Source organism: Xiphophorus hellerii, chromosome 5, assembly GCF_003331165.1.
Source record: "Xiphophorus hellerii strain 12219 chromosome 5, Xiphophorus_hellerii-4.1, whole genome shotgun sequence".
NCBI classification, from domain to species: Eukaryota; Metazoa; Chordata; class Actinopteri; order Cyprinodontiformes; family Poeciliidae; genus Xiphophorus; species Xiphophorus hellerii.
Window position 1 is genome coordinate 10,800,583 of NC_045676.1, and position 256,173 is coordinate 11,056,755.

Genomic DNA, 256,173 nt, shown 5'->3' on the forward strand with positions numbered 1-256,173 from the left:
GAGGTTTCCACCACTGAGATCAAGATACCGATAAGATTAAGTGGGAGTGAGCTACAGCAGGTAGTTCAGATAGTTTCCATTGTCAGTATATTTTCTTTGAAGCTTTTGAAGTCCTATCCAACAACATGATTGCTGTAAACTTCCTGACAGGGCTATAGCAACAGATCCAACACGGTAGTTTAACATTACCGCCTCGTAAACAAAACATGTAGAACTATTGGCTTTAAATAATTGCATTTTTGATGCATTTGTTCAGAGCTGACTAATAAATTATAACCATGATAAACTCCATTAAAACTCTCATTTTAAAACAGCACCTCTCTAAGCAGAAGATTCCCAAAGAAGACAAGTAAGAAATGTATTGAAACTACTGCTGCCGTCTAACATGGTGGTAAAAAAAAATAAAAATAGCAATGTCCTCTTGTAAGCTTGACATATAACTGAAAGTAAGTGCTAATTAATTATGATTAACTTTATCTGCTATGTCTGTATAAAATGCTGCTATATTCTATGACTGCAAACATGTCAATAGCCATTCGAGGACCTTGATATTTATCTGTATCGTGTAGATCTATGTTCAAAGTCTCTTAATCACCTTTTCTTCTGAATTCTGATGCCTATTTGCATCTTTAGTAGCTTGTCTTCACCTCCTAGATCCCTAAGTATATAAAGATGCTACCATGTGATTAGATGACTCACCTTTGTGTTGACAAGCAGTTGAATGGATGTAGCTAATAAAATAACCCGCGAGTGTGTAAAGTCTTAAATTAATTCTCTCCCAGATATGTCTGTTCCCCACGTATATATTCCACTGACTGATGAATAGAGCTCTAAAACATAAAAACTGTGATATCTGGAGCTTCTTCAGACAGCCACGATTTGCCCAAGGTGTTTCCCAACTTTTCAACATTGCATAAATTCTCACAGTGATGTGATGAGTTAATGACATTTATTCAGAGAATCTGTCATGAATGCCACAGACGTTAATCCTATAAACAACTCTTGTCTTTGATCTTGTCAGTTTAAAATGACATTTGAGAAAACCTGTAGTTGCACAGAGAAAATGCCTTGTGACCAGAAACAAACGATTTCAGCTTAGCCAGCACTGACCAGTAACTGGATGGTCGAAAACTCAAAATCTGTTTCTGATCAATGAATGCACCATACCTAATAGCTGCCAGGTCACATTAACAAAAATACAAGTTTTATGACAAGAAGCAGACTCTCCTTGATATGTATCTTGCAGTATCAGGGAGATACCCACTTGGAAAGGGCATGAGATCGCTCTAAGGATGCACCCATAAGGCCTCCTGATTAAATACCCAAAAACCTTAGCATTCAGATAAACACTGAATGCTAATTATGCTAATTGTTGACAACAAATAGCTCAACAGGTCTATTTCAGATCACTAAGTCTCTGTTTTAAATGAATAAAACCAAGTAATACAGTGACTAAGTGACGGCTTCTGCTCTTAATAATGAATAATTAAAGACCATTTACCCCAGCAAGAATAGACAAACAATCTTGAGTACTCTTAGTTATAGTTCTCAAGAAGAAATCATAAATGGGCTAAAACAGCTTTTGTTAACAAGATAAAGATGGAAAGTGCATAATTTGGTGTTGAATGGAAGTCAAACTCAGGCAGGAGGCAGGCGGGTTCATGATGAGATGTTTATAAAACAAATAAAATCACTACTTACAACTACAGAGTGGAAACCAGCAGTGGCAAAGAGACAACATGACCAGTATGGTAGAAAACCAGAAAAAATAAAGTTTCCTGGAGCGAGAAATGGGTGAGTTTAACTGCAGATGGGCAGGAAGCAAAAGTGAGGAGGCTGAGGGAAAACTTATTGAAAAAAACTAAATGCACAGGGAAAACACAAGTCAGTGAACCATCTAACAAGACGCACAACAAACATGATAAAAATATTAAGAATAACACTAAATGCAAATTCAAAGTGTAAATGGATCATGACAGGAAAAGGTAAATGGACCAAATGTGCTGTTGTGAGTGCTAAAGTAAAGCTGGCTAAAAACAACAACAACAATGGCTGTGCTGACAGGAGTGATTGAAAGCGCCCAAAGGACAGACGGGGAAATGCCGTACTTTCCATACGTTATCTGGCTTTGGAAACACGTGTGTATGCACATGGTCTCCAGAGGGTCACCAAGCTCATTATGTCAATGAGAAAATGTCCAAGCATTGCCGGTGAGGATAGCAAAATAAACTGCACAGCTTTCCTACGGAGGGTCTCAGGAGGGTGCATATGTTTTTGTACTACATAGTCATCAGGGAAATAAAGGGAGTCTAAGGAGCAGCTAAAGGCCACTTTGTATCCCAGTCACACATATAACTGCATCCAGGGCCCAATTAAAGGTTAAAACCCCTGAATTCACACAGATAAATATCCCTAGACAATAACACCGTTCAGGTGTGCGGCTGTTAGGAAACGTACTAACATAAAAGTCTGATAGTGTTTCATTATGTGGATTTACAGTCTATAAAATGGATGAATTTATATGCCAGTCAGTTTGACTCCAAGTTGGCTCCACCGTAAAGTGAAAAATTTGACAAAGTGACCCATTTTGCTTTTTTTATGATCACCTACATGGGAGGAACCCCCTGCAGCTAGTTCCAGATGGGATGTGTGTACACAGCTTACAACTTGCTTTATGACTACAGATCCTACTAAGCAAAGTTCATTGTGAGATAATTGCACAGAAATATGAAGGGAAAGCTAAATCTTAGGGGGAATCCACGAGTATGAGGTCATAGGTTATTAAGAGTCAGCCAAACTGAAGTATTGCCTCTCAAACATAAACAAATCTCTCCCCTAATAAGGGTTTATATAATTAGCACAGTTTAGTTTTTATTCTTTCAAAGCAACTTCCATTATTTCCTAAGGACAAGGAGGCATGAAAGAGCTGGAGCTTTTTACTTGTCTCCAGTCATAACATCACTTATTTGTCTTCACATATCAGTGGTCTTAATCTCCCTAAACTAAAGCCAAGAAACAGACAGGACACAACATGAAATCAGTTTGCTTTTTTTTTTTTGGATTGAATGGGAGACTTCTATTTTGAGTCATCTGACCTACAAATAATAGAAAAGCGAATGATGAATGAACAAAAGTGAAAACCTTTCTCTCAACATAATAAAAATCTTTAACAAGTTTGGACAAGTCGAGGATGCAAATATGGGGCAGTTATTCAAACAAGATGTTAAGCCATTTTGAACGGTAATTTCAAAGTAATTCTGCATTTCAACGTAACATTTAAGTATCTCTACAGAATCTTTTAAAAGTAGTTTACATTTTGTCATGCTACAACCACAAATCTTGATGCATTTTATTGAGATTCTTGATGATAAACCAACAAAGAGCAGTTTGTGACAGTGAAGTAAAAGAAACATGACACTTAGTTTCTCACATTTTTTCTAAACAAAAATTTTGATGGTATTGTATGCAATTGTTTTAAGCACCCCTTTACTCTGATGTCACTAAATAAAATCCTGCAAAACCAATTTGCTTCAGAAAACAGAAAAAAACAGTGCAGTAATCAGGGAAGTAGCCAAGAAGCCCATGGTAACTATAGATAAACAGCAGAGATTCACATCTATTGACCAGACAAATATTAGTTTTTCTCCTCACAAATATGAATAAAAATAAAATGTAATAAAATAAAAACTATGACTCCTTTTAAGACAATTCTATTGCATTGGATTGCCATGTACAACTCAAATGAAGTACACACCATTATTAATTTTACCAAATGTGAAAAAATAATGTTTTAAAAAAGTTAGGGGTAGTGAATACTTTTGTTTGGAAGGCACTGTGGAAAGTGAATGGAGTAGTTTCATTTTCACTTCATTTTATGCTTTAAATTATTCACTCAATAATATGAGGGAATACATTATTCAGTCATTTGTTACATATTTTATTATGCAACAACTAAAAGAAATCATGAATGAAAAGGGGTAGAAAGAGGAATAAACTTGTATTATCTGCCCTCGATTCACAAAATATGTTAGTCAGCTCAGAAGTAGTGAAATAATGAACTGAGACCACAAACCTTTTTCCTCACATTGGCAAAACATTTAACAGGTTTAGACAAGTCAAAGCTGCTGCTATGTAAATAACATATGTCACCAGTGTAAATATTCTTAAGAAAGTTAATTTCAAAGTACTACTGTAGTGTGTCTGAACACAAAATCTGTTTATGTGTCTTCTTATCTACTGATTCTTTAATTAAAAAATTGTCTCCACCAAAATAAGCGTCACAGGATGGTAAATCTCTTTCCCAATGAAGTGAAATGAATGCTGCTTTGTAAGTAACTAATATTTGGTACGTGTCAAATGTGGTTGTTTATGTGTAAGTAAGAAATTATATTTCCACATTCAAACTCTCTTTTTGTCTTTTTCCACTTTCACTTTTCCCTCAAACAAGCTTGACTCGAAACTATTCTGGCTTTGATGCCTTTGCACATTTCTCACCCAGTTAGCTGCTTACATTTATGGTGTCAAGTTTTAAAAAACACAGACGATGTAGCTCATATAAGTGGTTCTTAATAATAAAATTGCAAAAGAAGATATAATTGTAAGAATTTTGTAATAATCAAATTAAAAAATGATCTTCACTTTGCCACAGGCACATATCTGTTATGACTGATGAATCATAATTATAACCGTTTGCATTGACAAGCTTCATCATTCTGCACTTTGAGGCAAGACGTGGCAGATAGTCAGAGTTGAAAGTCATATCTTTGGTTTTTGCAGGTTTGTTGTTAAAGAAACTTACAAGAAGGATAAAAGCTCAAATCTGCCATAACTCACTCTGAGTACCTTTTCCTCACCAATAATATTAAAACTGCTATAAATTATTTGACATGTGTGATAAAAATGAATATAGCATCTCAGTAATTACAGTGCCTTGTTTATGTAGAGTGCCATCTTGTCACATTACGAACACAAATTTCTATGTATTTTAATATTGACCAATTTAATATCTTATATAAATGTGAAGAGGACGCTCATGGAAACCTTGTTTAACAAATCAAAATCTTCATATTCACCCTATTTTAATCAGACATGCCTAAGCAAAATCCTGTGGTATCAATAGTGTTCAAAAGTCACTTAGTAAAATCGAAACAGTCCATAATTGTGGAATGGACTGCAATCCATGTTCTGTGAAGCGCTCAGAGGCTGTTAAATAGGATTAGTGAAGAAATAGCATCATGAAGGCAAAGAAAATAACAAAATAAAACAAAACACAGAAACAGGTCAGGGTGAAGGTGTGGAAAAGTGTAACGCAGGGTGTGGATATAAAACATTATTTCTGGTTTCTTAGGAACTATAGTTTAATCCATCACCTAATAATAAAAATAACGTGGCACAACTGCAAACGTACAAAAGCCATGGGAATAGCAGGAGTGTTCAAAGAAGTAAAGACACCTTTGAAAGAGAGCTCTAAAAAGTCTTGTCAAAAGTTTTTTTTTGTTTTCCTTTACATGTCATGTGGAGGCACAACAGCAGGTAGATAAAGTTCAGATTAAAACTAAACTTTTGGTACAAACAAAGAAGAGTATGTGTAGATGAAAACTATCATTCTGATCTCTGTGGGTAGCACAGTAGGGGCAGCATAATGCTGAGGGGATGTGGGAACAGACAGACAGACAGATAAACAGACAGGCAACCTGGGACAAATAATCCAGATATGCAGCCTGACCTTCACTGGAATGGCTCAGACCAAAGAATAAATATGTCTTAAAATAGAGATGGTGAGGTCAGGAAATAAATTTCACGAAGAATCCGTAATGATTTTAAAATTGATGTTGCCAGATTCTATCCATTCAATCAGAATAAGCATAAGCTATTTTGCAAACAAATGTTTGTAAGATTCTGAGTGTTTATATGTGTTTACAGCTGTGACATGCCCCCAAAAACTTGCAGGAAAAGTTGATTCTACCAAGTATTGTATCAAATACAAATACAAGTTTTCCTTTCACTTATCAATTAACACTGCTCGGTTTAATACAATAAAATGAAATTGAACATTTCAAATGCCTCAATTTCCTGTTTTGACAGTGGTGCAGTAGCGCTCTCTGCTGTCAGAAAAGCGCTTCACAGCAGAAAGCGACGGCTTGGCTCCCCTCTTTTCCTATTGGTTGATTTTGGCCATATGACCAAAACAGCGTCATGGCGGCGGCCGTTGCAGCCAGGTCGAGCATGGGACTGACTTTGAGGTTCTCCAGAGTTATCCCGGACTGTCGGTCATGTCCTTTGTACAGATTCAAGGGCTGCGTCGACAACACCGCCGGCTCTCAGAGGAGGGGGTCGTTTGATAGTCTCCGGACGATAAATCGGCATTTACAGACCAGTATATGTGAGTGGTGTAGCTTGCTAGCAGTGTTTAGCATAAATTTTAGGGTGCATTCGTGAAGATAAACTGTTTGTTTATAAAACATCTAATAAATAGTAACCTGTCTTATGAATACTGCGTTGTTGATAATGCCTGCAAAGTTTGGCTTGCAATTTATATGTCATTGTTTAAAAGCTCTTGTGTAACTTTTTCCCAGTTGGAGTTGTTATGAGACTTATGCAACATCTGTGCAACAAGTTGTAGATTCCCCTCTTTGTATTTCTTTGATATGAAACAGTTACGAGATTCCTGAAGTTACTGTTTCTCTTTCCAAAGGTCTCTCCCAAGCTGAAGAGGGCAGCTCCAACGCAGAAGACCCAGATGATGTGTAAGTTCAAAGGACTTTTATTGTGGAGTTATAACAACTATTAACCGGGACTAATCAATAATAAAGATAAAACTCCCCACTAAAACGTTGAAAATATTCTATTTTGAACTGGATAAATTCTGTTTTTTGAATTATGTACTTTAGTTCACAGTTTATCAAAGACAAGATACTTTACATTTTCAGACACTGACTGTTATCTGCAAATGCTCCATTGTTTCAGCGATAACCGTCAACATTTTAGATAAGCATTATCAGTATTTGTGTGGACATGATAAAATTTTAAAAAGTCTTATGATAAATATTGTTTTCCGTTTATAGGGGTTATGGAAACCTATGCTCTACACCAGTGTTTCTCAACCTTTTTCGGGTCAGCACCTCCCTATCCATTATGCAGGTCCCATACCGCCCCCCATCAAAGAATTTGTAGGCTACTTTGCACTGAATATTATTTTATTATTAATATTACTATCACTGTTGTTGATGTTGTGTTTTTTATGGTTGTTTCTGGAGTTATCGTCAAAAATAATTTTCCAGAGAACAAAAGAGCAATGCGAATAGAAATTTTTTTTTACAGGCATCTAAGAAAAATGCAATGAACATTCAACTTCAGATTGGTAGACCTAACAGCAGCCAATCATAGTGGAAAAAAATATTCTTGTTCTGTGCCATTTTCTAGTTGCTAAATATTACACAAAATGACCAGTTAACAGATGTACAACAATGCCAGTTTAAACTTTGAACTATTTGCAAAAAGACTGAGCTCTGCAACATTAAAACATGGCTATAACTCCAGCTATGTCAATCATAACTCTTCTTCTCTCCAATGTTTCTGTGAGTTTCTGGTGGTGCAGCTCTGTGCTGCCTTCAGGAGAATGGGACATCAGAGTATCATCCATAAAATTTCACCCACATGGCATTTACTGTGTAAACCACAGCTTTCAGTGGAAAAACAAAAGTTCCAGATCCTTTTAATGCCATACAAATATGGGACAGGAACATGGATTATATCTTTATAGAGGCCTGTCTATTGATTTATAGATTAATAGTTTGTTGCTCCATTCTATGTCACGGTTCTCCTGTTTCAGAGCAACGTGCGCGTCGTCTTTTTTTTCTTTTTTTTTCCCCATAAGGCTCGGAGCAGTCGGGAAGTGCGTATCGATGGAGAAAAGCAGACTGACGTAAACCTTTTAGCTCCGGTATTCTGATGATTAAAATTCAAAAGTGCTGTAGTACTACTGTTTCATACCAGATCACTTAGAGAACCAACGTTAACTCTATAAAATGAACGCTCTCTATCGAGGTATCACCCATGAAGGGCTTTCTTTATTTAAATGGGTTCATTTTTCTGAGGGATACACAGTGAGGGTATCGTGACATGTTTATAAGAGCAATTTTCTGTTGTCCTGTCATGGAAGCCTGCAGCATCCAGACGAACATTAAAACACTTTTTAATATAAGTTGCTGCTTTGACATGATCACAACACTGCCAAAATATATGTACAAAAATTCTCAATAAAACATAAAATATTTGAAAACCAGACACCAGACTAGTGAATAACAGCAACGTCATCAGCCGGTGTAACGCTGAACTGATGCGGTGAAGCTATCAGTAGCAGGAGCATGGAGCTACAAACACTGAAGAGAAGGAGAGCTGCCATCGATACAGTTGCAGCCAAGCTTGTTTTAATGTTACACATTAAAACATGTGTAAGCAAGCAAGTTGCTCAGTCTAAACTGGTATTGTTGTGCATTTAAGGTGTAAAGTTTACCTCCAAGCCATCCCCCCCCCCCAAAAAGAATCCCAGCACCCCCATTTTGTAAATATTTCCGCCAGCGCCCCCTGCCATCCACTGAACCAGTACCGTCTCCGTTGACAAACGCTACCCTAAACATTTACCCTGCAAAAGTATTCACATCATTTCATGTCATAAAGTAATGCAAATTACAGTAATTTGGAAGTGAAAGGCAGTGATGTATGGTTTTCCATCCATCCATCCATTTTCTTACATCGTTATCCCACTGGGGTTGGGTTGCATATCTCCAGCTTTCAACAGCGAGAGGCGGGGTACACCCTGGACAGGTCGCCAGTCCATCACAGGTGTATGGTTTTCCTTTATTCATTATTTTTTAAACAAAAAAGTCAGCTGATATCCAAAATTAAAACTTATAGCAACTAATTGTCTTCTGGCTCTCCAGAGCCACATAAAGACAGTTACAAAGTCGGCCTTCTATCACCTGAAGAACATTTCCAGGATTAAAGGACTAATGTCTCAGCAAGATCTAGAGAAACTCATCCATGCGTTCATCTTCAGTCGTATTGATTATTCCAACAGCGTCTTCACAGGTCTGTCCAACAAATCAATCAAACAGCTGCAGCTGATCCAGAACGCTGCTGCTCGCGTTCTCACTAAAACCAGGAAGATAGAGCACATAACACCAGTTTTAAAGTCCCTACACTGGCTCCCTGTAGCTCAAAGAATAGACTTTAAAATACTGTTGTTAGTTTATAAATCACTGAACGGCTTAGCACCACAATACATTAAAGATCTGCTGTTGTTGTATCAACCCTCCAGACCTCTCAGGTCTTCCGGTTCTGGTCTGCTCTGGATCCCCAGAACCAGAACCAAACGAGGAGAAGCAGCTTTCAGCATCTATGCACCACACATTTGGAACAAACTTCCAGAAAACTGTAAAACAGCTGAAACACTGACTTCTTTTAAATCTCAACTAAAAACCCACCTGTTTAGAATTGTATTTGAAATGTAATCAATTACAAATTTACTGATGGAACTTGACTTAATGCTGTGTTTTGATTATTGATTCTATGTTGCATTGTGTTTCTGTGTTTGTAATGATGTAAAGCACTTTGAAATGCCTTGCTGCTGAAATGTGCTATACAAATAAAATTTGATTGATTGATTGAAGACAATGTCTACAAAGTTTGGCTTGCAGATCAGTTTTAGACCAAAGCTGAACTGTTCGCCCTTCATGCAAAATGCTATATGTGGTGGAAAACCAAAAACGCACCTTGTCCTGAATGCACTGCGCCCCACCTTAAAACATGATGATGCGATGCAAGGACAGGGAGGCAAGTCAAAAATATTGGGAAGAGAGAGCTAGAGCTAAAAGTTGGTGAAATACCAAAAATACCTGCAGCAAAAGTTCTGAGTTTTGCCTAACATTGGGCTGGATACAAATTACACTTCCACAAACATCACAGTTATGCATTTCTACGTGTTTCGCATATGAATACTTTTGCAAGGCACTGAGTTGAAAAGTATACTTAAAATCTGTTTTTTGTTTATTATTGTTATCCTTTCTAACCTCCAGGGTCAACGTAGTGTATATTGACCGCTCTGGCGAAAGAATCCCAGTTAAGGCCAAAGTTGGGGATAACGTCCTGTATTTGGCTCATAAACATGGAATTGACCTTGAAGGTGAGGGTGGATGCATCTTAACTAATGTATGATGCTGGAATAATTGGAACTTATGTTTTCCTGTAGGAGCCTGTGAGGCATCGCTGGCCTGCTCAACATGCCACGTCTATGTGAACTCTGCCCATCTCGACAAACTTCCAGAACCTGAAGAGAGGTACGTGTGCAGCTGAATCTTTCCTGTATGCTCTGGATCTCGGTAAAAGTTGACACATGTTTCCGTCCCCAGGGAGGATGACATGCTCGACATGGCACCCATGCTTCAGGAGAATTCCCGCCTGGGATGTCAGATCATTCTCACCCCGGATCTTGACGGCATTGAGCTCACTTTGCCCAAAGTCACCAGGAACTTCTATGTGGACGGCCATGTTCCCAAACCTCATTGAGCAGAGAAGCAAAGGAGGAAAAGTGGGGACTGAATAAAGAAAGAGGGTGGTGCTATGAGCCAAACACTGTGTCCTGGTTGAGCAATGGAGGTGACTGAAGAGATGGAACAGCTAGGATGCACAAGGATAGTGTTATCCACAGCAGCTCTGAGAGCGTCTTACTGACATTTCCAGTTGTTTATGCAATGTCAGGACAGATTTTAGATGAGATTGAGTCCGACACTAAGAAAATCTGGTGATCTCAAAGGTTACATGCAAAAGAAACTGTGGTGGTTCGACTGATGATGTATTTATTGAAGTAAAAGGTTCTCTGACCATTTTAAGATTTCATTCAATGTTACAGACTGCTCACTACTCCAATGTCAGTTTAAGACAGAGCAGAGTCAGTGTCTTTGCTGGTGAACAGCACATTCCTTGTTACAGCTTACATACGCACAAATATTACAAATGATTATTTTTCTGACCAGTCTCTTCTGATCTTAATTGTCACACTTTCTACTATGCATTATACTTCCTTTTATGTACCATAGTCATTTGTATATGTTACTGTGTTTTATTAAATTGGCCATAAGTCACACATAGAAGGGTTTCATTGCTATTTGGCTATCAAGGCTGACAGAAAAGCCATGTAAGTGTACTTGATGTTTGAATTCCAGAATGATGCCGATACTTAATGCTCATTCGTTTAAACATTTCAAAACATGCAGATGCATTGGATTTGAGTATAATATATAGATATATATATAAAGTATAAAATAAATTAGTTGATAAATTTCAGGTGTGCCAAGATGGATAACATTGTGGGAGTTTACTCAAGTCTACTGTAATTGTCCAACATGCGCACAAATGGGATTTTTTTTTTTTTTTTTTTTTGTTAAAATGTTCAGACTGTGCAATAAAATCCGCTCAGAAACTCATTTGTAAGCAGTGCATTGTTTGAATACATGCTTAATAAGAAAATCATCCGTCTGCCTAAAAAAAACTAGTTTAATCCAAGGCTAACAAGCGGCCATTGCTCACCCTGCAACTACGCCTGTTTTCAATGCAGCGTCACTTAAAGCAATAGAGCCTATCCCCGATCAGCATTTTTATACTGTGCAGGTGCAACCTATTAACCCAAAAACACCTGTGTGGCCTCAGGCTGACCCCAAACCCAACTCATAGCTAACTGCTTAATCGGGTTGCGTTCCAAACAAATTCATTAACTTACATTTCTCAACATTTTAAAGGGATTTATGTGATCCACGGTGAGTTTTAAAAAAAGCGATTAGCTAGTATTCGAACTCATTGTTCAATGTTAGCTGTTTGGTGCTGCTTGTGAGTTTTGTTGTGGGAAATATTCGTGCAAACGTCCTTCTGACACCTGTCCAACGTCAGTTGAATTCATATCGTATTATGTCAAGTCGTCAGATCTAAAAGTTTTAATTCGCAGTCTGATCCACCAGAAAATGGGATTTGTGCCTTGAACGTGTTTGATTCCATGACAACGGCCAGTCTATTGATGTGAGCTGCCGAGCTTACGCGCTCGCGAGAGTCTACTTCAGATGGCCGCGAAAAGCCTTCGACGTTCTAGAACGCAGAAAGTGCAACCTTTTCGTTCTAGAACGAATTTAAACGAGACCAACGATTCCAATAATGGTTACATTCTTTCCGGTGAGTTAAAAAAAAGTTACATTTTATTAACTGAGATCAAATTTTAGGACGTAATTCATGTGTTTGCTTTTTTTTTTTAAATAACAATTCTTCTTAGCACATCTAAGCTGTTTATAGGCGATGTATTTACTCAAAATGTTGTGAACTCCAGAGTTTATGTTGTCCGCTGTCAAACGTCAAATGGAAACAAGAACCCCAATTATGTGTAAAAGCCTTGAGTTGACCTTTTTAGGTTGATAGAAACTTAAAATCTTTACTCGGCTCAAAACTCTGAACGCGCAATCTGAGCTCGTATCAGAATTTCCGCGTTTTCTTGTATAGTTGTCGTTTCATAATATGATTTTGTATCTATCTATCTATCTATCTGACAAGAATCAGCATAGTAATTTGTGGAAGAAATTATGGATTAAAACTTTTTTTAAAATGGGCAACTACAGGTGCTGCTGGTATCATGCTACTGTGTGTTGTGATAGTTGTGCAGTACACTGGACATCATTGGATGTGAGTGTTGCGTGTAAATGTAATGGATTATATAGAAAAGAAAAAGTTTTTTATGCTTTTGCAGAACATCAATGTATATAGATATCTTGCAGAAGACTGTATGTAGATTTTGTGGAATGTGTAGAAAGTTTTTTTAGAAAACCTAGAATGTTTAATTGTGACAGAGGACGAATTATATGAATATATATATATATATATATATATATATATATATATATATATATATATTTATAAAGTAGGAAGTATGTGGATTCCATACAAAAGAAAAAAGTACATGGCATTAGTCACATCAGTTGCTTCTTAAAATGGATTTTCCAGTATAGAGCTGAGGTTAAGCACAGAATGACAGCGCAAATTATATAATCTATAGTTCAGCTGACAGCCACTTTCTAGAAATAGACTGGGTTAGACTCAGAGTAGGCCAGCTGTAGCTTTTATTGAAAGCTGTATCAATTCAATTGGTATGTGATGCCCTTAATTTATCTGCTTGTTTTGATCATTTTGCAGACAGTGGCTTAGCATGAGCACAGCACCAAGGACAGAAGCTGCATTTACCCTGGACAACCAAGGCAAAGCAGAACACAATGATTCACATTCGGCCCTCTATTACCTCTTTCATGAAGTTTCCAAGCTTGCAACACCAATCCACAAAAGTTTGTTTGACACAAATCCTGCTTCCAAAAAACCTAGTGAGGCATCAGTTGGTAATAATTGCATAACTGAAAAGGAAGAGCGAGCCACTTCCAACCCTTCAGAGGATCCGTCAGGAGGAAAAGACGGGGATGAACATTTATTCCAATCCTCTTGCAGTTCTCACCGACACAGTTTGTGTTGCATGATACCAAACAGCCCCTGGAAAGTGCTGAGTCTAATCAACCTGCACTGTGATAGGCTACGTCATGATAAAGATGCTGAGGAGGCGGGCCTCAGTTTAGGATCATCTTCAAGAGTCAGTCACTTGAATGCGAAATTTGCAACTGCATCGCCAGTCACAACAAAGAGGGGAAATACAGAAGACAGTCTTGAGAGCACTTCAGGGCTGTCACTTCAACTCTGTGAGAGACAGAAATCTCCAGCATCTGTGGTGGATTTGAAAATGGGTAGCTCTGAAGAGGTTGTAGAAGATTCTGGTGAGGGTTGTAGCCTGCAGATACATTCTGCTGAGAAAACATCTGCTCATGCTGTAGCTTTGTGTGAATGCAGCTCAGCAGTAACTTTGCAGTCTCTGCAAAGTTACAGGGAGAAGCCAAGTGTTGGCAAACAGCAATCATTGATCCAGGAGTGCAAGAGGGTCTGGTTTCTTACTGAAAAGGATCATTTGAATGTATTGTTTCCTGAAAATGCTTTGCAGCAAGCACAAACCTCCAGTGTATGTTCTACTGCCCAGAGTACTTTCAGTTCAACCTATATGGAGTGCACAGATGTGCCACAACCAGTGCTAACACTAGACCACAATGCAAATGTTACTTTATCTACAGAGAAACCATGTAACACCCAGCTACCTCCTACCAGTGCAGGTCTGGTCTCACTGCAATCGGGACAATATGATCAATTTTCAGCATCTAAAACTGAATGCTGTCATGTTCCCCAGGAAGAAAGCCACCCTGTAGCTGACTATTCAACAGTCTCTAGCTGTAGCTTGTCATATGCAACAGATATTTGGAAGGTGAGCAATGATGAAAAAGATCAGCTTTCTACCAACAAATGTAGAACCAAGACCCGACGGAAACAGCCTCACCCCTCTCGCAGCGCTGATAGTCAGGACCCAGACTTCCAGGGTGTAACTTTCAGGATAGACACAGAGCTGGATGACAACAGGCAACAGTGTCGGCTTCTCATTACTTCAAAGTACAGGTGGAAATGGCTTCGGCGCATTTTAATGATAACATTTTTGAAGTGTTTTAATTTGAGATGATTGACAGTCTGCAACACGTGTGTCTGTCACAGCAAGGAGCCCTGCAAAAGTGTGAGGAAACCAAAGCTGAGGACACGGGCATTGCAGAAAACCAGAAGTTCAGATGAGGAGACTGACCACACAACTAATATCAATAGTAAGTAAAACATGAAATACAAAACGCTTTGTAATAATATTTACTATTATTGGAGATCCCTAATAATCCACTGACCAGGCTTATACTGGCTCAAGCCAATCTACACTAGGTCTACCAATTTTGATTGTAATCTGTTTAGTAGTTTAACACATGCAAATTAAACCACATTAAAATTGCTTTTATCTAACCGATTAATTTGGCATTTAAAAAAAACAAAATTGCTGTAGGTTATGTGGAAGTTGTGATAGTTTTGAAGAGTATTCCAATATATCAATCAATCAAATTTTATTTGTATAGCACATTTCAGCAGCAAGGCATTTCAAAGTTCTTTACATCATATCAAACACAGAAATACAAAGTCATCAAGTGGGGGGTTCTTGCTTTTGCATCCATAAAAGGTTTACCGGTTACACTCCTACTGTGTTACATGGAACGAAATACCTATTGGTATTTTTATTCCCACTCACGCTCACAATCACTCAGTTTAAAACGACGTAAACAGCCATTCAAAGGGCTTCCGGTACGAGGCTCCGTACACCTCTTTCACGGAATTTCGAGCAGGGACTCCGTCGTCCCTCATGGATTTTTGTGCAATTCTATGGTATCTGTTAGTGTCTAGAATTTACAGGGTTTCTGTTACACGCAATGACCCTAAAACATTATAAGCAAGAAGAACATATCAAATAGCTTCATTTTTACTGAACCTAAAATCTAAGTGCTGCATTTAATGTATAAAAAAACAAAACATCCATGTCTTAGGCAGACATACCAGTTTAATACTAAAGTATCAAATGTTGTCTGGTGGCAAAATTTTAAAAAGTAATATGTGGAATGTCAATTTCTCCACTAGGGGGCACGACTAGACCACCATCTTATACCATTAGTCTGAGTAAAACTTCTGGGATTATTGGTAAAAATAGAATCCTGACTAAAATGACTTGCACTAATGAATACTCATAAAAAACATGAGTCCAAATTGTTTGTAATTGTCTGTAACCATGTAATGCTTGTATGAATCATAATCTATCATATGCAGCATACGTTGAGTGAAAAGAATTTTAGATTTTCTCTCAAATGATCCTTTCATTTCATATGTTGGTCAGCACACTTTTCCGTCTTTTGGAGGGCGAAATTCAAAATGCATTTACAAATTAATTTCAAACTCTTTTATCCATAATTTATATTTTACTAGCATTTATTTTAGGACTTCACAGTCTTTAAGTTCGTAGTTGTATGAATGCTTTCATGACAGAGTTAACTTATTGGTCATTAATGAGACAAAGAAATCCCAAAATGTTCAGTGGTATTACATGTATTACTTTACTTTACTTTACTTTTTGAGACTAATGCTTGATGATGATCATTTTTTTACTTCTGTAATACAAAACTGATGCAGCTGTAATTCTGTGTTATCAGAAGGAAAAGTCTGTGCATCCTGCTACACAAGGAAGACCCCCATGTGGAGGGATGCAGAGGATGGGACTCCTCTCTGTAATGCTTGTGGCATAAGGTAGATCTAAAGTCTTAAAAACCCTTTCAGCTTACTGTAATTTCTAATGTTTTTTTTTGAGTTCTTCAAATAATTTTCTCCTCTTAATATCAAGGCTAATCATGGATATTTTGAATGAATGTGCATCTTGTAAGACAGATATACTTTGTGGAAGGGCTGTAAATAAGTCTGTAATCTAAACAGTAACATTTTTTTTTGTCCTTTTTGTTGAAGGTATAAGAAATACCGAGTCCGCTGTGTCAAATGTTGGCATATTCCCCGGAAAGAGGGCAACTCCAGCTCGCTCTGCATCAGGTGTGGAAATTTGGTGAAACTCACCTCAGCTCAGCGGAAACATTCTTCTTAGGCTGCACACACATGTCGGTTTTTTATGTTTATTCTCGGTAAAGCTAGGAAAGAACGAGGTCAGAGCTGCTTCTTTTACAGTTGTTTACAGTTAAGCGCAGGTAACGATGCAAAAAAAAAAAAAGTTTGAAAAGAGTTGTAAAATGCTTTACAATTGTTGTCAGAGCATAAAGTGAAGAATTGATGCCAGTTTGTGCATCTTTATTTGTATGCATCAAGTGTGATGGTGTTTAGACAGTGTTTTGTGTGTGTAAATAGAAACATTTACTTATATGGAGATTGAAACTTTTGTGGACAAGCTGTAACTCATGTAGTCTCAAAAACAGGATGCTGAAAGATTGCTGAAACGTATTGCAGAAAGTTTACCTTTATTACTGCTGATATCTCTTGTCATTTAACTTTGTTTTTCTGTGTAATGACTATTAGTTATGCCTGGTGGCTCCAGTAATTAATGGTAATATTTGCTGATATTAACTTCAAAAACAATTTATTGCCTCTGACCCTGACAGTGACTCTGTTTGCTAAACCCAGTGGGTAAACATGCACAAGTTACATTTTATTTTGTCTTGTCATATTTGTCGGTTGCACTTGTTGGCAAAATACATTTTGAAGGCTGAAGTGGTGCACTTTCTGTTGCCTCTGAGAAAAAAAACAAGCAGTTATTTTGTGTGGTTGCGTGTGCTTTGGTCTGTAGTAAATTCAAAAAGAAATATCTGATATGTTTTCCACTTCTTTCATGTGTGTAAATAAAATCTGTACAGCTGACATAAATCCACTGTGATAATTACAGGGATTACAGCATAAAATAATGGTTTTAGAGAGGTGCACAGATTACATTGGAGGTAACAAATTCTCCATAATGAGGCTTCCCACAGTTTCCCCCAGCCGTCCAAGTGGGTGGCCTCAAACAAATTGATACAACGCAGCTATTATATCAAAATGGATTACGTCTTCAACGGTTTCCTCTCTCACCATGTGCCAAAACATTTAGGAAGGAGAAACACTGGTGGAAATGAGCACCGTGTAAGCCAAGAACATAAAACAAACAGCAGCTTCATAAATTTCACGTGTCCTCTCAGATTTCCTAGAAAAAACATTTTGAAACTCACCTGTTACCATCAGTTAAATGGAACGGTAAATGCAAGTTATAACAAACACACTAATGAAGGACAGGTTTGTCTATGCATGTTATTTTCAAAGGCAAACTTTTGATTTGAATTAATGCCAAATGGGACTTGAGTGATCATCTTTACATTGCCTTGCAAGAGTATTCTGTCCCCTTAAACTTTTTTCACATTTTGCTACACGATATACAAAAACGTCTATGTTCTCTGGGGTTTTTTGTGTTAGACCGCTGAAAAGTGCGATGTGCATTTGTATTCAACTTCCTGCATTAAACGTTAAATAAAATTCAATGCAACCCATTGCACTGATCAGATGAGACCAAAGCTGAACATTTTGCTTTAAGTACAAAAAGCTATGTGTGCTGAAAAAGCCACACAATTAAACAATTGAAACATAGCAAATGTATAACAAAAACATTTATTACACCAGTATTAAATGCTGCCAAATGGGACTTGAGTGATCGGTGTTCAATAAGTTCAATCCAAGTCTATGGAACAGTCACAAAATGTCACCAAAATCACTCTGTCCCTCTAAAATCTTTCAGAAAATCTTAAACTGTATAGAATCATTGTTTGCTGAATATTGTGATATACAGTACAGACCAAAAGTTTGGACACACCTTTTAATTCAATGAGTTTCCTTTATTTTCATGACTATTGACATTGTAGATTCACACTGAAGGCATCAAAACTATTTACACATGTAAACACATGTGGAAATATGCACTAAACAAAAAAGTGTAAAACAACTGAAAATACCCCTTATATTCTAGTTTCTTCAAAGTAGCAACCTTTTGCTGTGATTACTGCTTTGCACACTCTGCATTTTCTTAATGAGCTTCAAGAGGTAGTCACCTGAAATGGTTTTCACTTCATAGGTGTGCCCTGTCAGGTAAAAAGTGGGATTTCTTGCCTTATAAATAGTCATGAAAATAAAGAAAACCTATTGAATTAGAAAGGTGTGTCCAAACCTTTGGTCTGTACTGTATATCATATCGTGAGCAGAGTATCGCGCATCGTATTGTATCATGAGATTAATGTATCGCTACAGCCTTACTCCACGCCGTACTGGATACGGAGGTGCCAGCATTATGCTGTGGGAATTGTTTTTATCAGGTTCCAATTAGTTTGTTTAAGTGGATGGGCAGATGGATAAAACTATATACAGGTGACTCCTGGATGAAAACCTGACAATTAAAAAAAATGGGGATAAGTTTAATCTGATTAAGGCTAGAAATGAGGCCAGCTGAGCTCTCCTCGCATTGATCTGATGAAACTTTGTATAGAACATGCAAGAAATGTAATATCTATGCGGTGAGCTGGTAGAGACGTACTCTGAGACTTAAAGTCGTAAGTCTTGTGAGATCCTTTTATTGTTAAAATAAAAATAACCAAAGTCTAACAAAGAACACTGAAAAAGCTGTAAAAGCATTGCTGTGAACAATTATGTTTAAGTTGGACATCTTAATGTGTTCAAAAGATTGTTCTATTTCTATGCAAAAGTTTAGCAGCAGTGGATTGTAAACTTGGACATGTTATAGTTAATATTTTGCTGGCAAATAGATGGCGCTTTGTCTGATGTTAGCATTTTGGGTTGAGTCTGCAGGGGGCAAAGGAGGAGGATGTTTAGAGTGGGAGGCTGCACTTAGATGCAGTCAGATGGTTTACGTTTTTGTTAATGAAAAGGGAGCAGGGGGTCCTTCCCATTAGACAGGCTCTGATTTCCCCTGTTGGGGCAGTAGTCTCTCCATTGGGTACCCTCTGGACCATGACGCTGGATCCCAGACCCATGGATGAGACGGACATTGACGTGGAGGGTCAGAGCGACTGTGAAGACACGGAGTTTTCTGTGTTCAGTGAGAAATCCGCGTCCTCTGCTGCTGCTGTCCCCAGACAGGACGGTCAGAGCAGGAGATCCGCCTCTAAGCCTCCGTTCTCTTACATCGCTCTCATCACCATGGCGATCCTCCAGAGTCCGAAGAAGAGGCTGACCCTCAGTGAGATCTGTCACTTCATCCTTCAGCGCTTCGCCTATTATCGGGAGAGGTTCCCGGCGTGGCAGAACTCCATCCGCCACAACCTCTCGTTAAATGACTGCTTCGTGAAAATGCCACGGGAGCCCGGGAATCCTGGCAAGGGGAACTACTGGACGCTGGATCCCATGTCGGCCGACATGTTCGCAAACGGGAGCTTTCTTCGCAGGAGGAAACGCTTCAAGCGGCAGCAGTTGTTTCTGGGAGCGCTCAAGGAGCACAGGGCGCAGGAGCGACGCAGCCCGGCTGCGGCGTCGCCGTTTGGCTCCGGACTCCACTGTCCCGATTCAAGCCTCCAGGCGGGCTCGGGAGGCCGGCTACGACTTCAAGTTTGTCCCAGGGTGCCACCTCCGGGCTGCATGATCCCAGCGCTCTCCTCGCTCCTCTCCAGAAATCCTCTGCTCATGTTTGAACACTGGAACTCAGGATTCCCAGCAATACCTCCAAATCTTGTCCTTCCTTCCGCCTCGCTACACGGATTACCGTCCTATCCAGCTACTCAGATGCCAGTTTCCCCCTTGAAAGTTTCGCCCTGTTTGATCTAAAATATTGCATTGATTTGAACTGCAAACATCCAGACGCCATAACGGTACATATGTTTCTCAGTCCAACAGGCCGTGTTTATAAATATGACTGTCTCACATTTAGTGCTGGTTTAAATAAATCTGTTTAATTATAAACTAATAGTGTCAGTTTGAATTAATCAAACAATTATAATTTATGCAATTTTTTTTTCAATTGTGAAAATATTTAAGAAAAACTGAGATAAAAAAGCAATAAATAACCAAATAATGAGCAGACAGTAATATTCAGGCATAACATTTATTAATCAAAGAGACGCAGAGAGACGCATGAAGGAAAATAATTTAGGGGAAAAACATGCGACACATTACATTTACATCGGACTACGGTAACTATATAAAGAACTGCTTTTTGCTGCAATTTTAACTACAAGTTGAATTTATTTTTGGATAAATGTTTGTGTCATGTTTGGAAAAAGGCCCAGATTTAAATGTAAAGAAGTGGTGAATATCACAGATGAAATCATCGGTAGGTAATATCAAATTTTCGAACGACACTGATTATTGCATGCTTGATTGCTTAAAGTGTGGAAACAGACTCTGTATCAAAAATTATACCAAACTGATAAATGCACGAAAGGCTATAGGATTTAATGCGACTTTAGAGTTAGGTTGATCCATTCCATATTTTAATGCATTTGCCTTAAACCTAAGTAATGTTTACTATTCTTACACTTGAAATGGGTTTACATTAAATATAGAGGAAAATGTTTATAAAATCAAACCGAAAAACACTTTTTGTTTTATTTATCCTAGCTTGATACAAACCAGCTCCTTGTCCTGTTTGCTGTGCTGCAAGCGAGAGTTTATTCAAGCGGAATTGTAGAGGAAGGCAATGTCTAAAATATCTATCTCTAATTGATTCTTCTGAAATATTTACACATGACTGTTTTTGTGTTTTGTTTTAAGCTCTGAGCCAGATATTGAAGGTAGGATGTGCGAATTACATGAGTGTAAATGGGAGGATGGACATCTGCAGCTAAACATTGTTGCTCTATCGGTTTCACTTGCAAAAAAGAAAAAAAAAATTGCTGGAAATATTACGAACTCTTCCAAAGTTAGACATACAAGTAAAAAAAATTGCTGTGGATATTTAGAATTTTATTAAATGACATCTTGTCTTATTGTCCTGTTTTAAGAGGCATTAAGGTCCCCGAACGGCTTTTAGCATGACCTGTCAAAATCCACGTAAGTCCATAATGTTTTATACCCCTGGTAAATTTGGATTCATTATTTGTTTAATTTTATTTTATATTTACTTTGATTAAGATGTTTGTTTCCGATAGGGAATGAGGCAGACGTTTTTCAAAAAAATAGAACATTTATGAAATGAGTACTGATTTAAATTCAAATAAGAAATGTAATTTATTTATTTATTTTGAATGGCACGTCAAAAAATATTTCTACCCTTCTCAGTAATCAATGGAAACGTTTTTGTTGTCCTGACACTTTTTTATTTTTATTTTTTGTCTTCACTGGTATTTCGATTATTTATGTTTGGTGATGAACTTCACAGATTTTGAGGTCGGAGTCCTCCATGCAGTCATCCTAATCTTTGGCTCCCTGCACATATTCTGTGTCAGATTCATGTCAAAGCTCTTGCTGGGCCACTTCAAAACCTTAATATAACCCTCATTCAGAAAAAAACAAAAAAACTTTGATTAAATAAAAAAATCCTTTAAACCTAAACTAGAACTTTTGTAACAGACCCAAAGAGAAAAGCACATAAAATGAAGGAACATGTTTATGCTTTGTTTTCAAATTGTTTATTAAAAATCTGAAAACAGGGATGTGAATTTGTCAGGGCTGGAAGCAAAGTCATTAATGACATCATTGTAAGAGATGTCATGGCCAACTGTGTGGTTGGTGCTAATAAGTACAAGGCCACTGAGTCGCTCCTGTACCAATGGTGAACTTGGGTAAATTTTGATCAGTTTCAGCTTGGAAAAACTCCGTCCTGCTGAAGCAATTGTTAGATGCAGGCTTTTATGAGTATGCCAAAGATTTGGGAACAACCCGGGAATTGTAATTATGTGGCAGCAGCCAACAGTAAAATAACATTAACCTATTGTTTGTGTACCAACTATAAAAATAATTTTTTATATATATATATATATATGGCTTTGGTATATGCATTGTCCTCCTTTCATTCTTTTACCTCTAAATTCAATCTAGCATTAGCTATATTAAAAGTATCAAATATCTTCAGAAGTAATCTAATAAGTAAATAGAGTTTATCTGTGGGTAATTTAATCCCTGCTCTGTTGAGGTTTGTTCGAGAACATTAGTCAACAAACAACTACATGAAAATCAAGAATCACAGCAGGGAGAAAGTTATGGGGAGTAACATGAAAATTGATGTTCAGAGTTCATATAGTTGCTCAAAGCTGGTGGAGAAATTCACCAAAAATGATAAAAATTGCAACAGAAAATGGTTCAGCAAACTGATTAAATCACGGAACTAGATGCCACATTTTCAGACCTTGGTTGTCAAAATGTTTCATGTGTCAGAACAAATGACAACGGTACAGTCCCACAGCATTATGGTACCACAACCATGCTCTGAGAGTCTAAGTTTGATTTTTCAAAAATATGTCTTTTCATTGTGACTAAAATTTTCAGTCTTTCTCCAGGACACACTTAGCTCGTTCATGCAGTCAAATCTCAGGAACTTCCTTCTTGGTGGGCATCCGGTAAGTCCACGCTGATAAAAAAATTTGGTTCTCTGTGGACGGTGTCATTGTCATTTCAAAGTTCATGACAGGAATTCAAATGTAACCCAAACACCAAAGCCTAGAAAAGCAGCTGTTTTAGAGATGATCCAAACACTTATTGGTCATCACAGTTTGAACCTTGTCAAAGTTCCTCAGATATTCATGGTACAGCAGCACAGATGAAACAAAACAACTTTAAAACATATTACAGGACACCTTGGTTTTCCCAGGGCTAACAAGAAAATTCAGTTTGTAATTTGACATAATTTATGTCTAATGAAGAGGAATTCAGTGCCACTTTAATGCCTCAGTGTCAGCAAACTAAAATATTAATCATTTAAGCATAAATCTAGCAATAATAATAATTAAAAAAATTAGCTGCAAAATACCACAGAGAACATAGAATGTATGTAATGACAACAAGGCACATCTTTAGCCCCACAATAATGGAGACTGGATCGTTGTTCCAGAGGAAAATACTTACTTCGCAATGTAAACCATCATCTGGTGTCATTTCGTTGTATATTGTGGTCTTGACAGATAAATTATAAACACATGTTCAGTAACTGTCATCAAAAATCCGCAGGTTTATGTAGAGAATAAAAACACACTAAAACACTATCCCAGTTGCCTCTCATGTTCTCCCATTTAGATTGTTATGCTGCATTGCTAATAGCCCTAAATTACTTTGCCCTTCAAAAACACAGATTGTCTGTCATCTGTGGGATCCATAAACAGCACCCTGCTAACTATTTCCATGCAGGGATGCAAGACTGCCAGTCAGAAATGCAGAACACTTTCTGGGCGTATTTCACTGATAATAACACATCTAATATATAATACAAGCTAAAGACAGGAGGCCAATTTTTCCAGCTGCATTGTCTTTCGCAGATGTTGGCTTCCTCTGGAAGTCCTGGAAGGATCCAGCTCTAGCTTCCAGTCACCTTATTCATTTTCAGTGAAAAGATTTTTACAGGCTGAAGAAGAACATGTACTCTGTGGATAGTAATACAGGGCAGCATGGTGAATAAGTGCAACATCAGAAGTCTTAACCTGTGGGAGTCTCTGCTGAATTAATTTAGAAACATTCAAAAGCAGGTGATTTCGTAAAATGAAGTAAACCTTTATTTCCTGTCTATTAAATCAGACCAAACCTGACCTGTTTTAGATCAGTTAGGGTAGCCAGAATAATGGAATATATGTGTGATGTTCAATCCAAAACATTGACTTTTTTGTCCTTCAGCCACTTTTTATTAATGACCCTGATTGGGGTCATTGTCTGTTTGGAAGAGCCATTTGTGTTGAAGCTTTACCTTTATGAGATGTTGCTTTAATAATTATCACGATGCTCTGTCCTTGTGATGTCTATTTAGGACACCAGACCCTCCTGTTGCATAATCTTTCAATAAATTTTACATCAAAACAGGTTTATCTAAGGGCCACATAAAAAGCTCTGGAGGGCCAGATTTGGCCCCCAGGCCTTCAGTTTGTCACGTGTGTTAAGCACTTTGTATTTTCAAGAAAAATCTTCAACAGCTCAATGAAAGTTTTATTGACTAAAAATTAGAAATTGCAAATAATTTTGACTCAGGAATTTAATGCACTTTTTAAATTTCAGTTATGCTAAGGAAACATAATCAAAAAGATTACAGAAGTAAATAAACATAACAAAAAAGATTACACTATATTTTGTCAATGTCAGAAAAGTATTAAGAATTAATGTTAAAGATGTTAATGTTGGAAATACACCTCATGCTCAATACAAGCTACAAGAAAAAACATTTCATGTAGACATTTGTTTCATGTAAACTGAAATCATATCATTTATCATTTGACTTTGTTCATTTCTCATTAAAGATTTTTGGTCAACCTTTCATAAATGGTCCAATTGGCAAAACTGAGTTATAGGATTTTCATTTGATTAGGCAAAGCAAGCAATTATTTCACTCCCCATAGTGGGTTGCTGCAATGTGGAGGTGTGACTTTCTTCTGCATCTCCCTCCATTTCACTTAAGCTGAAAATTTTTAAAGCAATCTGCTCAGTTTCCTCTTCCTTCCCACATTCAAACAAACACGCAAACCAACCATCACCAAGGTAAGCCAGGTCAGAGTAACCACTGGGGCCCCTGTAAAGGATCCAGGGTTCACTCCATGCATTTGGATTGGATGGGGATTTGTTCAGAAACACACCCAAGTCAAATCGTTTTCTTTTATGGCTTGGGTGTGTGTATAAAAGCCAGTGAGTTGTATCGCCTGCTGCTGCCAAGTCTTTGTTTTGGGCTGGGAAGGAGACCACGCTTCCCTGACAGCCAGAACCTGTTTCCACAAGCTTTTTGTCACTGTGTATTGCAAACATTTGTCCTTTACTGTCACTGGAAGCTTCCACCCGATGCCCTTCGCTACTGCGGGCATTGCAATAGATGAACCTACCATTTGCATCACAAACCTCAGCCATTTGACACTCTATTGATTGTCCTTCAAACAAAGTGCCAAACTGCCAGTTTACACCAGAATCGTCACTATACATGGAGACAGCGCGCGGGACAGGCTTAAGGGGTTTTACACCGACATAAGCATAAGCTGGAATCATCAGTCTACCACTCTCTGTTTGAAGACCATGACCTGGCCCGGTTGCAAAGGTCACCCAGTCACTACGCAAACGTTCAGTCAGATCAGTCAGTCCACTCCAGGTTTCTCCAAGATCATCACTCGTGACGTAGCAGAGCCGGGTTTTGTTGCAGTAATTGCCAATTTGCCACCATTCTGTGCAGTTTCCTTCTACGCAGATGAAAAACAAGAAGAGCTTGCCGTTTGTCCTGTCGTATACTGGACAGGGATTCATGGTGCGGTAACCATCAATGTGCGCTTCTTCCACATCTTTCTGCTCAGTCCACTGCAAAACAGGATATTCAGAGTAAGATACAGTGTGCTTGACAGAAAAAAAAAAGTAAAATGATGCGGCAATTAAACAGTTAACTGGAGGGGGAAATACCTCGACTGTAACTCTGTTGGTTTCCCTCTGGAGCGATCCCTTTTTCATAGCCAGCTTCTCCGCCATATGATCGGCTTTTTCTGTTCTCCGCTCAGCAAAGGCCAGAAGAGTTTCTCCCACCGACAAAAGAGCAGGAATCCTGTAAACTTTAGGTTTACAGGACGATTGTGGAGTATTATGTAACGTGTCCATTGCTGGAAAGTTAAGGATGCAGCTCTGAGACTGTTTGTACCGAGTAGTGACGTGTCGGTCTTCTTCGTCCTACCTTTTATTGGCGGTTGGCAAGAAACGTTTGGTACTGCCGCCACCTACTGGTTCTGGATGACCTCTCTGTATCTGTATATCTTCGTCTGTCTGTCTTTATATACACACATACTGTAACTACTATATATAATCACATTTTATGGAACAATTTATTTTTCTTTAAAAATCGAATGATTTGTATATTTGCTACCTCAGTTCCAATTCAATTTCTAACGTTATCCTTAATATTTTTAAACTTCCTTCTTTGTCACTCCTTCATATTTGGCATTCTGATATAACATGCTTTGTTGTTAAATAGGTCAGTGATCACATTTATGCTTCTGTATTTTAAAAAGCGCATATTTAAGTAATGTTTGTCCAAATCTAAATATTATTCATATATCCTCTTTTCTTGTTTCTTCTTCCAGTCCTTATTTCTCCTACTTAAAAAACATCTTCTTTTTCTTTCTTTATTCCACTTTTCTTGCCATTATTTCACCACTTTTTGTTTGAAAATACTCTTTTCCTCGGATTTGCTCGGCTTAACTATGAAGCTAATGGAAATTTAAATCGTCTTTTTTGCCATCTTATCTGCCTTCTCATTTCCTTTTACTCCAACATGCTGGTAACCACTCAAATGTTGCTGTTAAATATTCTGTACTTAAAATAATGAAAGGAATATTTCCAGTAAAATGTCTGGTCTACTAATCTGAATGATTATATTTTAATGCAGAACTTGAATCTGAACAAATTATTGCTTATAATGGTTTTATGTCTTCTTATTTCATAGCCAACAATACTGCCAAAATCTCACCTTTGTGCAACAGTGATTCGTTTCTCTATTTTTAAGTTAAATTATAGTACAACGCATGCTATTACTACTGTAGATTTGAACATATTAATAGTAATTGTTTAAATATAATTCTACTGAATGATGACCTATAATGTGATTTATCTTTTTTTCTTTTCCATTAATGTCATATACACTACTGCTTCTGGTAAAATCCTGGGTGGTATAACTGTTATGGGTGTTGTTTGGCTAATTTCTAAACTATTCATTTGAAGTTCTTTTATTTTTCTTCTTAACCATCCATCCAAAACTCCTCATTTCTTTTTTTTTTTTCTGTTTCCCAGCATTGATTTAAAATTTCCCATGTTGGATGAGTCATAGCATCGCCTTGTAAATTTAACCAGTAATTTGTTTCTGATTGTGTTCTTCTATAATGGTCCTCCCTGGCTTTTCTAAAGCACAAACTAATTTCCCTTTGATCCTTTGCTGGGGGACTTTCTCTTTGTTTTGAGTTTTGGCCAGTTCAATCGCCAAACAAATCCTTCCAAACATAGTGATAACACCCTGGGAAATGAATGGTCTAAAAATGATTAAAATCCAAAAATGATCACGATACGCTTGTCACGATCATCATGGTCATCATTAGCTTGATCATGATGAATGCACACTTGTAACAAATGAGCACTCTTTGGCATATCACAATAATATTGTATATAATTTTTATGAAGACTAGGACACATCAAAATTATTTTTAAGTTCTTTGCACCAGTTGTATTAGCTGGAAAATAATGAACAAATTCCCAAAGATTTGTTTTAGCAGCCTACCATGAGCGCCTAATCAGTACCATGCATGGACCGCTACCAGTGGTGGTTACTCAAGGAATCATATCCTGGGCAAACCCCTCCTTCTGTCAGCCCCCAACCAATTAAAATGCAAACAATTATCAGTTTGTTTGTTTGTTTTTATTTTTTAATTTTTTTCAGAAGAAAGCGGATAACCTACTCTCCTAGTTTTCCAGCAAGCAAGGGAAATTTATTCCACTGCACATGCATACAAGTAGTAGCAAACTTGTTCAGCTTTGCTAACTGATAAAATAAGATAAGATCTTGACCGCCTTACCCCTTTCCAATGCTGCCCTGGGCAACTGCCCACATAACCCATATCAAAAACCACCGCTGATTGTTGTCATGCAGCAGATATCATAAGTTACACTGTTTCCCTCCCCTCTATCCTTTTTTCTTCTTGTTTTCCTTCCTCCAATCCATTGCTTTGTATCCACTTCTGTTTCTAATACTCTTATACATGACAGGTGCCTGAGAGAAAAGCCAGGGAAAAGAGAGGAAGGGCGTTCATCATAAGTCATTACTTAGCTCTGGGCTGACCGTTTCAGTAAACATCTATTTTAACTGGAGAATTGACTTATGAGCTTTAAAGTTCTTAAAACTGCGTTCTTATCAGACCAGGGCTAAAATAAAACAGGTAGATTTATGTTTTTATTGATACTCACTTCTTTTACTGTGCCAAGAACATTTTAGAGGGCAACATCATATTTTAGGGATGGGACTGATCCAATTTGATGAGGGTGTCAGAACTGAAATGGACACCATGTGTAACGGAGTATTAGGTGTAGGCATCTGGATCCGTTCACCAACACAGACCCCATCCAAAAACCTAACTGGGGAGTGAACTTAATGACACAATGTTTTTACCTCCTTAATAACATGCTTAGAAAGGAAAACAACTACTACTACACAAACCAATAAAAACCATGAATTTAAAAGTAAATAACATTAAGTGATGTACTGTATATGCTTACATTGATCAGCTGAATGAATGAACTCACTGTCAGGGTTTTACAGTGCACCACATTAGAGGGAGGGCAAGCAGTTAGGAAAGTGAGAGAGCGATGACTTGCTTGTTTTGTACTGTTGTGTTGACAACCCTCCCTTCTGGTTTGGACCACCCTGCTCGCCGCTCAGCTCTCAATAAAACAAGCTCTCCTTCACCCTCGCTTGTTCCTTTCTCAAGTCATTTGTGAGTTCTTTGACTTTTGTTTTTTTTTTCTTCTTTTCAAGTGACCTCCCGCTTTGTTGGTTCATTCTGACAACACACATTACACTGGTTTTAGTTCATGAAGGGTTGAAGACTTGTGGAAAGTCATGTCATTATAACCCCTGGCTGAGCATTATTGTGGATAACAGGCTGGAAACATTATCTTGCAATGTCACTATTAGTGAAGCAATGAAGAAACTTTATCTAGTACCTGAACTGCAGCTAATGATGCTCTGAAGAGCAGCTGTGTAGTAATCCTGAGGCGGGATAGATTATGTGATGAGTTCTGAATTGTTATATAAAACCGCAAAACATAATAATAAAAATAGCTAAAAAAAAAACTTTTTTAGAAGTTTTGAAGCAGATGTATAAAACTTCACAACTTCCTTTATGATAAAAATATCTGTGCATCTTCAACCTAAAAACTGACCAGTTGCACAATATACAGAAGACTGCTGATGGCTTTACATGATGCTTTATTTTTTGGGGGGGGGTTGGGGGATGCATTTAACTACCTATTGCTTCTAAATCAATCTGTCTAAGCTGAAGACGATCCTAATGTAAGTCTGAGAGAAAAAGTTTGAGAGAAATTAAAAGAGAAGGAAGAAATTAAAGTATAAGAACGGGTAAATCAATGTTGTACACACAACGAGCATTACGATTCTCTTCTGGTTCTGGCTTTAGAGATTTCTGGAGACCTTCCAGTTTTGATTCAGATCAAGGTGACACACTTAAAGACAGTTAATGCTGATGCTAAGCTTCAAAGAAATGTAAGAAAGTACATGGTGTAAATAAAAACATTTCATTTGACTGGGCACAACTTTCTGGTTCTGGTACTGAGTGTGTCAGAAGTCACAGAACTTGGTTTCCCTGACAACCAGCTGCTTCTGGAGGAGGAGTCATCATAAAAACTGATCAACGAATCAGAAGGAAACTTTGGGAAACCTCAGAGCAATAAGAAATATTCTCCTCTGTCAACAAACTATTCTTGTAGATCAGTTATTTTTTTATCCCTGGGATGTTTTTACATCCATGATTTTTGTGGTGGAAATTTTACTCTGTGCAAAATAAATCGCTACAGTAAATAGTATAACACCCCCAACTTTAATGACACAGTGAGTTTCCAGATTGCTTTTACACACATGTGTAAAGAGGGTGCGTGACTTTGTGGGTGTGTTCAGAAAACTGTTAAAAGGCTGTGTGAAGCTTGAATTGTTTATAGCAACACCCATAGTACTGATGTACTGTTCTCTTTGCTGCAGAGAGCAATAAAGCTCAGGACTCAGAAGAACTGCCTCAACTGTCTTTGTTAAAACGTTTTCCATTTCAGTTTTGCAAACATCAACAAAAATTCACCTCAGAGTTTAACACTAATCAATGTTTAAAGGTAACCCGTCTCAATATATGAAAGTTCTAACATAAATTGTCAGGCAATAAAACTTCAATATGTGTGTGTAAAGTTTCAAGGTCATACACTTTCTCATACAGTTTTTTCTGTGTTCCTCACTTTGACAGCACGTTGTAAACTTAAAAAAATAGTGACATGAAAGGAGTAAAGAACAAAATACAGTACATCTGAAGCTTAAAGATGCTATCTTTAGCAGAGGAGTAAATACTATATGATATCTATCAGACTGTGTCATCTTTGGTTATTTATTTTTTTTCACCAGTAGAATTTGGGAACACGTTGTGTCTTTATAGGAAAACTCATAGAGATACCGCAAGAAGCTTACAAAGATATGGCCAACAACTATAAGAAGGTCTGTAATGCCAATGAAGATTTTCCACAGATTATTCAAGAGAGTGTAAATCTTTTCTGAAACTGTTTTTTAGGTGGAATTGTTTTTTGTTTTGTTTTGAATCAATGGTTATATATTTTTTACTATCTTTTGAGAGTCGTTTGTCTCATATCAGAAACAGTCTTCTAGACCGAATAAAAATTCTGCAAGAAAGGTTGGAAATCAATCTGCAACAAATTTAACAATTATTCCAACATGAAACAAAGTTAACTGAAAACAAATGGCAGAACAAACTGTGATGCATACCAGGCCACATTTAGAAACCTGGCTCTCTCTGCTGTCCAGTTTCTGTGCTCAGGCGAAACCTGTATGTGTGTGTGAGGGAGAGCGAAAGAGAATGTGTGTTTGTTATTTTTAAGAGTATTCTGTTTAAAACATCTGAAGAGGCACTAAACAGATTTTTTTTTTTTTGTGAAAGGAAAAAGCCTCGGCGCAGCTGTGCTGAACTGTAATCCTCCAGACGTCCGGAGAGACACCACAAAGGACGGCTGAGTGGCGACCACATGATGCTGGGATTCACTTCAAATATCTGATGATGTGAAACAAGACAGATGCATGGACACATGTGGAAAAGGCCGGATTCTTCACGAGGGTCTCAGCTTACACAAAGGAAAAGCTGGAAATACATCTGACCAGGAGAAGCAATAGAGCGATCCAAAACAAAAGCCTTGGAAGAAAACATTGAGTTTTTTGTAGAGAAGTTTTGTTGGAGGTCTTATAAAATGAGAATATATAAGCAATATTCAGAAAACATAAACACATCACACTGTTTTGAGCTGTTCCTTATTTCCTCCCATAGGTCTTGGATGCATAGAGTACCCACGTTAGACACACATCACTTATATGATGACAGATATTTAACACAGATGTACTCATGCTGGAGCAAAAGCCAACTCAGGGCCACGCTCATGCATCAAATCCATAGGTTTCACTGTAGCCAGAAATCTGAACAATTACACCAGACAACCTTGAATTTTAGAGCGATCCTTGCTCTACGTATGTCTGCTAGTATTTTATTGGCCTTTACAATGAGTAAGAAGGACACGTTTGACAGCTCAACTTTGAAAGAACAACAGTTATTACAGAGTCAGGTGGGATAAAACTTTGCAGCGGCCAGTGTGCAGAGAATCAGTGAAAAGAGTTTCTCTAGTTCCAGCTAATGTAGCGTGCCAACAGAGCGTACGGGGACTGAATCGTCAGTTATTTGTATTTGTCTTTCCAGGGCTGCTGGTTTAACTTAATACCTCGTTATGTGAGCAGGCTCTGAGGTCAGCAGAGCCAGTGGGCAGAAGGGAAACAAATAAAGGCCCAGCATGCACAGGAAAAAGGTTTAATACAAACAGAGCTCACACAAACATAAACTTTCCTGCTTTATTTAGTGGTCTATAGCAAAAAAAACCTCATAAATACTCCTTTTTTTTCTGTCATTTAAGAGGGTAATTTTAACATCGTGTGGTGCAACTAGCCACATCTTTTTCCTGTTAAATTTTATTAATTTGGCCTTTTCTTTCATCGTGAATTTATTGGACTTCAGAAAGAGCTTAGCCATTGTTAACTGTGTAAACAGCTGCAAACCACACACAGACACCACACTGCAGAGAAAAGAAACAGGCGAGTCAGACAGAGAAAAAAACACGGAGCTCGCCAAAATGTACAAAATCATTGCAAAATAATTCATAACTTTTGAACTTTTACATATTTTATTATGCTACATCATATTTTACCATATTTTTCTTTGCTTAAGATTTTTTACAAACGTAAATCTGAAAAATATGGCACGCATTTGGATTTATCCCTTGTTACTCTGATACTCCTGAATTAAATCTAGTTCTAGCAGTTGTCTCTTTAAAGGTTATCTAACTTGTATGTAATCCTAGTATAAATCCAACTGTTCTATGAAGGTTTGTTAGAGAAGATTAGTGAACCAACAGCATCAGAAATTTAATGTAGTTAAGTGACCAGTGGACTCAATCCAACTGTCACAAGACTGGAAAATGATGTTCAAAGACCCTTTTTATCCATTCATAGGTGTCTAAAGATTTTTTGATATTTTAAAGGAAAACTATACACATAAAAAAGCAGATCTCTCTTTTCTCTTAATACAAACGATAAAAATGAATTCACTGACTGGTCTACAATGAGGTTTTGGTTCTGTAAATACGTCCAGTTTCATTATGTCATCTCAACAGCCTCCTAAAACACACACAGTTGCAGGAGGTGGTGGTAATCTGTGGTTTATAGTGCAGCATGGCCGCCTGCACAGGTTCCTCCAGCAGAACAGGAGAGAACAGAACAAGTGTTTGTGGATGTACAGGGTGCGAGTGATGTATATGACCCGACGACAGACAAACAGGAAGCAACACTCTCTTAATATTCATAGGGAATCGCAGAGAAGGAGAGCAACAATGCATGCTGTTGTTAGAGACAAATCATGTTTTATTCTCTTCTCCTTATTCTGCAAACCAGCTCTGTTTGCAGAACTGCCCACCAGCACATCTGGTGGGCAGATGTTTATCTCTACTCTGTCCCTTATTTTCTCTCCATCGTTCCTTTGTGTTCCTCTGGGCAGGCCTGGTGTTAATCTTTCTCTCCTCCACCTGGCCGAGACCACCCACGCTCAGAGCAGCACGCAGCGGCCCACCAGCAGAGAGTGTATGTGTTTGAGGGTGTGTGCAGCACAACTTTGGGCAAACAAAGGGAGACCTGTACTTACATTCACACAGAAGCAACTGTAACATGAAGATTTCTAAAAAATATGAAGCACACAATTAATGCATTTTGCATGGATTCTGATTGATGTTGACATTATGTTTTGTGCCTTTCAGTGAAACTCAAAATGTCTGCATTCTGCATAGATTTAAAGAAATTCAACTGCAGTCCAACAAAAGATGTAGACATCATGAAAATGAATGGAAAAAACCCCCAACATATCAGATAAATCATCAAAAGATGAAGAAACACGTAGACAAAATAGTATTTCTGAAAAATGCAATGAAGTGGGATGAATGATTGTCTTCTCTTTGACTTTTTTGCCATCTGGTGGAGGGACAATGAAAGTACACAAAGCGGCAGTAAGTCTTTGGTTTTACCTTCCTGCAAGTAATAAAATGGTTACGATTGATTTGAAGAACCACACGAGGGCAACAATGTGTAAGAGATGCACTTTTTTCCTTTCTGACCTGTGAGCTTGAAATAAAAGTGAGCAAACTCACAAAACAGTAATAATCATGTTTTAGGATTTTAAAAAATGGTTTTCTTAAATGCCAAGCATTTAGAGGTACATCTCTAAAAATGATACTTTCCCATATTATTTAGAATCATTGCACATTAAGTAAAAATATTTAAAGTCTTCACTTCTTGTAATTTGAAAGATTATGACATACGGGTAATGAAAACACAAAATTCAGGTTCTCAGAAAATTAGAATATTACGAAAAAGTTACGTATTGGAAACACATTGTGTCCCACATATTTATTTATTTATTTATTTATTTATTTAATTATTTTTTGTTTTTGGTATTGGTTTGCAGCCTCAGTATTATTATTGTTTGTTCTTGTCTGGCCACTCTTCTGAAATCTTTCCATGAGGCACTCCTAGGTTTATGCTGCAGTCATACTTTACAATGAATATTATTTTTTTCCCCGTTATTATACAATATCAACATTTTGTTTTGTTCTATCTGCTATTTCCTTTGCGTCTTCTCCCATAGAAACTCTGTGTCTGACTACAAACTGATTTGAAAATCAGCTCTTCATTTTGTCTCCATGACGACAGCTTTGTCGTGCTTCTCATACTTGGAATACAATTCTGAGTAACATAAGGAACCTTTCACTTCTCATTTCATTTTAAAATCATCTTAAAAACTGGCTCTTGGAAAGCCAAAAATGACAACATTGATTATATGCAAATATGTCTGGATTTTAAGGTTGTTTTTTGCATTTCTTATTCCATAGAGATATTTTGTGGTTTTTGTTCTTGTACTTCTTATGTGCTTTAACATCAACCTGCCAATCTCACTGGAGACGGAAATTGGATATCTGGCTATAATCTTGCGTATTTGCATGTTAATATTCATTAACATGCATTGTTCCAGTTTTTAAAAATAAACTTGAACATATAAATTATATGAAAGGACACACAAAACCTACTCTCTTTTTGTTTCCACATGCATACCTATAATGATGTCATTTTCTAGAAGTCTGTAAGTGTTTCCTGTCCACATATAGTAAACACAAAAAGTAGACCATGCCGGAGCAAAATGCACTGTTCCCTCTTCAATAAATAACTAAGCACAAACAGGAACCAGTTTATTATGAATTAGCAGTGTAAAATGAGGGGCATGTGGAAAAGTGATGCAGTGTTTCCTATTATTGCAGGATGGAGGCTGACAACAGGGCCAAGCCTTGCTGGCCGCACTGTGAACACACCAGTGGAATTTGGACGGCTGCAGTGCTGATGATGAGAAATATGAGAGAGGAAGACACAATATGCTGTTGTTCCAAAAAACACACACACACACACACGCTTCATGCTTAGTGATGATCACAAGCCCATGCGCTCCCCCACATGCACTGGAACAGCAAAGAGCATGTTTGGTGCTCCTGCGTGGAGAATCAAACACACTCAGAAAGGCTATTGTCAGCGCTCGTGTCGTATGAAAATATTTGTGATTGCGCTGCCAAAAAGTGGAAGTGAATGTGAGGTTGTTTTAAGTGCTATCGTCAAGTTCTGCACGTAATGACGCTTCGGAGTCAAAGGTCATCCAGTGAGTCAGAGCTTCATACCACTCAACTCCTGCTCATCTCTGCTAAGCTAACTCTCTGCACTGACCTAGTATCACAGTGTGACACAACCTCTTTAAGTCTGAAACATGGGCACAACCAATTTATCATATGATAAATTGAAATGATAAATCCACATGTTAGCCCCATGACATAATAAATTGGTTGGGTTTTTTGCTGAAAAGTGTTGAAGAAGTAACAAAAAAACCCTGAAATACAAATCGAAAAAGGGCAATTGTTGTAAATGGTTAACACTGAACAAGATTGTTCTAAATTGTGTTAATCCAGGGCGCTGGGTAGCTCAGTTGGCAGAGCGTGACCACCATATGCAGAGACTGCAAACCAATTGTCAATTCCCAGCCTCAGGTCATTTGCTGTATGTCTTCCTCTCTCCCTTCTCCCAAATTCCTGTCCATTTATTTTAAAATAAAGCCACCATCAGCGAATGTGAATGGCTGCTTTTTGTGTAAAGTGCTTTGGAGTCCTCAGACTTAATAAAGCTCTATACAAATGCAGACCATTGATCACCTAAGCTGATTAGAATATACTACTGCAACAATATTCTCCTGGGGAAAAAAACCTATTTAATTTTATTATATACTTATGCAAAGTAAAAATAAAAGACTCACCAACTTCCATTAATAAAGCTGGACATTTATTGGTCATATGGGTAAAAAAAAATATCTATCTGAAATAAATAAATAAATAAATAAATAAATAAATAAAATTTCATTAAAAAACGTTCTATTTTTCCATAATCTCAGGATCTGTAAGGCATTCTCTTAATTATGCAAAATTATTCTCATGAAGGGGAACATTATTACACTGCTACATACTGAGCAGCTCATGATAATAGGGTGTTCTGCTCATTTTTCTGGCTCATGTTGCTGGGGAAAGTACAATATGTGTGTAATCAAGGAAACTATTGATTGAGGCCATTATGCTCTGATTAGCTCACTTTCCAGCTGAATGAGTCTATTCCCAGAAAAGAGACAATAAAGGAGCCGTTTGTCCCACCTCCCCATGTGTCTACACTCTTCCTTACCTCTTTGTTTCTCGCAGTGCTCTTACTCCTGATGCTTTAATTGATTCAAAGTGTGTGAGGAGATGCTGTGCTTTCACACCTGTGGTTTTGAGAGATATGTCCTGTTTTGAAAAGATCTCACCAAATCTAGCCTGTTGCCCTACTCCTGGATTTGGCCTCAACTCCCTCCCCACCTCCAACCCGCTCTCTGCCAAACCAGGAAGTGTGCACAGGAAACAGCTGTCCCTCACATCCGCCTGTCAGCCCCAGGCCAGGTGCATCCTGGGAAAAGAGCAATGTGTGAGCTTGGACATGCAGTTGACGCTGTAAGAGGTGCCGTTACTGTAATCAGGGTTACCATGAACTTTATACACACAGCGGATAAAAATAAGCCTCCTTGATGGTCATGTTACTGAGTCTTTATTGGGTAATTAAGTCTTCAGAGGATTTCCCACAATTTTGCAGAAGATCAGTCCAGGTCCAGGTCATTTTGTGTTTCATCTGTTCAAGATTCAGATGTGGCAGCTTCATCATATTTATAAGTCATTTCTCAGATTACAGGGAAACTCCACTGACCTTGAGCAGTTTCTAGTTATATGGGCTGTTTTATGTGCATGTTATTTCTTTAAACCTGTCGGACAGGAGAAAAAAACCCCATGAAAAACGTCAAGTGAGAAGTGAATGGCTAGATGTATGGAGTTTAACTGAATGGTAATCCAATTATAGTGGACCCCTCTCCATATTTGCAGGGCTCCTGGACCACAGTCACCCACAAATAGTTATACTGCAAAAACGCAAAATTATAGAGTATTTTTGGTCCAGTTTGTAAGACAAAACTCACTTACAAGAAACCTTTTAGCAAGATATAGGAGTTTCTTTTAAGTCAATAATTCTTTAATATTTTATAAAGTGCCAGTTCCACTGGCAGATTATTTCACTTATAATATGTGAAAAATGTCTTGTTTTAAGTGAAATAATCTGCCACTAGCACTTAAACCCCTACTGAATGCTTAAGGCGAATCTGCCCTGGCCTGCTGTTGTTGATGGTTAACTACACATTAATGGATTTATGTTGTCAAGGCTGACAGCATAACAACATAAAGAAAGCCAACCTCTGCCTACTGTCTGTACTGTCGCTGGATGGCTACAGTCATGAAAAATAACACAACCAACATCTGTCGCAGCCCAGGAGGAAAGCAAGCGTCTGCCCCGGCCAATGCTCGCAACATTGTTTGTCACTTTCTCTATGAAATTCACTGCGAATATTGCCTCAAACAATTAGGTTCCAGCGATCCCTATCGTCAAGCACACAATAGTGTTTACATGACATGGAGGAAATGTGGCCATGGAGACCACTTTAGGGAGTGTGTGTGTATTATTCTCTCTCGCATGTGCATGTCCTCACTTTATAATCATTTACTTTGTCAGACTCCAAGCATACAATGAAATGTCTAAAATTAGACTGTATACCATGACACTGCCATTTCAGGATCCAAAACATTGCTTTCTTTGTGTTCAGGTACATTTACAGTAAACCTAAATCTGTCAGGGGTATGAATAATTTTGGGTTTAGATGTTTACTTAGATACAGTACAGTGCGAAAAGCCAGTTATTTTTTAAAGCAATGATTCCCTTGTGAAGGGTGTCAATCAAATCAAACTCCCCACTGTGCAAGTCATGACATTTGTGTATGGAAATTCACTTTATATATAGATGTAATATAAATTAAATATTTAGAGAAATTAGGTTTCTCTATGAGGGAATTTATTTATTTATTTGAATTATTTAAATAACTTACCTATTCAATGTTATTCTGATTTATGAAGTTGTACCTGTACAGCAGCAATTCAGAACAAATATCACCTCAAATGCAGTTGATATATAATATCAGTTGGTAAAATGCTCTTATCTAAATAAGTCTAGCTGATTGCATTGACTTTTTGACTTTTCAGTGTAAAACTCATTAATGAATAGTGCACTGACTCCATCCACTCCTTGTTAAGCTTTTCCTAATTTTTCCTTCCACTCAATTTTCAAAGATTATTCTTGGATACAGCACTCTGAACAACCAGCCTCTTTAGCAATGACCTTTGTCCGAATCCTGATGGGTGTCAATGACAAGAGAGAAAAGAATATTTATCTTTTGTCACAATATTGGGTTGATCTGTTTTTAGTTGTAGAGAACAAATACGTTTTCACATATTAACAGGTTTGCTTGGACAGAATTTTCTCTTAAAAATTTTAAATTATATTAAATTCTAAATATCTGCAAGGAGCTATTTGAGTTAACTGAAGTTGTTTATGTATGGCACTAAATTTGTGTGGCAACCCAAATTCTTACTGTGTCTTGTTGTGTTTTGCTTTTCCATGATACATTACTGCAAGAGTTGGTACAGGATACAGCGTTATTTAGCTCTATCCTGCTTTATTTATTATCATTCCAATGGAAACAAAACACCAACGGTCACCATTTGTGAGATTGCAAGATCCTTTTAAAGTCTTACTTGTAATATAGCTTAAAAAGCTCCACTGCAAAGTTTCCCTACGTGTAGTTCAGGATCAATCTAATAGGAGCTTAATTTGTTATAAGCTTCATGCAGAGAGAAAAGCTAAACTAGGATAGGTCTACTTTTTTCTACTTTTGTGGAATCCTTGTTCGACTACTGAATCAGTTTCAGTTCTGCTTCACAGGCCTAAGAGGTTCTGAAGAAATCTTATTAAAGAATAATTTTCTGGGTTATTTTTGTGGCTTTTTTGGTCAGGAAATGTACTATTCTCCTTCATATTTATCCTTCCTCCAGCAAACTTAGATCTTTCTCCTCTCTTTGTTTCACTGCTCCTTCTGCTCGCCTCAGTAGCATGGGGAGTAACTCTGGAGTTTTTTACCTCCACACGTTCATCATCGCATCGATTATCTGCCTCTGTTCGAATCCAAACTCAAAATTAGTCCGTTTAAGATTGTTTACTCACTTTCACTTTCACAGGATAAATATGAAGGAGTACTGTTTAAACTTGTGTTTGAAATTCTGCTTGATCTGGACAGTGTCTTTAGAAACCTTCGACTACATGTTCAACTACCTTATTCTTACTTTTTAAAAAATATGTCTTGAGATTGGACATCAAAAGGTATGAAATTATCCAGAAATGCAAGCTGCTTGTTCTTCTTAGCTTAGAATAAACAATTTCAAAACAGTCATGAGAAAACATGCTCCATTTTTGAAAGTTTACTTTTTGTTCTCTTAAATTCAGCTTCAGTTTGAGTTGTCTGTTAATAAACTTTACAGCGTTCTTCATAAATGCCCACAGACACACACACACGCACACCCCCACGCACACACCCATACTTATGTTAAGGTGACTGGAAGGAGGGCGTAGCAGCATCGCTCTGAGATTACAACAATCCTCTCTTGATTTCTTCCTCACTCAAGGGAAAAGCGGAAGCTGTCTGTTATCGTTTGTTTCTATTATTGTTCTCTGTTTGCAGTCTGAGCATTCAAGCTGGGCCTTAATGAGCAACTCAACATTTCTCCTTGTGTTTGTTGTAGAGAAACCTGAGACTGCCCGAGAAGAGGGGAATCCCAAGTTGCAAACTGATTAGCTTTTACAAGGTTTCGTTAGTACTTGAAAGAAGAATTAGCAAATTTCTTGAATATCTAGTAGTTAAAATTTAGTTGGTCACTTTTTGCCATTTCTAGCTCATGACATTTTGTTTTAACCTTTAGATTTGGTAGTATTGAGGCAAAATTTAAAAACTACAAACCTCACTGTGAAACAACCAGCGACCCAGAAACATGAGCAACAGCTTTGTCTTTAACAAATTAGTTATGTATATTTTCAGTTTTACCAGTCCAATACTTCACAGGGAGTACTGGGCAGGAAGTCTAATCCCCAAGGATTTGTTTTTGTCCCTCGGGGAGCTTTTTATATGTTACAGGCAAATTCTTGTTGCATCTGCAGGCGCATCAGTGCCACTAAAACGTTTTTCTTTTCAAATGGATTGATCAACCAGAACCACAGCTGTTGGACGCACAAAAGTGTAACAGCCAGTAAAGACACTGTCTACACTCTAATTCAGACACAGTCACCATTGTTTATAATGATGATGATGATGATGATGGCAAAGATGTCAACAATGACAAAAGATAAAAAGAAGAAAACAATGATGTTGATGATGATGAGGGTTCTGAGGGATTTATTGCTCTTTAAACTGTGCTCATTCCCATGACCTTCAAGGTCAGGTAACTGTAAAGGCACTATAATGTTTGTGCTCAATGTGTCTGAGAAGGAAATGACTGGGGGAACGTGAAAGCAGCATTGACCCTGAGGGTGGCGGCGAGCGACAGATTGGGAAGGGGAGAACTGGAACGGGTCGGCACCGAGGAGAGAGGTTCTGGGATAGATCGGAGGAAGGAAGTTCAGAGCTGTCGGCACGGAAAGTTACTGTGATGATGATTCAAGTATTGGTCATTAGTGATACGGGTGTGTGGTCTGATGTCATAGAAACACCAAGGCACCAAAAAAGAAACACCAGTGAACACCAGTGTTCATGTAAACCAGTTGTAAATATAGGATTTTGCCTTTAACAGGTATTTTTTTCAGGATTTATTTAATATAAGTAATGCTTATATTAAGTAAATGTGCCATATTTGGGTATATTTGTCCCAATTCAATGGAGCTCAACTTGACATTTAATCTGTAGGTCAATCGCCTTGCAAATAATTAACATCTATTTTTTTTCAGTCTGTTGTGTTATATCCATAACCTTCAATGTATTTAATTTGGCTGTGTACAAAGTACACTGCACTATTTGGACAACAACCATCCACAAATAGCTAAAATCCATCAGTACCTGAGCCCTCCTGTAAAAACATTTACAACTTCCCATTTTAATAGTTCAGACTCCAAATATACCTTAATATGCATTAATACACACAGTAGAAACCGACTAAACACCACAGCAGAAGCTGATCTATTTTATAAGGAAGAATAACACAAAGGTTAAATCTCTGGATGCAGTAGAGGATAACCCCAATGGCTCAAAGCCACATTTTTGTAAAAAGAAAAAAGTAATAAATAAATAAAATCCTTTTCTCCATTTGATTTATTTTAACTAGCATTTGGTTTCTGATTTGAAATGAATATGTATAATTATTTCACAACAAAAAGTTTTCCCCTAAAGAATAGCCTTCAGAATAAATAAGAGATATGTTGCATTTTGGTCTTGTTCACACATCCAGATGAACTTTTCATAACTATTTTCCCAAGTTTGAATGTTTCGAACATTACAGTCTCTATTTACTATAATGTGATGTCAGTGCAATGGCACATACAGCACATGCTTGAACAGCCCAACTCCTTCCAAAGTCTGGGACTGACCAGTCCAGCACCGTGTTTGTGTGCATACATGCATGTAGGCGTGCTTGTGCATGGGTAGGTGTGTGTGTGTGTGTGTGGGCGTGTGTGGGTGTGTGTGTGTGTGCACTGGTGTTGGGGGTGGGGGGTACAGGAGGAGTGGTGGTTCCTTATCTGTAGACCACAGGCAGCTTTTGAGGCTCTTATCAGCAGCCACCACATTGTACTAGCACATCCTCTTGTCCAGCAGGGAGCGGAAAACTCTCCTTGCAACATGGCTCCCTTTCTCTCCCCCCTCTCCTCGCTCTCCCACCTCTCCTTTGCCAGTACCAGAACTCTGGCAACCAACTAAATTATTGTGTCTTTTTGGCGAAGAAGTGGGATTGGGATAGACAGAACGGCGAAAGACAGATAGGTGAGGGTGACACAGGGACAGAAAGTGGGGGAAGGAGAGACCAGAGCTGTCAATCTTCATGCTTTGAATTCATCTTTGTCAAAAAAAAATTATTTATGCTTCAGCTGAGACCTCAGGTTAAGTCTGTTTCTCTTCAGCTGTTACTTTACAACATTAACACTTGTATATCATTTATAGTTCTGAAGGGGATTCACATCAGTAGGAAGGCATTTTTGAGTAATGTCAGACAGTTTGGCTCCAGTTCTGACTTCAGACACTGACAGGCGGACGCTGACAGGATTGCATGGAGTGCGGCTGAGCAGCGGGAGGAGGGAGACGGCGTTTAAGTGCTGCGCACATTCAACATGCTCCTTCACAGATCATTTCGACTCTGACGGATTTTGCATGACAGGCAGACGAGGAACCACACACCATGTGTCAGTGAGTAATCACATTGCTTTGGCTACCTTTTACATTTTAGATTTGTAGTCAGAATTGAAATAGTCTGCAGTTTGAAATATTAAGTTGTGTTCAGCGCACCATATGGTGCAAGTGGGACATTCAAAAAGACTTCCAGTGAAATATTGTTCCAATGAAAATATTTTTGGTTTATAAGAGAATTTCTGTTGTTAAAAAGATCTTGACTTTTTTTCTTAAAAAATATTTTTTTTTATTTAAAAGTTGCATTGTTTTTAATTTTTTCCCTAAGCATCATTCCAAAATTAATATTTATTATAGACAATAAACAAATGTTAATAATAAAAATTTAAAAAAGAAAGTAAAAGAAAAATATACAACACTAAAAAGAAGAATTAATTTTAATAGTGTTCTGCTGAGTTGCAATACAAAACAAGCTAAATGATGAGAGCAACTCGGTCTCGACTATTTACAGTCAAGGGAGATTATTATCAGAGCTCTGTATGTGCAGCTTCCATCAAGCTCGTTTTAACTAATATATTTTTTGCATGATGTTTAAATTTAACGGCGCTGTAAAGAGATTTCATTTGAATTCACTTGCAGGAGTCGTCCCTAGACAACTCAGAGAAAGACGGAACTGTTCAGAACTAAAGTCACGATGACCAGAAAAGACAAAACAGGAACAATTGCTATTGCAAAACCTGAACATTAGAAGTATTTTGCACTGCAGGGGTGGAGTGGAAGGAATGACTGTTTCTCCTTATAGTAGAACAACTATTTTCCTCAGTATTCAGCAAAAAAAAAAACTTCACCACAATCAACGCTGCAGCATGATAGGAAAAACAAAGTGATTTCGAAGACAGTTTTAGTAACAGCAAAGAAAGAACTGACCTTTCAAGCATATGAATAGTGCATCTTAACGTTTTTTTAATTCTTTCTTTTGTTTGGCAGATTCTTTGATACCAGTCCAATCTTCAAGGATCTGGGCCATTTCGAATCCTTCCAGAGATTTTGAGTCACATCCTCAGACAACACACACACACACACGCACACCCGCTACAGACAACTGAACAGACTTAAGAAAAGCAGTCACTGGGGATTTGTTGAGAACATAAACTTTGCCACTCAGGATGTACTGTAAGAAAATTGCAGACACGCACATTAAATTTAGATCAAACTCTGCTGTACGTCTTCGCCGGATCCAGTTGTAAAGGCTCGAGTCCTTCGTTCAGCACTGTGAGGACTGCAATGCATTTGTTACCTCCGAGTGACCAGGAAGTCATCAGTCACAAGAAGCTACAACATCTAAGACACAAAAGAGCATCTTGCTGACATTGGAACACAAATCAGATCGGATGGGCTTCAGGTTGATTAGAGGAAACGCTACCTTTAACAGATTAACAAAACCTGAAAAAAATCAGAGGAATTAGAGTTAGAACAAGAAGTCACCTTTACAGACTCTTATTGATGAACATGAAACAATTAGTTTATCTCAAATGTGATGAAGAGGCACACTTTCTGAAAGAAGAACAAGGTTGATAAGCGATTCTTTATTCCAAAGACATTAGCACCATGATGGAAAAACTGAAACACTCTGCTCCACCTGCCTCCCCACCTGACCTCCTTCGTCCCACCTCCTCTTCCTCTCCCTCGTCTTCTACTTCTTCACAGTCCTCTGTATCCGTGGAGCTGCACAGTCCTTCAACGTCCTCGGATCCCACCAGAAGCCCAAAACCCATAAATAAAGCTGAACTAAAAGAACATATGAACATCTCTACTCCAGCCGCGATTCGATCTCCCATCATCCTAACAACAGTGTTAACCAGTCACCAAACAGGTGCATACGAACCACCTGAGTCTGCTGTCAGGGAGACGGAGCAAGATGACGAGATGGGAAAACTTGAGGGATCAAAAACCATTGCCTCTAATGCTCCTGCATCCACAGACGGCTCCCCGACTCTTTCTTCCCCACCGCCACTCCTCCCTGCTCCAGCCAAGACATCTCCGTGCCCCCTTCCGCCTGCAACTTCCACCTCAGCTGTCCCCTCATCATCCTCACTGTCTCCTCTTCCTCCACACATTCCAGTCATCAGCCTTGGTCACAGCAAGCCCCCTCTGCCTCTCCCCAACACCCCTTTGACTGCCCTCCACCCAATTCCCAGCCTCATCCACGGACCCCGCAGGGACATTCGGCGCAGCCAGCAGACCTGTTTGACCATGATCAGTCCTGGAGCATCAGGATTATCTGGAAGTCCTGGAGGCCCTTCCGCTGGTCCTTCTGGGCCCCTCCTGGCTCAGCAGTATCTCCCTACACACCCGTTCCTCACCAGGTGAGATTTGACTTTTGCATTTATGTACTGTATGTCACTCCCAACTTTTTTTTTGCCTCATTATCACCTCAGATTCAGCACATTGTACATCAGAGTTGGTCTTCCACTTCCAGAGAGTTCAACATCAGTCCAATTAGACAGAGATAGTCTGGACGGAATGATTCTAGCATAAAAACATTTAAAATATTATTGCTTTCATCATCACAGCATGATCAATTAATCAATCAAATTTACTTGTGAAGCAGTTATCGGTGTATTTCAACGTGCATAAAAACATCATCACCACATCATATAGTCGACAGTTATGAAAAAGAGTAACACACATTTACCAGGTGGGTTGTTAGTTTTACAAAAACTCAATGTCTCTGAGACCAACACCTCGTTCCACAGTAGGATGGGGTGTTCAGGTCAATGTGCAGTATTAGTTTTCCGATACACACACACACATGCATACCATTTTTTGCATGTTGGCCGAAAAATTCTATTTTGGTCTCATCAAGCAGAACACGTTCTTCCACACGTTTGTTGCCTCCCCTGCATGGCTTTCTTTCAACAATGGCTTTATTCTTTCCACTTCCCCATAAAGAGCCGATTTGTAGAGTGCATGACTGACAGCAGCCTGATGGATTAAATAGAGCTCCGAGAGACGTTCAAGTCTGGAATATTGTTTTATAACTGAACGCCACTTTAAAAGCTCTCAACAACTTCAACTTGTCTGCTCTGTTTCTTCATCGTGGTGCTGTAATAATCTTCAACAAACCTCCGATGCCTTCTCAGAACAGCTGGATTCACACTAACAGTAATTTTAAAACAGGTGGCCTCACTAATTCACTTACTCTACTTCAGTTAGGAGTATCAGAGTGATGGAAGCTCAGCGCAAATCTGCACATTTTCCAGATTCTTATTAAAAAGTAGGAAAAATACATGCATCACTTTTGCCACTTTTCTATTTTCTCTACTTTTGCAAGCTGTACTACCTTTAAAACAAGTTCCAGGTGTTTCATCTGAAATTATTTAGATGCTTAAGAAGGTAATAACATTTCAAAGTGATAATATATTTTGTGTTTATCTCTTTTGTCTACTACAAATTGTATAGCAAATTAGCCTCTTTCTGATAATCTGGTAAGATTATCAGAAAGTACACAAATGAATGATAGAGCCAGGATGTTTTAATACAGATAAATCAAACCTGAAACTCTGAAAGCTGCTACAACTTGTAAATTATGCATTTATAAATACACCTTCAATAATAACACACAAAAAGACAATTTAGAAAGACTGCCAACACAACATTACGAACCCTAGTTGAGAGTAACTTCCTGAGATGTAAGCTTTGATGATAAACACGCTCAGTAACAATGCCAAGTTTCTGTTCTACATAAAACTCAAACTCCTGGGATTTCACAGTTTCCCGCTGTGATTGATAGGAGCCTGAACTGCACAGAGAAAAGGCAGCACAGCACATCTCTTCAACTTGTACTGGGGCAGCTGTTTGGTCATTCTCGCGAAGTCTTCAGTTTACAAGCTCTCCTGTTACGTTAGTTTCTGTTCCACAATGGACGATTTCCTCAATTTTGCTGCCGACAAAGTAAGAAAGTAGATTATTTTTCACTGTGGACTATTCTGTGCCTGTCCTAATTAGTATGGGAATAAGGCAGTTGCCACTCTTTTTATTAGTTTAAATAGTTGAACATGCAGAAGAAAAATCATGGATTAATAAATGCCATCAAAATAATTAAACCCTCATTAATGCCTCTTCACTAAACTCTCTCTTTATGTAGCAGCATCTAAAATTATAGGTGGTGGGAAATCCCAAGTGTTGATTTTTTTCTTTTTACCTCTGCTGCATATAATTTATGTTGCTTATTGTTTAATGTGTGTTTTAATTTCTTAGTTCCTACCTGGGACCCTCAGGGGGAAGCTATGGTGTCAACAACAACATCCGCATTAAGAGGAGGCCCTCCTCTCATTTTGAGATGGAGATCAACGAATGTGAGTTTCAGTAAAGATTTGGAAATAGTTATTTGCATTTTTTCAGAAATTACTTCCACTGCACATATGTGAGAACCTGGTCCTTAAGTTACAAAGGAAATGAAATATAATATCCTTTTAATATTAATCCTGTTGAATATCTACAGAAAGTGACTTTAGTTAAAGATACTTTTTAATATCCATGATTTCAAAGTATCTTAAGCTTCAACTTAAATGGAAAAAAATGTGTATGGTGCATGAAAAATTGAAGAAGAAGGAAGGCTTCATTTGATCTAGTTTTACAACCTAATCTAATCTTTTGCTTTTAGTTTAAATATTGCAGTAATAATATCAGAAAATGCTCTGCATTTCTTATTATTGAAGTGAAAATAAAATAGTGATAAGCATGGAGAAATGCTCATTTACAGTCATATTCAATAAATTAGAATATGCGTTCATTTGTTAAGTTAAACTAGTTTCTCAAAATAACTTTTAAGCAAGTATTCACATTCACATTTCTGTTGTTTTCAGTATCAGAAAGCAAGCGCCTTAATTTGTAAAGGAAAAAACAAACAAAAAAAAAAACAGTAATGTTACCTCAATATTAGTAAGTGCATGAATGATGCATGTATCATTAAGTCCTGGACTTAAATATAAGACTTATATTCTGATGAATAACTCAGTTAGGAAAGCATTGGATAATTAATGGAAAGACTTAAAATTTGAGGGTGTTTTCTTGTACTACTCAATACCAGTTAAAAAAAGTATAAAAGTATTTTTAAACATAAAACACTTTGACAGCAAGTAGTTACAAATTTAGCTTATGAATGATTTAGCAGTTATGTAGACAAAAATATAAAGAATGCTTTTCAGTATTTCCTGCATTTGAAGCACTAACTGCTAGAAAATTGCACAATTATGAGATTTTTAGTCTGAATCTAAAGAAAACTGGATTTTAAATGCATTGTTTTTTTCTTTTATCTATGGTTATCATTAGCAAAAATATTTGTGGAGTCACTACAATTTGGTCAAACTGCATTAGCACAGAAATCTACCATTTATTTGGAGTGGGAAATTTAACAAGCAGGACACACAAACTCATTGTGCTTTTAACATTTTGGTTGTTCATTGTGCCTGTTAATGAATAATAACCAACGCATGCAATGTCTTGTTAACTAATGTGGCCTTTATGTGTTTCTGCCAGGCCCTCCTCAGAAACTTGCCCGCCGGGTGTTCACCAACAGTCGCGAGCGCTGGCGGCAGCAGAACGTGAACGGCGCTTTTTCTGAGCTCAGAAAACTGATTCCCACGCACCCGCCCGACAAGAAGCTCAGCAAGAACGAAATCCTGCGTCTGGCCGTGAAGTACATCAACTTCCTGGTCACACTGCTCAACGACCAGGCTCAGGACAAGAGCAGGAACTCCGCTGAGGACCGAGCAGAGGACGACAGCAGGGCTGCTGGGTTGGACGGTAACAGTCAGAGGACTCTGTTTCAGAGGGACACATCGCCCGCAGCAGCCCGTCCCGCTGCTGTGGCGTCAGCCCACAGAGACTCAGCTGACTCAGTCATTGCATTGATGAACTCTCCAGCAACGTCCAGCTGCTATGGAGACACGGACAGTGAGGAGAGCTTTGGGGCTAAGACCTCTTTGGTAACGCATGACATTCTGGGAAAAGTTAAAGGTCAGATTAGGATGGTTGCTGCTACAAATGATGAGCTGTGACTTTAAAAGAAGTATAGAAAGGAAAATACAACATGTAACAAACCAGGAGCTGCCAAGAATAATAGAATTTGCTTCCCTTTGATTATCCAGTTTTTGAAAATCTGCTTCTAAGTAGTGTGAATAAAATGTCCATATTGGTGGTATTTCATACTTTTAATAGCCTGTGTTTTTGTGCAAACATTGATTTTGAAGTGTTGAGCATGAAATAAACCTTTGCTTAGCGGAAAGTTTAGCCATGAAATTTAACAGAACAATCAAAATATATTGCAACCCAATAATGTGGAGCAAGCTATAGTTCACTGCAAAAGTAAACATATCCCTATTTCATATAGCATCGCATTCAAACCATGAACACCAGTGTGTTTTATGGGGAGTCATTACAAATCAACAAGAAGCAGTGCATAACTGAGAAGTTGAAGAAACATAGCACGTGGTTTCAAAACGTTTTTGTCATAAAATTTTCAAAAGTGTAGCATAATATTTGCATTCAGACTCTTTATCTCTCATATCCTTGAATAAAATACAGTCCAATGTTCTGCCTTCAGAAGTCAACATGAATGCAACTGTTACTCAGATGTTTGTTAGTGAACAAACAGCATCATGAAGACCCAGGAATACAGCAAACGTGTCAAGGAGAAAGTTGTGGAGAAGTAAAGCACCTTGAACACACACATGACAAAACATGGTGGTGTCACCATCACGCTGTGGGGATTTTTTTTTTTTTTCCTTCAGCAGGGACCTGGTTAGAGTTGATGGGAAGATAAATTCAGCTAAACAACTTAATCCTAGAAGAAAACTTATTAGAGGCTGTAAAAGATTCCCGACTGGGGCTGAGCCTGCAGTAAAAGATAGTTAAAGAAACTACTTTCTCACAAAGGATGCATAGATTGCATGCTACATTTTTCAGAATGTTTTATTCATAGAATACTTTGAAAATCATTATTCCTCCTCTTCACAAGTGCAATACTTTGCAATGTTCTACCTTAGGATGCTACATTAAAATGCATGGACAGTTGAGGCTGTGAAAATGTTAGAATACTTTTGCAAGGAACTGCCACCTTACATCAAGAAATGGCAACATAGATTCCAGTAACTTCTTGCCTCTTTCGGAATTAATTTATTTTGAGAAAATATGGCAAACATGGCTTTAACTCTCAAAAATGTCTTGCATAAATGTATTTTGTTCCCGTCTGAATCTTAGATGTTTACGTGTACAGTTACAATCTTCATCGCACCAGCAGAAAAGCTCATGGCATGCCTCACAATTTGCTATGTTAATGTTCCTCCTGTCCTTGTTGCAAAGAAGCGGGTCCATGGTTCCACCCTGAAGTTGTGACACACTTCTACCAGACAATAATAAAGTGTGTTTTACTCTGCTGTTCCTTATTTGACATCCTCTTATTGCTCTCCGAAGACGACTCACAGTCAGCACTATTTCTCAACACATCCAAATGTTTTTGCTGTGCTCAGTTCAAGGAACATTCGGCCTCCAAATAAAAAAAAGTTCCGTAAACCGAAATCTCGGTGAGATTTGACTGCTAAAAGCAACAACTGTTTGATTAAATGACATATAGATTTTCTTTTTTAACACAGGCAATGTGTCCTTGTGTTTCTAAGTTTATTGTAACATATGAACACCATCAAGATTTAATTGCAATTTTCAGAAAACACGCATAAAGCTTTCTGCTCCACGGGTGCTTTCGCACAGCAGGCTCATAGATTTATGAGAGCGGCAGTTTTGGCTGTGCGGTTGAGGTTGAAAAAGGTCAGGATGGATGTGGGATGTGGTTAAAGATGGGGTTCAGCAAGGAGGAGGAAAGCGAAAAGCTGCGGGCCGAGGTTCAGCTGTGGCTCTATCAAGTGGCCAGGAAAAGGGCTACAGTTAGTGCTGTCTCATTGATGGCCAACAAGCTTCCTGAAGGAGGGGGTGGTGGTTGCGTGCGAGTGTGTGTTCGATGAGAGGTTTTCGGGCATGAGGGGCAGTGATCACTGAATGAGAGAAAGGTAGGCCCACATAAAAAAAAAAACCACCAGGATGCTCTGGGAAACCCTGTGCAGCCAGTTTCAGGATCACACAACAGGAAGGGCAGCTTTCACAACACTGCTACGGCTGCATCTGTCCGCTCTTCTGTGCCAAGTTGCTCCGTCTCCACCCTGCTTTTTTCAGATGCTACAGAAGGGGGCTGCAATCTCAGACCCACTCACACAATTTGTATGAGTTTAAAGGCTTATCAACATGCAAAACAAAGCAATTTTAAGATTAGATTTATGTGCCGTAACGAGTTGAACTCACGCATACTGGCTTAATTTAATAACTATAAAAGATGCCAACAGGATCTTTGCAAGTTCAACAACTTGCATTTGTTGAATTTATTTCACTTATGTTATCTTCTTAGCTTGAAACCTTAAGGGATAAGTTCAAGGTTTTTTAAAGCAAGGTTCAGTTTAAAGGTTACAAGCAGTTAACATTATACCTGCAGTAGCAAATTCACTTGATGTCTTCATTTAACATAAATCCAGAATACCTGATCCCAGAGGGCAAAGTTAATGGATAATTTGAGAGACCAAGAAGACATAACATCTTAAAAACTATTTTATTCCTCAAACTTCACAATGGTTTATGCAAACACTGTTTTATGAACCTTTAAGCTGTTTGCATTAGGTGTTTTTTGTTTGTGTTTGTTTTTCTACATAGAAGCTTTCAATTATTTACATGAGAAATGGAGACTCATTATGATGTGTCATTATCAGTATTCACATTTCACACCTCCTCTCCTGCCTCAACTTTTTCCAAATTGCTTCTGGCCTCTTTCTCAATAACCACTTATAGCAAACATGACAATAGTTCAAAAGTTCACAAGACAGAATTGATCAGAATCTATTTGGTGTTTTTGAGACTTGACATCTTTCTAGGACAGTAAAAATCCACTTTGGTCTCTGCCTCTTTCAGCAAAAGACCAAAGCTTTAGGTCCAACTGAACTGGATTTATAGTAAACAAAAGATATCAAGAGAGTTATCTGCTCCTTGTAGGATATTATAACTGCCTTTAAACTTTTTCAAAAATCCCGAGCTGTCCCTTTTGACAGGTGGTGTGTTAACCCTCTCTCCTCCTGAAACAGGGTAGGATCAAGCAGGGTCACACATGCCAGCCTGGGACTCAGAGATAATGTTTTTTGCCCCCACCCCCTCTCCTCCATGCCAGACAAATTCTGCACCTCTTGCCTCATTTCATCTGCCAAGCACCGACTAACCTGCCAGTTATTTTTTGGTAGCACAGGCAGGACTGCGGCATGCAAAAGAGGACGCCACTTTTTGGATATTGCGTAAACAAAATAGCCGCTTCGGGGTATTAGAATGACACAGCGGAAAGCTTCTAACATTTTTGTGATAAAACTGACCATCATTGACACATATTTCACACGTTTAATGACATACTAAACTGGTGAAAAGAATACATTTCCTGACACTATGCAAAGGCCCTGTCATGTTTGCAAAGCATGCATTCTGTTCAGACACTGAAGATTAGAGCTGCCATTCTAAAACACCTCAAATGCTAAAATCCTCTATTTTTGTTTTTAATGTGTGTGCATGTGTGTGTGTGTGGGTGTGGGCGTGCGTAGGGATAAGGCCCATATTTCCAGCAAAAACTATTTTGTGACACGTGATTTCTCCTTATGGGACCCAAAACCCAGGTCCTATGAGAAGAAGCGCTGTTTTTAGGTTAGGGGGTAGGTTTAGGACTCGTGTGAATTGAGTTTAGGTTAGATTTAGGGTTATCCGTGTACTGGTAATGGTTAGGTTTAGGGTAAAGGTCAGTGTACCGGGACTACTGAATGTTTGGTTAAAGGACGGTGCATTGCATTTCTATATTCAAGTTACAAATATGAAAAATAAATGGAAAATCCAAATGCCATGACTTTCAAGTCATAAATGGCTCCCAGAGGTTTATCAGATGGTCATAGTTGCAATAATACATTGTTATTATTTTTATTAGTGGTGTAGGAACCACCAGTGGTGCTTGCACCACAGATTGAGAACCACAGCATCAATGCACCAAGAATGTCTTTTTCTTTTTTAAGTATGACAGTAGAAATTACCGTACTTTTCCTGTATATTTGGCCTCTGAAGAAAAGGTACAAATTTTGTAAATAATTATAAGATTTTTATTTTGCTCACAAAAATAAAAAAAAAAGTTTTCTATTTCTGTCAAGATCAAAATTAGATACTTATTTTCAACAACAAGTCATTTTAGGTAAACTTAATTTTAAATGAATGTGTGATTTTTTTTTTATGTACACAAAAATCTGAATATCAATCTACTTTAATTACCAAAATGCACAGATTTCACTATGTACAAATATTGGGACAAAGCTGTACAAAAATATAATAAGAGAATAAGCATAGATGCCAGAAAAATCGTTGAAGCAATTTTTCATAAGATGATGATCCCAATGGATAATTTTCCATTGTTGTAAATTTAGCATGAGTAGTCCAGTCCTTTATTCTGTTTTCTTGAGTTTTGTGCCATCGATGCTGTTGTCCACTGATATCTGACTGTTTCTTGTTCCATCTGATGTGTTTTTCTTGCTGAACTTGCGCCGGACCACCTCACTAACTCCAGATCCAGCAGCTGTCCCGACAACCCCACCAATCACGCCTGCCAAAATCACACCAAAAACCAGACCCAGGATTGCACCAATGATGACCGTCTTCGGCACCTGTTTGGCAGCATTTCCCATTTCTCCCCAGACTGAGCTCTCTTTCACCATTTTGGCCCTTGATTTGACTTCAGAACCCATCTTCCCCCATACGGGACTCTGTGCCACCAGTTTAACTCCAGTTTTGGCACCAGAACCCATCTTCCCCCACATGGGGCTCTTAGCCAGTTTCTTTGCTCCGGTTCCGAGCCCAGCTCCGACATGCTTTGAGCCACTGGCGACCAGTTTGGCCCCTGAACCCATTTTTTCCCACATTGGACTTGCAGTCACAGCTTTTGCCCCAGATCCCACCCACTCAGAACCATCCACAAACTTCTGGGGAACCCTTTTACGCACAGCTTTGGATATTTGACCTGCAGTAGCTCCCATCTTTTCCCACACAGAACTGTCCACCACTATCTTTTGGAAGTTTTGGGCACCACTGCCAACATTTCCCCACACTGGACTATCCTTCACCTGTTTCGCCCCCTGTCCTACCCATGCTGAGCTGTTTGCCAACAGTTTGGGTAACATCTTCCCACTGGACTCCATTTTCTCCATTATAGAACGGAGGAGTGTGGGTGACATGGTCGAAGGAGTAAAAGTCGGAAGGCTGTCTATGCTTGTGTTGCTTACACTCATCTCTGCCTCATCCCTTGTGTTCCCAATCTCATCCTCTGTTATCTCCTCATTTATTTGTGCCAGAGGCTGCCTCATGGTGCTGAGCTGCCCAGCTTGTAGTGCTGTCTCTTGCTTTATGCCCTTTCTTTCCCTCACTATCTCCAGCTGTCTCTGCCTCACTCGGTCCTCCACCTCTTGAAAAGCAGGACTAGAGTAACACTGTCCTCCAGCTTCCTTCACCGTCTGCTCCACCTTCTCTAACAGCTCTGCCACGTTCTTTTTCTGCCTCCAACCTTGTCCCTTCTCCATCACGTGAAACCTGTCTGTGCACTTTTCCACCAGCTTTACCAAATCCCCCCTCTGGCTGGCGATGTATTCCTCCACGCTCTTGCCTCCTGCTTTGCCGCTTTCCCTCAGTCGATCTGCATATGTAAAGAGGACCACAGTGTGCTTCTGCACTGCCTCTGGGCCAAAAACCTTCGCAAGTGCCGAGAGGGCCTGCAGCTCGGTCTTTGCCGGCTGGTCCAGTGGGACGCACAAAAGGAAGGCGTGAGGACCGGGGCTGGACAGAGCAATGCATGAGGAGATCTGAGCTCTTACTTCATCTGGAGTCTGTTCCGAGTTGAACCAATCAGGTGTGTCCACCACTGACACCTGCAGGTGAGAAAAACTGAATCAGTTTGGAAGTTGGAGGGATATTTTTATGGAATCACATCCAGAAAATGCACACGCAAACTTGACTCTCCTGGTTGTAATCACTAACCCTTTTTCCGTCAACCATTGCCTTCTTCTTCTCGCACTTCTGAGTGGCTGCTGTGAAGCTCCCTGAATTGGACTCAAACATTGCCTGTCCCAGGATGGTGTTGCCAGCTGCGCTCTTCCCTGACCCGGATAGACCGAGCAAGACCAGACGAACCTCAGGGGTGGATGACGCCAGAGACGGAGACGAAGGAGGTGTCGAGGACTGGGATATGGGTGAAGGAGAGGCGGCGAAGGTTTGTGTGGAGTATGAGGAGAAGGAGAAAACAGGCGAATGAGGAGGCGAGACGGGCGATGGATCAGGGGAATTCTCTTCAAAGCTGTTGATTCTGTGATGAACTGAAAATCAAATTACAGAGAAACGAAGGACATTAACAATTATGGTAAAAACAATTTCATTTACTGTGATTCAGATGTAATAGAACTATAAAAATGTTTGTGAAAACAACTCGTAAAGTAAGACATCAGTGGTACATTTTAATATTATCCAACAAAAAATTTAAAATCATTGGGCATCTGCTTATTGTGTATCCTTGGAAATATATTGCTATTAAAACATTTCTTGAAATCTACAACATACATAAGAGATCATCACTGATTGACTGCTGTAATTTATTGCTCCAATAAAATTCAAAATTGTTCAAAGTACAGTGTAAAATAGGCCACCACACCACCCACTATTAAATAGATATACAGTACGAAAACACTGCTATAACATAGGAATGTTTTTATGTATTTTGTCTCATTACAACTACAAAACAGGACAAAACAAATGATTGGAGTCTGATTTGTTTTGTCAGAATATGGGAAATTCCCATATTCATTTGCAAAAATATTATAAAATAATATAAAAGTAATTTCCTTCAGTTCAGGGACATAAATGTTCTGATAAAACACATTTAAGATTCTGCTTTGAAACATGACACACTTTAAATAGGTTCAATGGGTGTGAATACTTTTCCACCACTTTAAGCAACAGTTGTCAGACTTACAAGTGGAGATCAATTTAGGCTTTGATTTGGCCTCTGAGATCTGTGAGAGTTTGGCTCCATCTACAGGGGAGAAACAGGAAGAGCTGGAATTATTTCACCACATATTTTACCAAAGCCAATGGAAGGATTTCTCTGGGTAAATTTACTGCACAAAACAGAATGAAAAACAGACAAGTTTGATACTTATCTGTGTAAAAATAAAACATTTTAGCCTACTATGCTGAAACAAGGTGTCACATTGGGTAAAAATCTTTTATAGCACCTACCTGCATTCAGTCTGAAACTGGGTGTCCTGGTAAACTGCGTGTCTTCTTGTGGCTCTGAGTGTGAGGGCTGCTCAGGTGCTGGAGATGAACAAAGCCCACTAGAAACTTGAGTCTCATCTACTCGTCCTTCTACTTCGTCTTTGTATTCTCTTTTCCTCTCCACAGTGCTGATAGCTTCCTCTCCTCTGCCGGAGACGCCCGTGTCTGGGTCGCTCTTCACCACCACAGGCTTTTTCTTCTCCTCCTTCTGAGCTTTGAAACTTTCCATCAGCTCTCGCTTTCGCTCCAGTACCCGTTTCTCCAGCTCCCTCTCTTGGGCTGTTTTCATGTAAAATACCCCGCTTCTTTGGACCATGTCATCGATCTGTTGATGAATAGAATGGCAGCTGCTTACTGTTGAAGTTATTCTCATGCATTTTGACAACTTTTTTGGCACTATTGCCTTTGGGGCGACAGCAAAGGCCTCAGGGTTGGAAATCGAACCAAGGCCAGCTGTGACCATAGTCTCAGTATGAATACCCCTTTAACCACATTTTTAAAAATGTTTTAACGTTATCTATATATTCAGTGTTCCGTTAAAATTTCTAAATAACACCGGACTTCCAATCTTCACAAGTAGACAAAATACTTTTTTTCTTGTACACAAAATGTTGTTTAATCTGTATTTGTGATGTTATCTTGGTGTTTGAACACACAAACACAAAAAAGCACATTGCTTTGTTTGCTCAAAGCAGCACAACAAAAATCTCAAATCTTACTGGTTTGTCAACTTGCAACTGGAACACACTGAACTCTCATGTGATATCATCCTTCACAGATCCAAGCTTAGCTTGGGAGACAACTCCAATGCTGCATCACGCAAGTCCTTACAAAGAAGCAAATGTTCTGTTCCTTAGCTCCATGACAACATTTAACCGGAAAACAAATATATTCATTAACTGGAGTCATCTACAGGAATACCTGTAGATCACCTAACCAGACCTGATTGCATTTGGATCCTAGTTTCAGTATTGAACAATGCAAAATGAAACAGCACGCATTCCAGGCAGCTGACTGTGTGACAGTGATACAACGACAGAATGCCTGAGCAGTCTCTGCACTAACTATTAGCTAATTATTTTCTGATTCATCTGCTCACCTTCTCCAGCAGTTCCTGAACCTGCTGTTTGTCTTGTCGCTGGCGGTTGTTAAAGACGTGGTACCTCCCTCCGCAGCGATCGATGACCTGCCTCAGGCCTGGGTCTTCTCTCTGCAGGTACTCCTGTGGATGAATTAGGCCTGAATGAATTGTGACCTGCAATGCTTTGCATTTCTTCTTAATTGGTGTAAAATGAAACCACTTAAAGGTGTGGAAATATTTAATGAATGCATGAGGGGTAGAAGGAGGAAGTAAGTTAGCACAGAAAACAAAGAAGAAACGAGGAAGTGCTAGTGGGAGTATCTTAATGAGTTATTGATCACCTTTTTAATTTTTTTTACATGCCTAGATTTAATTTTCTTTTACCTCTGCCGATTTCCCCATCAAATAGTCTCCACATGTCAGTAACACCAGAGTATGATCCAGCACTTCAGTCCCAAACAACTTTTCCAGCTCTGCTGGAACTCTACCCTCTATCTGCAGATAAAAAAAGGGAATGTTTACCAACTACATAGTCTTCGACTGTGCATTGCCCTAATTGGTGTAAGGCAATTGTTACAGGTGATCTTAACTGGTCATCAACATTTTGAATTAAGAAATAAAAATTAATTTTGAAACAGCGGCAGACCTCAGTGAACTGGCAAACGGGCACCAGCAGAAGAACAGCGTGTGGACCCGGTGCTACCAGGGTCATGGCCCGCTCGGTTTCCTTTTTGATGTCGTCATCTATGTTGGATCCGACCCAGTACCATCTTGGCGCCTCCACAATGGTCACGCTCCTGCCCTCAGTGACGCCCTGCCGCTGTGCGCAGATCCTGGAGGAGTCGGAATTGCTGGGAGAGAGCTGGCCGAGGATGGTGTCCCCTGACGACGTCTTCCCGCACCCGATGTTCCCCAAGAGAAGAAGCCGTAGGTCTGAGGCCGAGGACCCATTGAAGCCTTCTCTCAAGTATTCACTCATGTCTAATGTAAAGGATATAGAGTGGTAGGTCAAATGAGCAACGTTTATTTACAATTCAATGATTTTATAGAACCCACATTCACAACAAAACATTTCTTACTGCTTGAATATTTCCCTCAATTTGTTTCAAGCACTACCAATTTGTGGAACTGTTAGTGGATTGGAATTGTTCATTTAAAATCTGTTCTAAAGACATTTCCATATTTCTCACATTTAGAGGGATGGTGTTTGGCTCATTGTAAGAGGAAGTAGTGAAGTGTTAGACCCCACAGTAGGATCATACATGAAAAACAATTAGCTTAGTCAAAATATGGTGATAGGAGATTAAATTAATGTTGAGTTAAACTGAGGGATGTTTAGCTTTCTGGTGACATTTCAGGACAAATCTAAAATGCACAGTGACCAATCCCATACTACCTGAGTAAATATCACTACACCTTGACCACCACCAGTGGGAAAGGCGGGTAAAATGTCTTGCTCAATTGGATGCAACAACTGAGATGAAAGAAGGGGTTTTGAAATGGCAGCCCACCAACTACAGGAAGAACGCCTCTCTCCTGAGCCACCGTCACCCCCAAATGTTTAGTTGTTCCTTTATCTGCAAATCCATAAGTGACCTAAGTGACAAGATAGTGAAAGCCGTTGCTCCAATAGGCTGAAGCCACAACCTGTTTGATGTCAAGGTATTCGATAAGCCACACCTGGCCAGTCCAGTCCAGCTACATTCTGCTCTGACTTTGACATTACATTTAGCCTAGCATGCAGATACTAAACATCTACAAATGTTAAAGTACACACAGACTACAAAACACTGATGGTGACATTATTACACTGTGCACTGGTGTTACAATTCATGAACAAACTAGTAGTTCATTTAGTTTTTATTTTGAGTATACTTATGTGAATTTCACTATGTTTTAATTATCTGTATCTTTTAATTACAGTTTTGTTAATTGTAAGCCAGTATGCCTCTTAAATAAAGGTTAAATTTTTTTTTAAAAAGCATACAAGTAAACCTTGACCCTTATGTAACAACTATTATCGTTTCTTTTCTAAGAAATGCTGACAGAACCCAAATTTTCTCTGGCCACAATACATTCTCAGAAACAAAAAATTTATATGGCCCAGAAACTTATGCTCCACATAAATCAGTCTTTAGCTGCTAAGGCTTCAACAGTGCATTAAAAACTTTTATTTCCTTAGAACACATGCATGTAAAAGAAAAAGAAAAAACAATGATCTTACTCATGTATTTGATGTCTGCAAAGCTTCATTCACACAAAGGTTTCACTTTCTTCAGTCGTTCCTAAATGAAGATTCCCGTCCAGTTAGCTTCAGCGCTTGTCGCTTCCCAGCAGTCTACTAAAAGCTGCCAGCTCAGGTGAGGTGCTCTCTGCGGGCAAGTTTACCATCTCACCACTCCCAGCTGTGACCACGCATGCACAAACACAATTATTTGTGTATTTTTGTGCACAACAGGTTTCTATGTCTGCAGGGCGGAGAGCATTCCAGCTTGGGGCGGAGAGATGCTATAACCTGCTACACATGTGAATCACTAAGTTTTATCTGCCGCACCCACGAAGAAGCAGAACTGCTGGTGTCTGTCAGAGAACATCTCCTTCAGGGTTTTATTGTTACCATGGAGAATAAACTGTAAGCTGTGAGAAAATATTCTGTTTCCATGCATGGGTTGGTGTGAGGACACGTCAGAAACCAGACAAGTTTACAGCACATGGACACAGTGGTTCAAACATAACCTTCTGCTTGTTTTCATCAGAAAGGAAGTAATGGAAAAGTACTTTGCATTTTTGTTTTACATATTTCATCTAAAATGCTTCAGGTACAAGTTTACAAACGTACTGCTTTCAGTAGCCTCTAGTATTTTTGGTGCGACAAAGACTTTACAGTTGTTCAATGAATCATGTTGAATGACATGCAGACCAAAATGAACTTAAAAGTTCATTTTAAATGAAAAAAATAAAGTTAGTCCAACAAGAAGAAATTTAGTAACCTCCAAAATCTAGCCACTGTTAATGTTCAAAAAGTCTTTAAAAAAGTCTTTTAAAAAGCTGCAGTAGTGTAATCACAGAATTTAAAAAAAAAAATCAAAAATTTAGTCTACACTTGAGTAGCTCAAAAAGAGTTATCCATTTCTTCCAATGAAGAAATAAATGTTCAATATTTTGAGTGTAAGGTTATGCCTCAAGAATAATTTAAGAATTCATACCCATCTTTACTGGTGTGCTAACAAATATGGCTGGCTGTATGTCCTAGTTTAAAAGAGTCTTGTTGGAAATTCTCAAAATGTTTACTCACACCTGGTCCAATTTTAAAGATCCCAATTATGTGTCAGATAATTTGCATATTGTTTGGATAACATTTTATTTTATTTACACATTATCCACAACGATTCAATAAATTAATTTTAATCATAAGAATAGGGTGGGTTAATTTCTAAACCTGAACCAGGATATGAACTCAGCACATCCTTTTCCCAGTGAAACAGGATCTCCTTGTGACTTCTCAAATGGAAAACACCTACACCACTTCATGCCCAGACAAATCATTTAGTCACACAACAAAAACAATGCAATAAATGTTGATACTAAACCTAAATAACTGCATTAATACATTTCAAAATAAATAAAAAAAATACACATCTATCCATGGATCATCTTGGTGAAGAATGGATTGAGTCTTCCACCTTCATCTAAAGCCCAGGCATCATATAAGCAACATTTTCCAGAGTGGAGCCCTAAAAGGGAAAAGCAAGTTAGAAACAGGAAATTTCCCCTCAATTTATAATAACATTTTCCTTTACATGAACATACACAGTGCAAAGCATTTGGTGTGAGCGTGCTGCCCTGCTCACCAGTGTGTGCTCTGTGCAGCTAGTCAGCTCAGGTATCTGTGTTGTGAGGCACATTAGAGGAGCCAGAGCACACAGCAAAGAGTCCAAGAACAGAGAGAGGCTGCCAGACATGCACACACGTTTCTGCAGAGACACACAAAGTCTGATATGACTCCTGCAGGGCATGAATATGTTGGAGCAATGCACTAGCTATTCCACTTCATTTTTTTGTACTTGTTCAGCCCTGAAAATGTAGAGACATGTTTTACTGCCTGCCAAACTCAGGCTCTTCAAAGTCTCTTTAGAAAGATTGGATTAATTCTGTATTGTGCTTTTTTTTTTTAATCAACTGGTGTCTAAAAGAAAAATAGTTTATTAAAATTACTTACATTAATTGCACACCACTTTTAAAACAAATAAATTTATAGTGGTGAAACGTTCCAGATGTTTAAAAAACACACAACACAATTCTGGTCTTTGTTACTAAATTCTAATAAACCATATATTTCACCTAAAAAAAGACTCGCTGACTCAGAACCTGAACATGTGCACGCAACATTTTTTTTTTTTTTTGCTGAACAGTTTAAAATTCCTGTTTTAGTTTCCAAATACATCAGTTTGTGGTTTTAACATAACATGTGACAAACCTTAGGGGTAAACGTCTACAAAGCACTGTATTTCTTTACAAAAACATTTTTTGATCTACCTACATTAGTCTCTTCAAGATGGCTGCCAATGAGAGACATGGACTCTCCCAGGAGGTGGAGGTGTGCTGCAGCGCTGACTGGACAGTGGTCAGAGCAACAGGGACAGTTGCTTGAAGAACCAAAGGGAGCGCATGCATCAGCTACGAAGCTGCATAACTCAGGACCAGCAGTGGCTCTGACTGGCGAAGGGACCTGCAGGTCAGCGCTGTTCATAACTGGAGGGAACGACATGCTGACATCTCTGTCTGCCATTTCCTGGTGGTTGTCAAGACACAACAATCCCACAGAGGGATTTGAATGTTTCTGTCAGAAACATAGTTGGATATGCATCTGCGGGAGGTGAAATGACGAAGTATTTGTTGCTGCAAAAAAATACATGAATACCTGAGCAACAGCACCCTCTACTGTGCAGCTTGAATGCAGCAAGTTGTCTTGAAAATTCTAAAAAATAAATAAATAAAAAATAAAAAATCACCGTTTAAGGATTTCATTTGAAAAGGTTTATTTTTTTTGTAAAGTGACAATACTATCAGCAGGCAGTTTCATGGATCAGTCCATTTTCAAAGTTTTCCTGGTCTCTAACTGGAATCAAACATTAGATTCTGTTCTAATTTGAAATCATTTGATCTAATTTTCTTACAGTGTGTGTTCTCACCTCCGGATCCTCCATCATCCATTTATCTTCAGACATGTAGGCTAATTGCATAGGGAAAGCACAAGAGGACTCCATCCAGTGAGGTTCAGACTCTGTTCCAATGTTATCTGGAATTGTAGCAATTTCACAACCCACAAAAACTCACATTTCACAACACATTTTGAAAACACAGGATATGAAAGACTTATGTAATCATATTTAATATTCTTATTATCTCATTAAAGATCTAATCCCAAACATTTAAACACTGTTGAAACACAACAGTGAGTCCTTACCAGCATGTTGGGTTCTCTCAGTTGGGGAACCAATTAGTTCCTGAAAAAGATAAGTATTTTTTTTTTAAAGATAATGTTAAGGATGATTAATAAATCTCAGTTTTTCAGAAAAACTCAACATTCTAACAGACAATGCTGCCATCATACAATAGTATTTACAATAATCTATTAAATAGACAAGATCACTGGAAAACATTCAGTCTGTTGACATGAAAAAAAGATGATTTCTCAGATACACACATTAGAAAATGTATAATCAAGTGTTTTTAAAAAGCTGCTCAAAGGGGACCACTTCCAGTCTAGTGGTGACACACTGATACCAAAAGTTTCTGAAATTTCATTTTGTTGTTGTCATGTTTACGACGGGACTGAGTGACATGCATTCAAAAATAGAAATAAAGAATTTAGTAGATGAAGCAACAGAGCATGAGAAATGTCAAGCCGTGTTTATAATTTATTACTGTACATTATATTGTTGGTTATTAATAACTTTAAAATATCCCTTTGATAAGTCATCTCTGACCTTCACATTTCCAGAAAACTCTTTGCTCTTTAGGACAAAAACTCTTCCCGCTGCTTTTGTCATCACTTCTACCACGGCGACTTGCCAGGTGACTGTAAGAAACCTGATCACTTAATGAAACTTTCCATAAGTTTATTTATCCATCCTTTTCTGTGTCACTCATTCCCTCCAGTGGAGTTGATATAATCAAAAGGCATTTAGGTTATAAATGGAAAACATAAGTAGCCAGCACTCTACAGCATTTTGAAAACCTAAGGTTCAGCATGATTCTGTCTGGTATTCCTTTAATTTATTTAGATTTTGGTCATACTGACACACCAATTCCTATTTTGTCTGTTCATTATAGGAAATGTCACAAAATAAATAAGTAATAAAATCACCTTATGAGGGTTACATTCCTTAGCATTCAGGTTTGCTTGTTCCAGGCTGTTCAGTTCCATGAGAAAATCCACCTTCTGCTCCTCTTTTGGGTTTACAGAGTCCTTGCAGTCAAGCCCAGAGATAACCAGAGCTACTAATCCCTGAGCAACATGCCATTGAGCTCTGCAGAGGCCTAAGAAGCAATTCATTTGAAACAGGTGTGTTGGAGAAGAGACACATCTAAAGGTAGCAGGATATGAGAACTGGATTTGGGCACCACCAGGTTAGACCGTTGTTGTTTTTTTTATCATTGGTTCTTTGGATGCTATTCTCTATGTCAGAAAAAAAAGGTGTGCTGCAACACACCTGATTCTGATGGTTTCCGATCATCAGAATCATTTCATTTCAAGCTGATCAGAAAATTTTGATTATGGCTATTTAAATTAAGTGCACTAAAGACAAAAGTCACAAGCAAGTAGAGGCTTTCCTGTCTCTTTTATTGTTGTACCAGCTGAATCTGTGCCAGAGTTCAAAGGTTATTCAAATGTTTTCTATTAAAAGACCCGCATGTTTAACCAGAGTAAGCTGACATGCTGTGTGACACTCACAGTGGGTAAATGATTTAACTTTATCCTGATGACTTTCACTTTGATTTGACCTGACTGAGTGGTAAGACTGCTACAGGTAACAGGTCAAACAAACATGTTACCCAGCAAATTATGATACAAACAAGCGATTTAAGAACATTTTTGATCGAGTACTTGCTTTATTTTCACAATGAAAACAATGTTCTGCTTCATTTAGCCATTAGATTGTCGCAACATTTATTAATAAATAAAAGAAACGCGGCGGACTAGTGGTCCTGTCAGACCATCTGACGTTGTTATGAGACGTACAAGTTAGTGCAAACTCTGAAGTGGAAAAATACTCTTTATTGATTTTATAACTTAAAGCTCACGACTTTAATGACCTCACAAATCTGGCTCGCGCACACTGGAACCCAGGGGTGAACCTCAGGTCTTCACGTAGACACTAACAACAGCTGTTTCATGTTTACTCCGTGCTCCGCCTCCTCTAAAATGCTGAGTCACGTTTCAGTCTGGAGTGATGTTTCATGATTTATAATAAACATGACCACTGGGTGTCGCTGTATACGACGGAATGCTTACATAACTAAGGTTGTTGAAAATCTCGCTTGCACTTATCAAAAAGGACATTCATTTGAAAAAGCCATAGGATTTCTTGAAATATGATTAAACTATATAATTAATATAATAAAGTGACACTGATACTGAAGCTCTGGTTTTTGGAAAAGTTTCTCTCTGCTGGCTGCATATTCTACCGTTAAAGACCAGGAAGTAGGGTAAATCTGCAGTCTTTCAAAAAGCAATTTCCATATGACCTGTCAGTTTCTCAATCCAAATGACACAGAGATTCAGAATACTTTGTTCTAGCATAAGCATATTCTGTTTAAACAGCAGTCTAACCTTTGATGGTGCAATTTATTCGCTCAGCAGGTGATGTCTATCATAAAGTCAAGCTTTTACTGACTCAGACTCCTCGCTAAGGTCAAAGGTCATCTGCCTGTCAATGAATTTGGAAGAAGTAATCCATGTTTTTATACAGCTGGATTCCTTATACTGTGATGTTGATCAGTCACTATATTAACAGCTAGCATAGCACTAACTGTGTTACAAATGTGTGCAGATCTTAATCTATGTTCTGCTAATATCAGTAAGAGCACTATTAAAAATTTTAACTTAAAACACAACTTAAATTTATGGTAAATGGAAACGCAGCTAGTGTGCCCACATATACACTTACACCTCAATCCACTGGCTTACACTGCTAATGAAGAGTAATTTCCAATGTTGCTGTTTGTTTTTCAAACTTTTAACAAACTGACACTTAAATATTTTGCTGAACTGCTGGATCTTTATATTCCACCCAGGACAATTAGGTCTGCTGGAAGTTCCTAAACAAGGCAACTGAGGTTTTGGGGTGGCTGCTTCAAGAAGTGCCTGCAGAGGCAAATTAGATATGCCACAAAGATTGAGATCTTTCTATCTGTCTTTTGTAAAGACAGCGTTTCTCTTTTTGGAATGGTAAACTTCCACAATGCAACTTTGGCCTTTTTAAGTCATTCATAGATCATCAGTTCTCCCTAAAAAGAGGTGATGTGAGACACAATATCAGGGATTTTTCAGTTCCTTCACAACTTGTATCATAACCCTTTAATTTTTACAAGAGATTCAGCCTAAACTATGTAGTTTATTCATTTATTTTCTAATGTATCTGTGTTGTGTTCAATTGTGTGTTACATAAAATGAAATTTATTGGGATTCGATAAAGAAATGACATTTACACTTAACCGTGTTGGATTTTTGTAAGCCGATTATGAGGTTGTGACTAGTTTTGTCAACTAAAACTTGTTGCGGTGGTGGCTGCTCATCTTCCCACTCAAATTAAAGCTACGAATTAACATGTGATTTGTGCTTGTATGACATTAGAGTCTGAACTTTTCCTCTCATGGCGATCTCAGAAATATTCAGTGTCATGCTTAGCACTGGCTCCTCCTCTGATTCAACTTTGGGAACTAAATTTGCCCTGTCATGTTTTGCACTCGGCCCGCCCTAGGCTTTGTTCTCCAGGGAATTGCCAAAAAATCCTCACTCATGCTATGTCCCATGCTCCCTCCCTCTGCAGTTTTCCAAGCCTACTTGTGAAAACAGCTGTATCATGGTTTGTCTCGACCCCTCCCACTGCTTCTGCTGAAGTTGTCATTTTATGTTAAGCAGACGGTTTGTGACTCAGAGTTCCTGTTTTCATTGAGGCAAAGGGGGAGGGAGGTGGAGACAAGCAGCTTGTATAAAAGAAGGAGAAGAACTAAAGCTCTCAAACTGAGCAAGAGAGCAAGATAGAGAGCTGCAGCTCCATCTGAAGGACTTAATCACAGCTGGTAAGTAAATCACAATTCAAATATCAGAACCTTTGCTGATGTTTAGATTTTCTAAATCTTCTCAGTGTTGGGATATTGTGTGCAAAATGATACATTTTTCATAAACATATTTTCTGACAGGTTTAGCATATTTAGGAGCACAATGGAAACAGAAAAGAGGACTCAGAAATCAGCAGAGCAGACCGTAACCAGGTTAGATTGAGCCACTGTTATTTCCTTCATACCTCTAAAACTTTGTTTTGGACTTTTTTTTCATTGTCCAGATATGACTGATTTTCTTTAATATCCTGAAAACCAACGTTGTTGTTTTCTCTCACACAGAGATCTGTCAGAACAAATCAAAGAGGTGACCAAGGAGAGTCATGTCAGAGCAGAAAACACAGAACTGATGCTGAGCTTCCAGCGGGGGCAAGTTACACTTCAACAATATAAGGTAATGACAAACTCTACAGCAAGACGGCTGAGATAAATAAAATTTTGGTTGGATTCCAGCGGGTTAACCAAATGCACTTCTCTGCCTCCTCCATAGCTCCTCCTGTGCTCCCTGTATGAGATCTACCGGGCGTTGGAGGAAGAGATGGACAGAAACTCCAACCATCCCGCTGTTGCACCCATTTACTTTCCCGCTGAACTGGCCCGGCTCAAGTCCATCGAGAAGGACCTGGAGTTCTTCTACGGACCGGACTGGAGGGAGAAGATTGTCGTCCCTGCCGCCACTCAGAGATATAGCCACAGACTCAGACAAGTAGGTTTTCTACATTCCACATGCAAAGGAGAAGGAGAAGAGCATATCTTAAGGCCCAATATAACTTGATATGTTAAGTTTTGGCATAGACAAAAAGAAACTAATGTTTCATAAATTTCTCATTTTTACACAGAATGCATGAAATGTATTTTGCGAGATCCGATATATAAGTTTTTGAGAAAAGACAAGCAGGTCACAGAAATGCTTGTATCACAAAGGATACATTTGGCGAGAGAGAGGTAACACGCTTTATTCTTGTATATATTTTAGATTGGCAAAGAAAACCCTGAGTTCTTGGTTGCTCACGCTTACACGCGATACCTGGGAGACCTGTCTGGAGGGCAGGTGCTTGGCCGAATTGCCCAGAAGTCCATGGGGTTGAAAAGCGCCGGTGGTCTGTCTTTCTTTGCCTTCCCTGGCGTTTCCAGCCCCAACCTGTTCAAGCAGCTCTATCGCAGCCGGATGAACAGCGTGGAGCTGACGGAGGAGGAGAGGAACGGCGTGCTGGAGGAGGCAGTGAGGGCCTTCGAGTTGAACATCCAGGTGAGGAGGGGGCGGTGGATGGGCACTGGAATCACCTGCCAGGTGCCAGGCAGCTGAGCAAACAAGATTAGCCTGAGTTAATCTTGTTGCTTGTTCACTCACAAGCAGCTGATGTTCTCTCACTTGGTTTACAGGTGTTTGATGGCTTACAGAAGATGCTACGTGTGCCGGGAAATCTGCAACAGCAAAGCTCAACAAACTCCAAAGCAGTTCACAGTAACACACTCCAGATCCCAGGAACCATTTCACCAATGCTGAGGATGATACTGGGACTCTTTGTGGCTCTGGCTGCTGTCGTGGGACTCTATGCATTATAGAGACAGTTTGAAAAAAATGTTTTCCTGATCTGAAGATCCTTCTGTAAATAACTGATAACAATTCCAAGTAAATTTTTGAGCTTTTAACAAACTAGATTTATACTGTATTTGTTTACATTGTGTACTGACTCAATTTGTACTATTTTCCCTATCACACTGATGCACTGAATGCATTAAATGTGCAATACTGAAAAAATACTGTATATCTGCCACCTTTTTTAATAAAATCTGTTGTAAAAAGAGAAAAAAAATGCTTCTTTATCCTACAGTTCTTTCATTATTATCTTTTCATGGATATGACCGTGTGAATGTTGAGCCCCCACAGCTGGATGTTGTCCCTGATAGCTCCTGTTTATGTTTATGTGGCCTATTGGCTCTGTTGGTGTTTTTCAGATTGAGTACAAACAGTCTGTGGAGATAAAAGAGGTTAAAAAAAAAGATTCTTTGCAAGGCAGATGATGATGCTGTTTATCATGGTTCCCTACAGATATAGATTCAAAGTTATTTTCATATCAATGAATTAATCAAATCTGAGACTATGGTCTTGTGCCCTAAGTGGAGGAGATTTATCTTGGGACTTCTTTCACAGACGGGGAAAAATGGAGCAGGAAATTGATAGGGGCGATCAATCTCCTATCAAGATTGACTATCAATCTAGTCAATCTTTCATGGACAAGAGAGAACTGAGCTAAAAGGCAAAGGTCTTGATTTACAGGTCGAGCTAAGTTCCTATATGGTCACACAAGCTTTGGGTAGTGACTGAGAGAAGGAGATTGGAGCTACAAGCGGCCTAAGTTTTCTTCCTCAGTGTCTCTAAAAGATAGGATGAGAATTTATAGGAAGAACTTTAAAGCAAAAAAATAAATAAAAATCTTCCTGATCATCTGGATTCTGCTGACATTGTGTTCAATCGTTCACTTACGTCCAGCTAGTAGCATAAGCTGTCATCTTTGAGGACATGCCAAATATCAAATACTGTCAGCTAAAGATTGAATTTCAAGCCTTGAAAAAAACAGCTTGATTATTTTCTTTTATATAGACATACTTTCATTTAGTGAGGACTTGATATTTTGTCATTTGTTCTTATGTGCCTTCAGTTATGGTTTTGTTTTAGGCCCTGCTCCACATGTGTCTATTCCTTGTGCACAAGTGTGCTATGTGTACTCTAGTAGCTTCTGTACATTATTTTGTGTTTTGTTCTTTTTTGAGGATTTTCAATTATGGCTGAAAATACTCAAAACCAATGAACACAACTCATCACCTCAAAAGATTCAGAATATACTTTTATTGTGACTTATCAGTTCTCACATTTTTTTTTTTTTTGCACTTTTTGCATACATTATAAATTAAAACAGATACAGACTCTTGGTGTTTGTCACCAGCAGCTTCTTCAAACACACCTGTGACACACAGTGCTGGTATGAGTTTCCTCCTGGAGGAAAACTAAAGAACGACAAAGTAAAAGTCCAAACTGATTGTACTTCACAGAACTTGGCTTACATCAACCTTTAGAAAAGGCACGTCGAGTGCACAGTAAATCAGAAATGTCCTCGTACTCAAATCTCTCAACAGTTCAAATCATGCTTTACATTCAGTCAGTCTACATCCCTTCCTACTGCTTCACCAGTTCTTCCAACACAACACAAAGTCAGTCTCACATTACGTGTCAGACATCAAAAGGCGAAAACATTTTGCGCTCCTAAACTCAGAAACTTTGGAAATTTGTAAGTTGCTAAACGAAGTTCAGAACCACACAACAAAAAAACAAAACAAAAAGAAAGACAGGAAGTCATAAGTCACACTTCCTAGACGTGCCCGTCTCAGACAACCGTTACCTAAAACACTTAAAACAGAAATTAAAACACATTTTTATATGGAACCCACAAGCTACAGACTTTAAGATTAGAAGCTCAATAAGGCGTTAAGGAGGCCTGAACAGGAAGTTGTGATTCTGTAAATGTTTCTGATGGTAAACATGTATAGAATCTGGAAGAACTGGATTTTAATTCAATTCAAAAGCAAAAGGGAGAATTCATAAGGAGGAAGCACTCAACAACTAACGCTTGCAAAATAAAAGACAATCAATTCTTGAATCATGTGAATGACTGAACTGATAACATCTAAAAAGAGAGAAGTCCTGACAACTTTAATTTAGTTGCGGAAACTAACGTGAATTGTGTGAACGTGTTTCTGCAACATCCCAGAATATGGATTCTCTATAAGAAAATCATCTTTTCACTTTGTGTTTTCATTGTCAACTTAACCAAACACTGATTCTCACATGACTCAGATAAATCGCTCTGTCTGAAATAACGGACATTACGCCAAAGAGGAAGTAAACAGCTGATTATTTAAAAACGAAAATCATTGCATTTTGTAATTTTTTAGCTCATCTGACTTGATTTGGCACATTATCCTCCTGTGAAAATAGAACATTTCTTCAAACACAAACATGTGTGTAACTGTTCTTGATGTGTGTCTTCATCCCCAGAGATCCTAGAAATACCTGCGCAGGGCCACACCCTGCTACCTGTTTAATAGCGAGGGTAAAAATGGTGCCGTTCCTTCTGGACAGGATCGGGAGCAGCCACCAAGCTGGGCTCAGTTGGTTTCATATGTAGACAGCAGGGCGGCGTCCACGGGCTCCATACAGGAGGGGCAGGTGAAGGAGCGCATCAGCCAGGGGTCGATGCAGTCCAGGTGGTAGATGTGAAGGCAAGGCAAGAACCGAATGGGATCACCATATTCAAAATCCATCATGCAGATCACACACCTGAGGAAGAGAGAAGCAGCGTTTCAGCAAACAACATCATGCAAAAGAATTCATTCCTGTAAAACTTTTTCACGTTTTATTTCTTTACAAGACAATCTTGGCTGTAACAGTATTTTTATTTGGATTTTAGGTGATAGGCTAGTACAAAGTAGTGCATAGCAGTGAAGAGGAAGGAAAATGACTCAGTTTTCCAACATTTTTATATATATATAAAAAAAAAAATCTGGAAAACCTACTATGCATTTATTTAGCCCTTCTGAATGAAGCCTTTTCGATTTAATAACAGTTGTAAAATTTTTATCTATGCCAGCTTTATTCATCTAGAAACTGAACTTTTTACCCATTCTTCTTTACAATGTAACACTCTTCCTTTCAGGCCTGCCCGTTTAGGTGGAGAGCCATGTTTTAGTACGTGCAATATTGCCATAGTCTTTCCGTTTATGGAAGATAGATTAAGCAGAGCTTTGTGACTCATTCAAAGCTCGGGATATTGTTTCAGAAATTAATTATGCTTTACAATTTCCCCACAACTTTCTCCTGACATTTCGCCTGTGTTCCTTGATGTTGTTTGTTCACTTATGTTCTGTAACAAACCTGAACATCTGGATGTACACTAAGGTTTAACTACACACAGCTGGTCTCAATTGATTAAATATAATTTCCCTTCTCCTCCTATTCAAATCTTTTCTTTTGTTGGCCTATCACATAAATCTGGAAGGCAACACAATGGATTCTGTGGTTATGCTCAAACTAAATGTTAAAAAACATCAACAACAAAAATTATTGCAGATGAAAACTTCCGCAAGGTACAGAAAATAAAAGGTGTTTTAAAATAAAGTTTTGTGATGAGGTCAATATTTAGGACTTACTCTTTTACTTTCTTCTCCGAGGCGTCAGAGCCAGGGTTGAAGATACCTGTGGGAAGATGCTGGATGAGTCCGATACGCTGAGCGATGCGGATCTGTTCCTCCTCGGTCAACTGGTTGGCCAGACGACTCTCGCCTGGCGTAGGATGGAAGACTGGCACAGGCGGGGTGTGCTGCTACAAACAACAGATCACAAAACACAGCCCATGTCATCTTCAAAAGCATTTGTTTCACACAAATTCGACCACAAATCTAGTTTTTCTTCTACACTGCTTAAATGTTTTGCTGCCCATGGGATTTCTGCTCATACAGCTTGCTTTTTGTAAAATCTTCACTGTAAGTACTCATGCTAACTGGAGAATTGCTTTACATGTTGAACCAGCTGATTGTTCTTATCAAAAACCAAATAATACCTGGCTTAAGACAACAAATCTAACAATCAATCAACAATCTGCAAGTTAAGCAGGAGAGATTGAAAATGTAGGACAAAAAAAACAAACAAACCCCGAAACAAAATGAAGTACACATGGGGAATGTTAGATTCAAGGCAAACAAAAACAGATGAGAATGAAAAGCTGGCAGTGACACAGTGGGAACATCAGGAATGTAGTATTTTATGTTTTACTGAAACATGGCTGCAGGGAGATATTCCAGACACTGAAGTCTATTTATCTGACTGTGAAATTAACTGGCAGACGAGACTTTTATTCAAAAATATTGAGATACATGCACTACATAAAAGGTCAACTTTTTTTTCTCACTATCTGACATTAAATGAAACAAAACCTTCCCTGTCTTGAACCATTTAAGATTCAAGATACATTACACCCAACTGCTAAATGCCAGAAGAATGAGAGAGAGGGAATTTTGGGTATTCAGAAATGTACAGTGCATTCAGAAATACTTCTCAGTGCTTCACTTTCTCCACATTTTTGCATTTGTCATAATGAGGTATTTGTGTTTAGAGGTATGTTTGGGGTATCCTTAAACAAGACTCTACCAATAGTTTATTGGAGTTTTAGCTAATTTCTCTTGACATGAAAATGTAAAAAAAAATATAACATCTACAATAGCTGCGAGAATCACGCAACCTAATTTAAGCTAGCCCCAAAAAACTTTAAGAGAGCCCTCTCTGAAGCAAAGAGATTAGAGAAACTATAACATTTAGGGAACATTTCCTGAGCATTAACTTTAGGTTACCATACGGGAAGATTCAGGTAAGATTATTGCTTATTACCTACCTGTCAAGAAATTATTTTTCTTTTTTTATATTCTCTGGAAACAATGAAGAGTATTGCACATCAGCTCCTTTTCAAACTTCCTTTTATTTCCACAATTTAATTACAGTTTTTTTTTTGTTTATTTTTCATAAAGCACCAAAATACAACAAATGTCATGTTGAGGTATTTTACAAATAGATCCAGTTCCAATTGTTTTTACATAGAGTCCAGTTCGGACAACAGAACTCAATTCTCAAATCAATTCATTTTAAACCAACAGAATCACATGCTTGATGTCAAAGTGTAAACCTCCCATTAGTCTGAGCCAAACTTTTAGGGCTTTAGAAATCAATCGAACAAATTAATGATCTGCCTTTATCACACTTCTACAAGCTATATCTTTTATACCTTAAGAGATTTCAAACAACTACCTATTCATGGGATGGATTTAAAGATGGCATTTTAGTCATAAAACAATTAAGTGACGTCAATCCGCGGGCTGGGCGTAAAGTAGACAACCAAGTTGCTTACCTGATAGGGCGGCGGGGGCTCTCCTGGCAGACTGCCCCCCTCGGAATCGTTCAGCAGCGAAAGGTCATCCCCACCTTGTGAAAACAAGCAGTTCCCCATTGACCTAAAACCACCATGAGAGAGAAGACACTTCTTTCTGTGGGCAGAACTCAGCAGAGAACCTGAGCCTCAAAAAGCAACCTGAGCAGTACCCGGACGGTAACTTAGCTCGAAGCTGCTAGCCGCAAAAAGGAGGCGGCAGGAGACAAGAGTTCAGACAAATCACCGCAAACGCGGATTGATACGGGTTCTCTTATTCCAAGCAGCTGACACAGATGTTAACTGTGTTTGACAAGGAGACGGGTCTGCGTCCAGCTGTTTGCTGTATTTACAACAGGCAGCAAGCCGGAAATGTCGTCACGAGGAAGCTGGCCAATACTACACTTCCGACCTGCAGTGCAAAATAAAAGTCTGAAGAATGCACAGCAGCTTAAAGGTGCAGAATAAAAACGACTTCCACACTTTTTGCAACACACTCCACATTTCATGAAGTTTTAGGGCGGAAAAAGTAGTTTGCTCATTCATATGATACAACAAAATAAACAACAAAAACATAAAGAAATATATTTTTTATAAAAGATCCAGTTAGCTGTATTCTGTGCATTACGTCATAAGATAGTATTAACCCGAGCATTTGAGCTGTGATGTCTTGTCCCCATTCTCCCAAATTTATTTAAATCAAAACAGAAATAGGCAAACAATAAGTTGAAGTTAAAGCAGAGGAAGTTGTGCAAAAAAGGACGCAACCTGAATAAACCATAAACAAAAATACCAGCGGCTTAAATTGTAAAAGAAATATATATACAACATTTAAAATGTGGCGACTTTATGCCCAAAGGCGGTGCTGGTGTTTATGTCACAAGCACATAAACTCAACCACACTGATGTTATGAGTGATGACCTGCTTTACAGGAAGTCGTAAAAGTGGGCGAGGCTTGTTTGGGTTCTTAGCTTTCCGAAGATGAAAAGAGATCGTCGATAAAACACGTAGGGCTTACTGTGCATAAAAATCAAGAAGAAGAGGATAAAATACGAGTAGGAGACGCACCAAACGTTTTTTACCAACCGCCGTTAAAAATCAAGAAGCACAAAGAGATGGTAAGTAGAGCAAGACGCGATACCGTTCAGCATAGCTCGGAACAGGTTTTTACCGTTTTAGGGTATTTTAATTAAAACAGTTAATTTGCGTGGCAACAGAAAACACGAGAGAAGCGTTTAAGGACTGGTCTATGCAGCTGGGTGTGTGCGGTTCTCTGTTTAGTTTCCTAACAGTTCATCCACACAGGACTTTCTCCAGTTCTAACATGGCCTTAACTGTCTTTTCTGTAGTTTTCCTGTCATGTGTTTTCCCTTTTCTTTGGCAAAACACTAAAGTAAAGGACACGCCACTTTGGGGAGATTTTCACATAGATTGTAAAGCACTTTAGTTGAACATGTTCATCCTTACGTGTTCGAGTCGCAGTTTAAAATGAGGATGCACTACCTCTATAAAAGCCCTCAGAGCTCCTTTTCTTCTTTTGTCCTTAGGAAGTTATAAACCTGAATTGGACAAAATAAGAATCAGCAGGTCAGACCAACTTGGCTTTATCTAATTTTAATGTGTGCATATTCAGACAACCAAGTCGTGCCTACCCCCACCCCCGCCTCCGCCTCCATCTTGTGAGACCAAGCCACCTAGAGGCTGTTCTCCACCGCGTCCTCAATATGCCGCAGTGCCTTTTATATGTGATTCAAGGCATCCAGTCCAAGAGACAGGCGATCAGGGAGACAATTCACATAACGTCCAGGTAAGCAAGCGCCTTCTCATCATTCTGGAGTTACAATGACCGGAGATATCTAAGATATGTCTTGATAAAATCTCAGCTGAGCCAGAACACTAGTGCTCCACCCCAGCACACAGACAACAGCACACCTCCACCTCCACATGGAGAGGAGGACACAGAGACCGACGGGGGGGAAGAAGCAACACCCAGTCCAGGAAACTGACCCCCCACCCCAGGCGTATGAGAACCCCCAGGTGTGTCATCATGAATAAGTTTCTGTTTTTACGGTAGAACTCTTTTGGCAGCAAGAAAGATAGTATCTCTACAGGTGCATCTGATTAATGAAATATGAAAATATGCAGAGTAATTCATTTTAGGTGTTTGTTTTCATTCATTTTGATGTTTATGCTAATAAAACCCCCAAAATTATGATTTCTTTTCTTAAGATCAATGAAAACGGGTTGTAATACAGAAAAATATTTCAGTATATTAGTTGGTCTGGGCTCGTTTTTCATTATTTACTGCATCAGTGCAGTGTGGCAGAGGTCATCAGGCTTCAGATAGTCCGCGTTGTTGGATCTGGTGACTGAAGGGTTTAGGTCAGTGCAGAACTGTCAAAACATGGTCATTACAGCAGGTGTTGGTACTGTCAGCTGAATCCCCATAAAGCTTCTCAGCAGAGGGAATCATGAGGCGCTATAAGATTTCCCACTAAGCTGACTTTGGCTATAATAAAGCACAGTGAACCAACATAAGGAGATGAAATGTCTCCCCACTTCCTCACTGGAAAACTCACCCTGGACTTTAAGGAATGTTGACCTTCTGCTCAACTTTTCCTGCAGACTATGGGAGCTTGATTCCCAAATGAAATCTAAACTTTATTTTGGCGCACTGAACCACATATAAGTAGATAGATAGATAGCATTTATTGTCATTGAACAGGATTCAACGAAATTTCTATTGCAGTAAGATGTGTCTGTCATTCACTTGTGGCTTAAAATTTTAATTTCAGTTAACAGAAGTCCTCAAAAGGCTGGTTCTGGCAGAATAAATTGATAAAACCACCTATGACTTTTAAGATACTAGCTTTCTCTACATTCAGTGAGAACTTCTTAAAATGAAACAATACTAAGCCTCTATTGTTATTGATGTAATTTGGTGCTGTGCAAATAAAATCTGATTTGATCTGACTATTATATCAATATAATATTTAAGCACACAACTGATGTGTTGAAGTTCTATTTGTGTGGCTCTCTAGTCTAGAGGGCCACACAAATGGCTGACGTATCAAACATGACTTAAAACGAGGAAGAGCAGATCTGTGTGGAGTGACTCCTGAAGCAGTCAGTCTTAGTTCACACCTTGTGAATCTCCCCAAACTCTTGAATAACCTTTGCTTTACAGTCAACTCAAAGTTGAATATCTTTCAGTCACATTTTTTCCTTCCACTGAATCTCCTGTGATTAATGAGCTTTTTTTTTTTTTAGCAATGACATTTTGTGGATAATGTGACTGTCTTGCCACATCAGCTGTCAAGTCATCAGACTTCCTCATAATTGTGTTATTATTCTAATTTTCAGTTTGGGTTTTGTTCAATTAGCTGTAACCTGTAATTATAAGTAAACACTTGAACTAAATCAGAATATATTGAATCTATGCGAGTTTCTTTTTTAAAATTCTATTACTTCCATAAATAAACATTTGTTGATTTTTATAATTTATTGAAATGCATTAATGCAATGTCAATTTTCACATCCCCAGCCTTCTGAGACCCCAAATCCTGAAGGAAATGTCAGTATGATGGATGAAGATGATGACATTCAGCATTCAAGAAGTGCTTAAGTTGTGTTCAGAATATATACTGTGTTCAGTTGAAATGATTATGCCCATAGGGACAAATTAGAGGAATTGTTTTCCTATTTTTAGACTGTCTAAATATTGGGCTACAGTAAAACCGACACTGTTTTTACTCTGTTCATAGCAGATCTTTTCTTTTTAAGATGTTTTCTTATCCCACAGATAATTAACTGTGGGATAACTGTGCAATGTAGAAGTAAATTTGGGCACACTCGATAACCTTGAAGCACATGATTAGTCAGAGACATCTTGCTACGGCACAATGAGCTGTCAGTTTTCTTCTACTTTTCCTTCACTTGCAGTTCCACAGGGGGACAGTTGGCTCAATTCATTTTGTGGACATAATACCATTGAGAGCTGTGCATACATTTTTTTTTTTTTGTGATTCTTTTGCTACACGGAGGTATGAGAAAATGAACTCTGTCTATCCCTTTGTGTTTTAGACATGAGATGAAGACTGACACACAGCTTCAAGCATTACTTATTTGGGCATTCTGAAAGTGGAACCTTAAAATTTCATTATTTCATTAAAGAAATGCCTCTGGAAAGTTTTCAAACAGGTGACCAGACAGGGAACACTGATAATTTTGGTTTGGAAAACCAAACCAAATTTTTCTGGCTTTTACCAAAAGGTCAAAGCCAGAATAGAATTGTGGGAGTTTTATGTATGTTACCATATATAGGGAGTGAGTGGTGTCAAATGAAGGACAGATAGACAAGGATGCATAACGCAAACTCTGAAGTTTGGTTTCTCCTCTGTTAAATTCATACTAGTCAAAAGTTTTTTTTTTAAAAAAGGCCTGTTTTCCAAGTGAGAGTTGCACAACTTCAGCTTCCACACTTTAAGCTATTTAAAAAGTAAAATTACAAAAGGAATGTCATTCATTGCTTTCAATCTAATTAAATTGAAAGGCTGGTAATTATGGTAGAGTATTTATTTATTAAAAATGCACTAAGTTCTAATGAAAATTACCTGTGTAACAGCAAACTATTATGTCAAGTCAGAAGATAAAGCTTTAAGTTTTGAGGCATGGTAAATGGATCTTGATGCTGGATTATAATAAACAAGAGGCTAGATAATAAATAATAGATCACCAAAGAAAAGAGTGTCAGAGTTGTGTAATACCAGATTTAAAGTGAATTGTTATTTTGTTTTTGCAGTGGGTAGTTACTTCTCAGATTGAAATTCATGCTGTTGGTTTATTTTTATGTTAAAACATCTGCTTAGCTCATATTTCCATACTTTAACACACCATGTGTAATGCTGGTTGGCTTTGTTTTGTATTTTTACATGATAACTATGTCTCACTTTGAGAATTTTTGTTGTTTTAGTTTGTTGATATATTTTTATTCAATATGTACCTTTAGGATTTATTTTTTTCCACTGTCACTTGTGGAAAAAAATATGCATGCATGCATAGGATGGGATAATGTATTGAAGTAAATAATCGATACTTTCCTTTAATTTTCTTTGAATTGGACTGAGTAGAAATGTAACTTCTATTACTTGAGTTTCTCTAAAACAATATTTGTTGAGAAATGACAGTATATGAATAAACTGAATTAAATTTTAGACTATGTTTTTTGTCATCAAAACATTTCTTTATATCTTAAACTCAAACTTTTTTGTTATAATTTAGTGTTTCAGGACAAATTGATGATCCATAAGTGAGAATGCTAAAGATTCAAGTGTTGTTGGAGGTATGCGTGGCTTTACATTCACAGTATATTTTCACAGTGGAACTAGTAATATCTCACAAGTAAAATAATACCTCTATTGATTTGACAGGGAAAACAAAAAAGTGAAATTGCTTTACAGAATTAAGAGAGGAGTCAGAAACATAAGGACCAAGTAGTGTTCGACAATGAGAGTTAAAATTAAGTTGGAGAAAATAATGTAAATCCTCTTAAATCTAGCATGTACTGTATGAAATCCTAATCTAGATTAACTGAGTTTTAGCAGCAGCAGGTTCTAAACTGATTTGATTTATCAAACAAAAACTGAAGTTTAAGAAAAACCTTTGTACGGTAGGATTTAAGAGGGAAAGCAGCTGCCAGATGCTGGTGTTTAAAGCCTCTATAAAAACAGAAGTATGCTGGTCGGGAGCGCACATGTTTCTTTCAGCACAACGCCAAGGAAGAAGGTCACCAGTAGTTTAGAGATGCAACTGTTGCCATCCCTTAATCTGGGAAGGGTTACACGACCATTTCCAAACTAAAGACAAAAACGTTAGTGGAAAAAAATAATACAACTGCCAGTATTTGTTGGAGTGGACATCCAAGATAGTAATGCTGAGGGAATTTGTAAAAGCTACAAATTGGACTACACAGGCATCAGTAAGCATGTTAAATACTAAAGTTCATGTCAGCAGAAGAAAAAATTGAAGAAGCATGTCAATTTGAAAGGGTTTCAATTGGATCGCCTAATTTCTATGAAAATATGTTAGCATGCTGAACCGGAATAAATAACAAGACTTCTGGAAGAATGTCCTTATGACAGATTAGAGCAAAGAACAAATATTTATGACACACAGCACTATGTTTAAAGAAATCCTAAAACAGTATATCAGCAATTACAGTACATCTCATATTAACTTACAAGCACAAGGGTGGAGAGATGATGATTGGCCAACAATCTAATCCCAGATTAAGGGATGGATGTAGGACCTGAGCACATTGCAGTCATTGAGTGAAGATTTCTAGAGTTAAATGTGGTGGATTCTTTTCATCACTTAAAGCAGAAATCACTGAACAAAAAGGTTAAAGTTGTTGTGAAGATCCATTCAAAGTCCAAAATGTCACCCTGATTTAAAGAGCTGTGCGGAAAGGAAAATCTGAAAACATCAATGAACAATGAAAAATCCTCTATAACAGTGTAAAGTGCCGACAGTCATAAAGAAAAGCACCACTTCAAGTCGTTGCGGTCCAGATTTGCTTTACACGTTTCTGAATCACAGGGTGTATTTTTATTTAATTTTTTTCCATTTTGGTCCCATTTTTGTTTAGCAAAGAAAAATGTATGAGTCTTACACATGTTGTTGCCATTTGTGTTGAATTTTTGTGAAAGTGTAAGTTCTATCAATTTAGTTTTTCTATGGGCAGATTCGGTATAGTTACTGTAAGTTAGTTTGGAACCAAAGTATGTATTTGGAATTGTTAAAATTACTTTGGTAACTTTTAAACCCTGGTGGAGAGGCCTTTTGTTTGTCAAATGATTTTTTTGACTTTAATATCATGCCCTTCAAAGCCTCAAAACCAAAATTATTTACACTTTTTGAACTTGTAAGATCAGATTGTTAACTTTTGTTTTCATCTAAGTTGTAAGAGATTTTTTGTTATTGTTCTATTTTTTTGCTAGAAATAACCTACAATCATTACAATCAAGTTGGAAGTGCGTTCAAGTTGGAAATGCCTTCAACCACCTATTCCACACATGGCCTTCCTTGAAATAATTTTGGTTTTGGAGCTTAGAAGGCCATGACAGTACAACTTCACAACCAAGATAATTTTTACATGTCCAGATACGTAATAACCCCAACAACTGAAAGAGGGTGTACCATCTGTTTCTCGTGTCTGTGGTTCAATAGGAATAAATGGGGAAAAAATGCTTGAATCCCAGAGATTACCCTTTTATATTCAGTTCCACTCCATCTTGAGGCATCAGGAAGAAAGACATGACACAGCAGGGTGGTACAGTCAAGAACATCCTTTTTATTCAATCAGGTACTGCTCTTCTCAAACTGTGTTTTTCTTCTTATGGAAAAGAAACTGTAATTAACACATGCATTTCACCTAGAGCTCTGGGGGTGTTCTTACAAAGAAGTGGGGCTGCACTGAGGATACTAACAGGGGTGCAGAAGAGCTGGGGATCAAGGGATCAGGGGTAAGGGGGGCACTGGAGATGGGGGTGGAGGGCTGCCTATTTCACCAGTAACCATACACATTAAGAAGATCAGAAGACCAAAATAAACAACAAAACAAAGAGACGGAGCAGTCCGGCATGAGGTGGGCAGAGGTGAAACGGGGAGGGACTTCCTGAATCCTCTCAAAGCAGAGAGATCAGGTTCTTGGTGGCGTCTTTAGCGATCTGGTTGTTGCGTGGTAGGTGGCTAATACTGCTGAGGGTTTCACAGTGTGGAACCTGCCGTAAACAACGATACCTTTCTTTGAAAAGTTTGGTTAGAATTGATATGAGATTTTAACCAAGGAAATAAAACCACCCCTTTCAGCCTCATGTGGGACATTTCCGGTTATAAGGTGCTTGTAGCTTTAATTTTACAGGTCGAAGCTTCCTCATAGGAAGCCTAAATGACAGCATACCCTGATAGCAAATATGAAAAAGAATTCCTAATTAAAAGGGAACAAAAAGGGGGTACAGAACAAAGCCATAATATAAATAGCCAAAAGAAAAGATCAAACTCTTATCCTAGCCTGAGCAGCCCCTTACCAACCTCGCCATAGCAGTTCATTCAGCCCCATCGACCCCATCAATCTTCTTTGTAAGCCTCTCTCTTCTCTTGCACACACTCCCTTAAACTCTGCCGTACCTCCTGAACCCACCTAAGGACACCCCCAACAGCCCATCAGTGTAATTTGTTCACTTACATTAGCTGCTGAATGGAGAAGCTGAAGAAGATGGGTATGGTAATACAATGTGAAGCATACAGACAAGAATAACATGTGAGCTAACTGCATTCTGCTCAGACAAAAAGTTCCTCTGCAAATATTTTTTTCTCGTTTTTTTTTTTTTTCTTCTATTTTTACCCTCGCCACAGCGGAGAGGGCGGGACAGAGCGCGCGCGAGAGAGACGGAGAGTGACGGACACAGTTACAGACTACTCCAGTGCCTAAGCGAAAACAGACAGTGGAGACAGAAGAAAAGAAAACAAAAGCAAGAGTTGAACAAGAACAAGTTTGTTTTTTTTTTTTGCCTATTTGAATTTTTTTTTTCATCATTTATCAATAAAAAGTAAAGAACTAATTCACACCAGTTTTCTTTTGTACTTTACAAAGGCGCATATCTATATATATATTATAAACATATAGATACACAGCTTTGAAAATTAAGTAAGGATAAAGGGGAGGAACATTGAAGAGGGGATTCATTTTACAGCCAGAGGAAGGAGCTTTCCCTGAGCGCTGATTGGGCAGCAACCTTTTGCTGCCTTGTGACACTCAGGGGCAATCTGCAACCTAAAGCCATTTCCAAAAAACAAAACAAAAAAAGGGGCATTTTGAATTACAAAATGGAGTCTGTGAACAAAAGGCACTTTCAAGGGACAACCTTTACAGCTGGGAAACTATACACTACGGCACAAGCACTATAAGAGTCATCATTTACAAAGGAGGGAGTGGAAAGGAAGGGGGAGAGGCTCACCTTGCTGACTGCTATATAAATGGCTCAGACCTCTTATTTCTGCCTGATTAGATGCTATTATGCCCCCTTTCTCATTATGTTTTCTGTACAGACGTTCAGTATCCACATCAGCACCAGAACTCCAATTCCAACTCTGGATTCACAAAAAGGTTGAAAAAAATGAGGATTATGGATGTGAAGCATCAGGAGGAAGAGAATAATTTCAGCTGTTTATGCCAATGTTTTGTGTGGAAAAAAAAGAAAAAGAATGAAACTGGGAGGGTTGTTTCGCTTTTGCTGGTGAGTTTCAGGCAGTGCATGGCTAAGTTTTCTGTTTAGGGTTTGCTTCTTTCGAAAGGTTGAACCAGAATGCCTTTTGTGTCACAACCTTAAGGAACAGGAACCTCTCCCCATACTAGATACAAAGAGAAGAATACAAAGAGAGAGGAATAATGCTGCTTCCTAAATGGTCTGTTATTTTTGTTCATTTATAATAGTTCTGAAAAGGAATCTGGATTTATAGTGTTAAAGCACCAGTTTTCATTTGATAGATTCTGTTTTGAAGCTGTGTAGATTATTTTTTTTCCTTCAGCCCTCCCACATTTTTATAAACAAATGATTACACATAAAACATTTTTAAAAAAGAGACAAAAGAAATAAAAACAAATACCCCCAACTTACAAAGACTAGGATTTTTCATGGCCCTCTAGTTTAGAGTCCTGGAGCTTACGGACTTGAAACAAATACAATTTTTTTTTTCTCTTTTCTCGTAGCTTTCTTAAAAATCTCTAACAGACAAACACAATGATCTACCCAATGCATTGCACGTGGCTCAATCGACACATTATTTTCAATAATAATACTTTCCATCAAAAACAAACACTTTTCTTCAAACCTACGGTCGATTCTTTTTTTTTAACATGATCATCTAGGTATTATAATGCAGATGGCGATGGTGTGTGTCGTTTTGATTCGAAACAGCAAGGCGATCTTACTGAAACGGATTGTGTGTGGGGGGGTAAGAGTTCAGAAAATAACTAGACTGCCAACAAGCTTGAGGAGTAAAAGTGGAAAAGAAGCATTCATCATAAATATATATGTATATTATCTCTCTGTCTTTATAAGAAATAAAAAAAAAAATGGTTGCAGTCCTCTATGAACATCCGTCCTGGGCCAAAGATTTCCACATGCACCAACACCAACATTCCCTGTAGCCTTAGCTTATATACGGGAATAGAACCTGAAGTCAAGTTAATTACTAATTGCATGGAGGGAATACAGAGGCACTTCCATATATTGTCGTAGACTTGCTGTACATAGAGCTAATGTTTCTATAGAGACCCAGTCCTCTCACAGCCCAGTTTACTATCCCTGCAAAACAGAACCAATAGCCCGGCAGTCCAGTTATTTTGTGAGGTCAGCTTTTGTGAGTTGGATTGTGTCATGATGAAAATAACAGCGATTCTAATGTGAACATTTACATAAAAATAGTTCAAATTAAAAAGACAACCTTTAAATGAATGAAAAACCATTAACAAAGGCGGTTTGGAGAACCAAGTTTAAAAGGCTTCCCTTTTATTCAGGTTGCCGGTGGTTTTAGTGTGCATTTTGTATATGGGTGTGTATACGTGTGTGTGGGGGGGTGGGCAGGGGTGTGTATGTTTTCTGGATGTCCATGTGACTGGGATACAGCATGAAGCAATGCAAGGGATGCATGTGATGAGCTGTTGCCACTGTGCTGTCTATTTGTGAGAAGTTTGAGAAACTGCTGCTAAAGTCTGAATTTCCTACTTATTGAATAACTGCAAACTACAGAAACGCATGATGGCATGACATGCAAGAGAAGGTGCAAAACAATCCAGGTGATACAAACCCAAAACCAAATCTGAAAGAAATTGCAAGAAAAACAAAATTAAAGCTAATAAACTGAAGCTGATGCTGTGCGCGCACTGCTGTTGAGGGATAATAGGGTGATTGTATGCATGCTTGTGACTGAGAATGTGTCATGTTTAGGGGCCAAGACGTTAACACAGCTTCATCCCTACGGTGACAGTCAACCTCAGTCCTCTCCTCCAATCACTCATCTGACCACTGATGTGCAACATGATTCATCCCTTATTAAAAATGAATTAATAGTGCATAGGTGAGGGGACGAAAGAGCACATGTAGAGTTAGTGTTATGACTGTCTGTCGTGTGTTCACTTTCTTGCACTCGCCTCATGGCTTTCACTTCTCCTACTAGCAGGACGCCCTGATTCTTCGACAGGTAAACAAAGACCAGCCACTTAGTGCATATATGTCACACCATCAGATGGTGTCACCATGATTGGCCAATCGGAAATGAAAGGGGCTCAGGGCTGAGTGAGTGGAGCGGCAGAGTGTGCTGACACAGAGGTATGAGGCTGTGGTTAACTCTTGAGCTCCAGCTGTGATGGCGGTATGTGGGGCAGTGGGTGGAAAGTGGGACCGTGACGCTGGGGGAGAGATGTGCAGAATAAAATTCACGGATATGCACGTATGAAATGTGGGTAGTGATCTTTTCAACTTGCACATCTGACTCCGCCATTTGTCGTTACGCTCATTTTTGTTTGGATCTCCCAGCCAATGCATGGAGTTTCATTGTGGAGACAACAAAATGTAAAAGAAATATATAATATATGTATATAAAAGAAAGATAAACAAATGTTAAATTGGTCATTTGTCAGGTTTTTACATTGTGTTTCCTTTCTGCCATTTCAAAGTGTTTGTGAGACAGTTCCTCCTCTTCCCTGCATTCTGAGTCTGTCCGTTCAATCTCATTGGAGCCTCCTCCATGAAAAGGGAACAAACAGTCCTATTCGAATCGTGTTGGAGTGGGAGTCCTCTTGGGGCGCTGTGGGTTTTTTCCATTTTCTGTAGTAGTACTTTCAATAGTGTTTGGCGAGAAAGACCTTTTTAGTGTCAGCAGTTTGTTCTTTACCAGAGGTGATGCGTTTTTGTTTTTCAGATTTCCAATTTTCATGACACACATTTAGCTGTTGCTTCAGAGAGGCCTTGTCAGAGGAACCAGGACTGTGAAGAAAAAACAAACAAACAGAAAACATGTTTTGCTTAAGATTTTACACTTTTAAGATTCTCGGGGCATTCGTATTTAAAATCAATTAACCCAAGTCAATCATTACAAGCAGCATGCAGAGAAAAGCATGGCAAGGTGTGAAAAGTTATTCATTTTGAACAGAGAACATTTCACATATATACATGAGCTTAAATACAATATAAATTAAAAGTAAAGTGAAAAATGTTAAATTCACAAAACCTCAGTGGAAATCATTGTTACAGTATTCATTTTTAACTAGATCATAAGCGAAGGAAGATAAGAAAAATCTAAAGAACAAAAATTTTGTTCAACAATAACACATTTTGTTTTTAGTTATTTCTAATGTATATATATATTTTTTTACCACTTAGTCACCTTTCTGATTGTGTAAAATGTAATGTGAACATATGCATAAACATGAATATTTTTGAAACATATACAGTCATACCAAGTAAAATTCAATATGCCTTGCAATGAAGCTTGTTTGTAAGATTAAAAGTATTTTTTGAAACTGATAACCTTTAAGTAGCTACTAAACATACTTTTCATTAAGTACCCCCGTCAGTATTAGATGTTTTTGTTTTGTTTAATTTTTTGTTGTCATTTGTAAGACAAAAGTCAACATAATTAACAAAAATAAAGACTTGTAGTCTTTTTAATCTATAAAATATGTTCCACTAAATGACTTGAGGTACTGAGATAAATAAACATTTTTATAATATTAAAATGTATTGAACATTATTGTATTTAAAATTGAATGTTGAATTTTATTACTGGTGCTTTGTTTATATACCTTACCTTAAAAGCAAGTAAAAGTATTTTAGGATCAAACTCTTGGCAGCATTAATACACAGCAGGATTTTCTATCCAACTGGTTCCAGGACTACACTGAACTGAACACTGGCAATCAAAAATGCTATGCTTGTCATCTCGAAAACTCCTAAACTCCTGATTTAGTTTTTAATCTACCTAATTCCAGATAAAACATTACCAAAAGGTCAGATTGGCATTGAAATAACACAAGCTCTTCTTCTCTGCTGTAAATGTTTGGCTGACATCAGCTTACACACAGTTATAAGTGGATTAAAGCCTGACATGGCAGGTCTATTGACAAACAGCATGTTGTTTAAAAACTACTTAAATTTATCTTAATAAGTAATTTGTTTTTCAGAGATTTACACATAAATAGTGTGATTTGTATAGTTAAGTCATCACTCTGAACTATGATTGTCTACAGAAATCACAATGTAACAGGAGAACGGTCAAACACTTACTGGAGGACATTTTAAGAGATTGGTGTGTTATTTAAAAGAACCAGTTAAGAAGTCAGTACAACACAGGCTCAGTTTATCATGGGAACCGCTTTGGTGAAAAAACCCCAAGTAGGTGTTTTTGTGAAATAGATAAAGCATATTTAGAACCATATATCTGAATTATCCATCAACCACTAGAGGGCGACCCTCTACTCCTTTTGCAACATTAGTCGAGCTCCGCTGTCCCATTTAATACAAAGTTGTTTTCAATTTTATACCTTCCTCTCACAGGTTATGTCACATGGCTTACTTTTTAAAATAAAACAGTTGTGCTTTCACAAAGTTAGCAGTACTTGTGTCGCTATTTAGTTTTCCACTTCACCAGCGAAGGACTGTAGCGTCTCTATCGTTTGCTACCAGTTTACATGTAAGGTGATCTTACTACTATGTGTGTGCACTGTGGGTCAGAGTACTCTCAGGCTACAAGGTAAAGCTTCTGTGAGCAGCTAGTCCAGAGATCGGGTTTCTCAGTCTGATAAGATGGCAGAGTAGAGGCTTTGGCACAGGCCGAGCGCTTCTGGCAGCTTGTGACATTCCACAGACTTCAGCTTAAAGAGAGCAGCTACTCACTGCACCTTCAACAGCAAACTCTCTGTTGTCTCCTCCACATACATAAGTAAACCTTAAGAAAATATCAATCCTCTCAAACTTCTTCATCCCCAACACATCTGTCTGATCATGGTGTCTGTAGATAACACCTCCTTCTGCTGGCTCCACCAAGCTTTTTCCTTTCCTCTCTCTCTTACTTCAACTCACTCAATGTAATCCTTGGCAATGGAAAGAGACCCCCCTGCAACACCCCCCCCCCCCCCCCCTCTTTCAAGTCCAAGTTCAACTGCCTATGACATCATGTCTGGTTGCTGCTGGCAACCAGACAGCCGGGACGTGACTGTGGAGTGCAGCGAGCTTCAACTAACTCCTTCTCATTTCAACTGTCCCGTTCTTTCTTGTTTTTCATCCAGGCTTCCATATCTTCCCTTCCCTTTTCCTGCATAGCTGACGCCTGGCCACCAGAGAGCTCCTCAGACCAGCTTTTGTCTGCTCATTACTCTGACAACAGTGGGAAGGCTCTCTCCTTCTGTCTTGGCTAGTTGGCTTGCAGACCTCAAGGCGGGCTGGCAGGGCCATCGTCTGAAGCTCGCCATATGCCAGAGAACAGCAGGACAGGCAGAGACCTCTGCTACTCACACAAGCTGAGGCTGGAGCTGACCTACAAGGCTCAGCTAACTGAGAGCTGATGCTATCAGTGCCTACGTTGTTACTGTGCATAGCAGAAATCTAAAAGAAATGGCTTAAGTGCAAATGTTTTAATGATTTTTTATTGATAAGAGAAAACTAGCATGCTAGGGAGAAGTAAGTTCTTTATTGTAGGGCATGTGGGGCAGGATTTTTGGCTCAGGACTAAAGTGTATGTGCATACACGTTAAATCACGTTTGGACCGTGTTTGGATGTCCCCTAAGTGCCAAAGCTGCATCTGTGGAAGAGTGGTGCAGGTGGGGGGTTTGGGAAGCAGAAGGAGCTCATGGGGAACGTGGACAGATCATGCACCAGGGGGAGGTGGGGGCGTGCCGACCAGAAACGCAGATCGTTTCCATGTGTGTGTAGGGAGGACGGGAGAGCTGAGTTGGCTGCAGGCAGGTGCGGTTAGCCCCTAATGAGAAAAGTTGTGTTGGTGATGGAGGAGGCCCAAGACACTGCAGCCCAGTGGCAGAGCATAGCCAAAGCTGAAACCACAATGTAGTGCACTGCTGGCCTCACACGCTGCACTAACACACACTGTGGGACCTTGTAGAGATAAATCAACACTGCTGGAGCTAAAACGAACTGGCATTGCTTATTCTCACTGTGGGGAATCTACTGTGGTACAGGCACTGTAAACCAATACTGAAACTGAAGGCCTTGATACATGGGCAACACTCAATGTAGCAGAGAAAGTTTGGAGAGAAGGAAAAGAGTTTTTCAGCAGAAACAGAACGGAAAAAGATGGTAAAAAGCTAAAAAGTTAACCCTCAAAGTGCCACAGTTTAGATTTCAGAAAACCTGTGGCAAATATCATAACTAATTATCAACTTTAGCAGGCTGCTAAAACAGATCAACTGATTAACTATTGCCTTTATATCATGGCCTTCATTCTAAAGAACATGCCTCTTTAATCAGAGCCTGCCACTTGAAAAGGTGCATCTTTAAACGGCAAAGTGCAAAGTCGGGCTTATAGTGGGTGATGAGCGAAGAGGAAGAAAAAGACACAAACAAAGAGGGAGGAGGAGGCGGTGGATATGTGGATGTTTAGTAAATGAGGGAGGCTGGCAGGGTACCTGAGTCTGCTGGGGGATATTCAGAAAGTTGTCCCGTGTTCCGATGCCGACAAACCGGTTGGGAGCTGTGGAGCCTGGCGTGGAGTATGCTACAAACAGAGAGATACAAGTGTGTACATGCTTTTACACACACGCATACACACTCAGCCTGTAATAGAGTCTGATGCTCTCATCATTGTTTCCTTTAAGATTGAATATAGCGATAATTAACCTGCTAAGGGTGTGACTGTATATTTCTGTCAAATGAGTTTCTTGAAAAACTCATTAAGAGGGAAAAATGCTGATTCCTTATTGGATAGTAGTTATTTGTCCACATTGTTGGCAGGTTCCTTATAATATATATAAACCCACCATTTAATTGTTTTGAAGGAGGGGCAAACAGTCTGCAAACAGACACTTCTCAGCAGCCCCCTGGCCTCCATTAGAAGCCACTGGGTTTTCAGAAAACCAGTGAGAAAATAGTGTGGACGTCACATGGAGGAACACTACTCATTGATATTTATAACTAATTCACAGTTAATAGAATAAGGGCTGGATGGGGAGAGGGTTGGGGGTGAGGGTACCACTCAGTTAAGCCACAGGACCAAATTTAGGGCAGTTGTGCTAACAGGACTCCAACATGGTGGCTGAGAGGAACCTTTGCTGTGTTTGATCTGAACGAGTAGAGGGGATGGGGATGCGTAGGGGTGACAGTGACAGGACTGGAAACTGATGCATGTGTGAGCGTTACCATATGCATCTGTATGCATGTTTACATGTGCTTTATGATTATTATTAAGATATACAGACAAAAAATTAAAGGGAAAGAAAAACTTTACAGTGATAACAGTCATCAGGATGAGGAAAAAAAAAATGACGAAACATCTCCGTATTTATTTATATAGAAGTTAATATAAATAAATAGGTCTGACAGGTTAATCTGAGACTGTAGGAAGAAGCTGAAATGTAAGGAAGAGAAGAAAAAGAAGGAAAAAGGAGCCCCGGTTGCTCTGTCCAGCGCCCCCTCCTGGTGTGCCTCTCCCATGACCCGACTCTCGCACCGCACCTGTTTGGGATGGAACCAACCAGAGCCTCACCGCTCTCAGATCACACTCCTCTTACGCACTCCCCCAGCATAGCACTAATTAAACAGGTTTGATTAGATTTTCCTCTTCATGTTTACAGACAATCCTTCTTCTTGCAATGATGTGACTTTCTTGTCTAGTTTGTTCCCAATTTTTAATTGTTATGAGATTTGTGTGAAAATGGCGAGGGGATTGCTTTTGTGAAGTGGGGCATGGAGTCTTTTTGGAGTCGACGCCAACTGCCCTAATTTTGTTCCCTTAAAAATGAAAAAGAGAAAAATAAAGGAAAAATGAAACAAAGAAAGGAAAATATGAGCAAATATATATATACACAAAAAAGAAAGGAAGAAAGCAAAAAAGAAATGAGACGAGGGTAGATTGTATTGCAGATGTCAGAGGGACATGCAAAGGCTGCTTTGATCAAAGGCTTGGAGCAAGAGAGGAAATAAGCTCTGCTCTCCTTTTGCAAACTACCAAACATATCTAAAAGAAAGGAGAGAAACTACACTGCCTCTTGTGGAGCAAAGAGGAAATCTAACACCAGAGAGAAAAAGAGGGAGAGAAAAGGTGGAGGAAGGAAGCAGAACTGGTTTGCAAAGACATGGAGAGAGAAAAGACGACTGACTTTCAAAGCGTGGAGGAGTGAGCCCCTTTCAGACATGAACTGCTTTCATTAAACTGGACGGCATCTGTGCTCCCTATACAACCATTTCTGACATGCTCCTAATCAGGCTGTCTAATTTAGCATTTTGGGTGCTAAAGATGGGGCAGACATGGAATGATTAAAACACTATCCCTAGTGGGGTAAAAAAAAAAAGACTGATTTTTACTAGCTCATAAAGCTAAATTTCATTTCTGTTAGAGGACTCTGTCTCTTAGAAACAAAAGGCAAGTTATTTTCATTTTGAATATTAACCTTTTTTAGCTGCTACTGTTTATTGCTGCTATAGTTTAGTTTCTGCAGTGCACATGACATTCTAATAGGCATGTCTATGGCAAAACAACATGTATTTATTTGAATGAAAGTCCCAAATCTAGTAGGCCTTCAGTGTTACATCTACATATGAATAGATATATATATGTACAGTTTGTGCACAAAGTATCTATGTCCATCACTGTTTAGATTATCTGTTATTAAAACCATGAGGTAAGAATAACATGAATGTGACCTGAATGTATGAATACATGAATTATGCCTTTTAACAGCTTGATGAAGGCATTAATGCAACAAACTCATGTCTGAAAAGGGCTGCAGAGAAGCGTGACAGAGGATCTCTGGTTTGGCAAAGGCGTGGGCTTCTGACCTGACAATATCACTGGTTGCTTGTACACTAAGGTAGTGTACATTTGATAAGAGGAAGGCAAGCAAATCTGTAAGTTTCCTGGGGGCTGCTGGGTGTTTGAGCAGACTGCAACCTAATGGAAAACTCAAACCGCTAAAACTAACCACTGCCAGGGTAGCCATAATAGAGGTTCCAGATATTTCATACATTTATTAAAGAATTACAAAAATAAATGGCACAAAGTGATACCACACATAATGCTAAACTTCTATGATGGCTGCACTTGTTTGGGTCCAACAAACTTCATGTTCTAGGATGACTACAGAATAAATTTACTGCAAATTTTGGTTTGGACAGGCTAGTATTTTTGGGGAAGACTGGGCATCTTTTGTGGAGGGGAGTGGGGAGTGACTTACACGGCGATGCGGGTGAGCTGAGTCCACCGTCAGTGGGCGTGCTGATGGTTTTAGAGTCGGGCATAGGGAGGGGCACAGGGCGCGCCACCGGGGGTGGCGGGGGCAGCAGGAAGGAGCCCGGCATTTTGCTCTGGCCACCTCCATTTGGCTGCAGATGGACCATACAGATAGGATGAGGAGGGCACACCCCAAGAATATACAGTGGACAGGGAGCCTTACACACTCACACACACACACACAGTCTCTTGCGAAAAAGTTTCTTTCGATTGTTTTTTCACATTCTGTTGTATTTAAACCACAAATTTCAATGAATTTTGTTAAAATTTGATGTGATGGAAGAACACAAAGCAGTACACAAGCCTGAAGGAAAATTCTACGTGGTTTTCCAAAATTTTCTTCAAATAAAAATCTTAAAAGTATGATGTTTATTTATTCCTTTTACTCTGATATCCTTAAATAAACCTAATCTAATATATAAACGGAGCCAATCTGTGTTATTTAATGTAGTAAATATAGCTGTTCTGTGAAGGTCCCAGAGGCCTAAACAATAGATTGGTTTGGATCAAAAGCATTTTAATAAGTTACAATGGCCAAGTCAAAGTACAAAAGTAAATCCAATTGAGATTTTTTTAATAAGACTTTAAAATGACTCATCACAAATACCAATTTGATTGAACTTGAGAGATTTAGCAAGTACAATTGGCAAAAAAATAAATAAAAAAATACTTTCAATGCTGGTAGAAACATACCTCAAAAAACTTGCAACTGTAAGTATAGTGAAAGGCTGTCCTAAAAGTATAAAAAAGTAGAAAATATTGACTTGGGGTGTTTCTATAAATGCACAACACACTTACTAGATTGCATTGAAAATTAAAAACCATGTCTAATTTTTCTAATAGTCATGCTCTTCATTGTGTTCTTGGTCTATCACATAAATCCCATTTAAATGTTTAGAAGATTTGTGGTTTGAGACAAAATGTGAAAAAGTGCAAGAGCACAAAAAGGCACTGTAAAAATACCATTAAGTTGTTGAAAGTGATTGAAATACATATACAGGATTAAGTTTTATAAATTATCAAAGTGATGGACATAATCTCACACACGGGGAAGAAAGACAGATGGTATGATTAATTTAAGGATAGTGATGGATTGTTAGGAGAAGTTATAGTGAAATGTAGGAGTTGGAAATTATATAAAAAAGGAAAATCAGCACTGTGTGCAAAGGATGTCTATCTGGATGGGTGTCTGTGCCTTCAGTACATGTAAGTTACAGATAAAATGATACATAATTTTTAGTTTGAAAACCAATGAGAATAAATGTTTAAAGATAAAAAAAACAAGGCTTGATAAGTCAATATGAAATTCAAAAGGTCAAGTTTACAGTAAAGGTTTACAGTACAACTCTGCGCTTGTGTCAGAGCATATAGAACTTTCCCTCAAGGGTCAAAAAGTTAACCGTCTTGACAAAAAAGCTGGGCATGTTGGGCTAGCAGAGGTACCATAAACAGATTTGTGTATGCAACCCTAAAACAGCTCCCTATGAGCCTCCGGGAGCTTTGGCATTTAGTTTATACCTCGTTCCAAATAAACACTTACCCGAATGTTGTGTTTCAGTAGATCGGCACAGAGGGTAGCTCTCAGATATCTAATGCCAAATTGCTTTGTTCCATTTATATTACTTGATCCCCTACCAGGCATTAAGCAACAAAATCATCATACGTTGCCAAATAGATTGTGACAGGTGTGTATCTTGAGAGAACACTGTTTTAGTACAAAACAGTAAAATTGTAAAAAAAAAAAAAAAAAAAGTCATATGATCAGAAATATTTGTTCCTGGAGTGCGCCTCTATACTTAAAGGTCACATTTGGGTTCAGTCCATGGATAATTATTTCTACAAACAGTACAAATCTTAATGCTGCTACAAATCCTCAGCTGGCTTGCCCCAAGTTTGAAGCCCTGCTGCTCTACAGCTGACCAAATGCCAGTTGCCAGTTCTGGCCAAAACCTCTATTTGCACATCTGATAAACAAGATCTCTTTCAGACCAACTGCAGAATATATAGAATGTACTGAATCTTAGAGTCAAAGGTGATTTGGATCTCTCTCCTATTTTTTGTGGTACTACACTGCTCAAAATGTTCCTTTAATTCAGTAATTTGTGATTTAAATCAGTTTCCTTTGCGTGAGTTTTCATCACAAACTACGATGCTACATAGCACAGCATTCCACAGTCGGCCCTCCATCCTTTATGGATTAGAGAAAAAAAAATCACTTACCTGTGCACTGGGCTGTCCTGTGCCATCCGTGCACACAAACTGCACAAAATCCTTAAGTGGGTCCTGGTGATGGTAGCGTATGGTAGGATGGGTGAAGTATGGGCTGGACTGCTGGATGATAGAGGAGGAAGGGAAGTGCAGGGCTGAAGCTGAGGCACGAGGGCTCCCTAAGAAAAAAAGACCATATAAAGCAAAACAGAGAAAAGAGGAGGAAAAGAAAAGTAAGGAGAGGATACCAAATCAGATTTTTTTCATTAGAAACAAAACAAAGATAAGATACTCAACAATTCAGCCATTTACATTAGCATCCAGTGTGTCAATATTTAGGACAGACATATGTCCTAAATAGAGAAGCACTGGTCTAAATTTTGGGAATGATTTCTTATTTTTGTACATCTTGAACCTAGCAATTTTAACAAATTTCCATTTCTTTTGAAGAACTAAAATAAGAAGAGCATTCAAAACATTTTTTCCAACCTTATTGGTGGTTAGTAATTGTTTCTCTTAGGAGCAATGATGAGGTCACGCCATGGGTTAAAGAGCAGTCACTTTCTAACAGGGTTTTATTAGTCGTCTATAACAGGAAAATGATTATAGAGTTCACACTTTAAAATGTCTTTAGCATCTTATATAAGCACTTAGTGTCTTAAGCTTGACTCAATGTGTATTCCCTTGAGAAGGTAGACGTTAGTTCTGAGGTTTCCCAAAAGCTGCAAACATTTCCAAATCCAGTATTTTCTATAACATATTTTTACAGCTCAAAATGATAAAGCAGATCAACTTCGTACAGTGTCTTTGTCCTCCCATTTGAAGTCTTGCTCTCTCTCACTATATCACAGTGAGAAATGAAATGCAGAAACATTGCAACATCTTGTTAAAAACATGGTAGCTGAAAATGGCTAACTCACTTCTTTTCACTCAAAGCTACGTCAACACAAAAGAGAACCGTTAGTGGGACCTGGTAGTGTAAAGTGCATTCACTGATTGAAAAAAAAGTCACCAGTCAGAGCTTATCAAGCTGTGGACAGATTCCAACCACCCGCCTATTTCTTGGTGCATGTCTAGTTTTAACTGCATCAAGGTGACTGCTCAACTCAAGAGGTTTCTGTAGAACTCCGATAAAGCTAGCTTATCTTTACAATCCACTGTCTTTACGCTTCATGGAAGGACGCTAAATTATCTTCTACTCCATCTTCATTTCCCTTCTCTCTCTTGCTCTCTCTATTGCCCACACAAAGTAACCACAAGGGTTTACTGGAGCTTCAAACTCACTGGGCTTTTCCACTTTTGTTTTATTGCTTGTCAGTGATGTGCAATCCATCAGGAGCACATCCTTGTGTGGTTCTGCCCAGTAGGTTGAAGCTTGGGAGAGAATTTCTCCTCTGCTCCCAACCAACCACAAAACACCTCCCAGAGACATTAGTCAGCGAGTCAGCCAACCACAAACACACGCACACACACAAACACACACAGGTACAAATCAAACGAAAAACTAGATTGCACTCTTTCCGCTGTGATTCTATGGTTTTGATAAATGGCTCAGCTAACTGGAGACACAAGCAGCTAGGCTGGGGAAAACCTGGTGAACTTAATGTGAATTATTTCAAACAAGTGATTTAACCCTTTTTGTTTGTATTGTTGATATTTTTCCAGCCCATTTTCTTGCCAGTGGCCTGGATTACATTCACAATTGTTCTGGTTTTCATGTGTTTAATTTATTTATTTTTGTATGCTTATTAGTGTATGTGAATGTAATTGCGGCCATGATGGCTGACTTTCTAAGGTGGTTTAATGAGGCATCAGTCGATTTGGCAACTCCCTATGCCAGTCTGAAGCCAATATCCAGGTGTAAACTATCCAGTCCGAACCCCAGTACAGCCACTCTTACAAGACCTCCACAGGAATGACTAACAGCTTCAACACTTCCAGAGCATGCCGTGAAGCCTAGTTAAACCTTTTCACTTTCTACTCTGCCTACCCCCATCTCTCTTCATTCCTCCCTGCCATCATCCTCCAGTATGTTTGTGGAACCAAGGCCTTCGGGGGACATTCCATTTGGATTGCAGCCATTTTTACACAGAAAGTCATCCATAAAAGTGTAAATTCACACAAACATGCAAGTGTGTATCGATGCGTAGGTGCATAAATGCACTGAGGCACAATCTGTGAATACTGTGTCATTGCAGCCTATCCATTTCATAAAAAGCTCCTGGCAAGCAGTTCTCTTACAGTTTGAAGAGTGTGTGAGGTTAGCTGAGTAACAAAGGAAGAAGAGATATTCCCCCAACACTTTACACACATCTCAACTCAACATTCAACCTAGTGTTTTGGATTCTTAAGGGGACCTGAGACTGCACTGTACAGATAAACAGCATGTCTTAATTGTGCATATCCTGACAAGAATACATTTTCTAAATATACTGTAGGGAGCTCCACAAGCAAAATTCAATACGGTTTAACATGGTCAATGAGTTTAAGTGACCTTTACATGGCAGCTCTAGCTTGGCTGTAGACCAACCTACCCCTCTGAGAGACAAATAGAATGGGGGGAGGGGGGCAGGCACTGAGAGAAGAGGACATATTTATTTCTTTGAAAAGTGAGACCATTCCACAGGGACTTTTTGGCAAACTGGAGATACTAGAGCGAATTCTGTTAGAGATACTATGTTTGTTACCCTTTCAGGCCGGGAAGCGAGAAGAGGACAACTTACCCTAAATACTGAAGTAATATTTTGGTAACTCTAGAAAATGTCTTCCACTGTGCAATGAACCTGTTTTAGCTCACATACTGTGTAGCCTAACTACAGATTTACTGAGAAACTCATTAGTGACTGATGTTAAGCTCTGAACGATGACTGATCAGTTTGAAATTTAAAAAATCTCAACTTGTTCTGATTAGTAAAACCAATAATTGTAAGTGATACTGGTATCATAAACAAAATTTTTTGGCATGTGCCTTATTACTGCAGAAGTAGACCTAACATTGCTTTCAGTGTATTAAAATTCAGTCAATAATTGATGAAGAAAGGAAACCGAGGCATGGTGGCTCTTCATTTAAGTTACAACAACAGAGAGATGGACTTTGGCATGTGCTGGTTATACTACTTTTCAAGTTTCTCGAGATTACACATAGAAATGTTTACATTTATTGATGTAAACATTTATTGATGCCAATTTTTAGTCTGGGTCTCCTACACAAGTTTCAAAATTATACACTGCTTAATTCAATAGTTCAAACACCTAATATAACTTCATCTGAATTAATACACACAGTGGAAGCTTAGCACAAACACAGAAGACAACATCCACAGTCTTTCTCATCTCTCAACCAATCTTCACTGAGAAAAATGAGCCGCACTCCTGGTTTGGCTGGTTTGTAACACCAGCCTGGATATTTGAGAGGAACATTTATTATGGCAATGCTTAGAAACTTAGGCTATCAATACCACCTAGAATTGTCAGGTCTAATTTAAAAAGATAAAGGTCATCTTATCACAACCCTGAAATGCTGTAAAAATAGTTAAAGAAAATCCTTGAAGTAAAGAAATTCCATCTTCTCCAGATTTTATATTGCTGAAAATGACTTAAAATGTCTAATCCCAAAAACCTACCATGTCTGCTGCATCAGGAAAAGGTTGAAAAAGGTAATACCTATATTAGAATTGGGTATGTATATGTAAAAAAGCAGAAAATAGGAATTGACTGGGTTTAATGTACACTATGTAAAAGCTAGACCTTGTTATTCAGCTTTGTTGTCTCACATTTGTAACAAAGAAAGTTCCTGTTTCCACCATACAGCTCCATATGGTGAAGTGTTTACATCCATTCAAAGTCATTCCTTCAGAGCGAAAAGCTTTGTCGGTTTAAATGCATAATCCGACCTTGACAGACATTAAAACCAATCCATGGAGCAGTAAGATGAGAAGCAAATCATTCACAAAGGCATGGGTGCAGCACTAGTACCATGCAATGATAATATTAAAAACACAAGCACAAAGATGGTGGTAATAATGGATGGATGGAGAAAGCCTGAAAGAGAGAGAGAGAGAAAGAGGAATTTATGCCAACCATTATGATTGCAGTAACACTGAATATGTGAAACTCCACAGGCCTGTTGCTTCTCTACAGTTTGCAATTGAGGAACTGGAAAGTTTTCCTCTTTTGTTAATTCACCAACCATAAGCTCAGGATTAAAATTTTCAGACGCGATTGAGGACATCATTTTGTTTGAGTTGCAGAATGTAAATGTGGTAATCTAGAATCAAGTTTAAAACTCCCTTTCCTTCTCTCTCTTTTTCAGATTTTAAGGGGGGTGTTGGGGTTGTTGGTTTCATGGCAGGGCTCTCACCTGGTCTCACTCCTGCCAGCACAGGCAGCGGGTGGTGTGTGAACGCCATGCGGGGGGACCTCGTCTGGGAAGTCAGGGCGTTGAAATCAAACTTCCCCGGCTTCTTAAGTGAACCAGGCGAGGACAGTCCTGACGGAAAAAAAAATGGGATCAAAAATAAAATTGGGGGTAAAAGGGAGAAAAAAAGAGAGGTTGTTTTAATCAAGAAAATGTTGCTCTTTTTGTTAGCTACACTTAAAAAAAAATTATCTGAATTTCATGGAGGGGGGCTTGAACAAGTATGATTTTTGAATGATTTTCCTCCGGTCACTATAATCAAGGGTATAGTAAGGGTGTTTTCAAGTGAAGCTCTGTGAAGTTATCAATAATAGTGTTCTTACCTGAACTAAAAAGTTATTATATCACTGTGAGTTTGTAGAAAATTGAAGAAGTGAAAAAAAAAGAAATCCTTGGAGAAAAAGAAAGCTAACGGCAAGCCGGATGGGTGATCCTGTTTTAGCTAATTTTAACAGTTTAAAACAATTTTATTACCCACTATATTTGTAAATAATAATCAACTACATATTCACAAGACAACAATAGGTGTGTAGCTATGTGTTTTTAAGCTAAGTGATTTTTGTGCTGTCCACATGGCTGCGCAAGTGACAGCACGTCACCAAATCCAATGATTCACTGTATTGTCGACAGACTTGGTACGACCTGCTTGAAGCTGAGCTGGCACATTAATACAGCTAGCAGCTTCCGCCAACATATTAGAATATTAATGTGGATGTTACTCAGCTGAGAAAGCAGTAACAAACTTGTTGCAATGATCTCTTGCAATAAAACATGTTTAATACTTGTTAGCATCGTTTCTCAATTCCAGTCCTCAGGGACCCCTGCCCTGCATGTTTTAGGTGTTTCCCTTCTTCCACACCTGAATTGAATCTGTGGGTGATTAACAGGCTTCTGCAGTTCTTGATGACTGCAGAAGAGGTCATGCAATCATTTGGATCAGCTGTTCTGAAATAGAGGCACATCTAAAACATGCAGAGCAGGGGGGGCTGAGGATTGGAATTGAGAAGCACTGGCATTGTGTAACAGCAAAGATGAATGATTTTCAGTTTGAGTCATTTTGAGTAGCTAAATTGAGCTAAAACAAGAGTTGCCGTATGGCTAACAGTTACCTTTCTGCCGGCTCTGTTGTTTTCATAATCTTTTAAAAAACTAACTGTAGGATAGCACCTTTTTAAATACAGATAAGGAAACTCTTACTGATAATAACATCACAGAACCTCACTATAAAGAGCCCAACCTATTCATTTATGCCAATCAAGACTACAAGTGACCAGACAATGTAAAAAATAAAATAAAATACCTAATTCCTGAGAGCTAATATTGGAGCTATTGTACAAATAAGAGAGAACGAGGGATACCCTATAGTCTTATAAAAGGGACAAGGAAATATTTTAACAATAACCCCAAAATATATCTTTACAGGAAAAAAAATCATGATTCTATGAAAACTGAATCTGGTCTTTATTTCAATGCAAAGAAACATCTGTATCTTATATAATCTCAACTCTCTCACAGTCTGCTTTTCAGATCTAATGTTTCTCTCTCTCTTCCAGGTGCCAATATTAGGGTTTCTCTGTCTATGAGCGCAGTTACAATGCAGCCACATTGAACTAGCAGTGGTCTGGCTTCAGCCGCGCGCACAGACTGGCTGCACTATGAGACAGCTTCATTCAGAAATAGCACGCACTGTACAGTATGGACACAGCAGCTGGTGAGTGTGAAAGACAAGCAGACGGACAGAGAGAGGAGACAGAGGGAGAGAGGCGAGAAGAATGTGAGAGACATGAAAATATGTGAAGGAGCAAAAGAGCAAAGCAGAACCTGTGAAAAATGCAGCAGTGTCTTTTTTTTCTTCTATGCATTGCTCTGACAACATGTATGAAATTGGAATGTCATAAGATGTTAAATATGGTTATTATCTCTTGCGCGCACGCACTCACACACACTGAAAAGACTGCTATGTTTGACTGATGCAACAAAAGACATATTTCTTCCCCTGTAAGTTTTGTTCTAATCTTCCAAATAAGTGTGATACAGATTTCTTCTTAAACTTTTTTGGACTTTTGTTTTGTAGTCTATTTCTGTGGCCTCTCCGCGTCATACAAGGCATTAAATATGATTTCTCCTCAGTTCTCCAGCTGGAGACGTGTGAAAGTCTATTGGAGTGTGGAGGCGTGTAAAACCTTCCCTCCCTGTGTGAAAGAGTTAAGTCTCAAGCAGGTGGGAGTGAATTCGTGTGAACCATTTATGTCTTTAGCAGATATTTATTCCCCCCACATTCCTCCTCACCCCACATTAGCACAAGTCTGGGGGCGTATTGTACTGTCAAAGAGATTCCAAGCATGAAAACAACCCCAATCCCACTTCTGACACCAGCAGTTAGCAATGATTGCTATGACACTGTCACACTTGAGGGAGAAAGGTGGAAATAAGAGCAGTCTGCAGAGACTGAGAGATGGAAAGACACCGGAGAACGTAGCTAGGAAAAACCCACACAGAAACTGGGGAAAGAAAAACTTAAGGAATAAACTGTAATGGTTTCGCTTCAGTATAGATGTGAATTCAACAAATAGGGCACCTTTCAAACATATTCATATTGCCTTAGCTTTATGTTAATAGAAAGTACTGCATAATTTATGTGGAAGGAAAATATTATATGTTCTTCAACATTGTTAACAAAAATATACATCAATAGATCTGTGTGCAGCACTGCCACAACATGATACTGCTGACACCACGTTCCATAGCAGTCTGTTTAGGGTAATGTAAAGTGTTAAGTTTTCCTCCACACAAATCCTTCTAGCAAGTACATCATAAATTTCACTTTTGGTTTACCTTTCCAGTCCACCTTCTTCAGTCTAGGTGAACGGCCATGCCTTGGTAGCGTTGCCGACGTGGCATACTCTTTCCATGTACAGAATGGTTTTTAAGAGTTGTGTTAAAATTGTGTTAAGTGCAGAGCTTGGTTTTAAAATCTAACCCTGTTTCAAACTCCTCTACAGCTTTCTCCCTGACCTGTTTAATGTGAGTCTTGGACTTCAAGATGCTATTAATTCACTCAAATTGTCTTTAGAAACCTCTGAGACCTTCACAGAACATCTGAATTGAATGTAAAAATTAAATTACAGAAAAGCACACTCCATGCATTCAAATTCAAATTCAAAAATACTTTATTGATACCACAGGGATCTGAAAGCAGCTGATTGACCGGACGACAGTACCTCAGGAGGTAGGGATTCATTTTCTGGTTGCTGGTTCGAAACCTCGCTACGTCTGTCTCTGTCATTGTGGCACCTACTGTATGGCAGCCTAGCTTCTGTGAGTCAGGCCCAGGGTAGCTGTGGCTACGTTGTAGCTTACCACCATCAAAGACTGAGTGTGAATGACTGAATATAGTGTAAAGTGGTATGCAAAATCCGGCCAAATGCAAGCTATTTGATTGCTTTGGACTTTAATTAGCCTCATCATAGTATAGGGGCCTTACTAGAAAGACACACCACATTTCTATGATTTGTATTTTGAAGTTAACTGCATCACTTTCCTTCCATTTCTCAATAATGTTGGCTCATCAGATAAAATCCCCCAAAAAATGCAGTGATGTTTGTGGTTGTTAAGTGACAAAATATGGGTGTGAATAATTTCACAAATCAGTGTATTTAGGAAAAAGGGAGCCGAAAACGGAAAGTGTTTGACATTTGCGTAGGGGAACTTCTGATAGTATCAGTGATTGTTGTAGACAATATTTCTTCACAGACGGTGCAGTGGTCTGATATGGAATTATGTTTGTGTGCCAAATTTGCACTGTTTCCTCTTCTGGCACTCCTTAATGTTTCACTGGCAACTAATCAAGCGTTCCCATGATGACCCTTCTGTCTCTTTGCACTAACAGGCCTACCACCAGATGCGCCTCTGAAGAACACACAGCCACAGACACACACGTGGTTTTAAAAGACAGGGCATAATTATTACTACAGGAAAGTTGGGGAATTCTCTCTCCAGTGATTTAAAGCACATATGTGCATTACTGGAAGTCCAGCTGTGCGCTTCCGCGACAATGCAACATTTTCCTTAAAAGAAGGCCATCACTGTCATGAGTCTCCGGTGTCTCAGGAAAATTTCAAATAATTTGGAATTAATCTAAAATCATGGTTGCTTCGATAGTCTCCTGTAACCTCCCCCCACCCCTCTTCGCCCCTGTAGAGCAGCTGTCTCTAGCATCCTCATGGATCCCAAGGCTACAAACACACGGAAACACCATCTGGGACTGTGTTTCAGCTGTGTCTCCTTGTGTGTGCATGTGCGTGAGAGGGGGGGTGGGCGTGTGTGTGTGTATGCTGGACTGGGCTGTATATGTGCAGAAATCTATTTCTGAATCAAACTGTTGTGCGACTTATTTGTACTAATGCATCTTGAGGAAAAGTGTGTGTGGATGTGCGGACGCAAGGGGTTTTCAAGGAAACCAGGGTGAGTGATTGGTGGCATGCAGAGACATTACAGTGCACCTGTGGGGTCCTTTAATTTGTTTGTTTGTGCTAGAGTGTGCCAGTGAGCTTGTTTGTTTATATACCTCCCACCTGTACAGGAATCCCCATGTGAAAATTGTCAATAACAGGTGGGATTGTTTAGAAAAATCAGATGCACACCACACTTTTAATCGCACATACGCTCTGTATTTTTTTGCTCTCCCTTAACAATAATCCATTGTTTTGTTTCTAGGTTTAACTTGGTAATTCCCGAAGCTTTGGGCTTAACACATTTTCACTTGAATTTTGCATATTAATTACCGTCTTCAGATTATAAAGACATTTAATTTGATTTAAAAATTAAAATCATCAGGAGGAACACGGCTTTTAATTGTGCTGGTATCTTTTCAAAGAAACCAGGTGATGTAAAGAGAGAGAAAATGATGAAAGGTGAGGCTGTGCAGGAACCTCGGTTGTGGGTCCGATGAACAGCCTCTTAATTACATTTACAGCTAAGTGGAACAGAAGCTGAGGAGCAGCCGCCGAGGCTCTAGTGAGAGTAGACAGTGGCAAAACCTATCCAAGACTCTTGGCTCCTCTGCTTCACACGCTAATTAACCCTTCTTCCTCATCAGCTTTCACCAGTTAAAAACACCAAAGTCATCTTCTCTGCCAGCTATCCCTGCTATTCCCTCTTGCACTTCCCACTTTCCCCATTTGCTTGCCTAATTTTTGGGTTCTCTCTCCAACCTCTCCTCCTCTGACATGTTTTCTCTCTCAGCGGGGCCCTTCCCACTGTACACCTTTTTCAATTAGACGGAAGGGAGGCAGGGAAGAGGAGCCAAAGTAGGAGCTAGGGAGCTGGAGGATGGATTTTACACCTCAGATCCTCAGGAACATCTTAAGAAATGGATTTGAGGCGATGAAGGGGAGAGCAGCACAGAGGGATAGAGGCGGAGCAGCCACCTGAACACCTGCAGGGGCGGGGAGCATAGTAAGCAAGTGTGTTGCAATGTGGTAGCGTGTCGGGGGATGGGGTAGGGAGTGCTGCGAGTTGCAGTGTGTTGGGAGGACTTTACATATGTGCAGACCATCACTGCATGTGTGTGTGTAGTGGTGTGCGCGCGGGGGTGTGCGTGCGTGTGTGAGCGTAGGGTCTGTATGGAAATGACTAAGCCTCTGCAAGTGTGCACATGTGAGAGACAAAACAAGTACAAGTAAATATTTTACTGTCGGTGAATGTCTCATGTCAGTATGAGCAAGATGACCTCAAAAAGTTTCACAAGAAGAACTGACAGTTATGAGAGATAAAGCCACTGCTTGAAGGCTCATGAATCACACCAATGAAGTTTGTAAATGGTGCATTGTTCAGAATACTGCTCTTGTGCGTTAAGGGCCTCCGCCCTGAACTTCTTCATACTTGTCACATTACCTACACAAACTTCAATGTAAGTTTTTGGTATTGTATGTGTTAGCCCAGTACATGTGTACACACAAAGGAGTGTACAATCGGAAGGTGGAAGAAAAACTATGAATGATGTTCAAAATTTAAAAATCTGAAAAACATGTCTTTGATTTTTCACTGGACTTTGACTGGTCCATTGTAACTCATAACTGTGGTTTAGTCTAAAATCATTCAATTGTTGCGGTAGCTATGCATTTAAGCTCGCTGTGATGCTGAAGACAGGCATTATTGCCACCATGTTTAACCATGCTCATGGTAATGTGCAGTGTTAATTCTCTCACAAATATTGTTTTGCATGTAGGCCAAAAACTCCAGCTGTGCTCTTGTCCGACCAGAGCAAATTCTTCCACTTGATTGGTGTGTCCACACGTGGCAAACTGCAAACAAGACCTCTTCAAGCTATATTTCAACAATGGCATTGTTCTTGCCTTGATTTTGAAGTTATGTATCCTTTTTCTACTCACATAACATCAAAATACAAAACAATAAAGATGCTTGTAATGTGAATAATGATTAAAATGTTTGAGGTAAATTAATTCAGTAATAATCAGAAATGAAAACATTGAATGTCTATTTGGCTATCACTGTCCTTAATGTATTTAAGTAAACACAAACAGACATACAATATGTTTATCTGAAATACAAATATTGCCTATTGTATGTATTGTAAATATATAGAAACACGTACACACATACACATTTACAAAGGAATGACTGTGCTTCATAAAGTCTGATAGACAGTAAATAGATATGAGTGTAATCAATGTTGTTCTAACCATGGTAAGGAAACTGCACGCCATCGTTTTCATGTTTTATCTTCCTCTCCTGCACACTCGCCAAATGGTGCTGCACTGAAAGTGAAGAAGGGTATTGTTAACAATGAGATAGGAGAAGAGTGAGAGAGACAGAAGACAAGAGAAAGAGAGAGAAGAAAGTAGGGAAGGGGAGAGAGAGAATTTGTGTATGATCATGGTAGTGAATGATTGATCATATGCACATTAAGATCAACTTTATGCATGATTATGGCTTTGAGGTGAAAAAAATGTGCATTCTCCTGGAAGAGAACTATACATGGAGTTGTAGGTTATTAGAGTTATTGCCTGTAGAATGGGTGAGGCATTTTTACAGGAGTGGGTACAGGGTAGTGGGTCTACAACTTATAGATGTGCTGATTTTCAAAATCATTGCAGATTAAAATAGCAGCCTATTCCATAAGACCAGAACCTCTGTATGATTTTTTAAATAAATCTATAAATCAAACTTCCTATTTCAAAGGATTTCTGTTTAAAAATATTTCTGACACAGTATGAGGTAGGGTACTACATAATGTAATAGGTGTTGGAGCTTAAAAACGTTACCAATCAGAATCTAGAATTAGTTAGCGTAGTACTGCAGTCCTATCTTGGTTCTAGATCAATACTAGTGTTCATCAATTATGACAAATTATTGACTAATTACATAGGAGTGTTTATTTTTCTATGAATTGAATGGTTATTTGGGTGAGTGACTGGGAGGTTTTCGAGGGTGCTCAGGAGGACTATGTGAATCACCAGCGTGAAGCAGGCTGATTTATTTAGGACGTGTGGGCTATCATTCTTGGGCTTTTGTGGTTTGGTGGCGGTCAGACAAGAGAGTGCAAAAGTTTCTTCATGCTCAGGTAGTGGGTGACAGGAGCAGGGTGGGATGGAGTGGATACCTGCATCCATGTCATTAGGCCACGCACTGGACTGGGAAGAGCTGGCAGCAGGTGAACGGCCAGGATAAAAAACATCATCCGTTGGACTCTCCAACTCACTGTCATCTAAGGACTTCCTCTTGGTGGAGCTGAAGAAAATGGGAAAACATTTTCAGGGAGAAAGAAAGATGGAAAACAAAAAAAGAAGAGAAAAAGTGTTTTTTCTCTAAAGCTGTCATACAGGTCTAAACATAAATACAATACTTAGCAACATTATGAGTTGTGAAGCGGTCACATAGACAAATTTCAATTTCAGTTTGTTTGAGGAGCCAATATTTTTAAAGCAGATCAGACAAAACAGAAAAGAAACACAGCAGCAAATGTGTAGGAAAAGGATAGAAAAAAAGAGGAGAGTGCCTTTTTACGTCTCAAAAGTTTTGATCTTTTAGGTTTTTATAACTACCTCCGTGGAAGATTTGCGTACAACTCCACCTCAGACCTAAAGTGACAGCAGATGACAGAAGTAAGGAGACAGAAAGAGAAAGGCACAAAAGAAGAATAAAGCAGAAGAGCAATCACATTCATAAAGAGGAAAGTTGATAACAGACAAACACACAAACATATATAGAAATTTAGAGGAGCTATGGATTCATTACAAGCTGAGCTACCAAAACAACTCTTTATTGACAGCAAATAACTGTCTTTTGCTTTAGAAAATCTTCACAGTAAAAAGTTACTGTCTGAAAGGCATAAACTCAGATGAATGTATATAGCTGGCAGAGTTTCAAAACACATTTGAATTAGTTTTCTTTTAAAAGAACAACATTTATGGAGTAGTTAAAAATTTATGTGATTGTTTTACCATAGACATTTCGTACAGATTGTACCATTATTTTCTGCCAAAATAAAAAATATATATATATATACAGTACAGACCAAAAGTTTGGACACACTTTCTCATTGAATTCAATGAGAAAGTGTGTCCAAACTTTTGGTCTCTACTGTACGTATATATATTAAATTTTGACTGTGATAACTGCTGTGTGGAGGCTGTACAATTGGAAACAGAGAAACTGTGATTTAATTGTTTATTTGAAATGTCAGAAAAAGATGTAATCAGAGAATGGCGATTATACTGATTATTAATCATTTGCCAGAGGAAATCTTTTGGTAAATATTTGATCAGAAGCAAGTCTGTAGGCAACTAGCATCTAGGCAACTAGGATTGCTTTGATCAAATAAGCAATCCTCCAAAGCTTTTATTGTCTACAGTGACATGCTTTAATTGCTTAGCAGCAGCATGAGATTTTCACTGTATGATAACCTTGAGAAAAAATACCACAATTTCAGTTTCTCACAGTATAAGATTTTAAAATGTATAACCTTATAATATAATCAAACTATTTTTGTTTTAAATCTAAAAGTATACTTAAACCTCTTGATGCTAAAACATAAAGGCTTGTTTGCTACAGCTGTTATTTATAAAATGTATTTATTTGTATTTAAATTTTTAATACATATTTTAGAACAGAATATATATGTAATGAATTTAATGTAAGTGTGGTGCAGTGAGGAACAACAGGCACAGGAGGAGCTGCACTGCATTACTGTATCCTTCACACAGTCAGGGAGAAAACATTCTCTGGCATCTTATTAAAATGACTTAAAATGTAGGAATGTTATGATGGAGAATGTAATTTTGAAATTCTAATTCTTTTAAACCTTAACACACTTTAACATGGGTAACTGGCCCATGTTTACTCTGGATTGAGCAACATACACCGCTTAACACCCAATACTGCCGGCGTGTGGGCGTGTGTGTGTGTGCGTGTAACGTGATGTCTGTTTACCTGGTGGAAGGAGGGGAGGTGAGTGAGCGCCGTCCCAGAGCCACCTGGTTAATGTTGTAGTAGCTGGGACTGCTGTCCAGCTCAGCCAGTGAGAAGTTGGGCCCTGACGCCGTGGCTACAGGAGCTGAGGAGGAGCAAAAGAGAAGGAAGAAAAAGAACAGAAATGGGAAGAAAATAGGAATATGCAAAATATGAATAAAGATAAGTTGTTTTTCAAGATATTTTAGCAAATAATAAAAAAAACAGCATCAAAGAGAACATTATTGACTATACTAAAGTTTTTCCACAGAAAAACTTTATTCTGGTACAGTTCCTGGGAACTACAAAACATACTAGAGGGAAATCATTGTTACTAACACAGTTCTTCTTTGTTGCCTTTAAGACATAAATAACTCACTCTGTGACACTCTGACTAGCTCTGCCACATTCCACACTCCTGAGGTGACGAAGCAGTCCTGGAAACTCAGGTGTCCTGTACAGAAAGGGTTAACATGAATGCAAAACGCAAATTTGAGGTCTTGTGGTAAATTGTCTTTGAGGAGGCTACTATTGCAAAATCCCAGTTGATCAACATCTATGAAGGCTTGTTTGTTACCAGAATCCAAAGCTGGACTACACTGAAGCAAACAGGCATGATAAAACCAATTGTATTATGCCAATTTAGGAGTGTTTAGATATGGAAATGCCCAGGCGGGTACCTACCATTGGGTGGTGGTTTGATGTCTGTGTCTCCCTGTTGGCTGGAGCTGTCTGATTGTCCAGATTCTACATGGCAACAAGCACAGAAAGAGAAAAGACAAAGGTTCAACATGTGGTTTACATACTTAAGAAACATTCAGTGCTTTACTGATTCCAGCTTTTTGAAATTTGAGGTGTGAGAGAAAATATGAAAAACCTGCAGTATGTGGTAGAGTATGTTATACATCTTGTAAATTTATATGTGTGAATTCACACATCCTTCTGGCGTGTGTGTGTGTGTGTGGGTGTGTGTGTGTGTGTGTGTGTGATTTTCTTGTGTCTAAGAATGTTCTCTCCTGCTGGTCCTGTCTTTGCACAATCAAGGTGCAATGATTTACAGTGTGCTGCCACGGCATTTAGTATCTAACCACGTAATCGTATCACTCACCCTAATCCTATTTAATACCTTCTTGCTTGTAGGGATTTGGTCTACATAAACAGAGCACCTTACACACACATATGTGAACATGTGCACACAAACGCCTGGCCTCTCTCTCAATCTGTTTCTCCTTTAGTTTCTGCTTCATACTTTAATACATGTTGTAATCCTTGTATGATCGCACATACACATGCTTACACACTGAGATAACTACAAGGAAAGGCTGTGCAATGTAAGACCACCATGGGAACACATGTTAATAATATTAAACAATAAGACTAAACTTATGATATGAGAGACATGTTGAAAGAGGATGTCGAAGAAAGTATCAGAGTCAGTCTTTTACAAAAATTAGGTCTCTATGTTAATATTTGTAGACATAAAACACAAACTGTAGTGTTGCACATATGTTCCTATAGAGAACATTAAGTAAATAAGACTGCTCTCCATGTCCTGGGCTAGTGAGGTATGGGTAAGGTAATGGCTGTCCATTCAGGCCTCGCTAGGCTCCTGCTAGCAAGCAAGCTAAAGGAGGTGTTTATCTGCAGGCTGTAGGTGATAACAGAGCACAGAGATTCCTGCCAGCAGCACTTGCCTTGCAGCCACACTAAGCCACAGATTACTGAGCAGAAACAATAACAGACCTGTTTCGCTGCCTACGACACACTGCTTATCCTTAGAGAGAAAGAAAGGGAGAAAAAGAGGGCTAGACTGAGACAGACAAGAGGAAGAATGAAGGAAAGAAAGAGCAAATGAAAGAGAGTGGTCTTGCTGAAACTCTCGCTCCTCTGTGTGTCTCTCACAGGCTGGGTGTAATCCTGGCAGCCATCTTAGAGCTTGGCAGCCATCTTAGTATTGGCGGCAGTGCAGCATTCCAGCTAACTGACAGCACTCGCTCCAAACATACGTGGCAGTGCCCCCGCCGCACACACACCCAGACACATTTAAACACACACGCATACGTGGACAAACACCGAGGTAGGCTCTTAGAGTAAACATATACCATGGCCAATGAAAGCTGTTGAGAAAACAACCTGACTTCAGTGGACTTTTTACCGTCATGTAGTATTTCACACAAGAACTCTATAATGCTGTAAACTCTGTCTCATACCACAAATGCACAATATCCAGCTTTCCATATAGTGTGTCCAGTGTTAGTAGCAAAAATGCTGGCATACAGTCTTCACAACATGGTTGAGCTAATACTTCGAAAACAACTTTGTTAGTAAGGAATTGTGTTAACAGCTTTTTCAGACACGATGAGATTTTATGAATTTCCTACATTATTGTTAAACATTGTGAAGAGGTTTTCTCAATTATGACTGTAGAAAATTACATGGTAGTTTACTGTAGTGCTTTTTAGATAGGCTACAACATATTCTGAGTCCCTTCGCTGTGTTAGTATTGTTCTTAAACAAGCAGGCAACTTTCTCTGTAAACATATAATACTAATTGTGAAGTGTTGATAAAACAGAGTTCAAGTCCAGTCATTTATTTTGTCTCAGTTCAATTTAGTGCCATGCAACCAATGTGGGACAAAGGTACCACTAACACACTGAAATTGATGAGATGATCCACAACGCTCCTGATATGAATTAGCCTTAAGCTATTGAAATGAAACCCAGATATGAAGATCTGTGCTACATGCTTACAACCCTTTATCTATGTTTGAGACTCTTATTTTAATGAAAAAAAAAAACATGTTAGCTGCTGACATTGTTTGCTGTATAACGAAGCACTGAATCAGATTAAAAAAATGGTCATGTGTGATGATAATGATAAACTCTTTATAATGTAAACTTGTAAATAAAAAAACTGATAGTGTTATTAGGAATATTAATTTTGCTGTGTTAGAATTGTAAAAAAATCTGCGGTACTTTTCTAAACATTCCCACCACAGTGCTAGATTTAGTTTCTGATTGGACAGTTTGTATTATCATTCAACTAAAGGGCTATTTTTCTTTTTAAGGATTCTGCGCTAAATTTCATCCCATCAAGTGTGAAATGAAAAGAAAAAAAAAATTGACAGGTTAAACCTAAATAATTATTCTACATTGAACAGAAATTTTATAAAATACAATTTGAGACCGATGAAGAGTTAATTCTATTTTCAAAACATAAATTCAGTCATCATATTTTCCTGATAACAAATCAGTTGTTCATGAACTCACATTATTGGTAAACCAAATTAAACTTAGCCAGTTACTTCAGGCTAGTTACAATGAGCACCACTATGCTCAACTGACCCAAACGTGTGAAAGCTGAAACTCAAGTTAGATAAGATGCTGTCAGTAGTAGAGGAAAAGTGATACCTATCTTCATAATCAACATTTGGTCTTCAAAGGTCACACCATGTTTTCTCGCAATACACAACAGATAGAGACAGTGTGACATGTCCTGCTTTTCTGTTTGTTTTTATTAAAAAAAAACAACAAAAAAAATCATTTCGGCAGTTTCATTTCTTTAGCAAAGTTTAGCTAATCTGAGGAGTGCAAAACTTCGCTGGACACTGGAACTTTCAACAATTGTGACTTTAAAGTTCAACGACATGTCAGCCAACGGACACAGTGCTTACACCACATCACTACATCGCTCACTGGAAACAAGTCCCACTGTTGAGTGTGACAGTGCATCATATAGCTGCACAGTGAAGTGAGGAGGACATGGTGAAAGAGGAGGTAAAAGAGGTTTGGTTACTGGTTATCACTGCTCTGCAAGCTGCAGGCTACCAAAGCAGCCACAACCCCCCCGTCCTTACCCCCACCCAGCCTCTGAAGCGCACACCCAGCCCCTTATCTTCTCACCGCAGCCCCCTAAAGCCCTCCCTTCAGCGACCCCAATCAGAGTCCTGCAGCCCCTTTTCCTTAGTTGCCCCGCTGCGTTTGCCGCCAACAAACACATTTTTAACCTCAAATCTTTCAGCCAACTGTGCAGGCCCTTCAAATCAGTGAATTAAAAACAATGCACAGAGATAAAACCAAAGCATGACCTAGACATGTACATAAGAGACAAGCTGTGCTTATTTTGTGATATCCAATACTGCTTTATTATGACCCTTAAAAAACTATTATGGTAGGTTAATGAATATCTGGTTTTACCAAAAGACCTTCTATGAGTGGTCATGGAAACACAGTTAATGTTTTGCTTATTGGACATTGTAACAAGAAATATTTGACTTGCATTCCCAGATTTTCTACCAGAAAACAACTGAAAAATGCAAGCAGCAACAGGGACTTTGGCGGTATTCGCCATAAGAGAAAAGATGTGTTGTAAGAGTTCAGATACTTTTCATTATTCCTACAGTCATGATTTTTTGCCATCATAAAATAGAAAGATACTTATCTACTGTAGCAAAAAGTTAGGTATCTATTGCCAATCAGTGGACAGAATGAATTTGTAATGTTTGTTTAGTGAGTAGCCTACATGTGAACTATACAATTTGACAAATTATAGTGCAATTTCTTTTTCAGTACATTGTAAAAAACATTGTGAAGGTGAAAAGTTAGTGTATCAATATGTGTCAAGAAATTTCACGTTTTTTGCTCTTTTTCCCGTTCATACAGGAGTTTATTGTAACCTAATGTGTGTGTCCTGCACTGCGCTTTAAAACACTCAGTAAAGGATTAAGGAACAACTTATTCAAAAGATAACACACTGTTCCAATTCACTCTCAATTCAATTCGGTTATTTTTAGAATGCCAATGTACAGCAAATGCCAAATCAAGACACTTTACTCGTATTAAGAGGCAGTTCGGCACAGAAACTGGACTTTCCCATTCTGCCACAAATAGTTACAACCACAACTACAAACAGTGTGCCAAAGCCAAACAAGTGTGTTTCTGAATCATTTTGCTCTCAGAATGTTCTTTTTGAGACAATATTATGTTAATGCCAGTTTAATTATGACGTTAAATTTGAAGGAACAATTAATTTCTTTCTTTTCTATGCAAGTAGCCAATCTATGTAAAGCATGTATAAGCAATTGATATATGGTTGTATATACATTTTATTTATTGCAATTGAAATACAGAAAACATTGTCAGAGAGATAAACTAGCAAATGAAAAGTAAAGCTGAGTAAAAAGTAAAATAGGAGAGGTAAAAGTTTATTTGAACTGGAACCTGTGCATGCCTTTAAATTTGTTAGTTTTGTGATAAAGTGCAATCATTCATTCACACATTTCTACACCTCACATTTCCAGAACTACAAAAAAAATGTCCAAGGATTGGCTGACAAAAACTATAACATATCCCAACAAGGGCTCCAGAAATTTTAAAAAAGGACAAAGTAAAAGCTTTTTGAAGAGCTTATGCTATTTGCCTACACTTCAACTATAATAACTCTTCATGGCAGCAGCTAAGCGATGACTGCCGTCATGGGTTGGTGATTACAGTATTTCTCCACAGGCTCCGGGGCAAGTCCCACGACCCCACCACCATCAACATAACCCCACTCATCATGGCCCTGACATACATTACTGGGCCTCACACTGCTCTCTTCCTTCCATCCATCAGTGCAACTTAACGCTCACAATTTATCTGGCATTCAGGACATATTTCTGAGGCTTTCCTGGCGTTTCATGTGTCCTACGTTCTCCAAGTTACTGTTTTTGCCTTATATGTATGTCCTTCAAAACCACAACAATGCAGACAGTAATTTTCAAGTCTCAATACAACTTCTATTAACAAAACTTTCTCTTCCATTTGATACTGACTCTGTTACACCATTCAACCCACAGTTCAACTAACGCAACAGCCCATTGTGTATCTGTGAGTTTTGGATAAGGAATTTGCTTGTTCACTTGTTGGATTCTGCTGTTGACCAACAGGTGGGGGTAACTAAGTCGCCTGCCAGTCATGCTGCATGATCAGCAGACCAAATGAACATGAGGCCACCTAAAAAAAGGACAGGATAAAACAAATTCTACCATCACAGAAACAACCTTTGCTACCAAAAAAAAGAAACAGAAAAACAACTCAAGCAGTAAAATGCTACTAGTCATGAATAACCAAATATGCCAACTCCGTCACACGCATTTATCAACAATGCTGCTTATTGCAAATCTATGCAGCAATGATCATGAGCAACATAATCATATAAACCATCAAGTCCATTATTTAGGATTTGCAGTCCAATCAGAGCTGCATGCATCCATATGTGTTCGCCAGCTAGTATGTAATACCACAATGTGATTCCCCTCCTTGTTGGAACAAATGTCAACTCTACAACATCCTCTCCACCTCTCCTCCCCCTCTTCTCCGCTCTCCTCCCCAAAACACAGGATAACACAGTACAGCCTCCCAATTGGGTTTCGCTTAAGAGGTTTATCGGTATGTTGCTAAACATTCTGACCTTTTTTTAATCCTTAATGCGCTTAAAATGTTCCAAACCCTCCTAATCCCCCTGGCTATCCCACACAGATGTTCACTCAGCTCTTTTATTGGACGTTATTTTATTTTTCTCTTTTATTTATATATTTAGAAATAGCTATATATTCCTGTTCTATTTTTTTTCCCAATCATTTATGTCTGTATGTGATATCAGGGTAGACTTCTGCTTAAGTATTAAGAAGTCTTTAGCACCACTTTGATTAAACACATGTGCTGCAATGCTTTCATCCTAAATCCCCATGTGATGATCCAGATGTGTGATTTTGACCTCTCTGCATTTCTGCATTTGGAGTTCATTAGCATTATGAACTTATGTGCTACACACACACGTATGACAAAAAGTACGAAAAAGAGGTGGAGGTTGCAGGGCTCAAGATGTTGAGGTTCTTTTTGGGATGGACAGGACAAGGAATGAGAGCATCAGTGGGAAACTCATGTTAGATGTTTTGGAAATAAAGTCAGAGGCCAGTCCTAGATAGTTAGGTCAAGTTCAGAGGAGAGACAATGATCATATTGGCAGAAGGATGCTGACGTTGGAACTACATGGCAGAAGGCCGAGAGGAAGATGAAAAGGAGATTTAGGGATGTGATGAAAGAGAACATGAAGTTAGTTGGTGTCAGGAAAGAGGATGCAGAGGAAAGGACTAAATGGAGACAAATGATTCGCTATGTCGATCCCAATGGGGAAAAGCCTAAAGTGGAGATGAAGAAATCCAACAATTGCACAGTTTACAGAGGATGGACAGTATGTTACTGACTTAGTCGTAGTCTGGCCAGCTTAGACAAATTTCAGTAGAAATATTTTTCACAGCATTCCAGGTGTATTCTACAGGTAGATAAGAGCAGCGACAGGCATAGTTCTACAAATATGGACTTTTTAAAAATTGAGTTTTGCTATGAGATCTTAAAATGAAAACAGAAAAAAAAGGAAAAAATATTTTTTACCATGGATAAAATTGTGATCTCCAGCAAAAGGGCAGAGTGCTGTAGACCCTAAAGCCACAAAAATGCTATGCTAATGCTTTTTGTGTATTGGGAGTAGTCCTAGTGATGTTGTGTCATGAGCTTTTCTTGAATGGCTTTTTGTTTTAGGTTCTACCAGGAAGATGTAGCAACATAAAAACCAAACATATATATATATATATATATATATATATATACTGTATATAAAACACACGTCTATATGTATGTATAGGTTGTGTAGCTCTGTGTGTGTGTTCCTGCAACATTGCCACCGTGCCAGGCAGGCAGGCTGTGTGGTGAGGTGGCAGAGTAGGGCTCTGTATGTGTGCGTATGCATATTTTTGTGTGAGCCTGTGTGTCTGCCTGCTCGTGTGTGTGGAGCAGGTGTGCCTGGCCGCCCTGCACAGCTTGCTGCCCATCTGTGCTCCCGTCTGTGTGCCGCCTGCGCCCACGCGCTGCCAACAGCACGGCACTACGGCAAGAAGACCCAGGAGAGAGGGATACTGAGTGACGAGGAGAGGGATAGAAAGAAAGATGGAGGGATGGGGAAGAATGAAGGGAGGAGAAATGCACCCAGTGGGAGGAGAGGTTTGAGGCAGGGGTATTACAAGGCAGGACATTTTTTGCAGGTTTGTAAAAGAGGTGAAAAAGGTGGATTTGGAGAGAGTAACTAAAGTTGCAGGGAATGGGTGGAGTTTATGATGTAGTAGAGATTTAGGGGTACAATTTGGCTGGCTAGATGCCCATGCTTGTCCCTGTCCTTAAGTACCACCCCCCTGCCTCCCTCTATTACCCTCTTTACCTCAACTACTCAACTATGAGTGCACCACAAGGTATTCTGTAATGTCTAACTATTACAGATTTGGGACTGGCTGCACAGACCTCCAAAATTAGTCTAACCAAAAAAATAAAGCTGTAAAATCAGCGACGGCATCTTCAAAAAGAAAAGACTTCAGTTCTATAAATTTATGTAAGGAATGACTGGAGAAATATGGAGAACAAGAATCCTTAAAACTCAAAGAGTCTAAATATATTTGAGTCAATTATCATAACTTCTGAAAAATAGCATAAAAGACCGGTGGGAAAATATATGTACAAAAAATATAATAAAAGAAATGTAATATGACTTTTAGTGGATGTCAACATTTCTTTATTTGAATGAATACAAAAAACAGTCTACAATGGTGTAAATGCTTTGACTTCCACATTTGATTTCAATGTTCACATTCATATCACACTAGAAACAAAGTTATGGCAAAACATCCCACTAGAAGTACTGTAAGCATGTTTTCTCATTTTTGGTCACCACAGCCTTTCACAAAAATAAAAGGAGTGAATAATATTCCTTTAATTTATTAAAGGAATATTATTTATTCCTTTAATAATAAATATTAAAGTTGTTTTTTTTAATGAATAAATATATCTCGGTGGAACTGAAACAAATTATAATATCAATGTCATCTCACAAAATATTAGGAATAGGAAGAAGTAGCCAATTAAAATGTATGATTAGTCTTGAAACATGTAGAAACTAAAGAGTTTGGTAACATTGCTCTGTGCTGTACTATAGGACATTGAAATATATTCATGATTACTAATATGTACAATCAACATCAATGAGATGTAATGCTCTGAAGTTTGCAAAAGAATATATATTTGTATTTTTATTTAGATATGTATCCATGTTTCTTCCATAAGGCTCTTGTATGCAGTGCGGCTGGCTGAATATATTGGAATTTATAAAATTCACACTTGTGCTCATGTCAATGTCTTAACATTGTGAAGGTTGTAGATCTTTGTTTTTTACTGTACATCATTTAGAGGGTCAAACTGCAGCTGATCTGTTTCATTAACAGTGGTTGAAGAGTATTTGGTGTGTGTGTGTGTGTGTGTGGCTGTGGTTGGGGGCCCCCAGCACGGTTCATGACCCAGCCTAACAGAGTGTGAACGTCCTCCTGCCGAGCTGATACTGATATAACTGTCCTGTAAGTGGTGTTGACACCAGCATTATTATCCTGTCACCCTCCATCTCTACTCAGTTTAAAGGAGTCAACTGGGGCGGGGGCCCCGAGCGTATCAGGGGCCAGTGTCTCTGCAAAGCCCTTATCCAGCCCAAATAAATACAGCTGCACAAAGGCCGGAAAGGGAAAGAGAAGGGGAGCACCAGGTGGAAGAAGGAAGAAGGCGGTGCACTTTCTCTCACTGCTACTGCCGCACAGCCTTGACTTAATACAAACATCAGCGATACACACACATACGTTAAGAAGCTATTTCTGCAGTAGGGGATTATCACCACCAGGTGGCATTTTCCTGGCACATGTACACCATGGTGAAATGCAAATAAAGCAACAAGGCCTTGGGCCAGGCGTCTCAGCTAGCTCAGACTTCACTCTCTAGACTGTGGAAAGAAGCAGGCCAGAAATGGAGACAAAGACATGAAAAGAGAGAACGATGTGATGTGAATAAATCCAAAGTGAAATATGGAGCTGTAAATACTGAAATGTGAGTAGGAGCTTATCATCCCTGCATTTTGCCCTGAGATAGGGAGACCCTCGCGCAGCACTCATGCTGTTCTGTTTAAAGAAAGTGTTTCAAATCAAAATGCTGCACACTCTTTAGCATAAGCACATGAAAGCGGTTTGAGGTGGGGAAAGTTCAAGCATGCACTGTAATGGGAGGAATCCACATCAGAATGAAATAATCATTTTTAAAAGAGCGCAAGCATTAAAGAAAATACAAAAAAACATTTTAGAGAGGGCAGCGCAGACCTTTTGATAACTGTTTAATATGACAGAAAGAGTACAGAACCAAACTGAGAGCAGAGCTCCAAAGTGAGGGAAGGGCCTGTGCTGAGACTTGGATTTCTCCTCCCCCGGTCTCTTTTCCTGCTGCCCTACATATACACACTGTAGGTCTTTGTGCTGGGGCTGTTACACACACTGCCTGTCTGGCTAGCAAATGGGGTGCCTTAAGGTAAACCTCAAATGTGTTACTTTGATGAAACTGTCACTTCAGATTTTATTTTCATCCATATTCTTCCACCTAGTTGAATCACTGATGAAACAGCTTTGACCACTGGACTGGTATTCACCACTCGTATTTGTTTATTGTTATTTCTCTAGGCTCTCTTAAAGCTGTTATACTTTTCCTCAGTTTTATTTCTCCAAGTCTTTTCATTTCTTTCAAGAATCATAGAAGAAAGCAAATTACACTGATAGAAGGCTGGTGCACTAGCACAGCCAAGGACACGTCGATAAGAGTATAAAAACATCCTCAGTGCACACACGCACACACACACGCACACATGCATATATACAGCCTCAAAGTGATACTAAACAAGGTTGGCAACTCCTCCAAAAGGCACCACTGAGATAACAGTGATAACAAACATTCTTCCAGCAGCCAAGTATTTTTTTTTCTCCTGAGGAACACTTCAATGAAAATTCACAGCAAATGTGCCACTTTATGAACATAACAATACGTCAGCTGGTGGATGCGCTGCGCTGGAAAGCAAAAGACCCAATTACAGAGGAACACTTAAGTTCTACCCCCGTGAGAAAACAGAATTATGAAAATAAACAGAAAATCGATCCATCCAATATATTTGAATATTAACAAAGATCTTTGGGGAATGCACAAAAGTCAAAGTAATTTTCTGAGAAAAAACTTTTTTAATCTACGTCTTAAGTCAATTGTACTGTCGTAACTGAAGCAATTTGGCTTTGCCTTTTGAGTTTATTGAGTTGCACAATAACAGTCTGCATCATACAGAAGGTGTTGGACAGTTTCCCCTGCCTGGCTGAACACATACAGTGCATTTCTCAGTGGGCTGGACTCTGACACAGTATGCATCTCCCTGGGAAGTATAAACAATACAAAAGTCAGTCCCGTCAGTGTGTGCCAAGAGGACAGGAGGAGGGGGACATGCAGGAACTCAGAGAACAGTGTGAGCAGGGAATTCTAAATATAAGAAGAAATGCTAGCAAAACAAGGGAAAACGAGATGCTCTATACCAATCTATACTGTACATACAGGGAAAACTCCATGGGAGCAAACTTGTGTTTACACTATTACACTGGCAACACACAGATACACATCGCAGATGTGTATCTGTGTGTTGCCTATGTGTAAGGCACACACATAGGCATGAGGAAAGGAGCTTGACATGAAAGCTGTCCTGCCAAGTGGTTATCACCTTTGACTCTTTGGCTCTGTGCTGATTGGTGATGCCAGCCAGACAGCTCAGCGCAGAGCAAGCAAAGCAAACAGTGTGAACGTGCTTGTGTTTGTGTAATGGTGTGTACTGCACACAGGGGCGTGGACACACTCCATCCAATCACAGTGATGTCAGAAAACATGAACAAATGAAAGCAAACTTTGACAAGAGTTGATGTTCCATCATTTTGTCTCATGTCAGCAGTCGTCTAAGGTGGTATTGGTGGAGTTTACTTGGTGTGTATGTGTGCCTGAGTGTTTTCAAGTGTTGCTATGCAGACTGAGGATTAGAGACTAGGTAAGAAACAGTAGGAGGATGTATTGGAGATGGCATGGTAGATGCTGCAGACTGTGACCTTATGCCCTGATGAGTCACATCTCACAAGCTGAACTCTCATATTGCCCATTCTCGCTCATGCACCATGCTCATTCTGCTAAACCAAATCTGTTTTCTGGCAAATCCAGATTGTATCTGGTGTAGGTTTAGAAAGTCAGCTCAGCATAAATCCACCATTTCAAATGTTTCCAGATCTGCTCCAAACCACACTTGTGGTAACGGCAATGTGATTCAGATGGGGAAAAAAAATTCAGCTGCATCCAGTTATAGTTAATCTTACTGTCATGCTGTTATTAGTAGCTGACTATGCACTACAAAAATAAATGGATGTCAACATGAGCAGGCAGATCTAATTAATATCTGCTATATACTTTTCATCAGAGTAATTAATCATTATTTACTTTACTACCAAAGTACAGAGTGATGAAAACAATGCAAGTCACAGTTCAGATTGGTGTACTGGATTCTCAGGTTGGTACTCCATGTATAACATTGCAGTACATAATTTTTTAACTAGTGTCTAGTTAAAAAATTCCAGACTGAATAGTGTCTGGAACTGTTCAGTCTTGCAGCTCATGGTGCCACACACTTGAAGCATGTTTTAGGTGTTATTTATGAATCCTTCTGATGCTAGCAGAGTTGGATAAGAACCTACAAAGGTCCTCTATGTCTATTTAAGACCACTTCTCCCTTTGATATCTAGAAATGCAAAAAGTTACTTCCTGTTAGCTAAAGTCACTTCATCTTGCATGCCCCTACTGGGTGATAAGAAGCCCAGAAAATATAGGGGTTTTTTTGGGGGGTTTTTTCAGTCAGTGAACGCACCACACTGTAGGTTACCAGACTGTAGTAAAGCAGAAGTTGTTACAAAGTTGTTGGGAATGAAAGAGTAAATGTAAAAATCAACGTTCTATGGACAATGCACACACAGACTCCCTGCATTGGAACTTCTCCACATCCAATATTATCATTGTGTCCATTAATATTATTTGTCCAGTAACTAGTTCTTTATATTTTCTTGGAGAGTTGCATAAAAATGTTTATTTTAGTGAATTGACTAATGATGTCTGAATACAAAAATCTAATATTTTCACAAATAGTAGTAGCTTTAAAAAGCAAGAGGCAATTAGGGGCCACATGTACTCCCACAAAAGCACTATGCTCAAAATGAAAGCATTTAGTAATGATCACACAGTTTCACAAAAACAGGCACACACAGAGGCATACACTTGTCCCCATTGTGTGTAGCCTGGTTAATGCCAGCAGCAAGATGAGCTTAGGGCCAAAGGGTGAGGTCATGTGAGGAAGCCGGAGCCAGGCGCAAGAGCCAGCCTGAAATCAGCCCAGTTGCTATCACCAACGGGTGACCCTGTGAACATGTGCTTGTATGTGTGGGTGATTCCTTGGATGTAATCAGTAATACAGCTGAGAGCTACAACTGCACACATAAATCAGCAAAAATTATTGGTGTGTAAGGATGTAGAGAATATCAATGAAGGGCAATGATGCTCATGAATGAACAGCTGGCCAAGGAATTCTATGCAAAACCTTCAGCCAAGAAGACTGCTTTGCACTGCTTCTACTAAACTCTAGTAAGGCTAAAAATAATAACTCAGGCAAGCAACTGTGTATTTTAAATGCACAGAAACATTAAAATGAAAACTAATGTGGAAGAAGTTTGTGCTTAAATTAAAATGTAGTCATCATAGAAAACTATTAAGTCTTGTGAGTTTTGCAAATAAAAAAAAAACATTATACACCTTATGCCCTAACAAATGGTGATAGCTATAACCTTCGCAGCGAACACCGCTTCGAACAGCTTGGAGTCCGAACAAACAAGTGAGGGTACCAACACAGGCAAGCACATAAACCAATCAGATTGTAGATGCACAATAAAGCAGAACCCCATCTGTTTGGAAGTATAGACACCCAATGGGGAGCTGCATCACTGGCACATTGGGTCAATTATATGCGTGTTTGTGAGGATGAAGGACTGGGCATGAGTGACTGAGTGAAAGATAAAAACAGTCAAAGACCAATGCATTGTATCCAAGCCCATACACCCATGTTTTCTCCCCGTAACCTTTTGCCGTCTTCAGTCTTCGCCGCCAGAAAAGGAGCAGTCAGTCTGGGCAGAGGACAGCAGGCAACTCCAAGGCATGTGCCAGACAACAGAGGCCTCCACTCTTAGCAGAGTTTGGATCACAGACAAAGAGTGTGTGTGCCCACAGCCCACAAGTCACTAAAACACTGCACACTGACATAACATTTGTTTATGTGTGGGTCTCTGTCCTAGTTTGTCTGCTAGCTTCAGCCAGTTCTGCCCCCCCCAACTAAATATTGCTATAAAGAGACCAGATAGATTGATCTAGCTGTGTATAACCATGTGTGTGTGTATGAGCATCTAACAGCACCACAAAGAACCACAACAGCAACCAGCACCTCCAAGTGCTTAGCCTATAATCCCAGTCTTCTTAATGTCTTGTCCCTAATTCTAATTCTTAATCTAATTCACATCCTTGCCACAATCACCCTTCACATCACCCCTGTACTCTGAAAGCTAAACCACACACACACACAATATCTATCCTTATCCACAGGGCAACACATCTCTGTTTTTTTTTTTTTTTTACTGTGCTGTATTGTTAATCCATACCAACAGTGCTTTGCTAGCTTCAGCCACGACTCTAATCAATTCAGTTTAGTGGAACAACACAGTCAGAGTAAAAGCCAAAACCTCCAGTTACAGAACAGGCCATAAACACAATGGGAGATTATACCAGAAAGCAGGTTTAGTGAAGCCTCAGCATTCGTTAAGCCCTTAGGTGAGAACATCTGAGCTTTCAGTTTTAGTTTGTGACATGAGTCTGAGTCAGTTACTGCAATAATTTACAATGCAAACCCATCCTCACCGGTTTTAAACAAAACCATGTGTTTCTCTCTGTCTCCTTCTGTCACGCCTGAAGGACCTGTATGACTTGTTTAATTTCCTCAGAAGATAATCAAAACCAAACTCTTTCCCAAGTAAAGTCAAGACCGTGAACTGAAACTAAAATTTATGAATACGAGCAAAGTAGAGAGAGAAAAACTCTCATAATCTGTTCCAAAATTTTTAAAGTTGTGTACAGTTTACATCTACACAGGTTAGAAAACTGTTAAATGAAACACAATATATTTTATACCAGTGTATTTTTATTTATTTATTTATTTCTGTTTTAGTTTAATTTTAGTTTCCCATAACATTTTGACTGACAAAACACAAAGTGTGTTTCTTTATAAATCACAGCTTCCCTGTCAGTGATGTTTTTTGCAGCATGACCGCATAGGACTAAATCTGACTAGTTGAACTAACGTTAATCTCTGATCAGCTGAAAACTCCACTTTCACTTCAGAACCGGTCAGCTTGATGGTTTATTAAGGTCCCAGATGCTTAGTACAGAGTCTGACACAGGACGCATGAGCATAAAACATAATCCCACAATCAATAAATCTCTTTCCCACATGTTAGATTTCAATAACGGCTCATATAAGCTTTCATTGACACTTTGTAGACCAATAACTCACAAAGTAATATGTGTGTGTTCTGGGCTGTGTGTAAGCAGACCTGATCCTCTGTAATCTGTTCAGTGATGTAAGGCCTATTGCAGCCGCCATAACATGTTACATAACCATAAAAAAGGGCTTCTGTACCCCAGAGTTCAATGGGTTCACTCTGAATGTTTTCAGCTTTTTGTCACAATTAGTTACATGTTGATTATGATGTAAAGAATTAAATAGTCTTCTTAAAATAAGGCTTTATTTGGAGTTAAGTCACCATATGTTGAATGAGAAATAGACAAAGTTGGACTCCAGTAGAGGCCATTTTAATGTTTTAAAACTGATGCTAAGGAGCAGTAGACACAAATGGCAACATTCAAACTACCAAAACGTCTACAGTCTGCTCCCAGCATACCTCCCCAGCCCCCAACTGTTCCAAGTTGAGGGGAAAAAGCTTTTGATTTGGTTGTGACTGGCAGCTCATGTAAACACACTGCAGCTAGCGCAGGGTAGGAGAGAAAGAGTTGAACTCTTGCCAAAAGCTGCAAAGCCAAGTTTGGCCCTTTAGCACCGTATGCATGTGTGCATATGTGATGAAAATGGCTCTGTATGTGCAGGTATGAGTTTGCACAGCATGGGAGCATATGTGTCTGGCATTTTGAACAGCTTACATAACAACAAGGGTTCATTGGTGAAAGCTAAATTAAATAAGTAAAGCGAGTAACAGGAGAACCCAGTTTAAGATAAAAATCCAAGAGGAATAAATGCGTGAAGAATGCATGGAAAAGACAGCAACATGAGAAGGTCAAAAATGAAAGAATATAAAGTTTAGGGTTGGTAAAGGAAAAAAAAAGTAATATAAAAAAAACAAAAACTTTCCCACTGATTCTTTCTTTGTTAGTCATTATTTAAAGTAGAGGCACATAGTGCTAGGCACCTTACAGACAAATTCTGAAGAACAAAATTCATCCAAAAAGACTCTAAAGACTTTTGCGAACAAATACCGGGCTGCTTGGATGTAACTGCAAAAAGATTAGGAAACTTAACAGTTAATAATGCTTGAGTCAGACAGAAAATAGAGTGTGAGAAAGTGTCAAGAAAAGGAGAAACCAGGAAGAAAGATGAGGATTCAAGGACAGAATAGGATGAGAACAGACAAAAAACATGAACATGAATAAGAAGGAGAAACAAGATAAGGGAAGAGTGGAAGAGAGAAACAGAGAGAAAAAGAGAAGCACGAAGGCTTGTTTCTGGTTGGACTCCAAGAGCCAGCATCTGTTTGGCTTGGGCTCAGAAAAGTCTAGTGTTTCACCCTACAGCGCCCGGGGGAATGCTATTCCAGGCTGCATGGGCTTCTATGAAAAACAGCTTTATGTGGAAAAGTGGATATGGAGGGAACCGGAGAAGAAGAGGCAACATGGGAAGGAAGGGGAGCAGAGGCAAGAGGGAGAAGGAACAAAAAAGGTGGGAGAAGAGAGAATGTGAGACGTAGAGAGAGTTCACATCGGAGAGAAAAAGACAATACAATAAATTTTAATGAAGTGCCTTTTGAGAAAAAGACAGTGAAATTGAGAAAAAGAATCCAAATAAAGATTAGTGGAACTGAGGACAATATTTCTGTCCATCAGATTCACCTGCAGATAGTCCTTTCCAGAACTCAATTTCATTCAGAACTCAACAGAATGAAGGTGCGAAGTAATGAGGCAGCCACAAAAAAGGCAGCCATGCACAGAGGATCTGTGTCCCCCTCAGCATCTGGATGAGGACAGCTGTGGCGTGCCTCTCAGCTCCGGGCCTCCTCACCTGTCAGTCAGACGGCTCCAACACCCCAAGGGACACCAAACAGCTGGCAGACAGGTGCTAATGTTGTCCATCTCCTGAACCACACCTTTGTGTGTCTTTTTCTCTAATTTTGTATCTGTACTGATGTCATGATATTCTTAAGTTTCTAAATAACTCAGACTTGGAGCTAATTGTACTCTTGATGTCTTAATGTTGAAAACCAAGATAACTAGAATAAAAGCACCTACAAAAGATAAATTAGAAAAGCATAATATGATAAATGATGTTTGAACTGTTTGCAGGCGTGGGTGTGTGTGAGTGCGTGTGTGTGCGCGCACACACTGGGGAGAGAGGGAGTTATGGTATTAAAGCAGAGCCCTGTTCTTAATCAAAAGCAGAGGCACTTTCTCCTGGAAAAACAATGAGGGAAAGAAAAGTTTACATGAGTTAATTGACAGAAAGAGGAGAGGGAGAATAGATGGATAGGCGAACGGAGGAAGTTGCAAGGCAAGAAAATAAACATATCGGGGAGTTACAGCATGACGATAGATTGAGGGAATAGGTCAGAGAGAATGAAATGGCGGTATGACGCAATGAAATAATGAAAACATGCTTTTCATTACCTCACCACCCTTTCTACACAAGTCTTCAACTGTACTGGCTTTCCATTTTTCCGCCATCGTCTCTGCTTTTAAAGATAAAGCCCTTGAAGGCTAACTGTACTGCAAAATGTTTCTACAACGCAACTTTATTCGCATATTATGCACAGGATTGATTTTCATTTAATTATGCAGTGGAAAAGCTCCCCTCTTTCTCTCTGCTGCTCTCAATCTAACTCCAGCTAGATCCTCCTGGAACACATAAGCCTGTACTATCCCTGTACGATCAGCTTTGGGGGGATTTCAGTCATTTTAGGGCATTTCACTTGTCCAGCTAGGATTGATGTTGAGTAAAGCCCAAAACCACCAAACCCTCACATAAAGCTCCTTAGGATTGGCTGAGGACATTACAGCAGGAGATAAAGAGGAGATGTAGGGAGGAGAGAGATGACCAGAGGCCTTGAAATTCCTGAGATGAAAATGAATGTGAAGAACTTTCCAAATTGTTGCCAGGCACTGTAGTGTTGTTTCTGGGTGTTTGCTGCAGGAAGGGTGGATTAAGATAAAACTTAAACCAACAAAAATAGTTAATTTGACAAAATAAGCACTTTCCTGAAGAAAAAATGCAAGTTATGATATTTTAAGCCTGGATGCTATTATCATAAAAATGATCTAAGACCCTGAGTGAATATTTGATAAGTTTGGTTATACAGCACATTGTAAAATATTCATACAGCTTGAACTTTATTAAAATTGATCACATTAGTAATTCAAACTTCTTTATAATTTATTAAGAGTTTTTATTTGGCAAACCAACACAAAGCAGCACATAATTGTGAATGCATATGGAAACATATTTTTTTTGTACAAATAGCCATATCAGTGTGGTGGCCTGTGTATATTCATATGGATTCTGGTTGTATGTCTAGTGCCATTTTCATTCTGGTAGATGACCCTCTGATTCAGTCACAAATATTTTGTCACTGGTATTCTTCAAGGACTGTAGGTGTTTAAAAAAGGTATTCCCACAGGATGATGCTGCCTCTTCCTTGTTTCATAGTATGTACCAGCTGATGAGAAGTCTTTTTGGTTTTTTATTCTGCCACACAACATTTTGCATTTAGGTGTAAGAGTTGCAATTAGGTCTCACCTGGTTCCCTTCTTTAACATTTTTTGCAACGTACCCAATTTGGCTTCTGGCAAGCTGCTTTGAATTATTTATTTTCCAACAATGGACTTTATTCATGCTGCTGTTTCATAAGTTAGGTGACTATTAATCACTCTTTTGACAGAATATCACACCTGAGCTGTGGATCTTTGCACCTCATTCCCAAAGTTACCACATACCTCTTGGCTCCTTCTCAAGGCATTGCTCTCTTTCCTTTTAGTTTAGTTTCCTGTGAAACATTCTCTAACACACCTCTGAGACCTTCACAGAACAGCTGCATTTACACTGAAATTAAATCTGGCGTAGACGTATTAATTGGTACGTCTTCTGAAAGCATTTAGTTGCGCTGTATTTATTTAGGGGTATCAGAGAAAAGGCGGCACATACAAACCCAGAGCACACCTTTCAGATTTTTTTGTAAAATGTGAAAACCGTGCACTGTTTTACTTCCCCTTCACAAACCGTTCAACTTTGTGTTGAACAGATATGACAACTTTTTGTTTGTTCACGTTGAAAGACAAATATTAACTCACTGAAACACTAATAATTGTGAAACTCTTGTCACATTTTTATATTCAAGAATTTTACATTAATTCCCCCAATCAGACAAGTAAAGCAGAACTTACCTTAACAACACAGCTTTCCCCTGGCTTACTTCCACTCTGCTGTCCTTTGTTCAACCAATTATTTCATGGACTCATTACCGTATGGTTATGACTATTTCATACAGCACAACAGCTTGCCTTGATTGCGTTTCATTTCAATATAAAGACAAGTATGGAAAATCTGCAGATGAAGGATATGCTTCATATGGAAGAAAAGATGCACAAACATGCGCTCATTCACAGAGCCATATGGGCCATAACTTAAAGTGGTCGGTTGCTTTAATGAGCATGTTTGAATGAATGTTTGCTGCTCCTTTCGAAGCATTCGGCAAAACTCTTGCCCTACTTTGTGATGAGGCAGCCATATGATTTCACTTATCCATGGCCTTGGTCCGAAAGTCTCTAAACTGAAGATAGTGACGAGCAAATAATCCCCTTTTCCTGCAATTATCTCCCTCCCCCACCCATCAATCTATTCTTTAATTCTTCTCTTTTCCTTTCAGTCAGCACTCCGCTTTCCCTGCTTCTCCTCTTCTCTCACCCCATTACCATGCTTACTTTTGGCCTCATTTTACACAAACCCTCCTCTTTCCACTCCTTTTCTCCTTTACACAAACACTTTTTAATTACACTGTATTTGTAATACCAATAAGCCTCATTCTTCTTTGTATACATTTTTTGTTGTTGAAATGAGACTCGCCAGCCTTTTCTCTCCGATACATAGGGAAACTAATGCAGGAATAGGGATTTTACATCTATGCAGTTATTTATATAGATAGTTTACCAAATTCTGCTTCTTGTTACACAATCTGCCAGATGTGAACTGAGAGGGAATTGTCATTTTAACTCCAGGAAAATGGTTCCTTCTTTATATACAAGATGGAGGAGAAGTTGGATAAAGAAAAATAAAAAGAGAGAATTCCCCTAAACCTCTGTAAGTAGGCAGAGTATAAAGATGCAAAGTGAAGGAAACTTTGATATATCAGTACATGCCTGTGGCTTGCTATGAACATTTATAACTGGCTTCAATAGCTATCCACACTAAAAGTAAACTTAGGGACTATATGAAGTCTTCAATATGCTGAGGACTTGTGACACAACGCTTCGTTAGCAGAGGTGGTGATGTAATCCGCTCCAGGGGTTTGTGGCGAAACTACTGACGCCCTAACTGAGTGAACCGCTCTTGGGAGGGAACAGGCAGAAAGGGTGACAAGAGGAGGGCGAGTGGTTAATGTGAAATCAGAATTTAATGACTTGCTGTGCTAGAGTTCACAGCATTGGCTCTAAATGTATTACGGCTCTATAACGTTCTAATTATGTGCGTGATCAATAAGCTTGTATCAGCCTCTCTTAGCTTGGGTTGGCTGTAGTTCAATACTCAGCCAGAAATCATGAAGTCCTGGCTGGGGCAGAAAGCTCAATAAGGCCTGATTATTAGCGCTTGGTCCTGGCTAACGCAAGCAGATCCTTCTGCCAGCTGATAGTGATTATTGGAGCTTATTGATAAGCTAATAGTGAATTAGGTTTAGTAGGGATTGTTTAGAGAGGATTACTGACTGCCATGATGACAGCAATGGGGATGCAGAGGAAGTAGGTAATCACTTTGCTATAAAAAAAAAATCAGTGTATGAGGGAAATTAAAGGAAATGGCAGAGTGATATTTAATGCACAACTAAAACAACATAAAGCGGATGGACCTCAAAGCCCTGGCATCAGATTCTTGATCTGCTTCATGAAGATATTATTTCATCAAAAATCAGCTTGTAACTATATTTAGAAAAACTTCAACTGGCTTCTTAGGATAAAACATGTTTATGTTCTTTTATCTCAAACAAAGTGACAATGAATAATGTTTACTGAAGTTTTATATGAAAACAAATAGAAGCATTTTAGATAACCAGCTCTGGCCATAACAAACATTACACAGCTGCAGATGCACTGAGAAATTGGCTGGTGACCTCAATCGGTCAACTTGATTAGCCCTGACCAGTGACGGCTGGGTGGAAACTCATAAATACAATTTCTTTCCGATCAGTAAACACACTATACTAAGCGCTACTAAGTCATACTAACAAGAACACTCTTTGTTGCAGATGGTGTTAGTGAGTGAAGAACAGCCAATGTTAGCTATTTTCAGTGTCAGAGAGGTGTTTAATATGAATAATAAGGAAGCACAGACATGTAAGAAGATGTAACTGTTTCCTCAGACACATCAAAACATGTCTAAAGTGGATTCAGGCTATGAGAGAGGAACACTTTCAGGAGAGAACAGCAGGGCTGAACAGAGTGCAACAATGTTTCTTTGTTGAGCTCTTTTGAGCTCTCAACCTTTTTCTCTCATTTAGATTTCTGGATAATTAAATATATTTTCTTTGAAATAACAGGTTTAAAGTAAGGATCCATTTTCTCTGTTATACATATAATAGCTGATTTTGTAGATATGACCAAGGTATTTACCACTTAAAGATGCTTTAGCCGGTTTAAAATGCCAACTCTCTAACTGTTTTCAGACGTTGTCTCTGTTCCTACAATAAACATATGGCTTCTAAAAGTAAGAAGGTCAGAAAAACCTATTTTTAATGTTATTCCTAAATCTTTTGAAAAATTTAATTGGTTAAAATTGGAATTAAAAGTCAAATATTTAAAAAAAAGAGAGATCTGAAATCAGTCGAACAATTCCAGTCAGTGCATACCCTCATTTGGTGCAAATGAAGACTTCTGCATTTTTGTAAAAGCATCAATTTATTATATGTGGTGCATATAATATTATTTAAGAAAAAAAACTACACCCGTGCAATAATAATGGAATATTCTTCAAACACTGCAAGATCTTACTGATGTTCAGAGATGAAAGAAATAGATTTCATTTTCTTCTTTCTTCTAAGTGTAACTTTGATAAGTAATTGATTAATATGCAGAAGTGAAAGCCAACAAGCTTGAGGAGAGGAATAACTGTACTAAAAGGAGAACACAGCAGTGCAGTGCTAGCTGGGTTGAGACACCAAGCCTATCAAACACAAGGAGGAGTGACTCGCTCAGATTAAGTCTCCTCTCGCTTTTCAAACAACAGTGACAGATGCATACCCCTCCGCACTTTCATTTGTCAGAGATCTATTCCTGCACTTAAAGCAGACACTCTCTTTCACACATACACACACATTAATGGCTTATGCTACCTTTGTCACCTCCCACACACTGGTTATCTCCAACGACACAAACCCACAAGATCCCCTACCCAATTTCCACGCATACAGCCTAAATGGAGCTGTAAGCAGCATTAAGCCTGACAGGGAAAAAAGGAACCGGTAAAAAAAAAAGTACCAATGCAAGAGAAGCAGAGAGGGAGGTGGATGGAGAGAAGCAGGAAAAGCGGTAAGGGAAGGGGAGAAGCAGGAGGTGGATTTCTATTTAATTCACTGACTTTTAATCTTTACTTTAAATATATTTTTGCTTGTTTTTTTTGGTAAAGGTACCAACTCTTGCACACAATTGCTGCTTCAGACAAAAGAAGACATAATGAAGCTTCTGTACTTTCTAAACTATGGGACAGCAACAAAAATGTACTTCAATCCCAGCCTCGACTTAAAAATATCTTGGTTGTCAGCCAGCTTATCTGAAGTAGTACCCCAAAGCGCAATCACTTTATGTAGCCTTTATTTAATCACAAATGAAAATGTCTTTTTTGTTTCATTGTTAGTTCTCCAACCCGCATGACTGGTGATTCTATTGTTTGCACTGGCTGGAATCCAGGACAGGGACAGTTCAAGCTTGAAATATTTGACAAACAGATTCACATCTACTTCACCTTCATCTGCATCAGACTAATCATTTTCAGTTCTCTTATCTAAAAATAACAGCTTTAGAGCCAAAGAAAGCAGATTTCAACGCTTCATTCCTTCAGAGCTAAAGTCATCGATGTAACAAAGGTTAAGAGATAACAGACAACACAAATAAGATGGATCTGCTCACAAATTAATGTTCCCTCCTCACTTCAGTATTATTCCTCATTTACAGTGGCCTCATTTGAAAACTCATTTGTTACTTACCCTCTTTGCTCAAACATAGATTTTACAAAACATATTCACTGCAGTAAGACAGCTAAAATTGCTTTTATATTAACTTGTCAGGTGTCCAGATATTTTTTACAACTCCACTTTAGCTGTACAGCAGGCGACAGGTTCTGTAGTAACTGGATTACCCAGATAGATTGGCAGCTGCATACATCATAGATTTGCAAGGACCATTTTATTCAGTAATAAGCCCTAGGAAAGCTATATTAAAATGTTTGTTCATATGACAGTACAACATTGGAAGGTGAGCGACAAATACAGTGAGTGTGTATTGATGTAGGAGTTGAAAAGAATGATTGAGCTTGCTTTGACCGCTCTTCCACTCAGAAGAGGAGTAGTTGTCAACTAATGGGACTAATGGGAATGGGGAAAAGATGTTGATTTACTGTACTTAATAATGGTATAGAAAAATAAATATTGCTGTCATTATTCTGTTCTGAAACTATGCCAGCCTGAGAGTATCCAACAACTATGTTGCCTCTTGGACTCATAATAAGATGTAAATGTACTATGTCACTATGTCCAATTTAGTAAGTTGGCTACCATGATGTTTGCCAAAAATGTGCTAGCATATGACAACATGAAGTAGACATTTTGGATGTCATCAGATTCATGAACAGGTGTGTAGTAATCTGGCTGGGGTTACTGGCAGTGTGATGTATTCAGATTAACCGCTTCACCCTCTGTCACCACACAACAGAGGCAGCAGCTGACACTGCAGACAAACTGTTAACACAAGTTTCAGCCATAACGGCTTTTTTGCTTTATCTTGACCGCATCTGCCTGATGGTCTGATGTCTTTGTACTTTGATACAATCTGGTAATAGAAATGCTGATTCAATGACTGCAAACATTTATTTAAGAGAGACAACAAAACTCCTTTTATAAAAAAGTGGAAGAATGTTTGGTAATATCGTACACCTTGTGGTGTAATCCATCTCTAGGTCATTCCAGTGCCTTGAAAGTATTTACACTTGTGCTTTTGCTACATTAGAAAAACAGAATTGATATATTTCATTGATGTTTTATGTGACAGACCAACACAAGGTAGTGTATAATTGGAAAGGAGAAGGAAACTCATTCAAGGTTTTCATATTTCTTTATAATTAAAAGTCTAGGGAAAATTTGTAACCCGTATTACCTGGTGTAATCTAATTTCAGCACAAATACAGCTGTTCTGTGAGGAGCTCAGAGGTTTTAATAGAGAACATCAATGAATAAACAGCATCCTGAAAACAGTCTGTGGCAACACTTCAAATCTGATATAGACACTCATATAGTGAAAAGTTATTCCAAAAATACTAGAGCAGAATACAAATGCATTCCACTCACTTTAAGATGTTGTATTATAAAAATGTCCACTTCAAAAAAACTACTTTGTGTCAATGTAGTATAAAATATAGTGATTTTAGAAAACTGTGACAACATGAAACAATTCAAGGGGTGTGAAAACATTTCCGTGACAGTGTAAATGTGGTGTTTTAGATAAAAGTAAAAATGCAGAAACATGCATGCTACCTGAATGTTACAGTCATGCAGTTCTATCCTTATATATACTTTACACTTTTTGCTTAAACTATGTTTAAAAGAAACAAACTGTTATATACTTTAATATAACATACAAAGGCATCCACACTTATGTTGCAGCAACAACTTTTTCTTGAACATTTTCCAAAACAATGCTTCTGATGCAGGTTGTAAGAGGAACTCCACAACAGACCCAACAAATCCCTTTGAATATCACCTAACAAGTAGATAAGATGTCTCATGTTGACTAGCCTGCACTTGACAGTGGCCTGTCTGTATATCAGCTACCCTTTGCCTGACCCAGTCAGTCACCCAGAGGAAGAAGTGATTAGCAGGATTGTAGTAGCAGCCCACCTGCTCTGACTCAATAGAAGCCCTCACACAGCTAGCTCACTGGAGTCAACAGAATTTTAATGACATATACAGAGACACACTTGCACAGACAAAGACAGATAAGTGGCTTCACCCAAACACACACATTTATGCACATAGGGAATGCTTCCTCACACATAACCCCTTCACTTAGTCTTTCATCCTAACAGATAGATAAAAAAAGGAAGGAGGTAGAGGAGTGATAAAGACCCAGACAGAAGTAAAGGGGGTGAGTAGGGAGGGAGGTAAGGGAGGGAGGAAGGAAGGGAGGGAGGAGGAGCGTTTCCTGGAGAGACGGGGCAGGCAGGATATGCAGAAGGGGGGGGAGGAGAAAGAGGTGGGGAAACATAGAGTTGGCTTGTTCCAGGCAAAGGTTGTGTCCTTACAGGGGATTTGTACATGTTTGTGTCAACCAGAGGAGGACAAAACACTTGCTGGCCATTTCCTTATGTACTACAAACAGGAGGAGCATGAGCAAAGCACAAAAAATGAACTCGTGTAACTGTGAACAAAATAAAAAAACGCAACACATTTCGATGTAGGGCAGACACAGACAAGAAAGCACTTGCATATCTAGACTTTTGCTTGAAGGTGAAAACCTGGATTCAGGTAACAAAATACACTTTCAGTTGCAGGGTCTACAAAGACAAAAACATGGAGGACTGGAAAGTATGTCTTATATGTAACAAAATCCCTCTCCTTTTCCTTATTCTTCCAAGTCTCTTTTTTCACGAAAGCCTATTTTGTTGAGCCTGCTGCCCCTTCTTTCTGTCTTCTCAGTTTCTTTCACCCTCTCTCTTCCTTTTCATTCTCTCTGTCCCTCTTTCTCTCTCTCCTTTGGTACTCTCTGGTTTGTCAGGCCTGTAATAGAGCTGCCATTGTTTGAACAAGAAAGCAACAGGAACTGTACCCCTGTTAACCCAACTAAGTTGGTATGCGTGTGTTTGTGTGCATATACATTCATTTCAGGAAGCCATTGTACATGGTTATGTACATAATGTATGGTTGTCTGTAGTGTGTGCGTGTCTGATAACAGGATACATTTCTTTCCAGCGGCCCCTCTGTTTGAAGTGTAAGCAAGCATGACATTAGGCTTTACACTGTGCAAGTGCCTCTCTTCAGCACTCCTTAGGACTACAAACTTCCCTCATCTACTCTAAAGGACTCAGCTGTTAAATGTGACCTCTCTTGGCACCGTCGTTTAATAAATGAGGACTCACACACGGACTCATTAAAAAGTGCACTGTAACATTTGAGTTTCACACATGCTTCTCTTGGCCTGCCCTCTAACCCTTTCTGTAACACTCTCTCCTTCTTTTCTATGCTGTTAATACCCCCATCCCAAATCTCCAAATACCCCCATCTCAAGTTGCAGGACCTGTCTCTCATGGCTGTGTGTGTGTGAATGCACACGTGTGATGCTCCATTAACTCCAGTGGTGACAGGCCTTTGATGCTGCCTCCGCTCCCTAATCCCAACACTGAGGGAGGGGGAAAGGGCAGACTAGGGCAAAGAGAGGAACAGAATGAGCAGGAACTCTAGTTCAGGCTCAAGTTCACGTTCAATCTCAATACTCAAGCTTGCTTTTTTCCCTCTTTTTTGGTTAGAACTCAACTTATTCTACATGTAGTATGTTTCTGGCATGTTTTTTTTCAACATGCCAACAAGAAAGAAGGAATAGCTGCATCTTTAGAAGTGTTCCTTGTCCCTTGTGTGTCTATAGTTTTTCTCTGTTTTGGAACCAAAGGAGTCACTGAAAAACAAATTAAACAATTAAACCACCACTGGCAATTAATGTGTGAAGATGTTTGAATGAACTGTGGTTAAAAAAAAAAAAAAATTGCAACCATTTTACTGTTTGGCCGTACCGAACACCTTTCTGATGACTCATGAAAGAATGTTTTTGTCTCAGCTACACCTGAAATCCATAAGCAAAGTAATTTTGTGAGTCACTGGCATTAAGGATGAGCTATGGTTTTGGAATATTGTTACATCAGCAGCACAGTGCTGGGAAACTGTGGGTTTAAGTTAACATCTAAGACCAGAGCCAGTTAGATAAGGGATGATGGACATGAGGTGGTGCCAGTAAAATAAATGCAAATAGCACATTTACAGGTCCTATGGCTATTGTATATTTGGAAAAGAAAACTCAGCATAAAAAAATCATGTCCAACCTGTTTGAAAATCTAAACATCTGAATGCATTTTCCATCCATTCATTCAAGATTTATCTCATGCTTTGGTACATTAAAGAAGCTATTTGGAACGGCATTGAAATGACGGCTAACCTGAATTAACCAATAGGCATGCTTACAAAAAGTAGACAACTTAGACAACTTAGACAAGGGTAAGAAATTCTGAGCCTTTGATTCTACTTTACTACATTTTACTGAAATGTAGTAAACAATGGTATTTCTTATTTTTTTTATGATGGTTGTACAATTCTGGTTTCTCACTTCAAGAACATAAAGAAAGCTCTACTTTTTTCTATTTTTTTATGTCAATTGATTAACAGGACCAGAGCCTCATAATGATATGGGAAATAATGGGACCAAAATGCTTTTTCCAAAAAAGGGAACAAAATAAACACCAGTAGCCCCAACTAGACAGAGGATGTGTAGACTCCACCATAAGAGGTAGCTGGAAGGAAGAGGAAGAGAAATGCAATGTAAAACTGAGAGGCTTATTAGAGATTGATGTGTTTTTGCCATTTGTTTGGCGTGTTTTCTTCCTTTTTTTAAAAAGTAAAATCTGCTGATTATTTTATTAAGCTAAACATAATAGGGAATAAACAGAATGTAAACCAAAACTGAAAGGTTTCTGAAGTGACCAGTTTGCCCATTTTTAACAGTCACCATTTCTCATCAACTTTCAGTAAAATACTTTCTGAAGCTGGTTTATTAGTATTTTCTTGAGTATCTTTTTATTCTTGTTTAATACCTGTGATTAGGTATTTTAATTTTATAATTCATAACTGCTGATCACATTTCTCACACATAGTTTCACATCATTTTCATCCACAGGTAGGCCTGCAGTGATTTCTGCTCATTAAAATGCATTTCACGTACCAAAGAAGAATAAAGTGCAAAAGCAACAACTTTCAATGAAATGTTTGTATTTGAATAAAAAAGCAACTTTGACATGACACAAATACTTCTTTAAAGATTGTTAAAGATTTCAATATGCATGGTGTTGAGATCTTTAAATTTAAAATGAGCTCTCAGAGTTCCCTTTCAAGTTTAAAATGAGGGCAAGCACTTTGATAGTCTCATTAATCTTGAGTAAAAGCAGGCAGCTGAATACGTCAAAGTCCTTTTAATGTATCTTACATGCTAATCTTTAATCTCCTAAATACTGCATGCAGTGTTTGTCCAAGTAGTGGGTGACCTGCATCTTTGAAGTGTTTCTCTTTTCTCAAAATGTTCCAAGTCAGCCTTTTCTGATGTGGTTTTCTTTAGGAGAACTTTGTCTTGGCACAATATGTCTCATGTTATTGTAGCAAGAACACTATTAAGCTTGGAAAAATAATGTCTGTTTTGCCGTTACATACCTCACAATTCAGTATTTATTTTTTTCCATTTTTTTCTCCGAAGAGTTTTTGCGGCGATAGTGGCTCGTATTTTTTCTACACACAATTCAGTATTGTTGAATATTCTTTGGGAAGTCAATCTTGTTTGAAGCTACTTTGTGGTTTTAGGATATTTGGACTCTCTATTCATTTTAAAAGTTGAACAAATTAAATGCAAAGAACCTTAGAGAAGAGGATAAGAAGTGTTGCTTATAGAAAGTCAGCAGCCTTCTGCTTTATTCATTACACTTATATTTATTTTCAACGTCAAACTATATCCTTAGCCAGTCTGAATGGCATTTTCTTAAATAAACCTTGCTTAATTTCTTCAGTTAGTGCCATGTTAAATGAAAGCTTTTTTTTTCATACATGTAGTTTATTCTGCTTGCTAGTGCTTATATAAATACAATTACACCTTAAGTAAACCTAAGACGTAAGAAAGAAAACATTCATGAAAGCTACTAGTTTAGTTTATTTTTCTTTACAGAGGAGCTGTTTAACCAGGTTTCAGAGACACCATCAACTTCAAATTTGATTATGTGATCTCTTTGTGTAACATACTGCCATTTAATAGATTTATTATTGCTTGAAATTAGAATAAGCAGCATTGGTCCAAAGGGTGAGGTGGGATCAGCACTCTTACCTTCTAAAAAATAGCTCTGCAAGTTTTGAAGTAAGGATGAAGTTTTGACATGTGTTTAACATTTTGCCATCAACAGAAGAAGATTTATGACAAACTCCCCAACTTCTAATCAGAGGGGTATTTTTTATTTCCCCCTCTTTTATTGTCTAGCCTCTGTCAGGAGAATAGTTGCTTCATTTTGCCAGGTGGTGTATGCATATGTGCATGTGTGCAAGTGTGCACTTGAGCGATGAGGTATTTGGCAACCAGAAAGAAAGCTTAATAACAACCAATATATCCCTGGATGATTTTAGACACAGCTCCAGGTGGGAGCAGCATGTGATGCCTCCAGACCTCAAAGTGTGAGAGGAAAAGATGAGAGAGAGAAAGAGAGGGATTGGGAGAAATGCTAAGAAAAATATAGACAGAAAAAAGAAAAAATATATATAACAGGAAGAAAAAGGGAGGGAAGGTGTGAGCTGACATCTCCCTGGCATGCTCTTACCTTGCATGCTCTTTGACCATTTAGTCTTCCCTTCCTTCAACTCTTGTAAAGTAAAAAAGTAAGAAATGACAACCCAAACATCCAAACTAATCAACTCAACCAAACACCGCTGTCTGTCACTCCCTTGCTTTCCTGAAGTGCTGTGTGCATGTGTTAAATACTGAGTGTGTATTTTTTTCCACAGTCCTCTGGTCTCACACCGAGACGTTGGGTTGAACCCAGAGTCTCTGTCAGGTTTTTACTCACTGACAGATACTGAGGCACATCACACTCTCTAGCTATCTCACCCTAGATGTCTAAATGTGTGTAGAGGACAGTATGTCGACTGGCTGCGGCCGCCTGGATATGCATGACTCTCACTCAACTGAGTGAACAGTATAGAATATTACACACATTGGCAAGTGTAGGCTCTCTCTCTCACACACACCCATCCTGTACTCATAGAGCAAAAGAGAACCATAACAGCACGGGCTCCAACAGTGCCTCTTTGACAGATTTAAGTAAATAGCAGCAAACAAGCGATTATTTTTGGCAGACCAGGCAGCAGACCATTCCAAGAACTAGGGGAGGTCTAATGGGAATGAGGGGAGATGAAATCACATAAACAGATGTGATTAAAGTCAATATCATATGTATCATTACTCAGTCAGACAACGTATTCCTTCATTAGAGACCCCTTATACAAAAAACATGGACACTAAAGCTCTACCCTTTTCTTTTAGTAGCACTCTTTCATTTGTTTATCTTTTACTATTTCTGATCATCCCAACTGTCAAATGCATGGGGAGGGGGGACCAGGATGAGCTGTGCGAATGCAAGAAAACATTCTCTAATGCACCATAGAAGACCTAAAACGAAATGCATAACAGTCATTAAACTCAAAAAACCATAAGCTCATAGTATCAGCAACAGTCACGGAAAGCAAATGTGTCATAATGTAGCGAACATGTTCATGGACTTTGCACATTTTTTGACAAGCTACACTGGATTTAATTATGATCTTTTTTTTTTTTCAAATATGCAACATGAAGCAGTGTGAAAGTGCATTTGGATCAGAGTGGGAAATGCAGCTGACATGGTCAAGCTGACCCACTATAAGTGGATTTGTAATCCTCGAGTGGATTTAAACAGTGTTTACTGTCACAGCCAATGTCGGTGTGTGCATGTGTATGCATGTGTGTGAGATGAGTGTGTCTGCACAGCTGCATTTGTTTTTTTCCCCAGTTACCAAGTCTTTTGTCCATCTTACTTTTTTTGTAAATACTCCAATAGTCATACTGCAGTCTTCCATATGAAAACAAAGATATTTTAAATATTGCAAAGGTATTTTAACAATTTCTTTTGTGGTTTGTTTTAGGAAGATGTACTATACCAGTGAAGTGCTGCAGAAACACACCCGTACATGTGTAACACATACAATCACAGGGTGCTTTTGCTGTGCACTGGGGAGGATAAGCTGCTTTGGGACCGAGGGATACGGTCACCAGTCGATTAATCGGTCGTTACCAACACCAGGCAGGGTCATGAGTCTGAAGCTATATGGGTCTGAACGGTGTGGAGAGTCATAAGGAGATCAAATTATTGTGATCTGAACATAAATGATTGCTTAAAGTGCAAATATGGTTTGGAAAATCAAACCAGAGCAACAAGCAGATATAAAAGGGGTTCATGGTCCAATCACACAAACAATATTTACTGAGAAAGAAATAATAGAATAAGTAATTGATATGCTGTGTTTAGACTTCAAAGTCATAATGTGGATAAAGGGTAAAACACAACTACATTTTCCTAAGCACCCCGCTGTGAACTAAACTCAAGTTTAAAGATGAATGTACTGTGTGAGAAGTAATATAGGATTTGCTGTCTGGGCCACCATCTAGATTTGCTCAGATGACGTCAATAAGCCTAAATCTGGGGAAAATCTTCTCATGTTTGTTTACTGAAAGGCTCATGCATCATTAAGTTAAATCAAGGCAGCAGTACAGGGGGATGGCAAAGGTATGGAGGTAAAAATAGGTTAAAAAAAGAGTCTAATTCTGCACAAGGTGCTTTTGGGCTTGTTAAAGTAGATATAATCCAATTAGTTACATTCAAAATATTTAAGTACCTAGATGTTAAATGACTAAATCTGTGCTGATATGGTAAGAGTTTAAAAAAAAATGAAGCTGAGAGAGATTTAGAGAGGCTTACTTTTGGTTTTGCTCTGGCAGATTAGTCAAGGCAAGTATTGGGTCAAAGGTCGAAATAACAGATGATGGCTCTTGGCTTATCAGCTAAACTACAGTAAGTGTAACCAAATAGTCACATGCAGAAGAGTTCAAATGTTTAAAAGGTTTTCTTTTTGGAAAATACCTCAGGCATTTTTACACCTTAAAGGTGTTTTTCCTCTTTAAGATACAACTGGTTCCTTTTATAGAATTTCTTAGGTTTAAAGTGTAAATGGAGTAGAGTGCAGTACGAGAAAATACGCAGACAAGAAACAGCCTACGGTAGCATCAAACTTTTACAGTGTACGATGTTCATAGAGAACGACTGTTTGTCTATGTCTGTTTATTCAAGTGAACATTTATTGGCCCCAAGCTGCCACCTCAGGGGAGGAGACGTCCAAGTACTGAGTGACACACGCTTCTTAGTGTCTTAATGGGGAGAGAGGAGGACCAGCCAAACCACAGCCTCTAGACTGGGACCATACAGCCTGTAATTATGGAAAGATGTTCGAGTTACTCTGTGTCCATGTGTGTTACAAGAGATACACAAATTGTTTAAATCCTTTTACTTCATGGCAACATGTGTATGTGTGCTGGTAGATGCCTCTGTTATCGTATGTATGATGTGAGATTTTTATACAGCGGTGTGATATTGTCTTCCTTCTGGTACAAAAGCTGCGCTTTGTGCACAGACACACACACAAAAAGAAGCAATGAAAGTTGTTGGGAACTGGTGCTGCATTCAATTAAGGAAACCACATATTTACAAACAGTGGGGAGGGTGGGGTGTGGGGTGGGCTGAATCTCAGTGACTCATCAGCCAAGCAGCACACTTGCACTTTTGACTCCAGGCCTGATTCTCTCAACTGTACAACCAAGAGTGAGGGGAGGGAGGAGGGAGACCAGAGGGAAGGAGGGAATGAGGGAAAGAGCGATGGATGACAGGGTGTGGACAGAATGACAGAAAACACACATGCATGCTGGCTGTACATGTGTGAGCGACCACATAAACAAATACATATGTGTGCAGACAAGCACTTGCACAAATTAAAAGACCTCATTTAAACTTCTGTGGTGTGAACAAACACTCAAACCTGCTTAATTTTACATAATGACTGGTGACTTTAAATAAAATATATATAAATTCTGGTCTCTGTAGGGGGAAATGTTGGTAATTTATGTGTAGATCATAGTTATTAAAAAAATAAACATGCCCCAAGATTTTTACAGTATTGTGGGCGCAGATTTCAAGTAGCAAATTCTCACAGAACCGTGGAAGCATTAGGCATGGGAAGGTATGAGATTCTCACGGTATGATAACCTTCTATAAAATTAGCAGAGTTTGCAGTATTTGCACAAACAATTTAAAAATAATGTATAACATTTCATTGCTTTAATTTAAAAAAAATCAGAATTGCCAATCATTCCTACTGCTGCAGTAACAGTATAAATAATTATTGCATCTACAATAATGTTATCTTTATCATATATTTACTGCTGACGTGGCACATAAGCTAATTTTAATATTTGTCCTCACTAACACTTTCTGATTGCATAGAATTTAATTCCTTTGCAGAGCTGGGAATAACATTTTTCATTTTATATTAGACTTTTTTCAGCCGTCTGAAACGATGGACCGGTTCTATGTGCATCCACTTCTCACACAAGTGACCTTTCCTGTTACTTAAGCAGTGCTGTTGAAACCTTCAAATATGCTTGTAGGCAACAGGAGATCACTTCAAAGCACAAGTGCAGAACAGCAAAACCCTGGCCTTGTTTTTCTTTTTTTTCCCCATTGGCTGTCAAGACCTTGAGAAAGAATCTATGAAGGCACTAAGTGTGAAGGGCTGTTTGTCTTGACATGACCTTGGTGTGCATACATGTGCAGATGTGCGCATTAGTTCATGCAAGCATCTGTGTGGTGCACCACATCAAAGAACTGCAGAGCGGCTTAGTTGTAATGACCTCTGACCCCGGCATGCTCCAAGACAGAGGGAGGGCAGTAGAAAAGAAAACGTCTGTAAAACATAGTCACGCACACACGCAAGGTGGGACACACAGTCTTTAAATGTGCTACAGCTAAATAAAATGACTGTAAATTGATACAATTTGTCTTGTTAACTTTTACACACACCGTGTGCAGCAGAGGTAAGTAAATCAACCTTAAATGCTGGGTACAGCGACAACAGAAGCATTCCTTTCTACTCTGTCTACTCTCTCTGCATCTCCTTTAAGGCAGCGTATCCTTCCTGCTGGGTTCATTCTGCTAGATCTACAAGTAATCATCTGGCCCTAATTCAATCAACTTCAAATACTCAGAATAATTTTTGTTTGACTTTAGTATGCACCTGAAGGAAAAACAGAATTCTCTTTTAGCACTTTATTTTTCACTTGAGCTGAAAGTGAAGCTTTCAAAGGTGATTTCTGCTCTCCGTCTTTTGCATTTATTTTTAGCCGATGGTGGATCCAACCTAAATCCTTGACACAACATCAAATGCTGGCTCAGCGTGTGTGTGTGTGTGTGGGGGGGGGGGGGGGTGTGAATGGTGTATGAGTCACTGGATCAGCGCAAGTGTGAGTGTTTTAACAAGTTTGTCCAACCTGCAGTAAATGACTCACTCACTCAGTGAGTTAATGGAGATGCACGTTTTTACTTGTGTGTATTTCCTGTGAGCGCTGCAGCTGCAATAACTTACAACTCCCTGGATTTTAACTATGCTTATAGTGTCTAATATAATTCCTTGCAAATGTAGATTTCAGTTTGGAAGAAGAACATTACAGTCGAGGGATCACACCTGCAGGAAACTAAAAAAAAAGCACCCAAGTTTTGTCTTTGACAAGTGCGACATCATACCATCAGCTACAGTTACAACAAATACATTCTGAAGTTCCTACAAGCATTAATGTTTACACAAGTGCTTCATACATGTGTTCCATCAGCCCTTTTTTGCAACTGTACCATATGTGCTTATCCACACATATAGTATATGGTTGATTGTATGTCTGTGTGTGTGTGTATAACTTAGCCCTTGAAAGCCACTGGGGCGGTGGTGGTGATGCGGCCGGTGTGTTTGCCTTGGCAGCGATTCAGCATTCCACATTCCTCAGTGATATTCAGTACTATGACCTCAAGAAACCCGCGCAGCAGAGAAACACTCATCTTTTACGTTCCTCCACTCTGCAGACTTTTATCCACTCTTGCCACTTGAGAAATGCTCTGGGGTTTTTTTATTCTCCTTCCTTCCACCTTCTCTTATCTAAATTTAGGAAGTCACTTGTCACCTTTGACCCCAAGCCAGACTTGAGTTTATTTGTGTCTTCTTAAAGTTTCTCACTGCTCTAAGTTTGACCACAAATCTTGCTGCTGTTATGAAAAGTTCACAACACTGTTCTGCTCACTTAATGCATCACAGAGACGCATATTTTTCCTTTATTAGGCGCTCCTGCTGCATCTACAGCAGTCAAAGCTTGTTTTATCTTTTTTCTTTCACTCTCTAAACTTCAATTACTAAATGTGGAACATTTTTGTACATTAAATCCTTGTTCACAGGGAATTGGGTTTCTAATTTGTGAACTAAATTTTCCTATTGAAAACTCTCCGACTGTCCTGGTCTGTGTCAACAGACTCCTCCTTTGTCTCCTCCCTCTTATTTGATGCCACACCCACATAGCCAGAAAGCCGTTTCGCCTGAGATGACCCTATGCCCGGGGCAAGGCAGTTCCTGCTCTTTCCCTGCATGCCTCCTTCCTTCCTCCCCCTTCTCAGCTTGGGCTGTAAACTACTTCACATACTTTCAAACACATGGCTTCTACACCTGACACCAAAACTCAGACTGAAAGAAAGACAGACAGACAGGAAGAGCAAGATGGCCAAGCTGAGCTAAAGAATATCAGCAGGTTTTGAAACCAGAAAAAAAAACAAAAAAAACAATCACTGCTCCTGGTTTAAACTGTTTTAAAACTTTCATAACATACTGACATAGTATGAACACAGCATAAAAGTATATCAAATATTCAAAAATTAAATAAATTCCAACAAAATGTATTTTTTTGCAGATAATTTTCCACATAGAGCTACATGAAATGCTATTTGATTGTTATAGACAGAAAAGAGAAGGATTTTCTATCAAACTGTAGCTTTCCACTATACGCTATGTTTGCTCTGCGCGGCTGACCCACTTATAGCAGAGCACAGGGAGTAGGGGTGAAATAAGGTAAAGGGTGGGGCAGTTAGTTAGGTCTCTTATCTCCCTGCCACCCAGACACTTTCCACTCTCTGAAGAGTACCTTTATATGGCTTGACTGTTAGTAATAACCCCCAGTAAACCTGTGAATTCCTCAAGTCATAAACACAGACACTGCAGAGAAAAACAAAGATTGACAAAAATAAATCTGCAAAGTAAACTTGTGAAGTTGAACATGGTTACTCTTGATTTCATCCGCTTTATGAGTTTACTTTAAGACATGACAGTGCCCTCGGTTTTCTTGGAATGTCAAGAATCAACACAGAAGACTGAAAACATGTATATGTCCATATGTGTGTGGGGAAATCTGGTGTGTGTGCATGTAAGGGTGCATACGAGCATGCCTGTTTGCAGAACCATGAGTGAGCGTACGCGTGTGTTTCGGATTAAGAGCTTCACCCCTGGACCTCGAAATTAGATAGGGGATTACTGGGACACATCCGCCACCTGGCATTTTAAGCCCCGCAATTACAACAACAACTTTTAATCAACAACAGCGACACATGTGTCGCATACAGTCAGAACTCCGCAACTCACCCATCTTCCTCCACATGCGACTTTCTATCAGGGAGCCACAAGGCTGGCCAATCTAAAGAAGGGTTACCCCAGGGTGCCTCACTGTTTTAAGGATGCTTGGGACTGACTATTAATCAGGATCAGCCCAGATTGGGACTCATTAGCGCTGTGCACTAGGTAAGCATTTGGCATTCTCACTTACTTTTACTTGGCACAAAGCTAGGAGGAAGGATGTGAAGCAGTTGCTGCCAGACAAGGAGGTGGCTTCCCATTATCACCTAAGGTAGACATTTACCATCGGAGAGTACAGCTCTGTACTAGCAGTAACAACTAATGTGATACCCTATTTTGATCGCCAATAAAAAAAAAACTCTAAGATTTGTAGAAATGTGTTTTGTTCAAGCTGTTAGAGGCTACTAAAAAAAGTTGGTTGCTTGCCGACCACCAGAGCTTTAATCTGACTCACTCAGCCACCCTTTGGTTATTCAAACCGCTGGCGACCATTCAGCTGGAAGCTGTACAAGTGCCTTGACAGTAACATGTTTACAATTAGGTTTTATTCATAAGAAAACACCCACACATCCTTAATAAAATACACTGAAATTAATAAAGCTGGAAAACCCAATCTTAAAAAGGAAGCAGGCAGTCTTAAATTAAAGTGTTCTGTGTACAACCTTTAAAACTCCTGTTGTCTTTAGAATAAAACCTGAGTCAGGACAAAAGGTTTTGGTCTGCATAAACGCACTGAGCCAAAAGAATAAAAAAGCAGGGTGAGCAACCAAATGTTTAACAATTTAACTTCATTTATAGTAATGGCCAAAGCAGTGTAGGCTAGCAACCAAACTAAACACAAGCTGCAGCCAGACACCATGAGAGGAAAAGAAATCATGTTCTGTTTTATGTTGACTTCCAGTTCAACATATTAACAGAGATATAGAAAAGCTCTTCTGTTTTAGAGAAGCACTTCATGCCACATGACAGAAAACAAATACAAAGAATAAATACCAAGATTCCCCAAAATAATGTTGAAAGTGTGGCGCAAGACGGGTAACTGAGAGGAGTTCGACTTAGAGAAATATGCATGTTTACAAAGATCTGAAACAAATGAAAACTAAGAGTAAAGAAGTTAATTTAGGAATTTTTAAAATAAAAGGAAACATTTAAAGCCACCCAATAAAATATTTATATATAAACTATTTATAGTTTATATATACATATCATAACTATTAGCTAGAACTTCAGATATTCATTATTCTTGAAGAAAAACTCTAGAATCAAGGCAGGAAAGCAAACTATTTAGGAGTAATAAAAATAAAAATGACAAGCAGATACTGCTGAACTAGAGAATTTGAGACACAGATAGAAAAAGGGAAACAAAGAGGGTAGGAGAGACCACTGTAATTGCAGGAAAAGGGGCTCATTAACCTGTCACTATCCTCAATCTAACCCCGAAATTAAGACCGGTCAGAGGGAGCAGCGAGAGGAAGAAAAGGGGGAATAAAACAAGAAAAGAGTTCTTTAGTTCCCATCTGAGCGCGCACACTGCACCGTCATGGATCACACACCATATTTTATTACACACCTCACATGACGAATCCCGTCTCCCTGCCATTTTCTGAACTAACTATGGGGAGGTGAAGGAACACTACCCTTTTCTTTAGAAAGAAGAAAGAAGCAACAAAAAAAGAAAAAAAAACTCAGGCTATGAAATTGTAAGAAATCAAACCATCAGAAATTTGCCATATTGAGCTTAACTGCTTAATATGTATACCTTTAATAAACATAACTTAAATATTTACCTCTGGTCAAACAAATTCAGAACTGGAATTCTCATCAAGTGCTAGGATACTAGCAATTACAGGCTCATTACCTGCTATGGATACTGACTCATGGCTTAAGAAAACAGGACAATGAGATATCCATCCGCTCCCTGCAGAGGAAAAGTGTTTCCCCACCTGGTCTGCATGCAGCTAAAACTTGCAATACACACACACACACACACCCCTGCAGAGGGAGCAGCCTGGTTTAGTGCAAATCAGCCCAGAGAATCACATGAAGCTAAAAAAGATTAAGGCCTAAAGTGAGACATTGTGAAGGTAAAAATAAAAATAAAAGTAGAAAAATGTCATTTCTTTTAGTTTACAATGTGAAAAATTGCTTTTAGCTTATAATGATGCATGAAATTATAACTCGAAGGCAAATATTAGAAATTTCCTTTTCTTTTTCAGAACAAACCCAGTTTCAATTATCTGATATAAAATTCACAGTTCAGACCCAGAAGAGAATCAAAGAGCCTTGATTTGTCTGTCTTCTAACACTTGCACATCTTTCTTCAGATATGGTATTGTTTGGGAAGTAAGGAGATCATTGGTCCAACATCTAACAAGAACTTCTAATCAGAGGAAGTCAAGATAACGAATACAACATGGATCTAAATCTTACTGCTCTTCTCAGACAGTAGAAAGGACTTTGTATGTGCTTTTGCATGTGATGAAATAATTCCTTGAATGATTTAAAGATCTTGTCGTCTTACAAAATTCCCACATAAGTGCAATTTACTAGTAAAGTCGGTGGTCATGTATTCATTTTCACACAAGAATACACTCTCAAAATACAAAACACACTCAATTTTACAATGTAGCACAAAAATAAAATGCAAAACAAACCAAAGAAAAAAATATTTATTTTAAAGATGTGGCCTCTGTGTATTTATGAAATACACACAGATATATTTTCCCTTGAGTTTTCTTTAATGTGTTTGCCAATGTTGTAAAGTGGTTGTGTCTGTTTTGCTGTTGTCGTTTTTCACCTGGCTGCAGAGGAAATTTCCCATCGGGAAAATAATGCAATAATATTGATACTGATAAGTCAAAATATTTACACTGAACAAGAAAAAGGATTGTGTGGAAAAGCATACACACTCATATATTATACATTGAAAATACACCTCTCTGCTGCCTTTCTCCCTCTCATTCTCTCATCTGCCTCTCCAGTTTTCTTTTATGTAGGAGGCAGCACTGGGCACCAAGCCATGCCACATCAATATGCGTGCTGGTGAAAACCCTTCCCCTGCTTAGCCTGTGTTTCACTGCCGAGGCTTTAAGTTGTGGAAGCTTTGGCTAATGTCACCGGATACGGCAGGTCATGTTAGCTTGTATTTATTTACCGGCGGACGGCAAGCTAGCACTCCCACTGTGGAGGGCCAGAACCGGGCTGGCCTTGTCGTAGGAACCTGCCACAGTGACAGCCCATTGTCGGAGACAACACCAGCTAGTGCCACCCTGGAGGCAGCTTGGATTGTACCCAAACAAGGTTCCCTGGGAGCCTGGGTTGCCATGGTGGCAGCCGAATTTGGGCCCAATAAATGTGAGGCGAACAGGCGGTGGTCTGGGGAGGGGGACTCTAGTGCAGGAAGGCAGAGGACTGAGGAAGGAGGAAAGAGGGCACCCCAGAATATTAAAAACATCAAATCAAAAAGACGAGTGAAACACTAACCTCAATAGTCAAAGAGAGACGGAGAGAGAATAAGTGTGTTGCGTGTGGCTGTTAATTAAGGACACAAATAACGGATGAATTTATTCTGTCTTCTACTTGTTCGAAGTTCTAATTAAAAAGTATGAAGCTCAGCTGTCAGATCAGTCAAGTTACAAAGTGACAGATGCACTTCTCATATTTAACTTCACAAGGCCAGAGGTATAAACAAGATGAGCTTGTGAAAGAAACTGAGAGGTTAAAAGGAATGGAAGCTGTTAACGTTGAAAGACGCCACTCTCCTGGCTTCTCTTCCCTGTTCTTTTAGTCAATATTCACTAAGTGGTTTGAAGTGACTTAACACTAATCTTTGAATTCAAAACCTCATTTCCTCTTAATGGAAAAGTTTTCATGATGAAGTGCACCATGGGTCTTTTTAGCGCTCAGTTGACACCTCACTCTTTGCGCTGTTAGGTGAATGAGACGAATATTAAACAGCAGAGGCAGAGAAAGTTGCAGTGGCCTGTTCACCAAGGTGTCCCGAAGATCCTTGGACTCCAAACATGCAGCTGGCTTATATTATCGCGTAAAATGCTAATTGACACACATCACCTGGTGTGCAAATGTATAATGAGCCATACATATGAACTCTCTCACATATTCACAGAAGCCTTGCCAAAAAAGACAACGCTCCCTGCATTGATTTCTGCTTGACATACGTACACAGACTGTCAAAGAGTTTCACCCACAAGTCTAACCCCACATTACACAATCACTCAACAAATTTGTGCTCAAGACATTTCTATTATATTTTATAAATTGTACAAAATTATAAAATTGGTACTTAATGTAAGCAGACAATTTATACATTAGATGGTCTTAATCTGGTTGCTATAAAATGCTTGTTGATAGCTTTGTCCGTCTGAAAAAGAGTAAAGTTAGTTTTGTTTTAATTTTCTTTTTTATTGTTGCTTTATAAGTTAGTTAATTGCACAACAATAATGCTTAGAAGAAAGACAACCTTTTTTTGTTTTCGTTGTTAAAAACCGAAAAGTCCTGGAATCACAAACTCATTTTGGAAAAACTGCTTTTCAAACATGTGCTCGTTATGTGTGTAATGATCTCCAAATACACCCAACTTTGGATCATTATCTTCATTTAGTCATTTTAAGCTACTTTTAATGACGGGCTTAGTAGAACAGTTTCACCGCTTTTAATTAGGTTTTATGTAATGTGGGATAGTCAGGAATTTTTTTTCTTTGAATAGCTTGATTATTTTCTTTATTATGTGTTATAGTTGATTAAGTTTATATTTAGCTTTGAGTTCTCCCGGTTTATGCATCTATGACAATAATTGTTGCCACTCATCTTGATCTAAGAGCTGTTTCTTTTTTTCTCAAATGTGATTTTGTTTAATACCTGTTTCAATAAAATAAAGTATTACAATCCAGGTGCTTTGTGAGTGTTTTCAACAGCGGATGCACTTTAAATACTATAAGAAGAAAATAGAGAACTAATAAAATATAAAGTGGAATAATTTCACAAAATTTTTTACATATAGCTTTAAGCTTATTGTCATCTTGTTGAACTCTCATTTTTTATTTCTGCAAAAAAAAAAAAAAAAAGCAGGAAAAAAAGAGAAAAAAGAACCCTCTCTAAAAAAATTGTGTAAAAATTTGTCATACATCTGAATGAATATCCAGCTTGCCTGTTCTCCAACTTAACTTCACACACCTCCCACCTGCTCTGCATCCCCTTTGAGCTCAAATACACCCGAACGAAGGCACACACACACACACGCATACACACACTATGCCACTCCACTCCAAACTCATCCTGTTATCTAAACAAGCACTATCCTCTCGTCACCGTCACAGGGTTCCTTTTCTATGTCCTCAGAGAAAAGAGAGACTGTCCTGTTCGCAGATGAATAGGCTCTTTTGATGAAACGCTGAGCCTTGTTTACTGCCACTCCATTTATTTACCGGCCTGTTTTTCAAGTCGACATTGAGCGACACTTTACCAAACACCCACCGGAGCTCCCTGTCGAGTCCCCCCTCCATCCAAACCTCTACTTAACGGCGCTTCTCATACGCCACGTATTTATTCAAATACACACCCTATCCCTACTTTCAATCCCATGATGTTTCTTTCCCCCCCGTTTCATCCTGCCTCCTTTTCTGCGTCTAGTGTCCTAGATCTGTGGCCAAACTGATTTAAAGCTTACTTGCTTACACGGATGCATGCCAAATTTGTTTCTCTGCCATTCTGGTATGTTTCTCAACTAAATCACTCTTTCGCTCCCCTCCCCCTAAACTCTCCTTCCTGCTCTTCTTCTTCTCATCGTGTAACACACACCAAAGGACACCTTCATTAAGCATTTTTCTCAACGAGGAAGAGGAAAAAGTGGCACCCACAGTATGATTATGTGAAATGTTCTAAACAGAAAAATAAGTACCTAAATTAGTGATTAAATTAAATAGTCTGAAAATCACATAAAGTGAAAGCAATCAACTTGCATACAAAAAAGACGGACTAACGAGCAATCAAGCATCAAAGCCTGAAAGCACACAAGTATACAATTTACAAGGCAGAGCTCGAGCCTTTGGAAATAAACATAGTCACTAAAAGGCTTTTTGTTAATCATTTTCCTCATCTTCATCCAAATTAGAGTTAAATAAAACACCTCCAATGTAAAAGTCAAGGTTCACAGCCTATGGCAAGCAAATAGCAAGCGTAATGGTCCTATTGAGTGCTAAAATGTTTGCGCTCACAAGTTATTATGAATTATTCTACAGCCCAAAATAGGAGACCAGGGTGTTAATGAGGCTAAGGAAGGGAATTCATTTGAACCCTGAAGAGGAATAAAAGAAAAAAACATGAACAAGAGAAGGAAAGAAAAGAAATGAGAAGAAAGAGAGGATCAGAGGGAGGAGGTTGGCAGGAACTGTGTATGAAAATTTGGCGCCTTCCAAACAGAGAGATAGCATCGTGCCAAAAGAGACCGCCGACACAACTCCTCTCACTTTCAACATCAGACTCCTTTGCTGTGTTACACTCGCCCACATAATAATTTCATTATTCTTTAACCCACATGTGTAAAATAAAATAGGTTATTTTGAATTTTTTTTTTTTCATCATCTAAGTCAGTGCTGATCCAATGTTTTATCCCGATAAACTCAGCAAAGCTACAGCAGTATGGCAAAGCACAAACAATGCAACCAGAGCTAAAATGTTACAGCTATCAACATTAAACCAAGCACTGAGACACATATTACAGCAATGCTGTGGCTATGAGGTAATACCGCCAGTGACCAGTCTCAACAACCTTTGCCAGAGCCTTGCTGTGATTGCAGCCCGGCTAAAAGGCTGCCGTCCCTGGCTCTCTCTCCTCTTTGGCGGCCATGCCCAGGAACGGGACTTGCCCACTGCTCTCTTTCTTCTATTCATTCTCCTGTTCCATGTCTTTCTGAGGTCAGAAAACCCGCCTGAGTTGGTATATGGTTTTTGGGAACACACACATTTCATGGTCAGCAACACTACAAAAGCCTGAAAAGAGACTCGGCACTGGGAAGACAGAGTATTAAGACAGACAATACGTCCCCCTTGGTGCTGCTGACTCTTTGCCTTTTCTCATTCACATTTTTTTTTTCACTTTTTCCTTCTTTGTACCTTTTTATTAATAACATAAAAGGTATGTCAAGTTCAACTAATTATGAATAATATATATAAAAAATGCTACACACACAGAAAATGTCTAACACTGACAAAAATGAAAATGTATTAATTTGGGAAATTTATTGTTTCATTTTATTAAATACATTTATGAATATTGATCTGTTCAAAATATTTCAAGGTACAGGTGCACTAATTTCCATTGAGGTCTGACTGGTTCATTTGAATAATTGAGATTTTTTTCCTGTGAGGACACAAGAAAGAGAAGAAAAACTAGCATTTTCAAAGTGGTAATAGTTCTCAAAACAGCAGAAAGTGAAGTACAATAATTTTCAATAATTCTTCCAGCTACGCCTTAGTGTTGACCTTAAAGTAGTAAAAACAAATCAACACCCTTGTCTGAGTTTTTATTTCTGATGTGAATGAATAAGGAACAGATCAGAACCTGATCTACCAATCACAGATCACAACCACTCCAGGGAAAATGAGAAGATTTCTTTTACGCTTTACCAACTACGTCACAATCCAAATATGTGAAACATAAACATAAGCACAAAAATGCAGCTTTAAATCAAAGTGAAAATACAGCAGAAACAATAAAGACAATATGAAGCTACATTTAACATTAAAATATATTTTTTAATTTCATATTTTATATTTAAAAAAATAGGAAAAAATAAAAAAGGTTCTTTTCCATTTTTTCCTCTTCTCTTAGAGAATAAACAGAAGAGGTTCAACAGCTGGGTTCGTTCAGAAAGATTAGAGGGAATCTGAGAAGAACGTGTAAAAACATTGAAGGCACAAGCTGCCATATTTGTCTGTTCAACCACATACTGATGGTCTCTACATGTCACTGGAATAATTTGTTTACCACATCTCTCCTGACGCTGAAGCTCTTCACACAAAAGGAAACGCATGCGGGTAGACCAGAAATGTACATGGCTGTTAGTCTCTCCCGAGAAATCTGGGTTTATCATTATGTAAAGAGGGGGAAAAAAGCCTTCAGCTATTTTTAGGGCAACAATTGTGCCAATTTTCACTGGTCAGTTTAACTGGAAACCAAACATAATGCTGTCTTTCACTTTTATTTCTTTGAGTGTGCTCTGCTCTTCATGTTCTCATGAGATAAACACAGACAATGCGGTTTTGGATCAGTCCATGTCTGCCTTTGACACTGCAGTGTCAGCATGTATCTGTGTATGTACATGTTTCTGAGTAAATAAGCACACAACAAGGCTTTGGCTTTCCTTACACCAGCAGCCTCCAAAACGCACTTTTTTTCTTCTTCTGAGGCCAAGAATAGTGTGAGAAGACTCCCTGTCAAACTCTCGCTGCATCTTAACCCTTCAGATTTTACATGTGTGTTCCTGATGCCCGACAGAAAGGCATCAGGAACACAGTGAGAGCGATCAGTAAACATACACCGATGCCAAAGCTTCTCCCTGTGTGAAGAGCTTTCCTTAGCCGACATCAGGCCTCGTTCCCACAACACAATACAAAAGCCTCTGACCTGATGGACTCCCCGAGTGTCAAGATTTCATTAAATCAAAACTTCACTGCTGAGTGTCACCCAGGGCTCCGCTTGCGCAGACACAAACACTCACACACAAAGACAGTCCACTCAACAACTATGGTGTCTCGGGAGCCTGAGAAGAGACCGGGAGCTAATTAACAACAGATTACTTTCTCAGAAAACAGAGGAGTTATAAAAGTGAAGACCCACGCAACCCATCACAGTATCAACTTTTACTACGCTGTAAATTATTCATCCCAGCAGCTTTGATATTCCGTCCTTTTTGTTTGCCTTCCTTCAACTGACACTCCGTTTCACTCCCCAGCCAAAGTTTACCTTGCACATTGCGGGCCCATAAATCAAGAGTTTTTTCTTTTGTGATGAACGTAAATTGGCGTTTTGTTTCTGAATCCCTGCCGTGGTCAGGGAGTTGGCCGGAGGCTGGCCACGGCACCAGGGTTTCTCTGGACTTTCTCACAGAGCTGTCCAAGGCATTACTACTGCAATAGTGAGACGGAGGCGGGATCTGGCATCGCGGAGCGTGGAGTGTGGAGCGGTCATAGCAGAAATGGCAAGGCGAGCACATTTCACACCTCCCTCAGAGTGACTGCAAATTTCCTGTGCTGCACTTTTGATTGGAAACACATTTGAAACATCTTTTCATGATCACACTTACAGCGTACAAAGAAAATATGAGAAAAAAAAAGAAATATGAAAAAGGTCCAAACTATGAGTAAGTGCAGTGAGCTAACTTTGGACCTGACAAATGTTTTTTTTTATATATATCTTTTATTTTTCCTACCCTGAATAAATCAGAAATGTGCTGAGTTTAATCTAAAACAGCACACAGATTATAAATCAAATAGCTCACTGAAGACTTTGAGAAGCAGCCAAATAAATTCTCCTCAGATGGTGTAAAAGTGGAGCCACCTATGCAGTAGTCAGACTCGCAAGAAAAAAAAATATCTTAACTGGTACTGTAAAGTAAATCAGAGCCAATACACTCTGTTTACAGGTTAATAAAGAGTCCCTGCTGTGTTGTTCTAGCAGACCCTGGGGCCAAAAGATCATTATCCTTATTATCATAGACCAATCACTTACATCTGAAGGCTAAGAATACACTACACTGTGAGCTGCAACACAATCCTGCTATATCTCATACTTATTCAATGCCAGTGCTCCAGCTGCAATGTACAAAGTGTAGTTGTATTTATTTTTTCTCTTTATCTAAGGTGCCTCAAAGAAATAAGAGGAGAGGGTTGTCTGCTGCGGTGTTGTGGTTAATTCAGAAATGGCTGCGGTGTGTTCTGCTCTGTAACAGAGAGGATCTCAAAAGCTGGCTGGCTGCAGAACAGTCTGAGAAAGCCTGACGGCAAGCCCAGAGATTCCCCGTGGCAGCTTTTGCCACTCTGTCATAAACAAAACACAAGACGTCTTTCTCTTCTTCCCACACCAACGGGGCTCTGGTGCTGCCAAACCGAACAATCACTATTGTAGCCTCTTCTCCTTTCCAATATGCTCTCTCTACCTCACTCTCTCTCCGTGTCTCCTACAATATAAACAAAAGAGATCAGCGGAGGCTTTACCTCTGTGAGAGCAACAATGAGGCCGATGTTTAAGGAGGCAAAACAAAAGTGTGTACAGGATCAAAGAGGAGCCAGGAAGACAGAGAAGCTAAAGACTGACAAAATGCAAACCATACAAAAACAAATAATGAACACATCTTCTCATTTGCTGCAGCAAGGCAACAACAACAAAAAACTACACACATCACTGAAACTGATCAGCATGACATCCGTTTGCAAGGTGAAAGTTAATGTCGTGTTTCTAATTTTCAGCCAAATAAATCATTTAAAGCACGACTAAAACTGAGCGTCAACTCTTTGAAAGAATTACTAAAACAACCGAGGAACACTGCATTAGCCAGATAAGATAAGAGAAAACACAAAGTAAGTCAACATCATGAATGGATAGCACACTGTGTAGAAAGTGTTTTACTGTCCTGCTGTAAACCAAAGTACTGCAGAGGAGTGGAACAGCTGACGTCAAGGAAGCAAACTTATGGTGATTAATTACAGTTTCCATGTGTGTGCGCACGAGTGAACAAGAAACATTTTCTGATTTGAAGAACCGGTACAGTCTGCTCCAGCAGTCCATTATACCGATCAAAACTATAAAATATATAAAACACTTAAAATATTTACTGCAACCTTGTTTGTCTGATCTTTGTACCTTTAATGTGAAACTTTACGTGCTGAAAATGTAGTGTAAAAAACCTTTAATAAAAAATATATATAATGAAGACATAATTTGAATTTTAAACCATACCTTTGAGAATCAGTGCATTATTTAATTTAAAACATATAAATTTAAATAATATAAAAACACAAAACACTAAGGTATTTTTGTAAAATCATATATATTTCAATAAGACAAAATTTCTGTCAGAAAAAAACCCCTAGTAAATTCAATATCATTGATAGACGGCTTATCAAAAAATGATAAAATTACCATGACAACAATAAAAGAGACTGCCCGTTACATATCGTTTATTACCATCAAAGAAAGACTAACAAAGCAAAGCTGGAGCTGCTGCCATGGTTTGGCTCAGGCTGTGTGAGGTGTCTGGCCTGGACTGAGGTTTAACGTGGTGGCATGTGTGTGTGTGTGTGTATGTCTCAGAGAGAGAAACACTGGGAGTTGCTTATGATAGCATTTGGCTAACAGAGCAGGTCGATGTGTTCAGGCAGTGACGGGGGACATGCTGCGTATAAATATATATGTACTGGTTAAATCAGTGTTTAAAATTTCCAGAAAATCCAGCTGAGATAACATTAGGTCATGAGCTTGTTTGAACAACCAGACAGCAAATGGTGATGTAGTGTGTATTTGGAGGATTTGGCTGTGAAATGTATTTTGTGAGAGTGTCTGTGTTTCTTACACTGTGAGAAAAAAACAGAACCCAACCAGTGTGTGTGGAGTCCACGCACTGGAAGCTGCAGTGATGTTTGGCCGGGTGTGTGAGTGTGTATCTATGATGGTGGCTGAGATACAACAATGTTTGGCTGTTTCAAACTGTATCTGTGATAGTCTCTTGGACGAATGTGTGCACTGTGTTGGTCTGTGGACGTAATTGTGACTAAAACCGTGTTTGGCTGTTTGTCGGAAAGTGAACTAAAAAAGATGAACGAATTAAATAAAATAAAATAAAAAAAACAAGAATGTGTGGTTGTATTTAGCTGTGTTTTCATGGGTGTGAAAGTAGCTTCAATAGTACTGTCTGTCTTTAAGCGTTGCCGTTTTGTGTGTGAGCATGTGTTTGGCAGTCAGGTCCAACGTGGTGCTCGCTGTTCAGGCAGACAGCGAGGGCAGCAGCAGCCTGTGGCCTGAGAGCTGCAGACTCACGGCTCTGCTCTCTTCTTCTTTCACACACACAAAAACACACAATCTGGGCTTTGGCCAAGTTACCGTCCCTGAATACAGCAACCTCCTCGTGGCAGCTCCACGTCCAGCAATATTAAAAAACAGCGACTCCCTCTTTGTGCAACGAAAACATTACGTTTTAGAGCACCGATCGTCTCATACACTCTCCCTCTCAGACACACACATGCTCACACAGGCATGCAAATTCTTTTCTATAAAAAAAAAACACAAAATATATACTCATGAAGCCATAAATTCCTCCCTCAGAAATATAAACAGAAACTTGCCAGAGCAAGCTGGAACTATGCCCCAGACACACATCCAAAATTTATTTTTATTACTATTGATGCTGTGTTGTCAAGTAAACAACACAGAAAAATAGAAAATAGAAATATCAAAATGACAGTGGTTTTGTAAAAGCAGCACGAAACATTACTTTTATTATTCGTAAAAAATTTGCATACATTTTGAGAATAATTTAAATTATGAACATTAAGATTTAAATATACAATGTAATATATAAAAAACTTCTTGGTGTAGCTTTTTTCAAGTTTACTTATTCATTTATAAATACACATGTAAATATTTGTTATTTATGTAATTAATTGTCCCCCACCCAAATCTTTAATGTCTTCATTTGTGTTTCTCTTCATGTCTGTTCATATTAAAAAATCAGTACGCCTAATTGTGCAGCACGATTTGAGTATTCTGTGTACAGTAACAGTGTGCAGGTTGCAACATACCTGGCGTGTGGACAAAGTAGGCAAGGTAAAGGTCCAGCTCCTTGACAGACACTCCGATGTGGTGTGGCTGGACACACAGGCCAGGGTTGGTGCACTGTGGAGATTTGACGAGCCGCTCTCCGTCCGTGCTCTCTAGGGGACTGCCCTTGAACAGGATGACCATCACCAGGTCCAGCCGCCACACCTTGTCGGCCTGGCGCAGGCAGTCGATGCGACGAATCTTGCCCTTCTGGTCAGGGTTGGACAGCACGCAGCAGGGGGGCTTTTTGCCTGTGATGGTGAGCACAAAGTCCTCGCGGAACTCGGGCCGGATGTCCTTGCGGAGCTTGGCCAGCAGGCGCGAGGCCCACTTCTGCTTAATCTCTGGCTTCTCCCCGAGTAGCTCATCTTTCACCGCACGCTCTTCCTCTTTGGACATGCGCTTCTCGTGCTTCTTGAAGTACTTGCGCTTGCGGGCCTGCAGGTTGAACCAGGTGTAGGCGAAGGCGCGGACGTGGGGCAGAAGGGCCTCGATGAAGGGGTGGAATTCATCCTGGATGAGAGAGGAGGACGGGGGGAGGGCGGACGAGGAGAGGGAGGAGGGGGGGAGGCACGAGGAGGCAGAGGAAAGAGAGGGGGAAAACGGGGGAGAGAAGGATGGGGAGAGAGGAAGCGGGGGTGAGGAGGGGAAGAGAGAAGAGAGGCAGTTAGGACCGGCACGCAGCATGGAGGAGCGGCGCCTGCTCCGTGTGAGCGGAGGGAAAGAATGAGAGAGAGGCGCTCGGAGACTGACAGAAAGAAAGAGAGATAGTGATGGAGAGAGAGCTAAGGATGCTTTCCACTCTTTAACAGGGAGACATCACACTGAAGGACACATATACAAACCACTGACAGACTAAGGTAAGAGATGAACAAAGAAGTTACATTTTATGCTTAAATTTAAAAAAAAAATATTAACAATGCATATTATTAAATATGGGCAACTTTTTCTCTAAATAGAGTAAAAAGAATCAGTTTCGGATTGAGAAAGTAATAACAAACAGACCAAAAATTCTATAAAAGGCAACTGAAATCACTTGGGTCATGTCACAAGTTACTAAGCTACTGAAATGAATTTAGTTGGTTAAAAAAATAGAAATAAAAATGCACTATTAAGAAAAAATTTATGAGCATTGTGTCTGAAATGAAAATTGACCAAACAACTGGAATAAAAAAAAATACGTGAATAAAATGTAAACGACATGGTAGTTACCATTTCGCTCTTTCATCATAAATTCACTCCATCGATTGTGGGTAAACTTAAAATGCGGAACCAGAACCAGTGCAGTGACTGGATTGTTGAGCGCTGGAGTATTGCTGTGAATATTACAAAACAAAAGACTGAGGAAGAAAAAAAAAAAAAAGCAAAAACAGAAGCTGAGAAACTGTCCAATAAAAGCAGCAGGGGGGAAAATCTGAGAAAGAGGAGACAGGCCAAAAAAGAGGCACAGTGCAATACCAGCACAGGAACACAAGAGGTACTGGAGCAAGAGTAAAGAGCGGAAAAGGTGCTGCTCAAGAGCACATCAGAAGGAGAGTGCAGAAAAGTTTAGCAAGCTCTCTATGTCAGCCATTAAAATCAAATACAGACTCTGATGTGTAAAAATTAAATTAAAATACATGAGGCAGAAAAAAAAGGATCAAAAATCAAAACATTCTTCTTTGTTCACAAAGACGTGGAGAGAAAAATATTTCGATGAAAAACAACAACAAAAAGAGATTGGTTGGCAAAACTGCACATGGTACTGGTTGTATTCTGATCTGCAAAAGAGTCACAGAGAGAGAGAGAGAGAAGAGCTGACAAGGGGGGTGCGGACGGAGGAGAAGAAGAAGAAGAAAAGGAGGGAAAAAAAACAAAAACAAGAGGACCGAGTAAATGTTGGAAGACTGTGCACGACCACTGGCAAACCCGAGTGGAGCTTCTTTTTTCCCCCTTCTTTCTCTCCAACTCTGGCTCTCCCGTTCTCTCTTCCTCTCCACTTTCCGTCTCTAACCATTGACTGAGTCTGTGCCAACATGCAGAGGGCCCACCTATTTGGCACGGAGTCTCTCGCAGCCCAGCCAATACGCACGCTCCCAGTGCTCAAAGGGAGGGAAGAGAGAGATGGCAGAGGGAGAAGCAAAGAGGTGGGGGTATGGATGGTTGGTGGCTGGTCGTGGAGAAAGGATTGGGGGGTGGACTGTGTGCGGTGCAGGCAGAAGGCACGTCATTAGCCAAACAGACAAGTTCCAATCTAGTGCAAAGGCAAAGTCCAGAGGATATTAATTTTACATGAATCCAGACAGCACCCGCCTTCTAAAGCTAACACCCCCCCGCACGCGCCTTCGTCACCAACATGGTCACAGCCATCCCAACAAACCAGCTTGCTCTCCAACCGCAACCACCCTCCCCAACACCCCCTCACACTCTCTCTATGTGCTTGCGTTACACCACCTTGGCATGGGATGGCATGAGAAAACACAGACCCAAAATCCCACTAGACCCTGGGACCAGCAGCTGCTCCTGGATTTACCACACAAACAAAGAGAATGGTGTGTTGGAGGGGATGGGGGACTAGGAGGACCCCCCCACCCCCCACATCCCACCCCCAAACAAAAAATACCGTCCAAAAACATGCTCTCTTGTTTCAAAATGCACTCTTATGTCCAAACTGGCCCCTTCTTCTCTTCTCCTCTCCATTTTTTGTCACTCCACTTTAATAGCCCCCAACAGCACAGACACAGAAACATATTAAAAGTTTCTGTTAACAAATTAGGGTTCAATCCTAGTTGTGGGTGAGAGACAATTAAGCAGACTGCCGAAAAATGCTGTGGTGGCCAGCTTCACATGAGCAACCCACGCATGTTATGCTTTTTAATACTGCGACTGAATACTGGAACTGTCTTAAACAGACAGTTCTGATTTATTAACAGCTTTCCTAACCAGAGAAGATGGCTTCAACCTTATTAAAAGTTGGTTTCCTGCAGCAGACAGTTTATTGCCTATCAGACAAAAGTGGAGGAGCACAGCTGGTTGCCCTGGTCTGGTCTGTAATGGCGGATAATATGTCCTCTGCAAGTTGGAAGAAAAGGCTGGCTCTAACCAGGAACAAGTTCAACTTTTTTTTTTCATTCGCAATGATTGGATTTATAATAAGTATGGCACACTCCTCTGATTACAATTACATTTAAATGTCAGTCTCCGAAATTCACAAAAAAAGGGAATAAATTTGCTGAATGGTGCTGTCCAAATTGCATGAATTAATCCACGAGGCTCACAGGAATTACAGAGACATTGTCAAAACTGGAATCTCGACAGTGGGCATCCATAAAAAGCTAACTTGTCATGAGGCAAAGTTGAGGGCACAGCCATGTGATTGTGGGTTCAAGCCACCTGCTGTGCAACGGGACAAGTTGCCTGTGTGAACGGCCTACAAAGGCTATAGAGTCCTCTGGTTGGCTCCCAGGACCATCAGATTTAGTGTGGCCTGCCCCTTCTGTCAGCGTCTGACAGAGGAGCTTCAGCCCAGGCTGACTGGCGGGTCCGCTGACAGGCTGGCGAGCTGGCTGTGAGGTTGGCCGGGAAGCTGTATGGCTGGCTGGGTAAATGACCAGTTGGCAGCCCAGGCAGGTAGATAGCTGGCTATAGTTGGTGGTCTGGTCTGCTGGCTGGTCACTGCTATTGGACCGGCCCGAGTCGGGCCCAGTGCCGCTTGTTCACTCTAACATACGCCTGCTCCACACAGGCGAGCTGATGATGTGAAAATATGGGAAGAGAGAAGATTGCAGGGAAAGATGATGTATGAAAAACCGAATGCAAGTAGATAGAATTAAAAATGTATCTAATATCTAATAACAAATATATGCACACTGTTTATTAGAAGTGACAAAGATCACTAGGATTTTGATAAATTAGCCACAGACAAAGAAACGAAAATAGTCACATTCTTTCAAACTTGATCCTACAATTAGGTGACAGATAAAAACCACAGGATTGCTTTCAGGGTAATTATAACCTCTCCCAAAACTGGTGACACATTTCTCTTCTAATGGTCCGGTTCTGCCACATTTTTTCCTCTGTGTACCTCTTATAAAAACGATCATTGCCATGAACCTTTTATGTGGCTACATGCCCTTCTATGTTAGTAAGCAAATCACAATAAAACAGCTGCAAGCGTAACAGTGATCAAAACTGGGCTTAAAAGTTCACAGAACATTTTGCAGTCAAGGCAAAAATGTTTTATGACTTTGGCCCAGGAACACGTCCGTGTGGCACCCTACTATTTAATATGTCCTTTTATTTCAGTGTTTTTAAAACCTACATTTCTTTTAGCTCATTAGTGATGGCTTTCCCTGTGTGCTCGGAGGTATTTAGAACAATAAATATATAATAGGGGCCATTTTGAGGCCTCAACCACTGGATTTTTAGAGGTATCTGCTGCTCAATAATTTGAGTGAGTTCATCTTATCTCAGCTTGGCCTGTTCCGGCTTTTAAAAAGTGATGACCTTTGTTTGCCAGGCTGGGCAAGAAAAAAAAAAAAAAAACATCCTCCATTCAAACCATGGCACAGTAAAGCTCACAAAGCATGAAATGAAAGACACCTAAACGGCCAAGATGTATGCAGTAGCAGCTTCCAAAGCAAGATATTAACCGTTTAGCGAGTTAGATTTGAAAAAATAAAAACGGAGATAAATTGCAAAGGAGTACGCAACGTTTGGATACTGACGATTTAACACTGAAGTGGATGAAAGTAGTAAAATGAGGCCCAAGATAAAATGAAAACACAAACTAAAACACATTTAAGACAAAAAAAAAACAAAAAAAAACACTGTATCCATAGATTTTAAAAAAACTAAGGGAAAAAAAGTTATGTTTCTGGCGTCCATTTCTAGCTTAAATGAGTGCTGGCATATTTCGATAAAGGAAGGGGAGAAACAGACTCCGCTGAGACGAACTAACAAAAAATCCTAACTGTTACGCTAAACACCGTGTTTATTTCTGTGATAAACAACATGCAATAATATTTCAGAAAAAAAACCAGGGGATAAAGTGAACCTTATGTTTTACAGCGGTCGCCCAGAAGATTCGGGGAACTTCGAGTTTTATGTTTCTTTAATAACTTTCTGTGCGTCCATTTGTCCGCTAACCCTTTTGTCTTTAATCTTTAAAATATAAAACAGCTGTTTTTAGGTGAACTTCTCTGAAAATCGAAATAAACTCACCCACTCGAGGTTTTTAAACGCATTTCTCCAACACTAAGTCCACCTTAATGAAAAGTTTGTCAAAATTAAAGGTCGAACGTCGACTGAGCAACTGAGCAAGGCAGAAGAGAGAGTTGAAAAATAAAGACACCCCTCTTTTCATTCCGTCCGAAAATGCCTCTTGAATACTCCTTTTACTTCTTTCATTTAGCAAAAAAAAAAAAAAAAAACCCTACCCTTTTATAAACACAAAAAAGTAACTAATAAGGCAAATCAACGGCGTGTCCCTGAAATAATGACGTTTTGTACCGCTAAAGAAACACCTGTCTGTGAACTTCGTGAAAAGGACTGATTTAACAAGCTGAATTTTGGCCTGTTTCCAGGGCTTTCCATATAGCTCTGAAAATACTTTAAATTAATTTATTAATATAAAAGGGTTAAAAGCCCGAATGTTTACTGGAGATGTAAAAGACCTTTAGAAGCCCCGTTGCTCGATTCCTGTTAATGAGAAATATGTGATACATTCAGTAACACCATTGCTTATATTTAGAACACGAAGGCATTTTTTACATGGGTCATTTTTTTAGAATCGGAAAAAAAAAACACCGGAGAAAAAATAATTAATTTAATAATGTTTGAAAGAACAAGAAAAGAAACATTAGTGGGGGGTTTTTTGTGAAAACAGCAACTGCAGCTCTTTTTCATATAATTTAAGCTCTAAATTGTCTAAAATGCTGAAAAAATCTTTAGGTTGATTAAAATGTTAAAACAAATTTAGAATAAAATTTATTAACAACCTATGTAATGAATTTAGAAACAGTTTAATATAATGTTGAAAATGATATTTTAAAATAACTGTGTATAAAACAATTCAATTAGAAGCAACTTATTATTATTATTATTATTATTATTATTAATAAACTGACTTGTACATTTGATAAGCACATCTGGAAAATCTTCTGTTCCAAATATACATTCTAATAACAAATTACATATTATAATAATTTCACTATCAAAATTTTAAAAAACAATTATTTTGTAAGCAAAACCAGATTTTCTCAAACAAGTTAAATCATTTATCAGGTTTTTTGGGGGTTTTTTTTGTTTAGTTTTTAACTAGTTAAAATAATCATGCAATATGAGAAATAAGGACACACACTCCAAAACACCCCCCCACACGCACGCCCACACACGCAAAGAAAAGCTGGTGAAGCTTTCTGCTTGTCCGGACTTGTCAAAACTGGAATTTGACTTTCACATCTGCAGTCTAAACTGCATATTGACAATAACTGATGTGATGTAAGGGAAACATTGCGAGAGATCTGGACTATTTTCAATGTGTGTGTGGAAGTGTGTGTTCTGACCAAAACAGACAGGCTGTTTTTTTCATTATTTCTAATGAGCTGTAATAATTAGATCTAAAATCTTTGCATTTTTTTTTCTGAACTAGAGGGAATTTACATTAAGCAGGATGCTGTAATGCATTGAAACACCTCATTCCATTTTTATACACTGCATAAAAGTGAGGTTGAAAAATAGGTTTCAGTATAAGCACATTTCTTGCTTCTTTTTGAAACACTAAAAATAAAGAAAATGCACATGGAATAGCATTTAACAGTGCAACATTGAAGGGAAAGAAATGATGGAAACGCTCATGCGAACCTTCATCTCCTAATATAAAAAATGTCTTTTTTTCATCCTTCAGCTGCTCCTGCTTTCACATATGGACGCAGTATTCCTCCTAACATTGTTCTGCATGACATCTCATTGCTTCAGTTCTTTATAAAACCTCTTCGAATTTATTCTGATCCCCAAAAGAAAAGAAAGAAAAATCCAAATTTTCTGCTCTCTTTCTTTCATCACTACAGATTGATGTTAAAAGTGTGCCTGCTCATCGTTTGTAATTACGCCTGTTTACACACTGAAGCATTACTATGTGTGAAAGTCTGGAAGCCATTTGTGGCATGAGGCTGAGAGGGAGAGACTGAGCAGGCGGGCGAGGGAGCATTAAAGCAGCTCCAAACTACACGAGGACTGATGGCAAGCCGGGCTGCTTCTGACAGGGCTGCGGATGGGGGTAATGTTAGACTCAAATCTGCCTTTTCGTTTGGGGCCATGACTTTTCCAGTTCCAGCCACAAAATGCAAGTGCTTCTCTGATAAGATGAAGGGCTTGGTAATGACTGGGGCTGTTTAGAAATTTGTTCAGTCAAGATTGTTTTGAGGTTTGTGTCCGTTTTTGGCGACTCTGATCATCACCTTGAACATTTAATTACAAACAGAACTCCTCAGAAAGAGTTACTACAAAAAAAACCTATCATGGGAATTGGAAAAGTTACATTGTTTTCATTTAATAAAATGTGCGGGGTGTTTTTTTTATTTTGCCATTAAATAGTTTTTGCTGCATTTCAGCCCAAAATTGTACACATCCTGGCAGAAGTTTATTTAGAGGACGACTTAAAAAGCGGTCCATAGTTTTTGCAATCTGTGTTCACCACAACTCGCTTTGAAATGAACTAGTAGACAAAAAAAAAAGTTATTTCAGATTTCTTAAAAGTTGTAGGTTTTTTTCAAATGCAATGACTAGTCATTTTCTTACTTGCTGTAAATATAACCAAACACCTGTCTTGAGCACAAACAGATTATATTTACCTGCAGGCTGAAGCTAGTGACAAATCCAAATTGAAACAAGACCAAAGCAACTTTCTGCCGCCATAAAACAGCTGCAGTAGTAAAAACATCATTGCCAATATAAAAATCTAATTTTATTTTCTTAACAAGTGTCACAATTTTTTTATCGTGTCTTGTAAAATTTTAGATCCTCTTAATATCCCCAGGTTAAACAATGACCTAATAAAATAAGATGATCCTTTCTACATGGGATAGTAGAAGACTACATTCTTTCATTAGCAAAGCTATTACAAAGCATTAATGGCACATGCCGCTCCTAGAAAACTTTAAAGCAAGAGGAAACAATGCAAAAACATTTCTATCAGATACTATTAAAATTTTAGGAAGTTGGAGTTTAACTTTGCTGTTTGCCCTGTTGATTTCAGCTACCAGCTTCAGCATTCAGGAAATCAAATCTGGTAAGAAAAGAAAAAAAAAAGAAAACGTTAAGAGAGTTATAGACTACAGGAAAGATCTTAATTACTTGTGGCCATTGAAGCCTATTTCAAAAAGATTGGGAACTTTAAAGCAAATTGCGGTAAATGCAAAATGTAAAACACAGAATGAAGTATGTATGGATGACATAAAAGATATTAGTGTTACTGTTGTGGCTGGTGGACAATGAGTTAGAGGTTTGCCCGAAGCATTGTACAATCTTGGCCCAGCTCTGCGTATAATACATTGCAGGGTCTCCAAGGTTGTGTAGGTATAACTGCATTGATATTATTCCTGATAAGTTCAGCTGGGCAGCATAGATCTGACAGCGTGGATATGAGCCTGTGCAAGGGGCAATTTAGGTCTAAAGCCCGTCTCACACCTATTGTCTCCATCCAAACTACAGCAGACGCTACACACACCTTTCAGCTTTCCAGTCAGTACATGCCAGCAGCACAGGCTGGCCACCGTGCCCTGCCTACAGCTGCAGCGAGGGCTTTGAACCTCATGATTAGCGAATACAGCAGGATTCAAGCAGATAATGAAAGCCGATATACCCCTCCCCTCCATCATGCCCGGCTCCGGCAGCAGCCAAGGCCTGCAAGTCCTCGCACAAGAGATGCACTATTGAGAGACTTTCTCCATCACTCTTTCACCCCCTTCTCGTTCTTTTATTCCTCCCCACGTCCAGTTCTGCCAGCCGTAAAGGCGAGATGCCAGCCTCTCTGCCGAAGCCGGGCACTGTGCCCTCACCCTTTATGCAAATGATTTACCACAACCCCAACTCGCACATTCTTTTTGTACCCTCCCAGCTTCGTCTACTCCTCATTCCTTTATTTATTCCTTGTACCTCTTGTTACACCCTGCAACTCTTCTCACCAACCCTTTTCCCTTTCCTGAACTTCCTGGTTTTCACTCATTCGTCTTAGTCCAACTAAATTTCACGTGCTTTCTCTATTTCTGCCATCATCCATGCATGCTCTTGTATTTCCCGCTTTTCTCCCCTTTTCAACTCTTCATTGTGACACTGCCTCTCTCTCTATCTCTAATGCACCGCCTGCTTCTCCCGAGGTTGTACTCTCATTCCTCAGCCGGTGCCAGACGGCAAGTGCAGATACCCCCTTTACGCTGTTTCTTTCTCTTGCTCTCTGCTTAGGACGTTCATCCACAAATTATACATTTGCTCTATCCCTTTCCGTTTTTGCAGTAGGTAAATAATCTGTGAGCATTTTCATGCCAAAGGTGGACTGTTTTCCAAAAATCCACTTGACATGTTTGCCTATCCCTTACATTAAAATCTATTCATTGGTTTTATGATTAATTGCTTCCTTGACTGATTCCTGCATGCATATTCACTATACTTCTATTGTTTGGTTGTTTTTTTCACACAGTTTTCATAAAGCACCAGATTTTATTGTCCAACCTAAAAAGTGTGCTAATTAAGATCTTGATATAGATGCTGAAAAGGCCATAATAATTTCTTATTAAATTGAAGTCTGTGTTGCAAAGCATAATCCATTTGCCATCAGCATGTCACTTTGTCAGCCACAGTCTAAACTCCTATCAGTGGGGATTTTTACAATAACTGTACCATGGGCTGCCCTGCCTTTTGCACCCAAAATATTTTGGGCATCCAAACAGATTTTACCTATATTTTTTGGGGAAACTAAGTATCCTACTTATGTTGTTTCACAAATATACTTTGTGAATTACATGTGAGTTTAAGGTTAAAAAAAAAAATGACTGTAGAAGAATTGAGTTCAGATCATATTTGTACTGTTTGAAGATTTTGTATTTTTGTTCCAATGCAGTTCAGATCACTTAAAAAAGTACTAGTAAAATATCCCCCAAATAACAGTAAGAAGAATCTTGAATCAGTCATTAAAGACATTAATGACATTAATAACTCATTAAGAACATTAATGACTTATTAATGTCCTTAATGAGATTAATCATTAAGGACATTTGGGTTTATTTAACAAAAAAATGTTTTTTTTGTTGTTTTTTTTTTCAATTGTTTATGGCGCCCCTAGTCAGAATGGCACCCAGGTCATTTCGCCCATGCCACTTGCTAGTATTATAAGGTCTTGACATAGCAGTGGTTCCTTTAAGGTTGACACCTTTAAGCTTGAAATGAGAAATAATGTAGATCTTGAGTCTCGTTGTTTTGTTGACAGAGTTAACTAATAGAGATTCCTTACTACCCTAACTGACAACATTTGGTTACAAAAGCACAGAAAATGTCTTTATCGCTTTAAAAAAATCACTGGCAGCATTTTGGGTTGTTAGCAAAAAAATTTTTATGACAGAATGATGGATAATATATGTATGATTTGTAAAAACTATGGCTAGTAGTGAATGGCCATCACTTACAAACGACTCTGAATCTGAAGTACCACACACTTCAGAGTTTCATGTCAACAGTGATTTCTTCAAACCTTAACTAGATAAATCTACACTGAACAGAGATTCTTGAAAATGCAGTTTGAGATTTATAAATCCTTTTATCTGGTTTAGAAAACTTAAAAAGGAAAATTTTTTAGTGGGTTCTGTTTTTTAGCACACCTTAGACTGGTATAAACACCCAAATCAATGAACTGGTCAAACTTTGAAATTCTGAAGTTGGGATTTGTGAACCTTTCATTATACTGGTGAAAACATAAAAATTGGGATAGAAAATTTCCTCCAAATCATCACTAAAATCTGACTATTGTGAACTCAATAATGCAAATTGCCTGATTTTTAATTAGTACACCCTCAGTGCTCATAATATTTTCAGATTTTTTATTTTCACAGAACTCAAAAAGTCCTAAGTAATCTGTTATTGTATTTTTACAACATTGTTCTTGAAAAACTGACTAAACTAACGGGCATACATATGCAATTTTAAAATATTTTCAACACATTGCAGGAACAAATTGATAAGAGAAGCTCAAAATTTGTACCACCTATACATAATAGGTTCTTTTGTTTTCTTGAACTTGTGTTTGAATTTATTTATTTAATTAATTTTATGTGGCTTTATCTATTTATTAATTTTCTGTTGTTGTTTTGTTTGTAAACTGTATCTTGACAATAACTTATTATCCCCATGCTGATAATTTACAAAAACTAACATCAAAAAAGAAAAAGGATAAAAGAGAAGCTTAATAAAAGTGAAAAGCAAAAACATATATAGTTATAAAAATCTTTAAAATGCCAAGCAATAAATGGTGACCGTGTCATATGTTTATGTTAAAATCCTTTTACCACATCAGTGGATATGTGCTGGCTGAAACACTGCAGCATGCAGATTTATTTCACCTTATCACATAAAGTAGAGTTTTTCAGGCACCAGTTTGGCACAGCAAGGGTTAAACTGTGCCTGCTCCCTGTGGCATGATATGAGCTGGGAATTTGCCTGTGCACTCTGCCTTGTCTGCTCTCACTTGCTAGTGTCAGTAGGTCAAAAGTGGATATAGCTGCTCCAAGTGGCTTCCTATGTGACTCTGTACCCAGTGTGGTCATAAGGTTCCTTTTCCATACGGCCCTCTGGGAGCAGGGTCCTAATCTTTGCCATGCCTGACTGAGTCTGGGCAGAAGAGAAAATAGGCTTTTTGATCTGGTGGCACCGCTCAGAAATGACATTGCAAGGGTTAAAGGTCACTTTGCCATTTTGAGTGGCATTCCCCGCTGAGCGACCCCCATGCCATGCCGGAAGGAGGAAAACACAGCTTCGAACACAAGCGTGGCGGGTGACAAAGAGCCTCCAAAGCCACAGAAAGTCATTCATGCTCATCCCCACAACAACAACATCTAAATCACTTTGAAACTTTTATCATCTATGACCACTAGCTTTCTTTTTTCTCTGAAACCAAAAGCAGGGGCGGGCGGACAGACACACAGTGAAGAAGGGCGCCTCTGGTAGAGAGCGAGCGCAGTTATCTCCTCTGCGACCATGCTCATTCTAAACTACCACCTCCTTCAGACCTCAGGAGCACCGCAGTACCGCAGGCAGCCGGCCATAAGTACCGGTCCTTAGAGGGGACATAAATTTGAGGAAACCTACCTCGATAAAAAGCACCTTAAAACAGGCCAGAGAGAAAAAAGCATAAAGAAGTGTATATTTATCCAAGTTGCATTGCTACCAACTATGCATATGTTCTACATTTTTACAGCTTTAAGAAATCACACGTATCTGTATTTAAAAGCAGCCTTCTAAACTGTGATTTCTTGAGTTCAACAGCTGTTATGACGTACTGTTTCTGTAAGTAAAGACAAGCACATGCTTTTTACGCTACAGTACATGAAAATAACTACTTAATGGCTTGCATGTGGTGGATTTGCAGACAGTATTTTGTGCTTGCCCTGAGCTAAAAACCCCTCTATTGTGCTTGGAGACAGAGTAACATACTACTTATGCAAAACGAAATGTGAATCTTATTGCCTCAAAAAGCAGTCTTACCAGATTTATTTTAATGCTGCAGTAGATAACTTTTATTAAAAAATATGTTTTCTTTTTTTTTTTTTTTTACATATTTGTTAAAACTACTAATAGGACAGGGATAAGGCAAATGAGCTTTATTCTGTCACAACATAGTGACAGTTTTGAGAAATATGTAAAAAAAACATATTTTTGTAAAAGTTACCTACTGCAGCTTTAAAGTTGTTTGGTTTTGTTGGTAGGAGATTTTACATGTCAAATAAACACAGAAAAGTCCACATTTGTGAAGTAGAACAATGTTATGTTGAAATATTAAAGTTTTTTTCATTACAGGTATGGTGTGGGTAGAGTCATGTGTGGTATAAGTCCAGTTTCGGTCTTATGTGGCCAGAAGACCATGGCTTGTGGTGAACTGCGAATTGCCACTTTACCATAAAGGCCACATTTGTACAGCTCATGACTGGAGGTTGTCCTATCAACAGATTCTCCCACATGAAGAGTAAATTTCTAAATCAACTCCAGTGTTGCTATGGGCCTCTGGGTGGTTGCTCTGACTAATGCTATCAACATTTTCCTTGATCTCTTTGATGATTTTTATGATGTTTATCTAGATAATATTAGCATTATCTAAAAATGTTTGCCGCCTTGACAGAATAAGCACATGTACACGAAGATAAAACACATAAATGGACTCTACTGATTAGGTGACTTTTGAAGTAAGTTGGTTTCACTGGATTTTATTTGGAAGTGTCAAAGTAAGGCCAGATTTTTTTTTTTTTTCAGATTTTGGATTTAAAAAAATGCTAAACCACGGATTATTTGTCTTGTGACTTAAAATCCAAATAAAAGGTTTTGGTTGTAACCTACAATCTGAAAAAGTTCATGGAACGGAATACTTGTGCAATGAGTTGTCACTGCACTGAAGACTGTTTTCCTGCTGTGTTATTTTTTTTTTACATGCATACCACGGTTTTGCTTATAGTTCTTAGACCTTCAGCAAAACTGTTTTTATATAAAAAGGAAAAAAGAATCAAGTCGGCCTCCCTTTTTTAAACATGTGATTGGATGAAAAGATAGTATCACAGAACAGCGAGCCAGCAGGCTCGCTGTTCTGTGATAGAGCTGGAGTGAAAGCAGCAGGAGCTGCCACGTCAGACGCTGCCGAGGCTTCTTGGCTGTCAACACTGAAAGACACGCAAGCAGAAACAAACACATACATGCAACTGAAGCAAATGCCTCTGCACATCCACAGAAAAGTGGGTTTGCCTTTGCAGATATGTAAGGTTTTGTCACCAATGTCCCTTTGCGAGTAAATGCAGGTGGAGGCGTTCTATCCCCAACTCACAGAATAAAAGAAGCAGATTCCCTCCCTTAAGAGAGGAGTCTACTTTGTGGTCAGATTGTATTCTATTGGCCCTCATGCTGGATTTGTTGGGTACAAACCCCAAAAAGTCACATACTCAAAAATGTATTCTTCCAGTATCTCTTAGTAGGTCTGAATAATTCCTTCAAACTGAGACCAAATTGTGGAAACTGCTCAGTCCTCACACATCTTACTAGAGAGAACACAGCATGCATCGGATCAAATGCAAAATAGGGTTTGGCCTCATTTTTATTTAGGCTAGCTTTCCATTTCCTAGAGAAATTGCATTATGTGAACACAACGAAACCATTGTTTCAGCAAATTTGGAGGATCTTTCAGCCTATTTATGCATGGAAAATCAAAACATGAATGCAGTTTTTTTTTTTTTTCAGTCTGAAGCAATGCAGAGATTTGATTCTCCTGATACTGCTTGGCGCCATTTGCTTACTTTAAGTGGTATAATATGGTTATAATACATTAGCATTCCTCAACATGGCCAGAGAAATACAATCCGAAACATTTTAGTCAGCAGAACAGAGGAGGAAAAAGATAGGCCCTGAAGATGGAGAGCCAGGTAATGGATTAGCAGGAGGAGATGCATAGGTTTCCCCGATGAGCGGCATTCCTTTGGAAAAAGCTTCTCTGAATAGTGAAACTGTTTGAGATAGCCTGTGCTACTCTCAGGAGAGACAAGCTGGGAGTTAGTAAAGTGGCTTTTAAGCTCACCAAATCCAACATATCCCAGATAAGACTGAGACTCTTCCTGAAGGGAACGAAGGACAGGAGGAGCAGTGACGAAAGAATGGGGTAAACCAGAGAGAACAATGGCCGAGGTGGCAGATGTACTAAAAGCAAGAAAAGGAGGGCAAATTTATGGAAGAGAGGTCAAAGATAAGCAAATAAAAAAAAGAGGAAGAGAAAAAGGGAAAGAGAGGAAAAAAGGGAAATCAAAGGAAAAAGCATATTTCCAGATATGAGCACACATGTTTTTATATAGCGAGATCCTGCCTCATGCAGAGCAGCAATGAACCCAGAGACACTGAGCAGATTCGGCTGCTTCTCCAGCAGGATTTTATCACCTGCGTGTAAGGCGGCTCGAATACACACCGGCCAACCTCATCAATCTCTGCTCGGCTGCGTTATAGGGAGAGATCGTGCTGGCCTTTCGTGCATTTATAAGTGTTAGGAATTTATCAAGGCAACAAAACTGTATTACAAAAAAAACTACCAAAATAGCCACGATAGCAACATAAATAAATAAAAGACACTTTAAACTGTGTCTGTTTTTAGTTGTTTTTTAGTCTTTCCACTTTGAACATATAGTGATATTCGAAAGCATTCATACCCTTTGAACGTTTATTGACTGGGACATTCTAACAAATTATTATAGTCTGATATATTATACATTGTAGCTCTATTTGTAACTCTAGAGTTGTCATCCTACTGGAAGCCGAACTTCTGCTCCAGTCTCAAAACTTTTGCATCCTCTAACATTTTTTAAGGAATGTCCTGTATTTAGCTCCACCCACCTTTCCAACTGAACAAAAGCAACCCCACAGCACAACACTGCCACTACCATGTTTCATAGTGCTGATAGTACGCATAGTGATGGCAGAATTATACTTTAGGGGATGCTTTTTGTGTGCAAAGTTAGTTTTCATTCAAGCATAGCATTGTGCTTATTTTGTTTCAACTTTTTTTCAGCAGTCAAAACATGACAAAATGTGAAAAAATGAAAGCGGTATGAATATTTTTACAGGCATGTCCCTTAAAAGACAAAACGCAGATGGACAATGAGGTCAGAGAGAAAATCATTTATAGTCAAGTTTTGTTCATTTATAATTTATTCAGTGGTCGAGTTTTAACTTAAAAAAAACAAACATTATAATCGTCGTTGTTAAATTCCTCCTTTTTTTAGACTCCACACCAAACTCTCGGGCTGTATTAATTTGACTGCTGGGAAAAGGGACGGCCTTTTCCCGGAGCAATCCATAACATCTGAATATAAAAATAAATATGGAGCGCAGGCGCGCTGTTAACCCTGAAGCGAGAAAGTAAAAAAGCTGCCTGGAAGTTTTGGTGGTGGTGGTGTGTGTTTTTCCTCTGCTTCACCAACATAGAGGGAATACATGCTCTATTTGCTCTTACACCCTCACCACCTTTATTTTCCCCCCTTTTTTTGTTTCTGATTAAACCTCTCGTTTCCATCGCTGTATTCTTTATCTTTTTCCCCCTGCTTTTTTTTTTTTTTTCCTGCCTCACTTCTCTGCTGGACGCCGCCGTGCCAGTTAACACACCACAAGCCAGAGGGAGGACCGCAAGAATGCTTAAATCAGCATAATTAGGCCTGTGTGTACTTTAAACACACACGTTTCCCCCAAGCCTGGACCCCTGCCACCCGTACACCGCTGTGTGCGCAGCCACGGCCCGTCTCTTTGAGTCAATAAACACAAACATATCAGCAGTCAGTCTCGCAAACGTTTACACAGCATTCACACGAATGCATATGCAATGCACGAGGTGAAAAATGATGCAGTACGCTCCCAGTGCCCGACTTCAACCCACCGTCCCAGGCACCGTTCTTGCGTACAGCATTCTCGCTCGAGGCCCAAACCACCATCACCGCGCAAACACCGATCGACCTTTTGATCTGTACAGTTTGAGGGGGAGGAAGGAAAATCATTTTAATATGGGGGCTCTGCATAGAAAACTTTCACCTGTGTTGAAATGGGCCATAAAGCATGCCAGAGAAAGTACAAGCAGGAAAAGAAAAAAAGAGAAAAGCTGCAATCTCAACTGGGTTTGCGGTTAAGCCCCACACACATCTGCATGTGTTTTAGTTTTTAGTGGAGCATTAACAAACAACAGCCTGCTGGTGATTCCAGGGTGCTTAGCTGCATGTGGGGATTATCAGTAGTCATTAGTGGCCATTTAACAGAAATCACTACCATAAAAAGAATCAGTCTTACCATGTCATATAGAGAGGACTCTAACACACGCTGAGTACCTTGTGACTGCAAAGACCAAAGCTCACTGGACGGTGCCAGTAGGAAGTCCACATACGCTCATTATCGGCATAAGTGGAATGGGCCTTTAAGGATACATTAAAACCGTTTAAGGCAGGCGATAATACACAACGATACCTTAATGGATTTTAAAAACAAGTACTAGGTGCCCAAGATTGAAATTAACACATTTTTTTATTATTTCTAATCCACCTAGAGTCAAAATTATACAGGCTCAAATATAGCTCCACTAACTTTTTGATACATATTATAAGCTTTTTAAACTTTCAGCAAGAATCTGACATTAATCTGACTGGATATTTCACATCTCCCCTTATTGGACATGGTTGAGTGAATTTAAAGGTTAGTTACTTGGTCATAGACTTTCCATAGTGTTGAGGTCAGAGGGAGCCTGCTTTATCAATTCCACAACAAGTTTTGGTTTGTGTTTGGGATAATTCTTCTGTTGGAACACCCGGTTGGGTCCAAGTTTTGGCCATATAACCCCCAGATTTTTCTTTATATGATGAAACTTGTTTAGGATAATCAAGGAGCTTCAGTGCTGTGGCCTGTAGTGAAGTGAGTTCATACTTAATCGAGTCCCACCCATGAAAGAAGCACCTGCTGCAAAGTCAATGCCTTTCAACACGACTGAAAGTCATCCAAACCTAACAAAACTGCAGGAATGCAGTATGCATAAAGAACGGTGGTGGTAGCATCATATTTTCCTGCCTGTGGTAATGATACACTGAATAAATAGGGTGGAATAACGAAGGAGTGCCTAGAAATTCTTCAACTTCACCACAACTAGACCACTAAATGACAGGCTGGGAGCTCATAAAGTGGCCCAGTGCAGATTGGAGAAAATCTATAAACTCAAACTTGGACACACATTTCTTGATTATAGAAATCACTAAAGCGGCTTGTTGTATATCAGGCCACTCCTCTATAAATAATGCCTCAAATAAATCAATAAAATCTCAAGATTTATTGATATTCACACCTATGAGCTAAATAAGGTAACTTCTGACCTGTGCTGTGCTCATAAGGCCTCTTAGTGGAAACATAATTATCTTGTGTGAGTTAGATAGGAGTTATAACAGCAGCGAACCCAGCGAGGTTACACACTCAGCAGGCAGAGTGAAAGTGAGCAACTCTGACCCCGTTTGAAGGCGTCCAATAAAAACATTTCCCTCCCTCAGGAGTTTAAACACTCTGAGCTCCCGAAGAAGCTTCAGGTGTGGACTGACACAGTGTAACGCCCGCGCACATGCACAAACACACCAGATAGATATCCGTGAATAAAAGGAAGAGTGCCAAACATGAAAGGACTGACAGTTTTTAATTCAGTCTGAAATCCAATTTCCTTTCTACAGACATGCACGAGGCCTGAGTAACTCCAGCAGCAGCTGATGATATACTGAGCTTACTCATCGTTCCCACTTTGATCTCCCAGTTTTGCTGCCATGGACGGAAAACTCTAAATTGATCTGATTTGCATTTGATAAAAACGGTGTATATCATATTGCTTTACTGGAGACAAAAAGCTCCTATGGACTAACCTTCCTCACCCCAGTTAGACAAATTTTCAGTCAGCAGCATTCAATCCAACTGGAGTGATAATGTTTTTATGAGGGCAAGCCCTGAAAACCAGCCACAAAGAAGTGACTTTACGTTTCGCCCCGTCTGTCTGTTTCCCTGTCTGTCTGTCTCTCCTGGTCCCTCATTTCTCTGTGTTCACCCAGCTGTGATTCTTGCGCAGGGTTCAAACAAGGTAAAGATATGGTATATTACGCAATGGGTTATAGATTTTTCCACCCTTGGCAAGCTGCCAGTGCCCTAAGCAACAGTTAGGGGGGGAAGAGGGAGGGCTGGGGAATCATAGAGAAGCACACTTTGTTCCACAAAGTCTGACTAGCTAACTGGATTCATTGGCTAGTAATGGGACCACGGATCTCTGTGATCAGGCTGTGGGTTTTACTCTTTTAATAGAGGAAATAGTTTTTGATTGGAGAAATGTTTGTGCACTTATGTCCAGAATCAAAAGCAAAAAGACGCACAGCATAGACAAAAAAAAAAGGCCTTGGCCAACCGCTAAAGCACGTCTGCAAACTTTAAAATGACTTAACCATACAAAGCCCAAATGAAAGATTTCAACCTAAACACTAATCAAAACAGTTTATTTGTGTGAAACTTGGTTTATGTATCTATTTTTATGCTTTTTACAGCACCTTGTATAATTATTTGTACTCTTGAACGTATAAAGCCTTAAAGTAAATTTATGCTTTCTTTCAACAGGATCACCTCCCATCTTGAAAATGAAATTCATCATGTATTTCAGTAAAATTTGTTCCGCAATTACAAAGTGGGAACTTTTAATTGGTAATCCATCACATGGAGAATTCATATGACAGGACACTGTTGTCCATTTCTCTTAGACGCTCCTAAAAATGCACCAGGTCCCACTGACAACAACACTTTCTGGTGTGGAACAATAACTGAGAAGGTGCAACAAAAATAGCTTGAGGAAGACTTAAGTTTATCACACTGAATAGGATGAGGGTAAGGGTTGTGAAAACATCTCATGAACTAAATTTTTAGTAGCCTGGCCACTGAGTTCCGATGCAATATTGCTTGACCCTCATCTAAAAAAAAAAAAGTCTAATTCGTTTTAACAAGTAACTATGGACCTGCTACAACTTAAAAACCTTCCAAATAAATGCTACACCTTGATTGTTGTTTAAGTTGAAGACAAATGTAAGGCCTCAGTAAAAACATGCAGTATCAAATACAATTTTTACAATTCAAATACAAACAAACAAACAAGCTGTTTTGTCAGTTGTGTTGTTTTTATGCTTCTGGGAAGGAAAGCCCCAACGCATCACCTGCCATGTCACCGCCTATTGGATATGCTCTTCTGGGATTACTTTTTGAAAAGCTTGCAACCCAACACGTGCAGCAACACCTGTGGGGACACCAAACATTATACCCATATGCTGTTGTGCCCACACTACTCTTCACATAAACACCTGTAATGTCCCTGAGTTTGGGATTTTTCTGTGCCATGGCTTCTTTCTGAACATATATTCAAAGAAACCTTGATAGCACTGTATGGTGAGTGAGAAAGGTCAATGAAGAGGAGCAGCAGAACAATAAAAACTTTACTCAGGTAGACCTACAGAATATATTATTACTATGACTGTTTTGCTTTGGTTTCAACAATGCAGCAAAGAAGCGCTCCATACCAAATAGTTGCTCTGGTCTCTAAACCAACTTAAGTTAGCAAGAAGTTCTAACATCCATTTTCCTTTAAAGATGAATTGTCCATAGATTGGTCCAACATATAGTATTTCATTAAGCAAGCTGGAACAAGTCAATAAGAAAACGGTTTGTTAAAATAATCTGCAAAGCCACCACTTCCTGGAGGAGCGTTTCCCAGTTTCTGTCTTACTGTCTACATGTTTCAGGTGGTTTGACGCGTCAATAAGGCTTATTTGAATAATTGCCCATTTGCAGGCTTTAGGAAAACTCATTAAGACACTGATATGGTATTTCAATCATTTGAATGAGGTACAGGGATGACATATGTACACTGGCTCCCGACTGTTAGGCCTGGTAAACAATCAAACAAGAGTGGCTTGTTTTTGGCTCATGAAATAGTTTTAAAATTTCCTATTGGGTTGTATGTTTAAGATGTTAGACTAGTAAAATCATTTCTGGCAGAGTATAGAGCGGCAGGTTGAGAAAAAATACATAATCTAAAGTAATGCGCTTCATTTCAATGGTGGAAAACAGCTTATTCTAAAATGAACTCAACTTATCACTTGATTTACTGCTTTAGTACCCTCTACAATAATTGGCAGCTCTGGTAAAGTAACACAGCAGAATAATCTCACACAGAAAAATTTTGAAAACTGCAACTTTTTATTTACTTTAGTGTGTTTGTATTGGGATCAAGGATGTGGCGTTAATGTCGAGTTGTGTCAGCACGGGGAACTTTATTTGTGCTGTGACGTTGCCACCACTTAACCTTTTTCTTATATTAAAGCAGCAGCTGACCGTGTGGGTGTGTTATTTCAATGCTGTGTGAGAGATTCCACGTGGTCAGTTAATATTAGCTCAATAAATCAAAAAGTAAATCTGGTCATCAATTTCACTTACAGTTTCAAGCATCCAACATGCCAAGGTGAGTGAAGAGTATGCATTGCAAATGATCTGTATTTGATTAAGTAGTGTTATCATTGCAACATTTGAGTCAAAGTTGAATGGATTTTGCAACAGTGGTGCGCATAACTGGTATATATGGGTGGGACTCAAAAAGGCTGAGTGTTTTTAAAGAAGATAAATTAGCGTATCCTATGACTGGGTTTGCAAATTAGCCTTTGGCTAGAAAACTTTAGTGTTAAACAACTGTTGTATTGTTTTATTATGTAACTGTCTTATGTGCTTTGCTTGATTAAATAAACTTAAGGAACTAATGCAAAGTAAGGTGAAGACAGTGAAAAAGATGGAAGAGAAAGTACAAAATATCTCCCCAACATTTTGAGTCCATGTTTTATTTTAAAAGTTTTACAATTGCTAATGAATGGGTAGCACATTGTATGTATCGCAACACTAAGAAGAGTTCAACTGTACTTGAACTTGGGGATGTTTGCTGGCCACATGTGTAAGCTGAGGAAGGCCAGCATTCACTGTGGTTTCACTCAGCATAAACAGGGTCTTCTAACTAGCTTTGCATTTGTGCATCAGAGCCAGCATTTTAACACAATAAGACCTACCACCATGAAATGTTAGTTTACAGACAGCCTGATTACTTTAGATTTTTTTTTTCTAGGATCAGTTCTGGTCAGGCTGTCAAGCAGGCTGAATGATGAAGCTAGTCCCGAACTGTATGTCTGCAGGAGAGTTCTAATTTGACAAATCAAAACAGCAGTCATTCATGCTTTTCTCAGTGTTTTACAATAAAAATGCAGAAATAAATGATGTTGACAAGAACAATGAAAGCTGTAATGTGTTATTGCCTGACAGACGTTTTGGGGCAGACTTCTTCCAGAATGAAACCTGGAAGAGTCAGAATCAGCTTTCTTTTCTGAATCATCTAAATGCCCGTTGTTACAACCAGTTTCCTGAGATTTTCCTACCCTGTACGTAACACATTTATGTGATGTCTTCACTATTTTAAAAGTGAAGACATCACAGAAAAGGCAGTAGATCTACATCCACTGAGCAAATATGGGCTAAATTTCACACACTAGAGCTACCCTACGATTTTTAATTGGGCTCTCGTAGCTCGACATAGGGTGTACTTCCTCTAATTAGCTATATCTATAGCGTATGGGAGGGTGATGAAAGCATGCATGTGTAAAATCCTCTTTTGAACAACTGCAAACTAACTAAGAGCTTTAATTTCACGCTAGGCTGCATTGTCCCATTCAGTGGGGTTACCCCCACAAAAAAAGAAGCCTCTGAGAAAATCAAAAAAACGAGTGAAAAACACACCAGCGAGTCACGGGGGAGGGGGATGGAGACAGACAAAGAGAGACAAACAACAACAACAACAACTGAAGCTCATCCTTCCACAATGCAGATCTCCACCAACCGTCGCTCCTTCTTTTAAAGGGAGCTAATTGAGGAGGTGGCGGGGGTGGAGGAGGAGGATGAAGATGAAGGGGAGTCTGTCTCAAGCAGCTATGAGAAATGAACTGCAGTTTGTTTGCTCTAGCATCTTCCCATCCCTTCATTCTTTATTGGGTCCTCATTTTTCCCACCCTCTGGTCTCCTCCACCCCCAAGTGATGTTGAAGCTCTAGCTGCAGAACTCTCTAGCCTCGAAGGGATAGTTCTGGATTTTTCAGGTGAGGTTTCGTTGGAAAGTTGTAAGCTGTCAATGTCTTACTTGGAGCAGATAACTCTTGGCATTTTTATTTAGTACAAGTTCAGATTAGTTGGTCCCAAAACAGAAACTAACAGCTGACACAAAAGCTTTATCTTCTCCAAGCATTTCGAGTCTCAAAACCAGCATTAGCAGTTTGTTAATTGGGGGTTCTATACATAGAAACCAATGAATATTTACACAGGAAATGGAGGTTGATGGTGGTACACCACTAACGATTTTCATGTGTGAAATACGTACTGAGAATGCAACACGTAGCTAATAGTCATTTAGCTAACTAGCAAATGTAATTTTACGAATGTTAAAGCAGTCACATTTGAATTTTATTTGCAGAGAAGCCACTAATTACTTATACTGTAAGTGGATATTGGGGGAAGTGCGCCACCGAAGATCTTCCAATGTGAAACACATTCCGACAACTAAATGTAGAGTGATTCCTGTTAAAGTCACATAATTGTAATGAAGTGTAGCAAACAACAAAATGTTTGTTTATTCTACTGTGATATAGTTTTAAAGAGGATAAACGTGTGCTTCACGATTAGCACCTTTCAAGTTAAGATACAAAATGAAAACACAACAGGAAACAGGGGTGCAGAGGGATTTCTTGCCATGAATTTATACAACTTTAAAGTGATGCAACACTTTTGGTCCAAATTAAGTCTCCCGTCCAAAAGCACTATTTAGGTGCTGAATCAGCATTACTTCATCTGATGAAGCGAATGGAAGTCATTATTTTGAGCCCCAGTTAAGACATTCAGCTTGACATGCTGTGTCTGTCTGAGAAGCTTAAAGGCAACGCGCAAGGGCAGTGTCCAATGGCTGTCTCCACATGCACCCTCTTTTCATAAGTATCTGCAACTTTTTGTTATGTTTTCTCCTGCATAGCTGTAGCTATGCTTTTTTTTTTTTTAAAAAAAAGCTTTCTTAGTCTTATTTTCTGTATTTTAATTCAATTCAATTCTTTTTTTTTTATAAAGCGCCAATTCACAACAAATGTCATCTCAAAGCACTTTACTGAAAAAGACATCCTAGTTATGAAACTGTACAGTAAGCTTAATTAGTTACTCAGAATAGTTTAAAAAGTTTCTCCATAAGGAAACCCAGCACCAGATTGCATTAAGTGTTTGATTTGCAGAATTATTTCTCCTGGAGGAGCACATAGTAACAGCAGAAAATCGCTTGCATTGTGTCGTTGGCTTTACAGCAATTCCTCATACCGAGCATGCATGTAGCGACACCAGAGAAGAAAAACTCCCCTTTAACAGGAAAAAACCTCCAGCAGAACCGGCCTCAGTAAAAATTCCACCTTCCACGATTGTTTCCAGTCGTGGAATTGAACGTAACTTTTGTGAGCTACATGCCTAACCTCAGTTGATAAAGCTATAAGAGTAAAGACCCTTAAAATTCTGTCTTGTGTCACTCTGATAAGCCGAATTTCAAATATCCTCTTGTCTTGCTATGAAAATACATCATTTCACCCCAGTGTAAGCTATGCAGATCTGCTCATAAATTTAAACAGAACCTCACTTCAAAATTTGTAACTATATCTTTAATGTCCTAACTGTAGCATTCTCAAGATTTAACATAAAAAGCAAACGATAGGTAATTTTATTTTTCTTCTTCTACTGAGCATGGCATGTATGCATGTGGCCAGCTATATCTCAGGCCACCACAAGTCCGCCATCGGGGCTGCCTGTTTCCGCTGGCCGCAGATCAGCCGAAACCTAATCCACACTAGCAGGCAAAGGATGATGGAGGGGGCAAAAGAAGGGGGGGGGGGGGCAACAATCCAGCCACACGAACACAAGCCCATCCATCCACGGGACAGCCACCTATTACCCTGCAATGCCAACCGCCTCGGTGGAGCATGATGAATCCATTTTCTATGGGCAGTCAGGGAGACTGCACAGATAAGGGATAAGCAGGGAGCCGCAGAGTTGGATTTACCCAACCTCGGAGGCAGATTCAAACACTTTCACCCAAACACGCTCAGGAAGAGGAGGTCTGTCCACACTCTGCAGTAAGGTTTATCTCAGAGGCCTGCTTAGAAGCATTTCTTTTCTAGTTACAAATAAAATATGACATGTTCAGTTTGAACAGATTTCAAATATTGAAACTGAGCTTGGGAAGGAGTCAATTCATGACTCGCAAATCAAGATTATTATTATTTTTCTTCTCTTGCATTCAAACTGTATTTAGTCACTGTTCAGCTAATATTGACACGTGTGCTTCCCACTTCCCTGCTCTCTTTTCCTCCATTCCTGCCTACAAGCTCTGACTGTTGGCCAAAATGGTATAAGGTGGACCTGATCCGCCTCCGGCAGAAAGGATGAATAAGTAAAAAGAACACCGTGTACCCCCGGGTTCTGTGTGCAACCCACCACCTGCCTGTGGGCCTGCAGTCAACAGACCAGTTCCTCCCAGCTTACTGTCCACTAAACCAAAAAGGTTATTCTCCTTCTGCTTGTGCTATTCTTACCAATTTAGAATTAGAGGTGCATGTATGTAACTGTGTTCTTGTGTGTGCCGGTGCAAAGTGAGGCGGGTGCTGGCCGCTATGTTACCAGATCGTGCAGGCCCACCTCGGCTTACACCAGCACCGGCGCTGTCCATTCCCAGTGAAACCAGAACTGAGGGTTGACGCAGGAGATTCCTTGTCAAAAAAATGAGCCAGGAACATAAAACAAATCAAAAGGTGTGAATGGCCATACGGTGAGCTCCAGGCCTCAAAAGATCGCACACTAAGAGATCTAAAAAAAAGAAAAGAAAAAGCTACCCTTTTTCTGCAAATTCAAACTCAATTTAGACAAAGCTTGTCACCTACAGAACAACGTAGCAAGTTTATTTTTGTTCAAAATCACTGATCCAGATGAAATCTAGCACCTCTAAAACATCTTGTGACAAGCCAAAGGTGTCGTTCATTTAGTTTTTTTCTTCTTTATTTCCTCCTCCTTCAGATGTGTTTGCTTACATTCTGTACAGCTGCAGCAAAAATATTTTAGCTATATGTACAAACACCCCATGGATTTCAGGAAGATTTGGCAACAATAAAACACATGGAAATGCTTCGGAAAGAGGACAGACGGCAGGTCTGACTCGCAGACTTTTCAGGATCTACGTCTGAATCTGGCAAAGAGCGTCATCCACAATGTTGCATTGTGTAAGTTGATCCGCTTGCTTTTTGTACCTACTGTCATGTCATCAACTAAAATACACCCTGAGCAGAATTAGCGAGGAGTTGAGGGGGTGGGGATCTTTAGTGAGTGACACTATCTATTGGTGTATTTGTTTCTCTATGAAACTAATGAAGAAAAGATTTAAAGAGCAGGATTTCACAAAATATAATAGTTTAAAAAAAAAACATTAATGAGAAATATCTTACACTGCTTTATGTGTATATAAGTTGATAACATCTTAATAGGCACCAGGATAATGTTGATTGCTAGCATTACTAAAGAGAACACAAATATTAACCTATATTGTGGAAATTTCATTTAAAAACCATAATTAAAGACAACATCCAAAAACCAATACAAATGGATACACTTAATTAAAAGAACTCTTTTGCCTTAAGCCCTTATGCGTTATCCCCAGAAAATGGTGAAAACAGCAAAAAAAAAACATAGAATTGACTATGACATGGTGTTCTAAAAGTGTCAGTACATCAAAAGTAAGTTAGATGGATTTTACAGAAAGAGGTGTGTCTGTAATCTTTAAAAAGTTTGAATTTTTATGAAGTACCACAATAGAAGTAAGCAATTCTTTAACGAGCTTGGTTTCTGCTGTCTGTACCCGATTGTTTGACAGAAAAAATAAGACTAGATAACATCTTTGAAGAAGATACTAACGTAGATTTGGGGGCATTTATACATTATAATTCAAATCAACTTTAGATTTTGGCACATCCGTGCACAATGTCACACATATGGAAAAATATATCATTTTCTATTTGAAAGAACGAGTTGTATCGATTATACTCTACACAACTTACACGTTTTTCTGTTGCTATGACTACAGCATAGGCTAGTTTTTACGCTCGTTCTTTCAACAGTTTTGCCAAATTGCACAGAAAGAATTTCAAGCACTCATTTGATCTCCAAATTTGAAACACTTAGGAGAGGAATATAATCGGACATGAAACGTTTACAGAGAGAATCCGGCGAGCAAATAGGAACTTTTGTGTGCAAACTGCAGTCTCTTGCACATTGTTAAACATCACCGAGTTTGCAGCAGACCTTCAGAAGTTGGCGACGCACGCCAAAACGCGCCCCAGTCCGCATTAAGGGCTTATCTCAACAGGATAAAACGGGATTTAACCGGAGTCTGAAATAATTGATTTCAAAATGCAGCGCATAAAAGTTTTAATTAACGCATTAAAGCTTCATGCAAGTGCACTTCCGTCGCAAAGATATGAAACAACGCCATAACCAGCCTCCTGGTGATGTTTGGCGAGAGCGACTTTTGGCTGCTCTGGGTCCGTCAACCCTGCGTGGCCATTCCAACAAAGCTTTTACCCGCATTAATAATACATGCGTGATTGTTTGCATCAGATTTGAGTGTTTTTTTTTCTTTTGATTTGTGAATTATTTAGACAACTGCGATCTCCGAGTTCACTTGACGTCGTTGCGCACGACTCCATCCATCATCTGCGAGATGAAGCTGAAGTTCATGTTTCTGACTACTGTTCAACTCAATATCATCTAAACGCTTTGGTAAAATATATCTGTACTTGATGTCCAGCAGCAGACCCGCAGCAGATCAATATGGACCGCGCGCATATGGCAACACGCGCGTCCGTGCGGTGCGCTCGCGTGAGAGGATCTGCTGCCAATTAATTTTAATTAATGGAAAAAGAAAGAAAGAGGAAACTCGATGCGGACCTCTGCCTCATACCAGCGGGCTCGGAAAATTATCTGCACTAAATATGCAATAGGGCCGCAGGAGTTGTTTTACGGAGCTCATCAAATGAACTCTGTGTATTGATCATGAAAATATCTATTTGACACGCACACAGAGGTCAAGATCAGTCAAGGCGAGAGAGAAAAGACAGTCTGATGATGGCATCAGAGTTTATTCTAGAAATAGAATCAGTAGGGATGATCATTTGTGAAAAGAGCTTGTGTTTCTGGCCATCTCTGCAGCTCAGAGGGCCCTGAAACAACACGCACGCGGAGAAAGGAATCTTGCATGGTTTCCACGGACTATTCTGTTAAAGGAAAAGGAATGGCCGTGAATGCCAAACGCAGCAAAATATAGTGCATGTGTGTCTGAAAGAGAGAGAGAGAGAGAGAGAGAGTGTGTGTGTGAGGTTCCGATAGAAATTTCCTCTATAGATTTGGTACAACTACCATTAAGGATCAAAGCAAGACGGGGCGACTCGGCAAGCAAGAGGAGCGCTGAGGCCCGTGACCTCCGTGGATCACAGAAAAATCTAGCACGCATCGGTTTTGTGATTAGTTTTGTAAAGTCAAAATCAAGTCAAGTGATTTTTGAAAAAATAAATAAATAATAAAAGAAAATAGAGGATTAGTGATGGAGTTCCTGACAAAGAGTTTTTTAAAACAACAACCACGCTGTACGTTAATTATGTTAAACTACTGGTAATCTGCTAAATATAAAACTACTAAAAAAAACCTCTAAAAAGTTAAATATGATACATATTTGGACAATTTGGACAAAGAAACTGCAGCCAGCGGCAGTCGAGGGGAGAAACGCCTGAAGGGCGGCCTGAAGCTGCAGGCTCTCCCGCTGCTGCTGCACTTCTCCTCCGTTAACTCTGCAGTGACTGCACAAGACAAAAGAAACCAAAATGCATGAAACAAACACAGATGTAGGAGCGTATTTAGCCACGTGCCCGGGTCAGAACTCAAGGCGATGCAAGGAAAATGCTAAAGGTCATCTGCAGCTTGACCTTTGAGTTTGCAAAGTTATGTGCCAGAGCTGGTTCAATTTACAGACAAATTACTGTAAAATTATTATTATGTGTTTCGCTTACTAACACATACAGAAACACAAAATGGAAAATGTACCAATAAAAGCATTCATTTAAAAAAAAAAAGAAAGAAAAGACGCTACAAGTGAAGAAGTGTGTGTAAAACTAAAGAATAGGGCTGTTCACCTTAGACCTTTTTATATTGTTTCAAATGAACAGTTTGAGTGAAATCTCATAAATGGAAAGAAAATTACAGGGTTTTTCAGGTCATAAAAAAGATAATTGTAGACCGATCACTCTCTGCTACTGAGTGCCAACAGAAAATGAGGCCAAAAGGTAAAAAAAAATTTTAAAAAAATCCTACGTCTCTAGCATTTTATATAAACACAGGATTGTAAATATATTTAATATATGTGTTTTTTAAAAATACTTCTTATGCAAATTAATATTTGGTGTGATGATAATAATGTCGCACCTTCAGAATAAAGAAAACACTTCAGTCTCCTTTATGGAGCCTCATCGTGAAATCACGCACATGGATGAAATCATATAATTAATTAAATCTTGTAGTGACTCTGTTGCTTCTCTGAATAATAACGACGCAGCGTGGAGTCGCCACGCACACACGTGCAAGCTTTTATGCGTGAAAAGTAACCGCTGCTTTTTTTTTTTTTTTTTAAAGTGTCCCTTTAGGCAGAACATATTAAAGCTTCAGGGGCCGGGATTGGTGCACTTATACAGTGACCCGAAAAGGCCCCATACAGCCGATCGCATGATCACGGCGGAGATCTCCCTAAAAAAGCAGCAAAGTCAGAAAGTCAAAATAAAACATGTGATGAAGAACTCAAAGAAAAATATTAGTTTGATATATAATAAAGTCGGTTTTATCCCAGAGGCGTTTGCAGGACACCACCTCCTTCTTCCCCTTTTCCCTCCGACCCCCCGTTTAATATAAAATAGATTTGGGAGAAGCGCCATTTTCTCTCCAAACCATGCGCAATGAGACGCGCAAGTATAAGCCCGCTGGAGGAATGCCATGAGATAGAACCGAGAAGGAGAGAGAGAGAGAGGCGTAGAGGGAAGTTAAACATTACTCGGAGAAAGTGAGCAGAGTTAGGAAGGAGAGAGGGGGTAAAAAGCTCCTTAATGCGCAGCAAATGACAGGCAGCAGCAGCACAACACAACACAACACTGTAACCGCACAGTATACAGTAGGAACAAACCAGAGAGAGAACACCGGAAAACAGCAGCGGAGAGCAGCGCAACGAACGGCAGATTTTCTTCCCTTTTCTCTCTCATACCTGTGTCAAGCAGTAAGGGGAGTACATGGTGGAGCCTAGAGATGAAAACTGGAGAGGTTGATCACAAACTTGGATGGAGGTTCGCTGCGGTGCCGCATTGCAAAGCCGCTGTGGCTGAGTCCAGGCTGTATAACCCCGCCTCGCTCACAGTGAAAGCTCCGCACTAACTTTAGAGGAAAGTTTTTTTTTTCTCTCTCCCTCTCTCTGCACCCTCCCTCCCTCACTCTTTCTCTCTGACTCTCCCCCTCTCTGTCCCTTATACCCGCTCCTCCATTACCTTCACACAAATCTAACTTTCAACATTACGTTTTTCCCTCTTTAGCGAAGCTTCTGTCCAGGGCCGGTCCGAGGTTGGATGAGGCCCTGAGAATGATTACTGTTTTAGGGGGGGGGGGCACAGAAGAGTTTTGGAAACTTAGGGAGAAGTGAGCTTTACAGCGACTCGCCAGATGTACTCTGCAGTTTTTATTGTAGGTTTTACATTTTCATGTGTAAAAAATGCACAGCAGGAGAATATTGTGAAGGTTACTAGCCAGGGTTCTCTGTGTAATCAGTCAAACATATTTCAGGTAAAACTTACCACATAAAAAATGATTTCTTTTCTCTGTACCTAATTGATGTAAAACAATATTTGATCAAGTTAAAAATCTGTCTTCCTAAAAACAGAAATCCACAAACAGCCACATCTTGTGAGATCACATAACGCAACTGATCAGAGTTCTGTTAGAAATATCAATTTCTATAAATTTTTTCTTTTTTGTTTTCCTCTTTATCCATATATTGTTAATCTGTGTATCCCCTTAAAGGTATTTAGTTGTGTTTACCAAAGGCAGCGACTCAGCTCTTGTTTGTGTGGTGATGTCTATGACCCAAACACACACATAACACAACTAGCAGTTTCTGACTGAATTGCTCTGTATAAAAACTTTGTTGTTTTTTCTTTTTAATTTCTTTGTGAAGGGATCTTTTGTATTATATCTACTAATGCCTGCTGATTAACTTAATTCTTGCACCTCTTATGTCACTGACCCAAATTATGCACACAGGAAAATTATCTTCTTTTCTTGTTAAGTGCACTTTTAAAAACTTTGTTTCTATTTAAAGCCTGCTGGTGAAATCCGTACTTCATTACCCAGCTGTTGTGTAGGTGTAAACTTGTTAGTGAATGAATACAGAACTATTTTTTGAATGAGTTACTGACATTCTGTCCGTCTGCCTATCAACTGGACTACGACTAAGTTAATAGCTCTTACTTTTTACGCTGTTTAGCACTTTTTGCAAGCTTTGGTCACACTCCGACTGTCAATCTTTAAAGTTGAGCAGTATTTCCTTTCTTTTTTCTGAAAACTGTATTTAAAAGTTCTTTGACTTTATAGTGGCAGATTTGCCTTATGGTGATGTTTTTTTGTTGTTTTTTTTTTTTTTGCGCTTTCATATCCTTTGCCGTTACAAAGAATGCAGAAGCAAACCCAGCAGTGACCAAAATAGACACCAAAAAATGTTTTAAATTTACAGCTCAGATTCTGTGGTCTTTTGTCAGCCCATAATCTACTCCAAGAGGCCCCTGTGTTCTGTGTCCTGAATGTGAAGGTTTGCTATACAGTACACTGAATTCAACGTGTGCAGTGCAGTGTTTCTGTATGATGATCGTCTAAAATTGGGAGGTTCTAGTTTTCAGTTTACGAGGTGTTGCAGTGTAAGTTCCTGTTCTGCAAGAGGATTCTCTTTTGCCTATCAATTTCAATGTGAGGAGCTCTTGCTCTGAAGACCATTGCTAAAATATTTTATAAGAGATGAGGTATTTACAAAAACACTAATATCACTGGGAACCACCATAAGAAGAAACAAACAAACTTCGCTTTTGTGAAAAGTTCACTTTCAAATCTCTTGGTTTTCTTTTTTTGGAATTTAAAGCTTTTCTGCAAACCATAGTTTTATGGCTGACCACAGAGAACAACATGTAATGGTCAGTTTTTATAATTGTTGTAAACTGTTATTCATTCAAGGTAAACCTCCTGCTGTCCCAAAAAAACATGCTTGCGTGCAGACATGTCTCTAGTGACATCACGTAAGGCACAAGACAATAAACCAGACATTTTGACTGCCTACACTTGTATTTTTCCTATTTTTCTTTTCCATTCACAGGATAATAATTAAATGTCTTCAAAAGTGCATAGCAATAACATGTTTGAGCCATATATATATATATATATATATAGACATGGCATATTGTGCCTCTTGTCATGTCACAAGCAAACACAGATGAGATCCAGCAGCTTTTTTCTTCGGTGAGCTTTTTAAAAAAAATGTTTTACTTTGCAAATTCCCCAGCGGGAATCAAGACCTCATTACTTAGCAACTTTATCATTAATGGATATTTCATAATAAACACATTTACTATGGTTGGTGTCTTTAACTAACTCTATATTATATTCCAGCATTCTTTATACAAATAAAGAGACATAATAACCTGAACTCAGGGAACTTAACCGTTCAAATTGTGAGTCCTATTGTATGGAAGCAAATGCACTCTGTTTCTAATCAGGCTTGGCTTTATCCTCGCCCGCTCCCTGCTACTCAGTCTAATCAAACTCATATATGCAGGCAGAGTGCCTGCAATTATACATAAGCCCCTGCTCCATGTGTGTGTGTGCGTGTGTAGGGGTGAGTGTGTGTATGCCTAAGTTGGAATACATTTTCTACATGTGCATACGTCTGTGAGTGTGTTTAAGTTGTGTAAAAGGGTGCGGTTTCAGGGGCTGAAGTCACCCTACTGCTCTAATGCCAAGATTTTTTCGGGGGGATATGAAGCTGTGCAGCTTTACGAGACCTCAGCCTATGTACGATACTTAAGAGACACCACAAAAAAAGAAAAAAAAAGAAAAACGTGTATCAAGTACAGAACACAAGGTACGCGTACACCCATGCGTAGAGTTCTTACATGGGCACAAATGTCTGGTGGTTAAAGACGTGTTGGCACAAAACGACAGAAAAAGGAGAAGATTGAGAAGGAATAAAAAAAAGTAAAATGCAAAATAAATGTGAAAGAAAGTAAAGCATTTGTAGGTGCAGTGTTCCCTTGCCAGAGTCTCTCCTCTTTCCAAACCACACCCCACCACGGCACAGGCCCAAACCAAAAGCCTTTGTGTGTGCTCCCTCATTTTCTCTCTTTTCTCTCTCCGTCTTCCCCTTTCTGCCTTTTCTCTGTGGTTCTTTTTAGCGACGTTTTTCTCCCTTTTCTGTTTTCTAATCTTTTGCGTCTTTCTCTAGTTGCCTTCTCCATCGAACAAACCGCCCCTTTCAGCTGTCCAACTTTGCCGGCTGTTTGTGTTGTCATCTTGAGTCTGCCATTAAAGTGTCCGTCCCAGTAACAAATATACTATTGCAACCACTGGCGCTGCAGAACCTCAGTACTCATGGTTTGGTTTCCAAGTCCCTCTCCGGCCTGTGATCAAACAAGGAGACCTGTCTGTACATCACCTAGAAAAGCTGCTCTTGCGAGCACGGATCTGCTGGTTTCTGAGCCGTTAAAGAGCACATGAGAAAACCATATGGTCCTGTCTAAAGTTAGCATGTTGTGGTCTGCCGTTGACACGCGGTGCTGCCCATATACTTGATATTTCCCATCGCCTGTGGCTAGGCCATTAAATATTGAAAGTGATGTAGCATACTGATGCAGCCATTAGCATGCTAAATGTGCGAGACAGGTGGTTGAGGTCGCCTTTTCTCAAAAGGCAGGAAATATGTGAGTGGAAAATGTGCGTAACTGTGCCCATTTACTTCGCTGTATAGTGTAAATATTGTTTGAGTAAGCTGTTTATATATGTTTTCTGGGAAGGGGGTCACTCCAAGTCAAATTTATACAGACATACGTGTGCAGCCAGAGAGAAATGGCTCATGGGCCGCGGTGGCTTATAGGAGCGTATGATATCCAGCGTACATCCCAGAGACTGCACGGATCTGTTTCCAATCTGAGCGTGTGCGCGGAGCAATGTGTCACGCCTGCTGCTTTTCATGTGTTTACTGTGTTTAATAGCCGCTCGAACGTTATACTCGGACTGGTTTGGATTACTGTGTTTGCATTCAGCGTGGAGAGAGAGCGAGAGAAAAAACTGTACAGATTTATTTTGCTAGTCTGATGTCATCACGTCTTAATTTTGGCATTAAGAAAAAAAACAAAAAAAACGGCACATATCAGATTAGAGGACACAGGCCAAGTGAGCGGGTTTCCAGCTGTCACATGCTAACCTGAAAAGCAGAGTTTTACATATGTGTAAAAAAAAGGGGGCATGGGGGGAGGGCTACATGCTGCGCTTGTTGCACAGAGCGTATCCTGCAAAAGTAAAAAGTGATGTTTAAACTAGCTTCAAATGTTGCTTTTCTCTTTATGCTAAAGATTTGCAGCGTGCCTGTCTGAGAATTTGAAGAATAAAAGGTTAAATGTAAGCGTGGAGTTGAAATTATTATTGTTCAATGGAATGTGTGGGGATTTTACAGTAAAACGAAAGTGATCTGAACAAGATAATGCCTGGCAGGGAACCTTGAATTTAGTTCGTGTACACATTAGGAGTTTGCCTCCAAAGTCAGAAAAAATGATCTTTCTGCTCCTGTCTAAAATATGTGGTGTAAAAAGCACAGATGAGGTACAAATTACACATGACTGCTTTGTTATTAACTGAATTGTTCAAAATTAAATGAATAGAGTATAAAGTGTGTATGTGCTTGGTGGAGTGTATACCCTGTATGTGTCCGACACGAGGAAACATTCGGGCATCCCTGGGCCTCTAGTAGGATCGTCGTTCACCAGGTAAGTGTCAGTAGCCTGAAAAACAAACACAGTGAAAACAAAAGTGAGGGAGTTGAAGCATTTCATGTTCATTGTTCCACCTTTACTTGTTGTTCTTTTCAGGCACAGCAATCACTGTTTAACAGCAGTGCATGAAACAGTATTTATTTGTTTTGGACTTTTCTATATCAGCTCGCAATGCCTTTTTACTGTGGTGAAAAGTACTTGTTATAATCTTTTAAGACTTGCAGTGCTTTCTACTTTTATGGGCACTGCTTGTAAATATTTGTATAAAGCCTTAAAATAATGTCACCCTGGAAAAAAAAGAACTCCCCACCTTAAATTTGAGGATTTTTTTTTTCACCACGGAAATATTTATTACTTAATTTAGTTAATTATTTGTTTGTTTTACCCTTAACAACTCTATGAAAGTATAATAATTAAAGCTTTTTTTTTTAGCATTATTATTCATTCCTGTGAGTTCAGGAACGTTTAATTACTAATCCACAATGTTTTAATTGACTGCAATATAAAAATGACTGACCCCAGAGGACCAATTCTAACAGCCACTATTCGAAATAGGAAACACAACAGAACATCCCATTTAAGTCAGGCAGACATTTGAATGGTAGAAAAATATCAACTGAACCTATCCATATCTACAGTCAGAGTCCTGGTTCCATAATTCCTAACAGTTCCAATAAAATTAAATTCAACTGAAAAAATTATTCATTTATATCTTAAAGCTTTAGCTGAGTGTTGACGGAAACTTAATAAGTAAACTGTGACCAAATGTGCAGCAAAATTGCACAGAGACTAATTAGTCTCTTAGTCATTCCTCAAAATGGGAAAGACAAGAGAAATCAGATTGAAGTTCAACAGATGCTGGAAAAGACAAGAAAATCTATATAGATCTATATCTAAAGGTATAGATCTATATAAATATATATAATACTTTGCAATCAGTGTGGTCAAATCTTTGACGTTCATGTTTTTTTCTGAAAAAGGCATTTCCTAAAATATGCTTGCCTCATTACAATAATAATAATGAAGATAATAGTTATTCTTTCTCTAGAGAGGCTCTACAGCCCCATAAATCCACAGTCCAAATATCAAAGTGTATGCATGCATATGTGTGTAGGTGTGCATTCAGGGAGCTTCATTTGTATTCTAAGACAAGCAGGCAGGCGTAGAGGCAGGGTTCTGGCAGGGTCCGGAGCTGTGAAATAGGCTCTCCTTGCAGTTCTGCTGTTGATTGGATCAACCTATCCCCACTCAACTTCGCCAAAGGGAGCCCAAATCCCACAGCCGCTGCGGCGTTCTATGAAATCCTATTTCATTTCACAACTTTAACGGATAAAAAAGCGTGCACACCCGCTTGTGCCAGCCCAAGACCCCATGCACCATTCATTTACCGAAGGAGAATGAATGGTGCAACACACACAATATTTGTGTGTATTGAGATACACACAAATATATACTCTTCTGTCCCCCAGACCCCCCGCCCACCCGAAATATAATCTCCCATATATGTTTTTTTTTTTTTCACAAACATGTGCTACTTGCTTTGCACACAAACACACAGCAACACTCGCAAGCTCCCACCAGTGCACACGTGCATGCCACTTACGCAGACACACAGACACAAACCCCATAATAAGAGCCAGACGTTGGCAGACCACACAGCCCTGAGTTGTGGTGAAAACAAAGGCTATTCATATCCTTCGCAATGAGAGGTCTGTACAGCTCACTCTCCATCTCCCCCTCTACCCCGTCTTTTTATTACAGATAATCTGCACTCGCAAACCTCCTATTTTTCTGCAATTGTGCGATTTCTAATCATCTTTATTAGTCCATAAACATGTTTCTTTTTGGGGTTTTTTTTTGTTTTCGGCCTGCTTTTATTGCGGAGGCCCTCGGCTCCTTGAGGGGGCAACACAGCGCCTATTGTTGAGTCTCACGATGCTGATGGAGCCAGGAACAGCGTGAGAGAGAGAGGCCTGCTGATAAGGCAGCAAAGCATTATGGGAGCAGGCTAGTGGAGTTCTTCAGATGCACGTTTACATGCTAATATACAACAGTGTACTCAAGGACAAAAAGCAAACACCCCAAAGTCTGCCAGGATACACATGTGTGTTAATGAAACAATGTATCTGATTGGCTGGTGGTCCCAATAATGGCCTGGTTCCACGGCACCTGTGCAGGGGTCCACACCAGCCTGAGCTTTCTGATAACCAGCAATGCATCAGGTGTGCTGGAGCTTCAGTGATTGGCTGGGAGCAGCCAGAAACAGGGTCAGGTGCATTAGCAGGCCTCCTCTCATTGGTTTGGCTATGCCCAAATAAGCTGCGAATGGGCAAGAGCTGTTTTCATTGGCCTACAACTGCCTCATTCTGCTAGTGAATGGGAGTCTGGCCTGATGGCATCAGGACAACTGCGAGTGTGCAAGGAAATCTAATGAAATCTGAGAAATTCTTTGCACCGTAGCCCTTCATGTCTGCAGGCTTTAAAAGAACAGTTTAAAGCAGTTTAAAGAATAGTTGTTTAAAAAGGTTATTAATAGCTAATATCTTACTTGCAGTGCTGTATGTAAAGTGGATGTTTTTGTTTTGTACAATTTCAAAGCAGTGATCCTGGAAGCTGGAGCTAACAAACAGAGAGGTCAAGACCAAAGTGGACTTCCATGTCTTAAAACAACAATCTCAACAGAATCATATTTTTATTTAGCACAAATCAAACATGGTAGTTTATCTGAATGCTATTATATTCATTGTTATGTTTTCACTGAATCTCCTTATAACCACAGAAGCCAATGATTGTCAGCACAATTAATGGAGGTAGATGAAATATCAACACCAATGATCTTAAGGTGTGAAAACAATTGCAAACAGTGGAACATGTAACATGTTTCTGGTCAAACTAACTGGATAACATAATAGTAAAAAGTGCAAACATTGAAAAGAAAAGTTCTCTTAGACAAGCTGTTAGCTAACTAATCATTATTTAGAAGTTAAACTCTCAGTAGTGTTTCACTCAGGAAGATTTTTGGTGCTACAATGCCTCCAACCTTCGTTTCACATTTAAATAAACAATGGATTGTCTGTAAATCTCTATCATTTAATAAATACAATTTTGCTGAAAATCTAAACCCATGTTTCTCAGCAGAAAACACACTGTGCATCAATGGGACATTTCAGGTTAAATCAAGTAAATAAATAAATAAAATCAAGTGCAACTGTGACTACAGTTTAAAAGTGATCAAAAGAACATTTGAACAAACTGTTGTGAGGTTTTTGAGCAAGATTCATTTTAAAACTGTAGAAGTCTATTTTAGTCAATGCTTGGAGCTGTCAACTGCAATTAGGATGTTAACTCCTTAGAATCTTTTAACAGAATCTCATAGCAAAAATCATGAGGTATCCATTTAACCAGAGTTCACAAGCAGCAAGACAAAAGAGCCGAAAAGAAAAAAAGAAAAACAGGTCAATCCGACTTGCAGATCATTTGCTCTCATTTTATATTAACCAACTGACAAAGAGCAGTTTACATGCCCTCTTTATGTCATCAGCCAAAGAAACAGGTGCTGATGAACCTCGATCCCATTGTGCAAGAGCGAATAACACGGAGCTAATGAATAGACTAAGCTCTGTACCTGCCACTGGGGAGGCCAGAACATACTGCCGCCCCTTTGTAGTAAACCCCTCAAAAAAACAAAAAAACAACAACAAAAAAAAAAACTCCAGGGCCCCAAACATTCATTCTCTCTCTCCTGCAGCAGTGTATGAATTATATATTGTACTGTATATATAGAGCATATGCCCAGCCCATATGGCCAGCCCAGAGCGAAAAAATCTCAAAGCCCTCCTTAATTAACATTTTAGAGGGAAGATTCGGAGGCGGGAGATTGAGTCAGTGACCTATTTGGAGTCCATCATCGCCCAATGCAAATGTGCTAATTGAGACAGATTTTCCTACTTTGCAAATATGTGGCATAGAAAGAGGATGCTTTGGAGGATTTCATGGGATTTTTTTGTAGTTGTTTTATTCCTGTGAACCATCTGATCTAAGGTAGGGGTATAAGATGTGTTTCTAGCTGTATTTTTTTCTGACAAAAGAAGACACTTCTCTTTCACTTTCTCCCCCTCCATCTCACTAAGTCCTTCTTGGCCCGCTCTCTATCTGTCTTCCGTCTCTCTCTCTCTCTCTCTGTGGATGTGTTGACGACCATATGGCCAAATTCTTTGGAGGTGAGATCTCCGAAACCTGCTCAGACTCTCGCATCTCCATACACACACAGACACTCCCACGCACACGCCTGCACACCCCCCCCCACCACACCCCCCACCACACACACACACACACACACACCTCCACAGAGCTTTGGGTAGGGAAGCCTCTCATGGTGAAATTTGTTCTCAGATGGCTCCGTTTTAAAGCACATGAATGGCAACATATCAATGATCCTGCGTTTGCATCTCAGAAACTTGCAGTACTCCTACACCTCATCCTGGACTGTACCTCTGCGATCATCATCTGCAGCTTCTGTCAGCACATCTTTTTAAAATCCAGAATTATTACCATCCCTTTTTACCTCAGTAAACGTTTTCACTGTCAAGATGTGGTCGCTGACGTTACCACTGCCAAGTTGAGGACGCAAGATGAAAATTAGGGGTGATGAGGGGGGAGAAAAAGAGCGAGAGAGAGAGAGAGGACGAGAGAGAGAGAGAGAGAGAGAGATGGTCCAGCCAACCTGTGTGAGATGGCAGCCACTTCAAAGACTCCAGGCCGCACCGGCGATCTGTTCCACAGTGTCTGAGCACTGTATGAAAGGCAGAAATGGCCGCCGTGTGAGTCCTTGCCAAAGCTACCTCAGGGAGAAATGTTGGAAAAATACAATTTTTCACACAACTATCCTCTGGGAATGGGGAGACTTGATGAAACAATAGCAGACATAACATACAAAAAAAAAAGAAGTAAGAATAGAAAGATGGCTGAGCAGAGTGGGGGCTAATTATTTCACTCTTCTTTTCAGCCCTGATAATTTAGCTCGACCAAATGTAGCGCCAAGATGAAGACTTTAAGATTGCATGAGGCTAAACTCTTGTGTTGTGCTCAATGTGCTTCAGGAAAAAAATAGTAGCAGGCTGTTAGGGTTCTTTTATGAATGCCACCCTAAACTGCCTTCTCCTCCTGAGCTTGTATGTACATACAATAATAGAACAAACTTGATTTCCCCAATAGTACACCAGTTTGCATAAAATATATTTTGGAAGATCTTAGTAATTCTGAGTTCAGGTCGGGTTATTAGTGCCAATTTATATAAAAAAATGTCATCTTAGGTCACTTTGCATAACAGGTCCAATTCATACAGATACGTATATTCAGATCAGCTAAATTATATAAATTGATTCAAATTCAATTACATCCTGAGTAAGTAGAGTGGAGAGGACTGACTCATGTTTGCAGCTTAAGATGCTCAACCTTCTGCTGCAGGTTTGAGTGGTGAGATCAAACACCAAAGAAAGGTCCCTTGCTAAATAGCTGTTAAAATTTACTTCTTTAAATAAATTAATTTAATAAATTCTAACCTAATTTAATAAATTCTATGGGGATTATTCTACTTGCTTTGCTGCCCATATAAAGTTGTCCGCAATTTAGTAATAATCTTAAATAACTGTAATAAAATTGGTAACTTTTGAACTGACAACCACAGCTGAGAAATTGTAATTAGTTATAATGACAATTTTAGGGTTCAATAGCTCAGCTTGCTAACAAGTTTGACTTCAGGGTTAGAGCTGCTGCTAGATCATATTCAAAGCCGGATACAAATGTTGTTTGATGCTTTTCTCCAGAGGATCTGGACTCTCAACTATTGAGAAGGATAACTTACTTAATGTTGAAGTTTTCAGTTTTACCCATTCGCTAATATTTGGCTGTGACGTATGTAATGCACCAGTTTGAGGCTATGAAGCTTACAGAAAATTACGCTGTAAACAACCCACCCTCCCATTATGAAGAAAAAAGTGCTGAGCTGAACAAGATGGCTGTTAATGCTAATTCACTATTTTTTGGGTGGGTGGGTGCTGGGGGTCAACACTGACTGAACGGCTTCGTTCACTTCCTCAGCTGCCAATGATAAAACTACAGGCAGACTGCAATTCTAAAACAGTGCAGAAAATCAACATCATTGTTCACAACCCCTCCTTCTGTTTGCTGATTGGCCTGGTTGAAATTCTATTGGAGAAATCTAGCTTAATGGCAAAAATCCCATACGGAGCACTGAAGAGAGATGAGCATCAAGCAGAATTGTGTAGAAAGGCTAGTTAAATAATCCAATATGCCAAAAAGACAGGAGAAAGAGATGGATGGAGCTGAAAAACTACTTAAGGTAAAAAAACTAAAAAGTTAGTGCATGGTGCAGACAAATGCACCAAATTAACAGCCACTTTGGATGCTGGAAGTCAGTGATGTCACAGGATCAAGCAGGCTGACGACAGCAAGTTAGTCGTGCAAGATGGGACTTTTTTTGTCCCATCCCAGACTTGGTATGTTTTTGTTTTTGGATGTGTTCAGGGCACACATTAATGGTGGCCAACCAGCAGTGTTACACCATATGTGCATAAATAATTAATTTGCTTGATCAATTACAAACATTCCATACTGGTTTTATTGCAAAAGAAAACACACCAAGTCTGTGTCCAAAATTAAATAGGTAGTATCTCAATATACAAACTATTCATCTAGCTGTCCTGTTCTGTTTCTATTTTTTACCACCTAAAAAAATACAAGTAAAGTAAATAATTCACTTCCTGTGTGGTTAGCATTTTGCTTCAGTTTATTTTGTATGTGTGTTCTAAAATTATGAATTCTTTGCAAAAGTGCTATAGTTGATCATTGTTGATGCTAAGTAGTAGACACTGACAGCATCAGCTTTGATGGTGGAGTTGTAAAAGAGGGACAGGATGATGTCAGTCGGAATAGAAGTGAGGAAGAGATGGATGTAGAGGGACAAGAGAAGGATAGTAAAAGAGGACCCAGAGGAGAGTGGAATAGGAACCACTAAAAAAAAGTTCCAGGTACAGATGCATTGTGCCAGATTGGGTTGACATTAAAACTTTCTTTAAAATTATATTAATCTCTCAAGATTAAAGAATTGTGGTCCAAACTCTGGCATTTAGTGTTACAGCTAAACTAGCTAAGACATTCTTGCTTCAACACACAAATTGTCTCAACCACAAGTCTCATGGCGGTTGTTAATCTTTACAGCATCCAACTGCCAGAGATAGAAAAATAAGTAAGGAGCAGTATCTCCACAATCTATTTTGCAACAATATCTCACTATATGCAGAAACGAGATGTAAAACTCAATACTCAAACTCTATATAAAAAACTAAAAATATTTCCTCTTTTAAACAAGAAAGGTCTTAACAGTAAAGTGGAAACACCTTAAGGGATGTTTGAACATCATCTAGAACAAACAGTACGAGAAGATGAAAAGTCAGGGGGAGCTTTATGCCTTACTAAGAAATTGTAATCTATCAGAAGAATGTTTTTATATATCTTGTTATACCAAAAACAATTTGTGTTATAACAGCACTGCTCCTGAATTTATTCCTAGCTCTGGCTTCTTCTAAATACTTCTGTAATTTTACAATCCATAGTCAATTTCTGACTGAACCAACTTTGGTTAAATTATATTCAAAAGGTTTAGGTTTGTAACTAAAAGGAAAGTAGTTAATTCAATTGGAATTTAACCATTTTTAAACATTGCATTGAAAATTAATGCTGTTAATTGAAATGTAAAAATGGTTAGTATTTAAAACCCTCCAAAATTCCTTCATGTAATATATGCTTATCTTAATCTAAGATTGTCCTGATGAACAAAATGCATTAAGAGTGCTCTGTTTGTGATTTCACAAAGACCATAAAGAGAATTTTAAACTGGGTCCTAAACAATCCTTGTTCATGTTAAATAATCATGTTCGGGTTTGGTCAGTTAAGATCAAATGCAACCTGTGAAATATCCCATTACTTTAGGGATGAAAGGAAGTCACAAATCAGATGCAAACATCAGCTGCAGCTGTTGTACGCCAGCTGTAAAATATGACCATATTTTCTTACTCACTGACTCCTTTGACTGACTGATGCCTTTTATGAAGAGGACACATACCGCCCCAGTTAGATTGGCACCCTGGATGATGAGCCACATAACCCATTTCAAAAAACACAACTGGAAGGAGGTGTGAAGTGTATTTTGGGAAGATTACATGTGGGACACCGGCATATAAAAACACACAAAGCACGAGGTACAGTGAAGCTGTTTATGTGACAACACTAACATTAGCCGTCCCAACCTCATTGAAAAAAGCCACTCACCCAAACGGTTCCAGAGAAACAAGAGGAGATACTCACACTGTGACACACTCCAATACTCACTTGTCCTGGCAGCTTGCCTGCCAACTACTGATCTCACTAGACAGGATAGGCTCTGAACTGTGGCTTGTTGATAATACAGCACTAATTGTAACTCTGATCTACCAGAGCGGCGACGTTCCTCTGCTGTACTGTTTGCACCATGCACCTTCTCCGCGGATTATGTTACCAAATGCCATGGACACTGCTTTTCCTGCATGGATCCTAATCCAATCTTTTTTTCCCCCCTCTCTCTTAATAGCCAAACCACACTCAGTAAAGAGCTGCACTGCCTTAGTGCATTTAACAATGAGGTTTTGGTTGGTACAATCATCCTTTTGTTTCCCACAAGGAGTGATCCGTGGAGGGATTTTCTTGTGGTTATGGTTTTAATGCAGCAGAGTTTACCACAGCGATCAGGCTGTGTAGATTTGTATTACATCATGATGCAAACACACTGAATTTAGCAGCGGGTTGAGGTGACTTCAAAAGTTTCACTCTTCACCACCTCAACTCTATTAATGCTCTGAAGATCTTTGTAATAACACAAGAAGATTCACACCCGTCTCCCTGCTTGGCACCATTTACTTTCTTTGCTTTTCTCCTTGACTGACAGGTTGTGCAGTTGGCAGGTTTTCTCTACAACAACCGCAGCGTAACCAACTGTGAAATTATAGGCCAACAATCAAAACAGAACCAGGCTTATCATATCAGTGCCAGTTATCAACCATTGTCTACCAGGTCACTTGCGTTGGAGAAATGGTTGGACAGCTGACATTAAAACGACGCATGCCATTTGATATTAGGAGGCCCCGTCTGTGCTGATGTGCTGCTGTGATTAGGGGTTCCTATGGGTGCTAATACACTTTTATGTTATTTGTTTCTTCTTTTATTATTTTGCATGTGATGTCATAAAGTTGTTAATAAACACTGACTCGCACAAATGAGCGTGGATATAATGAGCTTAGAGAGACTCAAATTGCTGTATTATGTGAATGACCAGTGTAAAGCTATGCGAATATTTAGAAGATTTAATGTAATTCAAGGCTTGAATTGGGCATACACTCTAACATGATGATTTTTAAAATTATGACTATGACTGTTATTGCTATTATTATGTTGAATATCTTTCTTTGCAGATATTTAATGTAATGCTGACCATTTTATTTATTTATTTATTTATTTAATGTGAAAAAGAGAGAACATAATACTTGCACTTTTTTGTAGAAAATGTAAATTATCACATTCTAACTTTTTCAAATATTACCTCAGCCTTCCTGACAAAAACCTGAACAGGCCACTTCAGGAATACATGTATAAAATATTGAGTAATGCCTTTCTTTTAACAAGTATTTATCCCAGTAATGCTCTGCGTTTTTCTTTTTTTTTGAACAAAAAAGAAAATAAAAAAGGAAAGAAAACAACCTTTGCCAAATCCATGTTGTAATATTTAATATTTCAAATAGGATGGAAGCTGCAATAAATAAAAAAAGTGTGAAGTACATTTCCCTGATGGAATCTCTTGAGCTGTTCTTAATGCAAAAGCTTGGTACAGCTTGCATGCTGAAGGAAAAAACACGGGCAATAAAAGCAATCTGGTATTTTGCAGCTTATAGTACAGCCATTTTATAAGACGATTTTTATTATTACAATCATGGGATTTATCCATTTAAATGCTGCAGGATTTAGGGAGATAATTCTCTTTTTCAAATCATCCGATTTTCAGATCAATGTTAAAGACTCGGGAAATGCCGCGAATCATACTTTCTTTGTGCGACCCTCGCTTGACGGTCTCACCTCCACACACCCCCTTCGGTCAACTCGATAAAGTGTGATCATGAACGGAGTTAAAGCGCGCACGAATGAAGGCAGGGAAGAGGCGCAGAGTAAAGGCGCAAATGGAGAAGACTGCGCAAATAGGACATGTTAATTATAATGTTAAATGAGATTTTGTGTACAATTTCGGTCAGCTCTGTTTATTCTTTCATTTCTGTTTTATTCTGTCTGGTCAGAGGAGAGCAAGAAAAGGCAGCTTCACTGCATTAAAGCAACCGAATTTACATTTTAAAGCTACCTGTTAGACTCTTCTGAAACGCCAATGAAATTTAATTTATGCATAAAAGCTCACTCGTAGTGTGTTTTTTCTATTTGTTTTGCTACTTTATTGAGATTTCATCAAGACAAAAAAAAAAATAATAATCTACTTTCCACAAACCAAGCTCCCTCGTGCTTATGCCTGTGGTGACATCACACATTGCATAAAGCAACTGATGATATTTACTTTAAGAATATCTATCGTTGTTTTTGTCTCCATTTAAATTAAGTTTTTAATCAAGATCAATTCTGAAAAGTGTTCACTTGTGTTCAGTCTACTGGCGGCACTCGTTTGTCTTGATTCTTGTGCCTCTTGTGATGTCATCAATATAAACGCACACAAAGCAGAATAATAAGTTTTCCCTTTAGCATGCCTTTTAAAAACGTATAATCCTGCAGAGGAAATCCATATTTTATGACCATGCTGTGTTTTTATTTTTAGAGGAAATTTGCTAGTAAAAAAAAAAAAAGAAAGCATAGCCAGAGCCAACCTTTATAACGTTGAATATGTTAAAGACACTATTCGTTGAAATTGAAATGTAGGCTAAATTGGATCACCGACGTGAGTTGTACTTTTGTAAATTTAAAAGGGACGGTCGTATTTTTGTAAGGACGCAAACTGCAGCTGACAGTTAGTTAATCAATGTTAAACATTGATAAGAAATTTGTTAAATAAACGTGAACTCCGCTGATTTGTATTCACTAACACACACTCACAAACACAAACCACACACACACACACACACACACACACACACCCGCACGCACGCACACACACAGGTGCGCTGCAGCTACAGTCATAATAACACACTGAGGAAAGTTCTGATCTTTCACCGTAATGAAATTCAGCTCTGCTCAATCAAACAGAATCCCTGTTTTGTTTACATCCAGCCTTCCATACTTCACCCTATAGAGCCAAACAGAAAGGAACTATTGAGTTTCCACAGCACGTACCATTATAGCGCGGGGAGATCTGCCAACCCTCTCAATGCCCCATTTTCCTTTAAAAGTTCAGCGTCCAAAAAAAAAGAAAAAAAAAAGAAAAGTGAGGGAGAGAGAGCTGAGGGAGGACGACTTCTTCTCTTCACTGTTGCCGGAAGCAAAACAAAAAACGGACCTTTAAACAAGTCGGCCTTAGGCCCAGAAAAAGAAAAAAAAAAGAAAGTGGGTCCACTCTGCAGAAGACTGGTTGAAAAGAGGACAGCAGCGGCTCCGGACCTCCCTCCGTCCTATGGCTGTTCGGTGTCAGATGCACCCATGTCCTGCACGAGGAAGTCGGGGAGACGTGCGCGTCAAAGTCCCGATGAACTTGTCCAGATTGGAAGACGCTTAGACAAAAACCATATCCCGAAATGATCTTTATATTACGATCAATTTAATGGACAGGAGGGGTGACAGAAAGTAAGTTTCTCTTCTCTTATGCTTTCATTAAAGAGTCTTTGCAGTCGAGCAGCTTCTGCGTCCAAAACTCGTCCAAAAAGCAGCGCGCCCGATCGCTTTTACCGTCGTATATCTCTCTCTTTCGCTCGCTCTCTCTCTCCCTCGTTCTCTCTCTCTCTCTCTCTCGATCCACACTCACTCCCACACATGCACATGCACATGCGAAAATATAGATACACACAAACTGAGGAGGGTGGTTGAGGGGAGGTGTGTGTGTGTGGGGGGGGGGGAGACACCCTCACCCTCACCGCCTCCTCCTCCTTGAAGCTGACGAGATGAAAGCGCGTGCAGCGTTGCGTTGCGTTGAGTCGCTCCGGTAGCGGAATGCTGGCAGAGCAGCGACACGTCGGCCGGTCGGTCGGTCGGTCGGGTCCCGGACTGCAGCGGAGGCGCGTGCGGGGAAAGGGAAGCGCTCCGGCGGCGACCGAACGGCTTCACCTCACCGGCGTGCACAATCAGAATCTCACACGGTGGTTTTGTGGAGGAGTTGTTCACAGTGAGCCACCTCGAACCGGGGAATTATTGGGTGAATTATTAATAAAGCGAGCGGTGCGCAGGCTGTCGCGGAGAGAGCGCCGCGACCACGGGGGAGCAGCTGGGGCTTTAGGAGCATTAGGAGCACCAGGGGCTAAAATCACGGACTGCAGGAAGAGAAGGGGGGGTGGAGGGGATTATTACAGGCTGCACTGGCTCCGGCACATTCCGTCAACACACTTTACTTATCCTGGTCCAACTTAGAGCTGAGCTCAAGCAAAAAGAGGGAAAATATGATCAGAGCAAGAAGACTCTGCTAATATGCATTTTTTTGTTTGTTTGTTTGTTTTATCGTGGTGTTGGAGGAGCAAAGGGGAGGAGGACACGCGTAGCTCATCAGGTCAAAGACATTCTGATGGGTTGTTAATCAGACTTCTGATTGGGTAATGCTAAGCTGGGGTTTAAGAAGTTTTAGCTCCCTGACACAGATCTGTGCAAGGAACGTCACCAAGAGATTACACGAGTGCAGAGATCAGTTTGGAAGATTTGATTTTTGGGGAAATAAGTTCACAGAAACGTAAACATACGAGCAAGCCGCTGAAAAAGAAGCAGATGACCAACGACAGTTGTAGAAACACGTTTATAAGCTATTATTTCTAATAAGAATTTTGTCAGATTTTAATGCAAAAAAATGCATTTTTAATGCAAAAAAAAAATATTTAGGCTTTGCTTCAAACAAAATCGTGACCCCTGAAGGGCCCCATGCAAGGACAGACTCCTGTCAAAAAGACAGGGAGCTCTCCCAGCAGGGGGTTCTTTTTCAAACAGTAAACCCCCCCCCCAAAAAACAATTAATTAAATATTTTGGTCTGATAAAACACAGACAACTGCACTGAACTGAATACACAAAGCTTTCTACCCGCAAGGATATTTATTTCAGGCTCTTAAAATTTAGAAGGTCCTACTTCACACATGAAATAAACATTTGCGTGATGAATGTGGCACCTGCATATGTATTTATTTTTGCTTGTCCTCGTTCCTGTGTGTTCATTTGTGTGCGTGTCGTCATCATGTCCTGTAAACCAGACGTCTGATGACATTCCTGCAACATGGCGAAATATTAATAATTAAGCGTTGACCCCCCCCCTCACACATTTGGCCCCATGAATTAGTCATCTGTAACTAGGTTTGTTTTCTATTTTGGCCTCGTATTTTATTTATTTATTTATTTTTTTAAATTCTTCAGATTTACATGAAACACAAATGTGTCTGGGTGAATAACATATGTGCATGCCTGTGTGTTTTGCTACAAATATATATATTTTTTAATTTCTCATGAAATATAGACTTTACAGTATTTCACATATAACAATGGAAGGTTGTTGCTTGGGTTCGCAGGATTATCTTCAAAACTGTCAAGTGATGTAAAATCAAAACAGCAGACTAAATTTACAAATGTATAACTTTCCTGTTACTATCCAACATGCAATTAAAACAAGCATTTAATTTATGATAAATACAATTACTGAAAACCAAACATTAACAACAATGTGAAAATTGTAACAGGTTGTCTTTCCTTAAAATGATATTTAGTGAGACAGCTTATAGGTCAAACATTTCTCGAGACGATAAAGTAACAAATAAAACATATATCAAACAAACAAACAAATAAATAAATAAATAATTAAAATCCAATGTTGCTAAATCAGGCCAGATGATGGTAAATCAATTAAATAAATTAGAAATGTTCTAAAATAATAATCATCATCATAATAAAAGTTGACTACAAAACACTGATTAAAAAATTTGCTAAAGCAATAAACAAATGCATTAAAACAATTACAACGTCAACAACAACAATACTACTACTACAACTACTACTACTACTACTAATAATAATAATAAAAGCAAAAGGAAGAAACTATTAATAAAAAATAAACCAATTGAAGCAACATATTTTTAGATTCTATGTTTGTCTTTTTAAAATAATTGTACTTACATTTTAATTACTTACTTTTACATGTGTTTCTTCGTCTTCTTTTCATCTTACAGATGCTGTTGGGTATTAAAGTCAGGCATGCCCGCGATGGCCTCTTTGTAAAATGATCAGTTTACTGGAAAACTCCCAAAATGGGCCTCTGAAACTCTCCAAATAATCCCTCAACACGATTTTTTTTTCTTCCCTCTTAATTAAAGCGCAAACTGCAGCGCGCAGTCAGCTCACCGAAGAGCGCCTTGACCAACTGTAGAGCCAACTTCTGCAAAAGGCCCTGACTGCAAGGTTTCAGGGAATTAGATCATTAAGGAAATTCAATAAGGTGAGGAAAGTGGTGTCTATTGAACGAAAAAAAAAAAAACTTAGTTGCTTTTAACCATCAAGTTTTATCTCAACATAATATAAAACAAACAAAAAAAAAGCACAACTTTATTGGGGTAAGGAGGAAAATCAATCCGATTTCCAAATCTTTTGGAGTTTTGTAATTAACAATTTATATTTATTTTACCAAAAAAAAAAAGAAAGAAAGAAAAAGAAAATATTTAATCTAAAATGCAAACCTGTTCGTACTCAAAAATACATTTTGACATAACCCATTTAAAGATCATCTTTATGGATGAGGAGTTTTAACTGAAAGGCCTTCACTACCAACATGATGCAAAAATCAAGTGGCTGAATCGACCCTAAAACGCCACAGCGGTCTGTACTGAAAAGATACGGGATACAGTTGTTTTCCATTTATTTTTTCGCGCAAGCAGTAAATATTTTTTTTATGCATTATAACAAATTAAACAACAATTTCGCCTTGAGTCGTCGTGCATTTGCACAAGCTGACCTCGTTTCATCGTCTCCATCGCGTCTCCTGCAGTGCAAGCAGGAGCGAAGTTTGCGAATCGGAATTCAAAGACGTGTATAAATCAAAATTTAAGTAAGGTGGGAATTAAAAGTAAAAATAAATAAAAAAAAAAAAACAAGAAAAACTGCAAACATAAACATTTATCAGCGCTATTTAAATCAATAAAAAACAGAGAAAGAGCGCACACAGTAAGACTTAGGCATTTCTTTTTTATTTTCTTGGAAGAACACTATAGCTAAAAAAAAAACAAAACAAAAAAAAAACACCATTTCATGCTGGCTAGATCCAAAAGTCACAAAACAAACTGCGGGGCATCCGTTGGCAGGCAGCGGCGTCCTAATCACGCAACTTGTAAGCGTCAATTAGGCTGAGCTTTGGGGGTTAATGAAAGCCCTGAGCAGTGCGCCTGTATGTAGCCGCAGCCCCCTTTAAACTGCAGACCACAATGCCTCTGGTAGCACGCTGCTTTAAGAGCCAGCATCATGTGGGCAATAAGTTCCCCCCCAAAGAAAAACCTCAGAGTGAGGAGAGAGGCGCTCGGGCAACACAGGAGCACTTTCTCCTGATGCCAACATGCTGGTCTGTAAAGCTAGAAATAATTACATGCTGTACTCCAAGAAAACAACTTCTAGATCCCACGCAGGAAAATAACTGCAAGACTTGGTGAGGCTGATTATTTCTAATTAATTAAACTGAAAACAGGTCAGGGAATGGCATTAACGTCCCATCAAATATGTGTGTTGATGTATAACACATTTAAACTAAAATTTTAACTATGCTCAGAGTGCTCTGTAAAAGATTGAAGTATAAGATTGTAATGTAAACAAAAACAAAAAAAAAATTAAAATGTGATGCATAAAAATAATAAACCACTACAATGAAAGCCCCCAAAATGGGGAGAAATAGTTATAATTTAGTTCTTAAATTCAATTTAAATACACAATATGGAGTTTTATGATAAAGAGAAGTCAACAGGTGCACACAGTTATGTGTGTGTGTGAGGGTGCATGTGTGTGTTACAAATACAAAAAGATACCAAAAAGTTTGACAAGCCGATAATAACGATCAATAAAGAATATGTCCTTTTACAGAAAGGAACACAATTTTTTGTATTAGTCATTTTTCCTCTGACTTAAAATGTTTCTCTCTTTCAAAGGAAGATGCAACAAAAGCATAAACAATAAACAAAGTGTCCCAACAATATGAAACGATAACAAGGTCGCTTTATGTTGTACAGTAATGAAAATGTGAAAATACATCAATCAAATCTGAAAAAGAAAATGATGAGATTTCATTTTCTTTCTTTTCTTTGATTGTCATTTCACAAATACTTTTAAAAGTATGATGACTGAAAATCAGTGGAAAAAAGGGGACAATAAAAATAGAGTTTATTTTCTGTAAGACTTCGCAGCTGTAGGCCTCAGCCACCCTGCTGCAGAGGCAGGCAGAAAACAACAATCCTCCACCAGACCACCATCCATCAGACTCTGTCGTCCCAATATATTTTTTTCTCTCTCTGTAATCTTCATTCCTCACTGAAACAGATAGCACTGGGAATGCCGCACATCCCTGCGAAAAGTGCAACACAGGCACTCAAAAGCAAAGGACAAGAACAAGTAGAAGAAGAAGAAGAGGAAAAAAAACACAAGGCTCTTTTTGTGCGCGGTGGCTGAGGTTTTATCCCTGCGTAGCAGAGTGTTGTCTAGCATTACAAATCTCAGCCCTGCTGCAGCCTGGATGGACACGGACATGGGAGGGCCCTCGCACTGTCTGCATCCTTTACGCTCTGCCATGCAAATCAGACCCGAAAGTTGAGGAGATGGAGGGCTGTTGAAGGAAAAAAATAGTAAAAAAAGGAATTGAGGGAAGAATGAAGGGCTGAAGAAATGAAGGACATGTATGTGGCTGGAGTAAGGAAGGAAGGAAGGCAGTAGTTAGTTTCGAGTAGTTGCATACGAACAAAAAGACAGTTTGTCTGTGTGAGCTGCTGTGAGCAAAAGAGGGAGAAAAAGAGCGGCTACCAAGCGGCCACTGGAGGTGTGAGGAATGCCCGGCCCTGGCACAGGAGAGCAGGGGTGGAGTATGTTCACAGTTCTGCTGCCAAGCTGAGTACATTCTACACAGTCATAGAGACTCTTTAACCTACACATTTCTGCAGCAGCAGTTTTCTTCAGGAGAGGCTCCAGCAGTACACCTCGCAGTGACTTGTTCTGAAAAACACAGAGGGATAAAGTAGAACATGATCTGATCAAGGTTTATTTATTTAGCGTTTTTTTTTTTTTTTGGCTAATACCAATTTTTGGTTTTCTTTGAGGTTTGACCTTCCAAATAAATTTTTAGGACATAAAAGAGAAGAGAAATGCCAGGTTCATAGATGAAGATTATAGTTTTGAATCCAAGAGAAAATAAACAACAGGTTCATCATATTTATGCAATAAAGCAAAGATCCTCAACACTTAGATTAGTTTTTAAATTAAATTTTAAAAAAATACAGAGTACAGGCAATTGTTCAATGTCTTTATAAAGACAAAAGTGGTGGGAGTTTTGATGCATTTAATGAGTAGGAAAATATTCAGAAATTGAAGCTGATCAAGCAGCATTGTCTGATTCTGACCTCTGACTGATTTGTCAAACCCTGGAATAATTGTTTTCTTAGCACCTCAAATAATAGTAATATTATCTGGGGATTAAAACACACGCATTAAGAAAATGGTTTCTCTGTCTTGTTTCTGCAAGTTGGGAAACAGAAACAGAATAAGGAGACAATGCAACTCAGTTTGCCAAACTGTGATTTGACTCAGAAACGTTGCAATTATGAAATGTTCCTTATTAATCATGGACCAACATTCAGAAGCGTCTCTTGTAGTTTACCAGTTGCAGCTTTCTTGTAGTGGGAGTAATGGGAGGCCCTCCTCTACTTTTCACACCTGGAAATATTTCTAAACAACAGAATTTACCTTTATTATAAGCAACCGAAGAGTGTAAATATTATGCCATTACTCTTCATAGGGCTTGGAATACATCATAAGTTTCAGAGTGTAAAATGTTTTCAGATTTTGGTATTAATAGCAGAGGCAAATATGAATAAATGTAGCCTCATTAGGTAAACACAAAGACTGTTGGGTTATTCCTTTGCCTCTTGTGGCGGCGCAGGAGTTAAGTACAACCCTTATATAGAGGTTTTAGTCTCGGCCTGCTGACCTTTGTCTTTCCCCTTCTCTCATTACCCCTTTTCCTGTCAATTCACTATCAAATAAAGATCACTAGAGCCAATAAAACCTTAAGAAAAGAAGGTAATTTTATAAGAAGGAGCCTCATTATTCTTATTCACCACATGAGGATCTGGTCAGAACTTAGTGAAACACTTCCAGAAGATGAAATAAAACACAGTAAGGTGGTAAAATTATGATGTATTAAGACTTCAGCTCATGTAGAGATTGAATTTGTGCCGTGACAATAACACTAGACTACGCCTTCACAAGCAAAGAATGTTATCTATGCAGGATTCCTACTTTGAAAGAGATAGGCAATATAGACAAGCTTATGAGATATTTTTATTTCTACTTCAAAAATTGCCTTTAATCCTGTCTTTACATTGTCACTTGTTTTAACTTAATTTAAGTTTTGAGTTTTCACTGAAAGTGCACTGAGGAGGTTCAGTATGAATTATTTTATATGATGCTGTTAACTCAGCAGCAATGTACATTTTCATCATGGGATCAAAGTTAAGATAAAAAATTTAACCATAAAAATATACTTGTTTATAAATTCAGGTTATGAATTATTCTTTCAAGCTCCCTCTACTATTACCTTAATCTTAGATACTAGTCACCTTGACCCATTTTGTGATTTTGATAGTCTTGAAGACAATAATACCGAGTTATAGTACCAACATTTAAACAAAAATGTATAACTTCACATAATTGTTTCATTTTAATAACATTTGCCCCTGCTTCTGCTCAAATATTGCTGAAATACAGTTATAATAATTACATTTATTACATTTATACATTGCTAATTAGATTTTTTTAAAAATTAGAACAAATAAAAGTAGTTTTGAGTCACTCACTGCAAATAATTTCATACATTTTGCACATTTAGCTCCATATAGAGTAAAACAAGGTGATCTTGCATTAATTAGTTGCTGTAATTGCCTTTTTTTTGGTAGGACCTTCAGTCGACTGCTCAAAAAATATGATGCACATAGGTTGCCGTTTGTGGTTTAAAAACAGCATTACTTTAGTCAGATTTTCTGTGACTGAAAATGTTTTTCAACATCCAAATGTGTTTCTCTTGCAGGCAAGAGGGAACAAAAATAGTTTTTAACTTAGCTGACTGGAAGGGTGCAGCAAAATGTGGGGGAGGGGCTTTGCTGTGTTACTGTAGATTACATACAGACAGGCAAAACTCTGGGCGCCCCAGCACTTTATTTAATTTTTTTTTTTTTATCTCATTAAAGGAACTTTTAACAGTGAGCACTGTATGATGGAAGACTTTACCAGCTTTTTAAAAACTTGGAGTACATTGATACTGCTAACCAATAAATGTGTAAAGCTTAATAAATGAGTCAAACCCATAACCTCTGATGTTAAATCAACTCAGGACTGAACCGGTCAACAGGCTAGTAAAATCATCCAAATTGGGTTGTTTTAGGAGTGCAGCAGAAACGTCTAGAAAAAAAGAAGGAAAAACAATGCTTGACATCAGCTTGTCCAGCTAAATAAATAAAATAAAATAAAATAAAATAAAAATCTTAATGATGTTAATGAGACTAATGCAGGCCTACTTCATTTATTGCAGTAAATCCACAGTAGAAGCTTTAGGAAATCTTATGATAATAAACAAATATCTAAAGAGGTTCCCAGAGAGGGAAAAGGGTTCTTCACAAAGTAGGCAAAAGTAACAGAATCATTCCTTTAAGCATTCCCTTTTAAAACATTTTTGCTCAATGTGAGAATTGCTTTCCCTCAATGCATCTTTAGCTTGAACTGAAACAAAATGAAATCATTTAAAAAGGCCAACATAACAATGTTCAGGCACAATTAGAGATGTCAGTAGCTGCAAGAACATTCTTTACTGTTCTTACTGTAGCCGTTTACCTCCATGTGATTTATTGTGTAATAGTTCAGTGGTTCGTTCGTTTGTCTGCCTGCCCACACTTTGCAGTGAGACTTTTGGAGACGAATGCTGTGGCCTGAAGTAAACTGTGAACCCTCGGGAGGACGTGACATTAGACTGACGTGAGAGACGTTTGGCTTTCTAGACACAGGCGTCACCTTTCCAAGAATTTTTATGAGGCCGCTGCTGCGTGTGAGTGTGTGCGTTAGGCCGAGCGGTGCTTTATCATTGGCCTGTAATGGGCTCAGCTCACATATCACACGACACACACTCCCACAGTTATACAGATAAGCTGAGTTCTGAATCACAAAAATTGTATTGACAAAAAAAAATTAGCTTTCTTGTCTAGAACGGTTGGGTAATTATCTTCTTTGTTCAAACAGATAAATCGTTGAAAACTGAAATTTAGTTACATGTCCGTTTTTTTCCCCTTGTGGATTGGCTGATTTCTCTTTGCTTTGTTTCATTAGTGTAAAAAAAAACAAAAAACAAAAACAAAAAAATGTGATGTTGGGATTTTTTTTCTTTTGCACTTTAAATGCAGGTGAAATCAGATTCCCGTTTTATCCAACACATATTAATCAGAAGCCTGCATGGATCACATCTTCCATGCACGCCAAATTGTGAGTGTTTCACTGCGTGTGCTCCCATCTGATTCCCCTCTTTGTGTCATAAACCGTCAGCAAACGTGACCTGAACTGAGGGCGGCCACGGCATCTCCTCCCAGCCTGGGCGCCACCGCGGCCTCAACACCGCAGCTTGATTTGTTCTGGGCCGGGCAGGTCAGCGGCGGGCGGAGTGTGAAACTTAGTTTTTCTGTTTGATTGAAGAGGGAGGAGGGGGACGGTGAATGAAGGTTGTGTGTGCGTGTGTGTGTGTGTGCGTGCGTGCTCCCCCAGGAAAAAGAGAGGACTCCTAATCTGTTTTCCTGGCTCTTCTTTAAAGGGAGAGCAAGACACACCAGAGGCTCCCTCTGATCTGCTGCCCCATCCATCCCTTCACTTTCTCTCCTCCGTCTCTCTTTTTCCTCGCCGCCATCATCTGTCTCTCGTTCCCTCTGCTTTTAGCCCTCGTTTTTTCGCGGCCCCCCGTCCCTATGCTCCCTCATCTGTTGTGTTGGCCCGCTCCGGTCTTTGTATGGCAACAGCCCTCATCTCCAGATACTCGCCTAAGAACTCTGATTCCACTTAATCGCTCAGTTTTTTATTAGTTTTCCCCTCGCAGGGTATTTTGTGTTCTGTATTGCGTTTATCTATTATGCTGTTTCAGATTTATTGCTTTAGGAGGCAGACTGTGTGGCACACTCCCCACCAACGTGGTACACGGCGCTGTGATCTCCCTACGTCTGCCCCTCTTTATGCCTGTTTGCTTTCATCCCCTCAAAATTAAATGAACAAATACACAACCAGAGCGCTGCCACACTCTGCTCACAACTCTTCGTGTTCTTCGCCCAGCGCTTCTTTTATTACTTTACTTTTATTATTCGGTGTCTCAAGGCCTCAGCGGCGTTTATTTAGCATGCATGTGTGTGGTGGAGGGGGGAGTGAGTGGCATCAGTTTCTCGGTCCCACTCTTAGATCCATCTGTCCTGGCACCATTTGGGCTGTGTTGCTTTACTTTTCAAATATCAATATAAAAAGAAAATCACAGGTATGTGAGCACAGATGTCTGTCTTTGAATGAGTTTTTTTGAGCAATTTGCACAATATTTAAAGTGGCTTAGTCGTGACTATGGCACATTTAAGCCCCGCTCTGTTCCAGAAAGATTAAAATATACTGTTTATTCTTCCTCTTTTAATGGAGGAGGCTGGATTTTTAGCCAGCAAATGAGAAAACCCAAGGTCATTTTGCTGCCACTGATTTGCGCTGGACTCCAAGCGTCTAATTCCTACATAAATTAGGAAGGATGGCACGCATGCTGAAAATATTTTGCCCTGAAAATGGCGGCGCCACCATACTGGCCCTCCATTTTGTTCCATCACCGAATCCGAGTCTGGATCCCGCACCTGACTTGTTGGACCAGTGCTTGCAATTGAGAAAAAAACTCCTCCCTCTCACGATGTCCCGCTGTTACTATGCGGCCTGCTTCTGGTAACTGGACGACACGAATACCGTCAACCCGGGTGAACCAATGGAAACTGGGGCCCCGTGACCACTGGTCCCTCCTTAATCAACTCTGGTTCCAGGGGCTTCCTGAGGCCGGGGAAGGGGAGGGGAGGTGTGCGGGCGAGAGGGGAGAAACTTGGGTACTGGCCATCAAATCGGCCAAATCCAGAACCAAATGAGGAGAGAGACTCATAGAAACGGCCAGACAAATGGAGACAGAAACAGAAACACAGACAAAGCCAAGATTCAAATATCTATTTATCTATATATACATATGTATAAATGTATATATATATAGATAGATATAGATATATAGATATCTCTCTCTCCATATATATGTCTGTATATATACAGCAAAAGAAGTAAAACTAACAAATTAAGTGGTGATGTAAAAAAAACAAAAACAAAACAAAAACCCCCCCAGAAAAAGCAACAACAACGCTGGCTTCTTTTCGGGGTGCATAAAAATTATTATTCATGACCTCATCCCTCCCTTCCAAATTCACCACCCTCCCTCTCAAATGCTCCCTCCTCCTCCACACTTCCTCTCCCTTCCATTGGGTGGCAACACTTGGTAGGGCACATGGTGAGACAGCTGTTGCAGGCCAACATGGGCATCTGTGGTGCCACAGTGGATGGGATGGGATGGGGTGGTGTGGTGGTGGTGGTGTGTGTGGGGGGAGGAGGGAGGGTTAGAGGGTGCAAGCAAACAGCATCAAGACACAAACCGTGTCTCTGCATTCATGTTGTGAACTTTCCAGAATTGCTGCTGGACTCTTAGAGCTGCTGTGGAAACATGAAGGGTTTACTAGAGTTAGAGAAAGCAAAGTAGCACTCATTTTCACCCAGTTCTTCCAAGCCGAGCAGTGGATGACAAATTACACCTGCGTTCAGAACCACAACAAATCCAACATTAACATGGGAACACACAAATGGCTTCCCCTAAGATGAAAGTTTGTGTCTTCAGCAACAATGGGTGTGGGCTGGTCACCGGTATCAAGGATTGCTAATGTTTTAAAATGTTAGTGTCAGAACTGTTACAGCTGCTCCTTCTGTTCAAACTGAATTATTCACTCTTTTCACTCATTTTGTAGGAATGTGCTGCAAATTGCAAAGAAATTGGAGCAACACTTTTCTCCCAAATTACTTTGGCTTTGTGGGGCTTACCCTTGCTGAAAGTTCATATAAGGAACAACCATGGCCTGATTACTGGTGTCACGGTATATCAAGGTTTCCAAAAGCTAAGGTTTCAAAATCATAACAACGTTCCTACAGTTTAAAGCCCTTTTATTCCAGAAAGGGCCCGAATGATTACTGCCAGTAATGCCCCTCTCACAACTGTTTCTTTGCACTGCCAGGAAGCTGGCTGAAACTTTTTAGTAAGTTACAAGACAAACCTGAATGCTTGGAAATATTTCTAGTCACAGAAAAAAAACAGAGACAGGCACCCGTCACTCTTATTCCCATCACTCTTAGGCAGTGGTGTTTTAAAACTACATTTTGTAAGCGCGTTCATTAGTGGTAGCCCCACTAATGAACTGATTGACATCTGCTTGCTGTGCTAGTAAGGCTGGGAAAAGTGTAATAATCTGAGCAATACACACTTGACTAGTAGAACATCAGAGATTTTGCTTAATAAATAAAGATAAAATGAAAAGGAAAAATTTTACTGGATTTTTATATTTTTGTAGACAGTGTATGAGAATCAAAATAGCAATAAAAACTATAGATAACAGTATTATACTGTAGCTGTAGCAATCAACATTCTATTTCAAAAGCACAGTGAACAAATTTGCTTTTCTGACTTAAAAAAATAATAAGGTCCCATAATATATTAATATCTTTTAATTTTGGTGAGAAAATACCATGAAACTGTGATTTTTCTCATGCTCCCCCACGCCTGCCTAAGAAAAACACATTTTTCTTTTTCTCTGGGAGTATTTCACTCTGTCTACCTCACATTCATACAAACTTAATTTTTTTTCAGGTAAGGAGGGTTTTCTCGGGTATATTACCACACGCCAGGTGCCTTCCCTTCCCTTTACTCCGCTTCCCCTCACACACACTTCAGCCTTACCCCTGTCTACCCTTCTCCCTCGTTTCTCACAGCACCTAAACAGCACACCCCCTTTGCCATTTCTCTCTCCCCCAAAGCGCCAGCACAGCCCCACCTCATGGTGCCAAAGTGGGCAGCCTCTGCCTTGGCGTTGCCTGGGCCTTCTGGTGCCCCAGATAGCTAAGTGAGAGTGTGCACATATGTGTGTGAGCTGCGTGCGCGTGGGTGTGTGTTTGTTTGTGTGCGTGTACTGGCCCGGCTCTTTGCGGACACAGCCAGCCCTTTAAACTGTGTCAAGGCTCCAGATGCTGGGAGAGACTGGGATTAACACAGGCGTTTGTATGCAGACACATACGCACAGATGCACTGTTCTCCAGGCCTGAAGTATTGCATCATTCAGGTCTTACTTAGCTGAAAGCTGCATGTTTTTCTAATACAAAAACAAAAACAGAGATGCATTGATCCGAATTGTGTAGCCGGTTTACCTTTTGGCCTTTGTATAACTTTCACGTGCTTATACCAATTTTAGCCAGTACTGAACTATAATTAACACAAATGGAAATAATTATTTCAGCATTTCCTGGTATGCATTAATATTAATATAAGTGCATAACTATGCCACGTACAAGGGCAGTTGTCATGAAATAAGGCCTTACTATTGTTTTAAAACAAAGAAACATATTTTAAATTATCCTTAGCATCTAATGTTAGTAGTGACAGAGTTAGCAGTACTTAAACAGTTTTTCCATGCATAGTTGTTGGAGAATGTTGACCCTCATCTTATTTCAAACGCAATTCAAAGTCACAATATTTTATAGATCGCAAAGAGAAAGCACATTTTGTTGTAACTGATATTACCCAAGATTCTTTAAAGAGTTGTTGTAGATGCTGTTTGCTGTGGGAGGAAGGTCCTCCTGCAGGGGTTTGTGTTACAGCGAGTGTGAAGAAGGCTCTGAATATTGTTCTAAAGCAGTCTCATGAAGAGGATGCTCAGGGTTGACAGTAATTAACCCTAACCCTAAAACAAATTTTGTCACCATCATCTCCAGAGATTCCACCGCAGTCCCTTGAACAGAACCAGGCTTCTTTATCAGGTTGTTTAACCTTTTTAAGTCCCTGGCCCTCATGCTGCTGCCACAACAGATGATGACAGAAGACAGTGAACTCTCCACAACAGAAGATATGCAGGATCTTTCTGCAAAAACGAAAGGACCTAAGATTCCCTAAGAAATACAGCCTGTCTTTTCTTGTAGTTGGCTTCATTGTTAAGTCCAGTCTGTTGTCTAGGTGTACACCAAAGTATTTATACCAGTCAACCAACTCCACTTCTTCAAGATGGTATTAAGGTATGACCTGACCCTATTTCTAGTCAAAGATTTCAGCAATGTTGCCAACATTTCAAATCCAGGATGTTCCATAAGAGATTAAAAGCTCAAAGGTACACAATAAAACGACTTTACGGTGCATTAATCAGCCCTCCTGGTAGCCACTGAAAGTCTTGCCCTCTCTTTTTCATTTAGGACATGTCTGTTCATTGATAAAAGCAGTGAACTTTGGCCCCACTCGTACGACAAAGCCTGGACAGCAAAATGGAAATATTGCTTTTTGCCAGTTGTCACAAAAAAGGTTTGATAACAGGCCCCACAGTGAAACCGTTTGGAAACAATATACTCATCATGCAGGTTAAAGCAAACTGAAGATATTTGGAAATAAAAACGACAAAAAGTCATCTTACGCTTGTACAACCGGGCCGGTTTTCACCAGCATAGAGAACAATAACAACGGCAGACCTCTATGCTCCTGCTGCACCTGTTCAGACCATTCGGTGTGTTCAAAGCAAAATATGCTTATTGTGGAGCATTTATGCCTTCAGAAGACATGAAGTAATTACATGTACCAGATCATGTGCACTACTGTACAAGCATAGGGTTATAAAATCACGCTCCTCAATCAGAAAGTTCACAGAGTTTCAATGCTTCCAATCTGCTCGGCATGTGCACCACATCATTTGCATTGCTGTTTACATTTTTTTATGTTGCATAAACATTTTTTTTTTTTTTGGACATGCAACAGAAAGTGTTTTTGGAATACGGACCTTCGAGTCCTCTTCACTCAACAGCAGTGTCCACACAGAAAGGTGTTGTCAGCACAACCTGTTAGTTCCAAAAAAATAAAAAACAGAAGAAGAAAGGATTCAAAGCACAAGTCAGTCAATCTCTCCTTGTATTTCTAAATAAAACAAAGCTGTATTGTTTTAATGCATTCATACTCACCTTGAGTTCTGCTAAATGAAACCAAGGTGAGTTGGACTGGAACTCAACTAGCACGTTGTTCCCCATGAGTATGGGGGACAACAACCACAAAGGTGGAACAGAACCTATAGGAAAACCTGCAAACCTTAGCATTACTTTGAGATGATGTAACAGCTGCCAACATGGCACCTCAGAGAGCAAAATCTGGACTGGGTGAACTCAGAAATGGGACCTTGGAGACCTGACACACACACAAGCCCCGGTGTCCCTGCACTGGCCTTTCAGTAGCATGCCACTTTGCCCGCGGGTATAAATGCACACATGTGCATGCACACACAGAAAGGCAGACACAAATATCAAACAAAGTGTCCACCTACTATTTGTTTATTGGCATGCCATTGCCCTGAGGGTATGCAGATTTACATACACACACGCCCACGCCCCCACGCACACACACAAATACATTCACAAAGACAGAGCAGAATTCACATTCCACCAGAGGTTCGGCATTAACCAAGTGCAATTAATAGGGCTGAAGTAACAGGGAACCATAGTGAATTCAGGCAATGTCTCTGCAAACCAGCAACAGCTACAAACCGCTAATTACATGTATGCAAGCTTTAGACATGCCTGTGTCCAAGTGTGCAGAAAGAGGAGGGAAAAAACAAGTGAAAGTTTTCTTCCAAAGTTCAGTGTCTCTCTCGCTCGCCATGTCTTGCTGAGCAGCAGTTGTGGTGCCAGTTATGGAGTGTTTGCCATAGCAGGGAGCTGCCTTGGCATCATGCCCTAATTTAGGAGAATTAAAAAGCACTAGACAGGCCCCTTTGTGGTACCGTGCGCCCGCTTTAATCTCCCCACGCCTCAGCGGGCACCCACAGCACCAGGAGTTGGCTCCATGCCCACATGACCCCAGGCAATATGGAAATTGCCACCAAAAAACCCCTAACTGAGCGCCGAACCCATGCCCCGGTGCACAGTGCACACAGCTTCTAGAGACATGCGCAAAGCGAAGCTATTCCTCACGCAGACACGGTGCAGGAGGGGCAACTCCCGGCTCACAATGGTGCTTTGTACAGTACGCTCACTTGCACATACTTACACATATGATTAAAAGCATGAAAAGTAACTGCAGGCTGCATGTGTGCACCAACCTGCAGCACTGAGATACACACACACAAACACAGGATTGTTTGTTTGAGAAGGCTACAGGGGCTTGAAATGGATTGGTACTTCACATTTACTTTTCCACACATCCAAACTTGTTTCTGTTGATTGTTGTGAGGTCATTCATCAGGACTAATGAAACTGGCAGACTCAGACTCTGCTGCACCGGGCACCAACTCTGGCAGCGCAAGCTAACTCAAGGAGAAAGGGGACTGATTTAATTACACGCTGAGGGCAAATGCACACACATGCATGGCAAAAATAAAATGGATGAAGTATAGGCACATATTTTTTTAGGTTTTAGGAACCAAGTCAGGGTAAAATGAGATCTCACACACCCTGTGTATAGACACATTACAGAAAATTATATTGCAGTTTTTTTTTTCTGATTCTGCTAAAATAACAACCTCATAAATCCAGCTGTTCTATGAAGGCCTCAGAGGTTTGGTAGAGAACATTAGAGAACATTAGAGAACAAACACGAACGAACACAGCAAACACAACAGCAAACCTTCTTAGACATGGCCATCCACCTCAACTGATGAGTCTGGCAAGGAGAGGGTTAATCAGGGAAGGAAGCCAAGAAACCTATAGTGACTTTGGAGGAGCTGTGGAGATCCAGAGCTCAGGTTGGAGCATCTGTCAACAGGAGAGATAGTCGTTTCACGCTCTACAAATCTGAACTCATGAGAAACTGGCAAGAAGAAATGCATTTTTGAAAGAAATCAATTAAAAGTACATTTTGGAAAGAACTTGTTAAAAATGGCTGAGAAGGTACTCCTGTTAGATGAAACCCAAACTGAATTTTTAGCTCTTTGTGCAAAACGCAATGTGTGGTTTAAAAGTGACGTTGTGCATGAACCTAGCATTTCCATGGTGAATATGGCAATGGCAGCAACATCCTGTGGTGCTGGGAAGACAAATGAAGCTGACTAAACAGAGTTTGTGGAAGAAAGCCTATTACAGGTTGCAACAGAGTTGGGATTGGGATGCAGGTTCAAATTTCAAAGTGCAGATGTGAATCCAATCAAAATGAAATAGATAAAAGACAAAAAAAAAGTTATATTCACACTAAGTCCAAATGAGAATTAACTATTTTCTGAAGATCGGGCAAAAGAGAAAATATTGTTTCTAGAGACTCTTGAAAGATGCCTGAAAAGATTTTTAGCAATTAGCATTGCAAAATTATGTTCTTCTGCAAGTTTAAAAGGTACACTACACATTCCAGATATTTGTTTGTAAAAAAAAAAAAGGCTAAATTATCCACTTCAAAATTCCATTTTTGTTGGTCTAACACATGACAACCCACAAAAACAAATTGAGTTTTATTGGACAGATGCTTCATCCTGGCAGGTGTTGAGAGTCACCGATGCAAGTCAACCCGGTATGACGGACATTTAAAAACTCCTCATCAGTGGCAAACTGTCCTGAGACAAACAGCATCGTGCACCAACCAAACAGATTAAGGTGGACTCAGCAACTTTGCAGCTAAATTCAATGAAGGCGCCATTAGTGAGGCCACTAACCCGCCTCTCTGCAGGTTCACAGCGTTCCCTTTCCCTAAAACAAAGAGCCACTTTGGCCCTGGAACAGGATGCACTCCCATCCCTCTCTCTTTCTCTCTCTGTCTGCGTTTCCCCCAGTTTCCCCTTTCCCTGCTCGGTCTCCCTCTCTGTCCATTTGTCTCCCCACTGGGTTCACTTAATAAGCTTCAAAGGTTTCTGGGCAACGTGGTTTTCAAAAAAGAAAAAGAAAAAGTTACCATGGCATTTATTTGGCTCACTACATCTTCCCTCTTGCTGAGTATATGGGGTTGCCATGACATCAGTTGGCACATTATAAAGCATACAATTGTGTATATGTGTGTGGGGTGTGTGCACGTGTTTTTGACTCTTGATAGACATCGTGCGCCAACCCCGGCTAAATGCTCAGACATTGGTGGAAAAGTGAGCAGCAACCGCACTAACAGAGTTCAGCTTCGCTCTGCCAACTTACCGCTTCAGAGCGATGCAGCCCACAACATACATGTGCACTCAAACTCCTGCTTGGTGGGTGATGCTAATATGAATATCAATTGGGATATTCATTAGAAAGTCAATGTTGGATGTGTGTATTTAATCTCACAGTCTCTGAGCTGAGCATAAACTAGAAAACGTAACATGTGTTTGGCTTTGACATATTATTAATAAACTCAGCAACAGAAGATCTGGCTAAGAGTAACAGCAGAAATGCATTTTTCTGCAAGTACATTCTGTGTTTGTTTTGGTTAAACTTACCCGTGAGAGTCCCGGATCCAAGTGCAAACTTTGGAATTGGCTTCGGGTTTCCGCGGATGGTTAATGTTTTCGTGCTGGCACCTCTCTTTGTTTCTGCTCCTGTTTGTCGCTGGGACTTAGGTTTTTTTGTGTTCCTGCATTTATCCTGTGCACTTTAGTTAGCGACGAGCGCAGAAGTAACTTGTCGTTCCTGATTTGCACGTTTAAGGGAACAGAAATGAGATCTGTGGGAAGGTCAAAGCAACACTGAGTGTAGCAGGTAATGTATTGCAGAATGATTATTTATCTTATTGTCACATTACTACCTCTGATTTTGTGTGCTGGGCTTTTCATGTTTTGGTACCACGTTCAAGAGGCCTTAGTGAACCCCACGCCTCTCTATTGAATGTTAACTGAGCTGATCAGACAGCTAAGGACTAAATTATTTAGATTTACTTTAAAAAATATTTTCATTTAAAACTAATATGTTTGTTTCTCTTTGGATTTGATACAAACACATTTTAAAAGATAAAATAATTAAAAAGAATTAATTATTAGAGGGAAAAAAGGGTTCTACACTTTGTAACAACAAAAGGCATGTTGAATATTATTATGTTCAAACCCATCTAGTATTTGCTAAGCAGTTTCTTTTGCATATTTCCACCAGCATTTTGATCATTTATCTTTGATGATGAGCCCCAAATCACTGAGGTTAGAAAGGCTCCTTGCCATCACCCCAATCAGGCCAGGACTCTTGCTGTGCCACTCCAAAAAAATTTAAAATTACTTATATTAAGAAGTAACTTGTTGACAAAATTAAAAGATTATTTCAAATAAAAATCTGTGAGGGGTATTAATACCTTTTGGCTTCACTAAAGCTATTTTCATGATTTTGCAGCATCATACATTTACATCAGGTAAAAGATGAGAAACAAAAAATTAGACATTTTGGTCAGTATGTACGTATATGCTGTTAAAATGGATCTCTAATGACATAAAAGTAGCCCATACATCTGTGTGATTCTTTGATATTTTGTCCCTCTAGTGGCCTCTAGTGGTTTATGTAGAATGTTGCTGATGTCAAGTTTCATCAACACTCTGTACCTGGGGTTGATTGTTTTCATTCCTGTACATGGTGTTCTTTTCTATCACCATTTAAATGCTACATGATTGCAGAACTTAAATTACCTGTGTGATAAATTATTATTTAAACTGTCTGAAAATGGTGTGAATTATGAATCAAGCCTCCTGGTAAAATTCAAAAATAGAGATTTAATAGCAACCAGATGATATTAAAAGATTTGGGAATTTTGTTTCATAAGATTTGTTTTATTAGTAGTATTATCAAAGGCATTTGAAACAATCTCAATCTCTTACTACGGAAGATTTTTCTTTGCTTTTTTAGTCTGGAATATGGCAAAATAAAAAGCAGAACAGTCACAAATTTGTCATATTTATATTTTCTGTCCTGTTTCATAACACTTTATTTTGATAATATTGTTCTTGATGTACCAATCAATACCACCAAAAATAAAAAATATATATATATCGAGTGTGTTTTCTCAACAGAGACTTGGTACATCGATATTGCCACAGGAAATATAACCAAAATTCATAGAAAGTACATTGTAGTTTGGAAAAGAATATTTGTTTTTCTTAAAGCTAATCAAACCCAAAGAAAATGAAATAAAAAAAAACAACAAACAAATATTTTAACAGAACACAGCATTGGTAAAAGGCCTCTGTCAGGTTATTGTTTAATCTGGGAAACCAAAAGATTTCTTTTGCCCCAAAGTTTATCAGCCAAACAAATTCTGAGTTAACCAATTATTTACATGGATTACATCACAGTACAATTATTGTAAGTACTGACAACCTTGGTGAACAGCATTAGGCCTTATTAGAAATCCTTCTTTACTGTAGCAGGAATGTCTATTCAGGAAATTTGAGAACCAGTCAACATCTTATGCCTTGATCTATTCACATACACTAAGAAATAATGGCAATAAATTGTAATTGATGATGTAATACGCTGCTTGTGCGCAAGCGTCATGAATACATTTCTAGCCTGTGAAGGGAACATTTTCCTAATCTTCTTTTATGATATGCTGAAAACACCTGCAACCTTTTCAAGGCCAAGAATCCGGAACCAGCCCTCCTCCGTTCCCAAACAGCTGTTTTCTGTTAAACGTGTTGTATTGCACAGTAAAATGTTCTCTGTTGCATTGAAGAAAACTTGTTAGTTTTGTCAAAGACTGTTGAAGAGCTAATCAGAAGTAACACTTTTACTTTTCTACATGTCTAGTGTTTATGAACACAGCCAATGGTCTTCAATAGGTTTTATAATGTCAGTCCTTATTTCATTGCGGTAAAATAAATTATGGATTTTTTTTCTTTTATTTCAACCAATCTGGTGAAATAACTTATTATATTACTGGTTCCTCAGGTATTCATAAAAACTGTTATAAAATAAACTAAAAATCAGTATTTTTGAGCTTATCCTTCCTTTTTGCTATAATATCAGAGAATCTTTCTATTTTCTGTAAATGAAGTGTGACATAAGACAGAGGATTGTTTAACTTGTTCACTCCTCAAAATGGAAGGGATAAGAGCCACTCAAGTGATATAGGTGTTCCTTTTTAGGTCAGAAGAATGTACTAAAAGCATGTTTATTTTTCACTTCAATACACTTGTAAATATAACAGCTGGAACAAATATTGCATATGTTCAATCGGGGTGCCAATAGCAGTGGAGGCGCTATCAAAGAAATCAATGATTAACATCATGAGAACAGAAAGAGATGACCGCAGTTCTGTGTAAAATAGATTCCATCAGTGTCAGGATTGCAGTGGACATGTTCAATGTGTAAATATGTTTACATCATAGTTATAATTTGTCAAAAGTGGAATTACATGTTTAATAGTTGTTCGTCTTCCCTCGCAGAAGCCTACAGAACAAAACGACTGTTTTTTTTCTCCTGATCTGTTTACGCTCGCCTGAGGAAATTTAACCAGCCAACGAGCCAAGAGTAAGAAAGCCCTTTGTCTTTTCTCCCCCTCACATCCAAAGTGGACTTATTATGTTACTTGTGGCAGTATTCCCAGTGTGGCATTAGGACTTTGAGCTCTGATAACGTTCCTGAATCCCGGCGCAGGCCTGCTTTAGCCGGTGGTGGTCACACACCGCTTTCTGTCTTCGCCCTGAGCCGGCCTCGTCAGGAATTAGTAATTAATAGGCAGACAACTACAAGCTGTTACTGTTTCTTATCCTGCTGAGGTAAGGAGATGTTTTGCAGTTCTTTAATAGGACACAGAAATGTTAGTTTTGGTTTGGAATTACTGTGTCTTTTAAGTAACTTTTAGTCCTCATTTTTAGCAGTGCTATCTCCGGGCCCTCATGTTGCAGTAGAAAAAAACAAAGGGGCAAAAATCTTCCAGTCTCCCTAATGTTCACTAATCTAATGAGGGCAGCAGGGATATTAAGCAGATTGCTGAGCATTACGTTTTAGCAATAGAGACACAGACACCAACTATTTCAGCACTTCTGGGCTGTTTTCTTCTATCCAAAACCTTTACAACAACCTCCCTTTAAAAAAAAAAAAAAAAAAAAGTTATTTATTATTATTATTCCTCCAGTCTGATCATATCAGCCTGCTGCATCTTTGGTGGATTATTTTTTTGGCATGAAGGCGAGAAGTAATCCAATCATGCTGCTGCAGCTAGGAGTTGTTATTGCTGAGTGTGGGAGAAAGTGAGGGGGAGTAAGTGTGAGTTTTTTCGTGTGTGTGACTTTGACAGCAACAGAGAAAATGGTGCGGTTGGTCTCAAGCCAAGTTAATAAAGGGAAACAATTAGGACATTGATAGACTGATATAGCTCACAGATTCTGCAGCTCTCGTCTGTCTTCATAAAGTTTCCTCGACTTTATCTGCTTCACACACACACACATTCACACATATAGGGGCCTGCTCGCTCTCATTACAGTGGTCTCATCACTTCCCTCAGGCTCTCCTGACAGGTGTGGCTCACACACACACATACATACGCAGATAAACATTCACACAAACACGCACTCAAACCAGCCCCTACAGGGCATTTTCCCTATCCTGAGAATGCACAATGGGCACTTTGTACACACCCCAGCCTTTAGCACCCCCACACCCCCCACCAGCCTTCCATCACATCCCTCTTTAAATGGGAGATTATGCAAATGAGCTCACACCAACATGGAAACCCCACATGTAAGTGATGTGCATTCAGTGATGTATGGGGAGTCCACACATGGATGCTATAGAGCTCGCTGTGAGGCGGATGTGGCCTCAGTCCACGGATGACATTCAGACTGTTGGAAACCAACCAGAACTTTTCTCATGATCACCTTTAAAAATGAATTAAATAAAATAAAATTGATAAAATAAGATGACATAATTTACCTTTTACTTCACTTCAAAAAAAAAAAAATCTAACTTTTAATTTGACTAGATATATTCAGCTGACAAAAAACTTCTAGATATATAGGTACAAATATATCTATACATATGTGGAGTTTTTTTTGTTTTTTTGTATTACAAAATCACAGATGCCAAAATTATTCCCACCCTTAACAATTTACAGAAAATAAATGAAACTACTTTTCTAGTAAAACAAATTTCTCTCCCCTGCTACCCTCCCTTACTTCCTGTTTATGTGATATAAAGTCTTAGTCCACCTCAATAATATGGCCCTGTCTGCTTATTTCCATCTGTCGCTCCCTCAATCCCCACTCCTGTCCTTGTCCATGGCCTCTTCAGGTCTTGTATTGACCATTGTAACTTTGTCCACATGACCACTCCTTCCCACTCTCTCAGGTCATCCTCCTCCATCCACATCCCTGCGAATCTCTCCCAGAGTTCAGATTCAGACTCAAATCTCACCTGTTCGAAACACTCTCTGTAATTATATTGCTCCATTTTATTCTGTGTGCAATTCTAATTCTGTGGCTTTACTGCTTTGCTTGAGCCATGTTCTTGCTTTGAGAGGCACTTATAAATTAAATGAATTCTTCTGATAATTATTATAAAGCATTTGTTTCTTTTTAAAGTTATCAAAGCGTTGAGAAACATTGCACTAAAGAAAGCAGATTTAAGATTCCGCAACAAACATTGAGGAGGCTTTACGGTCGGTTAAAAAGAAACGAGAACTGATGCCCGGAGTGTCACAGGGTGATAGAACAGACTTTGCTACAACTTAGGGGCCCATAAGAGCATTTGAAATTATAGTGAACAGGTATAAAAATGCACCAGTTGTTAACATACTTTGAAAAACCTTCCAAAAGTTTTGAAAACAGATTGATATTTTAGTACCAGTTGAATAGTTTGCGTTAATTTTGTCGGAGCAGGAATCTCATCCACATTTTTTGCAGGTAAGTAGATCAATGACTTACAGCATTTTTCCCACAGTGGTTACTTTGACCCTTAGGTCGGGACCGCTTGGGTTCACAAACATTTCCTTCGAGATATTTACATACATCTTTAGCAGGTGCAGCTGCATCCGATTAATGTGTTGTTTTCTCAACCACAAGATATGTCGAAGAAATCTGTCTGTCCAGTAAAAATATCTGTTCAACTTCATAACAGCTGTATTTAAATTGGCAAAAGTGATTAAGGAAAATTTAATAAACAAGCAAAACATGTCTTTCTTTATGGGAGTAAAGTGTGAGCATTTTATTATTATTATTATTTCAAATGTAAAAAAATGTAAAATTATGTGATAATAATTGAAAAAATTCTGATTACTTAAAAAAAGTATGAGTCCACAGAATTCATGAAATAAATTTATAAAATGTATTTGTGTGTGTTTCATCAGAATGCTGATATGTTTATGTGATTTGGTAGTCTTGAGATAGCTACTTTTAGTTACTCATGAAATGTAACAATAAAAGATAGACATATCTATAGTTACAAAGTAGGAAAAAAATAACCTGATTCAGCAAGTAATTATGCCATCCAGCAATATTTCAATATTTAAAAGCAAAAAACAAAACATAAAACTGAAAGAAAAAAAAAATCTGAGAATCTGACTGAAATGAGTTTAGTTCAGTGAACTCCAAGGTATGAAGGGTTGCAGACCTTTAGAGTGAAGCATGAGGTGAGCAGCCCACCGCAGACAAGTGAAGAGCTCTGTGAAATAAACCCCGAGACTGAAGCTGCTGGAAGTGCTCCGTACAAACTGGGAAAACGAGTGAGTGTGCAGAGACAGAGACGTGGCGGACACGGACCTGAGTGGATACGAGCTCGCACGGCAGGCTTGTTACATCCATCCGCCAGGTCTGAGGTCAGGCTGGGACACAGGTTACCACAGGGTTAAAGCCTCCTGCACATGAGAAAAACAGCAGAAACAGATTTAGGAGTGAGGCGGATGCCAAGAGTGCCATCTGTTTTAGCCCCCTCTCGCTCTCCCCCAAAACACCCCGTTTCCACAGCTTGCTCCATCTTTGTCTCTGTGCACATTAGCCCCCTTTTTCCCATCCCTCGCCTGAGCAACAAACACATTTTCTCAGCAGCTAAATATTACTGTGGATTTGTTACCAGAGCACTGCTCGAACACTGATAATGAACTAAGATGGTATAGATATGAGGATTGGGGTGGGGGTGGGGTAGATGAAGGGTGTAGTGGGGGATAAGTCCAAATTTGGCAACCGTCTCAAGTGTAATGACACCTCCATCTCTGTGGAAAACCATCCCCTTTTGTCTTCACTTGCATGGAAGCTCTTTCTTTTTACTGTTTTGTTCCCAGAAAGCCCATGGAACATTTGCCAACATTTTTAAGAGCTGCGAAAAGCAGGATTTTTTTCTTCTGTTTTTTTTTTTTTTTTTTTTTTTTTAAAGTCTTCCACCTCGCAGGTGTTTCTTTTTAAGGCATGCTCAACAATGCCAAGCTCGTCTTGGCTCGCCTTGAATGGCGTGAGCCCTTGGGGGGACGAGGAAGAGAGAGAGAGAGAGGGGGAAAAAAGGTTGGAGAAATCTTATTGATTAGCAGTTTGACGCTTCCCTTTTCTTTATCTCGCAGTCGCTCTCCTTTTCTGTCTCACTCACACCATCTTCACACAGATTTTTAAATGCTGATAGGGGATTGAGAAAACCTTTTTAGGACAGGCCAAGTTAAAAAAAACTTAAGCAGAGCAAAATATCTCAGATATAGAACTGCTGAAAAGGGCTGAACTGTCAGAGAACAAAGTTAGATCTTATGTTTGTAAACTGCGGTTTCAGTTTCTGTAAAACTTGACATGAGAAACTGTTGAAAAGTTCTTGACTGTGATACTTCAAATCAGCAGTGGCTCATTTATCCATAGATGCCATAAAATGGATTATTTTCTACCTGAATGTAGAAAAAAAATTGTTATGATCTCCAGATTAGCTCAGACTTCATTGATTAGTTTGCTAATATTCACCCAGAAGAATTAGATGGGTAATGTCGGTGAACCTCAGTCAGTGACTTTCTCAACTAGATCTAGGTCTAGACTTTGACTAGGCCATTTTAACATGTTGATGTGCTTTGATTTAAACCTTCCAATTGCAACTCTGCTTACATGTTTAAGGTTTTTGTCCTGCGAGAAGCTCTATCCAGCTTCCCATTATTTCTGACCAGCCTTCTTGTTCTGCTGAACAAATACAACCCCACAGTATGATGCTTCCATCACCAGATCTCATATTTTTCTGCCACACTTTAAGTCTTTCCCAGGTAAGCCAAAATAGTTATTTCTGGACTCATTAATCATAGCACAGCTGTGCCCTACTATTTAACTTTTTCGAATGATAAATTCAAACAGAGCTCCTTGTAATTTCTGCTGTGGTTTCTTGATCTTCATGGTGACCTCTAACGTATATAGAGTGAAATGGATAAGACAAATGCATCATAACATTTGCCAGATTTGTTTTTGTAAAAAAAAAAAATTTTAAACTATGTGTCATTTTCTTTCCTTTTTGTTAATCTATCCTAAAATGTTTGTGGTTGCCATGTGACAAAATTGTGAAAACTTATCAACAGTTTTCCTAGGTCCCTGTGTCTCTCACATTGGGCATAGCTAATATATTGCATAATAAATCGATTTATTATTTGAGCATGAATTAGCTAAAGAATTATGTGTTGTTCAGTGAAAACAACATCGTTTGTTTGGGATAATTTGTTTGCAATGTATCTGCTACAAAATCTTGTGAGGAATTTTAGAAAAAAAGAAAATCTGAAAACGTCTTGGAAAGCCAATTTGGCTGAAGTTGTTGACAAAAAACATGGCCTTCCATCACAATTTTCTTTACACTTTCAGTACTCTTATGTAATTATTTGCTTTGAGTCAAATTAGATTAGTTTGATATATTTGTAACTTTCAAATCTTTAAATATGTGCATTTGATCTTCTCACTGTGAAATCTGAAATGCACCAATCAATCATCCAGAAGCAGAAATTGGCCAGTTTTCCCTCAGTTTGTTCTAATCAGTGACGAGTACGTCAGGCACAAACACATCAACAAACAGCCTGTTCTCTGACGCACTCTGATTTGAGTTTATTTAAAATCAGTTAAATGTTATGGACATATTCTTTGATTCATATGTCATTTTCTGATGGAATCAAAATTAAAATCTCCATAAAAGATAAACCTGGAACTTGTCAACATTTGAATCGACAAAATTTCACAGGTTCCAGGTTTTTCAGACCGGAAAGTCTGGAAAGGTAACCAGAGATTGGTATCAGCCAGGAAAAGCCTGAGCACTAATATGTATGAGAAAAGTAATAATTAAAACAACAAAAAAAATGTCAAGCAACTCCCTGGTGACCCTTCAGGATAAGTGGGAGTAGACAATCTATGTAACAATGAATATAAACAGTTCTTTATAATTTTCTTATTGTGACAAGTGTGTCTCCTGAGACTTTTCTTTATAGTTTTACCATTTAAAGCCAAATTTTACCTCCTATTATTCTAACATGTTGAATGCAAATAGTGAAGAAAACAAAACATGCTGTTAAATTATATTTTTTGAAAACAAATCCATGGTCAGAAAATATCAAGCTTTCAAATTACTTACATGTGTAAGTCAGTATAAATTTAGACTGAAAATTAATCTTTTTCCGTGGCCTTGAACACCATTTGAAATAAGACAAAAAAATTGTACATTAAATGAATTATAAATTGGTGTGTTATTTTACTATTATTTTTATTGCCAATTTTATCTTAAAAGTTTATTTATTTCTATTACCTATCTGTGATGCCATAAATATGGTTGAGCACTTTGGTCAGCTGAGGTTGTAAATGTGCCATGCAAAATAAACTTTGAACTGAATTGAATTAAGAATTATATTTTATAGAAGCAATATTCAACAATGTTTCAATTTTAGCAGAATGTCCTAACTTTTGTGTAACAAATCCTTTCCAACCCTTTAGACACGCATTTAACTGAAACTATTGATTCAGTGAGCAATTAATTTAATTGTTCAGGAGTGAATGTCGGCCTGTCTAGAGTACCCTGCCTTTTGTCCAATGACTGCTGCAGTATTCCATTTCCCCTCCTGAGATGAACGACACAATTTTGCTAAAGTCTCGGAGAAAAGGTTTAACAAGCCGACTTGTAAGAGTACGTTTAAACTGTACTCTTACAAGAGAGTACATTTACGTTTAAAATGTCAATTTTCTGCTGTAGTTACAAACCCACATTGTGCGCTGGAGGCCAGACTGTATGACTTCTTGAAAGAAACAGTGAAGGTGCTGCCAAGGAAGCCCCAGAAAAGGTGTCTGAGAAACCCCCCACATCCATGAAACTTGTGTGTGCAGAATATTCAGTGCAGCTGTAAAACTGCTAAATTAATCAGATAAATTTGGGATAGATCACTCTCAGCTTGTAGGTTCAGGAGGACTGATTCAAACGAAAGCAGGAAAGTCTGAATCCATCTAAATTATTACATTAGTTAAAATAAATCATTTGAATTAAATGATATAAAATATGCAAGAATTTGAATAATTTTGGTAAATAAGTATTCTTTAAAAATGTGTATACACTGAGATCTATTTAGGTGTACCTTAGCTGTTAAATGCATATAATTTCTACTCATAAATATTTATTAAAATCTATCAAATAAAGTGACTGTCCCAATTTTATTGGTGAAATTAAAATGTCCTGCTTTTTCATTGCATTTAAATGTAATCTGAGAGATGTTGCTGAAATGTTTCAGCTGTTACAAATTTAACTTCTTTTTTTTTATGATCTGGTTTCTTAAAACTGCTGACCAGACAAACCTCAATTATGAAAATTACTACCCACATAATGGATTAGAATTAAGTATTTTCTACAGCACCGGTATTATGTTATTTTTATTTATTTTTTGGTAGTTTGTTTACAGTCTCATTGGTTTTCTTCGAGTAAAGTACATTGTTACTCTGCAGAGCCACCTTGTGGTAGAAAAAATAACAACGGCTGCTGAAGTTATTGCGATACCTGTGCAAGGTAATGAGGCAAGGAAATACAAAATGTAATAAAACTGGACTGGAGAGCACAATAAAACAGGAAAAACCTAAAGCACATATTGGTATATTTCATACTGTTTTGTGCTGTCTGCACATATTCTTGAAACATGTCTTTTTTTCTGGCTGAATTTACAGTTCAAACAATAAGAATGCGTAACAAAAACATTTTTTTTTCCTGCACACAAATCAAATTGATTTCTGAATTAAACAGAGAGGAAAACAGAGAAAAGACAGGTGGAGTGCCAGGATATGCCGGCTGGATGGAAAGAAACAGGATGGGAGGGGGGTGGGGAGGGGGGGGACACAGAGAGAGGGATGAATAGAGAGAGCTGGGAAAGAAGTGCCATCTGTTTTTGTAGCAACAACGAAGATAAAAATGGGAGTAGTGCTCAGAAGCAGAATGTTAGCATTGAGTCCGAGTGGGAGATGACTCTGCGAATGGGGTGGTTAGGGGACTGCAAGGAGCGCTGAGAGGTAAGGGAAAAAGGGCAGATATGAGGGAGGTGGACAGATGGAAAACAGAAAGATGAGAGACAGAGGAGCAGAGATTGGGTCTGGCAGCTGAGTGAGCACGCTGGCTACGCACACATCAGGAGGGGACGTGACTCGACACGCCGACTCTGCCCAGCTGGGTCAACGCTCTGCACAGCCATGTTGTTTTGGCATGCCACTAGCTTCGCTCAAACACACACTCACACGAACCTACAAACAAATCCTGTCACCTCCCGGCCCGCTCCCTGTCTCATATCTAAACACACACTCGTGCACCGGCAAACACACAGAGCTCACACCCAAAATGCCACGGTTTTGGCCAGTACTGGACAGGCGGGTGAGGGCCCCGGACTAATGGAAACGCCAAACTCGTTACTCTAACGCTGGGTGACAAGGGCACCTTGGGCTGCAGATGTTCCTGCTGATGACAGATGGAGCCTGGCACTGCCAGGGGACAGTGGGCCAGGCCTGCGCCAGCTTCATGCCACCTGCACCCCTCTTCTGTACCCCTCCACACAAACATGCACACTCTCCCTCCCCACTTCCTCACTTGGCCTATCTCTCCTGAACACTGGCGCACTGCTTTCCCCTTTGTACCCCCACCTCCTATTTGCATGTCTGTCCCTGTCGCCATCACTCTTCCTCTTCCACTTTCTCACACACTGGGAAGATGTTTTTCCCACTTTGCCCACTGTTAGGATGACTGCAAAAAGATAACTATGACACTGGCAAAATGTTCTGGGTCCAGCCTGACAGTAGCAGGAGTGATCCTCATCCTAAGGAACACCAAGTAGGACTCAGCAAAAGAATCAGTTTGCAGCAGGATTGTAAAAAACACGTAAGTAATGTTTGCTTCATTTACTTCGACTCTCTGGTCTGATGGCTGAGTGCATCCCGTAGCTATCTTCACTTTTGGGCAGAATGAATGTGGATTCCAGATCAGCCACTGCATGGTGCCGACTGTAATGAGGCCATTTATCATAATGGAAGTAGTGACAGACTCCTGGAGGTGATTTCCTGGTCTGGCTCAAAGAGACGGTCCACCAGGATAATTTGTTTGATGCTATTGGTAGCCAGATTACCAAAGGGTTTTCATCTGTAAATCTAATACTGATGGTTTTAGTGTCTGCTTTGGGCTCAGTGTGAAGTACTTGTCCTCAACATTATCAAAGGTGTCTCTTTAGTGACTGGAAAATGAATATAAATTATGACTAGAAAAGATTTAAGAGTACCTCATTTTTCACAAACAGCACACAATATCTCCAGAATTGTAGCTTCGAAAAGGTACTCCTGAAAATGGCCAGTGTGGCCCAATCCAACAGATGAGCTACTGTAGCTGAAATTGCAGAGGAAGTTAATGTTTTTATCTGGAAGACAGGTGAGAGCATAGACAACATCAACCAGCATCAGAACTGTACCATGGATCAATTGAAGAAAGTAGCTTGATCTGGTGTGAGAAACATGTGGTATCAAGATGCACTTGGGAACAAGACATGATAGCAAAAGAAGAGGCTTTCATCCTTCAACCCAGTGGCAGCTGGTGAAAATAATTCTTGATAGGGCTGATGTGCCAACAGAGTGCGCTTCTTAGTCCAGAATTAGGATTCAGATGTTGGAAAATGACTACAATTTCACAAAATATAACATTCCACACGCAAAAAAATAAAATAGTGCAAAGTTAGCTAAAAGTAAAAGGGCTCTTCAACTACTTGCAAAATGTAATGTACTTAATGAAATCAGTGTCAACAGCTAATCCTGAATCAGACTAAACACTGTGAAAAATATAAAACAGCCCACAAATTCAACTCTGAACAACAAGTTTTTTGTTTTTTTTTTGAGACATAACTTTTGAGAGTCAACTAATGGCAGACAGTAGAGGCCTTCCTACCAAAAAGAAATACAGCCACACTGGTATTGACTGAAATAATCACAGCTACAAGCATAAAATTAACCCAGAAATCCAGAGGACTTAACCAGGCTCTGCTGAAACCACACCACAACAACAAGCAATCGCTCTGGATTTATCTGACAATCAGACGCTCTGCAAAATCGTACATATACGAATGTTGAAACAACTGAGCCAACAAAAAGCACTTCAGCTTCTCCACAACAACATGTCAGAGCGACAGTGTGACCCAGAAAACATTATATGAAGCAAACATTGCACTGAAAAAAGAGAATGGGGGTCTAACTTAAAAAAAAACAAACTTTAATTTGCTACATGTAATCAAATTAAGTTCATCAAATTTATTTTATTTACATTTTTTAACTTATAAAATGATACGGAATATCACTTTATAATGTTATTCCCTCATCAAAAAGAAACCTGGATTGTTGCTTAGATTTCTTTTCCGCATGTTTGAGAAATTTTTTTATCTCCCCTAACAGCCATTCAGGGGTGCCTGAAAGCTTGCTCACACAAAGCACTGCCTTCTGTCTCACCTCTTCCACTCAGCTCCATCAGACTAGCAGCAGCAGGATCAATTAGCAAACACCTGCCAAACTTATCACATGAGCTACTTCTCAGTCCAACTCTCCTAAGAACTGTTGTAACAGCATAATACAGTAGCATTGTTTTAATGACCTGTTGAAGGTATAGGGTCAGAAGGACACAGCGGCCCAATTTTAAGGTGGTACATTTCTTTGAAGTTACATTTGATATATAAAGCATTTTTATAACAAGTGAAGGTAACATAATTACTTGGCTGTGCTATAAAATGGCACAATGTGCCTGGAAAATACATAATCCTGCCCCTTTTAAAAGAAAATACATCTTAAGAACATTTGCAGCAGCAACAGCAGTATCCTAACCAGAGCAACAGAAACATAACATAAACCATAGCAATTTTCATAGATGATAATCAGCAAAGGCCAAATGATAGCAGCTGATGAACAGGAAATGTAAACAGCGGAAAAGAGCAAAATAGTATGGAAGATAAAACTTGTAAAGCATTTTGAGCAACAGAAGCTACTAGTCATCAGAAAAATCCTCTGCATTGTGATTCAAGGTGGAGAAGTTGGTCTAAGCGCCCCTCCACTGTCATCACCATCAACTTTATCATCATGACAATCCAAAATGAAGTTTCTGGCATCCCAAAACACATTAAATTCAGTGATGCTGATTGACCAAATGTTTATTGCTTTTCCCTACCAACCACATGATTGGCTATTTAGCTTCACTTCTGAGGCATCTCAGAAGAGAAATGATAGGAGTCTGTTGGGAGAAATTTGATGTTGAATGAGAATCTGTTGATGGAAATATTGTGCAAACAATTCAGATTACATTTAGGCACACAGTATTAAGGACAACTGGCATTGATAATACAATTTTTAAATTGTGTAGTAAGATTATTTCTTTTGACCCTCCACCTCTTCCACATCTGGGAGGGCAGAACCCCATTGCTGGGGTTCGATAACCAAATCTATGACCTTAACTGCATGTCTTACCCGATTCTCTCTCCACTCATGTCTGACCTGCTGCAAATAAAGGCCATCAGTGCCAGACATATCTTGAAAAAAAGAATTCAAACATCCAGAGGACTTCTACATTGTCCTACATTCACCCACTCACGAACATTCAAACAATGATGTGACCAACTTGAGGTTCCCTGCCTTGCCCAGAGGCAAATGTTGCAGTGGACGAAGCTGAAATTGAACCCACAACTTATTAACTGTAAGAGTACTAATCTACCTGTTGACCAACACTTTCAAACTTACAGAACTTAAAGAATCTGCTGCTAACACGTTGGTGCCAGAATCCATAGCACACCTTCAGGGGTCAAGTCTGTGCCTCAACAGGTCAAGAATGTTTTGGTAACAAAAAATGCAGACACACTGTTATGCAAGTGTTAGTTATGTTATGCCTAACCTATGTATCTCCCACAACTAAATGTTGATGAAAGGTGATCTCCTGAGGACAGAATGCATACACCATGACCACAAAGAGTGGAAAAATCATGGTTAACATCAAAGTCTTTTTCTCCCCCAAAATTATGATGAGATCCTGGAAAAGTGTCTGTGCTGCCACGCCAGCAACAAATCCAGGCACATCATCTGTCAGTCTGGGATTCCAAGTGCTGAAAGAACACCAAGGCACCAGAGATTCATATGTTTGCCTTTTCATAAATTTTGATAAATCTAACCAGGACCGGTAGCCAAAGTTGTGTCTCCAACTTGGCCCGGAACAGTCTTTCCCACTGCTGGAATTTTGTAGACCGTGCATTTTGACATTGAAATCCTATGGAAGTCCTGTGACCGCAAGGCAGCAATGTGCATGGTCATAATCAAGGTTTCATGGGAGCTTGTGGATTGTCAGTAAAAAAAAAAAGAAAGACTTTGAAAATCCAGTTTTGCAGTTTGGCTTTTTTATGGGCTGTGTGTGACTGATTCCTCTATGTACTAACCCCCTCCTCCACATTTTTGCCCCCCTTCAGTCAAGGCTGCACCCCTCACCCCTCTTTGCCCACTTCATCCAAAAACCATGTGTGGCATGTCATTTCAACTCCCTCTACACTGAAGAAGGGCCCCTAACAAAACAAAACAATTATCTCTCCCCTCGTTAGGACCTGGCTTGTATCCCCTCTCCCACTCAAACCTCCCTATTCCTCCTTTCCGACGCAGCCTTCACTCTCTCCCTTCTCTAGCTGTCTGTGTGACAATAAGTCGAGCCGAGAGTCTCTTAAGTGCTTCTCGAGTGGAGCGTTTAGCTGATTTCAGGCTTCATGTTTCTTTTAGATGCCTCGGAAGGAGCAGCGGCACAGGACAGTTGAGGCAAAACGAGTAGGGTGAGCTGCCCACGAGAGAGAAATGAAGAGGAGGCGAGTGAGGAAACGTAGAGGAATGGATGAATGCATGCTCAGCAGTGGCATGAGCTGGGCGCTGTTGTGTGCTGATGAAGAGGACGGGGAATGGATTGCTTGGCAGAGGGAGAGTGGGCAGGATTCACCATGCCAGCTCTTAATTATTTTAATTGGAGTCATTAGCTAAGTGAGCTTGAGAGACATCACCTGCATGGCATGCAGGACCGCACCTGCCATAGTGACATGGCTATTATCATCACAACCCAGCAGAGATTTTAGTTATAGCTTGCTATTCAACGTTAATGTTGCCATATTTAGGCCACAAGCACAACTAATAGTCACATGGACAACATAAACAGATACAAAGATGTGCAAATAAGCATGTATTAACAGCTCAAACAAAATATTTACATATGGTATATAAAAATGCACATCCTTCCCAATTTATGGTTGGTCAGGATTACCCAAAATATTTCTGTTTGCTTAACACCACAATAAGAAGAGAGAATGTTTTAAAGTCTCTTGAGGACTTCCTTAATGGAGCATTTAGCTTTGTGTATATTCAAAGGTTTATATACTTAGCATTTTATATAATTGCCTTTGAAACTGCATGGCTTGGCTCCAGTCTTGGTCCATTCCACCAAACAAAACTGGTGTTACTGAATCAGGGTTGTTTTTCTGTCTTGATCACACTCAAGTTTTCGGGACTATCCTCATATTTTATGTGACTAAAACCAGGGCTTTGCAATGGCCAGTCAAAAACATTGTGTTTGTCGTCTTTAGGCTATTTTGAAATTAATTTGGCAGTGTTACATTGTCACTTTGAAAAAGGGATAGTGTTATCAGGCTTATAAGTGATCCTTAATGATCAGTAGTGGTCATTAAGTTTCTATTCCCTGAGAGGCCTTTTAGTCTATGCAGTGTAGCTCTCTCTTTCCAGCTTCAGCACATACTGTATATTCATGTTCTGTTACTTGGAGACAGAAGATCTTCACTGAAAGGAAACATTTTCAACTCAACGTTAGATTTCCCTTTGAACACACAATTTGTGAATGGGCAATTATGCCCATTCATAATTGCATCTCTTATGCTGTCAGTTTTACATCTTTAATTTTTTTCTGTTCACCAATCCTTGTTTACTCCAATCTAAATCATTTTTCATGGAATTTAGTTTTCTGTCTCTTGTGTTTTTTAAGAATGAATAAAATTAAACTGTGTCAATCTGCTGAATAAACTAGAAAATAAAACTGACTCATAGGATCTTCTTGCTAGTGCACTGACCCCGATGAGTTCCTGCATAAATACGAATAATACTTCTTGTGTATCTACTGCCTTCAGTTTTGGTTTAGTCAAGCTGCTAGTGACACATCCTCATTCAACTAATATGAATGCAAAAATTATTGCAGACTACATATTTGGTCATTTTTCATTAAACCTCTGGTGACAGCATTATGATGCTAACTGCAGCAGGACTTTAGAAACTTTGATGTAGATAGTGCTATACCTATCTTTGTTCCCCCAGCACCCAGCAGACAGCCTGGCAGGTGGGCTGGCAGCCAGGCAGAATGGCAGTAGGCTGGCAGGCTTAGCCCCGGGGCACCATTTCTAGCAGAGCCAACTCTGACCAGCTGGTCCAGGCTAACACTGCACAGCGAGTATGTACCACCAAATCAGAGGGGAGGTAGATGTTAGCCATGGAACAGACAACCCCTCACCAAGAGCCTGACACCTACAGCAGAAGACCTGTCCTGGTGGGATTTAGGTGAGAACACGGTGTCTCGCTTGTGATTTGACAGTTTCTTTTTAGTGATGCTTACAAGTATCCATCCTGGCAGCATCCTGTTTGCTCTCCAAAGCTGATGTAAGACCTGCTGTCTGTCCTGGTTCACAGTATCATAACCCTGTCTGAGCTCCAAGAATCTGAGGACAGGATAGAGGGCCTTACCCTTCAAACCTCGCTCAGCTGGTTGGTTAGCTTAGAGGTGTTTAGACAACTGAATCATAGATCTAAACACAGATGAACAGGCGGTAAGTTGTAGGGCGTCTTTAGAACCAAGATGTTCTGCTGTGATGAACCACAACATTTTAGTTTGCACCCATGAATGCATAAAAAGCATTTAACAAAGCAAAACTTTCACATATTAAGCCAAAATATGTTATACCCCTTGATGCACCTTGATGGAAGTGATCTTATTCAAGTGGTCCCATCCCACGCATCTCTCAGCCATCTTCACATCTGACGGTTAAAAGGCTTACACACACACAGTGAAAGAGCAGGCAGCTCATTGTGCGTCTTAAAGCGCTAACTAGGCCACTTAGCACCCTGTGACGCTGATCTGATCCCCGAGGCGCTGAACTTGGCAGCAGGCCCTCCTTCTTTTGCTCCTTCCTCTCCCCTCGCCATGGGAACCAGGCCATCCTTAATGACACAGGAGCGCTCTGCCGGATCCCACAATGTGAAGGGGGCTAACATCTGTCTTGCTAAGTGGTGTACACTCTTGTGCACCTTGTTTGTTCAATCAGCAACTATCCTCTCCAACCTCCTTCCTGTGCTCCTGCAATTACTGCCCTTTCGCCCCCAATAAGAAAAAATAAACAATGAAAAAACATAATAAAGATCACATCAGAGGTCAACTCAATATTGTCTTATTTGCATCATCGTTGCAGACAAGTACGCTAGAGGGGGATTGCTAATTCAGTTCTCCGTTACGGGCATATTACTCACAGCTCTGCCACTGTGAGAAATTTGGCCTGAGGGGGGAAAAAATCCCTTCAGTCCCTCATCCCTCTGCATGTTTAGAAGACATACAAGTGCCTGATTAAAAGAGGCCTCTAATTCTTCACCGTTGAGACCTGGGCAAATATTTGCCCCATCAATCTTGGAAAATATAGCCATCAACCCGAGATGGTAATCACATGCTAATGGAATCTGCAGGTCTCAATGTGAACCCCCTGTAGCGGACTGAACGCTTTCACTTTCTCAGAAAACCCACGTGAATGCAAATGGCCATCCAAAGCAGGCATTTTGACAGTGTGCCAAGGTAACGTAAAGAGCCTCCTTCTTTATGCTCCTCTGGGAATGTATGTTGGGATGTGTGGGATGAGTTCACTTTACCAGACCCAGGTGCCAGGATATAAATGAATAATAGGTTTTATGGGCCTTAACTGAAAAAAAAAAGCTCATGCACATATAATCACACATGCGTGCCTGCTCAAGCGCATCTGTGGTGAAGGATGTTCAAATTCCCACAACCACTCTGAAAAGACGTCGAGCATGAGAATAGGTGGTGCCTATACATAATTCAGGAGTCCATGCTGAAACAATTATGTTTGCTTACCGCTAAGTACCCATGCTCAATAGCTCGTTTGCTCTCCAGTCTGGTGCTTTCAGATGTAAGTGCAGTGTGCAAAAAAGTCAGTGGAACATGGCTTTTTAATAAAATATAGGAGCCGACACTTGAATGCTTGAATATGAGAGTGAAGCGGTTGGGGGTAGAGGGGACAAAAACAACAAATACTCTTTGTGTTTTCCGATGCAAAATAAATTGAACTTGTAAACCTAACAGCGGTGGGAGGAAACCAATTAGCAAGGCCAAGCAAGAGGTAAGTGGATGAAGAAGACATTTTAATGACATCATTACAGATCACATTATTTCAGTTTAGAGTAATCTAAAGATACTTTTATAGCGCAGTGTGAAATAGATGTGGACTGGTTACCAGTCCAGTCAAGACTGAGTTTATTCACTCTCCTTGATGATGTAGGTTTAAATTTATTTTCTTTCAATCAAGTAGGCTGTTTGTGTTTAAAGATTAGACAGGCATTAAAAGATAATAACACAAGTGACATTTTTAAACCAAAAAAAAATATAGCATGTTTAAGATGTTTAATGTCATTTGCTAAAATCGCAGGAAAAGCCTTTATTTCCACCAAAAGCAATTAAATCTTTTTATAATAGCTGGCCAACGTTTTGCATTTTTCTTCTGGTATTTGACCAGTAAGTGATGGACTTCAAGTCTGTCACCCTAATCCTTTGTTCCTTCCACAGATTATCCATCAGATTTAAGCTAGGACTCCGGCTCAGCTTCTCAACATAGCTTCCAGCTAAAAGAAACATTTTTTAAAAATTAATTAATTAAAACTTTACTCTAAAAAGATCCCCAGGTCTTGTTGGCATCATGTGGGTCAGATGCCTAAGGAAAGCAACTACAAAGTTTTCTGACTTGAAATAAAGATAAATTTTTCCAGTTGCAAAAAACACAAACAGCCATATAGAGCAAACTGAAGGACGGCCAGATATCACTCTTAATAAGGTAATTAAAGTTGTCAAGCTACAACAGGAATGTCTGACTGAAGGCTGGCTATCAGAGCAGATAGCCTGACAAATCAACCAGCTAATAGCAGCTTTTTATTGTTACTTTACAAAGAGCAGAATGGCTAAAAGGTAAAAATTTTGCACAATATCTGCTTAAACACTGTCACTAAACGTAATGATGCTCATCTAATAATTTTCTTTGTCTTGTAGGTAAATGCTTGCCAACACAAAACCCATTAAAGATAGGTTATCCTTTCTTAAATGAACAAGCTTTGCTATGCTGAGTAAAATGATACGTTTTAGTGTCGGGCCTTTCTTTAAAGGCATGGGGTCATATGGGGTCAACTCGCTTTGATTGGCTCAGCAGGTTATTGTTTTTACTGAGGCAATCTGTGTCATGTGACACAGATCATCACATGACAATCTGTCATGTGACAGTGACAGATATTTAAAACTACATCACAGTATTTTTTAGACAGTCTTTGAATGTAGGTCCTCTGTGATAATTTGGTCACTTCCTCTTAAATTTTACAGGTGAATATTTGTCAAAAAAAAAAAAAAAATATATATATATATATATAAAAGCTGGTACAATATTTTACCAGCTTGTATAACGTACAATTACATTAGATAAACTGCATACGTAGGTAATGTATAAGCATGTATAAGCTGTTAATATTTTATTTGAGATGTTTTGCTTTGAAAATATTTACTCTTTAAAACGAAAAAATAAAAAGGGCCTATATTCAAATGCTGTACGTAATTAGGACACCGTGGTCGCCTTCATCTGATTGGCTCAGCTGGTCATTGGTGACCGTGTGAAACTTCTGTGGCGAAGCCAAATTAAGTCACAGATTGACGTCAATGAATGGCTGAACCAGAGTCTTTGAATGTAGGCCCTCTGCAATCATTTGGTCACTAATCATTTTCTTTGTCTTGCAGGTAAATGCTTGTAAACACAAAACCCATTAAAGATAGGTTATCCTTTCTTAAATGGACAAGCTTTTCTATACAAAGTAAAAACAAAATTTTTAGTGTGGTGCCTTAAGTGTCATTTGGCCAATAATCATTTTTCTTTTGCAGGTTTTGTGAGAAAACAATAGCCATCAAATACAGATTATCCTTTCTCTCTTTATCCTTTAAAGATATATAAATTCTCCACCTGTATAGGGAGAGTGAGAGGTTGAATATATATATATATATATATATATATATATATATATATATATATATATATATATACTGTATATATATATTATTTTTTTCTCTCTCTCTCTTTCCAGAGGGTCTCGAGAGGTAGAGGGATCCTTTCTTTACTTTAAAGAGAGAGAGGATCATCTACATTATTTCTGTAAACAATGCTAGTTTCCACATGCACTCCTCTCTCTTTTGTAAAAAGGCCATTAATTAAAAGCAGGGCAGTCAATTTTTTAAAGCAAAAGTAAGGAATCCAGCAAAATTGTGAAGAAATATAAAACAACTTTGCGATAAACTTACAGAAAATACATTTAAGAAGGCAAGGAATATACAAATAATTCTATTTTCTAACGGGGTTAAGTATAGTTAATTGATTAAGATAAAAAAAAAGTAAAATTTGAATTAGCCAAAGTACTTTTATGCTTAATTTCTTCTGTTTTTAGCTTCAATTTTACTCATAAAAATGATTGAAAATCTATTTAAATATCTTGATTTACTCTGGTACTCTTGATGTACCCCAAATCCAGTGGAGGGAATCGACAATGAGACCCCCACAAACTGTGGTTACATTTGTTTGGTTTATTTGTGATTTTAGTTTAGGACATGACCCTGTTTTTTAACTTTTTTTAGCAATGTCATGCAGTAGCATAATTGAGCCGCTAGATGGCAGAAGTGGAACATTATGGGACAAACGGTGCATCGTTTCTATGTCGAAGAAGCTCCCCTCCATTCAGAAGAGGGCTACTAGCGCCACTAAACCCATCGTTCACTCATCCCTCCTATGGACCTTACCAGAGGGGCCGCGTTTCATTGGCTGATGCCCATTCTACGTGGTCACGTGCGTGGCCGTCTCACAAACACACTTAGCTTCCCGTTAGCTAAGTACAGCATAATGGCAGCACTGATACAACTTCTACACCTTGAAGCCTGTCTGCTACACAGTCTTATGTTAGCTAAACAGAACAATATGCAAAGTGTACTGTATCTGACATACACTAAAGATTTTATTTTAGCAGAAAAGGCTTTGGACTAAACTGTTACTCGTGTTAGCCACGCTAGCACCAAGTACAGCTAGTCAATCAGCCATGGCTGTGTTCAGGGAAGCGCTGATTAATAATCGAGAAATAAATATCAAGCCTGGAAACTTGATACCGTAACGGACTGAATGTTATGTTTTTAACGTAATCTTTGCTCGTCTTGCGGGGCGCAGGCGGTTGCCACGGTAACAGGTGTGCTTAAACTACAAAGAGAGAGAGAGAGAGTAAAAAGGTAGGAGTGGTTTTGAGTTGATCACCTGTTTGGGTTATTTTACCTTTGTTTACCTTTGCTGTGGCGCATTACAGCCGCTGTAGTTTCTAAACGTTGGACTAATTACCTCGTTCGTTTGTGAGTTTACGTCATTCACAACAAACATCAAATAGAACAAATATATTTCATAAAATTTTAACAAACAAATGGCTTCTACCGCGATAATTATGTGAAATTAAATTAATTATATCCCAACTTCAGAAGATTTGCCTTTACCTTTACAGAGCTCTTTGGTTCCTCCTATCAGTCTGTAGCTTCTCATATTGAGGTCATCAAACCAAATTTCAGATCTACCATAACGGACTGACACCTGCTGGCCTCGGGTTTGCAACCAGCTTGTGACTGAGAAACCAGTAACCTCCTCCCATATGATGACATGAACTTGTTAGTTCCTCTGTCCATTGTAGTAGCTGATATATTGTGAAAATCCGGTAGAAATGATGCACTAATCAAGTCATGTTTACATAAAAACAACGCGCTGCGAGGCTTTGCTTGTGAGACTTGCGGTCACGTGGGTCGGTTGTGGGCGGAGCTTGGTAAGGTCCATTAAACCAGGTTAGTTCCGTGCTAAGCAGAAATCCCACATGTAATGAACATGATTATATGACTGAGAGATGATTGGGACATTTTATCCCTGGGTAACTATGATAACAAGTCGAATTTGAATGTCAGCGTGTGACAGCGTGAGTGTTAGCTTTAGGAATCCCGTATTCGACACTGTGCTGGACGTTTAGATTCCCAGCATTTTCTGAATTGATCAAATGAGTTCCCGTGCAAAAATATTGTTCTGCTAAGTGTGTCATGACTTTTATCCCCTGTGTATTTGGTTTATGGTTTTTGTTGTCACTATAGCTAGATAGCTCTTGGTTAGCTGCTCGGGATTTCCTCAGGTGTTCGGTAAATTATGCATATTGAAATAGCTGTCTATAATGTGCATAAATTTGCAATGTAAAAGTCCCTGATATAACAATATGTTGATATTACTAACTACTAGGAGTGTGATTGATCACAATAATTTGACAAAGTTGTATGATTACTTTATGAATACAACCTGGAATAAATTCAGGTGAGAGCTACCAGCGAAACAATACCGTCTCCCGTTGTTCACTCAGCTCTCCATATCTGTAATTGAGATGTTTTATATATATATATTTTTGGTAATACATTATTTAGGTAGGAAAGACCCAAATAAGAACTAACGTCTCATTTACAAAGGTGTTCTGGCCAAAATGACAACGGGTCAAAGCAACAGTAAAATACAAGACACGACATTTCACACATTATAAAATATCAAATGTCACAAAAGAACTAAACTTGAGAGGAGTCAAATAACATGTGCAACAGTTTAGTCAAAGAAAATCACAATCAAAATTCCAATGAAAACTTAAAATCAAAAATATGTGAGTGGTTTGAATGATCAACACACAACATCCAAAGCAAAAAATACAACATACTATAATGATGGAAATAGCTGCATAATGTCGTTTGCTGTCTAGAGCCTCTATAAAATCATAAGTTATTTTTAACATTCTTGTTGCTTTCCGTGTATAAAAATGGCATTTTAAATAAATTATATATTTTTGCAACCACAAGTTGTTTTTATTCAGGCTTATTATAACATAAGAACCTCACAAAAACAAAAATCGGCATGACCAAAGTAGGTCATTTGTCAACAGTCATTGGCGGGACACTCCACCAGAATAGTTTACTCTGAATGACACATTCAGACTTGTTCAAATCTAAAGCAGAACACACAGTTGCATACAAATGTGAGAGGACTTGATGCACATGTGATGAAAAATAATTGCCCCATTCTTAGCAGCAATGTCGCGTTGATCCGACTACAAACATGAATGCCAATGTTTCGTCCTTTTGGCAGCTGGGACTGTTACAGGTGGGTGTAAGCAGCAGCCTCAGCGCTCCTCTCCTCCCGGCCCGTCTCACACTTGCACTCCTCCACCACCATCACTCTCTTCTCCCAGACCTGGGCTCCACAGCGCAGAGGCACAGTGACTGTCTGAGCTTTGAAAGGGGCACAGCGGGAGCAGGGGGCCCGACGGCGGAAGGCCCCCGTTCCAGGACTCGGATCGACAAACTCCCCCTCGGACGGGACAAAGAGGGAGCTGCACTGGCCGAAGCACAGCTTGTTGTACACTGTCACTGTTTGGCATCCATCTGCCGTCACATGCTGGGAGGAAGACAGAGAGGGCTGAGTTTGGGATAAACAAAGCAGCAGCTTTATGAGTAAATACACATAACAAAAAGTTGACTCTTCTTTAAGTAATTTTAGCTCCATAAATAAACATTTGTAGTTTTAGTTTTTAGATTCAAGTTCTTCTTAATAATTTTGAGTATCATCAAAAAGTTTGCGTTTTGATCTAAAGCTTGAACCTAGGTATTTCAATCAGACAACACAGCTGTAAATGTGAAATACTTCTTGACTAGATAATAGTATGAGTTCTGATCTCATCATCCTGTTGCTACGCTGCTCAACATACTATGAAGCGATGAGCTCATCTTCGCCCCTTGAATTCGTCTTCTACATGTCAGTAGATGCTGAGAAGGTCACTGACCTCTGAGCTCAAGGGGCTGCTGGGGACAGTGGTGGGATTGAAGAAAAGCAAGCAGAAACTGGCAGCACCAGCAGCAGGCAGGAACAGCACATGAAGTGCAGCGGATGTCTGGCAGCTTAAATAAACCTCCCAGATTGTGAGGATTGTGATGTATTGATGTATTCTGAAGAATGTGTAACAGACCACATGAAAAGCTGTGATTTTGCAGGGACACACTTCAAAACAAAGCGGTAGGAGCTGTTTTTGCAAATCTTCAGATAATTTTAACGGAACAGTCACAACTGTGCTGTTTAATTTGTATTGTCCCAAGACACTATGTTTCATATTATTGATAATCATTGTTAATAATTTATTATCAATGGCAATTCAAAGCAATTCAACATATTTAGCTCTACCGACAGCTATGGAAATGTGTGCTTTAATTAATGCTAGTGCTTTACTTTTATTCTAGAAGAAAATATGGAACAATATTGCTTCTTAAAAAATTATACTGAAAAATTATAGTTTTTATTTTACTATAGTTCTAAGTATATAGAACTACACACCATATTATTATGATATGTTGAAATTATATAACAATTACATATGTCACAATTTTGTTGTCTGTAGGGTACATTAGACATCATATTTCTGTTTCCTTTAAATAAACATAAAATTTATTTACCCTGAAGGGTTGACAATTGTTACTCAACACATATTGCATCTGTTTATGCAATGCAAATTTCTGCTTCATGAAGGAATGTCTCATCTCTCCTTGGAATATTTTGACTACCTCCTCAATTAAGAGTCAAGAGTTTGGGGAGCAGCGGGGAGTGGGAGTGTTCATATCCCTACTGCTAGCAGGGATCTGGCAGGGATCAACTAATTCCATATATATAGAGGAATGGATCTACATGGCCTTGTACATCTTTTAAAAAAGCGATGAAAACAAAATCCCTTTCGTCAGTGCTAATGGGAGGTAATCCTGGATGAAAACCGATTGATTTTCCACCCCTACTTCCCAAGAAGACCATGGTTGATCAGCTGTATACCCTGCAAATTTTGATTTGACTAGAATTTATCACCAATCAACAATTTTGTTTAAATTTTGGTTTTCATCTGACAAAAAAAAAAATTTGTTGATGTAAACTCTGAAAAAAACTAAATGAATACTGTTTCGCTTTTTAACATCCAACATATTCAGCTGTGAATTTTGCGGTTCAACCTTCTTGTATATTAACTATCTGCCGGGGGAAACTTGTATGTCAGCATCCATCCCCATGTAGAGTGACATGAATGACTTTGTTAATGATAAAATAATTTTCTTGGTGTTTTACATTATTAACTGTTTTGAGAAACTTGTGGTGTTTTGTTTGCTGTAAACCAAAATCATCCAAATAAGGGTGTGTGTCCTCTGTGTGTCTGAGTCTGAGTTTCACTCTGTTGAATAACTGAAATAAACTTTTTGAATTTATTCTAAGTCATTAAAAGGAAACTTTCTTACCTGAGTAAACGGCACCGCAGTGCATGTTTGCTTAGTATCCTTCAGGCTAACAGGCAGTGACACCTTCCCTCCTTTATCCATGACCTCCTGCCACATCTGCAGTCCTTGTTTCTTCTTCAGATCTCCCTCTGTGGGTCGTTTAGGGTGCAGGTGGCGTAGTGGACTTGCAGCATCCTTGGGGGCTTGGGCAGGACCTGGACGGCCACGAGACAGAAAGGCAGGGAAGGACAGTCTGGAGTGGTGGAAAGGAGCTCCCCTCTGATTAAGTCCTCTCCTGAAGAACGCTGAACTGACCAGGTTACGAGGGTCCAGCCGGACAACCTTGACCATTCCTTGCACAGCTTGGTCAGCTCCGCCACCTGATGATTCAGCTTCATCTCTGGACTCTCTCAGAAGAGAATTATAGGGAAAAATAAGAGCTGAGGCTGTCGAGGTGGGCAGAATGATCAGGCTGATGAGGAAAGCCATGATCTGAAAAAAAGACATAATTTTTGAGCGGAGACACTAAAATTATTATTTAAAAATAAAAAACAGTTGAAGCAGCTGTAGAAGTAAAGCAGACTTTAACACTAAAACAAAATGTCAGTAGAGAAACTCAGTTGTCTGGGTGGATGATGGTCCAAGGTTCCAAATGGCAACCTTGCTGTCAGCGCTTTGTAATTGTGGTGAAGGGAGTCCTCTTATGTAGGCGGCTGCCAGTTCTCACCTGCTTTACAACGCAAGGAAGGTGTCGCAATTCCCACACCGGACCAGACATCGCACCAAGCTTACAGCCCCGGGCCATGGTTACCACACAGAGAGGGCCTCTGTTTCAAGATAAGTGTTAAAAAAACAGCAATCATAAAAACATCTGAACGGGGATTCAGATGTGTGAGATTTGAAATGATTACGTCTGAACCGACTCTAGACTTTTCTTAGGTTGTAACTGTGGCTTCAGTTTGTTTTAGCCACTGAAACCAAGTTAACCCAGAAAATTCAACAAAAGCACACACAAAGTGAAACCCTTCATGTACAGGGTCAAACCTGAAAGCAAACAGGCCAGCTTCAATCTTAGGTTCTGCCAGATGGAGGTAAGGTAAAGATTTTTCCAGTAAAAGTTTCAATTTTTGCTAACAGACTTCCAGACATGGTCATTTCGAATGATTAAAAGATGTACATGGTCCAGTTAAAACATCAGGTGTTTTATGATGTAATGAGATTCATATTATTAGAATAGGTGTATAAAAACAAGCAAACAAATCTGTCTGTCTTAAAGATATCCTGTCACACTTAGTTCTGGATGGATTACCCATTCCCCTTGTTTTTAAAAAATAGTAATTCTCTTTTGACTGTCTAGCATTTGGAGCTGGTTATGATGTCATTCCCCTCATGAAAAAAACCCAAATTTGTCTTATGTTTTCTTTGGTTTGGGGGACATGATGCGTTCTGTTCATTTCTATTGTCTCCATATGTTTTTCCACTTCATGGTTCCTCTCTTAAATGTGCCACGAAGTATGAATAAAATGCTGTGGAAATATTTTTAGTAACACGTTAGTACATTTGAGCAATGATAGCTCTGTTCAGTTTCTGTTTCTGTTCACTTCATTTTATTATTTCACCACTGAATAGATTTGCATGTTTTTCAGCTAATTTTATGTCCAGATAAATGTCACATTAAAGGTAGACAAAAGTTTCTGAAACAATTCTCCATCATAGAATCCTGGTACTGTAACAAGGGCAGTACCAGATCTACTGCAATTCTCTAAAGATGTGGAAAAAACAGGAAACCTGTTGGTTTGACAGTGTTACATTTTTTTCATTTTCATTTATTTTCTAAAGAAATCAAACCCTTTTTAGATTAAACAATTTTAGCTATTTCCTTGTATTTTTATGTGTTTAGTAAAAAAACTAAATAATGTAAAACTTTTGTCTGCAGTAGAAAGCAAAGATTGTGTCATATGTTGAATAAATCGATCAGTTCCCAATCACCAAGTAGTTAAAACAAAAACAGTTTACTCTATAAAAGTGGAAGCTTCAAACTGTTGGTGCCGGGTCGCTGCTGCTGAACAATTCAGCTCGTCTGGCAGACGCTCCTGTTAACTTTATTTGTGAAGCCGTAATGAGTTTATGTTCCCTGTGCAAACAAGCCGTGTCCTGTTCATTTATTCCCAAAGGCCGCTTCTGAGCCTCTCCCAATCATTAGACCTCACTGTGCCCTGTCGTCCGTGACGTGATCACATGCTGGCTGACTAGCTGACAGTTTTATAATAAAAGGAGTGTTTGACGTTTTCTTATACAAGACAAGAAGCAAGTCTGATTGAGCTTCAGCTTTTATGTGAAGAGGAACTGGCAAAAACTGTAGTCTAGATGGGCAAAGCTGGTAGACTCACAGTCCGATTGACTTACAGCTCTAATTGCAATAAAAAGAGATTCAATAAAGTATCCTCTTTACTTCAAAATGATCTGCAACTTTGTTTTAGCATACCACATAAAATCTTGATAAAACACACTGGCATTTGTAATTTAATGTGATCAACTGGATAAAAGTTAAAGGGGTACAAATACTATTTCAAGGAACTCTACCACAGATTAACGTTAGTAAAAAGATTGATCACTGTATAATTTTCTACCAGTGATAAAAACCTAGCTTTCTACCAAGTGAGGGTACACTATTTTATATCCACTTTATTTGTGTACCGAATATGACCATCTGCCACATCTGATGAAAGATGTTTCAACCACAAGAGGGCACTGTTTACAAACTATTCCCTTTCCTTTCCACTGCTGATGGCCAGAAGTATCACTTTTAGTGGGTTTCCAATACTTTTTCTCTGTTACAAAGAATAAAAAATAGAGGGAGAAATGATTGGAATAAAAGTGATGAAAAACCCACTGTAAAATCCAAATCCAATAAAACAGTGACTGTTCCTGCTTTGTAGGTTTAGAGAGAGCAGTGGTAAATCATACAGTATTTTCACCAGTGAAACATCGAAGGAGTAAAGAGAAAGGTCAGTTCGATAACAAGGTGGCAAAGTTTAACAAAGCCTTCCTTCCTTGTAGATGTACCGAGTTTATTCTGCCCAACTTCCTGTAAGGGAAAGCAGTCAATAAAACCATATAAAAAGAACCACGGTGTTAACTGTGAAGACAAAGCTGCTCGGGGGAATAATAGGCCTGAGCCTGTGAAGGAAGTAACACATAAGAGTTTAACTTTTAGAGAAACATTAAATGTTAATTCAGACAGCCACCTTTGTGAATACTTATAAATAACATATAAAACTCTTCCTTATTATGTCCTGGGTGTGATACAGCCACAGTTTACAGGAAAATACGTCACTGTCTGCTGACTGAGTTGGATACAGTTAATGGATAACTTTGCTTCAGAAGTCTAAGTGTGAACAGGATCAGCTCTCTGTGAATTCATGCCTGAAGCAAAGCGTTGAAGCCTGCTAAGAGCAAAAAGGAGGATGAGATAATCACATGATGGATTTATTTTCTGATTTACAACCTCTCCTCCAGATAGCATTTGGTTGAGTAGAAAGACCCGATATCTGCAGCTCATCATGTGACAACCCCACCTGCAACTTTTACAGCCAAGAAGGATTAAACGCCACTGACCAGACTCTAGTAAAACACACTCGAATGCCAACACATGCTGTACCTCGTAATCAGCCGTGTCTAATGTAAATGGTAATGTATTAAAAGTAATTAACCTCACATGGCATAAAGTGAATTAAAACACACTTCTGACCATGTGGCGAGACCATATTGATCAAATGCACCTTTTCGTTCCCCGTGCAATTAAACAGCTGTTGGTTCATATCGTCTAATGCCAGGGCCCGAGCTCATGAGCTGGGCTGAGTGCACTAATCAGCTGCCACATGTGCAGCTATGCCAACACACAGGGCTCAGAGGGTTAATTAAAATAGGAGCAGAGAATGATGCAGAAACACACTGCTTTGCGGCGTCAGTTGTGTTATGTTGATTTGAACTTGTTTTGTCCTCCAACCCCCAGTCTTGAAACAGAGTATTTAATTTTAATAAACACAAAAAAACTCACGGCAGAGTCAACAAGCAAACAGTAGGATCACTAAAAAACAGAGGCTGATGCACAGAGGTGGGAGTGTGATGATCTAGGGCAAAAAAAGTGCAGAAATATTTTAGTGACATTTATAAATGAGTACTATGAACCCAATCGAATATAGAAAAACTAATATTAATGCTTCAAGTCTGCAAAATGAAAACTCAAGCAGAATAACAAGTCGACAGGCCCAGAGTCACCACAATAACAGCTTGTCTGCTTAACTAGGAGTACTAGGGTTTTCGACCTCTCCCCAGACTTACTGAAACAGAGCCAAAAGGCCCTGAGTCCAAACTGACGACTCTGATGGCTCAAATTAGCATCCCTTCCGTTGACCGTCAGGCCAGAAGGTAGGAGTGTGAATAGTCCATGTTGGGGGTGGGTATCTATGATACCTACAGGAGATCAGATCTCCTGTCTAGTTTTGAAGCATACATGAAGTGTTTTTGGAGAGATGTGACCTTTTGCAGCTGATCCATGATGTTGTGCTGCATTATCCAGGTCATTTTGCCAAATGTACATAGAGTTTGCAAAACATACAATCTGTTTCAAGAAATATGCAAAGGTTTTTCTAAAAGAAATTAGTAATGTTTTTCTTTTAAATAAAGCTAAGTGGGTTTAAAATGACAGTTTAAAAATAAACTAACCAAATTAATTGTGTTGATCCACCTCAAAAAAATCATGCAAAAAGTGTAAGCAAAAGAAACCTGGGAGACTTTGCACATGCAAATTTGCATGCAGCCTTTTGTGCTGTGGAGGATAAATAGGTGACTGCTTCACCTATTTAGTTCACAAGAACTAATGGCATTTATTTCAGTCATAATCTTGCGGGGGGTGACCAAGGTTCCATCACTATGTGACAGCTGGTCAGCAAACCTGGCAAACATGATTGACATGGCAGCACTGAATGCACATGTGCTTTATCAGGCATGCATTGGGGTGCAGGAGAGACGGGTGGACTTCCTGGTTGAGCTTGCAAAAGAGTTCGGTAACTCTCATGTGAGTGAGAAGAAGGCACACAAGGAGAAACTGCTTCGGCAACAACCTTCCACACCCAGCTCAGGCAAAAGGGCGAAGTGTCAGGTCAACCATCGATGCAGGATGCGTGTCCTGAGGCCGAAACATCATCAGTGACCCCTCACACCCCCACCATGGACTGTTCTCCCTGCTGCCCTCTGGAAAGAGGTTCCGCAGCATCCGGTGCAGGTCCACCTGGTTCCGAAACAGCTTTTTCCCACTTGCCATCAGACTGCTGAACTCTTAACTGGACTGCACTCAAAAACTGGTCTCCACTTTATACCTTGCACATGTACAGAGCTAAATAACTTCTATTTTACTGTCAGTCCTGCACTTTATATTTTATATTTAGATTTATATTCATATTTTATACTGTATTTTATTTTACTCACAACATTGGAACCTCAAACATTGTCCTGAGCCGTATGCAACGAAATTTCGTTCTGTATACACCCTGTGCATGCAAAATGACAACAAAGTCAGTCTAAGTCGAAGTCTAAGTCTAAGGAACAATTGTGCAACTGTGAGATGCGTTGAGGCCATTACCAGGGTACTTATAAGGTAATGGCCTTATTTACAGAACAAAAGCACCTGCTAGATAAAATCCTTCAGGCCAGTTGGCACATCTCTAGACTGCATATTTAGAAAGGCCATTTGGCATGTCTCTAGTACTTCTTGAAATAATGCATGCATGCCAACAACAATAATAATAATAATA

At 39.1% G+C, this 256,173-nt stretch overlaps 11 protein-coding genes and 1 long non-coding RNA gene across 25 annotated transcripts; 6 read left to right on the top strand and 6 right to left on the bottom strand.

Annotated features, from left to right (window-relative positions):
- Positions 1–6,169: 6,169 nt before the first annotated feature.
- fdx2 (ferredoxin 2) lies at positions 6,170–11,483 on the top strand. Its single transcript, XM_032564182.1, has 5 exons — positions 6,170–6,382; positions 6,695–6,746; positions 10,077–10,183; positions 10,250–10,337; positions 10,410–11,483. The coding sequence occupies exons 1-5, from the start codon at positions 6,196–6,198 to the stop codon at positions 10,564–10,566; spliced, it is 591 nt and encodes a 196-aa protein (XP_032420073.1). The 5' UTR covers positions 6,170–6,195; the 3' UTR covers positions 10,567–11,483.
- A 1,749-nt stretch (positions 11,484–13,232) lies between these two features.
- On the top strand, positions 13,233–17,345 carry zglp1 (zinc finger GATA like protein 1). Its single transcript, XM_032564228.1, has 4 exons — positions 13,233–14,568; positions 14,668–14,771; positions 16,188–16,281; positions 16,495–17,345. Exons 1-4 carry the CDS (start codon positions 13,241–13,243, stop codon positions 16,625–16,627), a joined length of 1,659 nt encoding a protein of 552 aa, XP_032420119.1. The 5' UTR covers positions 13,233–13,240; the 3' UTR covers positions 16,628–17,345.
- Positions 17,346–19,244: 1,899 nt separating this feature from the next.
- LOC116720549 (forkhead box protein D1-like) lies at positions 19,245–20,467 on the top strand. Its single transcript, XM_032563871.1, has one exon. The coding sequence runs from the start codon at positions 19,429–19,431 to the stop codon at positions 20,326–20,328; it is 900 nt and encodes a 299-aa protein (XP_032419762.1). The 5' UTR covers positions 19,245–19,428; the 3' UTR covers positions 20,329–20,467.
- Positions 20,468–22,837: 2,370 nt separating this feature from the next.
- On the bottom strand, positions 22,838–26,325 carry LOC116720548 (sialidase-3-like). The gene is made up of 2 exons (XM_032563870.1): positions 26,071–26,325; positions 22,838–25,971 (listed from the first exon to the last, which is right to left on the bottom strand). Exons 1-2 carry the CDS (start codon positions 26,260–26,262, stop codon positions 25,000–25,002), a joined length of 1,164 nt encoding a protein of 387 aa, XP_032419761.1. The 5' UTR covers positions 26,263–26,325; the 3' UTR covers positions 22,838–24,999.
- A 16,037-nt stretch (positions 26,326–42,362) lies between these two features.
- On the top strand, positions 42,363–50,335 carry lyl1 (LYL1 basic helix-loop-helix family member). Its single transcript, XM_032562643.1, has 4 exons — positions 42,363–42,947; positions 43,875–45,253; positions 47,148–47,245; positions 48,429–50,335. The coding sequence occupies exons 2-4, from the start codon at positions 44,496–44,498 to the stop codon at positions 48,947–48,949; spliced, it is 1,377 nt and encodes a 458-aa protein (XP_032418534.1). The 5' UTR covers positions 42,363–42,947; positions 43,875–44,495; the 3' UTR covers positions 48,950–50,335.
- A 2,918-nt stretch (positions 50,336–53,253) lies between these two features.
- Positions 53,254–59,946, bottom strand: LOC116719878 (uncharacterized). Its single transcript, XM_032562642.1, has 8 exons — positions 59,630–59,946; positions 58,052–58,386; positions 57,790–57,900; positions 57,424–57,546; positions 56,286–56,649; positions 56,020–56,079; positions 55,032–55,366; positions 53,254–54,922 (listed from the first exon to the last, which is right to left on the bottom strand). The coding sequence occupies exons 1-8, from the start codon at positions 59,631–59,633 to the stop codon at positions 53,450–53,452; spliced, it is 2,805 nt and encodes a 934-aa protein (XP_032418533.1). The 5' UTR covers positions 59,634–59,946; the 3' UTR covers positions 53,254–53,449.
- Positions 59,947–60,747: 801 nt separating this feature from the next.
- hmgxb4b (HMG box domain containing 4b) lies at positions 60,748–64,221 on the bottom strand. Its single transcript, XM_032564229.1, has 7 exons — positions 63,776–64,221; positions 62,873–62,912; positions 62,598–62,704; positions 62,327–62,383; positions 61,946–62,197; positions 61,257–61,379; positions 60,748–61,139 (listed from the first exon to the last, which is right to left on the bottom strand). Exons 1-7 carry the CDS (start codon positions 63,962–63,964, stop codon positions 61,095–61,097), a joined length of 813 nt encoding a protein of 270 aa, XP_032420120.1. The 5' UTR covers positions 63,965–64,221; the 3' UTR covers positions 60,748–61,094.
- Positions 64,222–66,580: 2,359 nt separating this feature from the next.
- hmox1b (heme oxygenase 1b) lies at positions 66,581–68,570 on the top strand. The gene is made up of 6 exons (XM_032561862.1): positions 66,581–66,714; positions 66,835–66,906; positions 67,036–67,147; positions 67,244–67,459; positions 67,730–68,002; positions 68,137–68,570. Exons 2-6 carry the CDS (start codon positions 66,857–66,859, stop codon positions 68,317–68,319), a joined length of 834 nt encoding a protein of 277 aa, XP_032417753.1. The 5' UTR covers positions 66,581–66,714; positions 66,835–66,856; the 3' UTR covers positions 68,320–68,570.
- A 1,014-nt stretch (positions 68,571–69,584) lies between these two features.
- Positions 69,585–74,124, bottom strand: rnf11a (ring finger protein 11a). Its single transcript, XM_032562644.1, has 3 exons — positions 73,710–74,124; positions 71,962–72,134; positions 69,585–71,092 (listed from the first exon to the last, which is right to left on the bottom strand). Exons 1-3 carry the CDS (start codon positions 73,806–73,808, stop codon positions 70,921–70,923), a joined length of 444 nt encoding a protein of 147 aa, XP_032418535.1. The 5' UTR covers positions 73,809–74,124; the 3' UTR covers positions 69,585–70,920.
- Positions 74,125–74,664: 540 nt separating this feature from the next.
- LOC116719883 (uncharacterized) lies at positions 74,665–78,946 on the top strand. 2 transcript variants are annotated; one of them, XR_004339279.1, is made up of 4 exons: positions 74,665–74,846; positions 75,276–75,535; positions 75,612–75,765; positions 77,273–78,946. It is a non-coding gene; the product is annotated as an uncharacterized LOC116719883 (long non-coding RNA). The 2 variants fall into 2 exon arrangements; XR_004339278.1 differs by having other exon boundaries at positions 75,362–75,535.
- Positions 78,947–81,059: 2,113 nt separating this feature from the next.
- Positions 81,060–205,879, bottom strand: LOC116719882 (nuclear factor 1 X-type-like). Of its 13 annotated transcripts, none has more exons than XM_032562657.1 (14): positions 205,689–205,879; positions 193,453–193,536; positions 158,495–159,026; positions 109,029–109,091; positions 108,724–108,798; positions 108,327–108,450; positions 106,940–106,975; positions 106,498–106,625; positions 105,578–105,652; positions 98,817–98,945; positions 94,469–94,635; positions 92,193–92,340; positions 89,430–89,518; positions 81,060–85,775 (listed from the first exon to the last, which is right to left on the bottom strand). In XM_032562657.1, the coding sequence occupies exons 2-14, from the start codon at positions 193,486–193,488 to the stop codon at positions 85,761–85,763; spliced, it is 1,617 nt and encodes a 538-aa protein (XP_032418548.1). In that variant the 5' UTR covers positions 193,489–193,536; positions 205,689–205,879; the 3' UTR covers positions 81,060–85,760. The 13 variants fall into 13 exon arrangements, with proteins under 13 accessions (XP_032418548.1, XP_032418537.1, XP_032418544.1 ...); XM_032562646.1 differs by lacking the exon at positions 205,689–205,879 and adding an exon at positions 204,961–205,574; XM_032562653.1 differs by lacking the exons at positions 98,817–98,945; positions 205,689–205,879 and adding an exon at positions 204,961–205,579.
- A 40,934-nt stretch (positions 205,880–246,813) lies between these two features.
- Positions 246,814–250,864, bottom strand: dand5 (DAN domain family, member 5). Its single transcript, XM_032562052.1, has 2 exons — positions 250,379–250,864; positions 246,814–248,510 (listed from the first exon to the last, which is right to left on the bottom strand). The coding sequence occupies exons 1-2, from the start codon at positions 250,862–250,864 to the stop codon at positions 248,211–248,213; spliced, it is 786 nt and encodes a 261-aa protein (XP_032417943.1). The 3' UTR covers positions 246,814–248,210.
- Between the last annotated feature and the right edge of the window lie 5,309 nt (positions 250,865–256,173).

What these genes read in the sequence shown, in the direction of transcription:
- hmgxb4b (XM_032564229.1), bottom strand. Translation starts at nt 63,964, where the DNA reads ATGAATTGCTTCTTAGGCCTCTGCAGAGCTCAATGGCATGTTGCTCAG. An exon ending in GGATGATGGAGGATCCGGAG is followed by an intron (nt 62,384 to 62,597) that starts GTGAGAACACAC and finishes TTTATTTTTTAG; the next exon opens with AATTTTCAAGACAACTTGCT. An exon ending in GCCATCTTGAAGAGACTAAT is followed by an intron (nt 61,380 to 61,945) that starts GTAGGTAGATCA and finishes GTGTCTCTGCAG; the next exon opens with AAACGTGTGTGCATGTCTGG.
- LOC116719882 (XM_032562645.1), bottom strand. Translation starts at nt 159,200, where the DNA reads ATGCTGCGTGCCGGTCCTAACTGCCTCTCTTCTCTCTTCCCCTCCTCA. An exon ending in GCTAGTCAGAGTGTCACAGA is followed by an intron (nt 108,451 to 108,723) that starts GTGAGTTATTTA and finishes GCTCCTCCTCAG; the next exon opens with CTCCTGTAGCCACGGCGTCA. An exon ending in CAGGACAGCCCAGTGCACAG is followed by an intron (nt 92,341 to 94,468) that starts GTAAGTGATTTT and finishes GTCCATCTGCAG; the next exon opens with CCAAATGGAGGTGGCCAGAG.
- dand5 (XM_032562052.1), bottom strand. Translation starts at nt 250,864, where the DNA reads ATGTCTTTTTTTCAGATCATGGCTTTCCTCATCAGCCTGATCATTCTG. An exon ending in CTGCGGTGCCGTTTACTCAG is followed by an intron (nt 248,511 to 250,378) that starts GTAAGAAAGTTT and finishes TCTTCCTCCCAG; the next exon opens with CATGTGACGGCAGATGGATG.
- fdx2 (XM_032564182.1), top strand. Translation starts at nt 6,196, where the DNA reads ATGGCGGCGGCCGTTGCAGCCAGGTCGAGCATGGGACTGACTTTGAGG. An exon ending in GCATTTACAGACCAGTATAT is followed by an intron (nt 6,383 to 6,694) that starts GTGAGTGGTGTA and finishes CTCTTTCCAAAG; the next exon opens with GTCTCTCCCAAGCTGAAGAG. An exon ending in ACATGGAATTGACCTTGAAG is followed by an intron (nt 10,184 to 10,249) that starts GTGAGGGTGGAT and finishes GTTTTCCTGTAG; the next exon opens with GAGCCTGTGAGGCATCGCTG.
- LOC116720548 (XM_032563870.1), bottom strand. Translation starts at nt 26,262, where the DNA reads ATGGACACGTTACATAATACTCCACAATCGTCCTGTAAACCTAAAGTT. An exon ending in CCAACAGAGTTACAGTCGAG is followed by an intron (nt 25,972 to 26,070) that starts GTATTTCCCCCT and finishes CCTGTTTTGCAG; the next exon opens with TGGACTGAGCAGAAAGATGT.
- LOC116719878 (XM_032562642.1), bottom strand. An exon ending in TGATGGGGAAATCGGCAGAG is followed by an intron (nt 57,547 to 57,789) that starts GTAAAAGAAAAT and finishes ATTCATCCACAG; the next exon opens with GAGTACCTGCAGAGAGAAGA. An exon ending in TTCAGGAACTGCTGGAGAAG is followed by an intron (nt 56,650 to 57,423) that starts GTGAGCAGATGA and finishes ATTCATCAACAG; the next exon opens with ATCGATGACATGGTCCAAAG.
- hmox1b (XM_032561862.1), top strand. Translation starts at nt 66,857, where the DNA reads ATGGAAACAGAAAAGAGGACTCAGAAATCAGCAGAGCAGACCGTAACC. An exon ending in GCAGAGCAGACCGTAACCAG is followed by an intron (nt 66,907 to 67,035) that starts GTTAGATTGAGC and finishes TCTCTCACACAG; the next exon opens with AGATCTGTCAGAACAAATCA. An exon ending in CCTTCGAGTTGAACATCCAG is followed by an intron (nt 68,003 to 68,136) that starts GTGAGGAGGGGG and finishes CTTGGTTTACAG; the next exon opens with GTGTTTGATGGCTTACAGAA.
- zglp1 (XM_032564228.1), top strand. Translation starts at nt 13,241, where the DNA reads ATGAGCACAGCACCAAGGACAGAAGCTGCATTTACCCTGGACAACCAA. An exon ending in CCACACAACTAATATCAATA is followed by an intron (nt 14,772 to 16,187) that starts GTAAGTAAAACA and finishes CTGTGTTATCAG; the next exon opens with AAGGAAAAGTCTGTGCATCC. An exon ending in TGTAATGCTTGTGGCATAAG is followed by an intron (nt 16,282 to 16,494) that starts GTAGATCTAAAG and finishes TTTTTGTTGAAG; the next exon opens with GTATAAGAAATACCGAGTCC.
- rnf11a (XM_032562644.1), bottom strand. Translation starts at nt 73,808, where the DNA reads ATGGGGAACTGCTTGTTTTCACAAGGTGGGGATGACCTTTCGCTGCTG. An exon ending in AGCCCCCGCCGCCCTATCAG is followed by an intron (nt 72,135 to 73,709) that starts GTAAGCAACTTG and finishes TGTTGTTTGTAG; the next exon opens with CAGCACACCCCGCCTGTGCC. An exon ending in TCGGAGAAGAAAGTAAAAGA is followed by an intron (nt 71,093 to 71,961) that starts GTAAGTCCTAAA and finishes TCTCTTCCTCAG; the next exon opens with GTGTGTGATCTGCATGATGG.
- lyl1 (XM_032562643.1), top strand. Translation starts at nt 44,496, where the DNA reads ATGATGGAAAAACTGAAACACTCTGCTCCACCTGCCTCCCCACCTGAC. An exon ending in ACACACCCGTTCCTCACCAG is followed by an intron (nt 45,254 to 47,147) that starts GTGAGATTTGAC and finishes TTAATTTCTTAG; the next exon opens with TTCCTACCTGGGACCCTCAG. An exon ending in TGAGATGGAGATCAACGAAT is followed by an intron (nt 47,246 to 48,428) that starts GTGAGTTTCAGT and finishes TGTTTCTGCCAG; the next exon opens with GCCCTCCTCAGAAACTTGCC.
- LOC116720549 (XM_032563871.1), top strand. Translation starts at nt 19,429, where the DNA reads ATGAAAAGGGAGCAGGGGGTCCTTCCCATTAGACAGGCTCTGATTTCC.